General features: G+C 39.1%; 4 protein-coding genes across 6 annotated transcripts; 3 read left to right on the top strand and 1 right to left on the bottom strand.

Moving 5' to 3' along the window:
- Positions 1-88,850: 88,850 nt before the first annotated feature.
- heatr3 (HEAT repeat containing 3) lies at positions 88,851-106,323 on the top strand. The gene is made up of 15 exons (XM_052090915.1): positions 88,851-89,064; positions 89,365-89,537; positions 90,927-91,014; positions 91,413-91,516; positions 92,263-92,372; positions 92,556-92,696; positions 93,890-94,206; positions 96,837-96,927; positions 97,138-97,292; positions 100,077-100,159; positions 100,301-100,437; positions 100,680-100,768; positions 100,855-100,998; positions 104,184-104,360; positions 105,980-106,323. The coding sequence occupies exons 1-15, from the start codon at positions 88,930-88,932 to the stop codon at positions 106,091-106,093; spliced, it is 2,058 nt and encodes a 685-aa protein (XP_051946875.1). The 5' UTR covers positions 88,851-88,929; the 3' UTR covers positions 106,094-106,323.
- Positions 106,324-112,044: 5,721 nt separating this feature from the next.
- Positions 112,045-150,413, top strand: tent4b (terminal nucleotidyltransferase 4B). Its single transcript, XM_052090947.1, has 12 exons — positions 112,045-113,288; positions 129,685-129,808; positions 133,350-133,396; positions 136,637-136,757; positions 138,442-138,549; positions 139,374-139,502; positions 147,644-147,857; positions 147,965-148,091; positions 148,764-148,873; positions 149,040-149,233; positions 149,343-149,492; positions 150,030-150,413. Exons 1-12 carry the CDS (start codon positions 112,819-112,821, stop codon positions 150,168-150,170), a joined length of 1,935 nt encoding a protein of 644 aa, XP_051946907.1. The 5' UTR covers positions 112,045-112,818; the 3' UTR covers positions 150,171-150,413.
- Positions 150,414-154,827: 4,414 nt separating this feature from the next.
- Positions 154,828-246,912, top strand: adcy7 (adenylate cyclase 7). 3 transcript variants are annotated; one of them, XM_052090773.1, is made up of 27 exons: positions 154,828-154,972; positions 210,566-211,090; positions 215,274-215,471; positions 215,714-215,878; positions 216,015-216,164; positions 217,688-217,845; positions 226,640-226,751; positions 226,893-227,020; positions 228,833-228,991; positions 229,191-229,323; positions 229,436-229,624; positions 229,723-229,763; positions 229,972-230,031; positions 230,612-230,692; positions 231,230-231,299; positions 233,060-233,157; positions 233,283-233,367; positions 233,746-233,883; positions 234,112-234,201; positions 234,374-234,552; positions 235,124-235,235; positions 235,336-235,494; positions 237,337-237,483; positions 239,153-239,257; positions 239,482-239,596; positions 240,334-240,458; positions 241,545-246,912. In XM_052090773.1, the coding sequence occupies exons 2-27, from the start codon at positions 210,926-210,928 to the stop codon at positions 241,689-241,691; spliced, it is 3,309 nt and encodes a 1,102-aa protein (XP_051946733.1). In that variant the 5' UTR covers positions 154,828-154,972; positions 210,566-210,925; the 3' UTR covers positions 241,692-246,912. The 3 variants fall into 3 exon arrangements, with proteins under 3 accessions (XP_051946733.1, XP_051946742.1, XP_051946751.1); XM_052090782.1 differs by lacking the exon at positions 229,972-230,031 and having other exon boundaries at positions 241,545-246,902; XM_052090791.1 differs by lacking the exons at positions 154,828-154,972; positions 210,566-211,090 and having other exon boundaries at positions 215,333-215,471; positions 216,050-216,164; positions 241,545-246,901.
- A 62-nt stretch (positions 246,913-246,974) lies between these two features.
- On the bottom strand, positions 246,975-268,762 carry brd7 (bromodomain containing 7). Its single transcript, XM_052090960.1, has 17 exons — positions 268,639-268,762; positions 267,722-267,924; positions 262,567-262,690; positions 262,409-262,466; positions 261,814-261,958; positions 261,507-261,617; positions 258,673-258,848; positions 257,472-257,592; positions 257,277-257,352; positions 256,009-256,116; positions 255,724-255,859; positions 255,377-255,488; positions 255,034-255,090; positions 249,284-249,383; positions 247,791-247,934; positions 247,345-247,488; positions 246,975-247,159 (listed from the first exon to the last, which is right to left on the bottom strand). Exons 1-17 carry the CDS (start codon positions 268,685-268,687, stop codon positions 247,122-247,124), a joined length of 1,902 nt encoding a protein of 633 aa, XP_051946920.1. The 5' UTR covers positions 268,688-268,762; the 3' UTR covers positions 246,975-247,121.
- Between the last annotated feature and the right edge of the window lie 19,596 nt (positions 268,763-288,358).

Below are 288,358 nucleotides of genomic sequence, written 5' to 3'. Positions count from 1 at the left end.
TCTAGGGCACAAAAGTCCTCAACATAATCCTCCAGGGAATGACTCCCCTGACAGAGGCTCAGAAGCTGAACTGCTGGGTCCATTGTGATGGTCTAGTATTCTGTAACGATGCTGATGGTAAGGATGAAGACGATGACGAAGGAGTGAAGAACCCTAGTGTAGTTTATTTAAATAAACGTGAAACCAAAAAACCTAACAATAAACGAGAACTAAACATAAACATGAACTTGACTTGAACTAGACTAGACTTTAATTTACTTGGCATGGCATGAACAAAACAACAAATTTACACTTACAAACATCAATACTAGACAAAGGACAATGGTAAACATGAGGGCTTAAATACATAACATGGGGAAACATAAACCAATGATCAAACAGAACACTAAACAAGATAACAAGACTAACAATCTTAAACCAATGACAGACTAGAACTGATAAGACAAAAAACAATGAAAACAAGACACATGAACATGGAGGAATGAAATCACATGACAAGGGAAACAGGAACTAGAATGCTAAATTAAAAGACACAAAATCAAAACATGAACAAAAACACATCTAAACATGACAACTACATGAATCTGATTCCAAAAAATAAAAGGGAGACATAACAGAAATGAAAAGATGAAAAAGTTATTGTCAATACACTGATCACCATTTTAAATTGTAATGTATGAAACAATTACATTAAAATCAGTTTATGTGTAGGGTCTAAATTTCCCTTAATACAGACACAGCATTATTGTTGTGCAAAAACATGTTCAAACAACGCAAGGAATGCAAAAAAATGCTAAATAAGCAGGATCACTTGGCACATCATGTCCTGCACAATAGAGGAGGTAGAGAAGGCATGGGAAATGTTGTTTGGTACAGGGGCTAAATCGCGCTTAAAAATTAATAATTCACCCAAAAATTTTAATTCTCTCACCATTTACTCAGCGTCATGCCATCATGGATGTGTATGACTTTCTTTCATCTGCAGAACCCAAATTAAGATTTTAATGCAGCATAAAAGTAGTCTAATTCATGTACCACCAGTGGTTGAATCCATGTCTTCAGAAGCGATATGATAGATGTGGTGAGAAACAGATCAATATTTAATTCATTTTTACTATTAATTCTCCTCCCTGCTCAGTGAATTTCCATTTTAACTTTCACTTTCATCTTGAGTTTTTGGTGATTCACATTCTTCATGCCTATCACCACCTACTGGGCAGAGAGAAGAATTTCTAACAAAAATTGACTTAAATATTGATCTGTTTCTCACGCACACCTGTCATACCAATTCTGAAGTCATGGATTAAACCACTGGAGTTGTATGTATTACTTTTATGCTGCTTTTATGTGCTTTTTGGAGTGTCAAAATTTTGGCACCCCTTCACTTACATTGAATGGACCTACAGAGCTGAAATATTCTTCTACAAATCTTAATTTGTGTTCTGAAGAAAGAAAGTCATAGACAGATGGCTTGAGGGTGAGTAAATAATAGGATTTTCATTTTTGAATGAATTATTTCTTTAATTAGCACATTTGTTGGGAGTCACATTGACCTCCTTTTGAGATACAATGTTCCACAATGATTTAGTTCTTGTATATTTTAATCCCAAAAATTGTTGTGTTCTCGTTCTCATTCTCAGATAACTTGCCATGTCTTCACCAACCTCATTAGACATTATAGGAGAAGACTGTTATCTTGGCAAAGGGAGGTTGAACAAAGTATTAAATAAAAGGGTGCCAATAATTGTGCCACACATACAGTATATTAGTTTTTTGATAAAAAATTTTTTTTTTTTTTGTTTTGCTTGCAATTGTTTGATTTTGTGAATATTTGAAATACAGATCAAAAGGATAAACAATAAATACATATTTTTCAGACTTCTTTGCTCATATTTACCAAGGATGCCAATATTTTTGGACACAACTGTATAAATTTGGTCAGGCCTTCCTTCCTCACTTGATTTGGTTTAAACTGAAAATTCTGGCATAATAATATGTAGCTTGTATGACTTGTTTTTTTGTTTGTTTTTTCAGGGGAACACAAACATACTTGTAATCTCATAGCTGCCATTTTCAACAATGAAAAATGCATAAGTGATTTCTGACTGTCAAGGTAATTTTCAATTTTGTTTGGATTGGAAAAAAGATTATGTATCAAGTCACATTTGAAAACAATACCATTACACTATTATATCTTACACAACCTAGTCTAATAGAATGAACTACTACTGTAACTTGTTCTTGTACTAAATGCAGGCCCACCGTCAGGGGGTCAAAGGGGGCAGATGACCCTGGGCCCAAGGCCTAGGGGGGCCCATGCAAAGGTCTATAGTTGACCCTTAATGGGATCAAGCACAACAATTTACTTACTGACTTATATTAACGAAAATAGAATGCATATATACGTATTTACATAAACAAAACATTTCACTGCCCAAAAGATCCTAATATTTTATTGTGCATGGATGAAAGTTGTAAATGGTGGACAAATGCTGTAAAATAATGTATTTTAAGCAGCTCGCCAATGCTATGCAAATAGTCAACCAATAATAAAGAGGTGCTATTTATCTGTTGCTGACTGCTTTAGCAATAATGCTTTTATTCCTCCGACTGTTTAAAAAGTTACACAGTTAATTCATCAAGCTATTATGGACCAATTCAAGCTGACAACACTGCTTGGACCACACGAGACTACAGTAGCCTACATGTGTAGATATATTACATATAAAAAGACCTAATATCTAATATTAATACTATTTATATGTATTTTTATTTGGATATGCTGTTTTTAGTAACTGTGAGAGACATGATGTGGGTAACTTGACTCAATGAAGTTCTTGATTTTAATTCACCGTATTGGCTGCACAAACGCCACACACAATTTTACTAGTTGACAGGTCCCGTGCCTTGTTTAGTTTCAGTTACATTGGATATACCCATCTTTATGTTTTCATTGTGCCAGCCACTTCAGTTATCAATGTTACACAGTAGCCTCTGTAATATCATTTGTGTGCGTGTGTGTGTGTGTGTGTGTGTGTGTGTGCGTGTGTGTGTGTGTGCACGTGCGTTTGCTTAAAAACAGTGAAACAAATCTGGCTATGTCTACAACTTCAGGGGCTAATACTGACAGGGATGTGTTCATCAATTTCTGCTTTGTTATTTATTTATGTATTTATTTCATTGCATCACAAATGTCATGGACTTGGATGGACTCTGAAAAAAAATCCAGAGGCCCAATGGCTCGAGTCAAATCCAAGTAAAAATGCATCCAAGTCTGTGACAAGTCCAAGTCCATTAGAATTGGACTCGTGACTCTGACTCGAGTCCAAGTCCAAACTGGAGTACCTTAACTCAATTTATTATTATTTTTACAATAGGCCTCTAAATGGTAAAACTTTACAAAAAGGTTCCATTCATTAACATTAGTTAATGCATTAGTTATCATGACCTAACAATGAACAATATATGTTTTCAGCATTTATTAATCTCTGTTAATGTTTGTTAATACAAATACAACTGTTCATTGTTAGTTCACTTTAGTTCATAGTGCATTAATTAATGTTAACATATACAAATTTTGATTTAAAAATGTATTACTGTATGTTGAAATTAACATTTACCAAGATGAATAAATGCTGTAAAAATATTATTCATGTTAACTAATGTTAACAAATTGAACCTTATTTTGCTAATATATTTTTAATCATTTAAATGTAACTATATCTAATTATTTAATCATTATATATTGAATTATTTTTATTTAAGGGGCTTTCTCAGCGAATATTGATTTTATAATATTGTATATGCTATATATTGCGATTAATTTCGATTAATTAATCTGCATTTCATTTTGTATATTTTATTTAGTATTTTTTATCAGAAGGTGCATTATTTATTAAACTTAGTAATCACATGTGATCATTCTTGTTTAAGGAAAGAATGAATAGTCGTGCTTGAATTCAACTTAGCATTTTGTTGACAGAAGAAAGTATACACCAGTGAACTTGTCAGTCTACTGTCATCATTTGTTTTGTTGGTCTGTAAACGTATCATGTAATTCTTTTTGTGGTATTTGTAACCGCAGAGATGTTTCATGTATATAATGGTATAGTCATATAGTGTGATGGTATAGTCATCACATCATCACATTTTTGAAGGGACAAGCTTATCAGGAATTTTGTTGTTGGAATCTTACCGATCATGAGATCAAACACACTTTAAAGTCTTTTTTGGCCCAAAACATTGAATATCACAGAAACTAACATTTGTTTGTGACAGCATGATGTGGGTAAACAGGATCCTAATAACCCTCTCACTCGGTTTCTTTTTTTCTCTCTTCCCTGTCCCAACGGAAGATGCTGCAACATGGACACAAACTGCTTTCCCAACTACCAACTGTCAAACCAGCATTGTCAGTAAACTTGTTACAGAACATATCTACAGAATGCATATTTTAAAAGTTCATTTTCCCAGATGTATTTTCTTTTTATGTGCCAATATTGGTAATAAGATTAAAAGAAAACAATATTTTGTAAGTTGTGTAAGTGGTACTGTGGTAGAGATGTCTGAGTGAGAATTAAGGGTTTGCTGTTAATGTGAGAATTTAGTGTCTTGAGTGTTTTGACTTGTCTTAATGCCTGAATGTCAGCAAGTATTTTAATTTAATTAGTGATGTGAATATAATGCAGGCTGCTTGGAAGTATAAGAGGACATGAAACAACAGATCTTCTTAGGCCTATGTGTGTGTGTGCCCATTTCACTGTCTGTCAGTCATTGAGAGAATAATGTGGGATGTATGTGTGTATATAAATGTGAAGCCAGGTGTGTGTATTTCCGCTGTTACGCTCCTGTTATTTAACCTCTGGTTTGTGTGAGATCTGGACTCCGATAAGAGTGCAGCGCTTGGTAACAGACGCTTGGTCACTCAGTCACTCTGTTGCTGGAGGAGATAGGTACTCGGTAACCACAGCCCCGGGGCCAGGCCCTGCCCCCTCGGCCACAGGAAGTGTGGAGACTGATAAACACACAGTGCTTCCTCTTTCTGCCCCACATCTTCTCAACCAGCAACTTCCTCAGAGTACAGTCTTACATAACCTACACACACAATCATGCACACTACCACCGCAGGTACTAACATACACGTACACACACACACACGCATACATGTACATACACAAGAGCACTTACAGCATCACAACAACTGCACACACTGGCTGGGACAAAAAGAAAAATAGAAAAACACTGCTAATTTTCTCACATGATGAAATAAGAGAATATGTGTAGTAGCTGATCTCACATACCCTCTTTATCTTCCATAGCTCTCACCTTTCTATTTGTAAGACTTTTGATTTTCTACTCTGAAGAGCAGATTTTAGAGATGCAACCAAATATAAGTAGCCTGGAAGTGCCGCTTCTGGTTCATAATTTATCCTTTGAATAAGTCTATGGACACATCATGTTCTCACTAACAGATATTTCCAGTCACTGTGCCTCTTACATATGGCATGAGACCAATAAACACTTGGCTCATGCAAAAACACAAACCTCAGATACACAGCACAAACACACACCTTGTTGAAAAATGTATTTCCTTCTGTGCGCAAATAATTCAAATTTACTTCTTACTGGAGTGTGCTTTGCATCTCAATCTTTCTTCACATCTACAGTCACTGCTAGAAGTTTTGTGGACATCACCACAGCTTGAATGTGTCTCGTGTATAATTTATTAGTTGATTTGCATGCAGGGTCCGAAACTGATACTTGCCTGTGTATGTACTTTATTTGGAACTGCAACATAATACATGGTTGATGAACTGTAAGAGTGAATGCATTTACATACTCTTTTATCAGTTATTCTTAATAAGCCCCAAAACTTGTAAGTTCATGTAAACGTCTTAAATGTTGTTATTTTATTGACGTAAGGCCATGCACTGTTTAAGCAAAAGCCGATAAGCACACGTAGACACATTACCATGATTTCACTCTGCATGTAACACATTTACTGCCGTTCTTATAACAGCTTATCCAATGTGCCGTATGCCTGTTTACATTTTGATGTCAAAAGCAGAGAATAACACTGTTATTTCAAATCTCATGTCAATGATTTTCTTGCAATGTCAGATTTTTTGAATAAGCAGATTTTTTTGGTGGTTATCATTGTATTGGGGTGCATGAAAACACACTAACTGACAGTCTGGTCCTTGTTAATGTAAGGGACTTAAACAATTTAAAAAAGACATACAATACAAATCATCCATTAAAGAAAACAACTGTTGCGACTCATGTCTTCTAACAACATTTACCTCAATTTACTGAGGTAACATTTTATTTAGGATGCCTAAACTCCTCCATGTGTTAATGCATATCTAGAATATTCCCCCAAAATAAAAATATAAGTAAAAAAATCTGGATCTTTACGTTTTTGTGACAGCCGAAGTTTTACAAAAAGATGAAAGTGAAACAATGACCTGTGCTGTCACTAATAATCACAAAAAAACAGCCAATCAATGCAATATATACAGTATATTCCACAATTTACTCACTGATTTCCAGCATCTCAACAATATGCTAATCTAATAAAGTAAAAAGCAAGAAAGCTAAAATGTATATTCCGTTTAACACATAAAAACTGTTTTCAGACAAAAGAATGTGAATGTGATAGAAGGTCGATTATTATCACAACTGTTAAAATGCATGCATATGCACACAAGCACACATTCCTCTAACCTGTGACTTCCTTTACTAGAGACGGAATTGCGTTCATAGTGAGGTAATGTCTTCGTTCTACGTGCAAATGTAGCTTGTGCAACTATAAAATACACCCTGAAAGTGTGACCAGATGAGCACTTCATGTCTTGTACTATAATCTCAAGCTTTTGACAGTCTTCAACTAATCAGGCAAGACAGCTCTAGAAAAAAGGAAGAATCCATGAAAATACAGCCTACTTATCTCTTCTAGCCTCTTGTCAGGGATATATTTCCTGTAAATATGTTCCCCCATTAGCATTGCCTCCAAATCAGAGCTGACTACCACATCATTAACCCATTATCATATCTTTAATAACCCTTTAACACTCATGACAATATGCAAACTGATTACTTAAGAATGTGATGTTGTGAAGCATTTATCGGTATATGTGGATTTCAACATTCAGTATTTACAAATACAGCGACTTCTGCAGCACAATTGTGTATACTCATGCACACACACAAACAGAGGGAGCATCTAACTATAAAAGCAAAACACAGTGGAGCAGAGTTCAGTTCGCTTAAAGGCATGTTAACTTATAATAGCAGATAGGCATGTTGGGATACACACCCTGGTTGCGTATGCTTGTACAAAATGCAAAGAGAATTCTAAATAGATTGTCTATATTGTGTGGAATGTTTCTCCATTGTTCATATTCATTCAAGTCTAAGGTTATGGAGTTACAGTAAGTGGCATCTCTGTGTGTCACAAATATTTTCAAGGTTTATGTAAGTGATGCACTGAAATGAAAATTCTGGACACACTGGGCCGAAAACCATACTTGAAAACCAATTATTTTAAATTAATTGTTTGAAATAATTACATTTTAAATGTTAAGGGATGCACAAAAATGTCTTGGTTACTGTCGTAACCTCCTCTTGGGAGCCCCAAACACCCCTGAACTTTGAGAAAATGCCAATGGGAATTGGCAAGTGGAATTTGCATGCGACTCCCCTGGACATACGGGTATAAAAGGAGCTGGCTTGCAAACACTCATTCAGGATTTATGCCGAGGAGCTGAGACAGGATGTCAGCCATTTCAGCGGCTAGTTCAGTGTTGTGGCAAGAACGCAATGTCTCGTTTCCTCCATCAGGAAACAGAGGTTACGACTGTTACCAATACATTCCCTATCTGTCACTCGCTCGACGTTGTGCCGCATAGGGTTCCCTATACTGAACTGTGTTACATTGAGCTGAACTGTGTTACATTGATTGGTGGTGCAGGTGCGAGCAAGCCACTTCGTGCCTCATAGCAAGTGCACCCGGCCCTCGCGTAACATCCTACAATGCTCCACAAGCGTTGTCCGGTCCCCCGCATCTCGGGTACTAGGCAACTGCCCATAATGGGGACAGGCCGCACCAGACATTGCCTCTTATCTTCTCTTTTCTCCACAAAAAGTGGAAATCGTTCAGCTGGGGAAATAAGCGTCAAAAGGTAATTGCAAAAGAAGTTGGATGTTGGATGAAAGTTAAGTGGAAGGGAAAAGTGTGGAAGAAAAAGGTGCACAAGCAGCAGGGATGACCGTAGCCTGGAGAGGATTGTCAGGAAAAGGCCATTCAAATGTGTGGGGGAGCTTCACAAGGAGTGGACTGAGGCTTCAAATGTCGAATTCCTCTTGTCAAGCCGCTCCTGAAAAACAAACAACGTCAGAAGCGTCTTACCTGGGCTAAAGAAAAAAAGAACTGGTCTGTTGCTCAGTGGTCCAAAGTTCTCTTTTCTGATGAGAGCAAATTTTGCATCTCATTTGGAAACCAAGGTCCCAGAGTCTGGAGGAAGAATGGAGAGGCACACAATCCAAGATGCTTGAAGTCCAGTGTGAAGTTTCCACAGTCTGTGTTGGTTTGGGGAGCCATGTCATCGGCTGGTGTTGGTCCACTGTGCTTTATTAAGTCCAGAGTCAACGCAGCCATCTACGGGACATTTTAGAGCACTTCATGCTTCCTTCAGCAGACAAGCTTTATGGAGATGCTGACTTCATTTTCCAGCAGGACTTGGCACCTGCCCACACTGCCAAAAGTACCAAAACCTGGTTCAATGACCATGGTATTACTGTGCTTGATTGGCCTGCAAACTCGTCTGACCTGAACCCCATAGAGAATCTATGGGGCATTGCCAAGAGAAAGATGAGAGACATGAGACCAAACAATGCAGAAGAGCTGAAGGCCGCTATTGAAGCATCTTGGTCTTCCATAACACCTCAGCAGTGCCACAGGCTGATAGCATCCATGCCACGCCGCATTCAGGCAGTAATTAATGCAAAAGGTGCCCAAACCAAGTACTGAGTACACATGCATGATTATACTTTTCAGAGTGCCGACATTTCTGTATTTAAAATCCTTTTTTTTTTATTGATTTCATGTAATATTCTAATTTTCTGAGATTATGAATTTTGGGTTTTCATAAGCTGTAAGCCATAATCATAAAAATTATATCAAATAAAGGCTTGAAATATCTTACTTTGCTTGTAATGAGTCTATATAATATATTAGTTTCACCTTTTAAGCTGAATTACTGAAATTAATGAACTTTTGCACGATATTCTAATTTTTCGAGTTTCACCTGTATATCAATATATAATTATACATAGTTTCACTTACTGCCCTCTGGAGTAAACAGGTGGTACTACAAGCTTGCATTTCTCAGGAATGTTCCTTATTATGGTCCGGGGGTATGCGATTAATTGCGTTAACCTCTTAAGATCCTTGCCATTTTGGGGGATTTCCGCCTGGATTTGGCCTACCCAAATTAAAAAGCTTCCCATTCCCACATACTTTGGCCTAAATACACAGTTTTGGTGTCATTTTACAGGAAACCCTTTGAAGTTGCATAAAACACTGCTAAAAATTAAAAAAAATTAAATATATGTTGTCTGAACAGTAATAACCCTCCTAAAAAAAGAGGCGCTTTTTGATTTTTTTTTATATAAATTCATTTTTGAAAGTGTATAACTCAAGCCCTGTAAACCCTAGCAGCAAGCAGACAGTTTTGGCTGTTTCCACTAGATGTCAGCAAATACCTGAAAAATGAATTTTGTCTGTATCATGTTTTATTTAATATCTATTTCAATTTATTTGAAGGGAGGAATATTAGCTTTTTTTGGTGTATTTCCGCCTACCCAAATCTAAAGTCTCCCCATACCCATATACAGTGCTATAAATGCAAAATCCCAGTGTAATTTTACAGAAAACCCTTTGTCATTACATAAAACACTGTTGAAAGTGGTAAATATGCGCTCAGGTGTCTGGTGAGACGCGTCTGTGTGTTTTATGCACGTAACCTACCTAGTGATCACTTCACAGTCAGGATGCAATATCACAGCCCCTGATTGGTCTATTTGATCTTGAGAGACATTGCCGGAAAGCGGAGGGTCTAAGCTTTACGGCAATATATGCTTTATCTGGATCGGATGTTTACATATTTTCCTGGATTGTTGAATATCATATAACATTACTTTGTGGTGTTTCTGCACTCGCGTGACATATCGAGGGATTACTTGGGCACACAACCACAGAAAACACTGAAAAATGGCTCATTTTGCAGAGAATAACCTAAGGTAAAGGATTATGTAGCATTTGTGGCTAACTGTGCTGTCTAGTGCGAGTAGCACGGCAAATATTCAATAATTTCACTTGTATGTTTACAAATGTTGATTGTATACTTCATGATTCATTCGAAGTGTATTAGATATGTGATTATATCTCAATAAAAAGACTTATTGGAACTTCTTACTGGCAATGAGAGCTTTCATTTGATACATGGTTTGCACATGTGCGTCATATTTGAGCGATATGAGAAATATGCGTATTCAAAAACGCACATAATTATGACACGACTTTTGATGGGTGGAACTATGTAATTTATTGTAAATAAGTTACTTAGTGTAAAACAAATGCCAAAGTGATGCATATCTCAAGAAAGTAGACGTTCTAAGCTTTCAAATGGTACCAGATATGAGCTCATAACAACTCCACATACATTTAAAATTTGAAGTACATTATTACTGACGTAATTTTAAATCCCGGATCCGGGATCATGGATTTTAAGATTATTTAACGCGTTATTTTTTGTAAAATTAATCACACTGAATTAACGTGTTAAATCGAGAGCCCTAATATATATACATACACTGTATATATAAGCAAGTTCCTTGATTATTTTTTTTTTTCCAAATTTCTGCACTATAAGGAAAAGCTAAAACTTCACAGATACTGTATAGAGCAAACAATTTAAGGTCCTGAAGTACTTCCGTAGACGTTCTTATTCATTCTTCTTTCAGGGGTAAAAGAAATTCTAAACAGACGACGAGCAACGTATACTATTTCTGAACATTCTGACACCCGCCACACTGCTGTAGGAGGTGATAAAAAAGTGCATGTAAATACTCAGTAAAACCTTAAAAATTTGTTATCAATGACTTCATTCTATAAGCAGAATTCACATGAGGTCGGTAAAAGAAGTTGTTTTAAACAATCGATGATTTAAAGTAATATAAATGCAGTAAAAAAAAAGTTGAATTGGTGTTGTTTACATTATTAATTCATGACGCTAATGTGCTAACACGCTATACGCAGGCCATAATATGCGCCTATTACACTCTGTTATTATAATTTAAGATTACACTGATACTATTGCAAAGATGAGTGTATAAAAGTGTTAATGTTCAGAATAAAGACCAAAGAATGATGATAAGAGAGACATATCTTACATTGGGCAGATGTGTGAATGACTTTCACTAAAATAGGCACGTAAGTTAATGGACACTTGAGAGTATTTGAGTGGATTTGATTACTTTTGTAGCCTAATAAAAAAATAAGTGAGTAATAGTATAGATGTAGGTAAATTATCACCAATTCGCTAATAACTCTAAACACCCCGCTGTGCTCACATTGACTGATTTTGAATAACTAAACAACATAATCAAAATCAGCTGTTGGTCTCAAGGTAGGTGGAGCTCTAGGTCACACCTACGGATGATGTGGACCAATGGCATTAAGGTGTTTTGCAGCCAGTAAGAATTTTTCCTAAAAGTTTGCCCAGGTGTGCAGTTAACCACCGAAATGAACGCAAAACACTATTTTTGTGTTAAGTTTTTTTGGCAAGATTTTGTTCTTAATTGCATCACACCCATTCGTTCTTCAATATTGTAGGAAGTACATCTGGGCTTTCAAGCTCCCAATTCAACCAGTGTTTTAAGATTATTATTAACCGAGGTCTAAACAAATGTTTAGGAGGAGCATGCTCATTTAATACTGTCAATCACAACACAACACGTGTTGATGTCCATCAAAATCATATGCACATGTTATTAAACATTTGTTACACATTGCCAACCCTGTCTTATAAAAAAAATTTGAATAATTATATACAGTGTTTAAAATGAGAACATGCTTACAGAGGGCTATCTGAACACCTAAAATTGGCTCTATTTGTGTTTGCAGATGCACTGTAGTTGGCAAAAAATCTTTAATTCCAGGGCAAACTGTGCTTGCTACATACCCTGCTTTCCAGAAGTATCGAGGTCTGCAATTTATGACCTGCATATAGAACATTGGGAAACACTAAATGTTGCACAAATAATTAACATTTGGTTTGGGGCAGAAATGGCTGAACTTCAAAGTACATTGTGTAATTTGATAATTTCTGTACATGCTATGCAGTGAGAATATATTGCTCATTATGGGGTATTCATATTAGCGAACGTGCACATTGCATCATGTCCCACAGTGCTTTCTCATGAAAGTAACGTAAAATAAAGAACTAATCAGTGATGTAACAGTAGAGTGACAGATCTGCTAACTTTCTAGAAAACATTGCAGCTTTTAAAACCATCTAGATCCGGTATTGTGGTTGAATTTAGGAGATTGCACAATCAGAGTATTTACGGTTTTTCAGTAAGTGGATGAGAAGTGGACAGTAGTTTGACCTTGTGTACTGTTGGGTGTTGGTGCAGGTGGCTTTTCTAGTGTCTTCTAGTGTTTCTCATCAGCCCTGGCGAAAGCTGTGGGAAGTTCCTTATTAACAGATAAAATGTTTCTGTAATTTCCTGAAGAGTTGGTATACTTGTTGTATGATCACATAAATGTCACATATGCATGTATGATCTTGCAGAAACAAAGCAACAGCAGCTGTATTATAGTGTGACTTTGAAGATTTTATGTGTCTTCTATGGAATTTACATGTGCATCACTGAAGCTCTGAGTGTCTCAATGATTCATATCTCTATAATACTGTTGTGCCGATCTGTGACAGGTGCATGTGTGTGTGAATACTTGTACATGAGAGTGTCGCTTTCTGGCATACTCAGTACAGGGCATAGCTCTTCACGCAGTCTCATAGAAAGTCAGCGGTACGTGTGTTTTTGTATATCTGTTGAGGTATTCAGACTACACCAGATGCCATCTAACAATTGGGTTCTGTGGTTTCTGTCACCATGTCATCACACAGACACACACACATTGACACACACAAAATACTCATCTTCCCGACAGTTTCCCCCTATGCTTCCCATCTTCTGGTAAGTTTCCTCTTTCTCCCCCTGTCAGTTACTTTGCATAGCAATGTCCTTCTGCAGAGCGGAAGGACTCAAGTTTCTAAAATGCTTTATCAATCACACACACACGGCTCTGACATCACTGAACGGAGATGTGTTTGTACTGTTTGTTCTGTGGAAAACAGAATTTCACGTATGCCTTTTGAAATATGTAAATCTTTGTGTGAAATGAGGAAAGAACCCTCAGTGAGCTAGTGTGGGTTCAAAGATGTAATGGTCATTTCCAGAGTCTGCAATCTAATAACTGCACTTGGAATATTACCACATGCATACTCTACTAGTGTTTTTTAATGTGTAAAAATACCTGCAGTGATGGAAAACCGTTACTGATATTTTGCTTCATAATTGGTTCAATATTTTTTAAATACGTTGGTACAGTAGTTAACACATAAAAAGTCCATGGATTTTTTTTTATCATCGTCATTATGTTAGGTTAAGATTTATATACATTTTTAAGGGAAAGTGTATATTTTAGCTGATGTCACTGGTCACCATTTCTTCTAAGGTTGTCACTTTTATAAAATAAATTTGTACATTTTTTATAAAATTTTAAATGTCCCTGAAGTGTGACAAATAAACATTTAAAAGCATAAATATTAAATGTAATAAATTAATAAGAAGTTGTAATAATGTAAATGCATAATAACTTTAAAATAATTTGAGTCTTGCTGTTAAACCTCCCGAGCGTGTCTGCTGTGTGAATTTCTCATTTCCCTTTTTGATTTGTAACTAGTAGCACCTAATAAACATGCAATAATAATAATAATAAATTCTAGAGCAAATAGTCTTCCTAAAAATTTATGGCAATAAATGTGAACAGTGGGACTAAGTTGTGACATTTTAAATAATACCAAGCTATGGGAAGTCATTTTAATTTTTTGGTTATTCATGGTTTTGAGATGTTACAAACATCATATCAGACATTAGCATAATTAATTAATAATGACCAGCATCTTCCAATCTCGGCCAACCATGTTAAAATAAAATGATATATTATACTGTAAATTCTGAATCTATGTACTGATTACAGCTGTCCCATGTCTGCCAAACATGTTGAGTGGTCCAAACATCATCTGCAGCCTGAAACTGAACTTTTGGTCAGATATTAGGAGTGAATGCACTTAGCTGCATAGAGAGCTATAGCATGCTCCCTTGCTCCCTATTTACTAAGTGACTTAACCTCCAGTGTGCTGTATGTCTGCACTGGTCTCAGAACAGTTCAAAATGCACCTTATTTTCATCCTAACTCCATATACAGCCTCTAAAAACAAATTTTCATTTGGATGAACCCATTGATTCTCAATGTGATTGTCACGATTGAGCAGCAAGGCAGACGACGAGATGCGGATCTAAACGCAGTTACACTTTATTAAATAAACAAGCAAGAAAAAACACAAAGGAAAACCCTCAATGGATAAATAAACAAAACTAGAACACAGGCAGGGAACACACACCAGGCTAACAACATTCAACGAACGACAAGGAGTGAACAAAAAGCAGGGCTTAAATACACAGTGAGTGATGACAGAATGAGACCAGTGAAAACAATGAACAAAATGGCAGTGGTGATGGCAGGTGGATTCTGGGAAGTGTAGTTCTAAACAATGACAAGTGAGACAGTGGAGCTAAACAAGGGACAAAACTATGGAATGCAAAGGTGACAAAAATGGCAGACAGAGGGCAACAGTGAAACAAGACAAGGAATTCCTAACATAGCCCCCCCTCAAGGATCGGATTCCAGATGATCAACAAAACAAAACAAAAAAAAATGTCCATTGACTGGGGGGGAGCTTGTGGTGGGCAGACAGACCAAGGGGGGCAACGACGGGCAGACAGGCAGTCCGGGGGCAACGAAGGGTAGACAGGAAGTCCAAGGGGGCACAAAGGGCAGACAGACAGTCCAGGGGGCAACGAGGGGCAGACAGACAGTCCAGGGGGCACAAAAAGCAGGCAGGAAGTCCAAGGGGGCACAGATGGCAGGCAGGAAGTCCAAGGGGGCACAGATGGCAGGCAGGAAGTCCAAGGGGGCACAGATGGCAGGCAGGAAGTCCAAGGGGGCACAAAGGGAAAGGACAAGTTCAGGTGGTCAGGGAGCTGGCCACCGGGCAAGGACAGGTTTGGGGAACCTGGGAGGAGGCCACAGGACAAGGACTGGGTCAGGAGGCCTGGGAGGAGGCCACTGGACAGGGACCGGGTCAGGAGGCCTGGGAGGAGGCCACTGGACAGGGACTGGGTCAGGAGGCCTGGGAGGAGGCCACTGGACAGGGACTGGGTCAGGAGGCCTGGGAGGAGGCCACAGGACAGGGATCGGGTCAGGAGGCCTGGGAGGAGGCCACAGGACGGGGACTGGGTCAGGAGGCCTGGGAGGAGGCCACAGGACGGGGACTGGGTCAGGAGGCCTGGGAGGAGGCCACAGGACGGGGACTGGGTCAGGAGGCCTGGGAGGAGGCCACAGGACAGGGACTGGGTCAGGAGGCCTGGGAGGAGGCCACAGGACAGGGATTGGGTCAGGAGGCCTGGAGGAAGGCCACAGGACGGGAACAGGGTCAGGAGGCCTGGGAGGAGGCCACAGGACAGGGACTGGGTCAGGAGGCCTGGGAGGAGGCCACAGGACAGGGACTGGGTCAGGAGGCCTGGGAGGAGGCCACAGGACAGGGACTGGGTCAGGAGGCCTGGGAGGAGGCCACAGGACAGGGACTGGGTCAGGAGGCCTGGGAGGAGGCCACAGGACAGGGAACAGGGTCAGAAGGCCTGGGAGGAGGCCACAGGACAGGGACCGGGTCAGAAGGCCTGGGAGGAGGCCAGAGGACTGGAACTGGGTCAGGAGGCCTGGGAGGAGGCCACAGGACGGGAACAGGGTCAGAAGGTCTGGGAGGAGGCCACAGGACGGGAACAGGGTCAGAAGGTCTGGGAGGAGGCCCTAAAGGCGGTGACCTGGAAGGCTCTGGCGGTGGAGCCGTAGGAGGCTGGGGAGGCGGAGCCGCAGGAGGCTCGGGAGGCGGAGCCTCTGGAGGCGGAGCCGTGGGAGGCTCGGGAGGCGGAGCCGTGGGAGGCTCGGGAGGCGGAGCCGTGGGAGGCTCGGGAGGCTCAGAGGCCTCAGGGGGCGGAGCCGAGGGAGGAGGAACCATGGAAGGCTCGGGAGGCTCAGCTGAGGGAGGCTCTGGAGGCGGAGCCGCAGGAGGCTCGGGAGGCGGAGCCGCAGGAGGCTCGGGAGGCGGAGCCGAGGAGGCTCGGGAGGCTCAGAGGCCTCAGGGGGCTGAGCCGTGGGAGGCTCAGGAGGCAGAGCAGAGGGAAGCTCGAGAGGCGGAGCCCTGGGAGGCTCGAGAGGAGGAGCCGCAGGAGGCTCGGGAGGCGGAGCCGTGGGAGGCTCGGGAGGCTCAGCTGAGGGAGGCTCGGGAGGCTCAGCTGAGGGAGGCTCGGGAGGCTCAGCTGAGGGAGGCTCGGGAGGCTCAGCTGAGGGAGGCTCTGGAGGTGGAGCTGAGGGAGGTTCTGGAGGCTCAGAGGCCTCAGGGGGCAGAGCCGTGGGAGGCTCAGGAGGCAGAGCAGAGGGAGGCTCGAGAGGAGGAGCCCTGGGAGGCTCGAGAGGAGGAGCCCTGGGAGGCTCGAGAGACTTGAGAGATGGAGCCCTGGGAGGCGGAGCCCTAGGAGGCTTGGGAGGAGGATCCCTGGGTGGCTCGGGAGACTTGAGAGGCGGAGCCCTGGAAGGCTCAAGAGGAGCCCTGGAAGACTCGAGAGGCAGAGCCTTGGGAGGCTTGAGAGGCGGAGCTCTGGAAAGCTCGGGAGGCGGAGCTCTGGAAAGCTCGGGAGGCGGAGCTCTGGAAAGCTCGGGAGGCGGAGCTCTGGAAAGCTCGGGAGGCGGAGCTCTGGAAAGCTCGGGAGGCTTGGGAGGCGGAGCCCTGGAAGGCTCGGGAGGCTTGGGAGGCGGAGTCCTGGGAGGCTCGGGAGGCGGAGCTCTGGAAAGCTTGGAAGGCGGAGCTCTGGAAAGCTCGGAAGGCTCGGAAGGTGGAGCTCTGGAAAGCTCGGAAGGCGGAGCTCTGGGAAGCTCGGAAGGCTCGAGGGGCACAGGCTCTATGACGGGCATGACCATTGGCGTTGGCCCGGGAACGGTCGAGGCTACAGGCGCTGGCTCAGGGACGGTCGAGGCTACAGGCGCTGGCTCAGGGACGGTCGAGGCTACAGGCGCTGGCTCAGGGACGGTCGAGGCTACAGGCGCTGGCTCACGGACCTCTGAGCCGACAGGCTCTGGCTGGGTGACCGTGGTATGCGCTGGCTTGGGTTCGCTGACCGTGGCTGACGAGGGCTCTGGCTCTGGCTCGCTGACCGTAGCTGATGAGGGCTCTGGCTCGCAGACCGGGGCAGGTGAGGGCTCTGGCTCGCTGGCCGTGGCAGGCGTGGGCTCTGGCTCGCTGGCCGTGGCAGGCGTGGGCTCTGGCTTGCTGGCCGTGGCAGGCGTGGGCTCTGGCTCGCTGGCCGTGGCAGGCACGGAAAGCCCAGTGGCGGAAACCGGGGATCGAGAGAGGTGGTTCCCCGGCAGCGATTACTCCCAAGACTAGATCCACATATTCCCTCCACGTGAGGTCTCCGGAGTTCGGCAATCCCCTCAGCTGGTACGTTGGTAGCCCGAGCTGGTAGATGGTTTTCAGGGATGTGTCGTCGAAGCCGGTGTGGATGGCAACAGCGGAAAAGAAGTGGGAGTACTCGCAGATGGTCAACTCCGCCTGGGTCAGTTCCATCAGGTAAGCTGCTAGATCCATATTGGGTCGTTCGTTCTGTCACGATTGAGCAGCAAGGCAGACGACGAGATGCGGATCTAAACGCAGTTACACTTTATTAAATAAACAAGCAAGAAAAAACACAAAGGAAAACCCTCAATGGGGAAATAAACATAAAACTAGAAAACACAGGCAGGGACCACACACACCAGGCTAACAACATTCAACGAACGACAAGGAGTGAACAAAAAGCAGGGCTTAAATACACAGTGAGTGATGACAGAATGAGACACAGGTGAAAACAATGAACAAAATGGCAGTGATGATGGCAGGTGGATTCTGGGAAGTGTAGTTCTAAACAATGACAAGTGAGACAGTGGAGCTAAACAAGGGACAAAACTATGGAATGCAAAGGTGACAAAAATGGCAGACAGAGGGCAACAGTGAAACAAGACAAGGAATTCCTAACAGTGATAATGTACAGTAAATATAGGATTTTTAAGGGAAAATTTTGTTGAAGTAAACATTATTGTACATTATGTTTAGCAGCGTGACATTTCACGATAAATCACTAAAATTTTAAAAATGGTGTATTGGACGAAATTAGAGACTATCTTTAGACTCAAACAGGGTTCAATGTAAAAAAAACTTAATTTGGTTTCTTACCAGATGTAGTTTTGTTGGTGTTTCTCCCAAAGAAACAGGGCCATATCGTTTTGTCACATGAAAGTTTAACCCCTTACCGACAGCACAGAGTCGCCTGAACTGAGATCAGTTGGTTTAAATTAATACAAATTATGCATTGCATATAGGGAAGCCAAAATACAACATCCATACATTTGTACGCAGGGTCACACAAGGTTAAAATAGATTTAAAAGAAATATTCTGGGTTCAATACAAGCTCAGCATTTATATAGCTCAAGTTGTTTATATAGCAATTTTTACAGTTGTTTTAGGTTTGTTGACTTTATATTATCATGGAAACTAAATTGTGAAATTGGCTTTAACTTTACACAGAAAACATTAGTAAGTGATTTTATCACACATTTTAACACACATTATTTACATCTTGTGGCTATATATTTGAAACACATTTGAGTATTTTAACATTTACGGATAGGCCCCATTCACCTCCATTGTAAGTGCCTCACTGGAACCCAGATTATATTTGTATATTTTTTAAATATAAGGAGCATGTAATCTTAATTTTTTTTGGTAATCAGTATTATGCCCCAAATGCTGTCGATTGAGCTTAACTTGTATTGAACCCAGAATATTCCTTTTATGGAGTTTACAATGTCACACCGCAAAACAAAATTTTGCTTCATGTGTTATCTAAATTAAGTGGTTTTATTCAAGTCAAAAATATTATTTAACATCACTGAGTCAATCTGAATACATTAGATTACATCAATAAATTAATTTTAGCGTTTAGATCAGGTACAAATAGCTCTGTTAGGTAACAACTGACGTTTAGGACTTTTTACATTAAAGGGCCGTTTTTAATTTCACTTCAGATCTACATGATTTAGAATGGTGTTCTAACTTCAGATGGATGACTGTGCAAGTTCAGCACTATAACATTTAAAATAGAGGAACAATAAAAATTTTGAGTAAAGAGGAGGTGGTCAGTTGTCTATCTGTGATGAGTCAGAGCAGATTTATAGCCGTGCCTGCCATTTGGAGACCTGCACTGCCTCTCCCATCAGGCAGAATAGGGAAGCGAAAAGGGCTGACGGCTACTGCAGGCTTCTTTTCAGTCTTCCTGTTAGGTTTAATTTAGGGACAAGAGAGAGAGAACTCCCTTTCTTCTCTCCTCTTCTCCAGGCTCTCCATCTATACACACATATCACATGGCCATAACACCCCAGTAATGCCACCATGGCCAACTTCTTCTTTTCTATCAGTGTGCATGTGTGTTTTTCTGTGCACACACATGCACAAATATAAGATATTTACCATCCATATAGCTCAGCGTATTTAAGAAAGGGAAAAGTTGTTAGAAAACATGCCATGACTTCCTCATGCAGTCCCTTTGTGGTGGAGTTGAACTGCAAGTGATGCAGTTTCTCTCTGGTTAAAGAAGCAGATGATAAAAATAAGTTCTTTAACACTATAACGCTGAAATTGCTAACTTTTCTACACAAATGTGATGTGCAAAGATAAAGAAAGCTACCGTATATCAAAATTTGTTTTATATTCACAAATCTTTCTCTTCTGTTTCTCTCTATTTGTAAGATCTTTAAGGAAAGATCTGCAATCACAGCAGTTTGTGGTTCTTGTTCACAAAATGCATCTTTTTTATGCTCTTTGTCTGCACTTCATTTTATGTTTATGCATCTGTTTGTATATTTTGTTTTGATATATGTAGCATTTCTCAAATAATTCTGTTTTTATATGACCCCAGAAAATCCTGCTGTCATGATACAGCTGAAAATGTTGTCATAATTTGCTTATCTGGAATTTTCATTCATCAGCACTACATGATCTCTCAGATTACTACTACACTACTAAAGCTAGGAAATATCTTTAAATTTCTTTAAACTAACAAATTCAGCATTACGGCTCACCATAACCGAGAGACACAACAGACTGATTAATTACACAAACTCAAGGCGCTTACCTCTTACCTCTTACCGCAGTTTCCACAGCCCGTGGCCGAATCACAGCAGTAATGATGTAGGGCCATATATACATATACTGTAAATTGAAAGAACATTTTCCTTCAATTCAGCTCATACTGATTACCACATTCAAAAATAGATCTGATATATAAGGCTTTTCTCCCTGTGGGAGTTTGTGTATTTTGTGTGTTTGCAAGGATAACGTGTATTTCTCTCTCAAAATGTCTTGCACATGTTGAATTGAGGTTGGCCTAAAGCACTCACTGGACTCAAAGGAAATTTTACTGATTGTTTTGGTATTCTTAGTGATGATGAAGTCATGTCAAAGGTTTCTTTTAGTATTTCGTAACAGTGTTGGTTAGAAACTCAAACATTGTCTGTATTCATATGATATTACTTTTGCTTTCTGTTAGTGTTACAGTAGCCTGAGGAATCAACAGACCGGAATCTCTAAAAATATCTGTGAAGTGAAATATCTGACAATGTCTCACAATTCTAACTCTCAGCTGAATCAAAGATCACTGACAAGCCCAGTTCTCTGCAAGCTTGTGGAATGCATATGCAATTTTTCCATTTCAATACCATTTAAGTTTTAAAACCATTTAAATGAATCTCCATCATATCTGTGTTAGATTTGGTGTGTGTTGCTAACTGGATTCTAACGTTGCCAGACGCTCGCTAGAATGCGTTTCTGCGTGAGCATCTTGAGTCTGTGCAGAGCCCGCTCCAGAACTCGCAGGTCGAGGATTGGCCGCAACCTGCCACTTTTTTTGGGTACGATGAAGTAGGGGCTGTAAAACCCCTTCTTCACCTCGGCTGGAGAGACAGGCTCTATCGCTTCCTTCCGTAGAAGGGAGGCGATCTCCTCACGCAAGGCAACGGCGTCCTCGCCTCTCACTGCGGAGGAGCGGGGACCGTTGAACCTGTGCGGGCGAAATGAATCGCATAGCCGAGTCAGACGGTTCTGATCAACAAGTGACGGGTTGGGGAGCACGAGCCACGCCCCCAAGCTCCGTGCGAGAGGGACCAAGTGGACAACAGCGCCGGACGTACCAGCGGGCGGGACCTCGCGATGGGGCGGAGCCCGGGGTGCTGAGTCTAGAGACATCCGAGCACTTACCTGGCTCCTTGTGACCGCTCCCGGAACAGCCTGGGATAGGGGAGAAAGATTTCTGTCATCTTGGCCCATGGAGACCGTCGGCTCGGGGGCGGGCTTGTGTAACGGCTGGGCGTGTGGAAGCGGGAGGTCCAGTTCCAGGGCGCCATACCTGCCAAAGAGAACCGGTGGCCGGCGGTCATGATAACGTCGAATGGGGAGACTGGAAATAGAGCCTAGGAGCTGAGGAAACTGCTCTTTTTTTTTTTAAATGTAGTGAATTTTTTTTTTAAAGAAACAAGGATTCTCCACCCGACCCTCCGGCGGGGGAGGGAGTGGTCTGCTTACTCTGCTGATGACAAAATTTACGTCACACTTCCTGTACACAGATGCCTAGCATTCATGTCTTACCGAAGTATACTTTTGGGCTTTATGTCTATCTGGAACTCTCTATGTTGACCCTCTAAATTCTCTGCAAAAATGTATTTAAGGTTGTATCACTACAAGCACTCTAGAAGCATATTCTATTGTGTTTATACACAAGTAGTACACACTGAAACCAGCCATTTGAGAACCCGATGTAGAACGAACAGGTACAGAATCATGAATAAAATTCAAAAATGTGATGACAGATCTACCTATATCTTTAAGTACCTATTTTTCATGACTTTTGACCTTCAGAGGCACCCTGTGTAAACATCAGGAAAATACACCCTTTCTTGCATCCCTCCTATATTTGAACTTTGCCCTTTGCGAGCAGGGCAGTGTGTGTGTGTGTGTGTGTGTGTGTGTGTGTGTGTATGTGTGTGTGTGTGTGTGTGTGTGTGTGTAAGACACTTTATGATTTGGAAAATTCCATAACAATTATTAACCAGTACTGGTGATGTCCTTGTGTTAGTGTGAAGCACTCAGAAGTCTCTTTTGTGTGTACTTTAATTATGCACAGGGGTGCAGAGTTACGGAATACATGTAACGGGATTACGTATTTAAAATACAAAATATAAATATTCCTCTACAGTTACAATTTAAATCATTGGTAATTAGAATAATTATTTTGACTACTGAAGAGATTACTTTGCATTTTATTATCATTTGTTTAATTTAATATTTAGTCCTTTCAGGTGGAAAACATTTATACATATAAATAATGCGATCCAAAGTGCATTTTAACAAAGGTGAAAAACGTTGTTATGATGTGTTACATTCATATGAGCATGTTAGATTATGCTTGATAATAATTTTTGTATTGTTTTTCTGTAAAAATATCTAAAAATCCTTAAAACAAGATCAGTTTGATTTATCTTGTTTTAGAAACTATACTGCATAAGATATTTGGGTTTTTCAGAGAATGTATTTTTAACATGTATATTTTGTCTTACTGTAGCCTACTGGCAGAGTTTTTATAGTCAAAACAAGTGAAAAAATCGACCATTGCTGAAGAATCCAAAGTATTTAGAATACGTTACTGACCTTGAGTAATCTAATGGAATATGTTACAAATTACATTTTACAGCATATATTCTGTAATCTGTAGTGGAATATATTTCAAAAATAACCCTCCCAACCCTGCTTATACATACATTGTGTGTGAGTGAGTGTGCATGTTCATTTGTTAAAATATCTTATTAGATATCTTGAGTATTTAACTGTAAAATTGCATTCCTAGTAACAGATAATTGTAGAACTAGCTTTATCCACCTTAATTTTTAACATACTAGCTTCTGCTTCCGCTATAAAACATCTACAGCTATTTAAGGGATAAAGAAAAATGCTAATTTATTCTGCTTTATATTGCGGACTTGCTATATTTATCATCATATTATTATCAGTAATTATAAGCCATGTAGTTTTTGCTATCGTTTCATCACACTTTTGCATTGGTAGATGACTGCTAGGTCAATGACAGAGATCAGGCACTGAAACAGACAGTTCGCAGCTCCATCTGTCATGGCTACACAAACTTTACACCACCAGGAGAGAGCTCAGCATGCACTTTCATTGCACCAAACTTTCTTAGCAGTGTATAGTAAAAATACATGCAAATCACAAATTCGGCATGACTTAGAAAATATCGCCTTTGGAAATAAATAAATAAAGGCATCATCTCAGGTTATGCTGGACCATATGAATGGAGGTACATGGAGACATGAAAATAACGCAACTTAGTAATGAAGCAGATTTTGCTACATTTAAAACATTTTAAAATGATCCTACGTTGGATCTGCCAATAACCCTTTGTCAAATCCTGTGTCGATTAAAAGCATGTTGTGCACAACTGATCGAGCAACTAATTTAATAAGAGGCATGGGTATGCATCAAATTTAGACACTGCATTGACTTTCCTATAATCCACACAGAACCATACAGACCCATCGTTCTTAGGAACTAGAACAACCGGGCTGGACCAATCGCTGTGGGATTCCTCTATTACTCCCTGTTGCAGGGCGGAGGGCGGGGCCGGGATCATACACACCCGGTCCTTTATCAGGCTAATTAAGCCTCCGAGAGGGATAAAGGCCGATGACAGACGGTGGTGCGACGAGAGAGAGATAGTGTACGGACATGTCCGTCATGTGTGTGTTTGTCTTCTGTTTTAGTTTATTATTAAACTATTATTTATGTTGAAAAGCCAGTTCTCGCCTCCTCCTTCCCATTGAACCCTCTTTACACTCCCATATCAAGCATTGCATCTAATTCTTCCTGAACTATTTTCTTTTTGTGCTGGGCAGTCGGAAGGGATGGCTACGTACCACTACCCCAGGCACCATCTCGATGTGGTGCTGGATGAAGTTTGTATGACCTGGCAGAGGAGACAACACATCTGCAAATTCTTTCTGCAACTTGGCAAACTCTGTGACTTGATACGGTGAGAGGTGGTCTCCAGAAGTGACCGGGGCCACATGATTGGCTTTTATGTTCACCTCCGGTCTGAGCTCCACCCTCTCTGGAACTACCATAGCCAATGTCACAGGGAACGCCTCCTTCAATAATTTCATGATGTTGAGACAGTGAGTGGGGACTGGACTCCTCGACTGCCTGGAGCGATGGAGCCGCTGCCAGGGGCGGAGGAGAGCCCTGCCATCCCCCAGAAACGCGGAGGGTTCGGAGGAAGACCGGCATCCACAAGGGGAGGAGGGAAGCGTTCCCCGACTGCCTGGAGCGGTAGGGCCGCTGCCAGGGGAGGAGGAGTGTCCCCAAGAGTCGCAGAGAATGCGGAGGGGCGTTCTGACCGCCGGGGGTCGTGAGTCTGACTCCGGTCCGCCCGGGGAGAAGCGGCTGTCGTCCGCCTGAGAGGGTGGAGGAGTGATCGAGGACCATGCGACGGTGTATTGGAGAACCAGCAAGTTTTTTTTTTTCATCTCTCTCTCCTCTCTCTCTCTCACTGCTGCTCTGTGTTGGCCTTTTCCCTCTCGTTTAAATTTTAGTTATTTCTAAATTATTTCTGTTTCCCTCCCCTTGTCCCCTCCCTCATCCAGGTAGATGGGGATGACCTGTCGGCAGACTAGGCTTAAAGCACGCCCTCCCCAGGGAAAGAGGGGCAGACGTACGTCACCTCTATCTGTTCGTTTTACCTCATAATCAAGATCTCCAACTCGTTGTGTGACCTCAATGGGCTCTTGCCACTTGGTGAGTAATTTAGAGCTCGATGTGGAGAGTAATGAAAGTACTTTATCTGCTTTGATGTTCCTGAGCTTGGAGCAAATTCTCCTGTGTTACTTAACCCAAAGTGTGGAGTTTTGCTCTAAGATCAAGAACATATTGAATTTCATTTTTACTGTTTGAAGATCCCTCCTCCAAAGTTTCCCATATGACTTCGAGCAGGCCACGCAGCCACCGCCCATACAGCAGTTAGAACGGGGAAAACTCAGTGGAAGCTTGAGGGACTTCTCACACTGCAAATAACAGGGTTTCGAGCCATTTATCCCAATTTGTAGTATCCTCATGCACAAAAATATGAATCATTATTTTCAGGGTTTTATTAAATCGTTCCACCAACCCGTCTGTTTGTGGATGGTAAACACTGGTGCGAATCGATTAATAGCCAATCACTTGTACAGTTTGCGTAGTGTTCATTAAATAAATGTAGTGCCTTGATCAGTGAGGATTTCTTTCGGAATCCCCTCTTGGGAGATTATTCTGAAGATTGCCTCCGCAACACTATGAGCTGAGATGTTGCGCAGAAGCACTGCTTCGGATATCGCATTGCATAGTTCACCAGAACCAATGCAAAGTGTTGTCCGCATGCTGTCTGCTCTAATGGCCCGACGAGGTCCATGCCAATTCTTTCGAAGGGGACCTCAATTAACAGAAGGGGGTGCAATGGCACTCTTGGGGTAGGTGGTGGATTCATCAGCTGACATTCGCGGCATGCCACACACCACCTGTGAACATCCCTGCGAATGCCCGGTCAATAGAAACGGGCCGTTAGTCAGTTCAGTGTCTTTTCCTGCCCTGAGTGACCCACCATCGGATTATAATGAGCCGTCTGGAATAGCATTTCCCGACGGCTCTGCAGCATTAACAGCTGGGTTGTATCCTCTTTTGTCTGAGCGTCCTGCATCACTCGATACAACCGCTCTTTTATAATAGTGAAACATGAATATGAAAGTGTGATGTTTGGTTAGAGTCGTTGACTATCAATAACTTAACTGGTCAAGGGCATGCCTACGGTTTCATTTCTCGACTGTTCTAGAGGGAACTCCCTTTCGGAAAATCCTCTAAGTCATCCTGACGTGGAGCTGACGAGGACCGCACGGTTCTGCCTCCCCTTCCAAGGTATCGCACATTTCACATCTAACAACTTTCTTGCAGGACCCATCCACACGCATTCTCTTTAATACATTTTTAAATTCCAGCCAATTAGTTCTCAAAATTAGTGGATGGGTGAGGCGAGAACTAATCATCACCTCCATTCTATGCTTTTGTCCCTGAAATTTAATAACAAGTGTCACTACAGGATAATTAGGAATATTCCCATGCACACACCTAACCCTTTTGCTTGTGCCCAAAGCCTTGTCTTGAACCAAATATTGGTGTATAGTGATCTGGTTACAGCCCTTATCCACCAAGGCTTGATGTGTACTCCACTTGACTCTCACCGGTATTATGTACGCTCCGGCTCGATCGGGGGCAGCCCATTGAGTGTCGGGGACCCGGACCACAGTTCGTACTTGTGTTGGCAGGGTACATCCAACTGAGGGGGAGAGCGACGAGACATTGAGGCCACCAGTGGTGGGACAAACCCCCACAAACGAGGAGCTGGCTTCAGCTGAAAGTTTCCATGCAGTTCTTCAACATTGATCTAAGCAAATGGTTAACAGTAGCATCGGATTTGTGCGGCTGCCTGGCAAAAAGCCTGAAGTGGTTCCTTCTGGTCAAAGTTTTGCCATTTAATGATCTGTCAGCAATCAAGAATGACATACAGATAAATGTGTCTTAATAGAGCCCCCCTCCATGTCGTCCTTGCCTGGTGGTCTCCTTGTCTGTCTAGTCACACTTCCTGCCAGGGCTTTACAGAAAGTTCCTATAATCCTAAAAAGTGAGACAGACCATGACACTGTCATTCCTGCAAAAAGCGTCATTGCAGAGTTGCATTCTTTATAGATTGCGATTTCTAATGAACCTGCTGCTACCAAAAGCAAACAGTTTGAGGCTTCCGAAACACTCAAGTTTGATTTTGGTGATTCAAAAATACCTGCTGAATGGAAAGAAATAATTTCCAAAAAGTTACACTCCATGCATGAGGTATGAGCCCAGCATGATCTTGAACTTGGCAGAACATATAAAGTGAAACACTGCATTTAGCTACAAGATGAGACCCCTTTTAAGCATAGAGTTAATCTAATACACCCACAGGATTTAGATGCTGTTCATAAGCACTTACAGGAGCTACTCAATGCAGGTGTAATCCAGGAGTCAGAGTTGTCTTTCTCCTCACCTATTGTTGTCATCAAAAAATAATGGAGATATTCGTAAATGCATTGATTATCGAAAACTCAACCTTCAAACTTAAAATATGCATACATATTGCCCAATCTGGAGGAAACCTCCGCCCCCGACAGACCCTGACAAAACAGAAGCACTGAAAACCTGTACGGTCCCAAAAAAACTTTAAAGGACTGCAATCCTTCTTAGTATTTTCAGGGTACTATGCAAAAATTGCAAAGCCTTTGAATTATTTGCTTGCCGGGTATCACCCACCACACAAAAAATGCACACTGAAAATGAAAAAAGATTACCACAACCCCAAAGAGCCTTTTGGAAGCCGCTGGTCTTTAAGCTGTCAGCATGCATTTGAAATGATTATTGAAAAACTCACCACAACCACAATATATGTTAAATACTGATGTGAGCACTGTAGGTCTAGGAGCTGCCCTATATCAAGAGCAAGAAGGGCACTTGAAAGTTATCGCTTATGCCAATAGAGGTCTTTCTAGGTGTGAGGCTCACTACCCAGCTCACAAATTTGAGTTTTTAGCCTTTATGTGGGCTGTAACTGAAAAGCTCAGCGATTACCTGTATGGGAATTACTTCCTTGTCATTACTGATAGTAATCCCTTAGCTTACATACTGACCTCAGCAAAGTTAGATGTAACCAGGCAGAAAGTGGTTATCAGCATTTTCTGCCTTTTCCTTTAAATTGCTGTACAGAAATGGAAGCGGAGCGTAGTTCTAGCGGGAAGACCAGCAGGTGTACATCATAACATCATTAGCTGGGTAATTCCTAGCCAATCGCACGTAAGCCATTGCATTATAAGTCCGCTCACAATCTATCACATTGCTGTTTCCGTGTGCTAACACTGCAACTAGATGCGTTTCAACCTCTCCAGGCCACATGATAACCAGTGCACAGCACATCTCTGGAAGCCCGCCTTCCCTTTCCAACGACGTCGTCACTTCATCTCAACTTCTGCCAACATCAAACCCATGGGGTGTAAACAACCAGCAAACCCGGATCTTCACCCATATCTCATTCACTCAGGAGATCTCTCTCAATCGCACTGCACGACCGGGAGCGGAAGGAGCGCGCACCCCGCAAATCCTACAAAATCATCGGCTCAGGCAGCAGCCGGCTTCCATCAGAAATAAGCTAAGTCATTTTCATATCCATCAAATGCATTCAGATCTAGTCATGGTTCTAGACCTTCCGTTGCCATGCTACCTGTTCATCACAAAGTTGCAATGCTGCCTGTTCATCATAACGCATTTGCATCAATATCAAAAGCCAGTATTTCATGTCAACAGCGCATTCACTCTCATAGTATGGCAGGCAATCACGTAATCTCATGAGGGAAACTCGGTCAAGGTTCATTCACTTGTCATTCACAGTCTGCATGCCCGAGCGTTCCCCATCAGGGAATTAAGGTAATTATTCAGGCATATCATCATGTAGAGTCAACGCTTATCATACGGGCTCTCATTACTTCATTCAGTAAGATTTCCCCATTTTGCGGTCGCCTTCGCCCAAATCACGGAACGGGAGCGTTACAATCCAATTCATCATCCCTATGCCCTACTCACTAGGAAGACAGAGCCCATGATGTGAGCATTCCGAGGGAGCATGACATCACAGTTTCACCTGTTGAGATCTCATGTAAACAATGGAGAACATATCAATATTTATAATTACGTATAAAAGTGCTACTGGACGTTATAGAATGAACTCTGTCACGGACAATTGACCCAAGCAGGCTGAACTGGATTAATCTGTTGATCGCGATTTCATAATAAGGTATGAAGTCCCGTTTTTGATATTGCATGTTGTCATCCGCACTTCCGGCACAAATAAACAAACTGCTGTTTCTGGAGGACTGCTATTATGCAACAGAAATCGGATATCAACGTCGAACACTTAGACCTTCGAAAAGATGTATAATCCGTTAACATTAATCGCATATCCATGCATGCATATATTAGAATGCAAATATGTTAAATGTAAGCAGAGTGACGTCACTCCCGAGTGCAAACAAATACGTATCAACAGGTTAATATAGCCTTCACCAAGCCTTGTGAAAGAATTTATTTCCTTCGGTACAACATTCGATGAGGTTCCCAGAGCGCCTCCAAGGGCGCATTTACGCAATCCATAAAACGCAGCATTTTCTTACTCCAGACATACTTCCATGTTCTCATCACTAGCACCACTGTTGTGGCGTGCCTCCGACACCTAGCGGTAGGCTCCGCACCGCTTCCCCTATTCATCAGATTATCTATCACCAGCGTAAGGCTTTTCGCTATGATCAGGTCATACAGCGAGTAATTCCCTATCAGGCCACCTCAATTTTGCCATGCTTATCATTCCTCAAGGCCACTATGCCGTTTTTTCCGCCTCCTCACACTAGCTCATTCCATAGACAGCCTCTCCTACCCACCAATCGATGATGGCTGGCGAGAATCTCCGGATGACACACCCCTATTCTCGGACATGGCTCCCTCCATAGGATTTAGGGGTGGCCTTCTAGGACCATGGTTCACAGGGGAATGGCCAGAATTATACTTTCTTCAATATAGCTTCCTACGCTCCAGACACTCTCTTCGTAAGTAATCCCATTGCTAGATATTTCATAATTGAATGTATTTAACAAATGTTCTCGATTTACAATCCCAGTCTCGATGCTGCTCAGTGGAGGGAAGAAAGAAATGACACCGAGACCCAAGCTTCAAATCCTTCCTCGCCATTCGTACAGCACTTCATCATATGGTCCAGCAAACAACCCTCTACCCTCCAATGAAATGGTTCTTTACTCTATATGGGGTAAAATATATGTTTGAGTTCAGAAATAGGAAATACATTCCCAGAACCACTGCAGCCTCATTCCACGATGACACAGCAAGCTACATCTACAAAAGAAGTTTAAAATAGGCCTTTCTTATTCCACACCCATCATCACGGCCAGCGTCATATGGGTTCCCTCCAGAAACTTTCGCAGTCATTACTACAATCAATATGTCGGGCCCTCCTCGAACCATCATGTCCCCTATGAGACGTCTGACATGGCAGAGCATTTCCTGTAACTTCATCATCCCAGCCAGACACATTCCCGGGTCTTTCAACGTAGTCTCTGACCCCCTCCCTCGCTTCGCAGGAGTTCCACAGACCAGCTCTACGGGCACCCTTCGAGGTATACTGGAATCTACAATGAAGATGCTCGGCCGCTGCTCTCCCCAATCGTACCTGAAATAGTCAACTTGACCCAAATCATCAAACAAGCTCAACTCCCAATCAGCCATAAGTTCTCATGCAAATCTGGTGGTGGTCGGTGGCTCTTCCCCAACTCATCCTTACCTACACAATGATTCGATTCAAGCTAACTATGTCCCCCCCTCCCCCTCGCCGGGCTTCCATAATCTCAAGCACAGTTCCTTTCAACAAGGTATGGCATGACAACATCACCATTATCGTATGGCGTTATGTATGCTGTTCACTCTGGCAAAGATAACCATCAAACAACTTTCCCTCGTCGGAGGGTTTTCATATCAAATGTTTTCTTTCAACAAAGGGACTGCATGCAACGTCGCCATAATCGTATGGCTTTACGCATGTTGCTCAACTTTCGGCAAAGATACCTCAAACAACTTTTCCCTCGCCGGAGGGTTTCATATCAAATGTTTTCTTTCAACAAAGGGATTGCATGCAACGTCGCCATAATCGTATGGCTCTACACACGTTGTCCCCTTCGGCAAAGATACCTCAAACAACTTTTCCCTCGCCGGAGGGTTTTCATACCTAATGTCTTTCAACGAAGGGACTGCACACAACGTCGCCATTATCGTATGGCTCTACACATGTTGTCATGACGGTTCCCGGTACAACTTCCTCGGACTGCCGGATGGGGCCTACGCCAAAGAGAGAGACATTACCTCCCATTTTACATCTATCAAATAAATGGCATCTCAAACTTCACTCAAGCCTGCGTGTCTTCCCGATAGAAATGGAAGCGGAGCGTAGTTCTAGCGGCAGGACCAGCAGGTGTACATCATCACATCATTAGCTGGGTAATTCCTAGCGAATTGCATGTAAGCCATTGCTTTATAAGTCCGCTCACAATCTATCACATTGCTGTTTCGGTGTGCTAACACTGCAACCTCCACCACCCCACCACCACCAGTTGAGCCCTGTCCCGCAGGGGGGGTAGGCTCCTCGCCCCGCCTCCTATCTCCGGCAGGACATGACGGTTCCAGGTACAACTCCCTCGGACTGCCGGACGGGGCCTACGCCAAAGAGAGAGACATTACCTCCCGTTTTACATCTATCAAATAAATGGCATCTCAAACTTCACTCAAGCCTGCGTGTCTTCCCGATAGAACAGGAAAACAGAATCTGGATGCTGACGGTCTCTCAAGATGACCTCATGGTGGGCTGAAGGATGATCTTATGTCCCAAAAAGAGCATGAATGAATCCGTCAAATTACTTTGCTGCATTTGCTCGACACTGAAACCCAGGCTGTTGTTCCTAATGATGTCATTCAAGCCATTTGTTATAATCACTTAATCGAACATGAGTCAGTCAGTGATGAGAATGACACTCCTCTTACACTAGTTGAGTCTCTTGCAATGAATGCTGAAGCAATTCCAGACAGTTTTGATCAGAATGTGTATCTTGATTGTATTACTGAAGAAGATCTAAAAAAAAAAAAGCAAAGATCAGATCTTGCCATTCGTGAAATCAATCCTTGGATTGAAACCGGTGAGACATCGCCTCCTTCACTGTGAATGGAACTTCCTGAATTCTCCTTGTTAATGCAAAAATGGAAATACTCTATCGAAGCAGGCAAGATAGATAACTTACCCAGTACCAATTAGTTCATACAGAATCTTTGAGGAGCATGGTCATAGAGAACTTGCATGATTCAATGGGTCACTTAGGCATAGATCACACTTGACCTTGTGAGATCAAGGCTCTATTGGCCTAGAATGGCTCCAGATATAGAGAAGAAAATCAAGACATATCTTTGATGTGTATGCCAGAAGATCTTACCTGTAAGAGCCTCCCCATTAGTTAACATTAGATCTGCTTGACCATTAGAGTTAGTATACATGGACTTCTTGTTGATTGAGCCAGATACAAGCAACACCTAGGACATTCTAGTCATCACTGATTTCTTCACCAAGTATACATTTGCTATTCCAACTCCCAACCTGAAGGCCGTACTGTAGCCAAAGCCCTCTGCAGAAATTATGTTCCTGAGAAATTGCATAGTAACCAAGGGCTGGATTTTGAATCAAAGACTATTAAGGAACTCCGGGAGTCCATAAAATCAGAACAACCCCATCATCCTAGAGAAAATCCAGCCGAACAATTCAATCACACACTTCTCAGTATGCTTGGCATTCTGAAAGAACATGACAAGGCCCATAGGCATGAATTTGAAGCCTCTTGTCCATGCTTATAATTGCATTAGACACAGCTCTACTGGATTTACTCCATATTAATTAATATTTGGGAGACCACCGAGATTGCCTATTGATCTAGTGTTCGAGGTCCTCTAAACAGAGAGAAACTTAAGTCACATTCACAGTATGTTTAAAATTAAAGGACCGGCTACAAGAGTGTTATGATTTGGCTACAAAAATGTCAAACCTGGAGAAAGGAACAAGAATCGCTTTGACAAACGTGTCACAGAATCTACCTTAAACATAGGAGCTTGAATACTAGTCAGATATGTGCACATTAGGGGTAAGCACAAATTGGCTGACAAATGGGAATCACTTGTACATGTTGTAAGCAGAGCAGGTGATACAGGAAATACGGTTAAGTAATTTATTACAAAAGTATAAATAAGAATAAAAAAAATAAATAATCTAAAACCCTAAAATGGCACATGCTATAGAGTTGTTAAAAGAGAAATACATTAAAAGTATGTAATTCAGAGAATTGGAAAAATGTACCACTGCCCATTTAATAATTGTGTAGAGAGAGATCAAGTATTGACCAATCAAGAGAGGTAGTCTTTAATTGGGAAGTGAAGAGAAGTAAAGAGACGCAGAGAAAACGACTAATAAAATATAAATGTAAAAAATGTGAGATCTAAGGTAAAAACAGCCAAGAAGTCTGAAGAAAAGGTTGTTATTTTATCTTGAAGGTGAGTTGATAGCTATTTTGTTTTGTATGAGTTATATTTTGTTGTTGCATTTCACTGTAAAAGTGGTATTGTAACATAGTTTACTACCTTTCTCTAGATAAAAGATGGCAAGCCACCCACAGGACGATATTTGATGAGGGTTCCTTGAACTGTTTCTTTTCCTGGAAAGAAGAATTACTGCGTTCATCGAAAGGTGGACCAGACAGACATTAAATCCCCCTCAACTTCCACCAGCATTTTCCCTACATCAGAGGCAATCCACGAGTTCACAGCCACAGTGTAAATTTTACATACAGGCAATGGTAGGACTGAACTGTTGAATCTAAAAGGGTTTCATTTTGCATCTGGACAATTTAGGTAATAAAAAAGTAACAAACAAAACAAGAAACATCATGGTTACTGTTTTTGGAACGCTCTCGCTTCGAGAGAGGGAAAACACAGGAAATAGGGTTGTGATAACTCCACAGGTAACAGGGTTTTTAATATTTATAACACACTTTATGTACAGCACTTCTAAGTCTTTCTTGGGTGACTGGGTTCCTTTGTCACTCTCTCTCTCTGCTCTGGAGGTTCTGTGGCTGCTTTTATGCCGCTCTCCCCGGGCTCACTGGAATTAGAGACAGGTGTTAGACATGATTTAGCTCAGGTGCAAGCGCCCTTACAGCTTCCTCTCCCCGACGGGCGCTTGACCACGCCCCCGCTGCCACACTGTTGTAACCTCCGTCCCCCGAGGGAAGGAACGAGACGTTGTGTCGAATGAAGTGACACAAGGGGTCTTCCTGGGACGCCAAACGTACCTCTGAACATGAGAAAAGGCCAATGTCAAGTTGGCAGACAGAATTTGCATACCCCGCCCCGGACATACGGGTATAAAGGGAAGCGGGGCAGCGAGTCCTAGTCAGGATTTTGCACTGAGGCACCGAAAATAAGGTACGCCCATTTACAGTGGTAGGTCTAGTGCTGTGGCTGGAGGGACACAACGTCTCGTTCCTTCCCTCGAGGACCGGAGGTTAGAACAGTAACCATGACATTCCCCTTCTGTCACTCACTCGACGTTGAGTCAAATGAAGTGACACAAGGGGTCCCATCTAAAAACGCCACTCACTGACCGTGTTACGTGAACTGTCGAGACAGGTGCGAGCAGGCTACTGCGTGCTAGAGGCAACTGTGTCAGCTGCACGTAGCCCTCCTCAACGTCCCCAAAGAGATACAGACCTTAGGTTCCCCGCACCCCTGAGGGGGGGAACAGGTAATACATGACTAGCATGGGAGCAAGCCCGGCAGCCGCGGCCTTTTCTCTCACTATGTCTCTCACATAAAACGTGAAGTGGCTGGGGCTATCTTAACGCTATGAAATGTGTCTGGGAAGGCAGTCTTTCCCAGTCCTATTCTTTCAGGGGGAAAAGACCCTGCAGAGGCCACATCCTGCCCAGTCTAGGGGGAGGTAACATGTGGCAAATACACCACGAGGGTTGTGGCACAGTGGTAGGTCCAGCCTTATGTGGGGGGACTGTACAGCATGGCGACCGGGGCAGCGGGGCTACCCAAGGGAAACGCGGATCCGCCGACAGGGAGTCGGTACATCACGGGGAGTTTGCCTGAGAAGGAAACTAAGCCCTTGGAGCCCGACCCCAGTACAGAGCACCTGTGACTCGTAGTGGGTCTGGCTGCGAATTGCTCCACTGAATTCGTCAGCCAGAAGGCTAGGGAGGAGAACATCCAGGAAGCGACACTTAGTGGCTAACCTGGGATAGAAGGCACACAGGATCAACTTGGTGAAGGGCGCTTTGTGCAAGCGGAACATCCGGTCGGTTATGCCGCGTTACCGAGTTCTTATAGAGTGTGCTCGAACCCGCAAGGGGGCAGGCATATGCTAAGGAAATAGCATCAACGACCCAGTGAGCTAACCTCTGTTTGGAGACGGCGTTCCCTTTCCGCCGTCCGCCGAAGCAGACAAAGAGCTGCTCAGAACATCTAGAGCTCTGCGTGCGGTCCAAATAGATACGCAAAGCATGTACCGGACACAGCAACAAGAAGTCCGTCTTCAGGGAGAGGGCCTTGAGCTCAGTTGAATCAAGTGGCTTAAAGGGGGGTCTCTGAAGGCCCGAGAGGACCACTGAGAGATCCCAGGAGGGAAATAGGCTAGGCCGGGGAGGGTTCAGTCTCCGGGCGCCTTTCAGGAACCTGATAATCAAGTCGTGCTTACCTAGGGACTTGCCATCTACTGCGTCGTGGTGGGCTGCAATTGCAGCTACATACACCTTCATGGTGGAGGGGGACAGCCTCCCCTCCAGCCTCTCCTGCAGGAATGAAAGCACTGACCGAACTGCGCATATCTGCAGGTCTTCGGCTCGAGAAGAACACCAATTTGCTAGGAGCTCTGGCTTGGTTGATCATGTCTACGGCTGCAGGTGGTATATCCACTAGATCTGGAGGTTCCAGAGGTCTGGGTGCGGGTGCCAGAGGGTGCCCCGTCCCTGAGAGGAGCTCCTGTCAGGGAGTACCAGAGCGGGCAGTGGGAGTTGTCTTGGAAGGCAAAGAGCTCTATTTGTGCCTTGCCGAATTGGTCCCAAACCAGCCGGACCACCTGAAGGTGGAGCCTCCACTCTCCGCTGGGCGAAACCTGCCGCGACAGCGCATCCACCGTCGTGTTGCTGTTGCCAGGGATGTGAGTGGCGCACAGCGACCATGAGTCGCGGCTGACTCCAAAGGAGGAGAGGGCGGACGAGTTGTGACATATGACGAGAGCGCAAGCCGCCATGGCAATTTATGTACGCTACTGTCGCGGTGCTGTCTGAACGGATCAAGACGTGCTTGCCCCGGATTAGAAACCTCTGTAGGGCAAGAGATACAGCCAACAACTCTAGGCAGTTGATGTGCCAATGCTGCCGGGGTCCTATCCAGAGGCCAGCGGCAGCGTGCCCATTGCACACAGCGCCCCAACCCTGTCGAGAGGCATCTGTGGTCACCACAACACATCTGGACACATGCTGCGAGGGGACTACGGTCCACAGAAAGCAGAGGTCTGTACAAGGGTTGAAAGTCTGATGGCAAGAAGGGGTGATTGTCACACGGTATGTTCCGTGGCACCATGACCATCTCGGGACTCGAGTCTTTTGCCAGTGCTGAAGCGGTCTCATATGCATCAACTCAAGCAGCGCGGCCATGGCTGAGGATGCCATATGCCCATAGTAGTGCCCATAGTAGCCTCTGGAATTGTTTTTGAGGAACTGCTGTACCGGGCTCGAAGAGAGCGAGGCACCTGAGCACTGACTGAGCGCGCCCGTTGGTGAGATGCGCTGTCATTGAGACTGAGTCTAACTCAGGACGAGCTTGCGCTTTACCCAGTTGACCTGAAGCCCTAGATGGCTGAGGTGCCTGAGCACCTGGTCCCTGTGAGCACACAGCAACTCTCTCGTGTGCCAGGATGAGCCAGTCGTCGAGGTAGTTGAGTATGCAGATGCCCACTTCCCTTAGCGGGGCAAGAGCTGCCTATGCAATCTTCGTGAAGACGCGAGGGTACGGGGACAGGCCAAAGGGGAGGAACTTGTACTGATACGCCTGGCCGTCGAACGCGAACCGTAAGAAGGGTTGGTGTCGAGACGTGGAAGTACGCGTCCTTCAGGTCTACCACCGCAAACCAATCTAGCTGTCGAATGCAAGTAAGAATCTATTTCTGCATGAGCATTTTGAACGGGAGTCTGTGTAAGGCCCGGTTGAGCCGGCTGTAGAAACCCTTCTCCATCTTGGCTGGAGGGACGGGCTCTATCGCATCCTTGAGGAGCAGTGTCATGATCTCTGCTCGTAAGGCACTGGCTTTCTCGAGATATGAAATATCAAGAGATATGAAACAAATTTTTCCTGTAGTTTAGTGCAATACAAGGTTCAGCTTTCGTGTCAGTAATAAATGTTTATGAAAGAAACATTCACTGGTACATTTCTCCAAAAAGAAATCATTGTTAAATTTACAGCAACCCAATTATAAAATTTTTAATAATTATATTTTAATAGGAGAGCATATTGATCAATGCTTGGAGTTAATTTTATTTTATTAATAAAGTAATAAATTGCTCTCTTGTTGTGCTCCCTTGTAGTTTAATGCTTTATTAAGATAATAATATCTTTATAGCAGTTGTATTTACATGCCTAGTGTTACTGTAGCATTTGTGATGTCAAAAATCTGTAAACTCTACAAAGATAAATATTTTCTAAATTATTTAATTACATTTAAAATATAAGAGAAATTGAGGTTTACTGGTGTCTCACACCCTGCTAAATTATGTTTTTACGGTTAGCTAATTAAGAAAGTGTTGGTAAATAAGGAGTATTATTATTCTCTGTTATGATTGCTGTCTGTTAAGATAGTATGTGGTGAGGTTCCTATTGTGTGTCTGCTGCAGGCAGGGTTAGGAGGGTTTCTTTTGAAATGTATTCCACTACAGATTACAGAATATATGCTGTAAAATGTCATTTGTAACATATTCTTTTAGATTACGCAAAGTCAGTGACGTAATCTATATATTTTTGATAACTTCTTCAGCACTGGAAGATTTTTTTCACTTGTTTTAACTATAAAAACTGCCATACACATGTTAAAATTACATTCTCTGTAAAACAATTATCTCATGCAGTGTTGTTACTAAAACAAGATTATTCAAATTGATCTTGGACATTTTTACAGGAAAACAATACGAAAATGATTATCAAGAATATTATTTTTGCCCTAATATCAAAGGTCTTAATAGAAAAAAAGAAATTATGATCCAACGTGAATTTTCTTGATAATAAAATATGATCGTGTCTGGTAACATGTGCTTGTAAAATGGCTAGAAATATAATTTTAGCTTAGCGTAAAGCTGACAATTTTCACAAGGTTTATTTCTATTTCTTCTGCTCCAAACTTACTTCAAACTTACTTCTCTGTCTGCTCGTATGAGTGTAACACATCATAAGAAAGTGTTTCACTGCTGATCAAATGCGCTTTGGATCACATCTTTTATATGTATAAATGTTTTCCACTCTTTTCAGCTGTTCCTTCATTCAAGCTGATGGCAGAGCAGAACATAAATAACATATTAACATAGTAATAAATTGCCTAGGCGAAGAATAGTTTTGAAGCTTTTCATTAAAATGTGAGCGTTAGCTCAATGTTCAGGTTGGTTGAATAGTGGCTTTGACCTAATCTCCTTTACTAATGATTTACCAAACTGGCTCACCCTGTTGACTGAGTGAAAAAAATGGAAAATATAAGTCTTGGCCTTTCACAGAGGTCACTTCACTAGCACAAGAGCAAAGGTCAAACTTTGAATAGTCCAAATGAGGCACATGTCTTATAATGAGTTTGAGGCATGGTGGATATGACAGGACAGATTAGAGAGAGATAAACAGATAAACAGAGAGATAGACAAAAAGAATAGTGTGTGATGGGTGGGTGATGTGAGAGTGTGAGTAGACAAAGAGAAGGGGAAAAAGAGAGATGTGTGTGTATAATTTCTCAAGGTATTTAGTCACGCTGAGTAGTGATTTTGGCAACATATTATATGGCCAGTTAGAAACATGATGGGTTGGATTTCCAAGAAGAAAAAAAAATGTTTTTCTGCAAGACAGTTCTTGTAATCAATTGAATTCTTCAAATTGCAAAGTGCTGTGTGACATGTAACTCAGCACAAAATGTTCATGTGTTGTGATATCTATTTTGTACTAAAATGTAACCAAACATATGCAAACTCTCCTAGAGGTGAAGTTGGAGGGTTGTGTTTCTATGTATTGATTATGAACATGAAAAATTAGAGGGTTTTGTTAGGCAGTTCCATTATATAGTATGTGTGTGTGTTTGTATCAGTGAGATTGTTCACATATGTGTTATTCTATTGCTGTGCATTGGGAGTGTTCCGCTTCCTCATGCTTGGTCATGTTTGTGTGTAAACTTCTTTCCCTCAGATATTTGAGCGATTAAACTCGTCATTGCTGCAGGCTGTCGTCCTCTGGCTTGACATTCATTCTCATAAAACTTAAAAAGGATTCTGGCCTAGAAGTGACTCTAATTTAACATCTTAGGCACATCAGTTAACTCACATTACTGAGATAGACGCAGGGTTGCCAACTCTCACGCATCTGGCGTGACACGCATTCAGCCTCAATCTCACGGTCTCACGCTCAACAAAGAAATCTCACGCTAAATTAGACATTCTTCTGTGCTGTATTTTTTTTCACTCATGTGCACTAATATTTCCGAATTACTATAAACAAGTTCAGGCTCTTTACTGATTGGACCACTGTGTCTAATGCCTTTCTCTGATTGTTGATTCGCTGGAAACATTTGTCGTCGTACGTTAGTGACGTCTGCTGTCTATTTATTGGCATCTTCCATACCATAGCATCTTCACCTTCAACGCCAGGAAAACGTTTAGTGGCCTGTTTGGTGTAGAATCAGCAATGGTTATCTAGGTAAGAAACATATAATTTATTAAAATGATGTACTTGCTCAACTGTATGTCATTATTAAGCTTTGTCTGACAGAAAGTCGCATTATTATACTCTTATCGAAGCAAAGTAACGGTACCGTTAAAGTTTTAGGTGTAACGTTAATGAAAGCTAGTTTAGGTCAGCTAGTATGTAGCTAACGTTGTCTTTTAAATTAGAATTAGAACTTTGCTGTGGCAAACGGATGAGCACAACGGTATTATTAACACAAACGATGGATTACTCCTTGTTAGATCATGAGTTTGCTGACATATTTTCGAAAGAGGACGGACAAACGTAGAGAGGAGATTGGGGAGACAACAGAATTTCACCAGCAGGTAAGCTAATTGGTTTCAAAGATGATTATTTGTTACACCTGACCTAGATGATAAACATGAATTGAGTATCTCAGAAAATTAGAATATTATGAAACGGTTCAATATTTTCAGGTTCACTTTGTCACACCATCATTATTGCTAATTATCTCAAATGTGCATAAATGCAAAAGTTTTCTGAGCCTTGACATTCTCTGTCTGATTAGACTTCAGAATTATTGAAGTAGCCTAAACTAACTTTTCATCAATATTCCAATTCATTAATCATTACTTATTGTTTCCTATTGATATTTTTGCTTTTGCCTGTATTTCTACTTTCAGATGAGAAACAAGCAAGGTGCGTCCGATTGCGTGTGCTGTTTGAAGATCCAATGACTGAAATTCACCTGCTCTTTTATCAGTCCACGCTGATCATCTTTACACACTTCAACCTTCTCTTCCAACGCCAAGACCCCTCCGTCTACCTACTACATGAACAAGTACGTAACACTCAATGTTGCAAGTAGTTAATATTACAGATTATTACATGGGACTTAAATCCTTATTTCTGAGCCATCCCAGTGTTGCTTTGAATAAAAGTAGAATAAAATTTAGTTTTTTGTGTACTAAAGATCAGGTTTTTCATAAAGAAACTGATGTCAAAATTCCTGAAGCCAGGAGCTTTCAGAGCAGTTGATGTGGACAGTGTGGACATCATGAATGAAGAGAACCAACTCCCAGGTCAGTATGATGGCACAAAAGACAGTTATCTTAATACTTTGTTGGCTGGTCTTAAGTTACTCTTGGTGATCAATTGTGCATTCTGTGATGCCTGTAGATTCACAGCTTGGCATTGGCTTCACAACAAGAACCACCTTGAACAGACTCGTTGAAGCTGGTCATGTCTCCCCTGAGGCTGTTAAGAAGTTCCACATGGCAGCAAGAAGTTTCTTCATAAGATCAGTGGAGTATGCCTTGGCCAAGCTGCCTCTGAATGACCAAGTGCTGCAGTATGCCAAGTTTGTGGACTTCAAGCAGAAAACGGATGTTGCTGTGGATTATGTGCAGTACTTTGTTCAAAGGTATCCATCCTACCATCATTATAGTGGAGAAAAGGTGGAATAAGTTTAGGAGTTGGTATACAAGTGATGGTTCATTCTGTTTCTCTATTGTTTAGGTTCAACCATCTCCTGCCATATGATGAGCTGAGGGAACAGGACCACTTAAATGATGAATTCCTGGAGTACCAGATGATGGAAGAAAAAGACATCCCTGATGCCATCTGGAGAGATGCTGTTGTCAGAGAGAGTGCAGATGGAGAGTACCACAGGATGGATCGAATTTGGGCCTATCTCAGCACTGTGAAGAACCGCATAAGTGGAACCCTGCAATTCCCAAGACTGGTAACGGTTGCACAGCTAGTGTTGATTCTGCCACATTCTAAGGCTGATGCTGAACGTACCTTCTCTGTGGTTGGACTTAACAAGACAGACACCCGGAATAAACAGTCTCTTGATGGCACACTTTCATCCATTATGTCTATCAAAATGAGCAACATTGAGCCCTGCTACAAATATGAGCCTCCTGCTCAGATTATAAACGATTCTAAGTCTGCCACAACCCGTTACAACAGGCCAAATGTCAGTGTTTAGGAGAAACCATTTGAAATTCTGACACATTCTCATATTCAGTTTATTTGTTCTAGTTTACAAGGCACTTGTAAAGACTTTTTGTGAGCACCTATATAAATAAATGAAGGTTTTCAAGAAACTTTCCCACTTTTTTTTACAATAACATAAAACATTGGGAAATTAATGTAATTGGTGTAGGTTTAGATGGTAAGAGGTTTGTGGTGGTGGCGGCAGCAGTGGCCGCCGGCCAAAATTTCCAGTAGGCCGCTGCATGCGCATGTTTGGGGAGAAATCTCACTCCAGGCAAATCACCAAAGTTGGCAACCCTGTAGACGTCAATCCTCCAGCTCTGATTTGAATAATCTAGAATGTGAAATGCGGTTTATGTGTTATAATTAATTTATATTCATGCTTGATGATGGTGCATGTTTGATTTTGTGTAAATATTTTTACAGGTAAAGTCTTGTGAGTCTTGAATCTTGAAATGTTTCTGAGGTTGGTATATGAACCAAGTGATTTTTTTTCCCCTTTGTAGCTTGACTTTAAAGCTGCACTACGAAACTTTGGGCTATCTAGCAACATCTGTGGTTGAAACATAAAATTAAAATAACTTGCAGTTGTGTTTTGGAACTGCTCTTCTGTGCGGATGAATCTTTTGGTTTGAGGTTACCTGGACTTTGCCTGTGTTTACTTACCTGCAGATGTGAAGTCATGACATGATATGTTTACATGAGATTTGATATGTGTGTGTGTGTGTGTGTGTGTGTGTGTGTGTGTGTGTGTGTGTGTGTGTGTGTGTGTGTGTGTGTGTGTGTGTGTGTGTGTGTGTGTGTGTGTGTGTGCGTGTGCGTGTGTGTGTGTGTGTGTGGCAGCACGAAGAGACAGCGCTCAACTCTGTAGAAGCGCACACAACACACACATCAGTTTTTATTTTTCTGGCTTCAATTTCTTATGTTTTAAATATATGTTATCTTCAAACAGTGTTTAATCAAATGAATACATAAAGTTTCAATCAAATGAAGACTGTTTCAAAAATTGCTGTTTTTGAACAGAGCTTCATAGTGTGCTGATATTCAAAACAATTGCTTTTGTGATATTGCTTACATATTATTATTATAATACAACCATTGTTATACAATGTGTTGGTATTCAATTATTGGAAATGTAGTAGTGTTGCTACTACTTTTTATATTGCTTTTATACAGTAGTAATATTTTCTGTAATATCTTCAATTTTATGCATACAAATGTAAAGAGCTTTTATTTTGGCAGAACTTTTATTTTGACAGACCATTGAGTTCCTTCTGTTTTTGATGGTTGTTTTTAACTAGCTCCTCATTCCAAATGAAATGCTGAATACTCGCAAGCTGCCAGAGTAGGAGTTTAAGGTATGTGTGTGTTCAGAGAGCACAGCGGCACCTCTCATTCATTCAGAAGTACGTTGTGTGTGCAGACTGTATATTTTAAATTTAATGATATCCTTTTGCTGTTTAATGATTAGACTTGGCCATTTTGAAAAAAGTTGCTAATAGCAACATACTGCACTGTAGTATGGTGCCGGAATTAGCAACAAGATGATATCGTACCATTTAAATTTTACTATTTTATTTTTGTTATCACAATAATACCAAAGTTCAGCCATGCAACCCATGTGGCACAAGCTTACAGGTTATTTGACTTGTTTTGTGTTCACTCATCTCATTCACATGTGACATGTTAAGCCATTTGGCTTGCATGGTGTACGCTGATTGGTCATTTGAATTGCGGTTGGGTAGCCAATCATAATTGTAGGCTTACCATAGTAAATCAGGGTATGGCAGGAACATGGTTTCGAACATGAAACTTGCTCAGTAATGGACTTTCGTTAATTTTAACCAAAAAAAAGCTTTAAATACTAATGCGGCAGTAACCTTGAAATTCGTATGCATTGTCCTGTGTGCTTGGTACAGTATCTTGTGTCTGTAGACAGAAGATCTTAATTTGTTGGTGAAAAATAATTTAGGTTATTTATGATTTATATGTGAGTAAGTATTGGATACATGTTGTATAAAGTTCTTAAAGAGTCTTATTCAGTCCTTAATTTTGCAAACACTAATAATTAAACAAGCCTTGTGGGAGTCACTTGTGTATAATGATGTAATTATTTCAGTATAAGCTTCTAAGATTACAAGCCTAACTTACCTATCAGGGATGTTAATTATTGAAGTCTGTCTGTGTATGTGTGTGACCATACCAAACAGTATGGGTCTTTATGTGTATGACCTGACTTATCAAAATGTGTGTGTATGCTCTCAGGTTATCAAAATGCCCTCTGTCTGCCGAATAGTATCTCATCTGTGTTAAGAGCAGGTAAGCTCTACCTTTGCACCTAGTGTCACTGCGTCCTGTTTGTTGAAGCACATATCTACATTCACAATACTCTCTCTCTCTCTCTCTCTCTCTCTCTCTCTCTCTCTCTCTCTCTCTCTCTCTATCTTTCTCTCTGTCTCTCTCTCACACACACACACAAACACATATTCTCTATCTCTCTCTCTCTCTCGCTCTCTCCTCTCTCTCTATCTTTCTCTCTGTCTCTCTCTCACACACAAACACATATTCTCTCTCTCTCTCTCTCTCTCTCTCTCTCTCTCTCTCTCTCTCTCTCTCTGTCTCTGTCTGTCTGTCTTTCTTCTTTATTTTGGTGATATTGGTAGCATGATATTGATTATGACCTTTTGTTTTTGACCGTGTTGACGTATGTACAAATGGTCATTGCAAACGCAGGTCAAGAAAGCAAGAGGCTCATCTCTATTGACCTGTTTCAGCAAGGTCACTTTTTCCTCACAGCGGCCATATTTGTGACCATCAGTGGGACAAAGCAATGTTGGTGAATGGAAAATCACCTGTGAAACAATATTTGGAAAAAGAATGACAAATTGCTTTTGATCCATTAGGTCTATACAGGTATGACTTTCTCAGACATTTAAATATATTTTATTCACAATTTATCTCTGTAAGCCAGCGTGTCTGATGTGTGACCGGAGAGGAACACACTGAAAATATATGGATTTTTAGCCCAATTATATAGTGAAGTCACATGAAAAAGGTCAATAAATGTACAATCCAACATTCTCTAGACTGTGTTTGTGTGTGTGTTTATTTCTAACACATTATTTGTAAAGGATCACAGGCGCATGAATGGCCACCTTGTTGCATTGTGCACTGCTTACTGCTATTGTCTGTGGATTTAGCCAGCATCATTTTTAATTCACGCCAATCTCTTTAACACCGTGGAATTTAAATGCACAAATATACAGAGCCATTGAAGTGTGTCAGCATTGTACTTCAGGGGAGGAGAAGGCCCAGTGTGGACGTCTGGGAAACAGCACTCTCTTTACAAAGAGGATGGCTCTGTGTTTGTGTTACTGCATGGTGTTAGTATGGACTTATGACATAAACACAATGCTTTTGGGGAATGGAAATTATTTATAAAACCAGAAGCAAGGCTTGGACTATTTTAGGGCAGAGAGAATAAAGCTGAGATCAAGACTCTAAAGTGAGTAAGCTTTAAGAAAAATCTGAATGGGAGAGTTTCTCAATAGTACTGAGGACTGGGCAGTCTAAACTCAAACTGTTAAATGTGGCTAATATTAAACGTTTTCAGTTCATTCAAATAATACCATAATTCCGAACAGGATACAGCACAAAACCATTTAGACTTACAAACTCATGGCTAATTTTGTAACTTGTTGCTATGTCATTGTTTTTTTTTTTTTTTTAAGAAAGACAGAGATAGATGTTCAGTATACAGAACCCCTGCTCTAACCTGTCAACACCTATTTCATCTATCACTCCCCTCTCCCTATCTGTCAGCACAGATCGTTCAGATGTTTCTTTTATTTCACACACACACACACACACACACACACACACACAGGTTTGTTTCACTCTATAAGTGAGGACATCTCATAGACTTCCATTGATTTCATAGCAGGCTAATTATGTTTTCTATCCCTTAACCCTACCCCTTAACCTAAACCTAACCCTCACAGAAACTTGTGCACATCAGTAGTTTTAAAGCTAAACAAGATTTGGCCGATTTCTAAGCTTTTTTTTTTTACTAATGAGTACCACCTAAAATGTCCACACTAGTGGGATTTCAACGAGTTTCACTATATTAGTGTGGACATTTTCAAAAATCTGGCACTCGCAAAAACAGTGAAACCTGCACACACACACACACACACACACATAGATAATTATATCTAATTAATGTCTAATTTTCATGTAGCATAGCTTCATGTAGCTAAGCCAACAACCTTTTCCAGATTTGTTATTATTTTCTCCCTGTGTAGACATGTTCAGAATGTAAGACTAAATTGTCTTAATTATTCAGCGTTGTAGCACAGATGGTGTTATTTGGCTTGCTTTTATTGTCTTTCTTTGCTTTTATTGAAGTTGATGATGAACATTAGATAAGTACGACTTCACAATGCTGTTTCTGAAAGAAATGCACTGTACAGATCCACAGACAGGTTTTTCAGTGATATTTAGCTTGCTGTTTCAACTGATTCTGTTTCTGTGCATTTTGTTTTCCCCCTGTATATTCCAATAGTTACTAATTAAAGATGCTGTAATCGATTTTAGCTGTTCTAGCCGTTGACTTAGCCACGCCCCCTCTTTCCAAAACACCACACTGATACCGTTGAAACCGACACAAAGTATGTTCCCACGGTTGTACAGTAGTGAAATAGTGCACTCAACTGACAAATTATAAATCAGAATATGGTATTAAGCCTTAATAATTTGCTGCAACGACAACACTATGAGAACTCCCAAAGTGATTGACAGGCAGAAAGAGCCTCAGACGCCATCTGACTGGCTAGGAATGAATATGACACTTTTTATTTGACTTATCACAGTGATCGGTTTGATATATTAGGGCCGTTATTTCAGTAATATCTTTCATGGAGTATGATTATTTTTTCGCATACCTTTCCATGAATACATTGCTTACAGCACCTTTAAGTTGATATTAATAAAATAGTAAAAGAGAGCAACAGCTTAGGAAAAAATATTTCTCAGATAGCTGCTACTGGATGATGCTGCACACAACATTACACAGAACTAAACATTCTGTTGTTGAATGTTCCAGTATCCTGAAATTGACCCCATTGATGCAAAAACATTTTTGCATCAATTTAACTGTATCTACCGTTTCCTGTAATCAACGATGAGTGTGATTCTGAGGTTTCAGTTTCCCTCTGCGATAAATTAAATTTGCATTTCTGTTGACTCTATTACAGTATTTACAACTAAACAACTCACTTCTGGCGCCACTCTCTGAGCATTTCAGCTGGAAACTGGAGCTCAAACATACAGTATATGCGTTCAACAACACTTCCAGCTTTGGCCACTGGGGGCAGTGGTTTAAATTTTGGTAAACACATACTGATTTCCACTGAAGAACTTTCGATCTTTATTAAGCTAATAAAGTCAAATTCATCACTGTTAATCGGACTGTTGACAACCGAATATTATGTTGTATAAATGTATCATACAAATTATATTTATGAATATTATTAAGGCTTCTGATATTGAATATTTAAGTTTTGGAGAATTTCATATTTGTTAAGTGCACTGATTTAAGTGTGGGATGAAGGCTGGTGATTAGTGGTGTAATCTGGTGTAGTTGAGTGTGTGGTCTTGTCTGGGAACTATTTATCACATGTGAGTGAAGTGGGTTCAGTGGAACGCTAAACTTTAGAGCATGGATGGATTTTACTAGAGCGACAAGTGATGTAACAAAAAAAAAAAACAAGTCAGAGCAGAGTAACAGAGAAGGGTATTTTCCTTGTCAGAATGACAAAATAGGAGCCATTATTATTCTCCTCAATGTCATTTTTTTTTTTTCGCAAAGTGATGACATAAAAACAGAATACCCTAACACACCCCAATATCTGCCATACACCTACATCATACATCATGCACATACATTTTTTTGTCTTGTTCTTTCCACACATAACAGGTCTAACAGGCCTAAGTTAAAATGAACTCCTGCAGACACTGTTGCCACTATGATGGACATTGTATAATTATCACCTGCACAGCATTTCAGTGTATTACTGTAAATATATGATTTTTCTAGATTTTTTCTAACATATCATATTATGTTCTCCAGTGTCATTAAACTTAAAGCTTAAACAGAGCTTTAATTGCAAATTGAAACTGTATGGTTTAATGTGTCTGATTAGCTTAAACTTTACGGTTTTAAGTTTAAGTTCTTAGAAGCCAGTGTTCAATAGCACATCATAGTTAGGGAGATTTCAAACTAGTTAGCAACTATTAGCAAAGGCTCTAGCAACAACATGTTCCAATAACAAGCAGTCCCCAAACGCAGCTACATATACTGTGTGCACACACACAAATGAACACATCTCGAATAGACTGCACTGAACTCACTCAATAATTCTTCTAAAAGAGTCCAGAGAGAAAAGAATGAACTTTTTGCAATATACAACATTGACAGCTGTGAACTCTCTTAATGGGTTGCACTAATTTGATTGCTACCAGCACATTCTCAAGAGACAGAGGGGGAACAGGAGAATCTCTGAGTGATTTGTTGCTTTTCTGCATTCTAGAGCTCAGATAATAATTCTGTCCAAAAAACATAACTCAAACTATAATTGGGGTGGAGGCAGAGAGAGAGGGAAGGAGAAAAAGGGGAAAAACAGAGAGAAGAATATGCATATAGAGGGAAAGGAAGTGGGCAAGTGGAGGAGTATGTTAGCCAGAGGGAGTTTTCTTTCAACGCTGTTTCTTAACATTGAGTTTTGAGTCTTAAGAGAGTCAACAAAGAACCTTTATCCAAACTGCCCCCTCCTCACAGCACTGCTTCCCAGCACCTTTCTCTTTTCTTATCCTATTATTTCTGTGAAAGCGTTAAAAATAAATAAATAGATGATTAAGCATATTTGAAAAATAGAAAAAGAACAATTGTTCTGATCTGATTGTTTTTTATATCAAATAAATTCCTTTAAAGAGTTGTTTTCTCATATCATTGTTCGAAAAAACTTTGTGGCGGTTTTCCCTCAAATAAAATGTAAACATCGCATGAATATTATATTGATTGTATGATTGCATTATATGATTGGTTGTTGTGGCACAGGGGGCATGTGTCGGTCTGGTGGTAGATAGAGAGTAATAAGGATCATCACCTGGGTTATGATTACTTTAACACCTGTTTCTAATTATAGTGATTGCGGAGGGAGACCTGAAAAGGCACGCCAGAGCATCAGAGAGGGGAGAGAGAGCAACAGGAACGAGCCAAGAGAAAGAGCGGTAAAACAAAGAGCCCTGATTTTGAGATGTCTATAAGCCGTAACTGTAAACATTAAATATTAAACACTAACCTTGACTGTTTGCTGTCTCCTCACTCCTCCATTGCCCATAAACACAGAACCTTTTTACATACGACTTATAGCCAATTCAAAATCAGGGCTCTTTTTTTGCCGCTCTTTCTCTTGGCTCGTCCCTGGTGCTCTCTCTCCCCGCTCTGACGCTCTGGAGTGCCTTTTCAGGTCTCCCTCCCAATCATTATAATTGGAGACAGGTGACGATCCTTACTGCTCTCCCGCAGACCGACACATGACCACGCCCCCCAACCCCCCATGCCACAGCTGTGTGTTGCTAAACAACTTTGTGTAATATAATTTCACACTGTACAGGTGAAACTCGAAAAATTAGAATATCGTGCAAAAGTTCATTCATTTCAGTAATTCAACTTAAAAGGTGAAACTAATATATTATATAGACTCATTACAAGCAAAGTAAGATATTTCAAGCCTTTATTTGATATAATTTTGATGATTATGGCTTACAGCTTATGAAAACCCCAAATTCAGAATCTCAGAAAATTAGAATATTGTGAAAAGGTTCAGTATTGTAGGCTCAAAGTGTCACACTCTAATCAGCTAATTAATCCAAAACACCTGCAAAGGGTTCCTGAGCCTTTAAATGGTCTCTCAGTCTGGTTCAGTTGAATTCACAATCATGGGGAAGACTGCTGACCTGACAGTTGTGCAGAAAACCATCATTGACACCCTCCACAAGGAGGGAAAGCCTCAAAAGGTAATTGCAAAAGAAGTTGGATGTTCTCAAAGTGCTGTATCAAAGCACATTAATAGAAAGTTAAGTGGAAGGGAAAAGTGTGGAAGAAAAAGGTGCACAAGCAGCAGGGATGACCGTAGCCTGGAGAGGATTGTCAGGAAAAGGCCATTCAAATGTGTGGGGAGCTTCACAAGGAGTGGACTGAGGCTGGAGTTACTGCATCAAGAGCCACCACACACAGACGGGTCCTGGACATGGGCTTCAAATGTCAAACGTCTTACCTGGGCTAAAGAAAAAAAGAACTGGTCTGTTGCTCAGTGGTCCAAAGTCCTCTTTTCTGATGAGAGCAAATTTTGCATCTCATTTGGAAACCAAGGTCCCAGAGTCTGGAGGAAGAATGGAGAGGCACACAATCCAAGATGCTTGAAGTCCAGTGTGAAGTTTCCACAGTCTGTGTTGGTTTGGGGAGCCATGTCATCGGCTGGTGTTGGTCCACTGTGCTTTATTAAGTCCAGAGTCAACGCAGCCGTCTACGGGACATTTTAGAGCACTTCATGCTTCCTTCAGCAGACAAGCTTTATGGAGATGCTGACTTCATTTTCCAGCAGGACTTGGCACCTGCCCACACTGCCAAAAGTACCAAAACCTGGTTCAATGACCATGGTATTACTGTGCTTGATTGGCCAGCAAACTCGCCTGACCTGAACCCCATAGAGAATCTATGGGGCATTGCTAAGAGAAAGATGAGAGACATGAGACCAAACAATGCAGAAGAGCTGAAGGCCGCTATTGAAGCATCTTGGTCTTCCATAACACCTCAGCAGTGCCACAGGCTGATAGCATCCATGCCACGCCGCATTGAGGCAGTAATTAATGCAAAAGGGCCCAAACCAAGTACTGAGTACATATGCATGATTATACTTTTCAGAGGGCCGACATTTCTGTATTTAAAATCCTTTTTTTTTATTGATTTCATGTAATATTCTAATTTTCTGAGATTATGAATTTGGGGTTTTCATAAGCTGTAAGCCATAATCATCAAAATTATATCAAATAAAGGCTTGAAATATCTTACTTTGCTTGTAATGAGTCTATATAATATATTAGTTTCACCTTTTAAGTTGAATTACTGAAATTAATGAACTTTTGCACGATATTCTAATTTTTCGAGTTTCACCTGTATACATTTGGCACCGCAATGCAGGGTTAATCCAGCTCCAGAGCAGGGTTTTATAGATAAAAAGTGCTAACCCCTTTTTAAAATTTGGAGTGACTATGTATCAGGTGTAAAAAGCACCTGCCACACAGCATGGCTGGTTGCAACCTAATAGTCTATAGTCTAATAGGAAACATAGAAATTGCCTTTTCAACCCGGGTTTGATTCTTTTTTCCCATTATGTTTGTTGTCTACACTCTTAATATTTTCTTTAACACTGCTTACTTATAATTAGAACTAAAAATGTATATAATTTATTATTGTATTAGTATTATTGTAGTAACCGATTTTATATTTGGTTACTACAGTAATATGGTGTTTATATAGTCACCGTGTTTAATTTTGTATTTATTATAATTTTACTACAAAATGCCATAGTGATTTTATGGTTAATGTAGTAAAAACATGTTTTGTTTTGTTTTTTTGTTGTTGTAAAGGGAGGTTAAGGGTTAGGTTTAGGGTAGGGGTTTGGTGTAGCACATCTGTGGGACTCTTAAATAAACACAATTAACATGCTACAATGATGCCAATATTCTGTATGTTAGTATTTAATTAGAGGTGTAAATGGCATCTACCATTATTTACAACAGGGTGCAAATTGAATCTACCATTGTTTGTACCAGAATTGGGGTGCAAATAATATTTGCCATTATTTACACTTGATGGTAAATAGCATCTACCTTTAAAACATAAAACGTTGCAATACCTGGGGTTTAAAAAGACAGTAACCCAGAGTTATGCACAGTGTGAAAAGCTCTAATGTGTTTCATTTCAAGTCACTGTACTTGCAACACAATTTACATTTTTTGTTATATTGAGAAACAGTGGGTTTGGCACCTGTGAATCCCTTATGATTTCTAGTCACAGAATTGCCAAACTAAGTTTCAAGATTTTTAGATTTCTGACCATTTATAAGACCTGTGTCCGAATTCCTTTTATGATGGTCTCTCAATTAGAGAAATTTAACAACACCCTCTTCTCAAATGCATTTTTTTTTTCTCTATATAAACATTTGATATGCTTTTTGAAAAGACTCTGTATTAAAATTACTTTCATATATTGCACAAATCAGTGTTGTGTCCTCCAACAGTTATCCTGTAGGACACTGTATCATTCCTGCAAAAAACTGAAATTGAAAAGTCAATTATATATAAAGTTACCAAGCTTGTGTTTGTAGCTATGAAATTGAGTAGCTATTTGAAATAAAATGTAGTTTAAATTGTTGTTGATTGATATTCCATTTTATAGTGTCTTTGGCTACGAGATTTGATTACATTTATTTGTTCATTGACTTGATCTACTAAAAGCTAATGCTTGCTAATCTCTTGCCTCTGTAACAAATTATGTGATTTTGTCATTGCCATCAACCAAACCAATTTTGATTCATAATATAAAAAGGTTATGTAAATAATTGTTACAATGCAATTTATTGAACATTCAGCAGTAAAATTACTAGTGAAAACAGCCAAAAGTTATATTAATGCTATACAATAGTACTCAAACACACACACACACACACACACACACACGGTGCTACTTTATTTTATAACAGAATAAAATGCCGTTTTGCTGTTTTTGCTAAATATTTCTCCCGGTGTCACTGATCCCCCTACAAAAAAAGAGGACACTTTCTGAATTCTCGGGGGGCCTGTGCTCCAGTAGTTATAAAATTCTACAAACCCCCAAGAGTACTGATTAAATCTTTTAAAGCTTGAATTTATCATCATGCAGGGGGGTTGCAGTTCTGTTCTAAATTATAAAGTCCTGTAGAATTTTTCCCGTTTTTATTTATTTATATATATTTGAAAGGGTAGTAAAGTTTGCAAGTTAGAAATTTCAGAATATGCTTTATTGATATAACAACAATTAATATAATACAACTCTGCAAACTAGAAAAACGTTTTTATTCATATCATGTCAACATTTAAACAAACAGACAAACAAACAAACAAACAAAAACATTTCCCTTATGCCCACTTATTGTGTTAGTAAATTGTTTGGTGTAAAACCCCTTGACTGCTGCTGTGCCTTGAAGACTATACTCTGAAAAAGTAGTAACCTAATAAATACCCTATGCCAATCATACATTACATTGCAGTCAGCTAATAATACCGATTGAAAATATAAAAACACGTCCACGCATGAAAGCCAGAACCAAGTAGGTCTAATACCAAGATAAAGCTCTCTAATAATGTTTGCGATTAAGATGTTGCTTGCAATAAATTTTGTTTTGTCAGGGTACATGGTTACTTTTCAAAACTTGATCAACACTGAATGCTGCAGCCTAATTTACACTTAGAAAACTCCTGATGTTGCTATTACTTGAAGTGAAAATCAGTCCTCCTTTCCTGTATAAAGGTGCAATATGTAAGATTGGCAAGAGTTTGAAATAGGTACTGCTGTCCAAATTCAAAATATTGGAGAGTTGTCTGACCCACCCCAGACTCGAAGGTCATGCGGGTTGAAATGCAAATTAGCAAACTCAGCATCCGTTTAAAGGATTTCTGAGCTTTAAACTGTCTCCATCTTCCAAAGGCAGCTCCAGTATTTATCCTTGTTTTACTACACCTCTGGTCATGGTGGGTTTTAGACGTATGGCGAGGCTTTTTAGGTCGGTGGAATCTGTTATCTGTGATCCAGTTTGTTTGCTGGCTTCCATGGCTGCAGCACACAGTGTTGTTTGCCTGCAAACTTGTTCAAATCTGGCAAGCCGGCGGTGTCTAAATACTATTGGTGAGAGGGCAGTGGGCGGGATCACACAGGACAAAACATAAACAGAAATTCCGGCCCAGAATGGAAACTTTAAAGTAGAATATACTGGCTGTAGCATTATAAACCAGTATCTCAACTTAGCATGTTTCCTAATTCTCAAATGACATATTATGGTCATTTTATGATTTAGTACAGTAAAATTATTACATATACTGTAGAACCTTTAATTAATCAATCACATGATCATGCAAAACATCTCAGGTTTTTAAATCCTTAAGGATCTCTTTCTCAATGGTGATGATGCAGTGATGACAGCCGACTCGTCAGCATCTTGCACTCTTCGCTTTCAAATTATATACATCACTTAAAGCGTGATTGCGCCACTCAAGGCCAGCTAAAAGGCCTGGACTAATAATAACAAGTTAGTAAGATAACTTTTAACTTTTTATGTTAAAATAAGATGCAAAATATTGCTGCACTTATTCACAAGCTGCACTATATTTAATAAATAGTCTATTTTCACTGAGGAGGAGTTTAATTTCTTATGACCCTTTTTAGAAATAACAAATTAGTCATTGATTATTCTCAGATGCATTACATTTTTGGGGGATTACGCAATCGTATTTGCTTAGCATTGTATTGCACATAATTCTTTAAACTGTTTGTAATTTTGGGAAAGAACAGAGAAATTGTAATGCCATCTGTTCCCTCTATTATCTACTCTAACAAGACATACTCTGTATTAACAATTGTACGTTTTGAGGAAGTGTGCTTCTCACTTAAAATTTCTTTAAAATGAATGATATATAATTTCCTGTTTGACAGAAACACTTTGGTTGTGATTATTTAATTAGCATTTACTCATTAACTTTTTTATTTTTTATTTAGGTATTAACCTAAACTAATGAACTAATCTTATCCTGAGGTGGTCCGTTGGTCTACTGGCCTGCTATAACTCATTACATATACATTTACGTTAACATGCTGCCCAAAATAAGATATGTTTCCACTCATTTGTACACTAGCCTCCCTTTCATTCAACCACCAATTCATCTATCTAATTTTCAATTTAAATATCTTCAATGATTTCATATTTAAACTAAAATAAATGCTTCAGCGCATGTATTTATCAGAGCAGGAATGGTTACTCATCATTTTGTTATAAAAGTTTCATAAAAGTTACAATGTACTGACATCATTGCTTTTATAACACCAATAGTGCATCATATAGTGTGACACACCCAGCTGATTTTTTTATTTTGTGTAATTTATAAACACATTGTCTCATATTCTGGACAGTATGCATAAGGGGTGTATGAGTGTCAGCTGTAGGAATTGTATGTGTTCTCTTTCTGGTGTTTGAGAGATTATTGTCTGTGTGTTCAGATGCCTGGTGTGAGTATGGATGGTTAAGTTATGTGTTGAGCAATGTTTGTGTTTTCTTTCCTGAACACTGTTTGTAGCTCTGCAGGGAATGATTAAGTGGTGTAATCATTGGCTGACAATACTTGATGTCAATGAAAAGCTGTGAGTGAGGCTGACATCGAGTAAGTGCTTGTTCCTGATACCACACACACACACACACACAAATATTTGTCATAAAGATTAACCAACACCAAAGCACACTCTGAGCTATAGCGTATAAATTGAATGGATGTCTGTGTGTGTGAAATCAGCATGGCCTATGGTCTATGTTTTTGAACATTCTAACATAGTTTGTACAGCCAGTATGTATGTGGCAGGACACTGCTTCTGATTCAAAGTTACACATTTGAGACACTAGAGCTCTAATTCACTAGTGACTTATGACTTATTAAATGAATGCACAATTCTACTTGCTCTAATTGTTGCATCTGCAGGCTGTAAACCAAAGGAATAAGGTATAGATGTTGCTAAACCTTATTTTGGGAGTTCTTTAGCAGGAGTTATCCGCATCAGACAGCTCGTTTGATAATGAGCGAGGAACAGCATAATCTGTTAACCAGATGAAATAGAGGAGGCATGTCATTTGTTTAGTTCAGTAATCTCGTTCAAGAAAGGGGCTGGATGTATTCTGAGTGAAAATTATTGATGACATTACAATGAAAGGGTGTAATTTAAACGTACAATTATTTTAGGCCAGTATTGTTGCTTGATAGTAGCTTGATAGTCATGTGCAGCAGTTCGCAAAATGATAGACAAGCTTTGTTGTCATTTGTGGGAGAAAAACTCTGCTGAAATCTATTCGTAGATTTCTAAACACACAATGAAGTAGAATTAGACTCCTAAAGAATTAATGAACACACCTGAACAAAGTTTTTGGTGAACGGATTCAAAAGACTTTACAAGTGAAAGAGAAACATCATCTATTTCACGCCACCAAATAACGACCAAGCTAAACGTGACATTTATTACAGTAATATGTTTTTGTTGATTATAAATCATATAATATTGATATATGAATTATTGATTGGCACATTCGATATATTTTTGAAGCATCGATATATTAACATGAGCCTTGACCCAAGCTCAACCCCCCTTCTCCAAATTTGGAATGCCCAATTCCCACTACTTAGTAAGTCTTCGTGGTGGTGCAGTTACACACCTCAATCCAGGTGGCGGAGGACAAGTCTCAGTTGTCTCTGGTTCTGAGACCGTCAATCCACATATCTTATCACGTGGCTCATCATGTATGACTCGTCACCGCAGAGACTCCGCATGCTACTCTCTGCAATCCACGCACAACTTACCATGCGCCCCACTGGGAGCGAGAACCACTAATCACAACCACAAAGAGGATAACCCATGTGACTCTACCCTCCCTAGAACCAGGCCAATTTCATTGCTTAGGAGGCCTAGCTGGAGTCACTCAGCACACCCTGGATTTGAACTCACAACTCCAGAGGTGGTAGTCAGTGTCAATACACGCTAAGCTACCCAGGCCCCATTGAGTGTACAATTGATCATCGGCAAAATATTCAGATTATCGATGCGTGAAACAGGCATCGGTCCCAAGCCTAGTTTTTGTAGTGTTAGATATACAGTAACTTTAAACTATAAAAGTTGAAAAATTATTGATTTAATGTTCTATTTTTTTAGTACATAAATGGAGAACACAAAAGAAATGATTGTAATAGATGAAACATGTTGCCAATAAATAGACAGTTACGATACTATATGGTTTGTATATATTCTTCATGTGGTTTTGATTATTTTGTACAACTTCATAAGTGTTTATTATAGAAAATGACAATAATCAGAATTACAGTAATTAATCTATTGTTTGAATAAAAATGCCAAACAAATCTAATAAAACTATCTATGCAACAGTGTGAAATGCATTAAATGTGCACATCTTCTAGTGTCATTGGGGGCCCCTGAAGATTGAAATCCTAAAATCACCCCTGGACTAAAGGACAACACTCTTAACATCTCAACAAAAATTTACTGTTCAATCACTGCTGATTAAAAACAGTCATGCTGTGAAACACAAGAGGTTCCAATCTCGAGTCCCCTGGTACCCAAAATTATAACATGCTATGTCACAATGAAAATGTGTGATGTGGACAACAGCTCAGGATTCATAGCATGTGGGTATGACCAAACACAAAATGGGTGATTTGAAGTCATCTGACATTAAAATATCCTTTCACGCAGATAATCATGTGGTCATCCCCCACCCCCTTTCACTCTTTCTTTTTACAGTGTTTTTGAATACTAGAGAGCTCCGGGTTAATATATATAATGTATTGATTGACAGTGAGTTTACAATTAACCTTTATATGACTCTGATGTCATAACTCATTAATACACACAACGATGATCATATCAAAGCAAATTTGCCCACTTTCCCTGTTACTGCATCCTGGTGTCATAGTTACATGTTACTATACCTACATTTTTGCTAAATGTATTTTACATGACTCTTTGCCTGGTAAAATGAACGCTAGAGGCACAATAAATTACTGTTATTCTATTTCACACAAATCACAAGTAAACAGCAGATATTAAGTTAATAAACACCCTATTGCACTGTTCCTCACATTATGATTTTTTATGACATCTAAACATGAACACATTTTAATGTCTGTGATTATTTCTATTTTTTTCTTTTTTTTTCACTCTGTCTCTCTTAGTGCCTGGCACCTGCCATGGCTTCACTGTGTGTATTTCCCTGGCAAAGCTTCTGCAAAGACCTGTTTAAATAAACAATGATGTTACATAACAGAAAAACCTGTAGGTAACTGTTTTGGAATTTTTGTAGAAGGAAGATTAAGGCCTGCTGCAGCTTCAGACTGATGTGAGGACCCCCCAATATAAAGTAAACATCAGTCATTAAGCTTCAGTTGAACCAGAAGTTACCAATACTTCAAAACAATACAACATATTTCTAACAAACACAAACAAAGTGATCACTGGGCATGTGTTACTAGGATAATTCAACTTTGGGGGGAGAACATGCTGATGTCATCAGAATACAATGTGTCATTCTATCATGAGGCAGTCATGATAGACTACACACTATGTGTGTGTGTGTGTGTGTGTGTGTGTGAGTGTGTGTGTGTGTGTGTTTTTTATAGTGGGACAACAGCTGCTTTTTCCACAAATAGATCAGTTTTTCAAAATATCACTATTCACACATTGTAAAACGTTTGAACCAAAGTCAACTTGAAAATGTAAGATTGACTGCTGCTACTGTAGGGGCCAGGGGAGCTCAGCAAGTATTGATGCTGACTACCACCCCTGGAGTCTCGAGTTCGAATCCAAATTGGCCCGGTTGCTAGGGAGGGTAGAGTCACATGTGGTAACCTCCTCGTGGTCGCGATTAGTGGTTCTTGCTCTCAATGGGGCGCGTGGTAATTTGTGCATGGATTGCGGAGAATAGCATGAGCCTACACATTCTGGGAGTCTCCGCTGTGTCATGCACATCGAGCCACATGATAAGATGCGCAGATTGACTATCACAGAAGCAGAGGTAACTGAGACTTGTCCTCTGCCACCCGGATTGAGGTGAGTAACTGTGCCAACACGAGGACCAAGTAAGTAGTGTGAATTGGGCATGCCAGATTGGGGAGGGAAAAAAAAAGTTTGATTTCTGCTTTTAAAACTTCAGTACCTTTCAAGTGGTTTTGTTTATTAATTGAGTTCCGTATTGAAGTGTGTATTGACTTCTTTGTATCAGAGTTTAGACAGTTGCTATAATATATCTTATTTTATTTTTTATCAACATATTTTTAACTACAAATAACTAAATAGTATGCTTTATCTTGCTTCATTATTTCAATGCACTTATTTCAGTTAAATGAACATGCACCTTGCTTTACAAAAAAAAGAAACAATGACTAGAGAGTTCATTCTCAGAGCTAAAATTCCTAGAGCTTAATTTCTCAACTTTATGCTCCTACTCTTAATGTTGTCTCTCCTATCATCAATGTAGGCAATCGCTTAGGACCCCAACAGCCCCATTGGAAATTAAAATTTGTATACTAGACATACATGGATGTCAACACTTAAAAAACCTATCATAATAATAGTGACAAGTAAAAATACATATTTTAGAAGTCTTGCAGAAGAACAAACAACTTAAAAAGTATATCTTCCAGATTTAAACACACACATCAAATAGACGTCTGGGTGATGTGCATGTGCTATCAGGGTATTTACTTGTGACTTAACTAATGAATGACATTGAGTTGAAAGTCTGAAAACTTTTTTAAAAAAAGAGGAAAAATGCCAGAAATGATTACAACATCAAATCGGTGGAAACAAACATGTTGTTACAAACATAAAGATGATTATAAATTTTTTTACAGAGCATCAAGAGAAAGCAAACCTTCTCCCCATCCTTCTGTTTCCTAACACCTCAAATGCATTAATGCAAAACCAACATGCAGAAAAAGGGGAAGGCAGGTGTGGCAGCGGGGGCGTGGTCAAGCGCCCGTCCGGGAGAGGAAGCGGTAAGGGCGCTTGCACCTGAGCTAAATTATGTCTTACACCTGTCTCTAATTTCAGTGAGCACGGGGAGAGCGGCATAAAAGCAGGCACAGAACCTCCAGCGACAGAGAGAGTCGGACCAAGCCTGTCTGAGTAACTTGTTATGTAAAGCTGATTGTGAAGCTGTAAACTGCTGAAAGTGCTCAGGGGGCAGTGGTGGCTCAGTGGTTGAGGCTCAGGGTTACTGACAAGATGCCACTGTTGGGCCCTTGAGCAAGGTCCTTAACCCTATCTGCTCCAGGGGCGCCGTATAATGGCTGACCCTGCACTCTGACACCAGCTTAGCTGGGATATGTGAAAACTAATAAATTTCACTGTATATATGCAAAAAAAAACTGTGTGTATAATGTGTGACCAAAAAATAAAGGATTCTAAGGATTCTAACTCAGGCAGTTGTTGTTGCCATCCTGTACCCAGGGGTGCCGCCAGAAATTCTGGGCCCTATGGAAACCAAAATTTCTGGGCAGATAAAATTTAACCCAATAAACATGCCCAGTATACTTTAAAAAAGATACTTAGCACATTCCTATTTAGTTTTCTTAATATAAAATATTAAAATATCTATTTTGTAAACTCCTTACAGCCAATGGTTACTACAGACACATGTTTTATTCAATTTTATATTATTTTTTCTGGGGCATTTTATTCACATTAAGAACGTCAAGTTTGACAGCATCGATCGTAGCAGCAGCACTGTCACTTCACAGAACACATGACACACACGGCAAACTGATTTTGTAAATTTTGAAGCGTGTAGAATACTTTTTGTTTTGTAAAGTTATCATCATGTGGCGAACACAGATAAGATGTGTTTAGAGGCTTCAATCTTCATGAAGTTTCGCGCTCAGGCTCACCTTGTTCGGCTGAGATGGGGACGGGGGACGTGGGGGAAGGAGGACGTGGGTGTGCAGCAGCCGCTGAATCTGTGTCTACGAGACATGATAACCCCGGAGACAGCAGAGATGTTATTATTGTTGGATGCAAATCATAATTCAGTAATTATTTTACTAAGCTAGCTAGATAAAAGCAGGTCATGTAGCAACAAAAATAAGTAACTCTGAAAGTTTTGGAATACAGGAATAGGGCAAGCTACCTTTCTTTTTGAAAAACTGTGTGACATGCTGTCGACTTCGGCGTTCTCTGTCTTCTCTTTCCTTCTTTTCTTTCCATTTTTGATGCCTTGACATTTGATGTGACATGCCTGCGTGTGTCACTGTCTGCACTGCGTCATAGCAAGTGCAATAAGCAAGAGACGCTACACTAGCGATCGTAGCTCGGACAGCGCAGGTGGAATGAACCATTGTGAGGGGGAGGGGTGTGACTGAAACAGTAAATACATTATTTGTTTTTTTAAATATTAAATCTATGGTCAAAACTGACAAAATACACATTTAGTGAATGAGGGGCCCTAGCACATTTAATGTATGTATAAAAAAGAGAAAAGAAATAAGAAAAGAAAAAGGGGGTCTGCTCTTCTGGGCCCTAAATCAGCCTGGGCCCTTAGAATCGTCCTAACCTTCCACCCCTTTATGGCGCCCTTGCCTGTACCTGTCCCGCAGGGGTGATATTCAGATGTACCAATCCTGTGCAGGTGTTGTTACACATGGTCTGCCACTGCGACAACGATCAGCTGTCCTTCCTGTCTCCCTGTAGCGCTATCTTTAGCGGCGTCTCACAGTACAAACATTGCAATTTATTGCCCTGGCCACATCTGCAGTCCTCATGCCTCCATGCAGCATGTCTATGGCACATTCACGCAGATGAGCAGGGACCCTGGGCATCTTTCTTTTGGTGTTTTTCAGAGTCAGTAGAAAGGTCTCTAGTGTCCAAATTTTTTATAACTGTGACCTTAATTGCCTTTTACAATAAAGATCTGTAAATTTATTTGGATTTTTACAAAGTTATCTTTAAAATGCAGTGTCCTGGAAAAGGGACATTTCTTTTTTTTTGCTGAGTTTATTATATATTTATTAGTGCTGTCAATCAGATATAAATAAATTGCATAATTTTTTGTAGTTAATCATGATTAAATGTATATTCATTGCAATGGGCATTAAATCTCTTAAACTCTCATCCTCCACAACATTAATCAGCTGACAGTCTGTGGCTATCCGCTTTGTTACAGTAATCGTGAAGCATTCGTGATTCATGTTAGGGCGTCATCGGCAGCATCACTCGCCGCTTTGAACTCCACATGAAAAGTGGAAACAAAAATGCCTCATTCTGTATTTTGGTTTTAGTTAAGATTTAACGTGCTTCTGTAGTAATTAAACTGAGCCTTATATAGGCAACAAGGTTCTTAAGCAGTCACAAGTTCCATCTGGGCTTGTTTTGTTCAACAAATAGTGTGAAGAGCTCCTTTCTCCATCATTTTATCACTGACACTGAATCACTGTTTGGTGTGTGTGTCAGTGTAATGATTCCAGGCGAACACATTGCAAAGTTCCGCTCTTCTAACCAGTGTTTATGCTGTAATTAACCTGTTAAACTTTTTAATTAATTGCATGCGTTAAGTAAATTTTCACAGCTTTAATATTTATTACCCCTTTATTCCACAAACTTTGCATATTGTTCCCTTATACCTACACATAAGTAATTTATTGGTATACTATTATTACTAAAAGGTACGCTGCAAAGTCAGTGTACTTACACTTTAAATTGCGGGCTATAAATAAAGCGTTACCCAAAACCCCACTGACCAGGTATTTCTGATGCACTGCTGTATAATAAGGCCTCTGCATGTAATGTTCAGCAAGTCTGTACGCTTCTGCTCTTTAATAAGGGGAATGAAACAGCCAGAACTGAAATTTTTCCACTGAACACGTTGCTTTGATATTCTATATACCTTATATAATTCACAATGAATAAGAGAACTCAGAGTTAATCAAAGTTATGGAAAGGCTTCTGCCTTAATCACTTCTGCATTAGCATATAAGATATACAAAGCAAATATCCACACACACATACACGCACACAATTTAATCTGTGATTAATTACTACAATATAATTAATTGCAATATCTTGCTGCCAAGTTTGCCATTGGATCAGCCTGTCAGAACACATTCTCTCTTTTTCATTTCATTTGTCTGCAAGGAAGGTTTGTGATTCTCCTCCCCTGATCAGTGCAAACAATCAGATTTGGATTGGACTGGATTTTTCCATCTATTGGTTAGAAGGGAAGGGAAAGGGCAAAGTTCTTTCCCTGACTGTGGTACACCTCAGCCAGCTTACTGTATGAGCTGACCTGATCTGGTGCCAGGCATTCCTGTGCCTGCACATGGCACAAAGCAGGAGATTTGAAGGAGCATATTGTCTAATGCATCACAATGATAAGCTGCAGTTGTGCTACACAATTTTATGGTTCACAGTTATGGGTGCTGGAGCATATTTATCACAAATGTTCCTCGCTGAAAACGCTACAACATGGAAATGTTTGTGAAGAGACAAAATGTCAGATGTTCTGAAAGTATCTGTTTAGAGACAAATATACTATTATGTTCTTGTATATGCCTGTTTGTGAGTCCAGTAAATTACAAGTATCCCAACAAAGTTGGCTACTAATAACTGTTGGCTACAGTTTACACGCAGAAAAGCTTTCAAAATCACCTTACACAGGCTGAATGACAACATGCCCAAAGTTTCAAAACACAAAGACAGTTGTATATCTCTCAGGACTGAATGTTGCAGTGCATTATTGCTTGGTTTTACGGTTTACCAAGACAATCACTAACATATGCTCCACACATATATCACTAATATTTTAAGTAATTTGAAAATTATAATTGTGCTTTTAACACTTCTATCTAGTTGAAAGGACAACATTAAAATATAGTTACAAATAAATGAAGGTTAAACAGTTCTGTAAAGTTACTGTGTGTGAACCCATTTAACAACATTGTTTTTTTTTAATAATTATTCAGTATTATAGCATATAAACAAGAAGAAAGAAAAAAAAATGAAAGGGGTCACTAGTTATACATGCCATTTTACTCCTAATCTATTTTGAAACAAACCTAATCCATTTCTCTCAGTGTTTTTCAAAATTCAAAACACATTTTACCCTGTAAAAGTATGGGTAAGGAGGAGGCGGGAACTGCCTGAACAGAAATTTTTTATGTCAAACTCAACTTAAAACCAACATAAACAAACATGCAGTGCGGCTGCGTGCATCTCTCTCTCTTGGACCGGCGTCTCCGGCTGCCTTTTATCTCGCTCTCCTGCTGACCAGCTGATTCAGTACTGTCCGTGCTCCATCACGGCCTGGCCACACCCTCCTCCTCATCATGCTCCTCTCCTACCTGATTCAGGCTGGGACACGACCGGTCTGATTAACTCCCCCCCATCTCTGGAGAGACACTGCCCTTCCGGCCGTTCTGTCAGCCGGTGGTCCACCTTGCCTCCTGTGAACCATGGGGAGAGGCAAGGGGAGGCGTGGGGAGAGAGAGAGAGAGAGAGAGAGAGAGAGAGGAGGGAGAGAGAACTTGCCATCAGATGATGCACCATCCCGCCGGACGGCAGCGAGTCCTCTGGCACCTGGTGGATGGAACCGCTCTTCCCCTTCTCAGCAGACAGCCGCGGATCCTCTGGCACTCGCCGGCCGGCAGCGACCCCTCCTCGTCACATAGCCCCTTGCAATCTCAAATTTAATATAAGTCTTTCCATGTTATACATTTCTATAACAATTTGATCCCATTGAATTCTGGTTGGAGCAAGCTTTTGAAGCCATTGACAAGTAATTCCTTTTTTTAGCAACCACCATTGATCACTATTCATCACATTTAACTGAAAATTATTGCTTTGTGCCTGGTTTTTTTGCTCTTGTTAATTTGGCTAAAAGACATGTCGATAATGTCATATGACTCACCTGTAGAAACAGACAGCAAGACTATAATGATGCTGCATGTTTTCTTTCGTGTGAATGATAAATAACTTTACTACCACACAGCATAAACTTTAAAACCTCAGTTTGAGTGCTTACATCAAGCTTTTAATTAATATGGCAAAGCATCACCATTTAAACTGCCATTCCTCTTTAAGTTTTGGCAACATAATAAGAAGAAATGGCCTTTCTTTCTCACATATTTGTGTTTCTGGTTTCTTTATATGAGTAGTTCGAACATACACTATGCTCAGTTTTTATTAATTATGTCACATAGGCGTGGTCCAGAGTGATTTGTTTTCAAACAGACCCAAATAGTTAATTATGGTTCAACCAAAGTATTTTTGTTTATGCGCATAATTTAAACCCAGGGAATATTACAAACCAAACCACATATCTGTGATGTGATGGTTTATTCATTGCAATATTTAGCATTAGAACAACATGTCTACTGTGGTAAGTAAAGATTTGATATTAGATGAACATTAGTGCTATAGTGACAAACAGCTTTCAAAAAATCAGTATGGTGCTATCATTGGATTCATATGAATATTAAAGCCAAACCTTTATCTGATTTGGGTAGCTGTGATGTTTGCAAAGAGTTGCCGCAACAGCAGTACATGCTTGCATATGCTTCAGCTTGAGTGCTCTGTGGATATAACTGTATTTCATTTCAGTCTCATAGCAGCAATAAAGCAAAATTCAGTTCTGGGTTCTGTCAGGGCCAAGTTGGTGAAAGGGTGCTATCTGCCCACAACTGTGCAGAGATCAGCTTTTAATGCCTTTGCACTCATGGGAATAAAGCCGAACACACTGCCATCAATTTAATGCCATATCAGAGGTTGAAAACTAGAGGCTAGTCAAAATGATATAATATGATGAAATGATATTTCAAACTTTTGCAACTCTGTAATATCGTATTTAGTTATTTTATACCTTAGTGAAAAGTCAAATGTGCTTGTGGACCCACTTTAAATTAGGTGTAGAGGTCTGCATGGGCCTTAAAATGAAACCCGAATCCGACCCGTAGCGAGACCATGTGGCCTGTCCCTACCCGGCCCGAACGATACTGTCAGATTTTAAGCCCGTCTCCAAAATCGCTTACTATCTAATTACTTCTCCTAGCAAGTACAGTTGCAATAGACTAGATATTTTTGTAAGCATATATGGGCAATAATCGTAACAGTACTGAAGTACACAGTAAACATACACAGTTTTAACAAGGCACAGCAGCCCCTTAGTACACCCTTAGTAGAGCAGAAGGGAAAAAAGCATTGACTTAACGTTTACTTGCTGAAACTTCACTTAGTGAAGAACAATCTGGAATAAAACGAAAAAATGCAACAGTCACCTCTTGGTGCAGAACAATCTGGAATAATAAGAAACACTGCAACAGTCCGTTCTATGCAGCCTGAACTTGTTCAGATTGTTGAATCTTTGTGACAACTGTGCTAAAAACAATCTAGAACCAGTGCAATGAATGAAACAGAGCGCAGGAGTCTCAACATGCATTTTTGAATTCTTTTTGAAAGTTGTTTTAAATTGACACAGAGTTTAAATGTGCCGGTCCTGCGTGAGACACTGAAGAAAAAGCGAGAAGCAGTGTAAAGACATACATCCAGCATGTGTTTACATTGGGAACAAATGGGCAAACAGAACAGATATGCGCAAAAACACATTTGGTGTGAAAGTCCCCTAACTCATCCATTCGCGCGTCTGTGAGTGAGAGCACGTGTGTGAAACAAATTTGGTAGCGTAAGCCTTTATTTTTCATTCATACAAACTCGAACATGACCCGAACTTGAAAAACTGACCCGAACCCGGCCCGAAACCCGTCGGGTTCTCGGGTCCCTTCTTACCCATACTCCAAAACCTACCTGTACCTCAGTAGCAGCAAATATCAGCATTTTGCAGAACAACATGTAGTTACACAGTAAATACATAGTCTTGTATGTATTTAATGTTAGTACATAGTATTTAAGGCCACCTAATTTAAAGTGTGACCCTAGTTTTAAGTGTTTAAGTGTTAACATAATTAAGAGTTAATTTTACAAATCAAACACTAGAAACTGTTAGCATTAACTGGACTGGAAGTGTTAATGTGCAGTATATGTGTATATACTGCACATTACCTCTTATTTTCTCAGCAATTTGTAATAATACCAGTATTTATATTTTAATATTTTGGTTGTGTTGTCAGAGTTTGTGGGTGGAAAGTTTTTGTTGCTCTGGACTCGTGAATCAGCACAACCCTGCCTGCATACAGTGGGAAGTGGTCAACACTTCCTCTTTCAGTCTAACAGAGGAGAAAGAAAGGAGAAAGACAGACAGCATGGCTAGTCACATGATTGGGGTGAGAGGATTGTTTGTAGGGAGAATGTCTCCAGTCTGTAGATAATTTTGTCTGTTCAGAAACACACCAGGCTAATTCCACACATGCATGATGTTTATTTGTCTCTACAGAAAATAGATCCTCTTACAGAGCATGTGCTCCAGCATCATCACTGCTGCTTGTACCGTTTGGTGCTGTTCACAGTCAGTTATATAAACCCTTGGAGAACGGCTCCAGTAATCACTCCTTCAGCAATGAAGCATTTCTGCTGATCAGTGATAATGCCCTGTCTGGTGCATGGGGCAGCTGCTCATCAGGGTGAAAGGTGACATGAGAAACATTAGGAATGCTGTGCAAAGGTTAGCTTGCTCTTATGCCTGGAGCCCAATTTTCAAAGTTGCTTAAAAAGGCCCCATGGAATCAAAATCAAAGTTTTGTGGCTTTTAGACAAAGTCTAAAAGAGCTCCTTAAAAGTTTACAAAATAATCTTATAATGTCAAAACTGCTTTAAAGCCCATGAAATCAAAATCATAGTTTTGTGGTTTTTAGGTCATGTCTATTAGCCCAGAACGAGAAGGTCCCTTCTCGTAATATCACCTGCCTCTGACTAGCAATAGCAAGCAGCAAATAATGTTCATGACTGTAGCATAAACCAAAAGCTATTGCCTTTAAAAGTGACAGACCTTGCCATATGTCGCACCCCAGCTTCCTGTTTGAATAGGAAACACATCAACACAAGACAGAAAACAGTGCTCATCAAATCAATTCACTTAGACTCTCTTTCATTATTCACAAAGAAAAGAAGCCTGATTGTATTGTACAACTTTTACAAGATGAATTTATGTATTTTAAATATGTGACCATGTTGTGTTAGAATTGATGGCATGAGTGCAAAAGATAGCTTTCTTTGAGTTTAAGTTAACGCCAGGGTATAACTTGACTTATAAATGTAGGATATGGACATTGGTCCAAAATGCACCCCATTCCATTCCTCAAATAACCACAACAACTAGCTGTAACTATGACAGCGGTAACGGGAGGATTCTGTATCCCTAACCCCCCTCCCATCCCACCTCGGAAAAGTGATAAGATCCATTAGGGACTGATGATGGGATCCTCCTACAACCGAGGGCTCTGTGTTGGATGTGTGGAATGGCCTTTTGAACCAGAACATGTGAGAACCAGGCTTTACTTTTGACAGAGGATGGTAAACTTACAAAGCACTGATTCAGCAGGCATGCCATACACTGAATGTTATTACATATAGCTGCACTCATTTATTGATAATAAGAATATTCTGGAAAGGATATTTTAAGAAGAAATAAATAAAAATCATATGCCTGGTCTCTAAAATACATATATTTACATTTATATACAGTACATAGGGGAAAAATTTTTGTATTTATGGTCCCACATGAATTTACAAAATGTAATGTATCAGGGTACATTTCTTGCTGGCATGTTGTACAGAAGAACTAAGAACCATGTTATGATATTCATTAGGCTACTATACAAATTACTCTAATTAATAAACTACTACATACATAATGCACAATAAACTGTTAAGCATTGTGTATCTTATATGAGTGGGGGAAGTATGGGACACAGATGTCCAGCATCTGCGAAGAGAATGAAAAACTAGCACGGATCTAATAACATGCTATATTTTCAAAAAAATTGATTGTACATGTTACATTTAAATATATATATATATATATATATATATATATATATATATATATATATATATATATATATATATATATATATATTTTGCAGTGAAATAAAAGTACAGTGCAAATTATGGTTACTCCAGGGATGCTTGTGCATCAGCATTAGATGCTGTAAATGTCCCACCCCTTACTGAAATGGAAACATGATATGCTAGCAAACAACAAATCACATCTGAAATGAATATTCTTATTGGTGGATAGCTTATTGGGCTTTTCCACTGCACGGTACAATACGACTCAATTTGACTCTGATCGCATTTTTGGGGTTTTCAACTGTGGATAGTACCTGGTTCCTGATACTTTTTTTAGTACCACCTCGGTCGAGTTCCCTATCGAGAGGTCTCTCCTATTGCGTAAGTAGCTTACGCTATGGGAAAACTCCGTTTCTCGAGAAATATTGAAGTCTTTATGTAAAACGCATTGCAGCTGCACAGCAGACAGCAATGAGCGAGGCAGCTCGGTCATTGGCTGTGCTGCGGCAACTTGCTCGAACCAATGACGGGTGACTCTGAACGCGCGACCAATGAGCCAGCCAAGATTAGCATGGCTAAGGCTATATATTAGGCGCCCCGTCATGAGAGTTCTTTAGATTTAATCTCCTTCAGCAAAGACCTTCTCTTCGCTGGATCCTCCGGATTGTTGGAGTCTTTCGCCCGCCGTCGAAAAGCCTACAGCAGGACTGCTAAGAGGACGCCGGCGCCTTCAGCCGCCTTCGAAGCCTTCTGCTACGCCATCCGGCGCACATCGCTATATCCTTTTACTGCAAGCTTCGCCTCTGCGACGCTTTTTGATTGAGTAAAAGAGTAATTTTTCAAGGCGTTGTTGCAAATGCCTTCAGCCTGCGCCTCGTGCAGAGGCCCTCTTCCTGACGGGGATCGTCACATCATTTGCACTCGCTGCCTGGGACCTGACCACGCAGAAGCTGCTCTCACTGCGGCGGATGCCCGAATGTGACTCCCTGGGCCTCACCGAGCTGCGCTTCGCTTTGCCGCCTTCGCCGCGAACGAGCCTGCTACCACCGTGCTGCCGTCCCCTTTGTTCGAGCCGCACAAGAAAAAGCGCCGCTCACGGAGGCCGCCAGAGCACGCGGACTTCAGTGACGTCACGCCGGGCCAGTCCCCGCGTGCTTCACCACTACCCGAGAACTCCCCGCCGCCAGTCCATTTCAACGCAGGCGGACCAGCACCCCTCCAACAGAGCGGTGGGTCTCGTCTCGTTCGGCGCGTCAGGGGACGACGGTGAAAAGAATGACAGCCTTTCCATTGATGCTGCATCCGACGACTGGCCGGGCTCGGCCTTCGACCCCGCGCCGTCGACATTAGCGGACACGAGCACGGGCACCAGCATGGACTCAGAGATCGTCCGCATCCTGTCTAAAACGGTAAGAGAGTTCACTGAACGCTTCACTGAAGCTCGGAAGGATTCGCAGGCTATGCATCACTTCCTGCCCAAGCGCTCCAGCTCGTCACAGAGCCGCCAGAGACCGCCTCAGCAGCAGCAGCGAGCCAGGGCGGCGCCTCCCGTCTCCAAAACGTGTAAAACATTACCCAGTCCCCTTACAGTCAATGGGCCAGTCACAGAACTCGCTCACCTGCAATCAAACGCCGTTTTAACGGCAACACACAGAAATCACATTTTTCTGCCTGTGTCACTAAGGAGTCACGTGTCCACACTAAAGTGCGCATTCCCACATATCAATACTGTCCAAACAGTGCCAAATACTTCCCCAGCTCGAGCTGGACGCCCCATAAATGTAGATCGTGTGCCTATTGTCATGTATGCACCACTACACACAAGCACTGTTCCCGCAGTTATACACACTTCCCCAGTAAAAGCGGGAAATACTATAAAGGTAGCGAGCGTGCCTGCTGTGATGCATGCACCCCTACACAAAAACACTGTATGCATGGCCAAAAACCCCACCGCGAGCGGGAGGCTTTATGAAAGTGGCGCGCGTGCCTACTACATTATATGCACCCCCACCCATAAGCACTGCCCATACAGTTCCAGACAGTTCTCTAGCTCATGCCACGAGCATCACAGATGTGACGCGCGAGCCAAGAAACACCCCGCTAAGAGCGGGAAGCTTTATGAAAGTGGTGCGCATGCCTATTACAATGTATGCACCCCCACCCGTAAACACTGTCTATATAGTTTTCAAACATTTCTCCAGCTCATGCTGCGAGCATTACGGAGATAGCGCGCGTGCCTGTGATTTCACACGCACCCCTGCACTCGGCACTCAACACAGCTGCTCAGCTGCCAGCGCCTCTGAGAGCTGTAAGCTCAGTGTTAGAACATTTTCTGCCTGTGTCACTAAGGGGTCACGTGTCCACACTAAAGTGCGCATTCCCACATATCAATACTGTCCAAACAGTGCCGAATACTTCCCCAGCTCAGCTGGACGCTCCATAAATGTAGATTGTGTGCCTATTGTCATGTATGCACCACTACACACAAGCACTGTTCCCACAGTTATAAACACTTCCCCAGTAAAAGCGGGAAATACTATCAAAGTAGCGCGCGTTTCTGCTGCCATGCATGCACCCCTACACACAAACACTGTATGCATAGCCAAAAAAACCCCGCCGCGAGCAGAAGACTTTATGAAAGTGGAGCGCGTGCCTACTACAGTATATGCACCCCCACCCATAAGCGCTGCCCATACAGTTTCAAACAGTTCTCTGTCTCATGCCACAAACATCACAGATGTGATGCGCGAGCCAAGAGACTCCCCGCTAAGAGCAGGAAGCTTTATGAATGTGGCGCACGTGCCTATTACGATGTATGCACCCCCACCCGAATACTCTGTCCATACAGTTTCAAGCATTTCTCCGACTCATGCTGCAAGCATTTAGGAGATAGCGCGCGTGCCTGTACTCTCACACGCACCCCTGCACTCAACAAAGCTGCTCAGCGAGCACCTGCGCCTCTGAGAGCTGTAAACTCAGTGTTAGCACAAGGCAATTTGCCGGTGGGGCCCATACGTCACTGCGACATGCCCCCCGCCAGCATTCAGCCCATATCTGTGCGAGCAAAAGCCTGGGAAAAAATTCCCGACATGCCGAAATGGGTTTTTGAACATAATAAAACACGGTTACTCACTTCAATTCGCTTGCAGACCACCCCGCTTTTCAGCGGTGGTCGAGACGAAAGTGAGGAAAGATGTGTCACATGTTCTACGCACCGAGGTGCTCAAACTGATAGAGAAGGGCGCTATAGAAACTGTTCCTCCCTCTATGAGCGAGGCGGGTTTTTACAGCCGCTATTTTCTCGTCCGAAAAGGGCGGTGGCCTCCGCCCCATCCTAGATCTCAGACATCTGAACAAAGCTTTAATGATTCGCTCGTTCAGAATGTTAACAACCAAACATATCCTCGCGCAAGTTCAGCCCGGGGATTGGTTTCTATCAGTGGATTTGAAAGACGCTTACTTTCACATTCGATAGCGCCTCACCACAGGCCTTTTCTGAGATTCAGCTTTGAGGGACAGTCACACCAGTACACAGTACTACCATTCGGCCTATCATTGGCCCCCCGTACATTCACGAAATGTATGGACGCGGCACTTTCCCCCCTGAGACAGCGGGGAGTGCGAATACTGAATTACCTCGATGATTGGCTAATCATAGCACAATCAGAGGGTCAGTTAATGACGCACAGATCTTGGATTATCAGCCATCTAGAATGCCTGGGTCTGAGAATCAATTTTGCAAAAAGCGTCCTATTCCCCAGCCAGAATATCCATTTTCTGGGAATAGTGCTAGACTCAGTGCAGATGACAGCGTGCCTCTCATCAGAGCGCGCGCTCTCTATTCGATGCCTTGCAACATCATTCAGAACGGGCGCGCTGTCCCTGTCAAAGGATTTCAAAGAATGCTCGGTCTCATGGCCTCGGCATCAGCAGTACTCCAGCTAGGATTGTTGCACATGCGTCCTCTCTAGCGCTGGCTCAAGAGCCGTGTCCCCACTCACGCGTGGCGCTCGGGCCACTTTTTGATCAGAGCGAATCATGGTTGTATAAAAGCCCTGACGCCCTGGAAAGCCGTCAACTGGTATCAAACCGGCGTGAGTCTGGCCGTAAATACGCGGACAAAAATGATCACGACAGATGCCTCCAAAATAGGATGGGGGGCCCTTTACGAGGGCAGGCCTGTCTCCGGCTTTTGGTCAAACCCGGAAAAGCGCCTACATATAAACTGTCTGGAAATGAAAGCGGTCGCGTTGGCTCTCAGAGCCCTGCTTCCGTACCTGAAAAACGAACACGTCCTGGTCCGAACGGACAACATGACGGTAGTTTCGTATATAAATCGCCAGGGTGGACTCAGGTCGAGCTCCATGCACTCTATGGCCAGGGAGCTCATCTTATGGTCACAGCACCACCTGCGCTCGCTGAAAGCAGCGCATGTGCCAGGCGCCCTGAACCAGGGAGCGGACATGCTGTCCAGAGACAAGGTTATACCCATTGGGATACCTATTGAAGATATTTGTGCGGCGGCAGGCTGGGCCTCACCTTCGACATTTATCAGGTTTTATAACCTACAGGTCCCCTCATTGCATTCCAACATTCTATCAGCCTGACTATAGAATGGACTGGAGTATGTATATGCTGAGCATTATCTCCTCCCTTATAGGTCCATCTCTGACTGACTTAAAGGATTTTTTATGCATATCAGTACATAGAAAACTCAGTACATAAGATATGTGCTTGTGTTTGTACTATGAGCGCCCCACCATGGACCACCTTGGAAGGTGCTCTATACTATCCCATTATGTAGCTCGCCGTTGGCCGGCTCGTGGAATAATCACTTTGCTTTAAGGCTCAGGCATCTGCCTCTGGCTTTATAGAGCGAAGTCAGCACGCACGGCATTTTGCATGGTGTTCCCATAGCGTAAGCTACTTACGCAATAGGAGAGACCTCTCGATAGGGAGCGACTCGGTTACTAACGTAACCTCAGTTCCCGAGAGGAGGGAACGAGTATTGCGTAAGCTGCCGTGCTTGTGCTTGGTCAGTTCAGCTTCAGTCGATTGAACCTAAAGATCTCTCATGACGGAGCCTAATATATAGCCTTAGCCATGCTAATCTTGGCTGGCTCTGAGCGCGTGGCGCTGGCGCTCATTGGTTCTGCGCGTTCAGAGTCGCCCGTCATTGGTTCGAGCAAGTTGCCGCAGCACAGCCAATGACCGAGCTGCCTCGCTCATTGCTGTCTGCTGTGCAGCTGCAATGCGTTTTACATAAAGACTTCAATATTTCTCGAGAAACGGAGTTTTCCCATAGCGTAAGCTACTTACGCAATACTCGTTCCCTCCTCTCAGGGAACCGAGGTTACGTTAGTAACCGAGTCGTTTCCAAGCGAGCCGAGCTGATACTAAATATGACGTCAAAATTCTGCAGATCACTGATTGGTCAGGGAGAATCATCATGTTTTAAAATTAGTAACAGCAATAACAGAATCATTTGTTCACGCGACTTTGAATTGTGAAAAAATAAATGGCTGTGCGCAAAACCACGCCGTGGTCAATAAACGAGTTGCAGACGGTCCATTCGTTAGCAATGAGCAAACCGACAAATCTCTCAGGAAATGTCTCCACCGGACCTGCCAACAGTGTAGGGAAAAGTAAAAATAAAAGCTTAAAAGTGACTACAGAAACATCAAGGAAAAGTGGAATTGGTTCGACCAAATGGACGCTGTCTAAACCAACGAGTAATGGGAGGGAGAGTGCCCTGGATGCAGCCACGATGGAGGATGGTACATTTTGTTACGTTAACTCTATAATCTGCTTGAAAGCTTCTTTTTATTTAGTTGACCTGCTACTGAAAGCTTGCTTCTAAAACAACCAGACATATTTAACTGTTACACTTGTGTAAAATCACCATGCAACAACTGCTCTATGCATCACAATGAGCTCGTAGCTAACAGCTAGCGGTAGTGTTATTGTTTTGGTCAGTTTGTGTCGTGTTTAAGATGATGTCACAACAGTAGAGGCGGCGCATCTATGATGATCAGCCTATAATCACACCCATGTTGAGGTGGCACTAAACTGCAGTAGAAATGCAAACTCAGAAAAGTAAAGCGAGTAGAGTTGAGGCGAGTCAAGCCGTAACGTGCAGTGGAAACACCTGCCTGTGTCATCAGTTACGCTACCGCTGTGCCGTGCGTGTTTAGAGAGATTCTCTGTACACTTTTTAAAATAATAATAATAAAAAAAACACACAGACACAATTCACTCAATGGTGCTGCGGTATCACGTTAATAGATTGGAGAGAAAAAAATGATCTGTTCAGTGTTATGTTCTAATCTAAAGCTTTTAAAATGTCTATTTAAAAAGATGAAGAAAAATATATTTAGAAAAATTACGTCAAAAGCCTCTGATCATCATGTTGGTTTATCTCCTTACCACATATTCAAAATAACTTTCAGGGCCAGCACAGGTCATCTGGGTTTGTTTGTTCACATTAATATTTATCCTTTGAAGTTCACAAAAGGACAAATGGAAAAAAGCTGCATCTGATACTGCAAAACTGAATAGTAACAAATACTATTGTCCCAGAGAAAAATTAGAATTTCTGATAAATGAAAAAGTCCCATTAGAATATTCCATGAAATGTTACAATGATGCTAATGCCAGTCACCTCAGTGTGATTTAGAAAATGTGAAGATTTTTGCTGAATTTAACTCTTGTGTTTCTTTGCTGCAGTAAGGGGAAATAAATCTGAAAAGTCTAACAACCTAATCTACTCAACAAACAAAATGGCCACTCTCTCTCTCTCTCTCTCTCTCTCTCTCTCTCTCTCTCTCTCTCACTCTGAATTACTGCACATTTTGTTGTACCAGAGAATTAAGCAATGAGGGTTCAGGAATCCTAATAAAGAAATCATTGAGACCATAATGTGTATATCAAGACTTTTAGAAGTGCTAATATTTAGATGTTACAGCATGCTGCTCAGAATACTGCCGATCTCTTAAACTGTAAGAAACTGGACTGGATCAGAGAAAGCTCTAATGAATACATGAAGAGATCAGATTACAGCTATATACTCTATATTGTCCAAATTATTTTGTGGAGGCCGAGAGCAAGATGCTAATTTCCACAGTGCTTACTCTCTTTTCATGAAACACTGAGCTAAGATAAATGTTTTAACTCTTTGCTTTGTTTATCAAATATCGTATGTGTCTTAAACGAGTTCACAAAAAAATAAAAATGTATTCTCTCATTATTTACTCACCTCACAAAGATTTTTAGAAGAATATCTCAGCTCTGTAGCTCAATACAATGCAAATGAATTATGACCAAATCTCTTACACTCCAAAAAAACATACGTAAAGGCAACATAAAAATAATCTGTAAAACTCCAGAGGTTTAATATGTGTCTTCTGAAGCAATCCAATCATGTTTGGGTGAGAACATACCAAAATGTAACTCCTTTTTCACTTTTGATCTTGCCATTTCAGAATCTAGGCACAATCAAGATTTCAAGCTTGATTACGCTTCCTAGTGCTTGACTCGTGCCAGAGGATCATGTCTCGAAGGGATCCCTCATTCATCTATCTCACGAGATTATCAATTCTACAGATAATACACAACAACGATGAGTGATAGTAAAATATTATTTTTAATTGTTTTGAAAAAGAGTCATTCTTGATGATCAATTTAAGCTCTAAAAAAATATTTAACTTAATAAATTTGATAACTTGATCTCTATGTGTGCTACTGTCGGTCAGGAAATATTGTAAGTCAGAGAAGTACATCAATCAGCACATTCAGTAGAAGTTTGACTGGGTGGTCAAGTGTTAACTATTTCGCCCTGTGCATAAAATGCTTAGGTTTCTAATCTGCCCAAATGCAACTTTATATTTTAATTAACAAATATTGCATCCGCACCTCATATTTCTATGGGATTTGACTGGAAAAGAGCGTAAGTTGCAGATCTCGGAGTATCGAGCAGCGCTCGCTGGCCATTCTCGATTCCTTAAGTACATCACTGCGGCACATACGTTGCTATCCTCTTAAAACTGTATAATTAACACTTGTTCTGTTTAAAATTAAAATCAGTTCATGAGCATGCCTTTATTTTGCTTGCCATCGTAAGCTGATCTTTTTTTTCTCCCCTTTTCTCCACAATTTGCAATGCCCAGTTCCCAATTTGCTCTAGGTCCTCGTGGTGGTGTAGTGACTCGCCTCATTTCGAGTGGTGGAGGATGAACCTCAGTTGCCTCAACATCTGAGGCCGTCAATCCACGCATCTTATGACATGGCTTGTTGAGCACGTTACCGCGGAGCTCTAGCGCATGTGGAGGCCCACGCTATTCTCTGTGGCATCCACGCACAACTCACCACGTGCCACACCAAGAGCGAGAACCACAAATTACAGAGACCACAAGGAGGTTACCCCATGTGACTCTACCCTCCCTAGCAATTTGGTTGCTTAGGAGACCTGGTTGGAGTCACTCAGCATGCCCTTGATTTTAACTTGCGACTGCAGGGATGTTAGTCAGCATCAATACTCGCTGAGCTACCCAGGCCACCTCTTAAACTGATCTTTAACTTTATAAGTCATTCTTTGATAAACATAGTTAGTTGATGAACATAGTTACACATACTATACATAACAGACTGCACATATGCAAGATTGATCACCAATCTGATGTCAAGACTTATAGTGAAAAGTGGTTATATATTTTGGTCTGTTGTCACCCAAAATCGATTGAATCACTTCGGAAGACATTAATTAAACCACGGGAGACGTATGGGTTCCTTTTATGCTGCCTTTATGTGCTTTGGTCAATTTGTTCACCATTCACTTGTATTGTATGGACCTACAGAGCTGAGATATTCTTCTAAAAATCTTTGTTTGTGTTCAGCAGAAGACAGAAAGTCATACACATCTGTGATGGAATGAGGGTGAGTAAATGATGAGAGAATTTTCAGTTTTGGTTGAACTATTCCTTTAAATTATAAACAGTTCAAACAAGGCCCATGTGTTATAAAGCTTATGATGTCATTGACTAGTAAAGTTTGATCACACTGAAGCATCTAATTGACATTCAGACCTTTCCAACTTTGTCAATGTATTGTGTTTAACATATGATTAAAAGGATTGGCAGAATCTGCCAGAGCAGACAGGAAAGTAAGCTGGTCTGGTTATGCAAACTGTTCAGTATATACCATTTATATTTATTAATTTCACACCTAAGATTGTACTTTTTTTAAGGCCAAATAGCCATAATGCTCAGCACTCACAGATCTAAAGAACCTCTTTGTGCCAACTTTGTGCTTGTTTAAAGTCCAGCTGAGCTTCTGCCAGAGAATGTCAAGCCCTCTGAGCCAAACACTGGATAACAGCCCAGAGAGCTCATATGATAGGCCAGCTGACTGCGCCCTTTCAGCCAATGATTACATTTGTGGGGCTAACACCAGACCCTCTCTTAACCGACTGCTCACTGGGCACTCGGGAAGAGATCAAGAGGTCTCTGGGTTGCCAAAGCTTGCTGGATTAGTAAGGGTAATGTGGTCTTATGCCATAGCATAGACCAGATCAGAACAAGAAAGCAGATGCACAATCTTACTCGTATTTTTACCCTTACACACAGGGGTGTACAGGTGAAACTCGAAAAATTTGAATATCGTGCAAAAGTTCATTAATTTCAGTAATTCAACTTAAAAGGTGAAACTAATATATTATATAGACTCATTACAAGCAAAGTAAGATATTTCAAGCCTTTATTTGATATAATTTTGATGATTATGGCTTACAGCTTATGCAAACCCCAAATTCAGAATCTCAGAAAATTAGAATATTACATGAAATCAATAAAAAAAAAAGGATTTTAAATACAGAAATGTCGGCCCTCTGAAAAGTATAATCATGCATATGTACTCAGTACTTGGTTTGGGCCCCTTTTGCATTAATTACTGCCTCAATGCGGCGTGGCATGGATGCTATCAGCCTGTGGCACTGCTGAGGTGTTATGGAAGACCAAGATGCTTCAATAGCGGCCTTCAGCTCTTCTGCATTGTTTGGTCTCATGTCTCTCATCTTTCTCTTAGCAATGCCCCATAGATTCTCTATGGGGTTCAGGTCAGGCGAGTTTGCTGGCCAATCAAGCACAGTAATACCATGGTCATTGAACCAGGTTTTGGTACTTTTGGCAGTGTGGGCAGGTGCCAAGTCCTGCTGGAAAATGAAGTCAGCATCTCCATAAAGCTTGTCTGCTGAAGGAAGCATGAAGTGCTCTAAAATGTCCCGGTAGACGGCTGCGTTGACTCTGGACTTAATAAAGCACAGTGGACCAACACCAGCTGATGACATGGCTCCCCAAACCAACACAGACTGTGGAAACTTCACACTGGACTACAAGCATCTTGGATTGTGTGCATCTCCATTCTTCCTCCAGACTCTGGGACCTTGGTTTCCAAATGAGATGCAAAATTTGCTCTCATCAGAAAAGAGGACTTTGGACCACTGAGCAACAGACCAATTCTTTTTTTCTTTAGCCCAGGTAAGACGTTTGACATTTGAAGCCCATGTCCAGGACCCGTCTGTGTGTGGTGGCTCTTGATGCAGTAACTCCAGCCTCAGTCCACTCCTTGTGAAGCTCCCCACACATTTGAATGGCCTTTTCCTGACAATCCTCTCCAGGCTACGGTCATCCCTGCTGCTTGTGCACCTTTTTCTTCCACACTTTTCCCTTCCACTTAACTTTCTATTAATGTGCTTTGATACAGCACTTTGAGAACATCCAACTTCTTTTGCAATTACCTTTTGAGGCTTTCCCTCCTTGTGGAGGGTGTCAATGATGGTTTTCTGCACAACTGTCAGGTCAGCAGTCTTCCCCATGATTGTGAATTCAACTGAACCAGACTGAGAGACCATTTAAAGGCTCAGGAACCCTTTGCAGGTGTTTTGGATTAATTAGCTGATTAGAGTGTGACACTTTGAGCCTACAATACTGAACCTTTTCACAATATTCTAATTTTCTGAGATTCTGAATTTGGGGTTTTCATAAGCTGTAAGCCATAATCATCAAAATTATATCAAATAAAGGCTTTAAATATCTTACTTTGCTTGTAAGATGCTTCGCCCTTGCTTATAGTAAAAACAGGACAATACCTATTGCCCTGGCAGGATTTACAGAGAAGTAAAAGCACATTTCTGCCTTTCATACAAACAGTTTCAGCATATTTGCCCTCTATCCACTGATTCCTTTATTGGTTCAGATAAATATATGACAGTAACTGCCACAGGTCAAGCTGGCAAGGCCTGAAAACAAACTGAACAGCATGGTTTAACTATGCAAAAGGAACACAAACGTATCAGGCCCAATCAGGTGGTAGGGTTTTCATATAATGTTAAAAAACAAATATTTTCTGGTCATTTGCATTACTACATGACAACAATATGTTTTATCTGTTATGTGAATACAGTACTTTCATCCATTGATATGATTTCAAACAGAAGGATAGTTCACCCAAAAATGACAATTATGTCATTATTTACTCACCCTCATGGCATCTAAGATGTGTATAACTTTCTTTCTTCTGCTGAACACAAACAAACATTTTTGAAGAATATTTCAGCTCTGCACAGTAGGTCTATACAATGCAAGTGAATTGTGATCAGACCTTTGAAGCTCCAAACAGGAGATAAAGTCAGCATAAAAGTAACCCATATGACTCCAGTGGTTTAATCATTGTCTTTAGAAGTGATCCAGTTGGTTTTGGGTGAGAATAGTCCAAAATGTAAATCTTTTTTTTTTTTTAAATACATTTTAATGCATCTAATTTAATGTTGTGATTCCTTTCAAAACTGGTATGTTTGGTTCAGGGCTTAGAACTCTTCATTGAAGATTGTTTTATTTCTGTATTTATATATTAATTTATAAAGTACTTCCAATTCAGAACCAAGGCAGCTGAAAACATGGCCAATCACTGTTGTGCTCTTTTGTCACTGTAGAGGGATTAGCACTTCCTACTGAATATTCCACTGACTAAACCCATGATGTGGCATGAAGCCACAATTATTTAATGATGTTATCTGTCATCACAGAGTTGCTGTCAGAGTACAATTGTTGCCAGTGTTACCTATCTCATGCTCTTTGAAGCACACACTCATGCTCCCTAACCATGACTATTCCCACCTCTTCTGCCAGATAAACTCTAGTCAGGCATCTGGACAGCTCAACACTTCGGTCTCTCTCCTTCTCTCTCTTGAATCAATCTTTTAATTGTATTGTTTTGTAATAAGACAGCATGAAGCAAGTGTGTGTTCTGACTCTGAGTGTTATAGTGCTTGTGTGGGCACTACGGTGAAGATGTAGGTTTAAGTATAAAGGTTACTGTCTTGAATCAGTCTCATTATTCAGTGAGCAGCTCTGTTGTTTAGTTGGTCGTCATGAGGTACAAGCACAGGCCTGCCTCTAACTATATGCCCAGCAAGTGTATTATTTATCTAACTTATTCTCGCTTTCTCTCCTCAGCATGAAACATTTAAAATCTCAGCAAAACAGAAAGCATTTCTTATGGTTTTGGATGCTCTGGTCTGGGATAAAGAGAGAAATATTGTTGGGTAAAATCATGTCTAAATTGGGACATTTACCAGCAGAAAGGTCAGAACTAGGAAGTTACGAATCACATGAGTTTTGTTTTGACTTGATTCAAGAACTTAATACAAATTTTTCAGTGAAGCATACAGACATACATTAACATTGTTACAACCACCAAACTTCCTTCTCTCCTTTTTTTAAACAAAGACACATGCTAGATGCATACTTCCATATTGTTTATAAACGCTCTATATGAGTGTGACTACTTTTGAGTTCCAAAGGTTAAGACACAAAACACACATACATGCATGCACGCAGGGGAGTAGATTTGGCTTGAACATTTGGGGGGGTCATGCCCTCAGAGCTAATGCTAACACCTTCAGCACAATTAGGACTTAAGTATTTTTTAATCTCATTACCATGTAAAATGCTGCTAATGCTAATCTGGTTAAGGGTGTTTTTTATCATGTGATCAGGGTCAGAAATCCTCTCAATCATGCACTGAGGGGAAATGTTCATTATTGTCTTCTCACAATGAAAAAAAAGTTACAAAGTCACAGCATGAAAAATACATATAAGTAGTTCCAATCTCAATTTACAGTACATCATACTGTCCACTGTAATGTAGATCTGTTATGTTCACCTACAGAAAACATATCTTACCTTTTTTTGTTGTTGAAATATTCGCTCTATGGATGCCACTGTTGAGTGTGGGAGATTTCTCAAAGATAGACATGATTTCACATGATAGCTAATAGTAGCCCTTATCTCATCATAAACTACAGTTCTTGGTCTTCCCCTCAATGGTCTTCTTCCACACATTTGCACTCTCCTTCTCCAGCCAACTCCTCTTTCTCTGTTATCTACTGGTTGATCCATGCTTGGATCAACAAGTACCGTTCCAAAAACTTTCTTTTGTAAAAATGGTAATGAGAAGACAAAACACTTGGGCAGGTGTTCGCTATAACTGTAATCAGCAGGGCTTTTTTATTTTTTTATTTATTTACTTATCTTGATTGTGGATATATGTCAGTATACTTTTATTTTAGAATTATGGCACAATATTCTGTCACATTTTAACAGTATTGAAAACAGTATGCAAACAAGTGCAAAAAAAGGCTGCTTTTGCATTACGTTTTGCTGGTAGTTATGAGTGAGTGACAAAAGATTAAATGATTTTGATGTGGTCACTGAATGGAGTTTGCATTAAAGCAATGAAAACTGATCCACAATTTAGTCCACATACACTGATGTTGTGCTGATAGTATGAAGAGTTTTGAAAAAGCATTCTCAGTATTGAGAAATGTGTGAATATGATTGTATAAAACTGTTATGTGTTTTCAGGTTTGTTTGTTTGTTTTTACCTTTTTTAATAATAAAAAAGATATATACAGTATATGCATTATTTCAAGAAATGCTGCAATTCTGCTTTGCTGGGTCTCTGAGGTTGATGTCACATTGAGGTTCTGATGTGAGTTACTGATGAGTTACTGATGTGATGCTCTGACCATTGAGCAGTATCCATCTACAGAGCTATACATGTGCATTAGCTGAGGTTGTGCCTCCGTCTGTGTATTTGACGATGCAAAACTAGATACTTCAGAAGCATCGCTAGGCTTCAAAATCAGATGAACCGCGGACATGGTAAAAATGCTTACCAACCTGTATAACTGAGAACCAATTGATGTACTCCAAGTCTAGATAAACGTTTTAATGAAAAGAGAAACTTGACGATAGATTTGATTATTATAACGATAAACGCCCACCATTTGTAACCTAATGCCCCCTCTCTACTAATTTGCTCTCAGCACCCCCTGGCATCCTTTGAACACCCCCTAAGGGGGGCAGTGCCGCCCCCGTTGAGAACCCCATGCAGTAGGTCAACATAATGCAAGTGTTTGGTAACCACAATTGCAGTGGTTAAATCTAAAATTATCTTCAGAAGTGATATGAAAGGTGTGGGTGAGATACAGATCAAAATTTAAGTCATTTTTACTATAAATTTCCACTTTAACTTTCACATTCTTCTTCTTTTGTTTTTGGCAGATTGCATTCTTCATGCATACTTCCACCTACTGGACGGGGCTGGTCAAATTTGGAGGTTTATAGTAAAAAAGGACTTAAATATTGATCTGTTTCTAACCTACACCTTTCATATCACTTCTGAAGACATGGATTAAACCACTGGAGTCTTATGGATGACTTTCATGCTGCCTTTATATGCTTTATTGAGATTCAGAGTTCTGGCCAACATTCATTCACACTGTATCGACCAACAGAGCAAAAATATTCTTCTAATAATCTTCGTTTGAGTTCTGCAGAATAAGTCTTATACATCTGAGATGGCATGAGGGTAATTGAATAATGAGAGAATTTTCATTTTTGGGTGAAATATCCTTTTCAAATTGAAAAACAGGTTATTTTAAGAGTATACTGCTGTTACTGTAATAACAGTTACATGACAGTTACTGTTATAACTGTAGAGGTTTTTACTGGTCCCTTTAAAGCTTCATTTTTCTTGGGAAATCAAGAAACATACATCAAGGCAATCCCTTCCTGTTAACCAGTCTGATCAGGTTGTTTTCTGCATTAGTGATTCACAGGTTTAGAATGCATGACATGACAGTTCCCTCCTATGTTGAGGTCCATGATCACAGTATCAGGCCTGAAACAGATCATCTGCACTAATATTTTTATTCAGAGGAGAGGGCGGTGAAGAAAAGTACAGTATTTGGACCCGCTCACTCTGTCCAAATGTGTGCTGTAGTTTGTTTCTGCAGCTGTGAGTGCGTGTGAGTATGCTTGGCTTTAGAGGTCAGATTGAAGCCTTCAGGGCAACAGCTGATGGATAAAGATCACAAGGACGATTAAAACAATTATACCTCATCTGCCCCTCATTCTTTATTCCATGGGGCTAGAAACTAAACACATAGATTCCCTTGTATGTATTAACTAAACTAGATTGGTCTTAGCATGTGTGTGACTGAAAGAGCTTGACTTAAAGGTAATATTTTGTCATTTAATATGTAGTAGGGAGAAGACATAAGTCAAATTAAAAAAAAATATTAATAAAGCACTTTAAAAATAACAGTGTAGAACAAAGTGTTGTACGTTAACATCAGCTTAAACAAGACAAATTTAAAAACAAGGACTCAAGTAAGCCATTCGTTGTTTGATTTGCCAGATGTTTTTTATTTAGTTATTTTTCCCCTTTTATCCCTCTCCCAATTTGGAATGCCCAATTCCCACTACTTAGTAGGTCCTCATGGTGGCGCGGTTACTCGCCTCAATCTGGGTGGAGGAGGGCAAGCCTCAGCTGCCTCCGCTTCTGAGACCGCCAACCTGCGCTTGTTGTGCATAACACTGAGAAGACTCAAAGCATGTGGAGGATCATGCTACTCTCTGCGATTACCACACGTCCCATTTGAGAGCGAGAACCACTAATCGCGACCACAAGGAGTTTACCCCATGTGACTCTACGCTCCCTAGCAACTGGGCCAATTTTGTTGCTTAGGAGACATGGCTGGACTCAGCACACCCTGGATTTGAACTTGCGACTCCGGGGGTTGTAGTCAGCATCAATACTCGCTGAGCTACCCAGGCCCCGCTGATTTCCCAGAGTGTGTAAATTCTGTGGCTCTTTCAGCATAACATAACATAAAATTGTCTCAACCAAAGGAATGAGTTTGGTAGTGGTAAGTGATAGTGTTTGGGAAACCTGTTTGACAGTCATTATTTTTGCAGTTGTTGTGTTAAAATATTTAATTAGGAAATTATTGGTGTTCCTATTGTACCTCAGTCTCACCCAGTGGAGGCGGGCTGTGGGAGGCCTATAATGAAATGTAATTAAATAGAATTTTGTGGTTTTCTTGAGAGTAGATACAAACATTTTGCCCCACATATTTTGACATAAAGAGTCCTTTTCCCTGTTAAATAGCATTTATTTATCCTTCTCAATTTCTATTGTTCACATCTCTCTATTGTATTGTTTTAAGACTCAGGGCCAGACTCTGTTATAGTGCTTCTGTATAAATTATTTTAAGGATGCTTAAATATTTGTATTGGAAAACAATACCAAATTACTGATTAAGAAAATTATTTATTTCACCAGTAAATCCATTATTTTAGTTTTGATTGCTCTGTTATAGAGAAAGACAAAGATTTGGTTGGCTATAATCTAACAACTTTTAGTTGGATGAAACCTGTTCAAATGGACTCAGAAGGGAAGAGATTGTGAACAACCATTAGCAAATGCAGAAGTATGTTAATTCTTGTGCCCACTGATGCCACTGTGGTGAGGATCCTTAGACACACATTAACACACAACAAAAAAAAAATCCTCTGCAATACAACATCATTTCTTGTAGCATTTAATTAATTAGCTTTTTACTGGGATAGGGAAAGTTGAGAGGTGAAAGGAAAAGAGAGGGAGAAGAGTGGGAATGGGATCGGGAAAGGACCTCACGAGCCAGGACTTGAACTTGGGTCACCCGCGATGCATCAGCACCACATGGCATGACCCGCAAGGATACGGCTCTGACAATAGAGCTTTTATTAAAAGTTCTAGGACCTAGTGCAACATGTAATTCTGCACTTGTGAGTGTCAAATGTAATTTGAAAGAGTGGGTTTAACTTCAAATTTGAAGTCTGGGAGAATTAAGTTATGATATACTGTGCACACAGTAGGAATGTCTGGCCTATTTATTTTACTCAAGACAGAAAACAACAACAAAAAAATCATCCTCGTAGATCATTCACCTCAAAATGGCCACATGGCCAATGCCCATCTGACTCAAAAGTCCAGTCCAGCTCCCTTTTGGCTCAGGCGCTGAAAGATAATTCACCCAGCAGATGTATTTCATCATCTCTGTGCACTGTTTATCCACACAAAAAGGATCTAAAAAGGGTAAAATTGCAGTGGAGAGATTTGGGACGCCGCTGTTTTAGTGACATAGAACAACATCTCCATCTAGTGGTGAGATGGAGCAGTTTGCGTTCATCATGAAGCTCCCTGATTCCTGAGCCTTGCTGCATTTTGTGTATGGTGCTTGATGCTTCTGTGTGTATAACATGAACTGAATTTTTGGATTTTTTTATTATTATCTTTGACTTAGTTCAATCATAACGACTGCATTTAGAACATATAACTCTTTAGGTTGTGTATGCTTGGTAGATAACTGTGTTTATGAGTTTATCAGTTCTTTATAGATAGAGAGCTGTTATCTCATGCAAGGACAGCAGACACTGTGCCAGTAGAAACATGCTGAATCAGGAATCAACCTTTACACACTCATGTATTACAGAACAAGAGAGAGAGAGAGAGAAATAGATATATGTGCGCATGCCTTTTTTTTTTATGATTAATTGTTTCAGACACGTGATGTTGAAATCTTCTCTGATCTGCAAGCTGTGTGTGATTTTGAAACATTTTTGATTCACTATTGGTCCTGAACTGTTCTTAAGCTCTCTCCAAGGACAGCTGCTGGGGTGAGTTGCCACGTGCTGATTAGTGGCAGGGGGTTTAGAAAGGGTGACCCAAGGTCTATAGCTCTCATTAGACAGCGTACTGGGTAAGCAGAGGTCAAACACACACTAAAGCCAAGACATACTTCATTGAGAAAGAAAGAAAGAAAAAAGAAAGAAAGAAAGAAGAAAGGAAGAAAAAGAAAGAAAGAAAGATTGTTCTTCATGCTAAACTACTGTCCTGTGGTGAACCTCAGATCAAGAAAACAGATGACTGTTCTTGTGTTCTCTTATTGTTACCAAATCAGAATATTCCCCATGCAACCTCCCTCCACTCAAACACACTCTCAAGGTGCGTACCATTTAGAATCGGCTTTATCATACACCACAAGCGCTTTGGATGGCTGAAAGTTCTGGGAATCGAAAAAAAATAATAATAATAATTAGGAACTCACTTTTTTCAATTTTATAATTTTCTCCAAACTATAATCCGTGCTCTCAAAACAATTCACACAGCCGTAGAAACAGACACTCAAATTTGCAGAACAATTAAATTTCACAGCACAATGAAGCAACATATTATTTTCTGAGAATGCATTTATTAAAATTAAATATGAATATCAAAGCAATAGATGTGTTCTCTATTCAATCCATAACATGTTCAGCTATAGACACACAACTCCATGATTGAAATCCATTTATCTTAGAAATCCACAGTAAAGACCTTTTTCCATCTGTTCTGATAAAATGTCTCTTTTTTATAGTTATCCCTGCTCTTCCTCTGGAAAGATGGAATTGAGGACATTGACTGGCATTTCTCCCTCTTCTTTTATGTTGAGATTGACTGTTGTGCTCACATAGGCCGAACACTATGTGTGTCTCAGAGAGACTGTGATTCATAATATGATAAATGACCTATTCTGTGTCTTCTTTATTCTTCCACCCTGCTGTCCTCTTTCTCTCTGCTCACCATCATTACACCATCTCCATTTGGTCTTTCCTCAACTCTCAGTGCAGTGCTCACCTCTGAAAGAAAACCTTCCCCTTTTCTCATCTCTTCTTCCTCTTATTTTCTCTTCCTTTACCCACTCTACTTCTCATTTTGCACCTCTTCTTTGTGTTGTTCTTCTACCTCTTCTTTTTCTTCCTTATTGTTTGTTTGCTGTGAATTTTCATATTTGACCCCTTTTATAGATAGCAGAGTCGTGATAGTTGTGTGAAACATTCAGTTAATTGCGTTTTCTTTGCTGTGTGTGCATTATTAACATAGGCGACATTAACATGAAGGCATTTGACAACCTGACATGCGCATTTGAGAATATGACTTTAATATAGTTGTCTGTGTTAACTGTTTTGAAAGAATGAGTTTTGGATCAGAGAAATTTGTATGTAGTGTTTCGAGAAAATGAGGACAATCGAGAAAAATGCACAACCTGTTTAGGACAATTACAAAGTGTTCAGATTGCTGTGTTAATTGTATTGAGAGCAGTGACCTGAGTTTAGAGAAATTGAGAAAAACTGTAGGCCTAAGTCATTATTCTGTTTGGAACTCCCTTACAGCATCGACGTGCCCTCTGCGGGCATCATTTTAAGCCGTTTGGAACGCTTGGTGCCACGAGGCGGCGCTCTCATCATTTCGATACTTTTCTTGCGACAATACGTTTCTCTTTACGGCAGTTGCCAATTTCCACATGGTCACTCGTGTAGTTGGCCTGTCTGAGTTATTACCTTTAAAGTGAAGTCCAAGCACATTAAATACACTCACAAATGGGAAAGGCAAAGAACACCAAATTCAAACGACCGCAGTTTTCACCCGATGGTGTCGCGGCAACTCCTGTTAAACATGTTGTTGAAGATTTAGAAGATGATGAGGATTCTCCTGCCGCGGAATTTCTCGACAAAGTAAGTTACTATGAGCTTAACAGTTTCGCTGACCTGATTATACTTAACAGTTTTGTATGCAAATCTGAAATAAAGAGACCGCAGTGGCGCAACAGATAAATATGGCTCATGATGACTTGTCAGCTCTAGTGTGGTGAATAGATTAAGCGAGTCAGCAATCCTTCTTTACAGTCAAATTGAGCTTTTGACCCACAGACTGATGCAGTTGTCAAACATCTTAATTTCTGAAGCCGAAAATCTTTTATTTCATAACATACACGGAGGATTGTAACTATCTTTTTCTGTTTTATATGTGTTTAGTTGCAGAGTCCTTCAGCAGACCTGCGCGAGTATGCATGTGCCAGTATATCTCGTGTTGTACAGCAGAGTCAGACGATCCCAGGATTTCTTCAAAGAGATGCTGTTAGGAAGCTCGGACCCTTACTGCTGGATCACAGCCTGGCAGTCAGAGAGACAGCTGCTGGAGCACTCAGGTACTTCCAACACACGCACGCGCCGGTAGCACAACGTGGCATCCCGCTAGCCGACTTGAATCTGCTCAATTAGTTTGAAATGTTTTTGCTGTAAACTCGCTCTCCTTTGACTGATTAAGACACTGATGAAGAATGGATGAGAGTTGACTTACTAAACAACTGTCTATGGATGTAATTCTTGGATTAACGCTTAAAACGGTGCACTCCGTTTGATTTTGGCCATTATTTTGCCATCTTTAGTCAAATTTCAGAGAGCTTATGAATGTATCTTGTCGTAAGGGAAATTCGGCAGTCTTTGATCGTGTAGTGTGACATGTTCTCTGACTGCCGATGAAATGCTTTTGCGATAAATCCTTGCCACTGACAAAGTTCTGTAAATGTCAAAAATGTTGCGTCTCTAGGGCAAACACACTTGTCTTTGAACATGCAACATTTTTTCGGACAATGCAACATAACAGGATATGATGTCACGCCGGAGGGTTTCTGGTTTTAGCAAATAACATTTCCCAAATAATATCTTATTCAAAATGTTAGAAAATACCATCTACTCCATTTCCAGCAACAATAAAATCACACAGCTTTGAAATTATGCATCCTTTGGATTGAATCAAGAGGTTAGTGTGTGATGTTTTGATCTTCTATTGATCTTCTCCTCTCATCATCCATATTCACAGTTCAGAGTTCACCAAGCTTGAGCTTTTGTAAGCAGTGTCATATCGCATGAGCTTGCATTCCCAGTCTCCCGCGTTTGAATGGGGTGCAAAGTGTTGTGTCCACACCTTCAGTTGTGCATTGTGACTGCTTCTATGATGGCTGGATGAGAGTCAATACACAGTCAGCACTACAAATCGCAACAATTGTGAAAATAGTCATGGAAACAATGTTTGACATAATGTCGCTAAGTGTGCCGTGGCTTTTACACAAGATCTCGCTGGGATCATAACATAGAGTCTGACAAGAAACAATCATAAATGACTGTAAAATCGTACTTTGTGTGCCTGGCACCCAACTTAACATGCACTTGAACTTGACCTGAGGAACATCTCTCATTTCACCACATATACACTACAACTTAAGAGAAATTTGTAGACATTGTAGGACTAAACTACACTTATCTCTCACATGCGCACAGCTACCAATGCTGTGAGATGCACATGTGACCGGTCTGATGAAGAGGCGAATGGAGGTGTGAACTAAAGTATCTTGTTTGAAAGATTGCTTGAGCATTTATTGCATATAAGGGATAAACTAATATAAATGTAAGATATATATATATATATATATATATATATTACTTTAATTAGTTCCTCTTGCATTGGTTTGAATTAGTTGGTCTTTTTAAAAGCTGGTCTCTTCCATGCAAAATCTGATGATTTTTCTCCATCATAGGAATCTGAGTGCCTGCGGTGGCCCTGAAGTATGTGAAGACATGGTGAGACAGGATGTGCTTACACCTCTCTCTGCTCTCCTGAAGGAGGTATGAATGGGGTTCAGCTCAACAATTAGATAGCATAAGTCATTATTGAATTGACAAAGCAGGGCTCCAGACTCAAAAAATTACTACTAAGCCATTGGCTCCTAAAATGAAACATTTATGAGCCAAAAGGTTGTTTATAGTTGTACAGAATTGCTCTATTTATATGGTTATTCAGAAGCAAGAGAGAAAGCGGAAGTAAAATAACTGTTAACCAAATTATCTATTTTAGTCAAATGTGTTAGTTGTGTGTGCTCTAAAGTGCAGCATTACCATGATGCTAGTATGGGACTGGTTTTGGGACTTGGCAAATTCCTGTCAGTGTGATTGAAATAACATGTTTAAATATTATAATCATTGTGATCTCACAAGTCCATGTTGTGTGTAATTGTGGTGAGCAGTGCTGTTCTGGGTTTGATGTGAACCCTTCACCTGCTACGAGAGGACAGAATCGCACAGTGATGGACGTAGCCAATGAGGCAGTGAATTTACTCTGGAACCTCTGGTAAGACTGAACTCAAACAGACTCTAGGGCCCTGCTTACACCAAGTATTAACATCTGTCACCGGTTATCTAATCACAACTGATCAGCTGATACAGATGGCCATTTACACAAAAAATTTAGAGTTCTGGCAAACTTGCCGCAAATTTCCAACTCATTATTTTCACATGCAAATGAGTTTACAATTCACCGCAAATGTTTGGCAGAATTTTGCAGCACTACAACAGTAGTGGTGAATCTGCATCAAAACCTTTGGCGACAATGAAAAGTTTGCCACAAAGCTCATTTGCATGTGAAAATAATGAGTGGCAAGTTTGCCAGAACTCTATAATTTTGTAATGGTGGTATTAACATATCTCGAATGTGTCTTCTATGACCACTTGTGATCGGATTAGATTATGTTCTGAAACTTTTCTACTATATGCATTCTCACAAATTTGCTGCCATCTTTTTGAGCTAGGTTGAAGTCTTTGTCAAAAAGTCTGAGACTAATATTTTTTTGTTTAGCCATCACATTAAAGACAAAGACATTTTGCAAAACATTTTTAATGTTTTTATTTGTATGTATTTTAAATACAGCGTTGCATATACTAACAATAAATGGGTGTAAGCAGTCAGACTAACAATAGGATGATAAAATTGTAACTGTGTATGAAGTGCATTTTAACCACAGCCATAATATGTTCAGTTAGATGATGTCAGAAACAAATAATTGTACGTGTTTTTGTTGTGTTCTTTTGTGTGAGTAGTGAGAGCAGTAGCACATCAGTGTCAGTGTTTAACAAGGCTGGACTTCTAGATGCTATTTTATGCTGTCTAAAAAGGCACTCTCAGAATATGGAGCTGGCATTGTCAGCAGGTGACAGACTTGCATATATACATATAAACCCCTCATTTATATTGCTTGTTCCTCTCATATACAAACATACACAAACAATTGCATGCACCTTTTCATTTATTGTTTCTTCACTTTCTTATTTTTTAAATTGTGAACTAATTAGTTACAATTGCTGTCACATTTGTGTGTGTTCTGTCTGGGTAGCGTACTGCTTGCACACAGTAACAGAAGAAAACTCAGATCTGGTGCACGATGGGAATTCAGCAGTGTTTGATGTCTTGGACAACATTCTGTCCTCCACACAAACCAGTATGGAATATACTCTACTGCGGACACTGGCAGCAGGTAAAATGCAAAATGCTTAATTTGTCTTTCTATGAGTCCCTACAGCCAGGACTCTAGACTGTGACTAAAATGGTCACAAATGCTACCAAAAATAATTGATTACGGCAATCGTTTAAAATCTAGTTGCCATTGGCAGCAGTCGGGTTGTGTGCGCGGTTTCGTCAGGTATCATCTTGTGAGTTATCGAATACATATTTAGAGCGCGCACCAGTGTGTCTCACGCCCCTTTTCACCCGTTCTGGTGTGGTGATGAGCTTGCTGCAACGTACGCAACAAAAAACCCAGCGCAAGATGGTTGTGAACAAACTCTTGACTCTTTTTGAATCAGATCTTTCATGAATCACCCGAAAAGAACTGAGGGTTTTAAGCTCAGGTTTGCAGTTTGAATCTGATTCACTTTCTCTGCGAATCAGCAGTGAGCTCACAACTGGGAGCGCATACATTTCACGATAAGAATCCCATGTGTATTTCGGGCTTCTTAATAATTAAAAGTCCCGTATTGCGTAGCACTTTTTTTTCTTCTGGTAATTATTTACTGGATTTGAAAAAGCACAATAAACTGCATCTGGGATGTCATTCATTTTGCATTCTTGTTGTCTCTGTTTCTGCGGCCATACGCATAACAGCAAAGAAAGACAAGGCAATATTTTAAACAATATACCACTGCAAAATTATACGTTTCTCTTGATTTACTATTTATAGGTATGTGTTTTTTTTTATTATTAATCTATAAAGTACTGACAACATTTCTCCTAAATTCCAAATACGAACATTGTAATTTATTTGCAGAATATGACAACTGGTCAAAATAACAAAAAAGATTAAGTGTTTGCAGACCTCAAATAATTCAAAGAAAACAAGTTCATATTCATTTTTAAACCACACAATACTAATGTTTTAACTTGGGAATAACCCTGATTTTCAATCACTGCTTTCATCCATCTTTGTATGCTCTCTACCAGTCTTTTCACTGCTGTTGGGTGACTTTATGCCACATTCTATCTTGTTTTTGAACAGCAATCTAAATTGAGCAATTCTGTGATTTTGCCAACTAAAAGCAGTCTTTTGCCTCAATGTTGAAGTAATGTTTTTAGTCTGGAGCCCTGCCTACAACATGCACCTTTGGGAACTTGGGCATATTGTAACGAGGAGTTTCTATGTTGAAATGATTAATAGATGTTTATTTTCTTTAGGCTCTTTATGGAATGTGAAGAACAGTCTGTCTTCAGCGCAGCAGTCTCATACACTCACCGCACTGGTGGCCACTCTTTCAAACAGCCTCAGTTTGGATGCTGGAGAATTGATGCCAGAGCTGTGGCGTGCTGAATCTGCCCGTCTTTCTAAAGGAACTAAATCTGCCACAGAGTCAAATCATACAGATGAACAACCTGCAGGGCATGGGGCTGGAGCGGAGGAGATGGAGGAGGATGTGAGAGATGGGAAGACGAATGAAGAAAAGCCAAATGGACGAATGGGACAAAGAAATAATGATATATCAGATCTGTTGCCTGTAAGTTAAAAGCTGTTATGTCTTGTTTTAAGTGTGAAAAAAAATCAAGCTATTAAAAAGTCAAGTTTTGCAGTAGCATTGCCAATGTTATTAGATTAATAAATCATTCTAAAGGCATGTAAAAATAAGAACAGCATCACAGATGTTTGTGTTCAGTGCACATAAAGACTATACCTTAACTGGACTCTCGATTTTCTCCCCAATTTGGGATGCCCAATTCCCAATGTGCTTTTAAGTCTTTGTGGTGGTGTAGTGACACACCTCAATCCGGGTGGTGGAGGACGAATCTCAGTTGCCTCCACCTCTGAGACAGTCAACCCACACATCTTATCACATGGCTTCTTGAGCGTGTTACCAAGGAGACATAGCATGTGTGGAGACTTCACACCATCCATGCCGGCATCCATGCACAATTCACCATGCGCCCCACCGAGAGCAAACCACATTATAGCGACCATGAGGAGGTTACCCCATGCAACTCTACCCTCCCTAGCAACCGGACCAATTTGGTTCCTTAGGAGACCTGGCTGGAGTCACTCAATATGCCCTGGGATTTGAACTCATGAACTCCAAGTTTCGTAGTCAGTGTCTTTACACTCTGAGCTACCCAGGCCCCCCATTTTCTTTATTGACAGTCCCTAGTATGGATGTATTCCATATACTAGGTCACTAATATTAAATTGGTAAGGCCAAAGTATACTTTGGTTATCCGTGTTGCTCGTCATCCATCAGCAGCCTACACGGATTGTCCATGTGCACCTAGATTTTCTTGACACGCGGACAGTCCTTGTCTGTGCATATCATCGACCTATCGCAATCTGATCTGGAATACAGAAAAATGAAGTATACCCGTGCATATGGAGGTCTGCAATGCCCTCTTAAAGTCTGTCTCCACTTTATTAAACTACAGGATAGCTCTGTCTCGCCCTGTGGGTGAATATGTCACATGACTCAAAGCCAGAGTCAGGCAGTGCATCTCCCTTGCATCAGACTATTTCTACCCAAGTGACAGCCTATCTGTCCCCCAGGACCAGAGGATTTTTACTCTCTCCTAAACACAGAGTGACAGCCCCTGATTACGCATGAGTATGCAGGGCTGCTCTAACCTCTCTGAGCTCCTGCCAGCTATTCCTAATTGACCAGTGGATTGCCTAAAACTGCAGCTGTTTTACCCTCTGAAAGAGTTGATCCAGAGCCTCATATTTGTAGAACTGAGGCAAATGTTTACGGTCCTGTTGCCCTTAATGCTTGGCATGCTTTAAAAGTTTAGTTTACCCAAAATTGAAAATTCTGTCAGCACATACTCACCCTAATGTTGTTCCAAACCTGTTTTACTTCCCTTTTGCTGAAACGTTTTTTTACCGTACAGTGCTGCATTTCCCAAAAGCATCGCAAGCTTAAGGTGATCGTAGAGAGCACTGGCACCAATGGTTTCTACGATCTACTTAGGCTTACAATGCTTTTGGAAATGCACAGCCCATCAATTATGAAAGCAATTACAAATAGGGACCAAAAAGGACACAAAAGCAGTTTTCAAAATGATGCTAAAGTCCTAATGATAACTTTTTATCAGAAACAGGCTATCAAATGAAAATTTGAATGTTCTTATATTCTTTGGCTAAAAAAAACAGACGTAGTGTAACGAATAAAAAAACCAATGCATTCAAGTCTCGATGCATTTTTAAGGTTGAATTTCCTTTTATATTGAAACGGCGCCTAAAAAAATGAATCATTCTGCACAACGGTCAAAGACGTCCATCTAGCATGTGCTTGCATAGAAAAAGACGAATGCATTCGAAGTGAACTGCCTCCTGAGACAGAGGTCTATGGCATTTGTGTCTTTACTATGCCTTGCTCTCTTATCAACGTCTCTCTGCATAAGCATTAGGTACATACTACTTTGTTTAATGAAAAACTTTGTGGTACAGCCGGTATTGTGAAGCTTGAGTCCGTAGTAATACTATGGCACTGTTATTGGCTACTCTACTCGTTTTACTTTTTTACCTAATATTTTAGAATGTGAACTGACTAAATCTATTGACCTTATCGTTTTAACAACCAGATTATTTTCTTTGCAATAAACAATTGCTACAACGAGGTGCTGATTGGTTTATAATGATTTGTTGTGCCATCTTTTGGATGTAGGAGACAGCGTTGATGTAAAACTCGGATGTCTTGTAGATTTTTTTTTTTCCCCCTACCTGAAATAATATCTAAAGATAATTAAAACTTTGGGAATATTTCAGTGAAACCTCCAACTTAGTTTCTAAGCCATGCTGAGAAAACCTGACTGGTTTTGTGAATCTGGTTCTTTAAAAAAAGATCTGAAACTATTTACTCAAAAATTTAGCATCCTGTTTAAAGTTAGGAAGTTCCGGTCCCCGTTCTTTGTAATTACATGGAACACCAACCAGTGCATTCTTCAGATTTACTGCTGTTGTGTTCTACGAAAGAAAGTTTGAAACATCATGAGGGTGGAAATCAGTTGATGTCACCATCTTTAGGTAGCTAAACCGTAATCAGTTAAAACTGTTGCATATTAGTTTAACCATTTCTATATGTGAACAGATGATTATGTGTGTGTGTGTGTGTGTGTGTGTGTGTGTGTGCACGTTTGTGTGGCTTTCAAGAGAGAGAGACTGGAGTTACGGGAGGCTAAAGCACTGCTATCAGCACAGCAGACATCCCTGGAAATCATTGTCAACATGTGCTGCTCTGATGGTGAGTGTGTGTGTGTATACACAGACAAAAAGGAGCTTGAGAGAATACATGAGTATTGTAGTCCCTCTTCATGATTTTATGTGTTAATGTGCCAAATTAGTGGAAAGATTTCTGTCTATGAGGAAAAAAAAAACATGGTAATGTGACAGGTTATTTGAGGGAAATTATTGTACATTCAGTGTGTTTATATCTAGATGCATGTTTGTGTAGAGCCCTCAGATGATGAGTGGGAGGAGATGTCCAGCAGTGATGAGAGTGAGATATGTGCTGATGTGATGTCAGATACCAACTTCTCCCTGTGCTCTCCTCTGTGCCTGTCTGCTGAACTACACACAGTCCTGCTCAACCACAGAATACCTCAACAGGTAACACTCAGATATGCACTTAAAGGGATCATGATATCAAGAATAACATTTTCCTTGATCTTTTGACTTATAAGAGGTCACTGTAGTAACTTAAAACTTCCTCCTCACTACAAAAAGTGCATTTGTGGCAACCAAGCTGCCAAAACAACTCATTCTCCACTTCCTCCATATTGTGATGTCACACTGTGGTAGACATTTGCATCTGACTGTCTCCACAACACATCAATGCCTACTTTACCTTATAATTTCTGTAGTTTGCCCAGTACTGGTGAAATGTGAGATGGCAAAGATAGAGCAGGTCAGTCAAGAGCAGAGAGCCAATCGTAATAGTGGGATTTTACTGTCATGTCATAAAGAATCACCAAAGCATTTCTGGCAAAGGGTGAAAAAAAGAAATGTGTGTGTGTGTGTGTAATATATATATAAATATTCATGATCCACTTGTCCGAATAACAAATTATTTTAATTATTTTTTTTATACCTATTTTAAAATGGTTTTAAAAATATAATTGTATTAATATTATATTAAAAAAATATAATTGTATTAATATTATACTTTTTAATTAATTTCATGAATTTAATGAATCTGAATTGAAAAACTACAAATCAATAAAATGATCACACTTTTATTGAAAGTAACACACCAAAATTGGACAGAACAAATATTATAACAATATTAAATATATTATTTTTATTCAGTTCTTTAACAATCAAATTTAACAGATTACAATTTTTTTACCAATTATCCAATAAATGTAACGTTCTACAAAACTCTAATGATATGCAAAACAGCAGTCATGTAATGAACTTCTAGATCTAGGCTAGCATCTTGCAAATACAAAAAGTTAAAATATGCTACACAGTCATTTTAATGATAACAACAGGCAGAACACAGAACGGCAGAAGGCCTCAATTCTGATTATGAAAATGTATTTATACAAATTTTCTAAACAATGCACCACTATTACATAGTCTGCAAAACATAAAGCAGCATTCTTTTTTGCCTAGTTCTTGCAGATGGCACACCAGGATAAAAATGTGGACTTGCTGAAAAATGATCACAGGCCATATTTTTTATGAAAACACTGACAAAAAGAGAGTGCATATGTGATGAAAGCTTATACAGGTGATCATGTATACAAGTTAATTATCTGTAGTACAAAAAATACCAATTAAAAAAAAGAATAGGAATGCACATTTGAGAATGAAACTACATAGGAGCAGTGGAGCAAGAAACACATGGGCCACTGCATGTTAGTTTAGTTAAAGGAATAGTTCACCCAAAAATGAAAATTCTCTCATTGTTCACTTACCCTGACTCCATCCCAGATGTGTATGACTGTCTTTCTTCAGCAGATCACAAATTAAGATTTTAAGAAAAAAATGGAGCTCTGTCAGGTCCTTAAAATGGAAGTACACAGGTGCCAGCAATTTGATGGTCACACACCACTATGACATACAAGCTCCAGTGAGCAGCACGACAAAAAAACAGCGCCGGTTTGATCTTGAATATTTTTCTCTAGCACTGAAACGCACTTCACTGATGCCCTGTCCCGGGCCGCATCCTCTTTTCCCCACATGTGAGTAAACATGAGGTGCGTGTTTCCAGAGCGCCTTTAGACCATAAAGTTTTTCTTTCTAAATGTAGTTTTATTAATCAGCATGTTACAAGCCTTTAATAATAAACGAATGTATTTCGGTTTTAATTTTGTGAAATTATTCAGATTTCATCATCTCTGACAAGGATGAAAGACAAAACAATTACTAGTTTGTAGCCTAGTCTTTCTCACTTGAATGAAAATAGAAAAATGGTCCATTCAGACTTTTACATTTTCAAAAGTTTCTCTCTGGAGATACCCCTGAACCCCCCTATACAGTATCATTCCTCAGTCACAAGGGCTTCTATGCCCCCATACTTGGATATCTTTATGTAAAGAAATATGAAAATAATTTGAATGTAAAAATGAACAGATCGTCTTATAACATTCATATCCAACTGCTCTCAATTGGTAATCTCTATAAAATATTGTAATATTTTCATAGAAGATCCCTCAGACACCACTGCATTGGCTGTGTTTGGGCCCCCAATGCTGTTCTGTAAAGACTATTTAGACTTTTTAGGATTTTGTTTTCTTTTTTTGGAAATTAAAAAAATTTGCAATGTGCAAATGTGATTCAATATCGTGATGAATATTGATATCGAATGCTATGAAAAAGAATATTGTGATAATATTTTTTGCCATATCACCCAGCCCTAAAGTCAGATGACTACTTGAATGTACTGAATGAACAGGTTATCTCATCAATGACAGCATTCCCCAGATGGCACGGGCATATTCCAGGACGACAATGTCTAGATTAATTGGGCTCAAATTGTTAAAGAGCTGTTCATGGCACATGAGGAATCATTTTCACACATGAATTGGCCACCACAGAGTCTTGATCTTAACCCCACTGAAAGTCTTTGGGATATGCTGTAGAAGACTTTACGGAGTGGTTCGACTCTCCCGTCATCAATACAAGCTCTCGGCCAAAACTTGATGGAAAAGATCTCTGAAAAAAATGCAACTCTGGATGAAAATAAATGTTGTGACATTGCATAAGTTTGATGAAACAATGCCATGACGAATATGCCCCATAATCAATGCTAAAGACGGTCCAACGAAATATTACAGTATGCAACTTTTTTTTTTTTTTGCGCCAGGCATAGTAATTTACCTGTATTATACAGTGGATCATATTACAGTATCCTTGTTCTCATTGTCAATTTTGTTTTTTCATCAGGTCTTAAAGATGGCTGAGTTCCCAAGCCCCACTGCCCTCGAGCTCTGCAGCAAGGATCCTTCTTGGAAATGTCTCTTGAAAAAGTGATAAATCTACACTTTTATTAAGCCATGCATATATGTGCATTTATTACCCATGTCTGAAAAAAACACATGTATTCGAACAGTTGTTGTTGTGCAGTACTAACCAACAAAAAACAAAATCTTATACTCTGTTTCTTCCAGATTCCACCAGGTGCAGTGTCGGGCACTGACATGTCTCCATAATATCCTTGCTTCTATGGATACAGAGTCTCTTGGTGGTTCTTCAGGGCTACAGGCTGTGGCTCAGCACCTCTCCTCACTGGTCTTTAGCTCAGCAGGTAGGCAACAGTGTTGATTTACTATATAATACAAAATCTGTCACACTTTATGCTTCTAAATGCACCGTTACAGTAATGTGAGGCTACAGTAGATTCACAATACAGCACAACTATCCTCAGGGCAGAGTTTGATGCAGTTTTGTGCTTTTCATTATTCTGGTTGTTCTTTCAGACTTTGCTTAAATCCTGTGGGATCCCTTTAGGCACTGTAATATGTTTTGTATTTGTAAATTCATTTTTAGAAGTATTTAAGGATGAGGAGTTCCTGGAGGCTTTGACCAGCGCTCTACGCTCTCTGCTAAAAATCATGGCTTCCAAAAGCATCCCTCAGGTAAAAAGCACCTTAACTTTATATTTTTATCCTATAGTGGAAAAAGCTTTACTTTGTATTTATTAACTTTGTGTGTAATCCTGCAGTGTATGACTCCACACGAGCTGATGAGTTTTTGTGAAGCAGCCACCAGATGTGAGCTGGTCAGTGTGAGGGTTAATGCTCTGGCAATTCTCGGCATCACAGGGAGCTCTCTTGCCAAAGAGAAAGACACTACAGACAATTTACAGGTAATAATAATAATGTTAGTACTATTAGAAAATATTAACAGTTTTATATATTCTATATTTTTATCTATAAATATAATAAGGGAAGTGCCCTTATGTGCACAAACATTATATTCACAATTTATCAAGTAACACTGGTCTATTTTTAGATTAAAGACAATGAATATAATTAAAGATTTTTCATTGTTGGTTTTTTTTTTTAGATTTTAAATGTTACATAAAATATATATATATATATCAAATGAAATCATTTTAAAAAGTATGCAGACTCAAGTGTTGGAATTACTTTAGAAATTAGATAAAATACAAATTTTAAAGGTTTCTTGATAGTTTCCCTGAGGTCCACTTTAAATGTAAAAGTATTTTTTTGCAACAATACAGTCATAATATATTTTATATAATAATTTTTCACCCTGTCTCTGGCACCCTGTCTGAAATGCTCTGTTTTAAGTTCTCTGGCCCTTTAAGATGTCAATGTAAACGCCCACAAACACAATCCAAAGAAATTGACACCATGAACAATCTCCACTAGACCACAACATTTATAAAACTTAATTTCAGGATTAACATATCATCCAATAAAATTCATCTGAATATATTAACTTCACTCAAGTAGCACCATAAACTATCAAACATATTCATTAGTTTTTCGGTGCAATAGTGTTTAAACTTCCTCATTTTTCAATAACAGTTCCTTTGCAAAACTTGAATAATACTGTGACTGTTTCACAAGCAATCCACATTTATATGAGCCGACAACACATACAGTCCACTCTGAAATGTTCTGAATACTCAAACGTAAATTAATCCATGGTAATGTTGGGTGCTTCAATAGGCCAAAGCAGAGACGTTGGTCTTCCATCGGTGTGGTGTGATCTCACATCTTCCATGTTCGTTTTCACACAGAACTGCATGACTCTCTTCCAGTCAGTGGCAGCAGCAGAATGAGACGTGTTTTTAAAAGTTGTGCTTGTACCACTCTTAAAACGCTTAAAGAGGCAGGGTGGGGCCGGGCCGTGATACTGCACACCCGGCCCCTAATTAGGCTGATCAAGTCCGAGAGGGATAAAGGTGACCGGAGGTGGCAGTTCGAGAGAGAGAGAGAGAGAGAGAGAGCGAGCTACAGGCAGCTGCCCTGTATGTGTTTGTCATTTTGTTTAAGTTAAACATTAAATATTATTTATATTGTTAAGCCGGTTCTCGCCACCTCCATTCCATTGAACTCTGTTATGGGGCTTTTCCACTGTGGATAGGTCCTGGTACCTGATACTTTTTTTAGTACCACCTCGGTCGAGGTTCCAATTGACCCAAGCCGATACTAAATGTGATGTAAAAATCCTGCAGATCACTGATTGGTCAGGGTGAATCATCACTACCAGCATTACTGGATTTCCAACAAGCGACATCAACCCGCTAGTTTTAAAGTTAGTAACCGCGATAACAGAATCATTTGTTCACACGACTTTGAATTGTGAAAAAAGAAATGGCTGTGCGCAAAACCACGCCGTGGTCAATAAACGAGGTGCAGACGGTGCATTCGTTAGCGATGAGCAAAACGAAAAACTCTCTCGAAGTGTATCAGCTTTTGGCCGCACACTGCTACCACCGGACCTACCAACAGTGTAGGGAAAGTAAAAAAAACAAAACTTAAAATTGACTACAGAACCATCAAGGAAAAGTGGAAGTGGTTCGACCACATGGACGCGATCTAAACCAGCGAGTAATGGGAGGGAGAGTGACCTGGACTGACGTTGATTCACAATGGAGGATGGTACGTTTTGTTTACGTTAGCTCTGTACTCTGCTTGAAAGCTTCTTTTTATTTAGTTGACCAGCTACTGAAAGCTTGCTTCTAAAACAACCAGGCCAATTTAACTGTTACACTTGTGTAAAATCACCATGCAACAACTGCTCTATGCATCACAATGAGCTCATAGCTAACAGCTAGCGGTCGTGTTATTGTTTTGGTCAGTTTATGTCGTGTTTAAGATGATGTCATGACAGTAGAGGCAGCGCAACTATGACGATCAGCCTATAATCACACCCACGTTGAGGTTGCACTAAACTGCAATTGAAATGCAAGCTCAGAAATGTAAAGCGAGTCGAACAGTAATGTGCTGTAGAAAAGTACCATTACACTGGTGCCGAAACCCGGGAAGGAGGAGGTGAGAACCGGCTTAACAATATAAATATTTAATGTTTAACAAAAAGACAAACACATGCAGGGCAAGCTGCCTGTAGTTCTCTCTCTCTCTCGAACTGCCGCCTCTGGTTGCCCTCTCGTGCTTGATCAGCCTGATTAGGGGCCAGGTGTGCCGCATCACAGCCCCGCCTCCACCCTGCCACACAGTCATATGGAGATGTATTTGGTCCTTGTGACATCACAAGTTCCACAAATTCCAAACTCCTCTTTTGCAGCTTGATTTTTCAGTTCAGAAGTATGTTTTTATAGTACTATTAACTTGTATGTCAAAAGATCAAAGACAATTTGATTCCTCATGTCATGATTCCTTTAAAAGTATTCAGACCCAAAAGTCAAATTTGACTAAATTGCACATACTGATCCACATTTGAGGAGGATATATTTTGATCTACAAATATTTAATTTGCACATCAATTCAAGTGCAAAATATTTTTCATTTAAAGAAGTCTATCTATCATTGAGCACTTTTACATGCATGTTCTCACATGATTATGCTTAAGTCAACAGTGTGTGTTGTCATGCAAATTGCATTCCTTTATGTGTAAGGTCATATACTGCTAAATAATAAACCGGTGGACACAGGTAAATTTTTGCCCATTACTCCTGATTATGAATTGTATCCAAACACCTTTACCGGTATTCTTAATGGCTTATCCAGTGTGTGCAAATGTGTGCATGTCTTTAAACGGTTTAACAACAAAAGTGGAGAAAAACATGATTTCAAGTTTTATGTAAATGCATTTTTTGTGCTTTTTTTTTTTAGCATATAACGTTTACATATCGTCACCTTCCTAAAATAATCATGATATTTGGTTCAGTTTTTTGTGTTTTCTGAAAAACCTGAAAAATGACTTCGGACATTATTTTAGGAAGGTGACGATATGTCAAACTATCTTCATGTCTTAGATCAAGTTGATCGCTGAGCAACTATCTGTATATTTCTTCATTTGGTAAATGTACAGCTTACTTTGAACCTTGTTTTGCAGCTGATTGGAAATGCATTACTGAATATCGCAATGAAGGACTCAAACCTGGTGGTGTATGGGGAGGCGCTGGACGCCATCTTTGACGTGTTTGCTGATGGGGATGAGGCAGAGAAAGCTGGAAATAATATTAACTTACTCTCATCTCTCAAAGCCCTTCAGCCAGGATTCAGGGCCAAGGTATCAGCGGAAAGCAACTGAAGAATATTTCCACAAACATGCATATACACTCACCTAAAGGATTATTAGGAACACCTGTTCAATTTCTCATTAATGCAATTATCTAATCAACCAATCACATGGCAGTCGCTTCAATGCATTTAGGGGTGTGGTCCTGGTCAATACAATCTCCTGAACTCCAAACTGAATGTCAGAATGGGAAAGAAATGTGATTTAAGCAATTTTGAGCATGGCATGGTTGTTGGTGCCAGACGGGCCGGTCTGAGTATTTCACAATCTGCTCAGTTACTGGGATTTTCACGCACAACCATTTCTAGGGTTTACAAAGAATGGTGTGAAAAGGGAAAAACATCCAGTATGCGGCAGTCCTGTGGGCGAAAATGCCTTGTTGATGCTAGAGGTCAGAGGAGAATGGGCCGACTGATTCAAGCTGATAGAAGAGCAACTTTGCCTGAAATAACCACTCGTTACAACCGAGGTATGCAGCAAAGCATTTGTGAAGCCACAACACACACAACCTTGAGGCGGATGGGCTACAACAACAGAAGACCCCACTGGGTACCACTCGTCTCCACTACAAATAGGAAAAAGAGGCTACAATTTGCAAGAGCTCACCAAAATTGAGCTTGATTTCTGTTGAGACATTCAGATGGTAGAGTCAGAATTTGGCGTAAACAGAATGAGAACATGGATCCATCATGCCTTGTTACCACTGTGCAGGCTGGTGGTGGTGGTGTAATGGTGTGGGGGATGTTTTCTTGGCACACTTTAGGCCCCCTAGTGCCAATTGGGCATCGTTTAAATGCCACGGCCTACCTGAGCATTGTTCAGGGCTGAGCACACCATGTCCATCCCTTTATGGCCACCATGTACCCATCCTCTGATGGCTACTTCCAGCAGGATAATGCACCATGTCACAAAGCTCGAATCATTTCAAATTGGTTTCTTGAACATGACAATGAGTTCACTGTACTAAAATGGCCCCCACAGTCACCAGATCTCAACCCAATAGAGCATCTTTGGGATGTGGTGGAACGGGAGCTTTGTGCCCTGGATGTGCATCCCACAAATCTCCATCAACTGCAAGATGCTATCCTATCAATATGGGCCAACATTTCTAAAGAATGCTTTCAGCACCTTGTTGAATCATGCCACGTAGAATTAAGGCAGTTCTGAAGGCGAAAGGGGATCAAACACAGTATTAGTATGGTGTTCCTAATAATCCTTTAGGTGAGTGTACATACATGCATCACATTCAAACACCCTAGCAGTAATACTTACTAGAAACACACTTAATACCCAATCTCACACCTCCAAATACATGTTCAGTCTTGAGCTCAAGGTTCAAGGGCAACCTTTATCTCTATTCTCTGAGCTTGTTGCATAAGCATAGTTTCAGCCTCACATAGAATATCCACTGAAAGGAAACTCAAATTATACTGAACAAATCTGTCTTGGTCATCTGGATGTTTGTAAAATGTCCCCTTTAAAAAGCTTTAAGTATTTTTCAGCTGCTCTTAGCAATTGACAGCACAACCATTGCAAGATCTCCATTCTAGTTTGTTCCTAGGCCTTTAGATGGCAGGCTTTTCACAGTTTGACCTTTTGTTCTCTCACAGCTGCGAAAAGAAGGGAGAGGAAAATACAGCCCTGATCAGCTTTGTGTTCTGGACAACATAAGGATCAACCTGAAGAGGTTCATCAGCTACCTTGAGAACCTGCAGAGAAAATGACAATTCGGAGAGCTTTAGTACAAATTCCCAGTAAATGGCTCTCCTCATTTTAATTTTTGCTCTTTCTGTGTTTTTCCCTGGTTGTAATTTTTGGTTTTATTGATGTGTGTGAGTGTTAATATGAGAAAATTAAGAGGAGAAATTAAGTTTAATGTGAGATTATTTTGCCATTTAATGTTTCTATAACAAAACATATCAGTGCTTTAATTAAAGCATACATTTTTATAAAGGTCTGCTGTTAAGTTGAGTTTTATGATGGATCAGTTGTGCATATTTAACCCAAATTTGTCCTAAATGTTGCCCTCTGGAAAATGATGACAGACCAGTGCTCAAGGGTTTCTTTTAATACTATGTTGTATACGTTCTCTTCCCATCCATCATAATGTAGGAGAACAACAAGCCTCTTTGTGTGGCATTAAATGGCCAGCAACAACACTAGATTATCAGATGTTCACATGAGTGGCATGAGATGCTCTATAAACCTGTCTGAGGTGAAATAATTATTGCTATTTAGATGTTTAGGTTATTTTAAACTTTTCATGATGCATCTTATTAGCTTGTTTGGTTAGTTAGTTCTGCATGATTAAACTCAGAATTGTGCATTTATTAGTGAAGAAATAAATATATATACTTAAGACGTCATTAGGTTTATGTGCCTCAAATGAAACACCGGTCAGACAGGAATTCTTTTACAGTGAATTTCAGGATTCATGTGGTATTGATTGCTGTGGTTTCCTATAATTTTTTGAGGTTCCAGACTGACTAAAATACTACTAGTTTCTGACAGACCCTTTCTTTGACCATTGGTACAAGAAAAATTAAAAAATATGACCATAAACTTCATGCAGGATATGGCTTCTTTTACAAAGTCTGGGGCAAAGTAAAATTTGAGTGCCCAATACGTCACACAAATAATTCTGAACCTTTAACCAGAAATCTGGTAAAACAAAATTGGGGTCCAATCAAATCTATGTAAAATCTTAAATTGCATGAAGTGCACCCTTGTATCTCTAGATGCAGATTTCATGTTTTTTAGAATCCTAGCCCACACTCCCTCCTCCAATGCCAAGTTCAAATCTTTCTCCCATAATCTCTTGATAGAAGTTGATGCTCCATCACCCAGACTCGGAATTATCTGGGAGTAATACACTGATGCCTCAAGACATTTTCCAAAAGCATTAATGACCATTCCCAGAATATCTGCCTCTTTAGGGGGGTGTGTGCTACTTCCAAAAACAGTACAGAGCATGTGGCGCAGCTGTAAATACCTAAAGAATTGAGACCTGGGGATCCCAAAATGATGACCCAAATTCTTTAAAGATCTCAACACTCCACTCTCATACAGGTCACCAAGTATATTAAGCCCCCTCACAATCCACTCTGACCAGCAGAAAGGGGACTTATTAATACATAATTTTGGGTTCTGCCATATGCTCGAGACAATATTTAAAGATGTCCGAATTAAACACACTGGACACTTTTGTCCATACCGAGTGTAAATGCGAAATAGCGGGGTGTGACTTAAGTTCTCTGGTTAGTTTGATAGAAAGTCTTTGCAATGGGGCAAGAACTTCCTGTTCAAAACGAAATCAGGGAGGGGCCCAATGAGTTAAATATCTGAGACCGAATGCATAATAATAAAACAAAATCTTGAGTATGCCTATACCACCTTTGTCAACCGGCCTATGTAACTTAATGAAATGTAATCTGGGATGTTTACCTTTCCAAATAAAGGACTTCGCTATGATATCAAATTGCTTGATTGGGCCACAACTACAGGGAGAAATTTTAACAGGTAGTTCAATTTTGGAATACAATTCATAATATTTTAACTTAATAACATTAACCTTCCCAATCATAGATAAATGTAATGAAGCCCACCTACTCGCATCACTTGAAAACCTTTTTATTAAAGGGTCTAAATGAACTAAATCACACAAATTAGCTGGGAATAAAATGCCCAAATACTTAATTCCATAATTTGGGCCATGTTTGGGCCACTGGAAGGTGCCTGGCTTGAAGGCCGTTACTGGGCAGTACGCTGTCTGAGCCAAAGATTAGGATTGAATTTACATGTGAGATTTACAGTGAGGGAAAACAATACACCTCTTTGAATGAAATATGGGAGGCTGCAGTTACTGATTCAGCTAAAATTGGTTGAAAACACATTACGAAACAAAGATTCTACGGATGGGAGATTCATAAAAGTTATTGAAAAGTGGCTGTACTGCCCACAGAAAATTTTGAAAGTGTTTTTCATTTTCTTAATTAAATATATTAGATTGCATTTATATCATATTTTAAAAGATATTTATTTGTTTAATTTGCCAAATTGCATCGGCTTGCTAGTGACCCACCGCCCCACCAGGAAAAGTCCAGACTCTCTCGATGACCAGTCCGACCCTCCGTGACCCATAGTAATCATACTGTATCATAAGTGCATTACAAAATAATCCTTTTACAACCATAGGTGAATTATGGACCGGGCCCAGGGGGCCTGTGGCCCTTTACTACCAGGCCCCCCGCAGATAATATAAAGTGGGTCCTTTTTATGAAAGGTGCTGTCGAACAAAAACAGTTTATTAAACTGCATTTTGCCCTAAATTAAACTTTGCTAAAGCCCAAAATATACTTCGGTTTTGATGCAAATGCTTAGTGGCTACGTACAGTCCAACGCTAGCCTTTCAAAGTATGTGTCATTTGACTGTGCGCATACACAGGTGGTTTGCACATGCACGCAACAACTATAAGATACTGGACTATGACTCTTCAGGAATTCAGACCCATAAGATGTCTTTATATTCCTTCAGACACAAGTTATATAAATGCAGGTTTCTCCAGACTTCCTCACACACGTGCGCTTGACGTGCACATGCACTGGTGTTGTTTCTACATTTGTCTCCTGTTTAGTGGCAATTACATTATGTTGTATATAATGTTGGCTAAACAAAGTCTTGTGTGAAAGTAGAATGTTTGAAATTTTTACAGGTCTTACAGTCAGAAAGATAGATAGATGAGAGGAAATCTTAAAGCAGATTTAAGGGCTTGTGTGTGCTTTTTGACAGTTTAAGTTTGAAATCACAAACATTCTTAAACTCTTTGCTCATTTGAACATTCCATCACTGTAATGTAGACTAGGGCCACTTTGCAAGGAATACATATGTCTACACAGGGCAATAGATAATAAAATAAAAATAAAGTTGCTAGATGGGAGAATAATAATGGTAGCCAAGCAGTAGAGTAACTTTAAACAAAATGTCCAATAAAATGACAGCTATTTTTGAGCCACAAACATTTCAGCCCTCAGAAGTTCTTGCAGAGAGGGTAAATGTCTTTAAAGGGAATTTAGAGTATATGGATGATCAATTCTGTTAAGAATTCACCCCATGAATCTGATGAGTTAAAAAGTTATAACAGTGTGAGCCAGTACTGCCTAAGTTTGGTAGATGTAGCTTGAAAAAGTGAAAGGAGTTAATATTATAAAAGTCTCTCTAGCAAGTCAATGTACTGGCTGACATCTTTGGAACGCTCTTGGGAGTCTATTTCCAGCCATGAAAGTGCAGCTCCTATCTACTTGAATGGGGAAACACAGAAAAAAATGGTTAGTCAAAATTAGGATCAAAGAACATTTTTTCAAATAAACAGTAAAATCTAACAACACTGGAATAATAAATTGTGCTTTACCTCAGATTACTCTAAAAACAACTACATTTTTACGGCTTGTACATCTAGTAGGCTACATGTGCATTCTCAAATTGATTGACAGGTGATGTCTGTGTCTAAAAGGTGTTTGGCTCTTTTACCCTTAAGGCAGAACTGTCCTTAAACTTTTGTTGGGCGTTCCAATTTCTCCCGTTCAAGTGGCCCATCTCTGCTACATAGTCTCTTGTATTATGCAGTTGGTTGGACTATGTAAATGAGCCACCATCAAATAGCCAATAAATTAGCCTGTACATTTTAAAGAATTTGATTGGTATTTTTATTTTTACAAATATAACAGTATAATCTTAGTAGTTATGGCAGTTATTTTCAAATTAGGGACATTTATAATCAAGATTTTCTAATGTGAACATCAAAATTGCAACCCTCTACTGACACATTAGATATCATTTTAATCACAATTTAGGTTTTAAAAACTATGAAAATTCTACATTCTACCAATTACTATGATGAAATTGCATGTACCTGTATATTATGATACGAGATTTCACCGTTTGAAATTACATGTCAGCTACACATTTTTGCCTAAAATATTCACAAGATTGCAACTTAAAATACAATTTCACATCTAACATTTCAGTGCTTGTACTATGAAAAAAGTGCAGTGAGTCTTGTCCGAATGTAACCGCCAAATACTATTACTAGGTTAATATTAGGTTTACGTTGCAGGGCTTCACACAGGTTTACCAAACTTGCGTAGATGCTGTAGGAGCATATTTTTTAAAATTCTTCAATATTTAAAGTGTCTGATAAAGTTGAAATATTTCAGAATGCAAGACAGTATAAAAGGGTATTAAAAGGGACATTATGCAATGAAAATGGGTTGTGTGGATCTACTCTTTGAACACTTGTTACATGTTAGAACACTCATTCACCTAACTGTCCCAAACCGAGAAAGAAAATGGGGGGGCTGAAGCCCTTGGAAGTAGTAATCCTCCCCTGTTTACAACACAACAGTTAAATCTCATTAGAATACAGCCTCCTTTCACACTGTACGTCTGTAACATGACACGGGTAAGGCTTATATTGCATGTGTTCAAATTACTAGGCTTGTTTGAGATGAGCAAAATCTGCGCAGAACCGATCACCGGTGATCAGCGCGTAATGCATGCCGGTTAGAAATGTGTCCGAGAGCAGTCCGCCTTGCTCTGATGTCATGCTGACGTATGTCAAAAAACACTCGCGAGCGCAAGGCGCACGTGTCGGATTCTGCAGTCGCGCGCAGTTGCTCTCCACCGACTGCGCTGATCAAAAGCATGATGGGAAACGACTTGCTGACGACACAACTTAATGCTCATTGGCTGCGATTGTCAGCTGATATTTTTTTCCCTTAATTCTAAGAAGTTCATTACCTATAGCCTAATACTATTTACTTTTTCTATAGTACTTTATTAGTAATTAGTACATGTGCTTTATTTATCCTTTTATTTTTATTTTCTTGGTTTTAAGTCCTGTTTGTTGTAATTTTCTCTTTATTGTATTGTATGCTTGTGTTAATTTTGTACATTGACATTTTTGTACCACATTATTCCATTAAATAAATTAGTCAATCCATCAATACATGCATACATACATCTAATGTGACGGTTTTACAATTAGGCCTCATGTTTGTGTGTTTTTATCTGATATCTTTATCTGGGTATGTCTTATTCCTGGAGTGCAGTAAACCCACACATGCATGCTAATTTCTTAATTTAGAATGTGTTTTTGTTTCATATTATTTTAGAATAATAATTTGCTGTACACACTTTTCCTAATCATTAAACATGAAATTCAAACTTACATTAAGGTGACAAACAATTGTGTAATATATTTATATAGAATATTTTTCATGTAAAAGGGGATAGTTCACCCAAATATTTTTTTTCTTTGGGTAAACTATCCCTTAAGTAGGATACACATCATTAGGTTAATCAGCTGTGCCATATCCCACTCTGAAATGTTTAACCCATAATTAGGGATAACAATGTAAACAGCATCTGTATGCTCAACATTTCTCATTATGGCTTTGATTATAAGAGGCACCCACAAAGTTGACAATTGTAGCAAGATGGAGAATGTGTTATTAACACTATCAGACTCCCAGGGAGCAATAACATTAACAGTAAGCAAAGAAATTGCTGAGACAATAAAGAATGGTGAGGAAAAAAAAAAAACAAAATTTGGATGCTTGATGATGGAATTAATTTTATTGATTTAAATTCCTTTTTACAGATAAAAAAATATGCAGCATATATAATGCAACAAGTGAGAAATGCAGAACAGAAACAAGGTAAGGCATTTTAAGTAATGAGCACTGTTCACTTTCGGTGATTCTCCTCATCATAACCATCTTCGTGTAAAAACAGTGGTATTTCAATTGCATCCACTTCGTCTGCGATAAAGAACGCGAACGCGATCTCTTCCATTGCTGACGTTTGCAGTCCACAACACAGCGAGATTCAGGAAGTGTCCGGCTTGCCTGCACTTTTTTCACTCCTCCCCTCACTGCAGCCGCCTACTCTCACCTACATTTCAGGCGAGGCAAGGCGCATCTCAAACAAGCCTACTATCTATCTATCTATCTATCAAGCACGCTGTTGTTACGTAACGGAAACTGTAATGTGCGCTCTTGCGTAATGACACTAGCTGTCCGCGTGCTCCCGCCGCTGCACGCTCCCGCCAGCCCGAGCATGCGCAGTAGCGCCGTTCGATGTCCGCCATTGAGAGACACACGATCTGTGAAACGGGTCAGAAGCACTGACACAGACGACACGACCGTTTCTACATTCCCCGAGCCCTCAAATTTGACGGTTGCCTTTTATTTTAACTGAACATCTTTTTTTACATCCCGTTTTCCTTGCTGACACCGCTTTTTGTCTGTCGTGAGAGGCGTCTATGGACCCGCACAGTCTCGTGCGGATATTTTAGTTGCCGTACAGGGCGAACAGCGCGTGTGTCCCACAGCTCAAACCGAGCCTGGCTCTGTTCTCGGGGCCAGTGTGCCTGCAGCAGCTCCGCGTTTGATGGATCCAAGAATCGCCTGGTTTCAGCCAGAACAGCGCGGACCCGCCAACAACCTGTGGATGCACATCTGGGAAACGACACAGACGCTGGGAAACCTCTACTTTAACAACAACTGCAACACAGCCAACGCCAAACTGACAAACAGCAGCAGCAGCGAGCCCAAGGACCATCAGGGGATGTCTGGATCCAAACCCGACAGTGAGGTCGCCGAACAGCACGACTTCATCCCGCTCGAGACCCTTAACAACAATAACAGCAGCAGCCGGGTGAGCAAGGGTGTTGGCGGAGGAGGTCAACTGGGTGTCACCGCGGTAGCAGGAGTGGGCAGAGGGTACCCACACAAGAGGAAAAGAGACAATAAGGCGAGTACCTACGACTTTAACAGGAGTCTGCTGCTGACAGCGGGCTCACAGGAGATCTTTACGGGCACGCCGTGGAAGAGCAGAAACTACTCCGATGGCGTCGTAGGGTGAGTACAGAATTGAGTTTGATGTGTGGGTGTGTTTGATAACCTCAGAGCCTTCAAGGGCCCAGTTGTGTGCTCGTAACAAAGGTTATGGTTCAGTTGGCCCACATGGTAAATGAGTGTTGTTTGAAAAGCTTTTGATAGTGAGCAGACTCAAACATGTTATGAGCTGAATACAAAGGCTATGTAACATCCATTGACTAAAATAACCGTCAGGAACTCGCAGGTTTACTAGTGGTTTGACGTCCGAGGCGTTTCTTCACCATATTTGGCGTGTCTAGAGTGTCCTCGCAATCCTTTCATTTAAATGAATCCCAAAACCACCAGCAGCACAAACTCTCGGAAAATCATGCTAGTCTTCCCAACTGCTTGATATTGTATCACATACCCCTCAAGTGCCATACAGCTCAAAACACTTAAACATAAATGTACCCTGTTGTCAAGTTTCCATCTAAATACCACAGACAGTAACTTGGTATCACAGTATTGCAACTTTGGTAACTTGGTCAAAAATAAACCAAACAGTGTGGTTTTACACTACACTGAAAGCACTAATTAGTTGACTTTACTCAATTGATTGAGCAAACCCGTCCCCTCAATTAAATTGATTAATGATGTCCCCAAAAGTTGCATGATTAAGTTCACTTAAAGGAATATTCCAGATTCAATCGACAGCATATGTGGCATAATGTTGATTACCACAAAAAAAAAAAAAAAAAAAAAATCTGTCCATCCTTTTCTTAAAAAAAATATAAATAAGAAATCGAGGCTATAGAGGAGTACTTACAATGGAAGTGAATGGGGGCCAATTTGAGTTTTAAAGGCGGAAATATGAAGCAGTTTTATGAATTATTTTGTTAACTCGTGTATTATTTGATCTGTAAAGTTTTAAAATTCCTCTTTTAGTCATTTTAGGGTTTGTTGATATAAACTAGTCATAGAAGCAAAGTTTTAAAATTGGCTCCAACTTTACACAGAAAAGGTTAGTAAGTGATTTTATCACACTGAAGTCATGTTAGCACACATATTATGTCGTACTTATATTACATATTAACTCACACACTGGCCCCTATCCAGCAGGCCATCTTTATTTTTGAACCCTGTATGTAAAATCAAAATCATATTAATAGTCTATTTCAAAATAGCAGTGCAAGTGCAATGCTGTAAGTTATTGCCATTATGTACTATTACACATCTGAATACTGCATTACTCAATTCAGTGAGATTTTTCCCAGATGAAAACCTCTAGTTCTGTGTGAAATATTCTACCTTATGCACAACACATGGTTGTACCAGTAGTACTTCCCCAATTAATAATTTTCAGTCATTCAGTTAGTCAGTAACCTGCTACACCATGCACTTCACTCTCAGGTTATCCGATGTATTCAAAGATCAAGTCATGCTAACATACACTTTTTCCAGGTTTTTATTGACATCACTATGATGGCTAATTATAACCAGATTTTGTGTCTCATATTAGGCCCTATATTTTCTTTCTTCATTGTTGCTTTTTAAGACTGTACTGCAAATTGTGCCTAGTTAAGAATAAAATACATTCGTATTTAACTGGAGATTTATCTCTGACCAAAATGGTTACATTTTATTAAATGTAGTTGATGTCCTCCATATAATCTGTTGTTAAACTCTATATGATACCAGTTGAAACAAAGCGTGTAGATATAGTGCTAATCAGAATTCTGTAGTGGGTGGGGTGGTGGTTTGGTAGGTTTTTGGAACTACAGATGGCCCTACTTCTGTGATGTGTAGCAGCTTGTGAAGCCCAGAGCAAAGTACACAGCAGGCAAGCCTTATCCTCATTTATAGCAATGTTAGCAGTGTGTTTGCATAAGAGCATTCCTTTATGATTACTCTAATACTGTAGTCCTCACCTCACAGACCTTCTCACCTTATCCCTCTTTTACAGTTTTCTGTTCTTCTTATAAATGAATTCCTTCATCTTAAAGATGTGTGGTGAAATATACAGATTTACATACAGATCAGCACACACAATAGCTTTGTATTCAGAGAGTATGTCTGAGATGCCTTAAAGATTTTAATCTTGTTCTGCGGGGGATCATTTATTGTGGGTTTAGACTTTTTGTCAGCAAGCAGAAAAGATTTGGAATGAAATCTATTTAGATTTGTGCTTCCTTCCTACAGCAAAGAACATTTCCAACCTACATCATATAAATATTCTGTGTGTTGGTTGAAGGCTGATTTCCCACTTGAAGTACTATAATCATGTTGTTCGTTTTTCTGCTAGGAGGCAAGAGAAGAGGGACAGATAGTTTTATGGGTGTGTGTGTAGAGAATGTTCTGTGTTTATATTCTCTGCGTGTTGAGCGTGTTCCTGCCCCATTCTATCCAAAGCAAATGCTCCCCCCTTGCGCCTGATACACGATCCCCGACTCTGTGATGTCACAGTGGTTTTAGCCAATGAGCTCTCTTAGAGTGAGTTCTGACCCTTTCATCTGCCTGACAGCTATGCTACAGTGAGAGAAGAGAGGGGAAATCCTCTCTCCATGCTCAAGTTCTGGTGCTGAATATTTCATAATGGGTATTTAGAATTTTTTCAAGGTGTTTTTTTGCATGGGTCTCCTCTTGAAAACATCAACATTTGTTCATATTCAGAAGCATTGCGGAACAGATGGTGTCCTAACTTTATGAATTTGGAAAGTTTTTGTCATATTGAAACCTATAAAGAAATGCAAACTAATACTCATATCATATAATACTCATCATAAAGATTATCACCGTAGTGCTTGGTTTTTAAATACTGTTTTTAAACATTGTGTGTTAAAGTATAAAATTAAGGTTACCTCTAGCCATGTCCTTCACCATTACAGCTCATTGTTGTGCAATAGATTTCAAACCTCTTTTCATTGATCACTGTCATTAGGTATCCCTTTACCACAAAACATGAGGGAGGCTTTGCAAGTTGGTTGGTTGGTTGGGCTAGATGTTAAAACAATTCCAACATTCAGTGCCAACACATGAGACTTCCCTCAGACTCTAAGGTGCTACAATTGGAATATGTCTCTCAATATGCGTTTTTCCTGTAATTTACTGAACCTCTTGCTAGCAGCAGTATTTGGGTGTGTGAGAGTTTGCTGTGAGCCATGTGCCAAAGGTGTGTGACTATGCTAGACACCCTCAATTAGTAACTCGTCACTGGGGCACTTCCCTGGGTGGCATTTTATATATATATATATATATATATAAATAAAAAAGGTGGTTCCTTAGAGATGAACATTTGTGTTGTGCACTGGTGCTTGAATTTTAATGTCAAGATGTGGTTGACTATTTGTAACCTCCTCCAGTTCCTCTTAATATTGTCAGATCATGGTGCTGATCTTCTACTGCCCACTTGATGTGAATGTACAGCATGGCAAGACAATAAGGCAAGAAAATACGTTTATAATGAGTTTATAATGACTCCATAAATGAATTATGCTAAAGCTTGCCAGAAACAAAATATATATATAATTTATTTAATAGCCCCTACACAAATTCTACAAGAGTGCAAACTGAATGACATTTCAGATGCCGTTTATTATGCTACTCCAATCCCAATCAATAATAAGCAGTGGGCAAAAAATGATTTGGTACATTACATGGGACTTTTAATTATAAACAAGCCAGAAATACACATGGGAATACTATTTTGAAATGTCTGCTATCCCAGTTGTGAACTCACTGACGGCTGATTCACTGAGAAAGTGTCATACTTTCGAAAGAGTTCATACTGCTAACCTGAGCTCCTGAGTTAAAACAAGCTCTTGTCGGGTGATCCATTATAAAGATCCGGTTCAAAAGAGTCATTTGTTAACGAATCGGACATCATGGCTCGCACTGTGTTTGTTGTTGCGTGCAGCCAGCGAGCTCATATCATCAACTGATGGGGTGAAAAGTGGTGTGAGACACACTGGCACTCTAAAGATGTATTCAATAACTCACAAGATTATTTCTGATGAAACCGCATATGAAAGCACACATCCCGACTCTTGCCAATGGCGACTGGGTTTTAATTATTGTCGCAAACATTTATTTTTGGTCACATTTGCGACCATTTTAGTCGCAGTCTGGAGCCCTGATATGTGAATCACATCAAAGAGCGCTCATTGTCTTAGGAAGGGACATAATGTTCTGACAAACCTACCACCTATCAAATATATGACATACTAACCTCAAGTTTGTCGCATATAAACTGTTTTGGCAAGTGTTGTTGAAATTGAACACAAATTAAACTGCTGAATTGACCTAATTGTTCAGATAGAATGTCTACACACAACTTTCATTGATAAAAAAGATGTTACTTCTATTATTATTCACCATACTCTGGAATGTTATAGATACTATTTATTTTGGAAAGTTCTCTAGTTGCTTCGGTGCCTAATGTTGCAGTTTAAACCTTATTGGTTAAAACAGGTTTTTGTGACGAGAGGAGAAAGTAAGCAGAAGGGTTTTTTTTAGCTAGTTTAAGCTCGATCAACTGCATTTGTGGCATAATGATGAATAGCAAAAATAATTATGTAGATTTAACGTGTATGTTAACATGATTTTAGTGTGATTTTTTTTTTTTTTTTTTCTGTGTAAAGTTATAGCCAATTTTACAACTACGTTTACATGTCTACATTATACCATAAACCTTAAAACAACATTATGCTATATATGCTGTCGATTTTAGCTTAACTTGTATTGAACCCGAACATTCCTTTAAAATCTAAAATGTGAGATGAACTAAACTGTTAGCACATTTTTGAAAGCAAATTATCACAATGATTTTTAATTAAAGGGGTTAGTTTGTTTGTCATACTTTGGTGATCATTGAGGCTGCTTAAAAGGCTTCAGTATGCTTGCCGAAGACTGAGTTTACATGATTGACTGACAGCAGGTTATGCTGTGCTTAGCTACAAGAAATTGAACACTTGATTTTGCTTTGCAGCATTGCATGCATCAAGGATTATTCTGGGTTTGGTCGAAGTTGGGTGGTTGCCCTTTAAACCGATGATTCAGTACCATTTTAAAGTATGCTTCCATTAGCATAATGTAATGTGAGATATTTTTTTTTAGATGAAATTAAAGACCATATGAAATAAGCCTCTATGTGGCCAAGTGTGATCATTAAACAGCAGAATGATGTAATTTAATGAAATAACGTACAGTCACATGCGCTGCACGCCACAGTATGAATAAGAGGCACCTCTCTGTCCTGTTATCCCCTCCACACACACAGTCACAAACACAACACACACTACTTATGCTTGATTTTCATTCAGTGTGTCTAATAGGATCCATCTGCAGACCCACTGGTCAGTGTGTTGAGTGTATAAATGGCTGTGAACTCTATAATGAACTCTTTCTCCATAGCAGTGCAGAGATTTCAGCTCGCGAGTCACAGGAAGCTTGATATAATGAACTCTTCACAAAAAGGAAAAACTTCAAAGATCTTTCAAAATAAAAGTCCCACTAAAACAAAAGCTCTGTTCAACTGATTGTGTGAAATTGAAGACAGTATGACAGAAAAATATTACTACTGTATAAAAGTGTAATATTCAAAGCAGTCGCAATAAAACTCAGTAACAATAATACATATACAAAACAATTATATATATATATATATATATATATATATATATATATATATATATATATATATATATATATATATATATATATATGTGTGTTATATTTTCATTTACAGTATGTATTTGATTAAACACAATTTGATCAAAACATTTAACATGGAATCCATACAAATTTTAATACAAAATGCATAATTTGTATCTATAAGACAGTTCTTTTAGACAAGTAATTTTCTGTGTTAGTATTGAGTTAGTATTGATTCCGAGGTACCATGGCTGGTATCGTACCAAAGCCAAAATTTTGGTATTGGAGCAACCCTTCTGTACACAGCTAAGTGCTTACAACTGTGGTAAACAAATGCAATTGACAGCCTGTGTGGTCAGTAAATTCATAACTTACCTCAAACTTGTATTGCTGGTATAAGGATTCATTTACATAAGAAAAAGCATGGGGTGCGGTTACCTCAGCTGTTGGTGCAGAATATAAGTAATCTTTTTATTTTTTGGAGAGGAACGTTCTTAACACTTAAAAGTTTTTGCTGGTGTTTGAACTAAGAGATATCGCTATTCAATGGTTGAACATAATTACTTGTTTCTGACTTTAATTTTAAGCTATATTATTAAGAGTATTCAAGCCAAACTGAGTGATCAAACTGTCCTCTGTTGTGCAAAACAACATTCAAAGGCTCATCGTCCTCCTCCCCTTCCCCATTCACTGAATGATGATGTTTAAAATGAGCGGAGCTTGTTCTGTTGGCTGTCACTACATGAAAGAATTCTACAAGAGCACATTGGGTTAAACCAGTATAATGTAAATAATATTATACCAATAACTCAATCCTGATAACCATTTTATTACTTTATTTACCGTGGAAAGCTCCGCAGTTTCTGCTGCTGGTGTAAAAGCGCAAGCGTTGTTTGCAGCTACAGTTGTCCTGCTTCGGTGCTGCTCACGTGCTGGCTTATCTGGCCGTTTCCTTAAGCAAAATGGGTGGTCCGTATACTCTGAGTACAATAATGCTTGTCTTGCAGTTTCATCTTGGTCATAACATCTAGATGGGGTTAGAATATTGAAATATGTATTGAAATATGAATTGTGTAATACTGTATACCGTGAAACCGTGATATTTTCTGAGACAGTTATCATACCGTGAAAATCTCATACCGTTGCAACCCTACGCGAAATAGCAAACATGGTACAGAGGAAGAATTTGCTATTTTGTTTCCCATTGCTTTGCTTTTATTCCAGATGTTTTAGAGTTGTTGCAGTTTTTGTTTGCCTAACTTTGCATTGCGACCTGCATTGGAATTGTGCTGCAATTGTGGGGTTTCCTTTTACATAAAACTCCCCCAATTATTTGCACTTGTGCATTGGGATTCCCCCAATGCACAAGTGCAAATAAACAAACGTGAGGGACTGTCAATATTTTTCATTGGTGTGTATAAATGGGAATAGTTTGGAGTATATGTGCTTTTCCAACTGTACTCCCAGAAACGTTGAATTCTTTCTCCTGTATTTACTTGTTGTTGTTCTCCATTCTATGATGTATGTTATCTGGTCTGTTCACACAGATGCACACTCCTCAAATACCTGTTACAACACCGCTTATGTGTTTACATGGCCACATTAAGTCACTTTTTCGTGGAGAAACCGTGGTGTGTTAAACAGCTTTATCTTAATACTTTAAACGGCATAAGGAAAGCTGCATTTTCATTTACATGAGGTTTCAGAATGCCACTTTCTGCAAATAGACCGGAATAAACAATTTTCTTAAGTGCATGTAAATGTGGTAATTGGCAGCACAGTACCATATGGGTATAACTTTGTTGTGGTGAAGTACTGTCTCTAAATTTTTAATTGGCACTATTCAGTGTTAAACAATTAAGGACATATTTGAAGCAATGACAACAAAGCACACATTTTGTCTTGAAGTAAAGTATTTCCACAAGTAAATCAGAAGATTGTGACTTCAACATTTAAGTGTATGTGTTTGGTGTATGAGTCAGGCAACCCATAGCAGCAGTAAACACTGCTTTGTGTTACATGGCCTCACAGTGAAGGGTTTCCTAGTGACAGAGGTTGTTCACTGATTGGCTGTTACTGGGAGTAAAGTGCACATTGCTGATGTATGATTGGAGGACACGTCAGGCTGCTCTGGAGAATTGAAACTGATCTGAACTCCTTATTCTGTGAAACGAAACTCAGACTCCCAGTGTGTAACCTGTTTCCCACAGCCAGGATGAACAATAAGGTCAAATGTTCTTCTGGAACTGTAAAACAGGCCTGCAGTGAGTTACTGATGTCTAGTGGGAATGAGCACTCAAGAATTTCTACAGATTTCTGAACCGATAAACTTGTTTATTTTTTATCGGTCTTGGTTTGGATGCTACTACTCACTCCTTTCTGTTTTTATGGCTTGTAACAGTGTTGCTAAAGTAGAAAAATAGTAAGATCAAGAAGTAATTTAAACCAACTTTCCTCATCTCTGCATACCTCTTTTCTCTCGTTCAGTTCCTTTCTTAAACAAAGTATTTTATAAAAAGTATATTCTTAGAAGTGAAATGCACACTTTTATATACTTTGATAGAACGATGTAAACACATATATACATGCAGACTTTTAAACCTTGCAGTGCATAAACCTTATTTAGACATAGATGCTTAAATGTGTTTGGAGCCCATTAAAGGGCAGGGAGGGACTTTATTTTCTGAAATAGTTTGCACTCCCTTGTTATAGTCTCTTGCATTGTCTTGCAATAGCTTTGTTCATCCCTTAAGGAAAATTAGCCATGGTTTACTACAGTAACCATAGTTCAACTATGAAATTTGTTGTAAAACCATTGCCACAAAATTGACAGAATTAAAAAAAAATATATATATATATTCTGTTACAAATCACGGTTCTTGAGACAAACGATTTTTTTAAAGTCTTCCTGATAACTTTATTTTTAATAATAATAACTAAAAAAAAACATTTAGCTTAATATGCTAATAAAATTATAGATTAATATAGCTATATTTGAGTTCCACACAAACTTTTCTCATCTTAATTCTTTACATTTAGTCCTATTAATGCACTGCTGCTGCAGCCAACAAAGTGATACTTGTTCACTGTCGGATATCAAATCCTCTGCTGTGATCAATGTTCCTGTTATTATGCTTAATCCACAGGTTTGTTTGTGAGGTGGTGTATATTTGTCATTGTGCATTTCTTATTGTGAAGATTGTGAAATGGCAATATGCAGCTTCATTAATATGAGAGTTCGTTTTTTTTGTGAGTTAAAGATGGATTGAAGTGAACAGAAAGATTAGTGAGGGTAGTCATCCATTATACACTGCAACAAAATATGTTTGATTTGTTTTTGTTTTGGCTTGTTTTCCTAAAATAATATATAAAAACTATAGCAGCAATACTGCAGAATAATGTTTTATCAGAGAATGTTGAATATAATATAAAAAATACAAACATTTTAAAATCTAACACATTATATGCAAATATTTAAAAATAATTAAAAAAAAAATTATAATTCACCTGAGAAGCAGCATATTAGATGTTTATACTTTATTTTAGAGAATAGATCTTTACTGGACTCATAACCAAGTGAAAAAATACACTTATATTTAAGATGCATTCTCTTAAATCAAGTCTATATATCTTATATGTTGCTTCTCAAGTAAATGTATCTTGTTTTAAGGATTTTCAGACATTTTTAAATGGAAAACAAGACAAAAACATGATAACTTAATAGGATTTTTTGCAGTGGATTTCTTTATGGGAATTAATCAAAGTATTTTTTCACTTTAATTCAGTGAATGTCATTTACAGGTATTTTTAAAAGATGATTCTGTCCTCTTTATCGTTAGCAAGCACGTTCACCCTTTTATGTCGGGGCAAAGCTGAATAGTCGGTTAATAGCTAATGATTAATCTTTGCAATAATCGCGAATAGTCTAATAATCGTAATACTCATTAGATTAATCAATTATCAAAATAATCGTTCGTTGCAGCCCTAATGAAAACTTGAGTGTGAATAATGACAGAAGTTAAATTTTTGGGTGAACTGTCCTCTTAACTACCTGCTTAAGTATTTGTTAAAGGTATCTGCCAAGAACATTAAGTCAACACATGACCGCATTACATCTTGCTGATGACTAAAGAGAAGGGCTGAATTGTAGACTAGGAAACACTGCTTTAGATCCATGTATTGATATTTATATTCAACTATTTGTGTAACAAACAACAAAGTTGGCACTTTAGAGATATAGATATAAATAAATGTTATATATATATTATCATACCGTTGCAACCCTAATATATAGATGTGTGTGTGTGTGTGTGTGTGTGTGTGTGTGTGTGTGTGTGTTACACACACATTACAAGGAATGATAGGAGAGGCTGCTGACTTGTGACTGGCTCTGAGCTCTGGCTAGCTTTAGCCGCTTTCCCTTTTTAGCTTATTTTTTAAAATGGGTGATTTTCAGCTGGGTGATGGTGTATTAAATGTCTAATTAGGTTTGTTGTTCCGAAAGTTATTGTGGTGGTTCCCCCGTGGTTTACTTTGACCTTACAATTATTACATATTTCGAACTTTATGTATTCTTCATTCACAGTGAAGATCTTCCACGCCAATGACATGTTTACGTGCGGCTGTGACGTTATTGCCTGCGCCGCTGGCAACAAAACGGACCGGCTTGAAATCGGAAAGACGTGAGGCTGACCGGTCAGTCACCGGTCCGGCCGAGCATGCAGAAAATCGGCTAATTCCGGTCCCTGGCCGGTCGATCGGTGCATCTCTACTGAGAAGGTTTACCTGCAATATTAGTTGCGTCAAACATCCCAAGCAGCCTCAAGAATGGACACTGAGTAGCCGTATAACACTTTTCCTTGAGCAGAATATTGCACTACAGATACTAAATTTGTTCAAAGGGGAAAGCGAGAAACTGAAAAAAGAGCACTCGCGTGCATGGTTGCCAGATTGCACAAAATAAGTATTACATTAGGCGGAATATTTCTAATTTGTGCAAGTATAAATCTGAAACTGGGGGTGTTGCGTCTCTTATCTGGAAACCATGAGCATGTAAACGCTTGTGGAGACGCGTTATGTCCCAATGCAAGTTAACTGAAATATTCAATGCAAATAAAAAACGCTTTTACGATAAATGAGCTGCGGTCCACATTAAAATATGTGGAGGGCCTGATCCAGCCCACGGGCCATAAATTGCCAATATCTGCTTTAGCTGTTTGTGAGATTATTATTAAATCTGCCTCGGCAGCCCTAAATAGTCTATCACTTGGGAGGCCGCCAAAATATCTTCAATGGGAGAACCATGGTATTGTTCTTTCCCTGCTGTCCGCGACCCAGTCCGAATAAACCAGTTGAGAAACACTGCTTTAACTCACACACACACTCATGTCAGACCCCCTCGCTTCTCTCTGACATTTTCTCCGCTGCGTGTGTGCGTGCTTGCGTGTGTCTGTGTGTGTGTGTGTGTGTGTGTGTGTGTCGTAAGTTGACGAGTATGACAGGCAGACAAGGAGGAAAAGAGATGCGCATGTGAGATTCTCCGTCCGGTTGCATTTTTTTTCTCAGTACCGTAGATAAGCAAATGTACATGGTATGATAACCGTCAATTTTCAAACCGTGGTATACCGTGAAACCGGTATACCTCTGCAACCCTATTGTGTGTGTGTGTGTGTGTGTGTGTGTGTATGTATGTATGTATATATTAGGGCTGCACGATTTGGGAAAAAAGTCATATTGCGATTATTGAGGTTAATATTGCTATATGCGATTGTGATATAATAAACAAATGGTATCATGAGTCTGCTTGCTTGGTTATCAAGGAAAATGCACAAATAGATTACTGATAATGCTGAAATGTGTATTTCTCAACTCAACAACAAACTAGCAACAACAACAACTAGAAATGCAGTGTTTTCAAATTAAAATATTTTTACAAATATTTTAGATTCATACTGTACTTTATGTATATATCTTTAATGTAGATTCTAAAGAGCATTACTAAAAAACAAATTTTATATTTGTATAAATTATGAAAGGGGTGTGAACATTTATTAGACAAAGGGGAATGCAAACTTATCTTCTCAACTATATACTGTTTATTAAACCTCTGATTAATGGGTTATCAACTTACTTACTTTTCTTTGGCTTTCTATCTTGTTTCTGATCCGTAATCTAAATCGAGCAATTCCGTGATTTGGTGACTAAAAACAGACTTTCGGCACCTTAATGTTCCAGTTTAGGAGGAAATGGCTCAAGTAATTTTCTTTTTGTCTGGAGCCCTGGTATATAACTGAATTAAACCCAAATAAATTGGAATTGATTCATATTCTGATAACATTTTGATATTGTGATGTATCGCAATGTATTGATTTGTGATGTGTATTGCAATACGTTTCGTATTGTGAGGCATAAATGCACATGACTGCATAGGAAAGCAATAAGCATCTGTATTGCTGCCTATTCAGTAGGGCTGCATCTAACGATTATTTTGATAATCGATTAATCTAACGATTATTAGAACGACTATTCTGCGATTATTTCAACGATTAATCATTAGCTCTTAACCGACTATTCAGCTTGCTCCCAGACTTAAAAGGTTGCATTAAACGTGCTTACTAACAATAAAACGGACAAAATCATCTTTTGTCACCTCTAAATGACATTCACTGAATTAAATAGAAAAAATACTTTTTGACTTCAAGTCAAAATACTTCAAGTTAATTCAGTAATGAAATCTACTGCAAAAAATGCTATTATCATGAGTGTTTTTGTCTTGTTTTCCATTTAAAATACTCTAAAAATCCTTTAAATGAGATACATTTACCTGAGAAGCAACATATAAGATATTTAGACTTGCTTTAAGAGAATGTATCCTAAATATAAGATAACTAAACAAATAGTCGGTGTGACCACCTTTGTCTTTAAAACAGCACCAATTCTCATAGGTACACCTGGACAGTTTTTCTTGGTTGTTGGCAGATAGGATGTACCAAGCTTCTTGGAGAATTCGCCATCGTTCTTTTTTCTATTTAGGCTGTCTCAATTGCTTCGGTATCTTTATGTAATCTCAGACTGACACGATGTTCAGTGGGGGACTGAAATACTAAATACTCAAATGGCCCTTAATAGAAAAAAGGTTCCCCACCCCTGTTCTATTCTAATCTTTTCTATTTGCAAAAGTAATGTTTGGGAGTCTAACATTTATTTTTCCTATTGACACTAAAGCTGAAGATATAAATGACCATCTTAAGACAAATGCTTTTGTGAAACTTCTTATGTGTCTAAGACTTTTGCACTGACATTAGAAAAGAATTTCAGGCCCTGCCCCAACCTCTAGCAAAAACGAAACAAAAAACAGACCCACACGCCTGTTTCTGTGGCGTTGTGAGTGGTGTTGATGGTCGCAGTGGTGGCTGGCTCTGATGAATGCTGTCGGGCTGCCTCGGCGGAGTGTGTTAGAGTATGTGAGATCATGCCCAAGGCATAACTTCCTCATGCAGTGTTGTTTCATCAGCACAGTCAGACAAATACGATTAGACACTGATCAAACCCCAGAGCACCTAGCATGCATGTCTATGTAATGTTTGTATGTTCAAAGCTTTACAAGACTTATTTGTTTGTGCAATTTGTGTGAGACTTTCCTTGACAAAGAAAGAGTGTGTTTCCATTCACAGTTCCTCTCAGATAAGCATACAGCACAATTCCACAATAGGTATCATATATCACTTACTCAAGTGAGTGAATTCCAGTTTAGGTCATCTTTACCTTTTATGTAACAAATTTTTTAAAATTTAAAAATAAAAGTTGTTCTATTGGACACATGGGAAATTGGGACACAGTCTTTGAATAATTCCTGGCATTTATTTTTTAAACTCTAAATTATTCTCTTAGAATTCTCAGGTTGCAGAAAGTTCTTCAGGGCATTTACAGGCGATTGTTTCACACCTATCCACATTTTTTTAAATATCTGGTTGGATGATTGGTGGGAAAGTCTTTAGTCACCGTTCAGCTTTTAATGGTGTGATTTTAAGAGATTCTGTGAGGAAAAGGTCATTTGAACGTTGCTGTGCACAACTGTAAAGCAGAACAAAATAAAAATACAGACTGCCAACACTCACTTGTTGTCAAATGTGGAGGAGGGACAGAATTGTGAAAGAACGGTATACTTTATGTTGGGCCACTCTAGAAGTTAGCAAATAGCTATAACTGAACCAGAACATTCATTTAGTGTAGGTGTAATTGCAGTGTCCACACAGATTGTGTTCAACCTCATGAGAAAGAACTTTGGTTCTTTAGAGGAGCTATAAGCAGAGCAGAATGTAAACAGATACCACATGTTGTGTAACTTAACGTAATGTATGCATGTGTAGGAAGAAAGACTTTCCATCTCTGTATTTCTTTCTCTCTGAAAAATGCAGTGAAGCCACCTGCAGCAGCTATGTGTGGATCGAGATAATTTTGCTGACAATGTAAAATTGAGCAATATTGTGAATATTGCGATTTATTTTAATGTGCTTTAATTTGGACATTATGTTTCATAGACTGCATCCGTAGACTAATTGTGCAGCCCTGAAGGATTGTGAAATGAATCAAAATAACGCAAAAATGGTGTGATTCATTTGCGCAATTCCAAATATTAGTAACCGCAACAAGATATTATATAAATCTACAAACATGTAATTGTATAACAGAAAAGGAGCAGATTACAGCATTTCGGGAAATGCTGAACATTTTAAACTGTCAAATACACATCATGGGAGTATTCCAGTCACTATGCCCTACTCACTACGAAAGACTCTTGATGTGGGCTCTCTGAAGGGAGCATGGGATCACAGTTTGAATGTAGCCTTCACTAAAAATCTTGTGAAAGGGCCCTTTGTGAAATAATTAACTTTATTACTCTTGTTTGGAACAACCTTTTAAGTGGCATCCCTTCCTAAAGTGCCCTTCAAGGGTGCATAAATGCCATTTGAAAAGCACCCAATAAAAGCTCTTTGAGAATTTGAAGTGAACACAACAGCACTTTTGGTGTCAAAATAAAAGCCAGGTGGAGGTGAAGTAAACAGTACATTACTTTTGTATAATGCAAATTTAGTAATCAGAATAATAATGATAATTCAGCATTATATTATAATAACACCTGAGGTGTCCCACAGTAATAATTTAGTATTATGAAAAATTCTTTGCACAAAAATGTACAGTATTATTAAAAAAAATTACCGAATATTTTAAACAATGCTTTTTATTAAGCTACTGTGTATAATTTTAAATGAAATATAAACATAAAGTCCATATCAATGAAAATTATTGAATTTCATTCAATTTAATGAAAAATTTATTATTTTAAATAGTCTTTACAATATTAGATCTACTTGGCAGCAATGGCTGTTTGGATAAAATGATGGTTCCTCTGATTAAACAAAAACGACTTTTGAGCCATTTTAGATCAAATACATAATTATCGAAACATATATCGAATATCGTCAATAGGCTGAAAAATATTGAGATTTTTTTTTTTTAAGCCATATCGCCCAGCCCTAATACTGATCTTGCATGCTGAAGAAAGATTATTTCAGTGAATTAAATCTGCTTGTCTAATAAGCAGCGACTATGTATTGTATTTCTCTAAATGTATCCCATCAAATGCTAGAGAAAGCAGCCATTGGTTGAATGTAGCATTCAAGTTGGAATGCACTTGAATTGAATTGCTGCATTTCTGCCTGGGATCAGATTATTAGAGATCTGCAGTAAAGAGGCATCACCTAGCTACGCTTTCACTCTAACTAACTCTGAAGCCCTGTCACTGCTGTAGTAACCATTCTTCAAATGGTTACAAATTATAAACCTATATCACATAAACTGATATAATATGGCAGCACAGATGCATTTAAACTCGGAAAACATGAGGTGCTTTGTGTGGAAACTTGTGGCTAAGGCAACATGTAGACTAGTTTCCTTACTCTAACGTGCGTTCACACCAGAGGCGGCGAGAGCGTCAAATCGACCGGAAGTCATTCATTTTCAATGACAGCCAGCGTCTCTCGGCGGCGAGAAGCGGCGCGGCGAGTCTTGGGCGGTGTGGGCGTCAGATGAAAGTTCAAGTGCAGTCAACATATTGGTAATGAGCTGTGACGCGGTTCGGCGGCAACCTATTGGAATATAGAAGTGCTCCGCTCTAGCGAAGTCTAGCGAACACAACAGTGTAAACTTTGGTTCCCACCAAACATTAGTTCCGAAGATAAAATGGAGGAGAAACTAATTATTGCCGTGGCGGGTTTCCCAGTAATATATGATCTGTCCCTGTTTGCTTACAGGGATATAAAACAACCAAGACCACAGTTATTATTACAAATGTATTTTATTTTGAAAACAAACAACTATAATTTTAATTACTTTCTGCCATCGATCGATTTCTTATTTTCACATTTTAAAGAGTTCATGAGGATATACGCTACTTGTGATAGGTCGGCAAAAAGTAAATGGTCGACATGTCTGGATGTTTAAATTGCGGCCCCTTTAAATATAGTTCACAAAACAAAGCATTCTAAACAAACGTTGCCGCCTATTTCAACTACGTCAGAGCGTCCTCGAGCGTTGAAGGCAGGGCAGCCAGAGGGAATTTTGATGCTCTCTGGTGTGAACGTACGGTTAGTGTTTAGACTCACTTCAGCTCAGGTCACCAAAGAAAATATTTGTTGCAAATTAATGTGCATTGTTGTTAATGAAGTAATCATTCCTTTAGCAATTAGAGGTTCTGTCATGTTCAGTTAATTTCTCCCTCTCTTTCCAGGCTGCATGAGGAGATAAAGGACTTTTATGAGTACATTTCTCCTCGTCCAGAGGAGGAGCACATGAGGCAGGAGGTGGTGGACAGGATCGAGAAAGTCATCAAGGACCTGTGGCCCAATGCCGAGGTTAGTATTACTCATACTCATAGTTTTAGTTAACCTGATTGTCTATATGGTTGGGAAATGGAAAGATAGTATATGTATAGTTTTATACATTTTTTAATACAATATATTTATACTTGCCAATTGCCTGAAAAAACCTTGTCCCCCACATCTGGTACACTGCGTATGTGACATTTACAGTTATTAGTTCATTTTGTTTTCTAATGTCAAACATTTGTGCAAGGAAATGTGCAAAAAAAGACACAGAAAAAGTAGTTATTATTAATTTAAATAATTAAAAGCAAAACTGTCCCTAGATTTTGTTGTTTTCAATATTAAAAACATACTTTTTAATATTGAATACAAAATGTTGTGGAAATTCCAAGGTCAAAGTTCAGAGGAAAAAGAGGCTTCTCAAATGTGGTGGCTTTCCCACCATGTTGAAAAAGATAGAAATGTAAAAAAATTTCACAAGGTTCATTTAAAAAGATAATTTCTGTTTCATTATTTAATGTTCATTTTAGATTTTTATTTGTGATTAGATTGATTTTATGTATGATTTGTTGATTTTAGTTTGAACAGTGGTGTATGTTTTGTGATGTTATTGACACCATAATAGATAATGAATCTTTTAAGAGAATTATTGCTGGTGTTACAACCTTTGCTTCATTCGTGAAACAAAATAATAAAATAAAGAACAACAGCCAAGTTGTCCTTAATAAATACAAATAAAATCAAGACTCAAACTGTTAAATCTCCGCAAAGTGAGAAATATCAATGGATTTTGAACTAAACTTTTCTAAATGCCTACTACTTCGGTATTTTGGACAATTATGAATGTAGAAGTCATAAATTATTGTTTTATGTTGTAAATAGATCACAAAAAGCATTTGTAATTACAGCAAATGTGTGATTAAATGTGTATATTTGTAATTTATTTCCAAGAAGAAGAAAAATCATAGTGGGTGTTGAAACAGTTGAAGTAATTTAAATGAAAAACTGGAAAATGTACTGCTCAAAATGCTGACAGAATGGCAAAATTAAAAAAACTGTTACACTTTACCAGTCCACAGGGGAGCCAAGACCTTATATATATATCTATATAAAAAAGTTGGTTGTTTGTGCAGAAAGAATCCAATATGTGCCAAAGGCCTGATTTGACCCTTGTGTTGTGAAAAATGTCTTGTTATATTTCTGGTCATAAGTGTCTTTATATTTAGTAATGTATTTTGATAGCTGTTTTAAGGATAATCGGTGTAATAACATAAGATATAATGTGCATATATTGTATAATGAACACGGTATTTGAAAGTATCCAAGGCAGTTTTCAAGACATACGGTTTCATTTTCACTTATTTATGCCAGAGGCATGTTTATATTTAGATATTGCAGTGTTGTGTTTGTATCTACCTGCTCTTATTATTTGATGAATAGAGTTAGCATGCCCTCCTGTGTCTCTAACTTTGTCTGAATATGGTTTCTTTTCTAATTTGGTAATATTATTTATGTCAGGTTTGTTACAAACCTGAAACCAGCATACAGTAACAGCGGCAAATGGCTAAATTTAAATGATTAAAGATCAGTGGGTCTCGATCACCCTCTTAGTGTATCTCAGATACTTGATATGAATAGTGTGTCTGTTTCCAATGGTGCAAGAAGAGGCTTTACCTGCTATTTTTGAACCACGCACATGTCATTAAGCCCCTGTGAAACACTGTGAAGGAATATGTGTTCTTGTTTCAAATTCTTATTTTGTCATATACATATTTCTTGTTTAGTCTTAAATTATAGGCATAAATTATTCTGATGCATTAAACATTAACACAATTATTCATTCAGTCAATTTAATTCAACATACTACTGCCAATCACTGTATACTTAAATGAATATTCAGGGATAAATACAACTTGTGCTTTGTGGACAGCATCTGTGACATGCTGTTGATTACCACTGAAAATAATCGCCCCACAATCAAAATAAATAAACAAATAAAACCTTGTCCAACACCAGAAATTATTACTTTAATGGTTAGGTATAATTGAATGAATGCTAAATGTTATTATTAAGGGTACACTGAAAAAATGTTTCTTTTAAAATATTTCATTAGAGTAGACAGAAAATAGAATAGATGGAGAAGAATTACATAAAGTGTAGCCTATTAAGAAAACCTTTAACTACACTACTGGATAATGCAGCAGCAAAATTAACCATAATTTCAGTGAAAATCTTCAGTAAACATGTGCCAGTTCTATTGGCACTTTTTGTGGACCTGGAATGCAGAATTAATTCTTTAGTGGATCTCTTTTGTGTTCACTTTAGTTGTTAGTGATAGGATATCACTGTCGATTTAAATATTATTGAAATGTAATAATTATAATTCATTTATTTTATAGAGTACAATAATATTTTGGTCGTAATTCCTCACCTTTAAATCCCTCTGGCTTTTATTTTGGCAGAACATTCCAGGAAGAACCTTGAGCTGTGCTAAAAACAGTAGTACTTCACTAGCTGTGTGCGTACTACGAGTGTGTCAACAAAGCAGCACTAATTCACTGAAGCATGCTGTGCATGCAGACAATACATTTACTTATTAAATGAATCCTTTGCGATTCACTAAACAATTTTATGGCTTCAAGAGACTTTGAATATAATGCACGAGTCATATGGATTGCTTTAATGGTGCATTTATGCTTTAAAGGCATATTACAGCATGACAGTAATGACTATGACACACAATAACACACAATACCTGAGCACTGGAAAACACTCTGCGCTAATGACCAAGAGAGCGATCACTTCACTTCTGGGGATGTGTACTTTAATGTTCAACAAAAGCAATGCTTTTTCTACATGTGAGTGTTTCTGTTATCAGGTTTTAAAATAATAGTTTCTGTTAAAGTTTTCGACCAAAGTTTTCTGCCTTTTTCCCTGAAAACCAAAAACAGCAATTTATGCCATTTTAGGCCAACAAATTTTGGCAGCCAAAATTTGGGTGCATCCCTAATGCAGAGTAGGGTACGTTGTTGCAGACTTCCATTGTTTCTGTAACGGAAGTGTTATTGTCAGCACGGTTTTTTTTTTTTTGTTTGTTTGCTTTTACAAATTGTGAGGTGAGTTTAAATTATTTTCTGTAGGGAATTGTATGCAGAAAATCTTTTTTCTCCCTGAAAGATATCACTGAAATAAGTGTCCTGAGATAATTCATGGTCTCTGTGACAAGCCTAGACTGTGTAAATCGCAAGCAAAAATGTGACAGTGGGTTAAGTTCAGACATTCTTTGCTCAGACAATCAGAAGACTTTAATGTGCATTCAGCCTGTCAATCATTTTGCACATTCTTGTAGTGTAGTTAAAGCTGATCATTCAGGTTCCAGATTCATGAATGTTGTCAGCTGAGGATTGGTGAATTTGCAAGTAGTTATATTCATAGTGCCATAATGTCTCACTGGAACATGTGTCTGCTTTGCATTTTATAGCTCTCTTATGTTTTAAATATGAAAAGTATAGTTTCACAGGTGGATTGCTGTTGGGAAGGTTTGCTTCTAACCTCTTCTTTCTGTTGACAGGTTCAAGTGTTTGGCAGCTTCAGCACAGGGTTGTATTTACCTACAAGGTAATGATTTGATTAATTTTTCAGCTATCACTCTCAATTTGTCAGGTGGGTAGAGTAGCCAAAAACTGTACTTAAGTAAAAGTACAGTTACTTAAAAAAAATTCTCAAGTAAGAAAGTATCCAATTAAAAGAGTACTCAAGAAGTGAGTAACTCGTTACTTTCACAAATGACATAATAGACATTTACTCCCCTATATTCCATCACATAATACACATTTAATATGTACTACAGAATTATGATTATTATTATTAATGGAACTTCTGTCATCATTCACCATCATGCTGTTCCAAACTGTATGAATTTCTTCCGTGCAAAACAATGAGATATTAGACAGAATATTTGCTTGAGTCACTATTTACTTTCAGTGAATGTGTTTTTTCTCCATATTTTGGAAGTGAATGGTGATTGAGACTGCCAGTCCCTAACATTCTGTCCAACATATTTTGTATTCAACATAATACAAAGAGTCACACGGTTTGGAACAACATGAGGGTAGCGAAATTATGACAGAATATTAAATTATGGCTGAGCTATCACTTTAAAGGGATAGTTCACCCAAAAATGAAAATTATCATGCCATCCCAAATATGGATGACTTCCTTTCTTCTGCAGAACACAAATTAGGCAAAAATTGTTATGCTCCAAAAAGCAAATAAAGGCAGCATGAAAGTAATCCATATGACTCCAGTATTTAAATCCATATTCAGAAGTATAGGTGTGGGTGAGAAAAAGATAAATATTTATAATTTTTTGCTAGACATTCTTCTCCCTGCATTCAGAGAAGAATGTGAATCGCCAAAAATACAAGAACAATGTGAAGGTAAGGTTTCTCATCCACATCTATCACATCACTTCTGAAGATATTGATTTAACCACTGAAGTATTATGGATTCATTTTATGCTGACTTATGTGATTTTGTTTAGCTTTTAAATGTTGCCCCCTATGCATTAATATGGACCAAAAGATCTGAGAAATTCTTCTAAATATCTTAATTTCATTTCAGAAGATGAAAAAGTTATACACATCAGGGATGGCAAGAGTTTGAGTAAATAATGAGAATACATTTTTTTGGGTGAACTATCCATTTTGTGGCAGTGTAGGACTGAATTCTTTGTTTGCCACTCGTTCCCTACTTTTGTTCACTCTTTCTTACCCACTATGCACTCTAATTTTGAGTGTACACTTGATGTGTACTTGACGACGGTTATTTGCCCACAATCCACCCACGGGGAAGACGTACAAGCTAGGAGTTTACTGCTTGCTTCACTCCTGCATTGTTTTATTTCATGCTGAATGTAGTAAATTACTATTTGACAAATCATTACTTTATTAAAATAACATAATGATATATACAGAGACAAAACTTACTGATACATTTTAAAATGTACTCTTTATTTGATAAAATGTGTTTACTCTTGATAATAACACAGTATATATTAAAAATGACAAAAAGAATGAAGATTTATTGTATCAATGTAGTATTTAGTAAGAATAACAAGTAAGGCCCAAGTATTTTAAACGTTCATATGTGACGTTGTTTCTACGACAGCCCCAGAGCTCCGATACTTGGTCAGCGTCCGAATTCACACACTCATTTCATTCACTCACTGCTAAGATATAGTGCACTCACTGCCATTCTCTATATATTAAATAATGGATGAGTGAACGATTTCAGACATAGCCACTCTCTTTGCCATACGATCGCCTCGTGCCCGCACATCTCTACGAGCGTGCCTGTTCAGTAACGCGATTGGCAGAGTGTAAAGGGATATAAACGGGCAAGGAGGAGGCAAGAACCAGCCTGACAATATAAATAATAGATTTAATGATAAACTTAAACAAGACACAAACACACATGATGGTCAGCTGACCGTAAACGTTCTCTCTCTCTAGAGGGATAACACCTTCCGCAGTCAGCCTTTATCCCTCTCGGATGCTTAATTAGCCTGATAAGGGACCGTATGTGTATAATCACGACCCGGCCCGCCCTGTCACATTCTTCCCTCGTTCTCTCAGGCTGGGGAGCCCCCGGCATGACATGTGCTTTACTACCCCCCTCTGTGCAGTTCTCACTGCATTTTTAAAACTCTGAGCACAACAACATATACATGATATCTTGAGTCTTAAAAATAGTTGTAGATGTGTGAGTAAGAGTACTTTTGTTCATCTGACTACATTTATGAGTGTGTCTGTGTTTCGAGGATTAAGATTTGTAATTTTAGCTCTGCTTATCCTGTGATCCAGGGTGTGCATTTTTTTCATAAGAGCCTCTCACACGTCACTTGTGCCAGACATGCTGCAATTATACACCACCTGGATTACTGAATCATGGCTTAGTGAAATAAATCTGTGTGTCTATACACACTTGTGCTAGTCCAAGCATAGTACTCCGTTGTAACATACTTAAAGATGTGTGTTTTGTTTTGTTACAATTCTTTCTTGTATTCCTGTCGGGACTAGGGACTATTTAAAGCGTTAATTCGGTGCGATTAATTTGACAAAAAATAATGCGTTACAAAAATTTACGCAATTAATCGCAATGCCCCGGACCGTAATAAGGAGGATTCCTGAGAAATGCAAGCTTGTAGTACCACCTGTTTACTCCAGTGGGCAGTAATTGCCCTCTGGAGCTGTATGAGCAATGCGCAGTTTATACAGTGAAGAAAACAACCCACAACACAAACATGCATTACGTTCTTGCGTTCATATCACTTGAAGGAGCGCAAATGCGAACTGAGGGATCTCAAGATGTGTTTAAATATTGAGTATTAAACTATATTTAACATGACACAGTGACCTAAACATTTTATGTTTATAACGCAACGCACCCTAGACGCTACACAAGCATGTCTGACATAGGTGTAAATTGACAAGCCCTCATAATAAATCTCAAATTGATTGACAAATTAACTTGTGAAATGTATTGCTGTGAACTGTATGCCAATGATTGACTTATGATCAATAATATGGTAGTAAACAATACATTGTATTCTAAAGTCACTTTTTTGTATTGTCTTATCAATGATTAACTCTTCTGCAACAAGAATGTAAAGCATTTTTATTATCTGAATATTTTTAATTTGATATATATATATATATTAGTATTTAAACAGCTATATAACAGTTCACTGCATTTAGTGAGAGAGCTCACTAAAAATGTATGGATTTATGTTTTGTCAATTAAATCCATTATTTGTGTATTTGCTTAATTTTTAACTCCTCTTTCTCTTTATTCCAGTGATATAGACTTGGTGGTTTTTGGTAACTGGGAGACTTTGCCCCTCTGGACTTTGGAAGAGGCACTACGCAAGAGACGAGTTGCAGATGAGAATACTGTCAAAGTTCTGGACAAAGCAACGGTGCAGTCTTTAATATGTTGGGGTGGGCATTAGGGCTGCAACTAACAATTATTTTGATAATCGATTAATCTAACAAATATTAGAACTATTATTCGTCGGTTATTGCAATGATGAATCTTTAGCTCTTAAACGATTATTCAGCTTGTGCCCTGGCTTAAAAGGGTGTATTAAACGTGCTTCCTAACAATGCAGAGGACAGAATCATCTTTCTAAAAATTCCTCTAAATGACATTCACTGAATTAAAGGGGGAAAAATATTTTTATTAAGTTTAATTCAGTAAAGAAATTCACTGCAGAAAATCCTATTATCAAGTGATTTTTCTGTCTTGTTTTCCATTTAAAAATGTCTAAAAAAATCCTTAAAACAAGATACATTTACTTGAGAAGCAACATAAAAGATATTTAAACTTGATTTAAGAGAATTTATCTTAAATATACAGTAAGTGTATTTTGTATATAAATGTATTTTTTTCAATTGGTTATACTTCTGCAAGTGCAGTAAAGACAAAATATACTTATATTCAAGATCTATTCTCTAAAAGCAAGTCTAAATATCTTTCTTATATGTTGCTTCTCATGTAAATTTTTTAATAATTGTATTTTTAATATTCAACACTCTCAGATAACATTGTTTTTCATCTGCAGTATAGCTGCTAAAGAAATTTACATTGTTTTGAATGAGTTTGTTATTTTTATTGGAAAAAGAGCCAAAACAAATCATAAACGCCGAATGCAAATGCATAAATGTAAACGTATTTTGTTGCAGTGTATAATTGGGCGAAGACTTCCTCTCACTTTTGTGTTCACTTCAATCCATCTTTAACTCACAAAAAAAACAAACTTTTTCTTATTAATAAAGCTGCGTATTGCCAATTTTCTTGACGATATGAAATGCACAGTGACGCATATTTTATGATTTCAAAAGTCATGAGCCATCACGTTATAATCTAGCTTTGGCAAGTGCGGGCTCGATGGACGAGTGTCCCCGTGACAGAGTGTTTATCAGATGGATGCAGATTCAATCTCTCCCCCTTAGATTGGGACATTCGTGCAATTCATAGAAGAGCTGCTGACCGCATAGAGAAATGTTTCGGAGTTTATAATTAATTACATGATCTGCTGCTGTATTATTTGAACTTTAATAAAGCTATAACACATTAAATATAACTGCATTTATGATGTAACGCCCGGGTATTTCCTTTAAAGGGCCCAGACTCCACTTATTCCACAACGAGAGGGCTTCTGAATTTACTTATTTGGTATTTTTGTATAATTCCCTTGTACTTTGTGATGTACATCACCTGAAGCTGTTTGGAAAGTTTAGAGTGCATCTGGACTGTGATCTGTGTAATTCTTCCTCTCCTCAGTCAGGTGTGAACTTCAGTTCTGCTCTCGAGTGTCATCATTAGAGTTTAATGTGATCCCATGTTACGTTAAATAAGATCAAACGACTATTCGACAAGGAACATTTTTGTCGACAATTTTTTTTTATTGTCGACGTTGTCGCTGACATCGACTAATAATTTCAGCCCTAGTGGGCATGCTTGGGGCTTTTATATATTTTCAGACACCTCTGCTTGTCCTTATTAATGCTATGTCTGTGTCTGTGTGTGTGTGTGTGTGTGTGTGTGTGTGTGTGTGTGTGTGTGTGTGTGTGTGTGTGTGTGTGTGTGTGTGTGTGTAGGTCCCTATTATCAAGCTGACAGACTTGCACACAGAGGTCAAAGTGGACATTAGCTTTAATGTACGTAGTGGTGTGAATGCTGCAAACCTCATCAAAGAATTCAAACAGGTGAGTACAATCAAGGTGACTACTTAAATGGGTTACACACTAAAAGAGTTTTTCAATCTTAATTAACGTGGTTTTCATAATGGGCACATTTTCTGTGGTCCAAATCCAAGTATGATTGTACCCAGCACCCCTCCACAGTGTTGGTCAGTGTTGGAAACCTGGTGCTTTTCCATCATCAACTTGCATCATCATAAATGTGCACATGATGGAAAAAACAACGTCGGCTGCCGGTGTGTGGTGTTTTTTTTTTTTTTTTTAAAATTCGTTTGGTGTCATTAGACACCAGAGTGAATGACACTTGCACATCTGTGCTTCGCGTGCCATAATTCAGCAGATATCCATGTCCAGGAGAAGGCGATTTTATTTAATTCTTGCAAACTTTTGTTTTTTTGAGACAGCTGGTTGCAGGCAGTATTTGCAGCACTGCTTATGTTCCCCTGCCACTCATGCTGCACATTGTCATGAAAATGCACAAGTTATTACATTTATTTACTTCCAGAACAAGTGCAAGCTCGAGTACAGCTTGCTTTTTCATGCAAACCGTGCCACAGTTCCATTGCAAGGTAGTCTTTGGTTCGGTACCACGGCCCACAAAACTGCTTTCATATTAACCATTTTCCATGTGAACTGTGCTCTGTTTCAGACTAAACTACCAGAGTAAAAGCACCATAAAAGTGAAACAGAAATGCTGATTTTGAATTAAGCTGTTTAGGTTTTAGAAACGGTCATGTGAAGCAAATATATTAGAACTTCACCAGGGGCCATGAAATACCCTCCTCGAAGATTCATGTTTTTACTTGTTTGAATTTGTATGTGTGTTTCAGCGATTCCCCGTGTTACCGTATCTGGTGCTGGTTTTGAAACAGTTTTTACTGCAGAGAGAGCTGAATGAAGTTTTCACCGGAGGAATTGGATCATACAGTTTATTCCTCATGGCTGTCAGCTTCTTACAGGTAACGACTTCAACACATTCACTCACATATACACACATACACTTACAAGCATCTTAATAACATACACTCACTGAGCACTTTATGAATAAAACTATGGTCCTAATAAAGTGCCCGACATTTTCATCTGCTGTTGTTGCCCGTCTGCCTCAAGGTTCGACTTGTTGTCCTGCTATTGATGCTATTCTGCTCACTACAATTGTACAGAGTGGTTATCTGAGTTATTGTAGCCTTTCTGTCAGCTCGAACCAGTCTGTCCATTCTCTGTTGACCTCTCTTATCATCAAGGATTTTCCGTCCGCAGAACTGCTGCTCATTGAATATTTTATTGTATTTGGCCCCATTCTGAGTAAACTCCTAGAGACTGTTGTGCGTGTAAATCCCAGGAGATCAGCAGTTACAGAAATACTCAAGCAAGCCCATCTGGCACCAACAATCATGCCACGGTCCAAATCACTGAGATCACATTCTCTCCCCATTCTGATGGTTGATGTGAACATTAACTGAAGCTCTTGTCCCTTATCTGCATGATTTTATGCATTGCATTGATGCCACACGATTGGCTGATTAGATAATCACATCAATAAGTAGGTGTACAGGTGTTCCTAATAAAGTGCTCTGTGAGTGTACACTCTGCAAACACATACATTAGGGTTGGGCGATCTTCTCCATAGTCAGATCATCCTATCGGGGGGCGGTGTTCACAATCAAACCAACTGTATCGCTGGTTGGATGCTTGGTGGTACTATGGGGTAATTTTAATTAAGCAGGTTTAGTGTTAAGCCTACAAAATAGGGGACCTGGGTAGCTCAGTGAGTATTGACACTGACTACCACCCCTGGAGTTGCGAATTTGAAACCACGATGTGCTGAGTGCTCCCGCCAGGTGTCCTAAGCAACCAAACAAATTGGCCCAGTTGCTTGGGAGGGTAGAGTCACATGGGGTTACCTCCGCATGGTCGCTATAATGTTTGGTTATCACTCTCGGTGGGGCGTGTAGTGAGTTGTGCGTGGATGCCGCGAAGAATAGCGTGGGGCCTCCACATGTGCTACGTCTCTGCGGTAACGCGCATAACAAGCCTCGCGATGAGATGCGGTCGACGGTCTCAGATGCGGAGGCAACTGAGATTGGCCACCCGGATTGAGTCACTACGCCACCATGAGGACTTTGGGAATTTGGCATTCCAAATTGGAGAGGGATAAAAAAATTTATAAAAAATTAAGCCTGCACAATAAAGCAAGACACCTTGATTTCAAACTTTGAACTTTTATTTTTTATTTATTTTAAATAGAAATTCAAATTAAACTGGAAAAAATTAAGTGCAATTAAAATGTGTGCTGTTCATTTTGAATGATGACTTTTTACAACAACAGTTGTGAAGGACCTCTCTTTAGAAACTAACCTACTTAATTCATGCATTTTCTACCAGTCACATATTTCGTTGTCCAGAAAAATACATGTGTGTGAATAAATTTGTTTTGTTCCCTCCTTCACAAAATAAATAAATAAATATATATATTTATATTTATATTTATATATATATCTATCTATCTCCAATTACATCAGCAACCCCCAGGCTGAGGGATTGGTTAATATTCTTGCTTTAGTGATGTTGCATTGAAAATGTTATTATTATTATTATATATATATATATACCGTAATTTCCGGACTATAAGCCGCAACTTTTTTCCCACGCTTTGAACCTCGCTGCTTATACAATGATGCGGCTAATATATGGATTTTTCCCGCTTTCAAATTTTATAACAAAATAAAAAAAAAACATTCTGTGACGTGCTCAGTTTTTTGGCGTGAAGCTTTCATTAGACCAATGAAATTGCCGAACGGGTTAAGGTCAAAACAGCTTTTTTGTTTACTGTTTAGATTAAATCGAAGGCTCAAACTTCCCATCATTCTGATTACGGTAGTAATTTTGTCACCCTCACCATGGCAAAGACATGGAGAAACGCCGTATGATGCTGCTTTCAAGTTGAAGGCGATTGATCTGGCTGCTGCACAGGAGCTTGGTCTTAATGAGTCGATGATAAGACGCTGGAAACAGCAGTGTGAGGAATTGACTCAGTGCAAAAAGACAACTAAATCTGAGGCTATACTCCGACACCGAAGGAGATGACTTCAGTGGTTTCAGTGCACAGGACGAGGAAGATAGTGACCAATGACTTGGTAGGCTACTGTTTACTGCAAATGTTTTATTACAAGCCGTGTGTGGCAGCGGGGGCGTGGTCAAGCGCCCGTCCGGGAGAGAAAAGCTGTAAGGGCTTACACCTGCGCTTAAATTATGTCTAACACCGGTGTCTAATTTCAAGTGCCCTGCTTCACGTGTCCTTCTTGGGAAAACTGTCACACGGGCACCAGTGTGACAGTTTTCAGCAGGGCACTTGACGTTCCAGGTAAGGCTTTTAATGGCCACAGCAATGTTTACAATCAATTTTATAAAGTTTCTCAATTCTTCTATGCGCCAACACTAGACTGACGTGTGTCACTTTCTCAGCTCTGTGGCTGCTGCCTTTTTATGCCGCTCTCCCCATGCTTACTGAAATTAGACACCGGTGTTAGACATAATTTAGCTCAGGTGTAAGCGCCCTTACCGCTTTTCTCTCCCGGACGGGCGCTTGACCACGCCCCCGCTGCCACACCATGTTTCGTTAAAGCCTGAGTAAAGTTCATTTGTTTCAATGTACCGGTAGGTACCTGCGGCTTATAGACTGGTGCGGTTTATTTATGTTCAAAATAATATTTTATTTAAAAATCAGTGGGTGCGGCTTATATTCAGGTGCGCTCAATAGTCCGGAAATTACGGTATATAAAATTATCTAACCACTTTTCCATTTACCACCTGGCAAGTATCCATCTAAACATGCAAGTGGAAAATTACTTGCACAAATATAAGAAAGAAACAAGCAAACAAACAAATATATATATCTCTATATCCCTCCAAAAACTAAATAATTGCCCCATTTCCCAATGACAACTTTTCAAAAGCCGCCACCCTTTCCATCTCTGTGCACCACTCCGGAAATGGGGGTGCACCAGCTGACCTCCAAACCCTCAAAATAATCTGCCTGGCGATCAACACACAAGTCAGAACCCAATTCTCTAGGTGACTATTCCCCACATCGATGATCGCCCAAAACACAAATTCTGGGGCTAAACGAAACCCGAGTGCCCACCACGTCACACAAAAAATTCTGAATCTTCAACCAAATTTCTGGATCTCAATACATCACCAAAAAACTTGGGCTCCATCCTCTGATTGGCATCGCCAGCAGGTGTTTGTATCTTTAAGACCAAGCCTATACAATCTAGAGGGGGTCCAATAAAATTGATGTAAAATCTTGAAATGCATAAGATGCACCCTTGCATCTCTAGATGCAGACTTGATGTTTTTAAGAATCCTAGCCCACACTCCCTCCTCCAGTACCAAGTAGAAATCTTTCTCCCATAATCTCTTGATTGAAGTCAAAGCACCGTCCCCCAGACTCGGAATTATAAGTGAGTAATACACTGATGTTCATGACCTTTTCCAAAGCAGTAATCACAACTCCCAGTGTATCTGCTGCTTTAGGGTTGTGTGCTACTCCCAAAAATAGTACACAGTAGGTGGCGCTGTTGTAAATGCCTATTAAACTGAGATCTGGGGATCCAAAATGTTGAACAAAATGTTCAGAATATTAACCTCCTTCACAATCCACTCTGACCAGCAGAAAGGGGACTTATTAATACATCATTTTGGTTTTGCCATATACTTGAGGCTACATTTAAATAAATGTCTGAGTTAAACACTCTGGACACTTTTGTCCATACCGAGTGCAAATGCGAAATAACAGGGTGTAACTTCTCAGATTAGTTTGATAGAAAGGCTTTGCAGTGGTGAGATAGGGGCAAGAACATCAGGGAGGGGCTCTCTCAGGTGGAAGCATCCAATAAGCCAAATGTCTGAGACCAAATGCATAATAATAAAACAAAATCTTGGGTAGGCCTAGCCCAACTTTGTCAATCGGCCTATGTAACTTGTTGAAATGTAGTATGGGACACTTACCATTCCAAATGAAGTACTTCACTATGTTCTCATATTGCTTGAAGATAGGGGGGACATCTACAGGGAGAGATTGTAGCAGGTAGTTCATTTTTGGAATACAATTAATTTTAATAACAGTAACCTTCCCAATCATAGATACATTAAATGATGCCCATCTCTCCACATTGCTCGAAAAACTTTTAATTAGGGGATCAAAATTAACTAACTAAAACAGACAAATTTTCAGGGAATAAAATGCCCAAATACTTGATACCCTGTTTTGGCCACTGGAAGATGCCCGGCAGTAAAGCCGTTACTGGGTAGTACGCTGTCTGTGCCAAAGCTTCGGATTTAGACCAACTGACTCTGTATCCTGAGAACTTAAAAGAACTTAAAAGGTATTAATAATTCTGTGAAGGCAAGGCAAAAATCTAGTGGGGTTTGAGACAAATAATTAAATATCGTCTGCATAAAGCAAATGCTTATGCTCCACATCTTCCCATCTTATCGCTGCTGCTAATGAGTACAGGGAAAGGCAGAACAATAATGGGGAAAGAGGGCAACCCTGCCAATGTTAAAATAATCTGAAATTAATCCATTTGCGTGTACTGCCACTACCGGGTGTCTATTAAGTAACTTAATCCATCCAATAAAAGTATTCCCTAACCTATACATTTCCAAGATAATCCCATTCTACCATATCAAGCACCTTTTCAGCATCAAGTGAGATGGCAGCGACTGGAATCTAATCATTCGCAACTAACCACATTATATTGATGAAAACCTAATGTTATCAGAAGAGCTATGGACCCGAATGAACCCCGCCTGATCTGTTTGTATATAAGATGTCATAACTTAATCAGTTAGCCAAAATGTTTTGACAATTTTAACGTTTATCTGAATCAGAGAAATTGTGACTGTTGTTATTACATTTCTCTTGGATCTTTGTCCTTTTTAAGAAACAGATTGATCTGGGCTTGTCATGGTTGGCAGAAGCTTTCCATTTGTTAGTGATTCTGTATAAACTTCTAACAAAGTGGAGCCAGTTCTGTAGCATAAGATCTAAATAATTCAGTGGCAAAGCCATCTGGAACTGGAGCCTTGTCTATTGGCAAGGCCTTAATTACCTCGTCAAGCTCCTCCAAGTTTATCTCAGAATTGTTTGCTCAGTCATCAGTTTAGGGAGATCTAATGGTTCCACAAAGTTTCTAATATCTTCATCTGTAGACGAAGACGTGTAACTATAAAGATCAAGAATTCTTTAAAAGCAATAATATCAATGGCCGAGGTAAAATTTTCACCACCAGCAGATTTCACTGAGGGAATGGTAGAAAAATACTCTCTGCTTTATATATCTGGCCAAAAGCTTCCCTGCTTTGTCCCCCAACTCAAAATATAAAAAAGACTGTCTTGCCCTAAATAACCAAAACTTCACCCTCCGTGACAAAATAGTATTATATCTGTATTTCAATGAGGGTCAATTCTCTGAGGCCATCAGATGACATTCGGCGCCAGTTCTGTCTCTGTACTTTTAATATTCTCTTCCAACTCCACGAGATCTCGTGCTTTGGATTTTTTGATGAATGAGGCATACTGTGTGATCTGACCCCTAAGAACTGCCTTAAGTGCCTCCCAAGCCATGCCCACAGAGGATACTGTGGACCAGTTGGTCTCCATAAAATCATTGATTTCAGCCTTTATCATTTGTTGGAAATCAGGATTCTCCATATGTGGCAACACCTCTAAACTCACCAGGGCGTGATCCGAGACTAAGATGTTTCCAATTGAGCAATCGATGACAGAATAAATGAGGGACTTGGATATAAAAATAAAAAATCCATTCTAGAATAAATCTTATGGACTGATGGAAAAAATTTAGAGTCCCTACCAGATGGGTTCAAAAGTCTCCAAATATCTGTAAGACCAATATTTTTACATATCCTGTAAAGCATCAGTGTTGTCAGTCGGATTGCTCAAGTCTGGTGCTTTTGTACAAATTTTGTGAGACAGAATTATCTAATAGAAAATAATCTATAAAACAAACTCCAGCCAATAGGCAGAATAAACACAAACAACGTGTAGATTCATTCACAAAACTGTCTCGAAGGTGTGTTCCTCCTCAAAACAAATTCCAGCCTCTAGCGCGACCAGCACACACACACACACAATATAAAGCTGTTCAGATTCCTCGGACATTCAAGGAATGTTCAAACGAATGTTCAGTGAACCGGCTATTTCCTGAGTGCAGGAGATTATCTAATCATTCCAATGTCCTGCAAAAAATACTCCACGAAACAAACTCCATCCAATTGGAGGCATAAGCACAAAGAACAAGCAGATTCATCAACAACTGTCCCGTGTTATTCCACAATACAAAATCCAGCCTCCAGTCGGAACCAGCACAAAAAGAAACAAAAATGGCACCCAGCTTCCTCGGACATGCAAGTGTATGTTCAGCGAAACAAGCCCATTTGGAGGCACGTGAGAAACACACCATGACTTCCTACAAAAAACATATTTTGCGGCCATCCTTAGGATCTATTTTGAATTTGTCCGGAAAGATCAGAGCAAAAGCAATCTTCCATTGATGTAAGACTTTCTTGCATTCCTTGAATCTATCACGTTTCTCTCTTGTCAAATTTGCCAAATTGGGAACAAGAAAATGATGAGATACTTCCAAGAAGCTCCTCGCCTCATGCAACGAGATCTTTATCAGATGATCTCAGATATTTGGCCAGAATTGATCCATAAGACTGTCTCCCTCAGCCAATCTCCGGGTCAAGACTCTGTGAGTTTGCTCGATTTCCAGCTTATGGCCTGTTATGTCGAGCAGACATGGGATTTCAACATACCTCTACCTTCTTCATGCTCAGTAATTCCAAAAGTTCAGACGTTGTTTCGCCTATTACGATTCTCCAAATCCTCCAACTTCTCCCAAATGCTTTCCAAGTCTATCTTGGTCGCTAGCGGGTAAGCAACCAATTCCCTCTCCAATGACTCCAGATAATCAATCAGTCTCTTGACGTGTCCGATTCTTGTAACCAACTCAGATAATTTAGTTTCCATTGCAGTAATCGATTGACTTATTACAGCAAGATCCTCTAAGTCAGCAACAACTTTCGTCAGCATCACAGACATGCTCGCCAGTTGCCGTTGAATTTCTCCCACCGCACCATCCAAACCGAGTCCTTGGTCTGCGGGCCTGTCTGAGGTATCAGCTTTTAATATCTCCAGAGATATCCGATAACCGATATCTCCATTTTGAATTCTTTACCATGTTGACTTCAAAGAACAAATATGTAGAAGGGTGTATTGAATCTCACCGGTTTATGACATAATAATTATAAGCTAGCAAAGTGTGCAGAGCTTGCAGTTTACACTTCTGCTCTTCGCATGGCATCACGTGACTCCAGGGGAACGTGTTTTTGTATTATTTTATGTTTTAAACACAGATGTATAGGCTGCAGAGTTATAGTTACAATTAACTGCTCTGTGGAATAAAGCGAACTGAACACAAAGCACCTCCAGAGCTGAGATGTCTGAGGTCATTTGCAGCACTCATAGACGATACTGTTCTTGCAAAAAAAGACATCCTTTTACATGCATGTGTTCCACGAGACTGCACGCATCCATACAAACAGTATGTCATAGATGCGCATAGATGGCTTTTCTGTCATCTGTTCTTAGTAATATAATAAAATGTGTTTTTTCAAGCACGTGTCTGTGCAAATTATTTGTATTATTTGATAATAATAATAGCCTAATAATAATAATAATTATTATTATTATTAATAATTTAATACATCAATAAGAAAACAAGCCAAATATCGTCTTGACATTGTCAAAGGCATCAGCTATTGGCTATCACTCTGACCATCGTCTATCCCCAAGATCATCGTCTATCGGCACAACCCTAACATACATATTTCACATATGAATGAATAGAAATACATACTCAACACCGTGGAATAAGGAAGATGTAACGCTTCATCTTGCTTCATCTATTATCGATAATATGTGCCTCAGCAAAACCACTATTTCATGATTATAATTTATCTCTTGGTCACAATTACATTTTCATAAAATTTGTAACTACTTTATTTTTTAGATGCACTACCGAGAGGATGTATGTAGTCCAAACTCAAATCTGGGTGTGCTGCTGATTGAGTTTTTTGAGCTGTATGGTCGGCATTTTAACTACCTGAAGACGGGGATCAGGATCAAAGATGGTGGCTCATATGTGGCCAAAGATGAAGTGCATAAAGGCATGCTAGATGGGTACAGACCCTCTATGCTTTACATTGAGGATCCTGTGCAGCCAGGTACATACACAAACATATTGACGTTTAGAATGCATGCACACAAATACTTTTAAAACAGTTAAATGGTGGAGACAATCTGTCTTTTTGTGTGTGTCTGTGTGCCACAGAAAACGATGTCGGGCGAAGTTCGTATGGGGCGATGCAGGTGAAAGACGCTTTTGATTATGCTTACGTTGTCTTAAGTCATGCTGTATCCCCTATCACCAAGTACTATCCTAACAACAAGTCGGAGAGGTGAGACAAAGAAACATAAAAGATACAGACTTGTTGTGTGAGAGAGAGAGAGTGTATGTATATGTATAAGTGTATATGTGTGTGTGCTTCAATTTCTTAGTAGGTGTAGTTGATCTGAATGCTTTTGTAGACGTTGTTGTTGTTATTAACTGTTATAATTGTTAACTTAAATGCATCTGAGATTTAAAATCAGGGTCTACTTAGGATTTATGACTTGTCCAACTAGTGGTGTTTACTAAGCATCACTGTTACAACTGCTCATACTTTGATATAATAAAAAGTTATTATATATAAATAAAATTACATTGAATCTTACTCACAATTGAAAATTAATCTTTGCATAACACTAGTAATGTGTTTGTGCTATAGAAATTAATGACCTTGTTAAGGAGGCTTAAGGACCTTGTGGCTTGTTAAGGAGGAGTTTGCTATTACTTCTCTAAGCTATCAGAATATCATGGAGACCTGGGAATGGGCTCCTTTGACATGAGCCAGTAAGCAAGCATCTAGCAACCACCCAGAGCACTTTACCAACAACTCAGCAATGTTAAAACACTCAAAACCCTGTAGCAACCGCAACACATCAGTATTATGCTGGCAAGTTTTGCAGGTGCAAACACCAGTTTTTGCCCCCAAAAATGTAATTTTGTTTTTATTTATTTTCTTCCACAGCATTCTAGGTAGAATAATACGTGTCACTCAGGAAGTGGCAGAGTACCGTGACTGGATCAGTGAACACTGGGGTCAGCAGAGCAACAGTGAGCCTGTCCTCTACTGTAATGGTACGACAAAGACAATAACTTTGATTCCTGAGCTCATTTTAAACATTTAAAAATCTTCCCCTTAGAGGTTAAATAAGTTGATCAGGGATACATTCTCAGTTCTCTTTTAAAAATCTCTCTGCTATCAGTGTCTGAAAAACTGAATATCATTTTTTTTCCTGCATAGGAAATGATGTTACACTCAAATCACTTGAGCCTAAGGAACTTGATGAGTGTAATAATAACCTTTCAGAAGAAGTTATGATGCTTCCTCCAGTTCCCCGGAGCAAAGTGTCATCTAACTCCTCCTCTCCTCCCCCATCTTCACCTTCATCACCATCATCATCCCAATCCTCAATGACTTCTAGTTCAAGTGATGCAGTAAGTGGGCAATCTATACTCATGCAGACACATGTAATGTGTCAATTTGAACCAGATTTTTTTGGACTGACTCTAATAAATGTCATTTGTCATGAATTGCTTTCTGCAGGACTCTGATGGAACACCCTATAAGACGGTGAAAGCGATGGGTGGGCGGAGCTCCAGCTCTTACAATGAGAATACTGAGAGGAATCTGTCCAATCACAGATCACAGAATCATTCACCGACAATGCCCATCCCAACTAATAAGGGCAGTAAGGTAGGGAATTATTGGAAATTCATATCATTACATTTATGAGAGAGTTGTAATGTTTTTTGTTTATAAGAGTATAAGTTTCATTGTAGACAAAGGGATAGTTCATCAAAAAAAAAAAAAGTTCTCATAATTTACTCTAAATACCATCTCAGATGTGTATGACTTTCTTCTGCAGAACACAAATTTTTTTAGAAGAATATTTCAGATCTGTAGGTCCATACAATGCAAGTGAATGGTGACCAAAACTTTGAAGCTGCAAGAAACACAAGGTCTGCATAAAAGTAATCCATAAGACTCCAGTAGTTAAATCCATACTTTCAGAAGCAATATATAATAGGTGTTGGTAAAAAACAGACCAACATTTGCATGTATGGATCTACAGAGCTGATATGTTTTTCTAAAAATCTTTGTGTTCAGCAGATGAAAGTAAGTCACACATCTGGAATGGCATGAGGGTGAAGAAATTATAAATTTTCATTTTTGGATAAACTATCCCTTTAAATATCTGAATTTCATGTTGTTATTTTCCGTTTTATTTAGAGTCGACAACGTGCAAAGAAAAGTACTCAAGCACCACAGAACAACCCCAACAAGATCCAGCAAAACAGCAAGCCTCATCACAAAGCCCATATAAAGAGGAAACCTCAGCGTGAGGTAGCGCACCAGGACCAGTGTAGATAGGGGAAGCTGTTCTTGCATTCTCACACCTGCTCTTACCATCTTTGACCACAGATGGGTGCTGATGGCATCATTTATCTCTCCGGTCCCCATTGTTCAAGGGAAGTGTGTGACTGTAGCTGGAAAAGAACAAAACAAAACAAACAAATCAAAAAAATAATTCAAATGGGGTGTAGACCACATGTGGCAGAGTTTAGGCCTGTACTCCTGGCTTCTGCACAGCTTCTGCTCACTGCTCATGGGGGGGGGGGGCTGCACTGCTGTGCTGAAGGGTTCCCCCTGGTGATGTGGAGGACCAGAGAATGTAGGAGAGACAATTTAACTTGAGCAATACCCGAAGCCCTGAACTTTTGCCTCACTGAGGAAAACTAACATTACAGATGACTCCAATTAAAAAAAAAAAGTTATATCGAAAGTACAAAGATTTTAAAATGTCTAAAAACATGAAAATGTAATTAGTACCACAGAAATTATGCATTTGTTTTTTTGTTTTTTTTTGAAGAGTGGTTCTTTTTGACATGTATGGATTATAAAAATATTTGTACGAAAAAAGAAAAAAAAAAAAAAAATATGATCAAACATGAAAAAACTTTCATAAGACTTATAGCATTGTACCACTTTTGCCATGCTATAGATGTACACACATTAACAATGCATCTCCTCAGAGTACAGGTTTGTGTTCAATTGCCAACACTTACCATGAGCCTCTGTTGTTATATTGTTTTTGTGTAATATTGTGGATGGGCAGTGGATGTGTTTGAAAGAGAGGCAGACTGTTAGTATACTGCACATGCAGGTGCGATGTAAACACACTGTTGTGTGTATTGGATTGCAGGTAATGTATTTGTGATGTATGAGTTTTGCTGTATGTCAAAAAGAGGGGGGAAATTGTAGTACTTTGAAGAACACTATTAACCTTACCATGTTTAAAAGATTACAGCTGTGTCTTTCAGTCTGCTGCTCTAAATGATCTGCCCATCACAAAATAGTTTGTGTTTATAAATGTATTTATTTTTATCAGCGACAAAAAAAAAAAAAAACTGACTGTGGATTCTATATGCAAACAATAGTGGCCGGATATGTTTTATGTACTGTCTTAGGGCTGAGGGGCATAAAATGATTGTTGTTTGTCATGTATGGTCATATTTCTTTTTTGTGATTTATTTTTTATGTAGTACCCTGTTTTGATAACTGTTGAGTGACCAAGGTTATTTCTAAAATTTGAAATTTTATTTAAACAGTGATATAGAAAGCAGTTTAAAAAATAATATTTGTGGCTGGTCTACTGAAAGAGAGATGGGGTACATTTTCTTGTGCGTTTGATTTCATTTTTTATTTTTTCCATTCCACAGCTAGTTGACATATTACTAAAAAAGCCTATTCTCTATTATTGCAGTTCATCATATAAACAGTAGGTGGTGGTGTAATCATACACTTATTCCCCTTTGACACTATTCTTATGTTTTTTTATTTTCCTTTTATTCAATTTCTTTAATAGTAGAGATGATAATCTTTGAGGTAATATTTGTTATTCCCCTGTATTATAGTTTATACACCGATCAGTCACAACATTAAAACCACCTGCCTAATATTGTGTAGGTTACCCTGGTGCCGCCAAAACTGTGCCAACCCACATCTCAAAATAACATTCTGATATGATATTCTTTTCACCATAATTGTACAGAGTAGTTATCTGAGTTACTGTAGACTTTGTCAGTTCAAACCAGTCTGGCCATTCTCTGTTGATCTCTCTCATCAACAAGGTGTTTCCATCCACAGAACTGCTGCTCACAGGATGTTTTTTGTTTTTTGGCACCATTCTGAGTAAATTCTAGAGACTGTTGTGTGTGAAAATCCCAGAAGATCAGCAGTTACAGAAATACTCAAACCAGCCCATCTGGCACCAACAATCAAGCCACTGTCCAAATCACTGAGATCACATTTTTCCCCCATTCTGATGGTTGATGTGAATATTAACTGAAGCTCCTGACCCGTATCTGCTTGATTTTATGCACTGCACTGCTGCTTTGCATTGGCTGATTAGATAATCACATGGATGATGGTTTGTGCCAGATGGGCTGGTATGAGTATTTCTAGAGTTTACTCAGAATGGTGCCAAAAACAAAAAACATCCAGTGTGCGGCAGTTCTGCGGACTCAAAACGCCTTGTTGATGAGAGAGATCAACAGAGAATGGCCAGACTGGTTCAAACTGACAATGTTTATGGTAACTCCGATAACCGCACTGTACAATTGTGGTGAGAAGAATATCAGTCGCTGTTTTGGCGGCACCAGGGGGACCTACACAAACTGGTGGTTTTAGTGTTGTGGCTGATCGGTGTATGATGCTATTATGAAGTATAAAATCCTGTAATAAGTATGTCTTAAACCAGATGGATGCCATTAGATTAGAGTTCGAGAGATGCAGAGATGAGCAATTTGAGAATCATCAGTGCCACATACAGACAAGTCTACTTCACATGTATCCACTTTCAATCCATGCAATAAAAATTACAGCACAACGATCAATCATTGATGTGTTATATTTACATTTAATTGTTTATTTTTATTAATTTATTTTTTGATTGGTTGCTATGGATTTTTATACTGTCTTTAAGACAAATTTGTGTATCTTTGTATATGTGTATAGCTGCCAGTTTAGCTAGCTGAATGCAAGTAGCCAAGCAAATAACATGTGTTACTTATAATCAGTAAAAACCTGTTATTACAAACAATGTTCAAGATCCATCTGCACTCTGTGAAAGACTACATATTGTATCTCTCGATTTGGATAATTTTGTAATGATCCTTCTGTCCTGACCTCACAGAGTTTGGCAGGACTTCATAGAACTTTTTGCAGAAAAAACGTATTTTCCCACGAAAAAGTGGTTACCCACTTTAAGCAGCATTATCAGCAGTTACACTTTACACACTAAAGAACATCTAATGCCTTCCACATTTGCAAATGCGAGGATAAAAAGTGTTTATAATCTTAAATCAATTTAAATTTGAGTCTGATTGGGCTCTTTGTAATGCTGTAGACACATCAGCCTCAGGCGGAAGGATTCAGCTTATAACAAAAGTAATGACGCACATTGTTTGTCCATGTTGGACTGTTTGTCCTAGACCGACTCCTAGATATTTCTCTCATCCTCATCTGTATTGTCCGTCATGCTAATAGTCTTACTTTGCTATTTATGAGATCTAGTATTTATACACACATATAAATAATTTTTCAGTAGTTATGGAAAAATTGTCTGCTTGAGCAGTCGTATCTCATGTTTAGAAGCAGAATAGTCTCATCTAAGTTTATAAATGTTATTCCAAATCTTTTAAATTATATTAAATATACATAAATTATTGTATATTTGTAATGTTGTGTTTGATTTTAGATCAAAAATAAAATGTAGAAATCTGGTATTAAAAGGCCACCAACTAAAGATGAAAGCTCAGTGAGGATGTGAGCATTTGTTATCTATAGTCTTCTATTCTGTAGACTGCTTGCGGGTGTGTGGCAGAAATTAGTGTTTTCATTTTTTAAATAAATATAAACAACAAACAATCAATATTTTAGATATCTAATATCTTAACATACACTGGCAGCCAAAAGTTTGGAATAATGTAGTAGATTTTGCTCTTATGGTTAGAAATTGGTACTGTTTTTCACCAAAGTGGCATTCAACTGATCACAATGTATCAGTCTGGACATTAATAATGTGAAAATGTACTATTACAATAAAAATTTTTTTTTTATATTTTATGATTATTGCTTCAAAGTTTATTATGTATAGATCTATATATTATACTGTATACATGAATGATCATTATTTTTATAATTCTGTGAGTCTCATGGCAGTATAAGTCTTCGTAATAGTATATGTCTTATACTATTAGAACATCAATATGTTTATATGGGTATAAGTCTCAAATTTCCTTTTGGAGAGTGAAAATCTGTATTCTACAATAATAAAACACTTTAAAGTTGAAATTTAACTTTGTAATTCTCTCAGGTAACATTTTACAATAAGGTTACATTCGTTAACATTAGCTAATGCATTAGATATGAATTTAAGACAAATTATATATATATATATATATATATATATTACACGTATTAATCTGTTTTAATGATAGTTAATAAAAATAAAATTGTTCATTGTTAGTTCATTGTGCATTAACATACAACTTTTGATTTAAAAACTTAATAATAAATGCTGTAAAAAAGTATTGTTTATTCATAGTTCATGTCAAATTTGAACAAAGGAGAAACCTTATTATAAAGTGTTACCATCTCTCATTAACTGTTTATCCATTTTGGTAGACACTTTGATATGCTTTTAGATTATAATAAAAAAAAGTAACAAGATATTAAATCAGTAGGCTTATTTTAAATAAATAATATGTAAACGGTAACATTCTTAATTTGTATTTAGTTATTTATTGCAAAAATTAATAATTACAATAATAATAACAATCTAAGATTATAATTTTTTTTGATGCACATAAAACCAATTTTCAAAGAGCAGACACTACAAAAAGACTGCATTACCATCAGTAGCTTTTTCGACTCGCCTGCACAGGCTGCACGCGGGGTGGCGCGCGCAGAGCAGAAGAAATTATGCGCGACAGTTTCCGGAGCGCACTCGCTTTGTAACCAAAGTGTTTGAGCTCGAGCCGGTGCGAGAGAGACAGTTACGCACGATTTTAGTCCGTCAAATGCTTATTTAACGATGAGATAACACAGATCTCACTCTTGTGGGCTTCAGCAGCAAGGAACAGAGTTTTCCACTCGAAAATATCTTCCTGGTGAGTAAACTTTGTTACTTATGCAGATTTTATACCTGTACAGTTCAGCTACCTGGACTCATCGGGAAACCACCAAGTGCTCTGAGATGTTCTCTGTTTTCCCTCTTCATTTTATAATGTAAATAGTATGTATGCGTTTTCGAAACATATTCCTAACAGTGAAAAATAAGAAATGGGTTCATTTGTCACTTCTTCTGTAGGGCAACAGTCCAGCTCAGTGAAAAATAAAACTTGAAAAAGGATATAACTGTTATTGATACGTTTGAAATGAATGTGTTCTAATCTTATAGAGAAAAAAAAAATCCTTAAAGAGTTTGCTAACATCTAATGTCTTTGTCTCATTTGTTTGGAGATTGAGGAAAAACCTCAGACCTACTTAAACTTATTTAACCCTGCTTTGTTTTGTATTTGTTTACATTTAAATATATTTAACAGCATATTACTGAAGTAACAGTAGTTATTGGTGCTAGATCCAAATCAATCTAAATTGAAATATGGTAGTTAGTAGTACAATTAGAGTTTTGGTCATTGCCCAATACTTCACGCTACACCATTTTAAAATGCTAATACAACCAATAAAGTACAGCAATTTTTCATCCAATGTCTGCTTGGATTGCATACTGACTGAAATGTTCTCCCTAAAGGAAATGAATATTTGAATATTTTAGAGTGCATGAATCTAAGTGCAGTAGAGGATTCATCATATGTAGTTACCCTGAGTAAACAGAGCCACTGGCCTTGCCATCTGAAAGTTAATAGAGGGGAAGGCAGTGATAAACCAGTGCTCTGTATCCTGACTGTCACGATAGATTTTTATAATTCTGTTTCAAGACATTAGTTGAATTCAAGTACACTCAGAGTGGAGCATTTCTAGAAGACTTTAGAGACCGCAGTGGTGAATTTAATACACTCAATGGGGCTTTAATCTGAATTTGTGACACTTGTATTAGGGAAGACTGCTTTATATCAGCACTACTGAAGCTGCAGACCAGGACCTGTCTCCTAACCATTGCTGCTGTGCCTTTCAAATGGAGATGTTGAACCCAAAGTTACATCATCATCATCCAAAATGTTGTTTTAAAATGGAAAATGTTTATAGGTTACAAAAGTTAGACTTCCCATGTTGTGTGCTGGTAATGCTGTGTTTGATTTTAGTTAAAAAAAATAAAGATGAAAGCTCAGCGAGGATGTGAGCATTTGTTATCTATAGTCTTCTATTCTGTAGACCGCTTGCGGGTGTTTGAATTTAAATGTATTTGGCTAAGGTGTATGTAAAAACGTTTTTATTACTTTTATCACATTCCCAGTGGGTCAGAAGTTTACATACACTTTGTTAGTATTTAGTAAAATTGTCTTTAAATTGTTTAACTTCGGTCAAATATTTTGGGTAGCCTTCCAAAAGCTTCTCACAATAAGTTGCTGTAATTTTGGCCCATTCCTCCAGACAGAACTGGTGTAACGGAGTCAGGTTTGTAGGACTCCTTGCTCGCACATGCTTTTTCAGTTCTGCCCACAAATCTTCTATCAGGATGAGGTCAGGGCTTTGTGATGGCCACTCCAGTACCTTGACATTGTTGTGCTTAAGCCATTTTGCCACAACTTTGGAGGTATGTTTGGGGTTATTGTCAATTTGGAAGACCCAATTGCGACCAAGCTTTAACTTCCTGTCTGAAGTCTTGAGATGTCTTGCTTCAATATATCCACATAACTTTCCTTCCTCATGATGTCATCTATTTTGTGAAGTGCACCAGTCCCTCCTGCAGCAAAGCACCCCCACAACTTGATGCTGCCACCCCCATGCTTCACGGTTGGGATGGTGTTCTTTGGCATGCAAGCCTCACCCTTTTTCCTCCAAACATAACGGATAATTTTTGCCAAACAATTTTTGTTTCATCAGACCAGAGGACATTTATGCAAACTGTAGTCTGGCTTTTTTATGGCGGTTTTGGAGCAGTGGCTTCTTCCTTGCTGAGGAGCCTTTCAGCTTATATCAATATGGGACTTGTTTTACTGTGGATATAGATATTGGTCTACCTGTTTCCTCAAGCATCTTCACAAGGTCCTTTGCTGTTGCTTTGGGATTGATTTGCACTTTTCATCTCTAGGAGACAGAATGCGGCTCCTTTCTGAGTGGTATGATGGCTGCATGGTCCTGTATTTTATACTTGCGTAATATTGTTTGTATTGATTAATGTGGTACCTTCAGGCATTTGGAAATGCTCCCAAGGATGAACCAGACTTGTGGAGGTCTACAATTGCTTATTTCTTTTGATTTTCCCATGATGTCAAGCAAAGGAGCACTGAGTTTGAAGGTAGACCTTAAAATACATCCACAGGTACACCTCAAATTGACTCAATTAGCCTATCAGAAGCTAATTGGCTAATTCTCTAAAGGCTTGACATAATTTTCTGGAATTTTCCCAGCTGCTTAAAGGCACAGTAAACCTCTGACCCACTGGAATTGTGATATAGTCAATTAAATGTGAGAAAATCTGTCTGTAAACAATTTTGGGAAAATTACTCCTGTTATGCACAAAGTAGATACCTAAACGACTTGCAAAAACTATAACTTTTCTAATATGAAATCCGTGGAGTGGTTAAAAAAATAGTTTTAATGACTTAAACCTAAGTGTATGTAAACTTCTGAATTTAACTGTGTATGTATATATATATATATATATATATACACACACACTGGTGGCCAAAAGTTTGGAATAATGTACATATTTTGCTGTTTCATGAGGAAATTGGTACTTTAATTCACGAAAGTAGCATTCAACTGATCACAAAGTATAGTCATGACATTATTGATGTAAAAAACAGCACCATCACTATTTGAAAAATGTCCTTTTTGATCAATTCTAGACAGGCCTCATTTCCATTAGCCATCACTCCAACACCTTATCCTTGAGTAGTCATGATAAATTTCTAATTTGGCACTAGAAAATTACTTACCATTATATCAAACACAGTGGGAGCTATTTGGTTTGTTAACATTGTCTTTGTGTTTGTTTTTGAGTTGCCACAGTATGTAATAGACTGGCTTGTCTTAAGGTCAATATTAGGTCAAAAATGGCAAAAAAGAAAAAGATTGCTCTAGAAACTCTTCAGTCAATCATTGCTTTGAGGAATGAAGGATATACAGTGCTTGAAATTGCCAAAAAACTGAAGATTTCATACAAAGGTGTACACTACAGTCTTCCAAAAAGGACATCTGGCTCTAACAATGACAGAAAGAGATGTGTAAGGCCAGATGTACAACTAAACAAGAGGATAAGTACATCAGAGTCTCTATTTTGAGAAATAGACGCCTCACATGTCCTCAGCTGACAGCTTCATTAAATTCTACCCGCTCAACACCAGTTTCATGTACAACAGTAAAGAGAAGACTCAGGGGTGCAGACCTTATGGGAAGAATTGCAAAGAAACAGCCACTTTTGAAACAGAAAAACAAAAAGAAAAGGTAAGAGTGGGCAAAGAAACCCTGACGATGGACAACAGATAATTGTAAACGAGTGTTATGGATCTTAACCCCATTGAGATTTTGTGGGATCAGCTAGACTGTAAGGTGCGTGAAAAAAGCCCGACAAGACAGCCACATCTATGGAAAGTGCTCCAGGAAGTGTGGGGTGAAATGACACCTGAGTATCTGGACAAACTGACAGCTAGAATGCCAAGGATCTGCAAAGCTGTCATTGATGCATGTGGAGGATCTTATGTTGATAACTCTTTGTAGTGTTTTTTTTTTCAAATTGTAATTTTTCACATTATTAATGTTCTGACTATAAATTGTGATCAGTTGAATGCCACTTTGGTGAATAAAAGTACCCATTTCTTTCCATAAGAACAAAATCTGTACATTATTCCAAACTTTTGGCTGCCAGTGTGTGTGTGTGTATATATATATATATATATATATATATATATATATATATATATATATATATATATATATATATATATTTTTTTTTTTCACCCTGTCTCTGGCCCTCTGTTTTGAATTGCTCTGTTTTGGCCTAAGCATCTCCTTAAAACTTCAACATAAAAGCCCACTGTTATGATTGGTTATCATCATGCAGCCCCTCAATTTCAGCCATTTTTGAACCTCAGTTCAAGAGAACAAGCTCCACAACATTATAAAACGACATATAGGGGTTGCGGGGGCGTGCGAGGCATGTTGTGAAAGTGCGAGTGTGAGGTGTTCAGCGACTGCTGTTGGGACTTTGAATAACGTATAACATGCAAGTAAGGGCAGCCGGTGAAGTTTCTGTTTCCCCCCAGGATAAGTGCCCCACTAGGGAGTTGGTTCCCTACGCAGGCTGAGTAATATGCACATAGTGAGCAGTTGTACTGTTTGCAAAGCTTGAATGATATTGGGTCTAGTTCACAAGCAATCCACATTGATATGAGCCAGAAAAAACACACATACATTGTCCAAAGCACGGTGTAAACTAGACGCACACACATTCAGGATTATCTTGCACTGAAATGCACATTGCTGGATACGCATCAAAATGGTCAAAGACATCCATCTATTGCATGCTTATATACACCAAAAATAAAAAAAAAGGGCAGATGGGCGCAAAAATGTGTCCTGGACGCATTTGTGCTCAAAACAGCAAGACCCAGAACAGCTTAAGAAACAGAAAGGGGTTTCTTTTTCAGAGTTGTAATATGACAATGCATCTTTTAAAAATGGCCCGATATACATTGCAATGGTCAAAGATGTCTGTATAGTGCATGTTTATGTACAAAAATAAAAAATAGTCCATATGGGTCATCTTTGCTGTTCATGAATAGTTAGTAGGACACACGAGGCCTGTTTGTCCTGCTATATCTGTCAGTATACGAACTGAAGCACCAGTGGGTGGGACCAAGGGAGTGATGACGTAAAATAAGTATTGATGTTGTTGCTGTAGAGGTGGTCATGAATTTATGGGACCCCTAGTGACCTAGGGAAGTCACGAAAACTGCACATTTTTGCCGCTTGGTATCAATAAATGTTCTGTTAAGGTCCTTGACACCAGACTCCGTTTTGTCTAGAAATGTGTTATCCACAAAATGTTACCATTTATTTCCCAAAAGGACAATTAATCATCATATTTAATAGTAGACTGTGTGATTTTGTGTTGTAATTCTGCAATCTATGAACATCTATGAGAGTATGACAGACTAGACTTGAGTCGTCTCTGGTTTAAACCCTCTGGAGTTTCAATTTGGGACAGGAGATTTGCTTATGCAGTCCAGTGAACTATCCATAGGACCTGAAACAGCCAAAGGTTAATGGGAGGCCAGGACTCTTTCACAAGCTTCTTTGTCTATAAGAAGATATGTCCCTGTTCTATATCTTAAAAATATGTACAACAAAGCATATTAAAAATATTAAATTGTTTATCACATGTGTAATGTCTCCCAGGCCTGGATATGTAGCACATAGACAATGCTAGTGGATTTGTACATCAAACTCTTCTCTGTGGTGAAGGTGCTTTGTTGTGAGGTAATGTTATTCCTTTTCTGTGAGATGTTTTTTTGTTTGTGTGTGCTAGCAATCTGAGCAGTGTTTAAGAGAGAGTTGATTGAATTCAAAGAGAGCTGGTATACGACAGGAAGGGCTCCGTTTGACAGAGTCAAGCAAGCAAGAGGTAGACAGCATTACTTGCACAAAGTGCATTAATTATAATCTTACAACAAACGCATCAAGTTTACACACATGAGTTGTAGTGTATGTGCAAGCATGAGTCTGCTTGTCCTATGCTGTATTTCACAGTGGGTTAATACATTTTTCATATAAAGCTCTGTGTGTCTGTTTTCAAAGTGAAATCCCCTTTAATTTCAGGGGTTTAAATAAGTTATGGTTGTGTGAAAATTCTTGTCCATATGTAAAAATCTAAACAAAAAAACAAGGTGTGTCATTACAGTCAAGTAATATCATTAGAGGTATTGAGATAAAATACTGACAGAAATGTTGTAGGTTAGTGTTAGGAATGGGCATGAGTACTCGGACATGGGAGCAAATGATACTTTCTTTTGTTAATCGTACACTTGTAGCAAAAATGCTAGCATTGCAGATTGTTTATGAATTGGGTTGCTTGGAAACATCTCTGATGACAGTCAAACACCTGCTAAGCTAATGGGAGCATTGCAGTTTTGTTTACTTTAATGTCATTTTCCGAGCATCTGGCAATGGAATATAGATCAGAGATATCAAGTCAAGTCAAGTGGTTTTTATTGTCGTTCAACCATATAAAGTTAGTACAGTACACAGTGAAATGAGACAACGTTCCTCGAGGACCATGGTGCTACATAAAACAACATAGGACAAACACAGAACCACATGAGACTACACAGACTAAATAACATACCTATATAAAGTGCACATGCAAACGTGTGCAAAAAGTACAGGACAGTACAATAAATTACAAAAAATGAACAGGACAATAGGCACAGTGAGAGACAGTGAGAGACCAGTACACAGTAGTGCCAAATGATGACAGTTTCTAAAAATGCCAGATGTAACCATGACATACTATGATAGAGTGTTCTATGGACATAGCAGTTATTGAGGTAGCAGCCAGGTATAAAGTGACAATAATTAAAGTGCAACTCAGGACACATGTGTGTGTGTGTGTGTGTGTCAGTCCAGTCTCTGAGTATTGAGGAGTCTGATGGCTTGGGGGAAGAAGCTGTTACACAGTCTAGCCGTGAGGGCCTGAATGCTTCGGTACCTCTTGGCAGATGGCAGGAGGGTGAGGATTTTTTGTGAGGGGTGTGTGGGGTCGTCCACAATGCTGGTTGCTTTGCGGATGCAGTGTTTTTTTGTAAATGTCTTTGATGGAGGGAAGAGAGACCCCGATGATCTTCTCAGCTGTCCACACTATCCTCTACAGGGCTTTGCGGTCCGAAACAGTACAAGTCCCAAACCAGGCAGTGATGCAGCTGCTCAGGATGCTCTCAATTGTCCCTCTATAGAATGTAGTGAGGATGGGGGGGTGGGGGGTGGGAGATGTGCTTTCCTCAGCCTTCGAAGAAAGTAGAGACGCTGCTGGGCTTTCTTGGCAATAGAGCTGATGTTGAGGGACCAGGTGAGGTTCTCCGCCAGGTGAACACCAAGGAATTTGGTGCTCTTGATTATCTCCACAGAGGAGCCGTCGATGTTCAGCGGAGAGCGGTCACTCTGTGCTCTCCTAAAGTCAACATCCATCTCTTTTGTTTTGTCCATATTCAGAGACAGGTTGTTGGCTCTACACCAATCTGTTAGCCGCTGCACCTCCTCTCTGTATGCTGACTCATCGTTCTTGCTGATGAGACCCACCACGGTCGTGTCATCGGCGAACATAATGATGTGGTTCGAGCTGTGCATTGCTGCACAGTCGTGAGTCAGCAGAGTGAAAAGCAGTGGACTGAGCACACAGCCCTTTGGGGCCCCAGAGCTCAGTGTGGTGGTGGTGGTGGAGATGCGGTTCCCAATCCGGACTGACTGAGATCTCCCAGTCAGGAAGTACAGGATCCAGTTGCAGAGGGAGGTGTCCAGGCCCAGCAGGTTCAGCTTTCCAATCAGGTGCTGAGGAATGATTGTGTTGAATGCTGAGCTGAAGTCTATGAAGAGCATTCAAACGTATGAGTCCTTTTTATCTAGGTGGGTGAGGGCCAGATGGAGGGTGGTGGCGATGGCTCGTCTGTTGAACGGTTGGGACGATACGCAAACTGCAGTGGGTCTAGTTAGGGGGCAGCTGGGTCTTAATGTGCCTCATGACGAGCCTCTCGAAGCACTTCATGATGATGGGTGTGAGTGCGACTGGACTGTATTCATTGAGGCAGGACACTGAGGACTTCTTTGGCATGAGGACGATGGTGGTGGCCTTGAAGCACTTTGGAACGACTGCACTGCTCAGAGAGATGTTGAAGATGTCGGTAATGACATCTGCCAGCTGGTCTGCACATCCTCTGAGCACCCTGCCAGGAATGTTGTCTGGTCCAGCAGCCTTCCGTGGGTTGACTCTACGTAGAGTTTCTCACATCAGCCGTGGTAAGACAGAGCACCTGGTCGTTGGGAGGAGGGGTGGTCTTCCTCGCCACCATGTCGTTCTGCGTCTCAAACAAGCATAGAAGTCGTTCAGCGCATCTGGAAGGGAGGCATCTTTGTCACAGGCAACTGATGGTGATGGCCTGGATGCCGTGCCACATGCGCAGCGTGTCGCCGCTGTCCTGGAAGTGACTGTAGATTCTCTGGGCGTGCACTTTGCCTCTCTAATGGCCTGGGACAGTTTGGCCCTCGCTGTTCTTAGGGCTGCCTTTTCGCCTGCTCTGAAGGCAGAGTCCCGGGTCCTCCGCAGCGCACGCACCTCCGCAGTCATCCACGGCTTCTAGTTGGAGCGTGTGTTGATGGTCTTGGAGAAGGTGACATCATCATTACACTTGCTGATGTAGCTGGTCACTGATGCTGTGTATTCCTCCAAGTTGGTAGAATTGCCATATGTTGCAGCCTCCCTGAACATGTGTCAGTCAATACACTCAAAACAGTCCTGAAGAGCAGAGATGGCTCCTGCTGGCCAGGTTTTCACCTGCTTCTGGAGCAGTTTTGTGCATCAAGTGGAATATCCCACATCCGATTTGAATGGAACGCATCATCTGTACCTAAACTCATCTTCACCCCTTATCCAAAGAGATTTAGTGATTATTAGCTGTTAGCCTGCCAGCTATTTGCCACCTAGCCAGGTGCGCAAGCTACCTAATTTGTTAACATATATTGAGGGATGAAAACAAAGGAAAATTCACACACATAAAATTCGCCTCTGCAATGCCTTTTGATTATTTAATCAAGACATTTCTTATGGTATACACACACACATACACACACATACACATGTGGCACTAAAAGAGATGAATGATGAATAATCTTCATTTGTTTTTTGGAATATGGATATTTCGGATCAATTTGTGGAGTGCATATGGTTTGCATGTTCCACATTTTATTGTAAGTGTGTCACACACAGTGGGACACACACTGGTCTTGGTCTTGACTCGCTATACCTGGTCACAGATGTGCTGACTAATCATACAGGATATCTCACAGGACCTCCTGAGAGGAACACAGCTCCTGAGAAGAACCCAGCAAATGGGGTCTCACCAAAACCTCCCGAGGATAACCCAACCAATAGAAATGTTTGATGAATCCGTCCCAGATTTGCATCTGAGGCACAATTGCGATGTAAAACCATATTATTTTATAAATAAAAAATGAACATAATTCTACAATAGGATCATGAGTTTGGAGCAATGATAGTCATTTTAAAGTAGGCATGGATGGTGGGTATTGATCTTCGTGAATGTGAATCTTAGTGTATATTAATTCAATAGGTCTCATCTTGGGAGGCAAATATTTCTTACATCTGATTAAAGGTTAAGATGGTATTGATGTGTTGTTGTGGAGGCAGTCAGATACAAATGACTACCACAATGTGACATCGCAATTTGGAGGAAGTGGAAAACAACTCATTTTGGCAGCTTGGTTTCAACAAATGCTCTTTTTGTAGTGAGGAGGAAGTTTTGGTACTGTAATGAAACTTACAGTATGTTTTCATAGTTCAATGACCTCCTATATGTCAAAAGATGAAGGGAAATTTTATTCTGCATGTCATGACCCCTTTATATATATGAAAAATAGTTATAATACTATGTATAATACTATGAAAATAGTTTCATAACCATTGCCCATTTTATTCACATTTTAATTGCAAGTTAATTGCAGATATAAAAAGCCAGTAAGTGCTAACCAGTTGACTACTGGGCTTTAAGCTATTGTAGCCTGTGACCAAGTTTGTTCTTATATTAGTGTTAACCATGGCGGGAATCATAATGTTTTAATTTGTTTTCTGCACTCTTGTGTAATTTTGCTCTGTTTTATCAAATATCAGATTTCCTTTTCCTAGTCCTGTCAAGATAACAAGATAATGAGCTTATATTAATTTTATAAGCCATCAAATAAATCATGCTGATTTAAAGCATGGTAACATAATTCTTGCATTTTACCTCTTTGATCTACATTGAAATCTGTTTAATACTGTAATCTTGTGTTCTTAGAATTGTTCCATTTTAATAATATTGTTATTGCGATTAATAATGATATTGACAATTTACATTAAAATACTTCTACATGCCATATTCTTTAGGAAGGTTACACATCCAAAATAAGCAGATAACCTGAATTACTTAATTGCTGTTTTATACATTGGTAAATCAGGACTTTGTTGAAATGGACAACTTCACATTGGTCCTTTTTGCAGCATGAGAAACAAAATTATTCAAATTCTGAATAAATTATACACTTAAATCTCTGATTAGTTAGCCAAATATGGACGCAAGTTTCATCGTTACCAACATAGTTCAACGATTTTGTATTTCCTGAAACCATAGTTCCAATGAACATTCGCAAACAGCATCACAAAGTTGTGTGGTTGGAACTGCAGCTCTTTATCTGTGGTTAGAAGCATATTTAAGGCTCCAGACTAAAAAAATGACTAGGTAGCCAAACTGAAACATTTAGCAGCAAAATGGCCGTTTTAGTTGCCACATCACAGAATTGCTCGATTTAGATTGTTGTTCAAAATCAAGATGGAAAGCCAAAGAAAAGACTTAATGAGCTGATAGCTCATTAATTGTGTGTTTAATATATATACACTGTGTATAGTTTTGTCTCATAAGTTTTCACATCCCTTTCAGAATTCATATACAAATATAAGAGATAAAGGATATTTTTTTTTATTATTTAGTACTGCCCTTCAGAATCTACATAACAGGTATTTACATAAAGTATAATATGCATATAGTGTGTTGCCTTCTTGAGCATCGGTGAAGGTTTGCACCTTGTGTAATAGTTGTGTATGAGTCCCTCAGTCGTCCGAAGTATCAAAAGCTGGATCTCACATCACAAATTAATTATATGTGTGTGTGTGTATAATATATATACACACAGTGTTGGGAGGGTTACTTTTGAAATGTAAATAATTTGGTACATAACACAGGACTACACAAGTGACTACTATTTTGAAATGTCTGCGCTCCCAGTTTTGAACTCAATGACGGCTGATTTGCTGAGAATTTGACCCGAATTGAAACTGCTTACCTGAGCTCCTTAGTTCAACTTCAAACGAGCTCTTGTCATGTGATTCATTATAAAGATCTGGTTCAAAAGAGTAATTTGTTAACGAATCGGACATCATGGCTTGATCTGTGTTTGTTTTTGCTTGCAGCCATCAATAGAAAGGGTGAAAAGTGGTGCATGACACACTGGCTCTAAAGATGTATTCAATAACTCACAAGTGTCACAGTTTGTCTCCACCATGTTCAAGAACTCTTATTTTGAAGTTTTCTCCTGCACTACATTTCCCAGAATCCACTGCCCTAATCACTCCATTGTTATCCCCACCTGTTTGTCATTCCCTCATTAAGTTTCCAAGTGTATATATACCCTCAAGTTTTAAGTTTTTGTCAGTCCTTGAATTGTGATATTTGAATGGATATGTTTTTCAAAGCGTTTGTTAAAGCGTTTGTTTCCTTGGTCAAGCGCCCGTCCGGGAGAGGAAAGCGGTAAGGGCGCTTACACCTGAGCTAAATTATGCCCAACACCTGTCTCTAATTCCAGTGAGCACGAGGAGAGCGGCATAAAAGCGGACTCCGAGCCTCCAGTGAGAGAGAGAGAAAGCCTAAAAAGCATCCCAGTGTGCTTCATGTTGTGTTGTGTTGTGTTGTGTTGTGTTAAGAGAAATTAAAAAAGCTCACCTTCAGTCCAACCCCGTTTCCTGTGTCCTCCTTGATCGCCCTTCCCGTAACTTTGTTACAAATATATATTGTTAATTCTGTCAAGACTATGGCCCAGTTTACATGCATTTAAGAAAAAAGCTTTACAGAAAGTGGTAATCTAAAATGTCACGTATATGTGAGTGAAGCTGTTTAAGGGATTAAAGGCTGTTAAGAGAAAGCACTTTTATCACACACAGTTTCTGTCGGCGAACGCAGCTTTTATGAGTTTATGTTAGACCATAATTGCAGTTAATATGTTTTTGAAAAATACGCACGTGCGTATATGCACGTATCAAGTTTGTCAGGGGAACACCAAAATAGAGGGAAACCACACTATTGCAGCACAATGCATCTGTCGCATTACGAAATACATGCCGCTTTAGTGTTATGGAGCGGAGGGGGGGCGCGGCCGATCAGAATATCGCGCGCCCGGTCCCCAATCGGCCTGATGAGGCTCGCGAGGGATAAAGGCGGCCGGTGACGATGGTCTGAGAGAGAGAATTATGGGCATGTCCGTCGTGTGTGTTTGTTTATGTGTTTTGGTTGAAGTTTTCATTAAATTATCATTTATATTGACAAGCCGGTTCTCGCCTCCTCCTTGCCCATCCTCGAGCTATTTTACAAGTGTCTTCTGCAGCTTTCTTGCATTAAACAGCTTTAATATTTCGGTTATTACTCCACCCCCTGAGTAACGTCATTAACAACAGCTCAACCAGCATGGTTCGAACGATGGATGCACAACATTGTTATTATGGTTTCAGGAAACTGTTGCGACTAGCTAGTTAATTTCTACAGTGATGCATCGTACTATGGATGTTACGTCATTGTACGGGAAATGCACCCCAGAATTTGTTCAGGAGTTTCTGTTCGTGAATCATACATCAGCCTTCACTAAACATTAAAAACATCTAATGATATCTAATTAACTTTTCATCTTGAATGACTCTGTAACCCACATGGGAGCGAGCTTTAACCTGGACCAGACAAGGTTACTTTCACACACACGATTACTCACAAAGACAATCCAGAACTGCTAGATTACTTATCTTTAATTGAAAGAACACATAGACCCTCTCTAATCCTTTACATGTTCTCTTTCGCTCAAAGATCTTTTATATGGTGGAGAGGTTGTGTGAGTGTGCTTTAGGATGACCTCTGTGGTTCTCTGCTGAGTTTTTCCCACCCGTCCTGTTGAGATTTTCAGGATTTGACTATCAACACATTCAGACAGGCGATGTCTCTTCCACAGGATGTAATGTGGTGAAAATTAAGGGAGTGAAATCCTTAACTTCTGGCTCTGGCCTTGTAAATGAATATGCAAACACATCTGTAAATTGCTAAACTGCTAAGATGAATTAACGTTATGCTTATGTTCCTAATATTATCACAACTATCATAACATTCCTTATATACCACCATAGCATGTGTTCTGTGTATTATAGCGCTGGACAGAGTGGACTCTGCTATATGTTACAAGTTGACAAACATTTAATTATCTTCATTGTTTTTATAGGCAGTTGCACAAAGTCAATTAATGCTGCTCTTTAATCTCTACAGTCAGATATTTGATGCTGGGCTGCTCTTTATATTAGTTTTGTTTTTTAGTGATGTGGCCTACTGTGCTGTTTGACTGACAGACTGAGCTCAGTACTTGATCGGACATGACAATCTAAACATAGCATACATGACAAACAAACAACATTTAGAGAGCTAGAGAAAAAGAGACCGATAGATTGGCTGATGGAGGCACTGTGACAGCATGAGAGACATCTGTTGTCATAAAGCCATAAAGCAAACAGTTCATATAGTGTGATCACAGTTTCCACCAAAGTTTCCTGACTGTGACTCGAGAGGTCAAAACTACTCCCCCTCTCAGTGCGGTCTGTTGCCGTATTGGCTCTGTGGGCTGTGAAGCATGTGCCATATGCTCTATTTTAGATTTGGTCTGTTTGAGCTGCTTGCCTTCTCTCTGCTAACACCAGATCTCACATTGTATACTTCTATCTGCTCAAGCTGTGTGGAGGAGATGTAAAGTTCATAGCCTTCACAGCTAAGTGAATTAATTGTGTAGTATATTGGTGAAGTATTCAGCACTGATATCCTTTCACTGCATGATGAGAGTAAATATTGTCCTGTGTAATGTGTCCCCCTCCCAAAGAAGAGATCCACATAACTGATTTGTCATTGAATAATGTCTCTTTTACAGTTCTTTACAGTTATTTGTTGATCAAAAACAACAAAAAAAGAAAAATTTAATTTGAATCATGCATGGCACGGATGACCATTCGAGTCTCTTTCGTTAACATGCGCTCATTTATAGACGCTTTTTACAGAAATGTCAGGTTACCTTAAAGAGACAGTACTGGTTTTAGCACATGCTAAACAAATCAATGTAAATACCTGTAAATAGTACAAATTATGCAATTAAACAATAAACATGTAACAATGTATAATAAATGCAATATAATATTTGTTGATTAAATATATTGATTTGTTCATTTTTAAAAATCTAAAATGTGAACAAAATAATGAAAAACGTATAAATTATAATTAGTAAAATGATAATTTGTATAATTAACAGCATTAGCTGGTAGAGAATTTATTTAATATGTTAGCAAAAGCGACATTAGAACTAAAAGATACCCATATAAATTAATATAGAATGCAGAATCGATTCAAATTGAGAACTTGTGTATTAGAATCGAACTGAATCAGGAAATCTATATCAATATCCAGCCCTAATAAAGAAATAGAAATCAAATGACATCTAGCAATATTGTTAGATGTTGAGACTACATGACTCTATTGTTGAGAAAATTACCTAAACTACTCATTTCATTCTCTCTGATGTTATGACCAAATGCTAATGGATGTACTTCAAGCAGGCGCTCAAAATCCTCAAATTGATTTTCTCCATAGTTTATTAAATAAAGATCAAAGAATATTTGTCAGTGTAATTTTGTCCACATGAAAATCCATGTCCGATGTCTTGATATAAGAGAGGCTTTAATAAGATGTAGGCATTCTTGATCATAGTTCACCAGGTTTTGAGATCACATGTTGTGTTAAATCTTGTGAGAGATGAACGTCTAGGTTACTATTGTAACCTCCGTTCCCTGATGTCACTTTATAACTGTCTGCTACCTCAATAACTGCTATGTGCATAGAACACTATCTCATAGTATGTTATGTTTACGTTTTTAGAAACTTTTTTCATCTTTTTGCACTACTGAGTAATGGTCGGCGCTGCACTGTGTCTATTGTCCTGTTCATTGTCAGTAATTTGTTGTACTGTCCCATACTTTGCACATGTTTGCACGTGCACTTTATATAGGTATTTTATATAGGTATTTTATTTCGTTGTGTTGTCTCATGTGGTCCTGTGTTGGTCCTTTTGTTGTTTTTATGTAGCACCATGGTCCTGGAGGAACGTTGTCTCGTTTTGCTGTGTACTGTACTAACTGTATATGGTTGAAACGACAATAAAAACCACTTGACTTGACTTGAGACGTTGTGTCCAATGAAGCAACACTAGGGGACTTTCTTGGAGGCCTCAGTTACCTCTGAACTTGAGAAATGCCAACGAGAATTTGGCAGACAGAATTTGCATGTCCCTCCCCCGGACATATGGCTATAAAGGGAGGGAATCATGCATCTGTTCATTCAGGTTTTGCACTGAGGAGCCGAGAATAAGGTTTGGCCATTGCAGTGGCTCGGTTCAGCGTCGTGGCCGGGGGTACACAACGTCTCATTCCCTCCATCAGGGAACAGAGTTTACAACAGTAACATAGACGTTCCCTGTCTGTCGCTCACTTTGACGTTGTGTCGAATGAAGCGACACTAGGGGTCCCTATTCAATCACGCCATGTGCTGAACCGTGTATGTGAGTTGCTGACGCAGGTGCGGGCAGGCAGTCGCGTGCCAAAGCAACAGGCCCTTCCCCAACGGCCCATAAAAATCATCATAAACTTTTTTGTTTCACGGCATCCTGGATGGGGGATATGCCAAGCATGGGAGTAGGCCGTGCCAGCGGTGCCTTTTCTCTCTCTATGTTTTCCGCATAGAGTTAAAGCGACTGGGGCCATTTTAACGCTATCACACACGTCGGCGGAGACCACCACCTGCCCAGGCTGGGGGAGGTAAAGTGTGGCGAAATACGTCACGTGGGTTTTGAGGCCACATGTGGAATTGGCGCGGTGGTATATCAAACCTGCTGCGATGGAGGAGTTGCTACAAACACTGCGACCGGGGGACTGGCCAAGGGAGACGCGGGCCCACCAGTAGGGGGACCGTACCGCAGAAAATACACACAGGGGGATTAGTCCACAAAGGCCCAACCTATGGAGCAACTATGCCAGTACAGAGTAATTTTAGTACCCGTAGTGGGTCTGGTCAGAGAATTCCTCCGCTGAATTCGCGGACCAGAGGGCTAGGGAGGAAGAACATCAAGGGAGCGCAAGTTTAGTGGACTCTCCTGGATGAAATGAGTGCACATGATCACCTCAGTGGAGGGGAAAGTTGATATGTGCAAGCAGAACACCCGGCCAGACGTTCCGCATTCCCGAGTTCTACGTGCTCGGACCTGAGAGAACACGGGACGAGACGGACTCAACCCTGAGATTTTAAAATATTGTGAAGGTATTGGGTGTTGTCCAGCCTGCTGCTCTGCAAATGTCTGCTAGGGAGGGGCTGTTGGCCAGTGCCAACGAGGATGCCACACTTTTCCTCGAGTGTGCTTGAACTCGCAAGGGGGCGGTTACGGCCTGGGTGTGATAGGACAAAGCGATGGCGTCAACGACCCAGTGGGAAAGCCTCTGTTTGGAGACAGTCTAAAGCTATGCGTGCGTTCCACATAAGTATGCAAATCACGCACCGGACACAGCAACGAAAAGGCTGGGGCCTTGGGCACGTAGCCCAGTCGCGGTCTTAGGATGACATGGGTGTCTGCCGGACCGAACTCTTGGCAAGTGTCGCTGACAGAGAACACTTGCAGGTCCCCAACCCTCTTGATGGAAGCGAGCGCGATCAGGAGGGCCGTCTTCAAGGAGAGGGCTCTGAGCTCGACTGATTCTAGAGGCTCAAAGGGGGGTCTCTGAAGGCCTGAAAGGACCATGGAGAGATCCCATGAGGGGAACAGGCATGGCCTGAGAGGGTTTGGCCTCGGGCGCCTCTAAGGAACCTGATGATCAGATCGTGCTTCCCTAGGGACTTACCGTCCACTGCGTCGTGGTGAGCCGATACGGCGGCTACATATACCATCAGCCTCCCCTCCAGCCCTTCCTGCAGGAATGAGAGCAGTGACCCGACTTTGCATCTCTGCAGGTCTTCAGATCGTGAACAACACCAATTCGCGAACAAGCGCCACTTCAGGGCGTAAAGTTGCCTGGTAGAGGGAGCTCTGGCTTGGTTGATCGTGTCTATGACAGCAGATGGTAGGTCACTTAGATCTTCCGCATCTCATCCAGGGGGCAGGCATGGAGGTTCCAGAGGTCTGGATGTGGATGCCAGAGTGTGGCCCGTCCCTGAGAAAGAAGGTCCTTCCTCAGGAGAATTAGCCAGGGAGGAGCTGTCGCGAGGAGCGTGAGATCTGAGAACCAAGTCCTTGTGACATGTGACGAGCGCATGCCGCCTTAGTGATTTATGTACGCTATTGTGGTGGTGCTGTCTGAGCGAATCAAAGTGTGCTTGCCCAGAAATAGTGGGAGAATCCTCCGCCGGGCAACAGCAACTCTAGCCAGTTGATGTGTCAACCCAGCCGGGGCCTCGTCCAGGAGCTGACGGCTAACCATGGCAACATTGCGGTCGCAGCTTTCTTTCCGAGAACATGAACCATTCATAAAATTCTGCCTGCATGTGATCGCAGCCCAGGCACGCGAGGCAGCTCTTATGACCGTCAGAAGCGGAGAGATATCTGCCGCATCCAGGAACTACACAAAGGCGGAATGACATCTTTAAAAAAAAATATCTTTAAAAAGACATTCAACGCCAATGTGTATACTCTTTTAGAGAAAATATACTCTTTTACTCTTTAAGGAAACGCTGTTGAAGTGCCCAGGGGCAAAGCTGCACGGCCATGCAGAGAGGGAGAAGGCCGCTGATATCCGCCATAGATCCAACAACAAAAGCTCTACAGAGGTGAGTGGAACAGTAGTGATCTCAGCTCGCTGATCACACAACCGCTCGGCTCCGAAGAAGAAATCTGAATGAACCGATGCATGATTCCCTCCCTTTATACCCATATGTCTGGGGGAGGGACATGCAAATTCTGTTTGCCAAATTCTCATTAGCCTTTTCTCAAGTTCGGAGGTAACCGAGGCCTTCAAGAAAGTCCCCTAGTGTCTCTTCATTCGACACAACGTCGAAGTGAGCAACAGATGGGGAATAAGTGATTTCATTAGCCATGTCTTCCTGTCTGATCCTCTCATATAAAGCAACTTGACCTGGTAGAAAAAGCATATCTGTTGTTTTTTATCACATCTTTCCGGAAATCTACCTCTTATTCTCTATTGCCCCCTCCCCCTCCCTCCATTTTTTCCCTCAACTGCTAAACTGTACTGGGGTCTAATCGTTGCATATCCTTTGCCCATTCCTTCCTACAACCCTAAAAAGGAGTATCTGTGTGATGCATGTATTCTGAACGTTCTTTTGCAGTATGTGTTTGCTTTTAGCACTGATTAAATGTTTTGTCTAACCTTGTCTTCTCGTTTATTTCACCGTCTCTCCACACACACTCTCATCCTGACAGGCTGAGGTGTGGATAGTATCCATGTGTAGCAGCCGCATGTGATGTGGGCTGTGGAAGTTCTCCAGCTCTTGACCCTTTTGATGTTCTTGCCTCTTTGTCCTAGAAGTGGATCTGATGCTTGAGGGTCTTGTTGAAGATCAGGCTTTTCACTTTGGAAGGTATTTCATGTGCTTGTGTGAAGTTGTATATAGAGGGTGTGTCGCTGTGGTGTCGTTTTTTTCTCGGTTTCATTTGATGCATGTGTTCAACACAGAATTGTTGTATGCCTTTGTGTTGTTTTGCATTGCATCGTGTGTATCTATGTGTGTAATTGGTTGTTAATGGGGTGTGTGACTGCATATAGGACTTCACCATGGGATTGGGCTAGCTAGAGCGGTGGGACAATGTCTGCATGTTTGTATGTGTGTGTGAGTGTTTCTGTATGTGTACTGTGTCCTTGTGATGGGATTCTCTCTCCTGAGAAGAGGTTGAATACATCAAAAATCTTCGATCTTTTACCAAATTACTGTTATGGTATTTGCCAGGGGTCCGTCCGTATGTGTCACATGAAGGTAAAGGAATAGAGAGTTTCACTAATTGTAAAGAACTGTTTAGTGTTTCATTTTGGGTAATTAGTATAATGTGAGATCTGGCTTTTATATTCAAAGCCCTGGTGTGAGGACAGCCATTACAGGGTAAGCTAAGTGCTGATGTATGCCAGAAATGTATATACCTTCAAAAAAAAATTCCCGATTTATTTGGTTTTGCACATATTGAAAAAAAAGTTATAATAATTTCAGTTGATTCATCTATGTCTGTCGTGCATGATTCAAATGTTTTAACTTTTGTTGTAGCCTGTACAGTAGGGCTGGGTATTGATACAGATTTCCTGATTCGATTATTCAGTTTTTGAATCAAAAGCTTTCGATTCCGATTTTGATTCAATTAGCTATCGGTGTATGAGTAAATTTCAGTTATGTCCCTTTTGCTTACATATAAAATAAATTCTCACCCAGCTAATGCTGTTAATTATACAGGAGATCTTCTGACTAGGAACATTATGAAAATATACATTTTACTCATTATATTTTTTTTATTTTTCAAATAAAAATTACTACTCTTATTTTTAGTTATCTACTTTGTGCATGAAACGGGTAATTTTTCCAACAATTGTTTGCAGACCGATTGTTTCACTTTTAATTGACTATATCACAATTCTAGTGGGTCAGAAGTTTACATACACTAAGTTAACTGTGCCTTTAAGCAGCTTGTTCCAGAAAATTATGTCAAGCATTTAGACAATTGTACAATACACTTCTGATAGGAGGTGTACATGTGGATATATTTTAAGGCCTACCTTCAAACTCAGTTCCTTTTTGCTTGGCATCATGGTAAAATCAAAAGAAATCATCCAAGACCCCAGAAAAAAAATTGTGGACCACCACAAGTCTGGTTTATCCTTGGGAGCAATTTCCAAATGCCTGAAGGTACCAAGTTCATCTGTACAAACAATAGTACACAAGTATAAACACCATTGCACCATGCAGCCATCATACGGTTCAGGTAGACGAGTATCTATATCCACAGTAAAACGAGTCCTGTAGCGATATAACATGTAAGTCTGCTCAGCAAGGAAGAAGCCACTGACCTAAAACTGCCATAAATAAGCCAGTTTGCAAGTGCACATGGGGACAAAGATCTTACGTTTTTGGAGAAATGTCCTCTTGTCTAATGAAACAAAAATTTAACTGTTTGGCCATAATCACCATCGTCATGTTTGGAGGAAAAAGGGTGAGGCTTGCAAGCTGATGAACTCCATCCCAACCGTGAAGCTTACAGGGTTTACCCTACCTATAGGATATATAGGATAACTTTAATGATTTTATCTTAATAAAATCTTGTTAACATGTATAATTTTGTGGCTATACTTTTTAAACAATACATATTTTAATGTTTTTGGACTGGCCCCATTCACTTTCATTTTTATCGCCTTACTGTAACCAATTTTATTTTTTAAAAAGGGCCAGGTCAAATGTTTGATTTATTTTTCCAAAGATAGCCGACAGTGGACTGACTTGATAGAAAGACTTTGGCTTATCTTATTGAACTGGAGAACATTCCTTTAAGATCTAGAAGAAGCTACATTTTGGGGAAATGGCAAGTATGTCAGATAAAAACAGACCATGATGGAAATTTAACAATCCCCTTTGTCAAAGTGACGGATAATGATCATTTGTAGTGCAAACTCTGCTTCTGAGTGGTATGTGATGAAAAGACATTGGGAAGAGAGTGATATGCTAATAATGGAAAACTTGTCCTGTGGGCTGGTCCACAATGCATATTTCTTTTCTCTTCTTTTTAAATGATCAGAGTGTTTGCTGCAGTGCAGAGCTGAATAACATTCCTCTCAACAGAAATGGCACTGAGTGAACTGTGGGGAGGCTATTTAGGTTTGAATGTACCTGAAGGTTAGAGGGAGTGATAAAGGCTGCATGTGTGTTTGTGCTCTTTAAGAGAGCAGCTGTTCAGGTCTTTTGTCACATGACAAGTTTGAGACATGCTTATCTTTTGTTATGTGGCAAGTGAATTGCAGAGCTCAGGAAAACAAAACAGTCCTTTCATAAAAATATCTTGGAAAACATTTATTGTTTTTAGTGATCTACCGCTCTGTTCTGCTGCCTGTACTGCTGTCAGCCCTGTAGTTAGGGAAATGAGTCACAGTTGCTAAGGAAATGGTTTGGTGTGCGGTTAGATTGAGTAGACATCTAAGGTTGTCCTTGATGAGAGTTTCTCTGCTCAGAAAATGGTGGACCCTGTCTATTGCTTTTGTGTGTGTGTGTGTGTGTGTGTGTGTGTGTGTGTGTGTGTGTGCGTGTTTTTGTGATTTACGAGGACAATTTTGTAAGTTACAAACTGGTAATTACAAGGTTATTATGCTATAAATGTGATTTATGAGGACATTTCTAGTGTCCCCATAATTCAAATCGCTTAAAAATCATACTAAACAATGTTTTATTGAAAATGTAAAAATGCAGAAGGTTTTCTGTGAGGGTTAGGTTTAGGGGTTGTGTTAGGTTTAGGGGATAGAATCTATAGTTTGTACAGTATAAAAGTCATTATGTCTATGGAAAGTCCTCATAATGATAGGTAGACCAACATGTGTGTATGTGTGTTTGTTTCTGCACCTTATTAGTCTAGCCAATAACTGCAACGTCTCCTCCTTTATCAGCACATTAATATAAAATTGTCTCTGTTTTAATGCTGTGTCTTTCACATGATCTTCTTACATGTCAAAGTGCACACTGTGTGTGTGTGTGCGAATGTATTGGGTAATGTCAAATAATGAAGTGTATTTCTTTCATAAAATGTCTGAACATGTCAAGAGAGCTTTGTTGTAACTCTCGGCCTTGTGAGCTGAGAGATGATTTCATGGTGACTGTGCTCGGTGAGGTTCAACAGCAACTGTAGTTAAGGGCTTTTTGCTCCTGTGCTGAAAGTTATAAGGAAGAAACAAAAAAGATTTTAATTGGTAACTTGTGTGATCTTTCTGGTACAGAGGTCATGTGTTTGTGCTTTTTTCTGTGTGTGTGTGTGTGTTTGTGTAAGAGAGAAAGAGTGACCGAAAAGGGTATAATAAGGCGAGTAATGTTCAAAGTAGTCATTGTCGCTTGGCTAATAATCAATGTTTTCAACATCAAATCAACTTCTCACATTCACAGCAGATCCAATATTTTCTCCTACATAAAGGCTGAGCTGACATAGTTTGGAAAATTGTGAGATTAAATGTTTTAACTACTGAGGTGGTCAAAATGTGTGTGTGTGTATGTGTGTCTGTGTGGGTTATGCGCATCTAGGTGGATGGTAGTGCAGTATATATTCCTAGCTATGATCAGATTTATGTTGTGTTCCAGTATCCATGGAATGAGGGAGTGTGTCATGATATCATGCAGAGACACACAGACACTGCTCAAATGTTCCTGAATAGCTCCACACAAATGTACACACCTGCAAAAACACTCACTGAACTCACACTATTTACAGTGTAATGCCACACCGGGACGCCAGTCCCTCACACAATGGCTGCTTTCATTGAAGGGAAGAGAAAAAGAAGAGAATGAAAACGATTGATACATAGATTGAGACAGAGAATGAGCTTTATTCTAAACAGCTGTGAAAGTTTGCTGCTAAATTTTGTCTGTGCTTACCAAAATTTGAACCATTGCCCCCAGTGGATGAAGCTGAGAGTGTTGTCCCAAATGCATAGGAAAGCGTACGATATAGTTTCTGGGTGAAACGTTCACAGAAAAATAAAAAGCGAGTTTTGTTTTTAGTTGTAAATAGTGCTGTACATCGATTTATATATTTAATCGTGATTAATCGCAGATTTTTAAAGTGCCTAAATTTGACTCTTTATTACTTTCCTGTCAAAATGTATTTTATTTTTAAGTAGAAATAATGGTTTATTTTTTTGTTTTCCAAAAAAAGCCTTCCACTATATAAAGATGCCATTAAAATGGCACCAATTCAAGTAACATTAAACATTTCCTGTCTTAGTTGGAGGTTGACTAATAGAAAGAACTAGTCTCATAGGTTGTGCATTCATTGGAATGGGCATTAACTCTCTTAAACCTTCTTCCTCCACTATATTAATTTGAAGACTTTGCACCAGCAATCCTGAAGCTGCATTCACATAATTTACGCTACTTCGATATCCATATTATAAGTGCTGCAGAGAACGTCTTGTTTTACTTTTAGCGCTAGCACTGCCCACGTAATGATACTTCATCCGAATTGTCCGGTAAGGCTGATGCATTAAGTTGTAAACATTGAAATAGTTTTAACTTTGAGTGGCGCATAACAATGCAAAACCCTGATGCTTTACTCCAGTGAGTCATGTGAATTCGGCTTTAATTTACTGCATGTGTGATTGTTGATAGACCTTACACAGGATAGATCTTTCTGCCACTTGTTTGGATTTTAGGTGATAGTAAAGACTTGGTGTGCATCAGTGGTAATTCAATTCTACATTACAAAGACCTCAAAGCAATTTTTTGTCCCATTTGGGTTTGTTTTGTACAAATAATTATGGTTAAGAGGTTTTGATCAGTTGAACATCAACAGAGAATCGCTGGAGTGTGTGTTTGTGGTGTGTACGAGGGGTGTAACGGTTCTCTGTAAAAAACTAAATGTACAGTTTGCCACCCATGGTTTGGCAAGCATTGGCACCGCGGTTCACCTCAAGTTTAATGACGCATCTGGACCACAAGGTTTGGCGAAGTAAACAAAGCATCAAAGAGACACGCACAGTTTTAACCTCCACTAATGCACCTGTATGGCTTTGTAAATGGATATGCTCTGACTAGGTTTCACCTGGGTCAACTTGATGACATCACAATTCTGCACACATTATGTGTAGTTGAAAACGGCAAGCGGAGAAAACGAGCCGCTGATGGAGAAGCCCCCTGCGTTTTCCTTTCTGGGTGCATTTTCTTTTTGCAGTCAGTTTTTTTTTTAAAACTGCCACTGTTTGCAGACACAACTCAACGTGAATGCCATTGTGGCAGGGTAGAGGGCGGGGCCGGGTCGTGATTCTACACACCCGGTCCCTTATCAGGCTAATCAAGCCTCCGAGAGGGATAAAGGCTGACTGCGGAGGATTGTGCGGGAGAGAGAGATAGTTTACGGACATGTCCGTCTTGTGTTTTGTGTTTTCTGTTTAAGTTTATTATTAAAATATTATTTATATTGAAAAGCCGTTCTCCTCCTCATTTCCATTGAACTTCTTTACACTGGTGCCGAAATCTGGGAAGGAGGAATACGCTGTAGTAGAGTTCTCGCCACTACATCCACCCCAACGGAGCAGCCGCGGCCATCTGCCGGGGGATGAGGTGCCCGGCCGCCTGGAAGCGGAGGACGGCCGCCGACCGCGAGGGTAGAAGGAGCTCCTACCGACCGCCTGGAGCGGTCAGGGCCTCTGTCAGTGGCGGAGGAGTCCCCTACCAGCTGCTGAAACGCAGCGGGGTCTGAGACCGCCGACAGCGAGCAGGGAGGGGCTCGCTGCCGACCGCCTGGAGTGGGAGAACCCCCGAGAACGCGGCGGGGCGTTCCGTCCGCCAGGGGCTGGAGGACCGCATCTGATCCGCCCGGAGAGGCGTGGCTGTCGTCCGATAGAGGGTGGAGGAGTGGCCGAGGAAGCTACGGCGTATCGGAGAACTGGAGAGTACGTTTTTTTTTTTGTTTTTTTTTCAATCTCTCTCTCCTCTCTCTCTCTCACTGCCACTCCGCATTGGCCTTTTCACTCTCGTTTAAATTTTACAGTGTAAATTTTACAGTGTTTCTACACTGTTACAGGAAGTACCCCCCCATTTTTATTATTTCTGTTTCCCTCCCTTTGTCCCCTCCCTCATCCAGGTGGACGAGGATGACCTTCCAAATTGTGAATAGATGTTGAGTCGAGTTGAGATTCAAATGCACTTTTTGTTGATGCATGTAGCATAATAGTTCAGGTAAAATGTTGATTTAGTAATGAGAGAAAAAATTTTTTTAGTTAAGGACCCTGACAAATTTAACCATGGTTTTACTATAGTAATATCATGGTAAACATGACTGTAATAAACATGGGTGATGTAGGCATGGCTTTCTTAGCAGAACTCATGGTCTTGATACAATTAACCATGGTTTTATTACAGTAATGTTATAGTTTCCACATAGTAACCATGTTGTTTTTGTGGTTACTATGATTTTACTACAAATACCATGTTCAAACACTTGTTACTGTTGCAAATCTATGATTTTTGTTAAGGAAAAACCTGTTAGTGTTTACCAAATAGAGAACTCTTTGGATTTTACGGTAATATTTAGTTTCTGAGTATAGCGAATACTGAACCGAAACCGTGACCCTAAAACCATGATACAAACTGAACCATGAGAAATTCAACCCGTTACACCCCTAGAGTAGATAGGAGTGGTGGTGGCATAGTGGGTTAAAGCACAGAACTTCTAAGCAGAAGGTTGCTGGTTCAATCCCCACAGCCACCACCATTGTGTCCTTGAGTGAGGCACTTAACTCGAGGGTGCTCCGGGGGGATTGTTCCTGTATTAAGTGTAATGTAAGTCAAATGCATAAATGTAAATGTAGTGTGTTCGGTTGTGTAATTCAGTCTGGACACATTGCAAAGGTTCTGCCCTATTCTGACCAGTGTTTAGAACTCACTTAGAGCTGAATAAAATGTAAAATTGGTAAATGCGTTAATGTGTAAAAAAAAAATTTTAATGGTTTAAACATTTTTAATTATGTAATACAGTGAGAAGAAATGCATATTTTATTAACCCTTCCCCCTAACCCAAAGTTTAACCCTAAACCTAACTGTCAGTGGAGTAAAAATTTAATTATAGAGATAAAATGCAAACTCTGAATCACGCTACATTTTTTATATGAACGTGATTACTCCCTGGTTTCCTTGGTACCAGAACCCTTGTCTCAGAGGTTGCTCATGCAACAAGCTATTAGTTGCTTCACATGAAAAGTCTAACACAGTTGAAGTGATGCACAAACATCTGGATGGTGCTTCTTAGTAATTCAGCAGAATGGGGTTGAATTCAGGGCACATTAACTTTTGGAAGCAAGGTGTCGATTTGCCACGTGTTCATGTTGGTTAATGGAGCAAAGAAAAATGCCCTGTTCAACCCAGGAAGCATAACTGAAAATTAACGCACATGCAAAAAGACAGACTGTAGGATGAGTCAGCCATCTAGTTCTGATGACAGCCCCTAATGACAGAGAATGACCAGATCGCCAGTTGTTACATCACATATAATTACACACAGTAATCAGATATGGGAGGTGTGGAGTGGTTGGTTTTCCTGACTCTTTACCTCAGATGGAGGATAATAATGCCCTCCTACTACATGCACTGTTAGACCTTACAATTATTTTATAAAGTAACATACTGACAGAACTGTTGACAGCTAGTAGTACTGTAAAAATCTAATAACAGTAAGCCAATGCAATTAGATTATGATGATGATTTGTAGTGCAACCTCTGCTTCTGAGTGGTATGTGATGAAAAGACATTGGGAAGAGAGAGATATGCTAATAATGGAAAACTTGCATATTTTTTTCTCTTCTTTTAAAATGATCAGAGTGTTTGCTGCAGTGCAGAACTGAATAACATTCCTCTCAACAGAAATGGTGATTTCAATCATTGGAAATAATTATGAAGTTTTGTGTTGACATTCAGTTGTCAGTTGATAGTCAGTTGCCAGTGTAATAAAGTGCAGTGCTGATATATGTATTGTGAGCGATCAAAAGTTTACAAATCTGATTGCTTGGGGAAAGAAGTTGTTATGAATTCGGCCATACCACCTGCCTGATTGTAGCAGTGTGAGCAGCCCATGGCTCGGGTGGCTAGAGTCTCTGATGATCCTCCAAGCTTTTTTCACACATCACCTGGTATAGATGTCCTGGAGGGAGGGAAACTCACCCGCGATGATGTGTCTGGCAGTTCGCACCAACCTTTGCAGGGCTTTGCGGTTGAGGGCAGTGCTATTGTCATACCAGGCAGTGATGCAGCCAGTCAGGATGCTCTCTACAGTACTAGTGTAGAACCGTGTGAGGATGTGGTGGTTCATTCCAAACTTCCTCAGCCGTCTCAGGAAGAAGAGGCGCTGGTGAGCCTTCTTCACAATGGCCTCAGTGTGGACGGACCATGTGAGTTCCTCAGTAATGTGGATACCGAGGAACTTGAAGCTGCTGACTCTCTCCACCAGTGCTCCATTAATGGTGATGGGGCTGTGTTCTCTGTCTTTTCTCCTGAAGTCCACCACAAGCTTCTTGGTTTTGCTGACGTTGAGGGAGAGGTTGTGCTCCTGACTCCAGCGTGTCAGAGTGTGCACCTCCTCTCTGTAGGCTGTTTCATCATTGTCAGTGATCAGACCTACCACCGTCATATCATCAGCAAACTTAACACCATGGAAATCTAGGCCCGCGGACGGGCCCTTAAATGTACAAAATAAAAGTATGCGATAAACAAAACAGCTGTGTGTTACATTGATACACATGCCACATATCTTTGGAAAGCTACATTTCTTGATTTTCTATTGATATAAACCATTTTAAGATACAATCACAACAGCAGGTACAATCTATATCTTTGTCAGACCACCAACATATAAACAACCAATAACAAAATTTAGGCAACTCACCTATGATGCCTCATAGTTGTACACTGAGCCATAACTTCCCGACAAAAACGGTGTTGTTTCATTGTCAAATGTCCAAATGATCAAATCAAGTAAAATGTTTAGTCCAAATCACATTATTACATCAATAAATATCCACAGACTCTTGTTGCATCATTTCAAAGCACCTGGCAGCTGTGCCTAATCTTTCACATATTACCGTAATAACTTCAGTTCAGATGTAAACATTTCCTATATCCGGTATCAAAATGGAAGCACGCACTCTGACCTTTCGATTGACACCTCATTTGACCCAATAGGAGCTTCCATGTCCTGTCCACAGCCTTCAATACCCAACCACCATCTGTGTCGAGTGTAAGGGCATACCCACTTTCCTTTGTTTACTGATCAAACCAATTACATTGAAGAGTGGAAATGACTGACGATCGTGATAGCCAATGAAATTCTGAAAACAGTGATATGCGGCTTTAGTGGAACGATTAGAGTACGGCTCTGTTATTCCTGTGCGCAAAGTTTCCTCGAGTTTACCCACTGCTGTAGGCCTCAGCAGTAAATGCATGCAGAGCTGCTTTGGAACTGTTTACACATTTGGCGATTTAAATATGGTGAAACGGATCTGAAAAACAGGATTTTCACCCCAGGATGCGATATAAGAAGGCATTCATTGTCAAAATTCTGAGTTTGGAGATGAAATTTCTGAAAACAATACAGATGATTCAGAGGCAGATGGAGAGATGAGACATGGCTCTGGACAAGTAAGTGTTTTCTTGTGTTTATAACATATATTACTGTATATTCCGCGATAAATAAGCTTTAGTTTGAATAATGAATACACATTTTGTAATTACCCTTTGTCGTGTGTTTCCTCAGTGAGTGTTTGAACCGCTTGTGCGTGTTTTTAGTTCATTGTTTGTTTCAGATCTATTGACATGCTATATAGATGTTTTGTATATTTACTGTAAATATATATATATATATATATATATATATATATATATATATATATAGTAAATAAATCAATAAATATAAGTTGAAAATAAGAATATATGTTTGAGAGTCTATTTGTTACAATGCGGGAGGTGGGGAGGTGTAGGGCCATCTATTTGTTACAATGCTGAATTGATGGGGGAGGTGTAGGCCCATCTCTTTGTTCCATAGTACATTGGCAAAGTATACAGTATTTACAGTAAATATACATACAATAATACATTTTTACACACTCGAAAAGAAAAACTAATATATATATATATATATATATATATATATATATAGAATACAGAAAAGATGGAAAAGTTGTGTCTAGCTTTGTAAATTACATTTATTTATTCTCCCCACTCAGCAAGCGGCCACATAAAGTGGAGCAGCAGGACAGCACCTCATCAAGAGAGGAGGGCTTTCAGAGAGACCCTTGCTGAGGAGCATGGCAGAGTTGGGGTCTCACTCCACAGCCAGACCCAGTATCTCCTGCTCCACCTAAGAGCACATCACAGGCCGTTGCACATCACCAAATCTTGCACCGCTGGTCGCCTGAAGTGCAGGCAGTGTCATGCAAAGACACCAGTGAAGTACTCTCCTGTGTTGTGCCTATGTGCTTTGTACACAAATGTGACTGCTACAATGACTGGCATGTTGCTAGAAACATGTACAATTTTATAATGGTTTGTAAATACTTTATGTAAAAATTAATGTAAATAGTTTGTTGTGTATTTTTTATATAAACAAATTGTCCACCATAGCACTAGTTTTGACTCTTTTATATGCACAACATTTAGTTTCAAGAAGGGAAAAGGCACTCTAATGTGTTTATGCATCAGTTACTCTGTGTCAGCAAAACTAATAGTGGATCTGGATATGGAATATGATAGCTCTAAGTGTCATCTTTCATTAGAGCCCAAAATTATGACTGTACGCTGAAGCGCTCAAAAGTTGCAGCCTTTTTGTCCTAGGGTTTCCAAAGTGACCTTTTGGAGTATCCAAAAGGCACTTTTGTAAAACGCCTGGGTGTACCCTTAGAAAAACATGTGTAAAATATTCATTTTTTATGATATTGTTATAACATTTGAACCTGGACTAGGTAAGGATTCATGCTGTGATCCCATTGTGTTCTCAAGCTAATAGCTACAAGTTATAGTCATCTGCAGGCATCTGTATGCAAAAAAAATTTCAGGCGGAAAAAAAATTCTATTTCATTGTGTTCAAACTTCTATTACTCAAAATCAGTAGCACTTACAGTAATTCTGACAGCTGGAGAAAAAACTTCAGAGTGCCCCCTTTCAAATGTGACCAAAACCATGCATGTACTCCAAACGGTTCAAGAACAGCTTTAAATTTACTTCGGGTATGCCTTGATTAGGCGTTTTAGGCTAATTTTACAGGATTGGGAAGAGGTTTTAATGATGGCATTGGAGCTATGTGTTGCCACACAGTCATGCGTGTACAGGGAATACAGGAGTGGGCTGAGAACACAGCCCTGCGGGCCTCCAGTGTTGAGGGGCAGTGATGAGGAGATGTTGTTGCCCATTCTAACCACCTGGCATTTGCTTGACAGGAAGTCCAGGATCCAGCTGCACAGTGATTTGTTTAAGCCCATAGCCCGGAGTTTCACGTCAAGCTTGGAGGGCACAATGGGGTTGAAGGCTGAGCTGTAGTTTACAAACAGCATTCTCACAAACATGTTCTTTTTTCCAGGTGGGAGGGATCAGTGTGTAGTGTAGGTGCAATGGCATCATTAGTGGAGTGGTTGTCACCTATCGGTGAATTTCTGTAAACTAGCTTTGGCCGCGGGAGCTCTCTCCACAAGGGCGGTGTTGTTTCCCTCGGAACGAGCATAAACAGAATTAAGCTCATCCGGGAGAGAGTTTTTATTCCCTTTGAAGTCTGTGATGATATTAATTCCCTGCCACATGCTTCTAGAGTCAGTGGTATTGACCTGTCCCTGTCCCTGTACTGGCGTTTGGCTGTTCTGATAATTTTGCGGAACGCATAACTGGCTAGTTTATGCTCTTCCGCGTTCACGGAATAAAAAGTGGAGGTCCGTGCATTAAGTGTCGCACGAACATAGCTATTAATCCACGGTTTCTGGTTAGGGTAGAGCCGTATTGTTTTGGTCTGCAATACATCATCTATGCACTTCCTGATGAAACACGTTACAGTATTAGTGTAGACCTCGATGTCATCATCAGAGAAAATCTCTCTGGAACATCTCCCAGTCCACGTGACAAAACAGTCCTGTAGCATTGAGTCTGATTGGTCTGACCAGCACTGGATCATTCTGAGGGCGGGTGCTTCCTGTTTCAGTTTCTGCCTGTAAGTGGGCAGAAGGAGAATGGAAGACTGGTTCAATTTGACGTATGGTGGGTGGGTAGGGGATTTGTAGCCATCCCGGAAGGGAGAGTAGCAATGGTCCAAAACCTGGTCCCCTCATGTGTTGAAACTGATGTGTTGGTAGTATTTCTGTGCTGTTGACTTGAAGTTGGCTTTGTGAAAGTCCCCGGTAACAATGAACGCGGCATCAGGGTGCGCGGTTTCCTGCTTTCTTATACTCCCACACAGTTCCTTGAGTGCCAGGTCTGTGTCGGCTTGTGTGGTGATGTACACAGCTGTGATAATGACTGCTCTGAATTCCCTCGGTAGCCAGAATGGTCGACACAGAAGCATGAGAAGTTACAGATCAGGAGAGCAGAAAGACTTGATAGAATGTACGTTCATCTGATCACACCAGGATTAATGAATAAAACAAATTATTTATTATTATTATTATTGTTATTATTATTAATTTTTTAATAGAGCATGGGAAGAATAAGGGAACTGGAGCATGACATGTAGTAATTATGTATAGCTAAAAGTAAAAGACTACACAACATATACAGCCACTAAAAAGTTATGGTAACAAGGATACAAATTTGTGGCAGATTGAAGTAGTCATCATCAGTCAGTGCAGGGCCACTAGGAGCAAGTAAACGCTTGAACACAAAGAATAATATATTATTAAAGTCTTGAAGTCATCACAATTAATAATTTACAAAATCTTCTTGAATTTTATGGCAATTCACAAAAGACAGAAACATTTTTAAAAGTTGAACCAATTTCAAGCAGCAAAAAAAAAACATGTAATGACTAAAGAAGTCCCAAAGACCAAAACGTAAAAAAAATAAAGCAAAGCAAGAATGCACCCTATGAGAACAGCTCCAAAGTAAACTTTAAAGGGGTCATGACATACTCGTTTTATTATCTTCCCTGAGGTTAGTAAAGTTTTTTTTGTTTTTTTTTTGCACCAAACCAGTCATAATTTAGTCATATTTGATAATGTTCTACCCTGTCTCTGGCCCTCTGTCTGAAACCCTCTGTTTTTACTTAAGTGCCTCCTTAAAACTTCAACATACTTAAAAGCCCATTGTTATGATTGGCTAACATAGTGCAGCCCCTCAAATACAGCCATATTTGAAACTCAATTGTAAGAGAATGAAGAAGCTCCACAACATTATAAAACTGTATTTAAGGGAGTTACACATAACGCACATCCAACACATTGCATCCGAATATAATAAACTGTTCACTTACTGTAAGCACAACAGCACCACAAATGAACAAATAGTCATGGCATTCATAAATGAAACTGATTACTTACGGTTTTGTGATTCGGTCCAGTTTTAAACTGCCCCATCTTTCAATAACAGTTTCTCTGGAAAACTTGAATCATATTATGACTGGTTCACAAGCAATTCATGCTGATATGAGCTGAAAAACACGTACAATACAGGCGTATCCACAGGATGCACATACATAGTCCAATGCATGGTGTTAACTAGATGCACACACACCCTTGTTTGCTTGCAGAAAATGTGGTCCATATCTTTGTCTATGACATCAGACAAATTAATCAATTGAAATAATAGTTTCATTGAGCGTTCACTCTGGTGTGATAAGATCCTACCATGATGAAAACCACAGGATATGGTAAAAATGTACATTATCACATTATTCAGCATTATTACAAATTAATCTGGGACTGACAAACTTCTGTGTCCACTAACTGATCCTTAAAAAGTATGGGTTACAATAAGTTCTCTCACAGGGCAAAGTTAACAGCCCCAAATTAACCTTGTAATTTAAATCTAATTAAATGACAGTCCATTGGATGTCCCAATCTTCTGATTAGGATTAGTTCTGATTTGCATCAGAGTAATTGCACAGTTAAATTGGAGGGGTTTAACTCTTTCGCACATGAGGTTTTCCTGTACTTACTAATCCCACAGCATGAGTTCTTTGATGCATGCTGTAATAAATAAATACAAAAAAGTCATTTTATACTTCAAAGCAGATGCACTGGAGGACAGATTATAAATGATCAAATATATAATCTGATTTTTAGATGTTTATAATAATTTATTATGATAGATAGATAGATAGATAGATAGATAGATAGATAGATAGATAGATAGATAGATAGATAGATAGATAGATAGATAGATGGATAGATAAGATACAATCACAAACGTGATGTGTGCACTGGCATATTGTTTACATTGCAATGCAGCATGGGATTCACAATATTGGTTTGTCAAGCATAGATGGTTCTAAAAACCTAGCACTTCCACTTTGTTGCACCAAAAGTGGTGGGAATGAATGACGGATCGGAATAGTACAATGGTCAAGTGGACTAACTAGCTTATATATTTTTTGTTTAACGTCAGAAAACAGCACTGCATGGCTGCATCAAAACAGTTAGCTCAGATGGTAATGGCTTTAAACTTTATTTTGTGATGATTTGAATGTTTTTGAATGCATAAAAAATAAAGATATTGTGATGTTGACAAGACTATCAGCTGACTGACTATGAAAACCGCTTTAATCCATCTTTGCTGGTAAATGAATGCATATTGCACTGGCAGGGCAGGGATGCTGATAAGGGGTACAACTGGACCTCTTGTTCCAGGCCCGGACTTGAGAGTGGCCCGGAGTAGAGGGGGTTTATGAAGCACATCTAAACAATGTAGCACAACAGTCGATTCCCCTGCAGCTCTGGAGAAGGGTGAGGCAGTTCTAAAACACACATACACTGCACCTCCACCCATACCAAAGCTTCCAGTGTCCCTTTGTTAATTGACCTTGCTATCTCATAGCGCAGTCACTATTGTCTGTATTTCCAAAGGAAAACAGTGATGTCTCTTTATGAGATTGATGCTGGGATATGTTTCCTTTTAAAGAGACTACTTCTCTCTGCAGGGAGCAATTATCCACACCTCATCTATGATTCACCAGAGAGAGAAAACAAAGAGATGAAGCAGAGTAGATCTCTTGGTTTAAAATGAGTCTGCATTCTGTAAAGTCACCATAAAATCATGTAGTCCTCACTGCTCCCCATGTGAATCATCTGAAGCACTTTGTTGATGTGTAAACAGTAATAAAGGAACATCAGTTTACCAGCAGAAAAGAAATACTATATGCAGTACTCTATATTTCACAGAATGAAAATGAAATTAATGAAGGAATGAAAGCAAGGATGTGAGGGAAAGAAGTACAATCTGAATAATAGGTTTAGACTGTTATTTAAATGGGTGTGGATGGTTTAGCTGATGAAGCAATGAAAAAACTACTTTCCAGATAATACATGCTGTGAAAATTAGATGTGATCTAAAACCTTTTATACAGGTTTATACTATACATGCCATGCCATCATTACTGTGCTAGGCATACCTCTACACACAATGATCATACACTGCGTCTTATCCAATTTTCGCGAGACCGCTAATTCTAAGTCCCGTAAGGAGTGGGTAGAACAAGAGCGTCACACCTGCACAACACACAAGTAGGCATGCATTCGATTGCCTGCACTATCTGTGGACGCATGCTCATCACCGGTGCTGAACGCTGGACATACAGCACACAGTGATATTGCTTAAGTATCACGTCTTTACTGTGGTAACCAGATCTTGAAGTGGGCCAGTGCTCACTGGAGTGCCCTACTCCTGCACAATGCTTTTCACAGTAACCTGAATTATTCTTGTGTGGGCTAAAGAAGCTCTCATAAACTTCTGCTGGTGGTACTCTTCTAGCCCTTGTGGAGAACTGTAATCTTCTGCACATTTCATCGTCTTATTATGGAAAGGAACTGTTCATTCAGATATTAAGGAACTGTCTTACTGACATGTTAAACCACCAATCACTCTGAACTTGGTTTTAAAGGTACGCTTTAACTGTATTAAACATATTAACACAGTGTAGTTTGACAAATGTGCATGGATATATTGTTTAAATGCAACTATTTGTCTCAGACAAAGTTTTTAAATACCTATAAAAAGATATACCACAAACTTTTCAGGTTCTATATAATCATGTATTTTCGAAGTTAATATACATTTCTGAATTTGCCAAAATGTTTCTAAATATAGCCGATATTTATTTCCTTTAAAAAATGTCTTTCATTTAGTTTTAATCCATCTAGTCCCTTTCTTGAAATCACAACAGGAAAAACAGTTTTAATGTCAAATTTAGTAAATGCATTTGCTATTGCATAATATCTTTTGAATATCTTTTAATACGTTCAATAATGTTTAATAATCTTATACATTCTCTTTAGCACTCCTAATATAGGATATACTGTATGTAAAACTGAAATCCACATTTTCTAAATAAGAAATATTTTCAATATCTTCTTTATTGTCTCAAAATAAAACAATAGGCTTATTTGACATTATGGTGCAGGACGCCACGGTAAGAAATGCTGTAGCGTTACAACTTTCTTTTCAGTGACCATTACAGTTATTCAAATAGTTTTACAGACACTAAATTCATCAAGAATGCACTTAAATCAAATATTATTTATATACTACTACTGTATATAGGTGGGTAAACACTACCGTTCAAAAGTTTTATTATACTTTAGACATTTTGTTTTTGAAAGAAATCTGTTCTCCAAGGATGCATAAAATTGTTTAAATAAATGCTGTATTCTTCCAAACTACTGTTCATCCAAGAGTCCTCTTCTTGCAGCAATGTTTGACTTGTACTGTTCATTGAAGTTACCAGTTTAGGACCAGTAATGAGTCTGTTCTTTAAATTTGAGACTCTAATGTACTTGTCCTCTTGTTGTTGTGCATCTGTCCACTTCCTTAGAATGATTTCTTAAAGGGGTCATGACATGAGAAACCAAATTTGCCTTGATCTTTTGGTATATAAGAGGTCTTTGTATCATTAAAACGTCCTGCAAGTTTAATATTTTAAGACGTCCTCCCCATTCTAAACGAATCATTTATTTAATCAAGCTCAAAATACAGCTCGTTCTGGATTCATGGTTAGAAGTGACGTGTCGGTTAGAAGTGACGTAACAGCGTTTGCATATGACCGCCTCCAGCACAAGATAACTACGCTTTAAGCGCAAGACAGCTACGCTCATTTCAGTATCGCCGTGCGCCTCACAAGTGTTCAGTCGATGGACAGCGAGCTCTGACAGAGACTACTTGTGCACAGGAAAATTACGATGCCACACAGATGTGCTGTTCCTGGCTGTGGTCAAACAAAACCTCTGAATAAGCTGCCGAAAGATCCAGACGTCAGGGAAAAATGGATGCAGTTTATTTTTTGCGGACGTTCCAGTCACGGCAGTGTTAACTTAAGCGTTTGTTCTGTACATTTTAAGGATGACTGTTTTGAGAACAAATCTCAATATGATGCTTTCTTTGCCAGAAAACTGTTGCTCAAAGATAAGTCCGTGCCGACTATTCTGGGAACAACGACGACGCAAACTGTAAGTAGGCCTAATCTATTTTAAACTTTAAACTACTTTTTAAAAGCGCAATTTCATTCATTATGAATAATCACAGTGTTTTTACTTAGTTTACTTGCATATTGTTCTGGCTGGGGCGTCAATAATTGATACATAGGCACTGACGTTAGCCAATCATAACAGTGGGCGTTAACACTGAAGTCTTAAATAGAAAACGCCCCCAAAACAGACTGTTTGAATCAGAGGATGAGAAACAGGGTGGGAAAAGGTCATAAATCACTAGATTTTAAAAGTTTTTCTTAAAAAAAAATATATTAATACTATAATTGCACCTAAGGGAACATAATAATACAATAAAAAAAAACATGTCATGACCCCTTTAAGGTTTAAGTGACCGTATACTGGAGTAGACTGGAGTAATGGCTGCTGCAAATGGGTCACAGCCATCATGGGTAAAAAAAAAGATTTTAAATAAATAATAATATAAAACTTATTTTAAACAGTAACATTAATTTGCAACATTACTAATGTTTTGGCAGTATTTTTCATCAATTTAATGTATCCTTCAGTGAACAGAAGCATCAGTTTCTTTCAAAAACAAATATTCCTGTGTTCAAACACTTTTATAGTAATATATGCATAATATAATTTTCATAAAAGTAATTTGTAAAGTAATTACTTGAGTATGTTTTAGCAAACTACTCATTTACTCTTTCTTGAGTCATATTATTCCTCAGTACTTATTATTTCTTCAGTTGCAATACTTTTACTTACTGTAAGAAAAGATTTTCAGTACTCTTGCTTTCACTGGTTATATCCAATATCTAACTTTGTTGCCATGATGAGACAACACTGGTAAAGCCTATAAGCAATTTTCTCACACTAAAATCATGTTAACATATATAACGTTTACGTGTTGTGGCTATACGTTTGAAACTATGTGTATTTTAATGTTTATGGATTGGCCCCATTCCCTATAATTTTTTTGTGTTACTGTATGCATTATTTTATTTTTAATACACAAGGGACGAGTTTAAAATTATAATTTTTTTGATAATCAACATTGTTGCAAATGCTTTCGAATGAGCTTAACTTATAATGAACCCAGAACATTTATTTAACCGTGAAAATGTCTAGTTGGCAGGTTAGCAGTATTGGCCAACTCACTGCTCATCCCCTCCTGGTTTCATGCTCACATTCTCCTTCCAGTTTAGTAACCAACAAGAGGCACTTTCTACTGTCTCCTCATAACCTGCATGCTACTGGATGCCTCTCAATTCCCTCCACACCTATGATAACAGGCTCCACACCAATTTGGCAGGGAACCTTGTACAGCCTACTTAAAAAAATATAAATAAAGTTTTGTTTTAGTCCATATCTATTAGCTTTAAGATCAAGTATATGCTAGTGTAATTCTATACATTGACAAAATTAGTTTTCAGAATAAGCGTATAATCTACAGCATATATATATATATATATATATATATATATATATATATATATATATATATATATATATATATATATATATATATATACAGTGAGGAAAATAAGTATTTGAACACCCTGCTATTTTGCAAGTTCTCCCACTTAGAAATCATGGAGGGGTCTGAAATTGTCATCGTAGGTGCATGTCCACTGTGAGAGACATAATATAAAAACAAAAATACAGAAATCACAATGTATGATTCTTTAACTATTTATTTGTATGATACAGCTGCAAATAAGTATTTGAACACCTGTCTATCAGCTAGAATTCTGACCCTCAAAGACCTGTTAGTCTGCCTTTAAAATGTCCATCTCCACTCCATTTATTATCCTAAATTAGATGCACCTGTTTGAGGTCGTTAGCTGCATAAAGACACCTGTCCACCCCATACAATCAGTAAGAATCCAACTACTAACATGGCCAAGACCAGAGAGCTGTCCAAAGACACTAGAGACAAAATTGTACACCTCCACAAGGCTGGAAAGGGCTACGGGGAAATTGCCAAGCAGCTTGGTGAAAAAAGGTCCACTGTTGGAGCAATCATTAGAAAATGGAAGAAGCTAAACATGACTGTCAATCTCCCTCGGACTGGGGCTCCATGCAAGATCTCACCTCGTGGGGTCTCAATGATCCTAAGAAAGGTGAGAAATCAGCCCAGAACTACACGGGAGGAGCTGGTCAATGACCTGAAAAGAGCTGGGACCACCGCTTCCAAGGTTACTGTTGGTAATACACTAAGACGTCATGGTTTGAAATCATGCATGGCACGGAAGGTTCCCCTGCTTAAACCAGCACATGTCATGGCCCGTCTTAAGTTTGCCAATGACCATTTGGATGATCCAGAGGAGTCATGGGAGGAAGTCATGTGGTCAGATGAGACCAAAATAGAACTTTTTGGTCATAATTCCACTAACCGTGTTTGGAGGAAGAAGAATGATGAGTACCATCCCAAGAACACCATCCCTACTGTGAAGCATGGGGGTGGTAGCATCATGCTTTGGGGGTGTTTTTCTGCACATGGGACAGGGCTGACTGCACTGTATTAAGGAGAGGATGACCGGGGCCATGTATTGCGAGATTTTGGGGAACAACCTCCTTCCCTCAGTTAGAGCATTGAAGATGGGTCGAGGCTGGGTCTTCCAACATGACAATGACCCGAAGCACACAGCCAGGATAACCAAGGAGTGGCTCTGTAAGAAGCATATCAAGGTTCTGACGTGGCCTAGCCAGTCTCCAGACCTAAACCCAATAGAGAATCTTTGGAGGGAGCTCAAACTCCGTGTTTCTCAGCCGACAGCCCAGAAACCTGACTGATCTAGAGAAGATCTGTGTGGAGGAGTGGGCCAAAATCCCTCCTGCAGTGTGTGCAAACCTGGTGAAAAACTACAGGAAACGTTTAATTGCAAACAAAGGCTACTGTACCAAATATTAACATTGATTTTCTCAGGTGTTCAAATACTTATTTGCAGCTGTATCATACAAATAAATAGTTAAAAAATCATACATTGTGATTTCTGGATTTTTTTTTAGATTATGTCTCTCACAGTGGACATGCACCTCACGATGACAATTTCAGACCCCTCCATGATTTCTAAGTGGGAGAACTTGCAAAATAGCAGGGTGTTCAAATACTTATTTTCCTCACTGTATATATATATATATATATATATATATGCATTTAAAATATACAGTCTCTCTCTTCCGGCTAAACAGACCCAAGCAAAATCATATCTACAAAGAGGCTGAAAAAAGTTGTCAAATCGAATTCTTTCTAGGACAGGAATGCACCCTCCCCCTACATCTGATGTGTGCACATGGCTGTGGTTTACCTGTGCTGATGATGCTTATGCAGGGCACTTCAAAGGGAGCGCAATACATACTTTTGGGATGTACTGATTGATCATCAGTTCAGCGTTTTTTTTCTGATTGAGTGCATATGGGTCGCACGGCTTCTTTGTTTTGATTTTGTTGACTTACTGTAAAGAACAGAAAGGGTATTAAAAGAGTCTATCAATGACAAGTGGATTGCATGGATCTCTTTGAACACGCATTAAACTGAACTAATTAAATCAAAATCTCACTTTCAACATGCAGTGAACATTTCTGTGCTTAACTTTGCATATTAAAAGATTGATTTTAAGATTTTAAGAATCCATATCGAGATGAAAGGAAAATCATGATTTACCGCAACATCTATATTTTCCCCAGCCCTAATCCCTATTATTTTTATTTTAAGTCATATATTTTGTTTTATAGGGTAAACATAGCAAAAGTCAATTATTTTAACGCACCCCCCTTGAACCTGCTTACATATGCATACCCCCGGTTGGAAATCCCTGATCAAGACAATATTGACTTTGTATTAAGTTGACTGAGTATCTAATCACTACTAGAGAAATGTAAGATGTATAGACGTGAAAAGAAACATTTCCAACTCCGTCTAATTTGACATTTTACAAAAAAATATAAAAATTCCAAAGCAGCTTTGAAATGTTACCTTACAATCACCTACCTAGACTGATAAAGCTACACTGATGAGTGCCAAAACATCTTGTGTAGAAAAATGTACACCGAGCAATATCTAGTGTATCTTTTTATTTTTATGTGTGTGATACTGAGTGCAGAGGATGTATCCAATTGAGCATGTGCATCAGACAGACTCTACTTCCTGTGTTCATTGCAAACAGCATCAGTGATTAGACAAACCAGATTCAGATAGCATCTGACTAATCGAATCACCTCTACAACTCCCCTTCTCATTTTAGTCTTCCTCATCTGTGCTAATTCAATATTACACATCTCATTGCTCAGTAGAATGAGAGATTTGGTTGGTCTGTGTAACAAATTAGACTGTAAACATATACTGTATTTCAGACACAGCTACAAAACCCATTTCAAGATATTTGATCAGTATTTACACAAATATTCTGTGATGCTGAACCCCAGATCAGAAGTGAAATAATTTTTAATGTTGAGAGAGATGATGTTCCACACTCGGTGTGACATACAATCCCTAAAACTGCCAGTCTGATTGTATGAATAAAGACTTCAAAGCAATTCAACTTGGTTTGTTCTGTATAGCATCAATATCGTGCTGCACTGTGAGCCGACTCATACAGAGGGAATGGGATGAAATGGACAAAAGAGGCACTGAGGGAAGTGAAAGACACTGGAGGTAATGAGTGTACATATTGCATTTTTAATTCTTTATAGTTATGGTTCGATTATGGTAGAGAATGCATATTTTATGTAAAAGGCTGCCAACAATGACATCCTAGATTTATAAACATGGACAACAGCAGTTTTCACATCACATGGAGGAGCTCTTGGAAATTCACATTCAGATTGCTTTGTCGTGGACAAAAAATGCAATTTCCCCTTCTTTTGTGATTTAAAATGTTTCTATTGATTCATACACTACAACATACAACAAAGGTTTTGAAACACTTACTCATTCTTTATTATAATTTGTTTCACATTTTATAATAAAAGTAAAGTCATCAAAACTATGGAATAACATAAATTAAACTATGGGAATTATGTTTTGACTAAACAAATTCCAAAATAAATTATAACATAAAAATTTTATATTTTGGTATCTTCATAGTCGCCCTTTGCCTAGAATTTTCAGACATGTTCTCTTGACATTTTCTAAACCAACTTCTTGAGGAATCACCCTGGGATGCTTTTGAAACAGTATTGAATGAGTTCCATCTATGTTGGGCACTTATTGGCTGCTTTCTTATTATTTGGTCCATGTCATAATTATTTATAATGAAATAAATAAGTTGGCACAAATTTATTTTTGTCTACAAAACTAATTTCAAACATTTAAGCATATGCCTTCAGATCAAAATATTTTTAAGATCATGAGAAACATTTCAGTCACGTGTTTCAAAACTTTTGACTGGTAGTGTGTATTAAACAGATAAAAGCAAAACATATACAAAAATAATCACTACTTAAACCCCTTTATTACCTCCCACCCCCTCCCAATCCCCAACCACCAACCCCACCCTCAAGAACACCCCAGTGGTCCCACATGATTATGACATACAAAGACAAAAAAAAGCAAAAGAAGAATTATAATAATAATCACAAACATAACAACTACACCTACAACAGTGTTTCAACAAACATTCAGTAGCTTTCAGTAGCCTGTATATAGATAATTATTAATGACCTTTTAATGAACTGATTTTCTCAACAATAATGTAATTAGGTAATTAATAGAGATCTATGTACAGGCCACTGATTGTCTACTGAATGTTTGTTGAAAAACTAGCTATAGCAAGTCAGTCGGTAAGATGTAATTTTGCTGCTGTTATACAGGCTATTGATAGTCTACTGAATGTTTGTTGAAACACTGTTCACTAGTTATAGCAAGCCAGTTGATGAGTCACTTATAGTCTGTTAAATATCTACTTGGGACCATCAAAATAAAGTTATATCATAAAGATCAAGATAGAATTCTTTAAAAGCAATATTAATATCAATGGCCGATGTAAAAAATTCACCACCGGCAGATTTCACTGAGGGAATGGTAGAAAAATACTCTCTGCTTTATATATCTGGCCAAATACTTCCCTGCTTTGTCCCCCGACTCAAAATATGATTCTTGCCCTAAATAACCCAAATTCCACCTTCCGTGACAAAATAGTATTATATCTGTATTTCAATCGGGTCAATTCTCTGAGGGCATCAGATGACATTTGTCATTTCAGTTCTGTCTCGGTACTTTTAAAATAGAGCTTTGGATTTTTTGATGAATGAGGCATACTGTATGATCCGACCCCAATGAACCGCCTTAAATGCCTCCCAAGCCATGCCCAGAGAGGATACTGAAGACCAGTTGGTCTCCATATAAACATTGATTTCAGCCTTTTAACATTTGTTGGTAATCAGGATTTTGCAAAAGGGATACATTAAAGCACCAGCTATATGATTTATTTTTCTCCATATGTGGCAACACCTCTAAACTCACCAGGGTGTGATCTGAGACATAGTATTTTCCAATTGAGTAATAAATGACAGAAGAATTGAGGGACTTAAATTATCTATTCTAGAATAACTGATGAAAAAAATGGAGAGTCCCTACCAGATGGGTTCAGAAGTCTCCAAATATATGTAAGACCAAGATTTTTACATGTCCTGTGAAGTCAGTGTTGCTTTAGGGGACTTACACACTTTTGCTTTACTATGATCAAGGACTGAGTCCATCAAAAGATTAAAGTCTCACACCAACCGTGTGTGTGTGTGTGTGTGTGTGTGTGTCTATATATATTAGGGCTGTCGATTTAACATGTTAATTCAGTGCAATTAATTTTTTAAATAACGCGTTAAAAAATGTACGCAATTAATCACAATGCCTCCGGACCATAATAAGGAACATTCCTGTGAAATGTAAGCTTGTAGTAGCACCTGTTTACTCCAGAGGGCAGTAAGTGAAATTTCAGCTGTGTGAGCAACGCTGTTTATACAGTGAAGAAAACACTTCAGTAGGCAGAACAACACAAACATGTGTTACATTCTTGCGGTCAAAACACTTGATGGAGCGCAAATCTGAACTGAGGGATCTCAAGATGTGTTTAAAGATTGAGTATTAAACTATATTTAACTTCACACAGTGACCTAAACATTTTATGTTTATGACACAATGTACCAGAGAAGCTACACAAGCATGACATCCGTCTTTTTTGAATGAGTGAACTGATTTCAGCATGACGTTATATTTTCTGTGTTGCTGACCTTTGCTTTTCAAACATAAATGAAATAAGAAATTCTTAGTGAAGAATGGACAAGACTGGCTAGCTTCTGTGCCTCCCACACACTTAAAAATGATCAGTTCTTTTGGCACTTTAACCATAACAATATAAGCATGTATTCATGTTTACTACTTGTCTTTGTATGTAATGCAAAAAAAATTTACAAGTCATGTGTGTGTGAGCTGAAAAGAATTGCTTCCCAAAAGAAATCCCTTTGCCATTGATAGTGTCAATAAGCATGTACTGCATTAGACATAAAATCTCAATGATTTTGCTGTGCCATTGGTTTGTCATGGTGTTCTGCAGAAGGACTGCTTTGCTGTTCATTACACTTTTATGTGGAGCTGAATAAAGTTTGGCCCTGCAGTGGTGGGCTGATTATAGTGTTGTGGTTTTGTCATGCTTAGCATCAGATTATCGTGCAGATTCTGCCTCTGCAGAGCTTCACCACTTTATGCCGGGCACTTCCAGGTTCCAGGAACTAGACCAGCAGCCAGGAGGATTTGACCCTCCCTGATTACTCACAGACACAGTCTGTCAGCTCAGTATGGAGACTATTCACTCTTAGTCCTTCCTTCTCTCTCTCCCTCTCTCTCTCTCTCTCTATCTCTCTCTCTCTCTCTTTCTTTCTTTCTTTCTTTCTGTTATTGCCCTATTGGATTGTGCCTTTGCCATGGTAACTTTAGAATGAGGATATAAAGGTTTCTAGTTGGCTTGGTTGCTGTTGTCTGGGAGAGTGAGAGAGCAATATGTTTCTGTCATTCAGTCCTGTAGCGACCCTCAATAAAGAGAAAATCAGGGAGCATCATAGTTCACTATTGCTCTCCATCTCTGTCCTTCTCTCTGCTGATTTGTATGCCTCTTTTCAATGGCACTTGAATAAAGCTGACTACTTGTTCTTTCTCCTAGCCTTTTGTAATTTCCAGTCTTTGCTCTCTCACACAATTCTTTCTCTCAGATTCAAGTTGCTGTATTGGCATTGTTGAAAAGTATTGCTCAAGCATTAGTAACTTTATACACACTGTAAGAACATACATGTACATTGACACATATGTCTTTTTTTTTTTTAACTATTTAGAATAAAATAATACAAATTATAAAATTAAATTAAAGTAAACATAAACATTTGTAATAGCCTACATGCCATTGCTTCACTTCACAAATGTTGCACTGTGCCATTTTACAGTGGTCCTGTCCCACTGGTTGCCCTTTTGTCTTGGCAGGACTTCACATACTTTGCAAAAAGGTTTAAGTTTTCCCAACCTGGTCTCATAGAATCATGTTACTCTTCCTCCATTTTTGCTAAATTATTTTTACGTGACTCATTTGTACTGTCACAGCAGATTACTGGTGAAATAAACTCTAGATGGGCTATGACAACAATGACAATGGCAGATTATCGATTCATAAACACTTTCTATTCAACCTGTTCATCACACAATGCTATCTTATGACACCAAAATGCTTTCTATAGCACAGGATTTTTAAGGCAATACATTTTAACATTTGCATTACATAACCAAATACATTCACTGAGCACTTTATTAAAAAATACTATGCTCCTAATAAAGTTCCTGACATGATCTTGTAGCCCATCCGCCTCAAAGTTTGACGTGTTGTGCATTGTAAGATGCTTTTCTGCTCACTACAATTATCTGAGTTACTGTAGCCTTTCTGTCTGCTCGAAACAGTCTGGCCATTCTCTGTTGACCTCTCTCATCAACAAGGATTTTCTGTCCACAGAACTGCCCCTCACTGGATGTTTTTTGTTTTTGGCACCATTCTGAGTAAAATCTAGAGATTTATTATGTGTGAAAATCCCAGGAGATCAGCAGTTATATAAATACTCATCCCAGCCCATCTGGCACCAACAATCATGCCACAGTCGAAATCACTGAGATCACATTTTTCCCTATTCTGATGGTTGATGTGAACATTAAATGAATCTCCAGACCTGCATGATTTAATGCACTGCACTGCTGCCACAGGATTAGCTGATTCGAAAATTGCATGTATAAGTAGGTGTACAGTTGTTCCTAATAAAGTGCTCAGTGAGTGTACATTTGCAAGCTTGTTCAATTGCGATCAAGATGCTAGGTAGCTCTTATAGAGTCTTGCACTTGTGAAGCAAAAAAGGGTACATGAGTTAAAACTGTCATAGAAGCACCACAAAATTATGTGGTTGCTTCTGCAATTGTGTTTTCTTGTCACATTTGCTTTTTATGACTCTATCGTTTAGGTTTAGGTTTAAGCTTTAGGGTAGGGAGGTCTGTTTTATTTTTAAACCTTAATAGAGCATTAACCTTCAAAACTGTATCTAATTGGGAGAACATGTAACTCTTTTAGCAACACTCATTTCACCTCTGCTGCGATATGCGTAATGAACCATGTAAAATAATTTTACAAAAATTTTGCCACAGTCATGTAATTTTCGTGAGATGAGGCTGGCTTTTCCCTAGTAGGTATGGGTCGGGAGTTTGTGCTTGTGAGAAGGAAGTAGTGGGGAAAGAAGGTTCCCCTTAAGTGCAGTTTTGTTTCTTCTACTTATTTTGCGTGTTCGCCAGTCTTTCTTTGGTGACTAGGTCTTGTGCTGTGTTCACGCTGTCTGTACCTGGTCATGAGTTGTCTTAGTTTAGTGTTGGCCATTGTGTACTCAGGTATCCAGCCAGTATTCAACCTTATTCAGAGTAGAGCCATGTTTAATTCTTGATGGGAAAGAAAACGGGGCTGTGAGGGTTAGAAATACAGTCTCTTCAATGGGTTGGACTGTTGTGTTCAACTGATGAATTGTTGGAAAAAACATGTTTCCAAAAAGTTTCAGTAGATAAAAAAAACTCCAGAAAACATGTTTATGTTTGATCAAATTATATGTGATCTAGGAGCTTTATACAGTGCATGCCATTGAAGGGACTGTAAGTCTATCCCTCAAAGGCTTGTTTTCATTTCCATTAAAAAAATGTATATATGAAACTACCTTGAGTAAGATCTATTTATATTCTCCTTCCTTTGTTGAGCTGTGGCTTTTGTCAATGTTTTAGGTATTTGTTCTTGTTTTAATCATTTGGTTTGGTTTAGGCTACATGTTTTAGGTTGTGAAGCCAGCTCTTGGTGGACTTTGAATCTCTCTCACTCTCTCTTTCTCTATCTCTCTTTCTCACCTTTACATACAGTTCTTCAGCTTTTTGGCTTTGGTAAGTGTTAGATGAAAATTGTATGCACTTTTTTGACAGCCCCATGAAATGACAGGAAATTAGAGCAGAAGCTGAAAACATTACTTTTTCAGTTTGTTTTTTTTAATAATTTGCCTTTCTAATTTGAGTCATGTTGTCAGCTGTGCTTCAGCAGCACAACTAGATTCAACGTCACTTAAAACACTCTCTATGTAGGGATGTGTGGAACAACTAATTTCACTGACGTTTAAATGGAAATTTTGAAGCCGTAGTCGACTAGTCTAAAAAGAAACTTTCAGAAAACCGTAAAATAAAAAAGTTTTATGCAACCCAATTAAAAGACTTAATCTATTCCAAATCCAAAGCTAATTCCACTGAACAGGGGCATTTATCTGTGAAGTGCTTGCCTTGCATTATGATAATTGTACATTGATATGTACACTCACCTAATAATCCTTTAGGTGAGTGTACATATCAATGTACACTCACCTAAAGGATTATTAGGAACACCTGTTCAATTTCTCATTAATGCAATTATCTAATCAACCAATCACATGGCAGTTGCTTCAATGCATTTAGGGGTGTGGTCCTGGTCAAGACAATCTCCTGAACTCCAAACTGAATGTCAGAATGGGAAAGAAAGGTGATTTAAGCAATTCTGAGCGTGTTATGGTTGTTGGTGCCAGACGGGCCGGTATGAGTATTTCACAATCTGCTCAGTTACTGGGATTTTCACGCACAACCATTTCTAGGGTTTACAAAGAATGGTGTGAAAAGGGAAAAACATCCAGTATGCGGCAGTCCTGTGGGCGAAAATGCCTTGTTGATGCTAGAGGTCAGATGAGAATGGGCCGACTGATTCAAGCTGATAGAAGAGCAACTTTGCCTGAAATAACCACTCGTTACAACCGAGGTATGCAGCAAAGCATTTGTGAAGCCACAACACACACAACCTTGAGGCGGATGGGCTACAACAACAGAAGACCCCACTGGGTACCACTCGTCTCTACTACAAATAGGAAAAAGAGGCTACAATTTGCAAGCGCTCACCAAAATTGGACAGTTGAAGACTGGAAAAATGTTGCCTGGTCTGATGAGTCTCGATTTCTGTTGAGACATTCAGATGGTAGAGTCAGAATTTGGCGTAAACAGAATGAGAACATGGATCCATCGTGCCTTGTTACCACTGTGCAGGCTGGTGGTGGTGGTGTAATGGTGTGGGGGATGTTTTCTTGGCACACATTAGGCCCCTTAGTGCCAATTGGGCATCGTTTAAATGCCACGGCCTACCTGAGCATTGTTTCTGACCATGTCCATCTCTTTATGGCCACCATGTACCCATCCTCTGATGGCTACTTCCAGCAGGATAATGCACCATGTCACAAAGCTTGAATCATTTCAAATTGGTTTCTTGAACATGACATTGAGTTCACTGTACTAAAATGGCCCCCACAGTCACCAGATCTCAACCCAATAGAGCATCTTTGGGATGTGGTGGAACGGGAGCTTCGTGCCCTGAATGTGCATCCCACAAATCTCCATCAGCTGCAAGATGCTATCCTATCAATATGGGCCAACATTTCTAAAGAATGCTTTCAGCACCTTGTTGAATCAATGCTATGTAGAATTAAGGCAGTTCTGAAGGCGAAAGGGGGTCAAACACAGTATTAGTATGGTGTTCCTAATAATCCTTTAGGTGAGTGTATAAATGACATGCATTCACTGAATATTTAAAAGGAATATTTATTGAAAACAATTGAATGAATGATGCAGGACCAGTGGAGCAACCCAGCCTCTTCTAAATGGAATTCATCACGTAAAAGTTACTTAACATATTAAAACAGTCAGAACATTGTTGAAAATAATTAACAGGTAGTCTAAGACAAATCTACGAGAGAAAAATAATGCTCGGAATAGTTGCGGGTATTTCACGACTTGCAGTCATGCATTAATCGTTGATCTAATATGACAGCTGTTCGGTAAAGAACGTTAACCTGTAACAGTTACGAAAAAAGTAGCCACAGGATAGAAAAAAATAGGCCTGTGTTGTAGCCTACAATAAAAGTTTAATATACATGATGTGCACACAGAATAACAGATAGTTTAACCTGTTACGTTGTCTGCACCTCGTTGAAAATAAACAGTAATTTTCTACTTATTCAAAAGCATAGGCTACATTTTTTGATGAGCAAAATGAACATGTCGACATGGTCCTGTGAAAGACGAGACTTGATTCACCTGATGCGGCTATCCTGCACTTGAAAAAGCCTGCAGAGTGGAAAAATAACATACAAGCATGCACAGATGTAAAGAAGACTAAAATGTGAAAACATCCATAGGGACTTTCAAACGGTTGGAAAAGTTCAGTTTGCGCACCACTACCGAAGTGATTTCATAACTACTTTGCCAAGAGGACATTTTCCTGCGTGCGCCACGAGTGAGAGAGGGAAGAAGCACGTGCAGCCTGGGGTGAAATGAAATGTTATGTTGTATCTGCTCCAGATATCCTCTTTTAAAATAGTATTTGTATTATTAATTCTATTTAAAATATGTAACATTTATATGACTAATTTAATCACAGCCTCTGTAAAAATATAAAGCCAAACATAAATTTATAAAAATGATGATCAGTTTTAAATTAACCAACTAATTTCAGTGTTGACTAGCAGCATCAGAACCGTTTAGTCAAGTCATGCACATCCCTATCCCGAAGGTTTACTGCATTTCATGACGCTATTACGCTGTTGAATGTAAGGCTGTTGTTTACGCTTCTCTGATCATCTGCTTGCACTCTTTAAACATGAATAGACTACAATGAGGAATCAAGACCTTTGGACACAGTTTATTTACTAAGAGACTTCTTTTTTCTTTCTACTTCATGGGCCGTTCTTTCACCTGTGAGATGATGTAGTGATACAGATTGTTTGTCAGCTCACTGAGATAGAAGGGAAAGATGGTGAGCAGTTAGCTGAACTCCCATAAAACTTTTCCAGTTTTCATGAAGACATCTTTATATGAAAATTAGTCCTATTAACACAGGGTATGTGTATACTTGCAAGAACCGTGTATGCTTTGCCTCGGTTAGGGTTTTTCTTTCCTTTACAGTCCTGCATGTCTGCAGCAGTCATAGCCACAAACACACATGCATCATAGAGGGGTGCACAGTAAGACCATTAACAACTGCCTGCACTGAGGTCTCGAGCTCACATTATTGGCACCTAGTCTACACCAGGGGTTGTGTTAACCAAAGATTTTCCATCATTTACCGATTTGTGGAAACATTGACGGATAATTCCTAATGCTGCAAGAAAGGCATTTTAACCTAGTGCATCAGTTTTGACATCAATCTCTTAATCTTCTGCTGTGTGTGTGTGTGTGTGTGCCCTGTATATTGCCTGATATTAACCCTTTAAGCTCTGAGGGTGTGTTTTAAAGATTTCCTGTTTCAGTGGCATACCCAAAATTATAGGCTTATATCTCAACAAAAACAAAAAAAACAAGGAGGGTCAAGAGTTTGGAATCTTTGTAAAGACAGCTTATAATTTTATTTTTTAAATAATATAGATTTTGATACATTTTGAGACTCTCAGCCTAAGAAACTTTTTGTTTTTAAAATGTACTTTTTTCTTATTTTTCTGATTTGACATGACATATCTCTGGGTGTAAATAAGGTGGCTCAGAAAAAATGCTTTTGTTTTGTTCTGAATCATGTCAACTGTATCTGAGAAAATGTTTGTGTTGATAGGACAAAGCAATCAAAGGTAATTGCATTACAAAAATAATTTATTATAGTGTCTGTCCAAAAACATCACCAAGTGTCCACAAACCATTTTACTCATCATTGAGTCTGTGTAATTTACTTGGCGCCATCTTCTGGTGGACATATGTAACATTGTGCTTTGTGTGGATTATCTAATGATCTATGCATTTGATTACCTTGTGCATGGGCTGGTTTAAAAGATAATTGTGTCCTCTAAGTAATGGTATGTGACATTTTATGTTCTGTTTATTTTTGTCAAGATTTAAGCTAAAACACGGCATATAAGCAACACCTGTTTACACGAAACATAAATGTCAAAACCATGTACTTAGCTATTACTTGCTATATTTTTGTCTGTGAGTAAAACAAATATGCAGGATGTATTTTACTCTTTGTGAGCTTTACAAAACATATGGCACATGGCTATTTGATGAGATTGATGTTTTTACTGATTGCAATAATATGTACTGTAGGACCGCAACTAAGGATTATTTTGATAATCGATTAATCTAACGAATATTTGAATGATTATGCAACTATTCTGCGATTATTTCAAAGATGAATCATTAGCTCTTAACCGACTATTCAGCTTGTGCCCTGACACAAAAAGTTGTATTAAATGTGCTTCCTAACAATGCAGAGGACAAAAATATCTCTAAATGACATTCACTGAATTAAAGGGGAAAAAATACTTTAATTTAGTTTAATTCAGTAAAGAAATTCACTGCAAAAAATCCTATTATCAAGTGATTTTTGTCTTGTTTTTCCCTTTAATAATGTATAAAAAACCATAAAACAAGATACATTTACTTGAGAAGCAACCTATAACATACTGTTAGGAGTATAACAGTTATGACCCGGACCAGATATGGAGAAAGAAGACCAGGAGTCGAGAAGTTCAATTAAAGAATCAAAAATTTACTGAAGTATAGTCTGCAGTGAAATTGGTAGAGCCAGCGGCAAAGTCTCACGAGGAGATCGAAAGCCAACTCGTACCTTACACAAAATCTTACATCAATTATACCATTTGCAAGGATGTACATTCCATTATTTTACTCCTGATTGGCTAAAAGACCATAAAGTCACAACATATAGACAGCTATGCGGCCTATCAACATTAATCAGCGCACTTGTCGTCCGAGCCCGAGATTTACATCTGAAGTGACCTCGCAGATGGTTGCGGGGCATCTTCGAGTCGGCCTGGTGTGCATCCCTGGGTTCAAAACCTGGGTAGAAAGTCAAACGCACACACAAAACACTGACGAACGACAGTTCTTCTCTGGGCACAAGAGAGCCAGAGCACCACATTATCAGGCCATTTAAACCAAAACAGAGAGATAAAATATTCACTCCTCGGGCAGAGGAGAGGGGTAGAAATAACATACATTTCTTCCCTGAAGAAATAATAAGAGAAAATCACACTTCTACTATTCAGGTATTATTACATAGGACTTTAAACCATATAATTAGTCATGGAAAGGTAACAATCAAACACAGAATACATCTGGAACCTATGTTTAACGCATTCTCCCTGCCCCCGAAGAGACTGGAGCCTCACAGATAAGCGTATCCCCAAAAGACCTTCAGCCTACGTGCAGGAAAGAGAGAAAGTCTCTGGAATGTTCCTAAAAGAGACTAGTTAGCATTCAACACACATATGATTCAAAGTATATTTCAGTTATGCATAAGAAAATAGAATTGATTATGTGATCATGCATATAGTTAATTCATCACTTTATTAAAGAAGTTAAGCAACAGAATACAGATAGATATTGATATAAAAGGATTATATATATATATATATATATATATATATATATATATATATATATATATATATGTATTGATATATCTGAAGAGACAAGGGATTTTGACCCTCACCCTTCAATATTTAGACTTGCTTTAAGAGAATTTATCTTAAATATACAGTTATTGTATTTTGTATATAAGTGTATTTTTCTCTTGGTTATAATTCTGCGAGTGCAGTAAAGACAAAATATACTTATATTCAAGATCTATTCTCTAAATGCAAGTATAAATATCTGTGGCAGCGGGGGCCTCGTGCTCAATTCCAGTGAGCACGAGGAGAGCGGCATAAAAACAGACACAGAGCCTCCAGTCAGGGGAGAACCCGACAAGCCAACCCAGTGCGCTTGTATTGTATTGTATTGTGTTGTGTTGTGTTGTGTTGTGTTGTGAACTATTGTGAGACAGACGGCAATTAAAGCCTTACCTTTTGTTTTTGTTTTATTCCCGGGTTTCGGCACCAGTGTAACAACCCTCACGGGAAGGAGGACAGGAAACGAGTCTTCAACAAAAGGTAAGGCTTTAATTGCCGTCTGTCTCACAATAGTTCACAACACAACACAACACAACACAAGCGCACTGGGTTGGCTTGTCGGGTTCTACCCTGACTGGAGGCTCTGTGTCTGTTTTTATGCCGCTCTCCTCGTGCTCACTGGAATTAGAGACAGGTGTTTGCGCCCTTACCACTTTTCTCTCCCAGACGGGCGTTTGACCACGCCCCCGCTGCCACAATATCTTATATGTTTCTTCTCATGTAAATGCATCTTTTTTTTTAAAGGATTTTTTTATATTTTTAAAATATTTGTATTTATTATATTATATTCAACATTCTCAGATAACAATTTTTTCTTCTGCAGTATAGCTGCTTAAGAAAATGTATGTTGTTTTAAAAGAGTTTTACATATTTATTTTTGGAAAACAAGCCAAAACAAAAACTAATCCAAAACATATTTTGTTGAAGTGTATGATGGGGCAAAGACGAACCTCACTCACCTTTCTGTTCACTTCAATCCATCTTTAACTCACAAAAAAACGAACTCTCTCTTATTAATAAAGCTGCGTATTGCCAATTTTCTTCACAATAAGAAATGCACAGTGACAGATATTATGATTCAATAAGTCGCGAGCCATCACGTTATAATCTAGCTGCATCAAGTGTGCGCTCGAGGGACGAGCGTCCCCGCGTCAGAGTGTGCATCAGCCGGGTGCAGTTTCAGTCTCTCCCCCTTTAGATCGGGACATTCGCACAACTCATAGAAGAGGCACCGACCACACAGAGAAATGCCAATTTTCGAGTATCTAGTTATTTACATGATCTGCTTCCATATTATCTGAACTTTAATAAAGCTATACATATTAAAAGATGTAACACCAGGGTGTTTCCTTTAAAGATGCTCGACACACAAGTTTTGCTTAAGTGGAGTGCCAGCTCCAGCTCTGCTTATTCCACAATGAGATCGCTTCTGTATTTACTGAAATTTAAAAAGTATTCCGTATTTAAAAACAAAATTTTTTATTGACAATGTCGACTAATCGTTTCAGCCCTAATGTACAGTGAATTTACATATAAATTATCAAAACGGAACACTTCTGATTTGTCTGCAAATCAGTAAAGTAGAGCTTCTAAGCTTTCAAAGAATATATATATTTTGCTGGTCAAGACTGTAGTTATTAATATTTGGACAATAATTTTTTTCTCTCTTGCCCGTCGGCCTTTCCAAGCTTAAAGTGTTAAGGTGTGTTTCGGTTAAATTGATCACAAGTGGACAGGGCCATTTCCATTTACACCTGGTCAATTATGTCTCTTTTAATCACTTGTGTTGAGATTTCAAGTGGAGGGTCTCTGAATTAATGTTTGTATACATCATTCATGAAGTCAGTGTGTTACTGCATTATAATAAATTGCAAAAAAGGTGTAAGAACAAAAATAAAGCACAAAAAGTGGCGTATAGTTTCTGCCACTCTGTAAAAATGTACGTTTGAGTTTGCAGTAAATTCCTGGCTACTAGTTGCAGGACTTTCACAGTATATTTTACAATATTATTTCTACAATTTATTACAATTACTGTATATACTGTGACTTCGCAGTGAACAGGGCCAGGAAGTTACTTCAATGTAGCAGTGCCGTGTTGTAAAATCACAATGAACATCTGTATTTTTATTATCTACAATGTTCGTTAGTTGTCACCATCGTTGAGTTTGGTATGCTGAGCGAAACTAACCATATTAGAAATAAAACTAACCATATTAGAGCAAAGCATTGCAAACATCCCTTACTCATTGTTTATTTTAAATTATACTATTTCTTTACTTTCAAATGCATCATATAGTGTAGACTATACATCATAGTCTGACATAGTCAAATACACAATTGACAAATTTTCTCCATATATCACAGTATAACAAATTGTGTTCATAAACACAATTGCACCAACTGGGAGAAAATTAATTAGAAAGAAATAAGATAAGTTCCTATCCAAAGGGAACACTAAACACCATGTGACTTCAAATGAAATACATTTTCCCCTGATGTGGTTCGATATTATAATTTCTTTTTTAACATTAATTTGTTGTGTTGTGACAGAAAATGACCTAGCCGGCATTGAATTCTGAAAACAGTATTTTATTGTGAGAAATATGTCCAATGTCTTTTACCCCCTAGTACTTATGAAATGAAAACAAGTATGACAAATTAAAATAGACCATGACTGAAATTTGTGATGGATAAAGATTTTCTCTAGTGCAACCTCTGGTCTTCACTCAGATTTGCATTTAAAGAGCTCTGCGAGACTCAGCATGTTTTGATGTGAGAGAGTAGCTGAAGTTTGGCTGATGATGCCATGGACAGCAGCCATCAGCATTAGGCTCTGTAATAAAGAGAAGACTGAATGCACACAAATGTTGAACCCGGCCCAAAACTCGTATTATACACAGAGAGACCAGCAAGCATGGGAATGATTTCACAGAGGAGTGCTTATAGAGATTTGATGACTTAAATTACAGTGTGTTCTCTAAACTTTGATGGATTTTTTTTTCTAAATGAATCTGCTTAATCTTAGTGTATCTGTCTCACTACTCTTGACAAGGATCAAGGGTCAAAATGACAAATGTACATATGTTTAGTCAAATTACTCTTTCTCTTTGTGTTTCAGGAATTTTTGGACTGTGGAAGTATCTTCAATTGCATTTCATTCCTTCTCACCCAAAGAACAGTGACACTCTGAAACCATCTCTAATAGGACCAAAAGGGATCTTCAGAGCTGCTACGCTCTGCTTGCAATTATGGAGTAAAATAAAAAGTATAGAAATAGACTAAATAAAGGAGATGCACAGAAGAGGAGAGTTGAAGTGTTCTGCACTGGAATGTCCTCCCACACACACTCACATGGTTTCTATGGGGATTTCTGCATAGCGGCCTTCTGCTGGATGGGAGGAGGTTTATTTCTGTGGCATCTGATTGCTCTGCTGTGATTGGCCAGTACTATTCAGCTGCTGCACTGCCATTGATCAGAATGCCAGCAAAGGGGAAGTACCTGCTGAATGAGCTGAAGTTGAAACAGGAAGCACTGTACAGGAAATTTTCTGGCATTAGCCAATACCAGCCCTTTGTTCTGTTGCTGGGACTGAGCATGCTCACATGTGCAACACTGCTAGTGCTCTTCTTTAGCCTGGGAATGGTGAGATGCCACATTTAGGTTCTCCCTCTTTCTCACTCACAAATGCACACACTGACACACGCATATACTGTACATATGTACACTTACACATGCTCTAAAAACAGAAGTCAAACACCCACCAGCTTAAGTGCATGCTGTCCCTCAAAATTAGGATACAATTTACTATGAGATCGCTGCTTTCTGATCCAAGCATCCTCAGCTGCCCTGCTGATGATTGAAGCAGCTTTTCTAACGTAAGCCTGCGGCAGTTGAGATGCTGATCCTCTGTAGTACCCCAATGAATTGCATAATCTGCGCCATGATGATCAAAATGCCGGAAAGCTAACAGGAACTGGCAGTATCAGTGACAGGATGTTGTGTGTTTAAATTGTTGCAACTACTAGTTTGTCCCAGGTCCATCAGAATAGCTTTATCTTAAGTAGCATATCAGTTGATATTCTCTCTTTGTCCTCTTATTGCCACTTTCTCATCCAGCTTTTCTGTCTATGTTTGGTGCACACAAACCCCTCCACACACACACTTTCTCTTGAGTCAGGTGGTTGTGGCCCAGAATGTGCCTTCCATACTGCTATTGTTTATTTCTCTAGCACATAAGCACTATATAATTTGTGTGAACTTCTTTATCCTCCTCCCTCAAACACCAACCAGCCGTGGGAGGAATAGTATAAGGCCAAGGTGGCTTTGTGTGTGTGGGAATGTGTGTTTTTGTTTTACTATCGTTCACTAAGTCCGTAGGATGATGGGAGTATGTGTGTATGTATCTGTGCTTCATTTGAAAGAACAGGCAGTTAAGTAGTATCTCAGTGGTAATTCAGAGTAGTTTAAGAGGAGTTGAACAATAGTGGAGGACTCAATGAAGTGTGTATACAGGTGAGTGGCTGGGTCGACCTGCCATGGTGTACTGCCCACACAGGTGCCGACTTCTAGTCTGATAGTGTCATATAATAATTGTGCTCTGCCTTTTTTTTTAACTGAATCATCTAGACCAGTGGCTCTCAACCTTTTTGACTCAAAGTCCCCCCATTGTCGGAGAAAATATTCGAAGCCCCCCCATATAGGCTATTAGATATTCATAATATAATATATATCTCTAATATATATTATATATATTCTAATCTATTATAAGATATGTCCTTAAAACTTGTATATTCTTCATAAAAAGCAAGCTTTAAAGGGAGTTATTACATTTTTTAGCATTTTCAGTAAGTTTCATTATAATAATTATATAAAAATGATAAAAATCTATTATAATTTAAATCATTTTTGAGGCCCCCCTGGAAGTGTGCTGAGGCCCCCCTTGTGGGTTCCGACCCCCTAGTTGAGAACCACTGATCTAGACTACTGTTTAGTAATTGTGTAGAGTTTATTTAAGTGTGTAATTTATGCAAAATTGCAACAACAAATGAAACTGCATAATAATTATTTTAATGAAATAATGATTGTATCTGGCTCTTGTGTGCAAATTAATGTATGCAGGATAAGGAAGACATAGATTGCCCTGGACAAAATGTTGGACAATTAAGTCGTTAGGGAAGCACAACCTGATTATCAGGTTCCTTAGAGGCGCCCGGAGGCCTCCTAGGCCATGCCTGTTCCCCTCATGGGGACTAGGCTCGAACTTAAGGCCCTCTCCTTGAAGACAGCCCTCCTGATTGTGCTCACTTCCATCAAGAGGGATGGGGACCTTCAAGCGCTCTCTGTCAGTGACACTTGCCTGGAGTTCGGTCCGGCAGTCTCTCATGTCATCCTAATACCCCGCCTGGGCTATGAGCCCAAGGTTCCTATGACCCCGTTCAGGGATCAGGTAGTTAACCTGCAAGCACTGCCCGGGAGGAGGTAGACCCAGCCTTAGCGTTGCTGTGTCCGGTGCGTGCTTTGCGCACCTATTTGGATCACACGCAGAGCTTTAGACACTCTGAGCAGCTCTTTGTCTTCTTTGGTGGACAGCGGAAAGGGAACGCTGTCTCCAAACAGAGCCTTGCCCACTGGATCGTAGATGCCATTGCGTTGTTCTACCAGACCCAGGCCGTGCCCTTCCTCTTGCGGATTCGAGCATACTCTACAAGGAGTGTGGCATCCTCGTGGGCACTGGCAAATGGTACCTCTCTAACAGACATCCGCAGAGCGGCAGACTGGTTCAAAACCCAAAACATTTGCAAGATTTCACAATCTCCGGGTTGAGCCGGTCTCGTCCCGTGTTTTGACAGGTCCGAACATGTAGAATACGGTAATACGGTGACAACAGCTGGCTGGGTATATCGCTTGCGTTTAGTGTCTTTCCCCTCCCCTGAGGTGAAGACATGTGCTCTACTCCCCCAGACGAATCCACAAGTCACGGACACTGGGTGTCCTTTCTCCCTAGCCCTCTAGCTCCGAACTCAGTGGAGGAAGTACGCAGCCAGATCCACTGCAGGCACCGACTTGCCTGCGCTGGTATAAGTGCTCCTCAGGTTCTGATTATTCCAATATCTCCCTTGGGCAGAGCCCCCTCTGCCCCCCGGTCGTTGTGTTTGTAGAGCTCCTCCCCGTCGTGGCAAGATCTACCACCAAGCCACTTCCATGTGCGGCTGGTAAGCCCATGTGACATTTATGCCACATGTTAACCTCCCCTGTTGGGTAGGATGTGGTCTCTGCTTTTTTAATTGATTTTTCCTCAGCTCGCTCGCCAGTAAACCTGCATGTGCTTACAATGTGCCATTAAAAAACAGTGATGTAGTGTTTGACCGCTTCTAGTGGGCAAAGTTACCTTGATTCTGATAAATCAGCACTACTTTGAAAACAGTTGAGCATTTTTATAGCTGTATGTTTATTTTGCCACTGTATATTTACAACATTTTGGAGTCCTTATCAGTTGAGCAAAGTTTTAAGGGGACAACAGAGCCCACATGCTTGCTTATTGTTAATGTTGTTTCTGTAAATTTAACATTTAAAAAAAATTATTTTTTTAGATTTAGTTATGTGCATTTATCTGTATAGATGCAGAGGGACCTGAGCACAGGATCGACATGGCCTTTTGAAGTTTCAAGGGGGATGATCTTATTTTTATCAGTGAGAGTCTTTGAGATTTATGGCTGTTTATTCTGTAAATCTATAAATCAATCCAGTAATTTCTGAAATTTGCTTTCTATTGACTGGACCAGCCTCCTATTTCTGAGATAGCACAGTGCTCATTAGTGTGGCATGCTCACCAACAGTTTCCATTGCAATGAAAGTAAAAGCAAGTCCACTTTCAAACTCCATGACAACTAATGTACAAAACCAATGTTTCCAAGAGTTCCAAGAGCCTTAACGTGCATGCTCAAACATGTAGAAGCATGTAGACGAAAACAAAGTTTTCTTGAGAGGGCGCTAAACAAACGCACCATTCCAGAGTTTGCTTTTGAAGATGATACACACACACACACACACACACACACACACACACACACACACACTTGTTGTGTTTCCATGTTTTATGGGGACTTTCCATAGACATAATGGTTTTTATACTGTACAAACTTTATATTCTATCCCCTAAACCTAACCCTACCCCTAAACCTAACCCTCACAGAAAACTTTCTGCATTTTTACATTTTCAAAAACATAATTTAGTATGATTTATAAGCTGTTTTTCCTCATGGGGACCGACAAAATGTCCCCACAAGGTCAAACATTTCGGGTTTTACTATCCTTATGGGGACATTTGGTCCCCACAAAGTGATAAATACACGCTCACACACACACACACACACACACACACACACACACACACACACACACATGTTGTGTTTCCATGTTTTATGGGGACTTTCCATAGACATAATGGTTTTTATACTGTACAAACTATATATTCTATCCCATGACCCTAACCCTATCCCTAAACCTAACCATCACAGAAAACTTTCTGCATTTTTAGATTTTCAAAAACATAATTTAGTATGATTTATAAGCTGTTTTCCTCATGGGGACTGACAAAATGTCCCCACAAGGTCAAAAATTTCGGGTTTTACTATCCTTATGGGGACATTTGGTCCCCACAAAGTGATAAATACACGCACACAAACACACACACACACACACACACACACACACACACTGTTCATTCTAAACCCTTTGAATAAGCTTGCTAACAGTATATGAATATGTTTGCATTTTAACACACATTTTTTTATGTTCTCTTTGTTTGTGTGTGTGTGTGTTTCAGAAAGCAAGGGAGCATGCTGCATTTGTGGGTGTTGTGGGAGGAGCGTTCTGCTTGTTCCTGGCTGTGTTTATATTAGTGTGTACAGAGACCCTCTCCCAGAGATGGAGAACTTTGCTCGGTCTGGGTGTGTGGGCCACACATCTCACAATGGGCTTCACCTTTATTTTCAGCACAAACCAAATACAACCATGGGACCAGGTAACACACACATATGCAAACTCACTTACATGACTTGTATATAATATTATAGAGACCTCATATTTCTTCAGCGCATTTCACAACAGATATATTCTAATAAGATTATGTCAATCATTAATTCCAAACTGGTCAGTCAATGCTTTTTAAGAAATAGTGATGTTATGCATTATAATGCTATATTTTATATTGCTATAGTACATTTGTATTATTGAACTGTTCATTTCTCCTCTGTTTTTCTCTAGGTGCCCATCTTCCTCTTCATCATCATTACAGTCTACACCATGCTGCCATTCCAAATGAGCTATGCTGTAATATTGAGTATCATCTCCTCTCTGTCTCACATCATTGTTCTGTCAGTGCACCTCAATGTGGTCAAGAGTGACACTGGACACCCCATCACTAATCAGGTAACAGCAAATTCAGATTATGATGGGAATTTTCAGCTCCAGGAAACCTGTCTGTATACTAGCTTAAAAGGATGTAACACCTCAATGTTAAAATTTAAATCAGTTTCTCTCTGTCTCTCTTTTTGTTTCGCTCAAGTTGTTGTCAAATGCAGTAGTATTTGTTTGTGGAAGCGTGGTTGGGGCATTTCATAAGGTTCTGATGGAAAAAGCTCTCAGGCAGACGTTTCAGGATACTCTCCGCTGCCTTGGCATTCGCATGAAACTGGAGATCGAGAAGAGACAGCAGGTGCTCACACAACTTCACTTCTACATACCACAGACACAGCAAAAAAGTTAATTTTGTTTTTGCTAGATTTTACTTTAGATTTAGGTTTGCAAGATTTGTCAGATCATGTTACAGCATGTTTTATGTCTGTTTTAGAGGAACTATTATAAATTGCACTTTGAGATTTTAATTGGCCTGACAAAGCCAAAATTCTGTTATTGTAAAAATTTGGGTTGGGGTTTTCTCAAATTCTTTCAATCTATGTCCTAAAAGTGCTCTAGCAACCACTCAGAACACCTTAGCAACTGTGTTGTATCACTCTAGCAACCACCTAGCAACCATATAGCTTTAAATCTAAAATCTCTCTTTAAAGTGCCTAGGTATTCGACAAATTATCGGCACACAACAAGCAGCACTACGGTTCTAATGATCTTTTAAGCATTATCTGATGTAATAGTGCATGATAACGAAAGTTATTATAAACCGATATCTATGGTTTATAATGAAACTACATGGGTTCCTGTTCAAACAAAGCATGCAAGGAGTGCTTCTTTGATGTGAAGCAATTCCCGCTGGTGCTCTTTGGATGAGGGATTTTCAAATACTCAACTAGTAGTCCAAGGCACTCATGGCAGGGTATACATTGTAAAAGCCTTTATTAAATCATGGCTATTAAGTTGAATATTGGTTGGAGAAATATTTTTAACTTAATATCCATTATTTAATAAAGGCTTTTTAAATGTCTACCCTCCCCTGAGTGCCTTGGACTATTAGTTGTCTACATGGTTTCCTTTTGAATAACAGATATTTGTGTTAGACGTGTTACAGGTTTTTGTGAAAACACACCCTCAAATACATGCAAAATGCGTCTTTAATACTCCTGTGTTTGCTTTGATCCAGAAATAATGATGAAAATCTACAGAAGGACAAATCTCTGCCAGTTTTTTGGAAGCGCAGTGTTCCAAACACACAACACTTATTGACCATTGTCAACTTAATTTGAATGAAGCAATAATCTAAAGCAGCTCTTTTCTGGGGTGCCTGAAGAACTCTGAAGTGTTGCTACCGAGTGTTTATTTGTAAACACATTTTTCATCTATTCAAACTACATAACCTTCAGACTTCAAGGCTTTTTTCAACTTTCAATATTTAAAGTTTGCTTTGACAAAAGTAACTTTTCTAGTTTAATATGTTACCTTTGGCTTCAGTTTCAGTTTCCACCAACAATCACACAAGTAGGGAAATCGTGTCCAGTTAAAGAAAATATAGGCACTGCTCTGCTCTTTTGAATGATAAGATCTGTTAGGTTCCCCTTACACTCTCCAAGTAGTACAAACCTCTAAGCCTAGAGACACTTAATCTGTTACAGTTGAACAACAGCAGAAAGTGAGAGAGAATTGGATACTCTAGATGAGAGATTGTTGAAATTAAGATTAATTTCTTTGATGAATTTACAAAGCAGTGAGCAGCTAACTTCAACATTAAACCAAATGTCTTATATTAGGAGTGATAATATTGCATTTTTGTGTGTATGTGTTCTGTAGGAAAACCTATTGCAGTCAGTGCTCCCTGTGTACATCTCCATGAAGATGAAGTTGGCCATAATGGAACGCTGTAAGTGTAAAGATAAAGAGGAACAGCAGCGTATTGTCCGAGACAACAATTTCCACAGCCTTTACGTGAAGAGACATGAAAACGTCAGGTAACAAATGCATCTGCGTACACACAGTCATTGCACCCCTGCTGAAAAGACCAGCTTTTAAACTAGATTAAAAGCCTGGTGGAGACACCAGCACATCTGACATTCCATGCCAGGGAACCAGCACCTAAAACACAACATAAGCTGGTGACCAGCAATGCTGGTCTTTTCAGCAGGGACAGCAGCCTTAATGCAAAACTAAAGCTATCTCTGAATCTCTCATTTACCACTTCCTCATTAATCAATTCCTGATACTGAACTAATGGTCAATCTGTTAGTCCCGACTCTCAGAGTGCTCATTAATTTAATTTCCCACTGACCCCAAGAGGAGAGGGGGATGGGGACATCTATTAATATTCTTTGTCTCATGTTCACAATTGCTGGTTCTCAAGCAGCTATTTATATTTATATATGCAGTGTCAAGTAAAAGTATGTGAACCCTTTGGAATTACCTATATTTATGTATACATTTGTCTTAAAATCTGGTTTGATCTTCATCTAAGCTACAATAATGAATAAAGAATCTGTTTTAACTAATAACACACAAATTATTGTATTGTTCTTGTAAATATTGAATACATCATTCAAAGAGGTAGGTTGGAAAAAATATGTGAATCCCTGGGCTAGTTACGTCAACAAAAGCTAATTAGATTCAGGAGTTGGCAAACCTGGAATCCAGTTAAAGAAACAAGATAGGAGGTGTGGGTTAGTGCTACTTTGACTTATAAAAAGCACTCAAACATTTTGAGTTTTTAGGGCCCTATGAAATCAGTTTTATTTTTTCCAAATTCCATTTTATTTTTCCATAAATTCTGTGTTTTCCATTTTCTCTGAATTCTGGGTTTTAAAGTTTAAAAAAAAAAAAATTTTATTATTATTTTGGTCAAATACAGTGCTGCACAGTAGAGTATCACAGTATTAATAAAAAAAGTGATTAAATATAATATAATTATTATTGATATTATTATTATCATCATTATAATTATTCCTACTACTACAACAGCTTTTATTTTGTCATTGATCTTGACGGCTTCACTACTAAACTCCGGAAAAGCAGTTCGCTATATGGGCTAATGTTCTTATTAATTTGGGAAAGGCTATGATTTAATTATATAAATATATATATATAGTCTATATGTTCTGCACTTCACATCGAATATAGTTATCTGCTATTTGTCATTAATATACACACACAGCGCACATGATGTTAATGATGTTGTTAGTGTCACGGTATTTAATCCTATGTCTCTTCCTTGTCTCGTGCCTTGTTCTTAGTGTGTGTTGTGTGGGTGCGTGAATGTGTGGGCGTGTTGTTTGTACCATGATTAGCGCTCTGCCGCAATCACTCCTCTCACCAGCTGTTACTCATTCCCATTCCCTTTAAATTCTCACCACTCTCTCATCTCCTTGTCAGATCGTTGTTTGTGATGTCCGGTGTTGTTCGCTCTTCAGAGTTCCAGTCCAGTTCTCTCGTTGTCCCTGTTTCGTGTCCTGTTTGCTGTTACCCGGATTCGCCGTGTCTGTTCAACACTTCTCTTCACTCTTCTCACCACGATCATCTGACCATTGGAGACTCTGCGCCACTAGACCATCACCCGGACTTTTCCCCTATCTTCTCAATTTGACTGTCAATAAACTAATTGTCAACTTGCAACTTGCTTCCTAGCTTCATTACGCCACAGAACGATCTGACCACAAGATGGAAGCAGCGAGTAACAATTCAGACAGCCTAGAAGAATTCGTGATGAACAGCAGACTTCGTGATGGAGAACCAGGAGAAGAATCTCAATGACACGGCTCAGCTGTCCAGGCTCTAGTGGCGCAGGTGTCCGGACTCACCCAGCAAATTCAACTTCTGCGAAGCTCCCACTGCGCCACCCAAGACCGCTGATTCCTCAACCACCACCAGCCCCTCCCAGTCGGAGCCCCGCCTACCGGTTCCAGAGCTATATTCAGGTGAACCTAATTTTTGCCGAAGCTTTTCTAACACGATGCTCAATGCATTTTTCTTTACAACCCAGAACATTCTGTGATGAAAGAACCAAGGTCGCTTTTGTCCTGACGCTACTTTCTGGGAGAGCGGCCCTTTGGGGAACGGCGGTGTGGGAGAATCAAGATGAATGCTGCACCTCTTTTCAAGCACTCTCCGCGGAGATGAAGCGAAGCTTTCGACCGTGCTGTCTCCGGTAGAGAGGCAGCCAGAGTGCTGGTCGACTTAGCGCCAGGGGAGAGATCTGTATCAGACTTTTCTATCGAAGTTCGACGCTAGCGCGGAGAGCCAATGGAACGAGGAGGCGCAGTGGGACATGTTCCTGCATGGGCTGGCTGATCGCGCCCAAAAGGAGATATACGCCATGGATCTCCCCACCAAGCTAAACGATTTGATCGCCTTGGCGCTTAGAGTGGACGCAAGGTTATCCAGAATGGAACAGCGTAGTACAAACCAACCGCCCCTTGAGAGGATTAGGCGGTCAATGTTCTGGAGGCGGGACGCTGCTCAGCCCCGCTCTGTGATCCCGAGCCCATGCAGGTGGGTCGAGCCCGGCTTTCCCGGAGGAGAAGGAAAGGCGGAGATCCCAGGGACTGTGTTTGTACTGTGGTGGTGCTGGACATTTTGCCTACAACTGTCCTTTAAAAGGATCCGCCCGATAGCAAGTATGAGGCTACTATCGGGTGGGATCTCCACGAGAAGACCTCATCCACATCTACCCTCCTTCCGTAAGTCTTCAATGGTCTAATCACCGCCACGACTGTCGAAGCACTTCTGGATTCTGGGGTCGAAGGAAATTTCATGGACTACACTTTTGCACTCAACCACCAAGTCCCCTCAAGTCTCTCACTCACCGGATCGCTGTTCACGCCTCAATGGCCAGAAACTTCCCACCATTTCCTAGCCACTGAAGACATCACTCGCCACGCCAGGCAATCACACCGAGACCATCTCCTTCTACATACTGGACACTCCTCTTGCCCCCATCGCCCTTGGTCATCCCTGGCTCACCCATCACAACCCTAAAGTGGACTGGCAGTCTAAGTCTGTGTCAGCGTGGAGCACTCAATGTCATAAGTCTTGTCTTGTTTCTGCCTGTTCGCCTGTTTCTGTCCCTGTTTTTCAGGAAGAGGCGGTGGATTTATCTAACGTGCCCTGGAGTACCTGGACCTGAAGGAGGTGTTCAGTAAGTCTCGGGCGCTTCTCTCCTCCACATCGCCCCTATGACTGTGCCATAGAGTTATTGCCAGGTACATCTCCGCCTAAGGGCAAGTTATATTCACTCTCGATTCCAGAGAGGGAGGCTATGGAGAAATATATTTCTGATTCTCTAGCTAATGGATTCATCCGCCCTTCCTCTTCAGCCGGGGCGGATTCTTTTTGGTGGGGAAGAAGGATGGATCTCTGCGACCTTGCATTGATTATCGGGTTGAACAACATCACGGTAAAGAATACTTATCCTCTACCGCTGATGTCTTCAGCTTTTGAGAGGTTGCAGGAGCATCCATCTTCACGTAAATTGGATTTACGTAATGCTTATCATTTGGTCCGCGATCAGGGAGGGGGATGAATGGAAAACCGCTTTTAACACCCCCAGGGGCACTTTGAATACTTGGTCATGCCGCTCGCTTGTCCAACTCCCCAGCGGTCTTCCAGGCACTCGCCAATGACGTGCTAGCGAGACATGGTTGATCAGTTCATATATGTTTACCTGGATGACATATTGATTTTTTCTTCTTCTCTCCAGGAACATGTGCAGCACGTCCGCTAGTGCTTCAGAGATTGCTAGAGAATGGGCTTTTTGTCAAGGCGGAGAAATGCGCTTTTCATGCACAGTCTGTTCCTTTCTTAGGGTACATCGTGTCGGGTTGAGGGAATGCGCATGGATCCTGAGAAGATCAAGGCTGTGGTAGATTGGCCAAGTCCAGAGTCTCGTAAGGCCCTACTGAGATTCCTGGGGTTCGCCAATTTCTACCGGCGCTTTATTCGCAATTTCAGTCAACTAGCCACACCTCTGACCGCCCTGACCTCCCCAGAACAACGCTCAGGTGGTCAGACGCAGCTGAGGCCGCGCTTGCCAAACTGAAAGGTTGCTTTGTTTCAGCCCCCATCCTGATAACCCCTGATCCATCACGCCAGTTCGTGGTGGAGGTCGATGCATCAGAGGTGGGGGTAGGCTTAGTGCTATCCCAGCTGCTCTCCTTCAGACGACAAGATACACCCTTGCGCTGCTTTTTTCTCATCGCTTGTCCTCGGCCGAACGTAATTATGACATTGGTAACAGAGAGTTGTTGGCAGTCAAGTTAGCTTTGGAGGAATGGCGCCACTGGTTGGAGGGTTCGGGGTACCTTTTATCGCCTGGACCGATCACAAGAATTTGGAATATATTCGCGACAGCTAAAAGATTAAACTCCAGGCAGGCTCGGTGGGCTCTTTTTTTCGGTCGCTTTGATTTTACTCTCTCGCATCGCCCGGTTCCAAGAACATCAAACCCGATTCTTTATCACGTATTTTTGATCACTCCAACGCTCGCCTACTCCTCGAAAGTGCATTTTACCAGAGACTCTATTCATCTCTACACTCACATGGGAGATCGAATCGAAGGTCAAGACGGCCTTAGAAGGGTAACGCTCGGCTCGGTGCCCACCGAACCGCTTGTTTGTGCCGGAGGGGTTACGGTCCAGCTGCTATTCAGTGGGGACATTGTTCTAATGTGGCTTGTCATCCAGGAGTTAATCGAACTAAGTTTTTAGTCAAGCAACGCATTCTGGTGGCCTTTGATGGTTCGTGACGCTCACAGTTTTGTTTTGGCTTGCTCAGTCTGCGCCACTGGTAAGAGTTCCAATCGACCCCCAGACGGAGTTACTTCAACCGCTGCCGGTGCCATCGAGACCCTGGTCCCATATCGCTCTAGATTTTATCACCGCCTCCCACCCTCACAGGGACACACGGTAGTTTTAACCGTGGTGGACCGGTTCTCAGGCTGCCCACTTCATTCCCTTGCCCAAATTACCCTCTGCCAAGGAGACAGCGGTGATTGTCATTGACCACGCCTTTCGCTACATGGCCTCCCGACAGATGTGGTCTCTGACAGAGGACCCCAATTTGTGTCCAAATTTTGGCGAGAATTTTGTAAATTACTGGGAGCTACTGTTAGTCTGTCCTCAGGGTTTCATCCCCAGAGCAATGGTCAATCTGAGCGAGCCAACCAGGATCTGGAGAGAACGCTACGATGTTTGGTATCCAAGAATCCTTCCTCATGGAGTCAGCAACTGTCTTTTGTTGAGTACGCCCACAACACGCTACCAGTATCATCCACGGGCCTATCTCCGCTTGAGTGTAGTGTAGGTTACCAGCCACCTATTTTTCCTAGTCTGGAATCCGAGTCGCTGTCCCTCCGGCCACGCTTCGGTCCAGAGGTGTCACCACGACTTGGACTAGGGCCCGGAGACTCTACTCCAAGTGGGGTCACGCACCAAGGCCAAAGCTGATCGCCACCGGTCTAGGCCTCCCGTGATACGCCGTTGGTCAAAAAGTGTGGCTTTCTACTAAGAACATTCCTCTACGCTCCGTATCTAATAAACTTGCACCTAAATTTATTGGCCCGCTCGCTGTCACCAAGATCGTTAGTCCGTGGCAGTCCGCTTCAACCTTCCTCCAGCGCACAGGAGAATTCACCCGTGATTTCATGTATCCAAAATAAAACCCGCTCTTTTATTCCCGCGATTAACCCGCCGGTTCCGTTCCCCCGCCGACTGTAGACGGGAACCTACTTATTCGGGTCAACCGTATTCTGGACTCAAGACGGAGGGGACGCGGATTTCAGTACCTGGTGGACTGGGAAGGTTACGGTCCGGAGGAGAGAGGTTGGGTACCGCCAGAGACATTCTGGATCACTCCCTTATCGATGACTACAATCGGCAGGTAGGAGCCTGGGAACGCCAGGAGGCGCTCCTAGGGGAGGGGTACTGTCACGGTATTTAATCCTATGTCTCTTCCTTGTCTCGTGCCTTGTTCTTAGTGTGTGTTGTGTGGGTGCGTGAATGTGTGGGCGTGTTGTTTGTACCATGATTAGCGCTCTGCCGCAATCACTCCTCTCACCAGCTGTTACTCATTCCCATTCCCTTTAAATTCTCACCACTCTCTCATCTCCTTGTCAGATCGTTGTTTGTGATGTCCGGTGTTGTTCGCTCTTCAGAGTTCCAGTCCAGTTCTCGCTTGTCCCTGTTTCGTGTCCTGTTTGCTGTTACCCGGATTCGCCGTGTCTGTTCAACACTTCTCTTCACTCTTCTCACCACGATCATCTGACCATTGGAGACTCTGCGCCACTAGACCATCACCCCGGACTTTTCCCCTATCTTCTCAATTTGACTGTCAATAAACTAATTGTCAACTTGCAACTTGCTTCCTAGCTTCATTACGTCACAGTTAGTGTATAAGCAGTGGCTTCTCACATTCACTTACTGTTGAAGTCTATGAAGACCATATAGGCTATTTGTTTAATCAAATCTCAAGCAATTTGTGGTTTAATCATCACACTAGGACATATCACGATTTTAATTGATTAATTGTGCATTTATACATTAATTTTATCCCAAATATGTTAAATTCCCGTGACATTCAGCGTTTTATAGTTAATTCAGTTTTTATCAATGGATTCCGTCCATGTTTTCCACAATGTGGAGATCATGGGCCCCTAATTTCGCTATTCACAAAAATCATCTACTGACATGTACCATGCATAGCAAAAAAGAGATCTCCGAAGATGAACGATCAAGAGTTGTTGCTTTGCATAAAGCTGGATAGGTTTCCAAGTGATCTTGAAGAGCTATCCACAGTTAAACAAATTGTCTATAAATGGAGATGATTTAGTTCTGTGGCTACTCTCCCTAGAAGTGGCCATCCAGCCAAGATGATTTAAAGGGCACATCACAGAATGCTCAGTGAGGTAAAAAAAAGAACCCTAGAGTTACAGCTAAAGACTAGAAGGAATCATTGGAACTGGTTAATATCTCTGTTCATATTTTGAAAACATTAAACAGGCATGTGTCCATGGCAGGACAACACAAAAGAAGCTGCTGCTTTCCAATAAAAACATTGCTTACTTATCGTGTAAAAAGGGCACCGCATACCAACATGAAAACATCATTCCAACTGTAAAGTACTTCTGCTGCATCGGGCCTGGTCCACTTGCCATCATCAAGGGAAAAATTAATTCCCAACTTTATCAAGATATCCTACAGGATAATTTCAGGGTGGCTGTGTGCCAGCTGAAGCCCAGTATAAGTTGGGTGATGCAGTAGGACAATGACCCTAAACATTGAAGTAAATCCACTACAGTCCAAAAAAGAAATCCAGCTTTTGGATTAGCCCAGTCAGTGCCCGGACCTTAACTCAGTAGAGATGCTGTGGAATAACTTCAGAGAGCCATTCACACCAGACATCATAATCAGTTCTGTAAGGAAGAATGGTCCAAAAAGTGGAGGAGCCATTGCCGTCCACCAGGGGATGGAGGACTCACGGCCATCTGCTGGGAGGTGGAGGAACCACTGGCATCCGCCAGGTGAGGAGCGGCTGACATCTACCAGGGGGCGGAGGAGTGGCTGAGTACCTGGCGACAGTGTGTCCAGGGACCGGCGAACCACTTTTTTCTCTCTCTCTCTCTCTCTCTCTTGTTCTTTCTCTCCCCTCACTCTTTCTCTCTCCCCTCTAACTCTCCTCATCTCTCTCATTTTCGGGGGCGGGGAAGGCCAGCCGGAGGAAGGACTACCAAAAGGGCAACACCTCCCCTCCAGGAAACGGGTGGGGGGGGGTAGGTTTAAATCAGTCCGGAGGTCTCCCTGACCTGAATTTGTTGATGGAGGGGTGTGATGAGGAGGAAGGAATACCAAGAGGGCAACACCTCCCCTCCAAGAAGCGAGGGGGGGAGTAAGTCAGTCCGGAGGTCTCCCTGACCTGAATTTGTTGATGGAGGGGTGTGATGAGGAGGAAGGAATACCAAGATGGCAACACCTCCCCTCCAAGAAGCGAGGTGGGGAGTAAGTCAGTCCGGAGGTCTCCCTGACCTGAATTTGTTGATGGAGGGGTGTTATGAGGAGGGGGGCGTGGCCGGGCTGTGATGACACGTGTCTGGCACTGAGTTGAATAATCAGCGATAAGGGGGGCCGGAGACGCCAGTTTGAGAGAGAGATATGCACCAAGCTGTGTATGTGCATCTTTGTTTGATTTGCATTTTATGTTATGTTTGAGTTCAGTTAGTTATTAAAGTTTTACATTGACTGTTCAGCTGGTTCCCGCCACCTCCTTGCTCATCTTAAGAACCTCGTTACACAGTTATTAAATTCAAGGGTTCACTTACTTTTTCCGAAGCACTGTGAATGTTTAATAATTAAAAATAAAGACATGAAAGGTTATAATTGTTTGTGTGTTGTTAGCTTTAGCACATTGTGCTTTGCTTATACTTGTGATATCATCTTCATCAGTCACATCTTATGACCAATTAATGCAAGTTAACCAGTTAATTCACATTCTTTATCTTGCCACTGTATATCCTGTTAGCCTCCATTTACAGCTGCTTGAATAGAACACACACACCTGTGTGCATGCGTGTGTGTGCGTGCGTGCGTGTGTGTGTGTGTCTGATCTGCTGCTATGAAACACATAGTGCTTTTTCTCCTCATTAAAAAGGGCTCATCATAAGTCTTTTTTTTTTTTTTTACCTAATTTGAGATTCACAGGAACATTTATACATATATATACAGTATATATAACCCTTTATTTTTCTTTCTATCCCTTGCTTTCTGCTAGTATCCTGTATGCTGACATTGTGGGTTTTACACGTTTGGCCAGTGACTGTTCTCCTAAGGAGCTTGTGATCATGCTGAATGAACTTTTTGGGAAATTTGACCAGATTGCAAAAGTAAGTATCAATTTAAACCTTTTTTTATTATTTTTTCAAAACCCAATTGTGTGTCTGTGTGATTTCTAATGTGATTTCTACTTGGACATTGTAGTTGTCCTTTAAGATTACTAATGTGTGATTGTGCTTCTTGTCCTGTAGGAGAATGAATGTATGCGAATAAAGATTCTTGGTGACTGTTATTACTGTGTGTCCGGCCTCCCCGTTTCTCTACCAAAACATGCCAAAAACTGTGTTAAAATGGGCCTGGACATGTGCGAAGCTATCAAGTAAGATTATATGCACACACACACATTAGCCACTTTTCCACTATCGGTCCAATCCGAGCCAGGGCTATAAACTGGTCAGTCGGGGGTAATAGCCTTGGACCTCGAGCCGCAAGACCAAAATCGATCTGCATTCACACAGTCGGGCCAATAGCCCTGCAGCGCTGCCCTTAATAAGGCCAAAGTATAATTTGGGTGTGCACATTGCGGATCGCTCTGCACACAGAGTTTTTTGTTTTTGTACTTTTATGTTGAAATTCTTGTTTAGTTCCTGTTTCCTGTTAGTTTTGTAGTCCTTTGTAGTTTTATTCCTTGATTGGTTCTCCCTGATTATTTCTCATTCCCTGATTGTTTCCCCAGGTGTTCCTCGTTCCCTTGTTTGTTCCCTTGTGTATTTAAGCCCTTGTTTTCCCTGTTTCCTGTGTCAGTTCTTGCATGTATGAATGTTTTTGTCTATGCGCTGTGCCAGGTTCCCTGTGTTTTGCTTTTCCTTTGCTCCGAGATACTTGTTTGTTTTACAGTTTAATAAAGCTGCGTTTAGATCCTTATTCCTTGCCTGCCTCTTCACAGAAGCTTTATTCATGGTCAGAAAAGTATACTCAGAAAGGCAACGCGGTCGGCCGGGCGCAATCTGAATGTGCAAAAACTAAGTATACCTGGGCTTTTAATACACTGCCCTGGTGCCAGTGTCACACACCCAGCCCATTTCACAAGCAAAAGGGATACTCAAGCTGAGATCTCAGACTCTAGAAACTAGCTACCCCTTGAAATGAACATGGATTTGTGCTATGTATGAATTTTTTTCTTACTCAAACCTGTACCATTGTGTGCTGAATACACAAATTGGCGACAATATACTTAATCACGTCTGTGTTTCGGCAAATGCCATCGATCTGATGATGCACATTTTCATCAGCCAAAATATTATTATAAATACTAGCAAAACCTGATTTAATCTCCTGACCAGTACTGACCAATACTGATTCTCCATTGGTCTGTTGCTATAAGCTGGTAGCTAGATATGAAAGACTGGGAAATTAGTATCTTGGTGCTGAAACATATGACCTGCCTTTGACATTGACCCCACCTCAATCCCCAGTTGGACTTCTTTGGCCCGAGGTTAATCAGTGGGCTAGGGTGCTTGGCCTCAAGGAAGCCCCGAGGAGGTGAAATTAAGCCCAGGAAGTGACAGTGGGAACACAACTGGCCCAAGCACTCACTAGCACACCCTCAAGTGGAAACGCAGTTAAAGATACAGACACAAGTACATCATCAGTAGCACAGCAATTCTTCTGTTAGCCCCTCTAATAGTGATGCCAGCAAACACTCTTAATACGTTGATGCAACACAGCAACTTGAGGCTGTCTACACTGGATGTGTCGACGTGAACATTCAAAATGACGTGCGGATAGCATGGACCAATTAGCTGTGAGCTTTTGTAGACTTAAGCAACAGTTCAATGGAGGAATAACCTGTATCCTTTTTTTCAACATAAATCCACTGGTATGTACATTTACTTATTATATAATTATTATTGTAATATTATTATAGCTAAAACTGCGTATATGTGGTTAGAAACAAATGATGATTTAAATTAATAGAACAGAGACCAGACATTTCACATGCTGGCTTCGCTGTAATGTTCAGAAGGTATTTAAAATGCAACAAGTAAAAGTATTTAAGATGAATGGGAAAATAAAGTGGCTAGTGTAGTTCATGCTCGACATTCGTGTCCAGCGTAGACATGATGTAGTGGTGTCTCCAAGATACTGTGGCAGACTCCAGGCTGGTTATTTTTCTAATTATCACCCACAGGCAGGTGCGTGAGGCAACAGGTGTGGATATAAACATGCGAGTTGGTGTGCACTCCGGAAATGTCCTTTGTGGTGTTATTGGCTTACAGAAGTGGCAGTTTGATGTGTGGTCACATGATGTCACTTTAGCAAATCATATGGAGTCTGGGGGGTTACCAGGGTATGTAAAACAAACACTTCTCATTTGATGATTGATGTTATTGTAAAGCCGTGCACAGAAGACTTGTATTGACATGATGGCCTACTTGAGGCCCACACGCACTTTAAGTGCTTTTCAAAAATGTTGTGATGCCCTGCATTACATAAGACACTACTTTATTATTTGTTTTACTTTGTGTTTTTCGTTCTCTCTCTGTTAGCCGAGTTCACATCACGGAGGCGACTCTGAAGCACTTGAACAAAGCGTACGAGGTGGAGGAGGGAAATGGAAACCTGAGAGACCCCTACCTAAAAGAGCTCAACATCAAGACTTACCTGGTTATAGACCCACGGGTCAGAACTTTACATCATATATTAGTAGTACATGCCTGGCATATATACATTATATATGGCACTGTACATGTGTACACCTGCACATGTTGATTTGTTATGTTTGTGTGTTTAGTCAAAAGACCAATCGCTGATGGCTCCTAGTGTTACTAAGCCTCGAGTGAGTGACGGTTTGAAGATGCGAGCATCTGTGCGGATGACGCGCTTCCTGGAGTCGTGGGGGGCTGTCAAACCTTTCGCCCACCTGCAGAGCCGAGAGGAATTCAGCACAGATGCCATGGTCAATAGCAAGGGTCGTAGCAAGGTAAGATACATAGAATTAACAAGCTGCTCACTGTGTGCAGGATACAGCTCTGTGTTTCAGGCCATGTGATGCATGCTCATGTTTGTCTCTCTCCTTAGGACTTCCCTCTTAGATCAGTATCGACAAAAATTGCAGAGAGGTGAGCATTGTTTGTGTGTGTGTGTGTGTGTGTGTGTGTGTGTGTGTGTGTGTGTGTGAGTGTGTGAGAGAGAGAGAGAGAGAGAGAGAGAGAGAGAGAGAGAGAGAGAGGAGAATGTCTATTGAGGCAATAGGCTAGTTTTTGGTTTTGTCATGCTCACTGAAGCACCAATGTTTAAGTTGTCTTTCGTACTATTGCACTTTGACAGCTTTGATGAGTCTCTTGAGGAGCCCTTCTCTTTACCTGTCCCCCCCTTGAGCACATATAAGTGAGTGTAGCCATATTAACTCCTGAGGCCTGCAGTTTCAACAATATTAATGCAATCTCTCACTCAGCCTCTGTGACTGGTCACAAAGTTAACATGACAGTAGTGGCAGTCCCACAATATAAATTCCTTTGCGCATGTGTGTTTTTTCTGCATGCAAAGGAGAGAGAGAGAGAGAGATAGGAAACACCATTTTTCCTTCCTGAGTTGTGTTGAAGCACATTGCAAAGGGACTCTTACAATCTCTCTGAGGGGTTTAAACTAACACACGGCATCCTGCTTGCAATATGCCTCACACACACTGACAAACTACTCTGAATATTCTGTTTTCAACCAATGCTTTAGATCTCTAAACCATTAGCAACAGAACTACAAACAAAAAAAGTCACATTCACCCAAGCTTCCACAAAGTCTGCTTCACAACTAAAATAAATCTGCAACAGCATGGCAACAGCTATAACCATCTTCCCGGGACCACGATGCCACAATGTACACATAGAGGCATCAGCATTGTGTGAATGTGTGTTACTTTATTGAAGTATATGTGTGCTTCTCTCTCTGAGCTCAGTACTGTCCCCTCTAGGTATAAATCTCAGAAGACGAAGTTTGATGAAGAACTGCATGACAAGATGACCACCACCATCAATGATCTGAGCTCAAGCAAGTTAGTCAAACATACTCGCAAACACAATAAATGCTTTTGGGTGTGTTTATTTAAGTTAAAGGTGCACTCTTTAAAAAAGTTTAACTCCTAAAGATATGTATTGTATTTTTGCAATATATGTAGGAAATCATGAGTACTCACATTCAAATGAAGATTCCAGTCACATCAGTAACATTATAAAATCTGTTTTATTCTACATGGAGAGGGTCCGCACATGGGGACTGCCATGTTAGAATCACATGACCAGCCAAATACTGCTCACTTAATATCAGTATCCGTCCTGTTATTTTACACTTAAAGTCATTGATTAAAGTAATCATGGCTGACTGGGAATACAAAATTTCTACAATGGCATCTGAAACTTGATTTTAAATGATTTTTGCATCCAAGCCATTAGATGTCAGTGTCCAAGATGAAACAAAGACAAAAAAAGTTACTGAGTGCACTTTGAGTCCAGTTTGGATAAGGTTGTACAAATAGTTTTTGTAATTGCCATTGTAGTGCAGTAAAGTGTACAGAAATGTTGTGTGTTTGCAGGCAGTGGGTGAAGTCTGAAGAGATGTCTGGCCTCACACTGTGGTTTACTAAAAGAGATCTGGAAAAGCAGGTGAGTGTTTTACTTAGGGCTGTAAAATGATGGAATGTATGGAGTAATGGATATAAGAAGAAGAACTAATTATAAAACAGATAGTTCAGACTTCTGATGGACTGCATTACGTGCCATTGTTCGCACATCTACACTCACTGAGCACTAAAGTGACCAATGTGCTGTTGTAGCCCACCACCTCTAGGTTCGGCATGTTGTGCATTCTGAGATGCTATTCTGTTCACCATAATTGTGTTTATCTGAGTTACTGTAGACTTTCTGTCAGCTCGAAACCAGTCTGGCCATTCTCTGTGGACCTCTCTCATCAACAAGGTGTTTCGGTCTGCTGAACTGCCACTCATTGGATATTTTTGTTTTTTGACACCATTATAAGTAAAATCTAGAGAGAACTTGGTTGTGCGTGAAAATCCCAGGAGATCAGCAGTTACAGAAATACTCAAACCAGCCCGTCTGGCACCAACAATCATGCCACAATATAAATCACTGAGATCACATTTGTACCATACGATTGGCTGATTGGGTTATTGCATGAATAAGTAGATGTACAGTTGTTCCTAATGAAGCTACATTTCCTTGGCAACTGTAAACAACCTACACTCAGGGTTGGGGAGTAATGAAATACATGTGATGGGATTACGTTTTTAAAATACAAAATATAAGTAACTGTATTCCTCTACAGTTACAATTTAAATAATTGTAATTAGGATACAGTTACTTTCAAAAAGTATTTTGATTACTGAAGAGATTACTTACATTTTATTGTCATTTGTTTCATTTAATATTTAGTCCTTTCAGGTTGAAAACATTTATACATATAAAGGATGCGATCTAAAGTGCTTTTGAACAGCAGTGAAACACTCTTATGATGTGTTACACTCATACGAGCAGACAGAGATGTTTGGAGCATCTTTATTACAGAAAAATAGTAATAAAACTTGTGTAAATTTTCAGCTTTAAGCTAAGCTAAAATGCTATTTCTAACCATTTTACATGCACATAGTACGATAGTATTTTTTTATCAAGAAAATACACGTTAGATCATAATTTCTTTTTATCCTAGTAAGACCTTTGATATTAGGGCAAAAATCGTATTCTTGATAATAATTTTTGTATTGTTTTCCTGTAAAAATGTCCAAGATCAGTTTGATTAATCTTGTTTTAGAAGAAACACTGCATAAGATATTTAGGTTTTCAGAGAATGTATTTTTAACATGTATATTTTGTCTTACTGTACTGGCAGAGTTTTTATAGTCAAAATAAGTGAAAAAAATTGACCAGTGCTGAAGAAGTTATCTATAGTATTTAGAAAACATTACTGACCTTGAGTAATCTAACAGAATATGTTACAAATTACATTTTACAGCATGTATTCTGTAATCTGTAGTGGAATACATTTCAAAAGTAACCCTGCCTACACCTGCCTATGATATATATTACTCTATATGCTTGGAAGAATTGTTTATTTTGATTATTATTAATAAATATAACTATTTAACATTGGGGTCTTTGATGATATTGCTACTTTATATAAGCAATAAGCTACTCGAGGCCATGTGTTACAGTGATTTTACCAAAGGTAAGGCAGTTTCTAAGAACATCCCTTACCCATCGTAAAATCACTATAACGCAAATCCTCTTGTGGCTTATTGCTTAAATAACGTTTCGTACCAAAAGTATTTAAATTTTTTCAGACAATAAAAACAAGAAATTCAATTAATGAAGATTAAATTTGTGTGTTTGTTTGTGTATTGGTCTTTTAGTACAGTACTATAGAGATGCCAAGCTTTAAATACTACATTGGTTGTGCCACCTTCATCTTCATTTGCATCTTCATCATCCAGATGTTTGTGACCAAGCAGTAAGTGGAATAAATGCACAAACAAAAGCTCCTAACATGTCTTGATGTGCTGTAGTGATCTGACCTGAGAATATATGACAATTTCTCTCTCTCTCTCTCTCTCTCCCTCTCTCTCACTCTGTCAGACGTAAAGAGCTGGGACTCACATTTGGAGTATTGGGGTGTGTTCTGCTCTTGATCTTGTGCATCTGTTTTGCAGGTCATATTCAGGTTAGACCACAACAGACTTCCTTTGCCTCAACACACACACACTTATTTATTTTAATGGTGTCTGATGTATTTGTGGGTGTCATTTGCTACAGTGTCGCTCATAAATAAACAAATACATATAGATACCCTGACAGACCTTGACATGTACAGACTTTTCTGTTTCTCTCTGTGTCTCCTTTGACCTTGTATTGGACTGCCCCATTCAAACATACCGTTGCCTTTTTCCAAAATCATAACCTGGAGCTATACGGGTCAAATCCAGCATTCGTTCTTTCCTTTTCACTTTTTTAACTGCTATTTCCCCCATACCGTTCTCTCTCTCTCTCTCTCTCTCTCTCTCTCTCTCTCTCTCTCTCTCTCTCTATTTCTGTCTCTCAGAGGATGTTTCCTGAGAAGTTGAAGTCATGTACGTGGTTGTCTGCTCTATCTAAAGCAGTGGTTAAGAGACCTTTTGTGCGCCTTCCTTTGGCAACCATTGCTACCACAGTCATAGTCATCATCGCCATGTTCAACTTGGTAATGCTTAATCTTTTAGTAATAAAACACTATCAATGCTTTATTGTTTTTAGTGTTGCATGCAAAGTAACACTACTATGTCAAGCTTACAACATTCATTGGGCTTTTTTTAAAGCTTAGGACATATTTTCAAACAATGTTGTTAGATGCTTGGGTACATTTGTCAGATGAAGCACTACAAAATGTGGCCCATCTTTTAACATTTCTGTCTATTGATCCAATCTACAGTATTTAAAAATTCCTGGGATTTTCTGTGACTTGCGGCAAAATAACATCAGCATTCCTGTTTCTATAAAAGATGGCCTTTTCTATTTGCCTGTGAGTTGCAACCACGCACACACACACACCTGTAAAAAAAAAATTCTAGTTAAACAAATGCATAAATGATTGGTCACTACTACTAAATAATGAGTTTTCTAACTTTTGTCATAACACTGTTAAAACAATAAAAATTTATATCATTTTAATTTGTATGTATTTGTCTTTCCAGTACTCTGTGTATAATTGTATATTGGCATTGATTGCCTGTGGCGTGTTTTTGAGGGTGAGTTTTGAGCTGAAGGCGGTCTTCCTCTTCATTGTTTCTACTGTGTACTACATCATCATCTTCTACTCTCAGAATGATCTGTTCAGCTGCTACAGCTACTTGCTCTATGCCAACCGGAGCTGGTACACACGCACACACACACACACACACACACACATGTTGGTACTCCTATCATTACAAGGTCTCTCCGTAGACATAATGGTTTTTATTCTGTACAAACAATATGTTTTTTGCCCTAACCCTAAACCTACACCTACCCCTAAACCTAACCATCACAGAAACCTTTTGGCATTTTTACATTTAAAAAAACAAAAAACATGTTTAGTTAAGTATATAATTTTTTTTAAGCCATTTTAATTACAGGGACACTAGGAGTGTCCTCATAAACCACATTTATAGCATACTATCCTCATAATTACTAGTGTGCAACCTAAAAAGTTATCATAAACCAGAAAAACCAACTCGCACACACTTACACTTAAACTCCCAAACAATACTTGGTTATGGTTTGTTTAAGAAGTGGTTTATTTATTTTATATAAATTGAATTACCGTACATTGATTACAGTGTCATTTCCCTTAGAGCCACCTGGCACATGGATCACCCTTTCTGGGATACAAAACCCTAACCATTCGGTTACGTACTCTGTATTATGTTATTATGGTAAACATTTCTAGTGTTTGTCTGTTTCAGTGTGGAGGATGATCATTTGCTGTGCAAATCAGGACTTATGAAGCACCCACAATACATGAGCTGCATCTACATCACACTATTCCTCTTTACAATGCTGCTCATATCCCGCCAGGTACACACCTCATATTGCACAAGAACACAAAACCATACTGTCAGTCCTTTAGCCGAGAAACACATGCCCACCTGTGCTGTGTCCTCCCTCTACTTCTCAGAATGAGTACTGCTGTCGTCAGGATTTTCTGTTGAAGAACAAGAATCTGGCTGATAAGGAAGAAGTTGAGCTATGTGAAAACTTGAACCGTCTCCTTTTGGAGAACGTTCTCCCTGCACATGTGGCTGCACTCTTCGTGGGCGAGAACAAAAAGAATGAGGTGGGGCTGCGGTCCACTATTCCTTTACTAAACAAGAAATATAAGGTAGGAACCGGTGTGGAACACCCGGGATGAGCCTGTATTTCACACCCTTATAAAGACCAGACATATATCATATGCCACTGAAGATCATTCCATGATGTATCATTCACCTACCTTTTTAATTTTCATTTATCCATTTAGCTGACACTTTTATTCAAAGTGACAAATGAAGAATACAGTATAAGCGATTCATCCTTAGGAGGCAATGATATGAGAAGTGCTGCACTGCAAAAGTTTCAAATTTGCTCAAAGTACAAGCAGAGAGCTAAGTGAGAGACAATAGTGAAGAATGGAGTAAGAGTTTCTTTTAGAAAACAGTTGATAGGATTGAGTCAAGTGCTCAAAAAAGAGATGCGTCTTTAGATGTTTATTGGTAGTTGGAAAATAATTGGCTTTTCAGGTGGTATTGCGAAGGTCATTTCACAAGCGAGGAATGGTGAAAGTAAAAGTCTGGGAAATTGATTTTGTGCCTCTATGAGATGGCACCACGAGGCGCCGCTCACTTACCGATCGCAGGCTTGTAGAAGTGAATTTAGATAGGGAGGTGCTCAGCCAGTGGCTGTTCTATAAGTGAACCAGTACTCTGGGGAAAAAAAGAGGCATTGGCTCTCTTGGGCTTTTTGAAGACTAAATACGCCTATATGTTTTTGATCATTTGCAGAGGTTTGAGTTTACATGCAGGAAGTCTTGCCAAAAGAGCGTTGCAGTTGTCCAGTCTAGATATAAAAAAAGCCCGGTCAATGAGTTATGTACTATGCTCACATAGGAGAAGTCTTATCTTCCTAAAATTGTACAATGCAAATATTCATTGTACTATATATCCCAGTATCATTGAGTACAATCACATCCTGCACTACACAAATAATACTATATCACCCAGTACAGTATTTTGAAATAAGACCCTACCACAGTCCATTTTATACCATATGACCAGAAAAACTATAAGACACAGAAAAAAGGAGTGGAAAGGTCCATTATATCAGAAAACGGGCATGAATAGGTTTTTGGATTTTTATTTAGAGATATTTTTTCTTAAAATATTTTAGTATAGTTTTTGATTGTTTGTCTGTTTGTTTCAAACAGAACCTGTTTGAAAGAGATGCTTAACAAAGAAGTCTTTGATGTGTTATGTGATCTGTACAGTTCTGTACGGATGAGGCTGTGTGTTGCTCCATGTAGAGTTGAAGATGAAGATGTTTGTAATGTTGCATTGTTTATACATGATTGAATCTGCATGGCATTATCTATTAATGCACTAGTTTAGCCTTATCTTCTTATTCTCGCTGTGCACACACACACACACACACACACCTGAGTGATATGCCACAAAAATAGCACCAGATTGTAAACAGAAAGTTACTTAAGAGATGAAAGGTTAATGGTTGACCTCAAATTTTGAGGATGCCAGTTGACATTAGGTTTTATTTTTTCCATAGTATTTATTTATTTATTTTATTTTATTTTATTGAATTTTTAAAACATTTTTACATTCTTTAAAACTCTCTAATATGCTCAAGTTTTTTTTTTTTTTTGGGAGAGAGTCTCAGTACATTGAAACTTTATTGCTTATTATTATATTTATATTGGAAATGTTCTGTCTGTTCTTTCACTCAGTGTAATATAATTTGTCATTTATCAAACATACCTTTTGTTGTTCCTTTGAGTCTCTGTATTCTAGTGGCCATCTTATCAGTAAACAAGTTTTTTTGTTTTATCTACTTTGTGGCAAGAATGATTGTAACACAAAAGCATTGGTAGCACATTAAAACTCTTGGTGTTTTTGTGTTTTCTGTTCTCCAGGACCTGTACTATAAATCGTATGACTGTGTATGTGTGATGTTTGCCTCTGTGCCAGACTTCAAAGAGTTCTACACAGAATGTGATATCAATAAAGAAGGACTTGAGTGTTTGAGACTTCTCAATGAGATCATTGCTGACTTTGATGAGGTCAGTGTGTTTATATGTGTTTGTTTCTCTAATCTCCTTATTCCACTTAATTTATTCTCCTCTCAGGCCCATTTTACACCTGGTATTTACATCTGTCTCAGGTGATCTATGAAAGAGTCTCTGATCTTAAGTACAAAAAGTTATAAAAATCCACAAAAAAAGAGGTGGGCACACTGTTGCTTCTAAATATACCTGTCACTATATAGTATATTGATACATACTGTAGGCATACAAAATAATCTATACATTTTTTTTTAAGTCTTGTGCATGCATAGGAATTTTGATTTAAATGGCAATATTCTGCACGTAAAAACCCTTGTTTAAGTGCCATGTTTAATTGATAGTTGATTGTTGTCTGGGACGAATCAGGATAAAGGCTTTTCTGAATACCTCTGAATGAAATGTACGACATTTACACCCATATTTACTGAATCGGATCAGCCAAGACAGATGTTAATAACAGGTGTCAACAGGGCCTAATTTCCTGAATTAATATATGAATAATTGCATACTAGTGCTTATTAGTGCTTTTATGCCAATATTGAATAATGGAACAGCATAATTTACATTTGCTTTTGGATTGGGGGTTAAGCATCAACAGCCTTCAACATTAAATTGGGCTGTAACCCTTGGTGTGATCTCTACCATTTTTAGAACAATGCCCTGGGTTTCTTTAAAGGATTGTTCACCCAAAAATGAAAATTCTCTCATCATTTACTCTCATGCCATCCCAGATCTGTATGAATTTCTTTCTTTTGCTGAACACAAACAACAATTTTTGGAAGAATATTTCAGCTTTGTAGGTCCATACAATGCAAGTGAATGGTGGCCAGAACTTTGAAGGTCCAAAAGCAAATAAAGGCAGCATGAAAGTAATCCATAAGACTCCAGTGATTAAATCCATGTCTTCTGAAGAAATATAGCTATGGGTGGGAAACAGATCAATATTTAAGTGCTTTTAACTAGCAATCTCCACTTTCACATTCTTCTTTTGTTTTTGACAATTAACATTTTTCGTGCATATCGCTCCCTACTGGGCAGGGAGGAGAAGTTATAGTAAATTTTCACACACACCTTTCATATAGCTTCTGAAGACATGTATTTAACCACTGGAGTCTTATTGATTATTTCATGCCACCTTTATACGCTTTCAGGACCTTCAAAGTTCTAGTCACCATTCACTTGTGTTGTATTGACCTACAGAGCTGAAATATTCTTCTAAAAATCTTAATTTGTGTTCTGCAGAAGAAAGAAAGTTGTACACATATGGGATGGCATAAGGGTGAGTAAATGATGAGATAATTTTCATTTTTGGGTGAATTATACCTTTAATGACAACACACAGCATTTGCTCCGTGTCAAATTGTATGTCATTGACACCCACACAAACTTTTCGTTGAAAGCCACCTAGAAGTTTTGGGGCTGCCTGTTTTACCCAGGAGAACCAATTACCTGTTTAAATACAGACCAACTCCATGCTTGCCTAACTTAACTGATTGCTAGTGTTGAGTTTCAGTGTGGTATGGCTGCTGTCTCTCCCCTTCTCTCATTTCTCATTAACCTCTTTCCTCTGTCTAGCATTTAATGTAAGATAACATAATTTAAGAATGGATTGCTACTGCTCTGAAACACATTCACTTGCCCAATCCCCTGCTCTCTTAATCTGCAGTTGCTGTCTAAACCCAAATTTAGTGGTGTGGAGAAGATTAAAACTATTGGCAGCACATACATGGCTGCTGCAGGCCTGAGTGGACCTCCTGAGCAGACCAGCCAGGTACTGCTGACACCGCTCGCCACAAGATAAACCCATGCATTAAGCTGCACTATACTGTATACTTGTTGCACCAGATAATGCCACTATAGCTCTGATCACCTGAAAGATGTTACTGCTGCTCTGATCATTTGTATTTATTAAGTCAAATAGCACATGCCATGGTCTAACAAATGGCATTGTATGTGGTGTAGTGAGTTTTTTGCACGGGTTCTGTGTGCTCTCAGGATCGGGAGAGGCAGCATGTACAGATAGGGAACATGGTGGAGTTTGCCATTGCTCTGATTGGCAAGCTGGATGGCATCAACAGACACTCATTCAACACATTCAGGCTTCGCGTGGGTAAGTCTGGCTGCAAATCACTTATGACACACAAGTCTATGCCAATTTTAATTTGTACTCAATTATTGTTGGCCATTACCTGTCCAATCAAAATGAATGCTTAGATGTTGAGTATTGTTTTTTCAGAGATTGAAGTTATGCTTTATCCCCAGATGTAACAAGATACATGTAATATTATAATTAATAGACTGAATAATTTATGTATTAGATAGTCCTAAAAAAAACTGCCAAATTTAACTCAAATATTCCAGAAATAGAAATGCAGGTCATAATTGAGATGTCAGGCATTTTCAGCAGATCAGAGGTAACAGAAGCATGGCTATGAAATCCTTGTATATTGATTCTGAGAATATATCACGCATCTGTGGTAGAGATTTGACAGAAGTATAATAACAGACAAAAATCCCTTCACTCTACTAAGAAAAAAGGTTTTATTAGAAAGAGGGTAAATCACATTCAAACAGTCCTTTGTTCAAGGTGTTCTGAGGCTGCAACTTAAAGAGGAACCACTTTGTGCTTTGTGTGTGGATGGCAATTATCTCTAATTAAACAATTAATAATTAAAATGAGGATCTTTAAGTGCCTCAATGACATAAATAGTAAATTTACAGAAACTGGATGCTGGTTAGGTATGAATTTGAATGCAGATATTATGTGAATGTGATAGAAAGTGTGCATGTGTGGCCTCTTTATGTGTAAAGATTTGAAGAGTTTGTTTATTAACTATGTGTGTGCAGGTATAAACCATGGCCCAGTGATTGCTGGTGTGATTGGGGCCAGGAAACCACAGTATGACATCTGGGGAAACACTGTGAATGTGGCCAGCCGAATGGAAAGCACTGGGGAACTTGGCAAAATACAGGTATGAATGCTGTCATTGCTCTCTTAATGCACCACTTTATAGATGACATTCTCTGAAGTCATACCACAGGAATCTGAGCTTCCAATTAAACAATATTATTTACTGCATTCAAAATAAATGCAAAGACACCATTTTAGCTGTATGACATTATTTTTATTCACTTATCATTTCACAAACAGTAGTCGTAGTGGGCTGTGGTGGTGGAGACAGGATCTGTTCCTCCTGTTATATCATATATGGTGGTCTTGATCATATCTGTCACAGTGACAGCACATTGGAAATTAAAGGGTTTTTGTAATTTCTTCAAAAAAACAACGGCTGCTGTTATCAAAATGAATTGTATCCCAAAGTTCAATTATCTACTGCAGTCTCTCCCATTAGAAGTTACTCTTTCTTATTTTAAACAATTTTTGTTTTTGGAATGGTAAACAACCTCTGTTGCATTCCAGCAAGTTACATAGACCAATTGACAAAGGAGGTTTTAGCCTCGTCATTTTTATTTATTTCTATGCTTTTAATCTTCGATACATTGCTCATTGGACTCTTTCGCCTAAGAGAAACACTCCCTGGTACTACATTATACAAGTGTTCCTTGCCCCAATCTCGCCATTGCAAAGTTTTTCTATTAAAGTCTATGTAACTTACTGGAATGTACCTTTAAGAAATGAGAAGCAAAACAACATTGTCATTCCCTAAATGGCTGGAGAAACTTTCTGGACAAGACTTTGGACAGAGAAGAGAATAAAAGAGAAGAGGTCATCTAGGTGAATGTGGATTCTAGGTCTCATCTTTAAAAAAAATGAGAGGTCTTGCAACACCATCCTTTTAGCCTTACCCTGACAGTTGCAAACAAAGTCATACCTGTGATCTCCATCAATGCAATGACTGTATGTGATTAGTAGAGCTAGATAACATCTGTGGACTAAGTTCACATTGTCTGTGCTGTTTTTTGGGGAAAACCTGTTTAATGGATTTTAACATGGTAAAATGTGTTAAACAGCGCTTAAATGCTAAAATGTTAAATCATTATTTGATCGTTTGCTCCGTTGTTTCACAGATTTGCTGTGACATGTTTTTGTGTTACAGGTGACGGAAGAGACGTCAGATGTGCTGCAGAAACTGGGTTACTCATGTGAGTGCCGTGGCCTGATAAATGTGAAGGGGAAAGGAGAGCTCAAAACCTTCTTTGTGTGCACAGATTCCAGCAAACAGCAAGGAATCAGTCTGAGCTGAGACTGAAGCCTCAGTCCTCAAAACCATTAACACAGTCATACACAGACTCTGGACTTATATGTGATCTATTTGTTTTGTTAAAGTATTTTTTATTGCTACTGGACATGTTACTTAAGACCATGTAGAAAGAACTGCACATTCTTTATTACTCTGAAATGTTTGTGTTTTGATAGCATTCGGAGACCTGAAACTTAGATGACCAACATTTTACAACATACACATACAGAACGTATCTTACACAAGCTGAATCTTCTTATGGGAAAACACAGACAATGGGTAACTGAGTTCACTGAAGGAAAACGGAGTCATTCTTAGTATTGCTCTTAGACTTTCTGGGTACTGCTGTCACTGAGCCCTTGATCCAATAGACTTATTTGGGATGACTGAGCTGGTCTGTCACCACACACACACACACACACTCATTTGAGACTCACAGGCGGAGGGACCAAAGCATGACCCACACAAACCCACCATCACAGTTGAGCAGATTTCATGAATCCTTTTAAATCATGGTGTTTGAAGACAAATATTCCCATGCTGGGCTCTCTGACATTAAATTGCTGTGGACCTTGAGTTTAGTGAATGTGGATGTTGGAGGCCTTCCCTAGCTTCAAATATGTTACAGATGAAAACTATTAAGGAATGTTTATCTACATAAACTGGAAGAAATGTACATCACTGAAGCACATTCAATTATGGCAAAATGTGTACTTGCATTGCTTTTCCATTTAACAGAAAGTCGTCATCTCCTTAATCTTTAATCTTGAATACTGACCAAAAGGCTTTTTGGCCACTTCTTAAGTTGTAAATTTGCTCATTGTTGCACTTGGGCTGCATTGTGCCATGCGTTTTATGTCACATTGTTGCTAATTGATTTGCTCAACTGTCTGCTTCTGTTAATTGAGACTGCTTAGTGAAAGTGGGAAGTATTTGTGTTTGGGTTGTATTTGTGTCTGATGAAGCCATAGGCATAAATGTTCAAAAGAGATTTTTATGATTATCCTGTGCTTCTTTGTTTTGAGCCCTCTAGGTGAACATTACAGTCTGACTGGAGATTCTGTGGTGCCTTTCTGTACCCTGTCTGCAAAGTTTGTCAGGAACATGCCTACCATCACCTCTATTTTGAATGCAATGTTATAGAATAAATAATTTTACACTGTATATACAGTGCCTATAAAAAATGATTCACCCCCCCGTTGGATGTGTTTATATTTTTATGGTTTTTGAATATTAAAACATTGTGAAATTAACAAGGCTTTTTTGACACTGATCAACAGAATAAAAGACTTTCATATAAAAATCAAAACACATTTCTACCAATTAGCCTAAATTTATAACAAATATTAAACACAAAATACTTGAATTGCATAAGTATTCATGCCCTTCAAGTTAGTATTTTGTAGATGCACCTTTGGCTGTAATTACAGTCTTTATCAACTTGGCACATGTGGACACTGCAATTTCCCCTATTATTCTTTGCAAAATCGCTCAAGCTCTGTCAGGTTGTGTGGGGATCATGAGTGCCCAGCCTTTTTTAATCATCCACAGATTTCCAATTGGGTTGAGGTCTGGAATCTGACTCGGCCACTCCAGGACATTAACATTTTTTTTTTTTTTAAACCATTCTTGTGCAGCTTTGGCCGTATGCTTGGGATTATTGTTTTGCTAGAAAATTAATCTTCTCCCAGGTCTCAATTCTCTTGCAGACTGCTTCAGGTTTTCCTCCAGAATGTCCCTGTATTTTGCAGCATTCATTTGACTCTTTACCTTTACAAGTCTTCCAGAGCCTTATGCAGAGATGTAGCCACACAGCAGGATGCTAGCTACCAACACCATGCTTCACAGTGGGGTTGGTGTATTTTTGATTATGTGCTGTGTTTGGTTTGCGTCTAGTTTGATGGGCAAAACACTTCATTTTGGTCTCAACAGACCATAGAATCTACTTCCAACTGACTTCAGAGTCTTCCACATCCCTTCTGGAAATTCTAGCTGAGATTTCATATGGGTTTTTTTTTTTTTTTCAATCTCCCATAAAGCTGTGACTGATGAAGAGAAACTGACAGGAGAAACCTGGGCAACAGTTGTTGTATGCGCAGTCTCTCCCATCTCAGCCACTGAAGCTTGTAAGTCCTTCAGAGAAGTCATAAGTCTTTTGTTGGCCTCCCTTACTAGTCCCCTTCTTGCATGGTTGCTCAGTTTTTGAGGACTTTACTGAAGATTTACTGCTGTGCCATACTTTTTCCATTTCTTATTGAATTTATAGTATTCCAAGGGATATTCAGGGACTTGGAATTTTTTTTACTAAAATCACTTAAAACATCTTGACTGTGCATAAGTGATCTCAATTTAATTAAGTGAATTTCAAAACTAGGTGGTTGTACAGTGATTATTTACAGTTGAAGTCAGAAGTTTACACACACCTTAGCCAAATACATATAAACTGTTTTTTTCACAATTCTTGACATTTAATCGTTGAAAACGATTACTACTTTATTATAAGAATGTGAAATTTCAGAATAATAGTAGAGAATTATTTATTTGTTTCATCACATTCCCAGTGGGTCAGAAGTTACATACACTTTGTTAGTATTTAGTAAAATTGTCTTTAAATTGTTTAACTTGGGTCAAACTTTTTGTGTAGCCTTCCACAAGCTTCTCAAAACAAGTTGCACGAATTTTGGCCCATTCCTCCAGACAGAACTGGTGTAACGGAGTCAGGTTTGTAGGACTCCTTGCTCACACATGCTTTTTCATTTCTGCCCACAAATGTTCTATCAGGATGAGGTCAGGGCTTTGTGATGGCCACTCCAATACCTTGAATTTGTTGTCCTTAAGCCATTTTGTCACAACTCTGGGGGTATGCTTGGGATCATTGTCCATTTGGAAGACCCATTTGCGACCAAGCTTTAACTTCATGGTTGATGTCTTGAGATGTTGCTTTAATATAACCACAACATTTCCCTTCCTTATGATGCCATCTATTTTGTGAAGTGCACCAGTCCCTCCTGCAGCAAAGCACCCCCACAACTTGATGCTGCTTCCCCCATGCTTCACGGTTGGGATGGTGTTCTTCAGCTTGCAAGCCTCACCCTTTTTACTCCAAACAAAACGATGGTCATTATGGCCAAACTGATCATTTTAGTTTCATTAGACCAGAGAACATTTCTCCATAAATTAAAATCTTTGTCCCTATGTGCACTTACGAACTCTAGTCAGAGCAATGGCTTCTTCCTTGCCAAGTAGCCTTTCAGGTTAGGTGATATGACTCATTTTACTGTGGATATAGATACTTGTCTACCTGTTTCCCCCAGCTTCTTCACAAGGTCCTTTCCTGTTGTTCTGGGATTGATTTACTCTTTTCACACCAAATAACGTTCATTTCTTGCAGACAGAATGTGTCTCCTTCCTGAACATTATGATGGCTGCGTGGTCCAATGGTGTTTATACTTGCGTACTATTGTTTGCACAGAAGAATGTGGTACCTTCGGGCATTTGGGAATTGCTCCCAAGGATGAACCAGACTTGTGGAGGTACACAATTTGTTTTCTGAGGTCTTGGCATATTTCTTTTGATTTTTCCATGATGTCAAGCAAAGAGGCACCCACAGGTTCACCTCCAATTCAGTACACCTGCTACCAGACGCTAATTGGCTAGTTGTCTAAAGGCTTGACATAGCTGCTTAAAGGTACAGTTAACTTGGCGCATGTAAACTTTTGACCCACTAGAATTGTGATATAATCAACTAAAAGTGAAACAATCTGTCTGTTAACAATTGTTACAAAAATTACCTGTGTCATGCTCAAAGTAGATGTCCTAAACGACTTGCCAAAACTATAGTTTGCAAATATTAAATCTGTGGAGTGGTTAAAAAATTAGTTTTAATGACTTCAACCTAAGTGTATGTAAACTTCTGACTTCAACTGTATGTGAGTTGCATTAAAGGGGGTGAATACATATGCAATCAATTATTTTGTGATTAATATTAGTTTAATATAATTTTGACTAATTGTTAGAAATGTGTTTTGACTTTGATTAACAGAAAATACTTTCATATTAGTGTAAAAAAAAAGGAGTATAAAGTTCACTATGATTCAATATTTAAAAATAAAATATAAAAACATACAAGGGGTGAATATTTTTTATAGGCTCTGTACACATTTTATCTCCCTTATCTGACACACCCAATTCAGGTCGTGGAGCCTCTACTAACGAACTGATGAGTTGAATCAGGTGTGTTTGATTAGGTTAATAACCAAAATGTGTAGTGTTGGGGGGCCTCCAGGAACAGGGTTGGGAACCACTTATCTAAGCATTTTACAATTTATTTTATTTGGACATTTACAAATGCTTTTTACTGACACTTCTGAAATGTTAATGCTCTTGAAGGTTACACTCACTGAGCACTTAAATAGGAACACTATGGTACTAATAATGTGCACGACATGGTCTTCTGCTGTTGTAGCCCATCCGCCTTATGGTTCAATGTGTTGTGGATTCTGAGATGCTACTCTACTCACTTCAATTGTACAGAGCAGTTATCGGAGTTACTGTAGCCTTTCTGTCAGTTCAAACCAGTCTGACCATTCTCCGTTGACCTCTCATCTACAAGGCAATTCCGTCCGCAGAACTGTCACTCACTGGATGTTTTTTGCACCATTCTACGAAAACTATACAGACTGTTGTGTGTGAAAATCCCAGGAGATCAGCAGTTACACAAATACTCAAACCAGCCGGTCTGGCACCAACAATCATGCCATGGTCAAGGGTAATTTTTTTCCCCACATTCTTATGGATGATGTGAACATTAACTGAAGCTCCTGACCTGTATCTGAATGCTTTTATGCATTGCACTGTTGCCACACGATTGGCTGATTAGATAATTACATGAATAAGTAGATGTACATGTGTTCCTTGTAAAGTGCTCCGTGAGTGTACATTATAATTTTATAGCTCATAAAATTCTTTAAGATTTTATACCTGTGAAGGTTTTCTGAGTGCCTCATTTGCCAACACAACAAGGTTCAAGCTTCTCACAGTGATGCATCCTTTCTTTTGTAGCATATATTTGCTTCACAAATTGATTTAAAGGATCCAGCAGAGTCATGCTGTGCAATAATTATCTCAGTTCCTACCAAATTATCTTTAGAACTCAGCAGTGTGTCATCTGATATTACTCAATATATAGAACACCTGCAGTTTAAAAACAAAAATGGCACAGTTGTAATGATATAAACCTCAAGACATAGGAGCTACATATTGCTGTTTTGATTGGCCTATGTTACATTTTTGTTACTTGTGTAAAAAAATGAAAATATGCATTATTTAAAAAAAGATGTTTATTAAATGAAAAGCAATCAAATGTTAAACAAACAGCACCATTGTAGGCCTATTTGGAATAAGCAGAACAGATTGTCTGCAATGATGGGGATCTCAACACACTCCCTCCATGGGTTCACATATATCTCCCACTGAAACACAGAAAACACAAAATAATCCTATTCCTGATATTGTACATTTATGGTTAAATAAAGTTCAGAAAGTAGTTAACTGAACACATTTTAAACATAAACGCCCCTCATGTAAAGACGAAGCCTAACTGCAATAAAGCAAGAGGGCAACATAAATTATAAGTAGTCTGAAGTGTTTCTGTTACCTGTGGTTAGGTGAATAAACATGTCCTCTGCAGTGTCATTAGGTAGTGAGATACCCATTGCCTTCCTGATACCATACACACTGCATACATCGCCTGGAGTCACCTGACTGGTCAACTGGGCCAGGTTACCCGAAACTTTCTCAGCTGCACAGTTGCGGGAGGTGGATACAATGAATCAAAGATTTATTCTCAAATATATCAAACAATATATTAAAAAAACAAAACTTTAGATAAATAATACAAAAATAGAATACAATACTTTTCACGTAACTGCTAACAATCAAAATGTGAAATATGACTAATTAATAAATCTCTGACCAGGATTCAACCCAGCAGCCCAACAATCCCTGAAATGAGGCCACTGCTATTCTGAGCCATTGCTGAACTAACTAGAGAACTTGAGCATCATCTAAAAGACATTTGTGTATTTGTGTGTGAAAACATACCAAGCTGTAGTTCTTCAGCAGTAGGAGCCAGTAAGCAGATGATGTTCGGTGGCTGTTTAGCACTTAGTCTCTCTTTCTGAGCCTTCTGCAGCTCCCTCAGCAGCACGGTTGTCTCATCCAGCTTCTGTTGGAAATGTTCTGCTTCTGAGAGTGAGACAAAGGAAGTGGAAATTCAAAGATAAATCAGTCTGTTGATGCCTGCTGTCTGGAACTGAGTTAGGGGGAAAGGACTATGTTCATTTTTAAACAATTATGTAAAAAAGCTAGAATTTGAACAATTTTATGACAAGGCCTGGGCACTAATACAGATCTCAATTCGATTCTGATTCGTTTGGGTATTTATAAGTAACAGAACACATTAAAGAGAGAAACATTTAACAAATATACAATACAATGAACAATGGGAGAGAAGAAAAGCATATTTCAAGGAGATGAGACATGGATGAACAGGACAAGAGCCAATAGTCCCAGAGAGGCCGATAGAGAACATACAACAGATACAGATTGCGGTCTGCAGCAGCACAGATGACAATAGTCACAGAGCATGGGATTTATTGCATAGCCCATTTACACTGCAAAATATTTATGAATAGGCTGTCTTTATATATATACTGATGTTGCTTGACAGGAAATTGAATATATAATAGGATGCAGATGGAGAAGAATCTACAAATTAAATTTCACTTAATCCAGCCCATTAGTGCTTTGTGTGCAAAATTTCACCAACCCACTTGCGCCTAGACTTGGCGCATTCTTGCATGAAAATATTAAAAACTTCATAGCCATGCCCACTGATTTTGTGCATATGATGTATCCCATAGTGCTGCCGTTAAGGCATAGCATTCTTAAAATATAAAGTCCAATTTGCTTATGAAATTAATTCATCTCTCAGCTTCAGCAGTTAATTATACTTGGTACATTAAGCAAAAAAACATTTTATAAGTTTAATCATATTAGCTTTTAATTTTTTTTTTTACAAATTATTATCATTAGCAATTTGCAAAATGTATTCCTTAATACATTTTATGTCTTGAAGTTGCAAATATAAATGATATACTGTGCAAAAATGGATTGCATGGTTCTCATCTTTGGACACACATTACACTGAATTAGTCAAATTAACTTTTACACTCAAAACACAGTGAAAGGATCTAGATGTTAATCTTCTTTGCCACTTTACTACTTCATTGATGGTGATGAAATGTGAAAATTTACCATCCAGTGACTAATCACTGACATTTTAGACGCAAAGTGTGGAATTTGGTTGCATATGTGAGTGATTTCTCGCATTACAGAGGATTGCACATAGAGGTAAAGATTGATCTTGGGATTTTAATAATAGATGTTGGGAACATTCAAATTAAAATGAGTTATGTTTTTTTTCCCAGCCCTCGAATCAAACTACATTAATACAGAGGGATGAGTGAACCAGCAAAATACTTCTCTAGTACATAATTCATTTATTTCTAATGAAACATTTCAAGGATTTTTACCTTCTGAATTGAAGTTTTCAGGAAGAGGGTCGAGACTGAAACCAAACACTGAACTAAGAGCCGTCACACTATTCCCACTGCTGGGCTCTGACCCAGCAACCTACAGAAAGACAAAAAGTGTAAAGGGGGCATGGAATACAACAGTTAAAATGCTTGATATTTTCCTTCAACCTAAAAGTTTTATATACTAACTATGTTGTGTGTGTGATATCCATAAAACCGGATGTTAAACAATCGATTGAATTCACTAACAGTTGCAACACTTTTGCACATGGTATTTCAATGCAAAACCCTGCGTCATTTTCACTAAACAACTGCAAATTACTTAAAGCAGGCGCAATGAGCACTAAAATAGAGCTACGTCTTGAGTCACTGTCATTCTTTTACACACACATGCCTGCTTTTTATGTGAATTAGGTTAATTATTGATAGCTCTTTATTCACAAAACTCTGTGCCATTTGCCTGGTGCAATAAACATCCTGCTATTATGCCTGAAGAAAGCAGGTGGTAAATGGAATTTTATTTAAAAGATATGCCTGTGCACATCTTTAAATCAAATAATGATGAGAGTGTGATATCCTGCATATATCCATATGCGTTGTGTAGTTATGCACACTTTCTGGATTATGTACAGTCTCGCAGAGTGAACACCATTCTGCAGCATTCTGCACTCAGAACCGGCCCACAATATCAGAATTGAGGTGTGCAAATTGCTTTCATAAAATATTTTATACAGGCTTGTTTGCGTCATTGCCTGACATGCATAATTACATTTGTGGATCGGATGCTCAATCATCAAATTCAGCACTTGCAAAAAAATTACTCTTTTTGAGGGTGCAATTATTTTCTTTTCTAGTAAAGTCCCCTTTCAGATACTTTAACAAGAGCTGTACCCTGCAAAACCAAACAGAGTTGATAAACTGCAGCCAAAGACGCTCCTCCACACACAGGACTAAAGCTGCAGTATGTACGCGACTCATAACCTTTTTTCAACAACAATCTCACAAAATCATGTGTATATGAAAGAGGAATCAAAAAACGACAGGGAGACAGTGTGCTTGTGTGTGTCTGTGCAATTACTCTTTCCATTAGTGTGCGTGTGATTTGGTTGGCGTTGTTGACACAGCTGCTACAGTGCAGAGAGCCTGCAGTCCTGACGCTACCTTTAAATTCAAGACTTGTATCTTCATCCACTAAAGTTGTTCAGTAATATTGTACTGTTGTAGAATAGGGCTGGGTGATATGCAAGAAATATTTTCTCGATATTTTTAAATATACAAAAGTTAGTTCCAGTCCTCAAATCTGATTGGACGAGAGATGTTCCATGAGCACTGATGGTCTGAAACCATCATCACTCCGACACTTCAATGTGTATGTATCACACCGCTTATGTACGTGCTGTTCTTAACTAAAGTGTAAGAGCAGTGCATAAGCACTACCATTTGTCTTTTGTTTTTGACATTACACATTTTAGCAGCAGGTGGTGGCAAAATATAATTTTTGTGTGTAATATGAGCCAGTTAGGTGACGTGAAGTGAATCGAATCTGTGTCAGCCAGTGTCTATAAAATAGCTCTTTGTGATCGCTTGTATTACTACTACACTACTAAAGCTAGGAAATAGTTTTAAACGGCTTAAAACGAACAACTTCAGCATTGCAGCTCATCACAGCTGAGAGACATAACAGACTGATTAATTACCCAATGGGTGCTGTTTAAAATGGCAGAGGACATTGCAGTTTCTACAGTGATCGACTCCTGCGCACTGGCTACCGCGATATAGGGAGAATTACCCCTGCTTGGATGCTATTTTTCCACTGAGAAAGCTGACCTTCAGAAAGCATCTCTGCTTGGGAGTGGCAACAGGTGATCACACAGGCTCCATGTCTCTTTCTCTCACTCACTCACTCACTCAACGCCCTTCCGTCAGTACTGAGCCCATAATGTAAAAGTATTACATATCTGACACAAGTAATAAGTAATACAAGTAAATAGGATTAAAAAAATATTAAAGAAAATATATATATGATTATACGTTTTTAGCTGGTCATGTAGTTATTCCATTCCGCAATGCTTTTCCTCGGAGGAGGTGAATATGCTTGCTTTCCTTTCTAGAAATCTGCATTAGGTGATGTCACAAAAAAAGGTTCTGTTTTCAGCTGTACTTTAATGATAAGACGTCCTTGAATAGCAGTTCTCAACTATTGTTTCCATGTCTACCTTCTAGCTTAGGCCATGGAAATTAATTTATTAACTTCCACTCTGTTCTTATTGAATTTGTGTTTGTATTGAGTCGTTAATGCAGTTAATGTTGCATAAGTGAAATCAAACTCAGTTTTAGGTTCAATTTAAATGTGCTTTTGTATTATTTTATGAAGAATCACTTTAACCCCCCCCCCCAATGATTTTCCTAAGGAAATCATAAGGTTCTTTAATGGGGTTTAATTTCATGGCCTGCAAATTAAAAACTTCTCTTAATGGAGTGGATGATAAATACATGTTGTTGTCACAAAGCAATAGGTTTTGAATAACTTTTGAATAAAAGTTTTGTTAACACTTTCTATAAAACCCATATTCATAATGCATTTTAAAAGGCATTACACATGCATTATACTGAATTCATAAATGTCTCATAATACAACTTATAAGTTATAACGTCTCATAAATAACTATAACTACAGTTGTAATACATTATTTAGTACATACATAGACTTCCCGTATTCATAGTTGTACTTTAGAGTAATAGTGCGATATGGCCGTACATCAGCACTGCTGTGATTCGGCCGCAGGCTGAGTGCTATAGGTAATCACAGCAGTGCCGATTTAGGGCCATATAGCACGATTGCTCATGTGATATTGCTTATATACAACAGTTCAATGAACAAGTAAATATAAAAAAAATTGGAAAAACAGAGTAAATGCATTTGTGCATGGAACTCATTTCTTACGTGACCGATGATGCTGAAGTTGTTCGTTTAATGCTTTTCTAGCTATATTCATGTAGTAGTGATACGAGCAATCATGAAGCACTGTTCTATGTAAACAATAACTGACGATTCACTTCATGTCACCAACTGGCTCATATTACACACAAAAATGATCTTTGCCTCAACCTGCTGCATGTACTGTCAAAACATTTAATAAAAGATTAATGGAATTCTTATACAGTAATTCTTAACAAATATGCACTACTCTTACGCCCGTTTCACACATACTCCGTTTGCAGTGCGTATGCGGTGCGTATGCAGTGCGTAATTTTTTCCGTACCCATGTTAACAGGTTAGAGCTTTTACACTGCACGCGGATGCAGTCCGTCGATCCGTTCCAGTTGCGGTGCATATACAGCAGTGCAGCGATCGTTTACATACCGAGTCTATTTTTGCTGTGCTGCGCCGCACTGAATTAAAGTGGCAGCGCATTGTTCACATTAAAATAGACATAGATTGACAAGAAACTGTAATAATTTAATCATATACGCATAATTTCAGTTAATGTGTTCTACAGTTACTAAATTACAGGGTCAAGAAAAACAAAAAAGAATGATTATACTCCCAAAAGTTGCAAAATGCCATCCTATATGATTTTTTACCCTAAAAAAAGACAGAGTGAACGCAAATGCGTCTCATTCTTCTCCTTCTTAGCAACAGATATAGCGCGATAGCTTTTCTTCAACTCGAACTACATGTAAAACAAAGAATCACAATGATTAAAATGAATTTTCATACTGTTTCAATGCCTTAAACAATCTCAAATTTAACGTTTGGGTTAATTCCTTACACATTTTTGATTTTGTGGCACACAGAAACTGCGGATCAGTAGCGCACTGCAAACGCAACATATGTGAAAGCACTATAGCGCCTGCTGCTCCTGTACCGTGTACGCACTGCACACGTACCGCATACGCACTGCACACGGAGTATGTGTGAAACGGGCGTTACACTTTAGTTCAGAACAGCTAGAACACAAGCGGAGTGACACACACAGTGAAGTGTCAAGAGTGCTGATGGTGTCAGACCATCAGTGTACATGGAATGTCTCTCGTCCAATCAGATTTGAGAACTGTTGTATATAACTTATTAAATGCTGCTTGTGTTATATCGCTTTATACACTATGAATATACAAGTACTATAATGTATTATACTTGTGGTTACAATTATTTATGAGAAGTTATAACATATTATAAGGTGTATTATGAGACATTACTAATGCATTATAATGCCTTTACAATGCATTACCGGTATAAATATGGGCTTCATAGAAAGTGTTAGCAAAGTTTTTCCATAAAGACAGATGTTCCAACAATCGTATTCGCTTGAATGACATTTCATAATAATGTCTTTCCCGACTGGTTTTATTTCTTTTTGATATAATTTCTAATATACAGGATGTGCCGTTTTTTATCTAGTTGCTAAGCCATAGAGTATATGTTACAGTTCATGTCATGTTACAGAGTCTAGAGCAGGGGTCGGCAACCTATGGCTTGCGTGCCAGCATTGGCACGTGGAGGGGTAATCACTGGTACGTTAGCAACAGCGAGAGAGGAGTAGACAATTTTATTCATATGAAGTTCTGCACTTGTATTCCAATCTACATCTTGATGTAATCCTTCCTCATGATCACACAGCATGTTTTTATGAGCTGAATGGGAGGCTAAACAAAAAGTTCAAATGTGACGAGACTGCAGTATACCCAACAGACTTGTGCACTGTGTGCAAGCCGTTCGCGCATCGCGAGCAGGCAGTGGTTCACGTTCAGTTAATCGCGCAAGTAAACAATCCCGTTTTACTTCGGTCAGTCTGTGCGGATGACAGCCTACATTCCACGTTAAATTTTTTTCTTTATGCTTTCAGAACAACACGTGATGTAATAAGGAAAACATCACTATTAAACCTTGAGATTTCCAAACCAGCATACAGGTGGACTCCTTCAACCAGTCACACGCAAAATTACAGTAAACAATTAAAAGTGAAAACATGAGGAAGGATTACATCAAGATGTAGATTGGAATGCAGGTCAGGTGCGAAAATCTTCATATAAATAAAACAGACTAGTCCTCTCTTGATGTTGCTTGCATGCTAGTGATCACCCCTCTGCGTGATTTTGAAAATGTATGACATGATATAAGAAATATTTAAGATTCCACACAATTTCTTGTTTATTAATCAAATAAGCAAATTTGTGATGTTAACTCATTTTGTACAAAAGGACAGGTTTTCTTTTATTTAAGCACTTTCACAAGATGCTCTGAAAATTCACATGCAAAATATTTCACGTGGGTTTTACTCAAACTGTTATTCTGATAATATAATTTGTAATGAAAAATAAACTATTAAAAATAGAACAAGCAATACATGCGCATGTTTTTTGGGGGGGTTTTCAGTGAGGGGCCTCATCGGCACAGCCATTGACCAGGAAAATAAAAAATGGCACCCCATGTCAAGAAGGTTATAACTGGAAAATGTTTCATTCTAGAGAAAATGGACACAACAAGCCACTTTAATCCATAATGTATTTAACGGTTTCATAATTGATTAGTATCTAAAATTGTAAGTGCATGATAACCATTGGGCTACAAATTAATATATTTGGCAACTTCCCAGCTCCATGGTTTGTCATTTTCCAATATTGTTGATCATTATCTGTCTATTACCTTCACAATCAACATCGAGGTATTTGTCAGATATCGTCGTTATCCGATTACATCACCCAGCCCTATTGTAGAAAATACTGTTGTTATACTGCGATTTTACCTCAGCATCATCAGTTGTGTCTACTTTCTCTGCAGGCTCCTTCACTTGCAGATGATCCTGAGGAAGACAAATATCATCCAATCAGTGTGCACAGACACCTGTCAATCATAACCTGATTCACATTCAGCTATGATTAGCATTTGGAAAAATTCATAGAAAACAATATATAGTTTTAGTGCCATGTCAAACATTATCCACTCAATGGCCCTTTCACAAAAGAATGATTTATACAGAAATCTGCTTCAAGATATAAGTTTCAAGAATGAGGCCCAGTGCTCTAAAACTTGTAATGAATTAACTAAAAAGATTATAACATGAATGAGTATTCTGTAAGGTTTCTTACGGTTTCAGTTTTCTTCAGTTGTTTGGAGTGCTCCCCACTGGTCAAAGCATCCAAGATATTATCTGCCAACCTGCTCATGTGCTCCTCTGGTTTAGCTAGGTAATCTGCAATGCTAAACACATACACACACAGACAAAATAAAGTGTTCATGTATCATGAACTGTGTCTAAATATAAGTGATTCAATATTAAACTGGTTTATCAGACAGTTTTATAATAGTATAGATAATTTTATATGAGCAAGAATGCTAATGTACTGAATATCTAAGCAGCAGTATGAAACCTGCAACAGCACATTTGATGACGTGTGATATTGCAGATTGTACACGTGCGCACACACACACATACCTTTCTGAGCCTGGTTGACTGTTGTCCTCTCCATAGGAAGAGTAAATAAGATCAGAGTCCTCTTTGCTGATATTGGCAAAACTGGAGTCATATGTCGGTGCATATGAGCTAAATGGGCCATAATTCATATAGGTAACTGGAAAAAGAGAAACAGGAGGGGAAATTTTGAGATCTCAAAAAATACACGATTTAAAAAATGTTACACCTTCCCAAACTTCAATTAAGTGCTGGGGAAATTACATGTGAAACCTATCTGGAATTAATTGGAGAGAGAATGTATATTACCTGGGGTGACCACGTTTCTCTTGTCTTCTTTGAAGCCCTGAAGGGTGTTGATTCCAGTCTGAAGTCTACCTCCCATCATGCCCAATCTGACTGGGCAATACCCTGGATCTAACATGAAAAAATGTGTTTGCATAGCAACACAGAATTATACTTACTATTGTATTTGTTGGTCACTTTTAGTCTTACACTTGCTAAACATGAAAATCAAAATTCTACTGAATTAAATATTTTTTTTTAAAGGCGCACTCAGTAATGTTTTATGTTGTGTTGGCTGCTGTCTTGGACTTATTGTGCACAATTGATTAGTGCATCAAAACATTAACTGTCTCCAACTTAATAATGGAAATATGAATAAAAATAAACCACTACCTCTAGAAAGTTCAACATGACCCACATCATTTCTACTTTCATAAAATGGCTAAGACAGTTTGTTACCTTACTTAGTCTGTGCTTAAACAAATAGAAAACACCATTTTACATCAATATTTCCTTGAGTTCCCAAAATAATGCTGCCAAATGTGTGTTCTTATCGAATGTGTTTGTTTTGCATTTCGTTAATACAGTTAATGCTGCCAAAATAAGGTGAACGTGGTCTTGTATTCTTTTATGATTTAATCACTTTTGTCTTTAATACAAAGATATATTTATATAAAACTGAACCTGCAGAGTTGCATTTACAATGCACAAGCGTGAACTTTTCCATTGAAATAAAGCGAACTAAACACCTCCTGAGATGGTCGGAGATCATTTGTAGCATTCTTATAGATGACACTATTCTTGCAAACAGTTTTCAGACGAATGAAACAGAGAATGATAACTCTTTACATGCGCATGTTTTCACAAGACAAAATACCCGCTGAACACCTCTGAACAAACAGAACGTCAGAGACGCACATCAAATATAATAAAGTGTGCATCTTCAAGCACGTGTCTTTGTGTCTAAAAGAATTTCTCGACATGTGTCACTCCAAGATGTCTTAAAGGACGCCCAACACTGTTGCTGGTAGATGAGCAAAATTACCCGCACATGAAATACCCATATTTGGAAGAGGAGCTTGATTCAGACTCATCGCATTTAGCATTTGTGAAACTGGGCTATTGTTTATTATATTTGGCGACTTCCCAGATCCATGGTTTTGCCATTTCCCAATATTGTCCATCACTGTCTGTCAATGAGTGTCACAATCAGCATCAGGATATTTGTTAGATAATGTCAATATCTTATTACATCGAATAACAGAATTTCATACTGACTCATATACACATACCTCCCACGCTTAGGTCAGCAGGGTTGAGGATGCCCAGAGTGGTTGAACCATCAGATTTCCTTCTCTCAAACTCCAGCTGCTCAGAAAAACAAAACAAAAAACAAATCAGATAAAATGTTACCATTCATCAACCATTATGTGTCATCATTAGCAAATTTTCTCATATGATGCTTTGCTCATATATTATGCTCTTACCTCACATTGAAAGCTTCTGTTTGAGAGTTTCCCTCCAGACTCCTTAACAATCTTCTTGATCTCTTCCAGGTCTTTCTCTGCTTGGTTAACACTCTTCTGAGCCTCGTCCTTACTGTCCCTTCTATATAAACATTCACCATTAACCAAGGCTTCTTGTCATTATCTTCAACCACTGAAGTCATCATTATCACTGTTGTTGAATGCTTATGAGGCATAATGTTTTAAATGTGAATATTAAATGATTGTGATTCTGTCCCTATGGATAATAATATATTTGAGACTGACAAAAAGTTCATTGAGAGACATCAAACAAAATAAATGAATAAGGGATAATGAACTCAAAAATGAGAGCAGCAATGCGATAAAAGCGACGTCATTATAAACCATTGTCCTCATGACATCTAAATTCACGCCTGCAACTTTCTTCTCAACCCAGCTTAGAGTGCAGAAAGATGATTCACCCCCTCTAAAAAGCTAGGTAGCGTAGCGTGCGTGTGTGAGGAGTGTGTCACTTGTGCACTAGAGATGTCATGCAAGTCACAACATGCTTTAAGCATTCCATGTATCCTACACACTGCAGCAGCCAATGAGATTTACGTAAGCAAGCAACAAAAAATAAATAAAGAGTGACTAGACAATAGAGATATACAATGAACAGCCCAGTAATGTCTTGGAACTCACTGGCAGTTACAAAACCATTGTGAATTGCTGCAAAACCACCTTTCAACTAGTGCTTAACTTTAAACACCCAGTTAGAGAAACAAGCCAAGATTGAGAAAAGAGTTTTATCATTAAGTCAAATTATATTAATATTCTTTAGAGTAAAGGAACTTTTACTGTTTTCAAAGCAACCCGAGGATCAGTCTAGATAAAATTGCTTCCAACTGCAACCTGAAATTGCCTTTGATGGCTTGTCTTTCTAACATTGGAACATAAAAGGAGATGTTAGCCTCAGTCATCATTTACTTTCATTACATATTTTCTCCATACAACAGTGAATGGTGACTGAGGCTATCATTCTGGCAAACATTTCCTTTTGTGTTCCATAGAAGAAAAAATGTCAAATAAGCTTGTAACAACATGGAGGTGAGTAAATTATAGAATTATAATTTATGGGTGACCTATCCCATTAAGACTTAATGATCATTGAGGATTACACATGATGAACTAATCCTAAATCAGTGACATGTATGATTCATACCTTGGAGTGTCTTTGTTGGATACACGGGGTGATTGTGAGTTGTCACTTGTGTCCATGACAGACGAGCTGTATTTGGCAGGGTCAGACGCCCCACCCTCCTCCTCTCCTGATTGACTGTTGGACGTCTGGAGGCAAGTCATAAACTCTATGCTCTGCTTTAAACTGTCTAGTCTCTCCTAAAAGTGCGCACAGATACACATAAACAGAGACTTTTCACATGTCCAAGTAGGGCTGCACATGAATAAATGATTAAGATTACAATTACAGCCGTTTTCACAATAAACTAAACGTGAAGAGTGGTAGTTATAGCAGTCCATGTAGATCTACTAATATTGAATCAAAACTTCCCATTACATTTTCTATTTAACACATGTTTCTGCAGTGGTTGATCATTCCAACCAATCATAGACATGTCCATTGCTTGCTTCGGTGTATGATGCATTCAAATTTTAATGACAGCTTTGTTTTATATGCTTCTGAGGGGGCAAATGTAAAGTTGATGTATAAAACAGCAATAAAATCATTCAGGAACGCAGTTCTCCACTTGTTTTGAATGTGTAGCCAACATAAAGAAAATCACTCAAAGTTGATATCCCCAATACATATTTTAAATGTCAATTATATTAATCTAAATGAATCGCAATTACAATATCAATGGAAATAACAGACAATTATGATTTTTGTCATAATCGTGTAGCTCTATGTCCAGTCCTAAGTGGGCTAAACTCCCTGTTACAGGAATGGTATTGAAATAATCATATTATAAAAAGCACACCAGCACCCTCTGCTGTTCACATTGGCTTGCACAGAAAATATAGAAAATGTCTTGATAAACTCAGTTTGCAAACAAACCATACTGACAGTAATGGCAGTTTCTAAATATAATTATACATGCCAATACACAGATTCTACAAGTTTAATTACCTAATAAACATATAGTACTGTGCAAAAGTAATTTATATCTTCAGCTTTAGAGTGTCTTTAGGTAATATACATTTTAGTCTCCCAACCATTACTTTTGCAAATAGAAAAGATTATAATAGAAGAACAGGGAGCCCTGCAACAGATGTCCCCCCAACAAAGCCCCCCACTGAACATTGTGTCAGTCTGAGATTACATAATGAGACAGAAGTAATCGAGACAGCCTAAATAGATAGAAGAACTACGACGAATTCTTCAAGAAGCTTGGAACATCCTATCTGCCAACAACCAAGAAAAACTGTGCCCAGGTGTAACTAGGAGAATTGTGCTGTTTTAAAGACAAAGGTGGTCACACCGAATATTGATTTTGCTTTTTATGTTTACTGGACTTTAGATGATGACAATTGAAAAATGAAAACTAATTATGGCACTATTTTTGAAGAAATACTAAATATGAAAAAATTTTCACAAGTGCCTAAAACTTTTGCACAGTACTGTATACCAACATTTATCGCGATAAATTATTACATGTATTATTTATTTTACAATCTTTTAAAAATGGTTGTAACACTTTTATAATACTGTAAATGTAGGAAGACTTGTTTTTATTGACACTATTTAAATCTTATTCATAGTTTATTTGCTACAACACTAGCATAAAAAGATTCACTGGAATCAAAATGTATTGGTTTTCATTTGATATAAACATTTCTAATATACTGTAACAGGGCGGAGGGCGGGGCCGGGTCGTGATTACACACACCCGGTCCCTCATCAGGCTAATCAAGCCTCTGGACGGTGGTGCGACAGAGATAGAGAGCGTTTACTGGCTCCTCCTTTCCATTAATACCTTTATGAAGTGTATCTGTAAAATAGCATAAAATTATTGCTTTCTTTTTTATAGTAAAATAAACTGACACTTCTGGCTGCCTACTTGTTCTATAGATGGGAACACAATCGCCATTTGCCAAAAAAACTAAAACAATCCAATGCCAGACCAACACAAAATGGGTCGTTTTAAATCTTAAAAGCGGGACTTTACAATGCATATAGTCAAAATAACTTTTAACAAGTGCCTTTTAAACTGCTGACAAATTAAAAGTGTTCCGTTTTCATAAACTTGTAATTATTTGAATGTGTGCCGTACTATCAAACACACAAAGATTCTGAGTAGAATACAACAAAAGTTGTGTCACTCACATACCAAATTAATATTGAGTAAAAGCCTCAGGAAAGTGTTAAAAAGATGTGACTTTTTGTTGCATTTTCACTTGTAATTTCATTAAACAGAAACAGAATATAAAAACAACAGATGCTACCGAAAAACTAAACGAGTCTAAATAGAGGGTGACTGATCGGTTAATACAATCCATATATCTTCAAATAATCCTGGAGAAAATGTGCCGCTACCTCAGATATCTATTTGTCATCCTGGGAGACAGTTTCTGATTACAAAGCAGACCCATCACAGGTGTTGTGGTCTATGTTGACACATTGTTATGTTTTTGGAGAGGCGCATGTCAGGCTATGGTGTAGGTTCGACACAGAATTATAAATCGCCCTTTAGAAATCAGGGCTAATGTAAAGTAAATGCCTTAACAGCGTTAAACATATTTAATGATTTCACGAGCATTAACTTTACTGGCCGAATAATTTAAGTTTTCATTAAATCACAAACCCGGACTGAAGACACACATGAAAAACCAACGGGCACAGACCTCTAGCTCGCATTATCAGGTTGACTAAACCATTAGAAAACAGTGTTTGTTCATAGTATGAGACACGACTGCCCCCTACTGAGTATATATCTCCTGCAATGCCTGACAGCAATTTCACCATGTGAAATTGCAGGATACGTTTCACTTTCTTACGTGTTTTAAAAGGTCACATCTGTACACTCAAAGTCCACTCACTGTACTCAAAATCTTCATGCCAGAGTGAAGGAGTTTCCTGGCTGCTTTGCAGTAAATGGTTTCAGGTTTGTTATAGATCATTGCATTCTGGCACATTATTCTGAAATCCATCTGGTGAAAAAACAAACAAACAAAACAAACAGTACTGCAACAGTAAACAATTTTCTAATAACTAAATCATCATCAATATTCAAGTGTTATGTCGACTTGTTGCATTTTTGGCTGTGAGGTCACATGTGGTCAATGAAGACCATTGACTCCTTGCTCTCAACAATCGTCCTGGTAAAAGCCATGACAATCACATTACCTTGAGCTCCTCAAGTGACTGGTATTGCTCTTTTTTCACTTTCTCCTTCATAGTGCTGAAGTCCATTGGTCTCTTTATAATGTGAGAGTATCCCGGGGCGATCAGGTCCGTCACAGGAAAGCAGAAGGCAGCATTGGGGTCCTTCCTGCCATAAACAACAGCCAGCCAGTTGCTTTCAATGCTCATTTACAGTAAATATAGACAGGATTATGATCCCAGACAGCACATAACAAACACCTATAATGTGTATCTGCTAGGATTCACAGACTGAGAATACTGATGCAGAATCAGAGGAAATTTATTTAAAACCCTCAAATAGAGTTTATTCAAGATCAGAACTCTAACAATCTCCTACACACCACTGCAGAAATAGAATCCAAGCAATCAACAAAATGCTGTGTCGTGGTTGGTTATGGAAAAAACTTTGATAAACACGGTGCATAGTCTTTTATCACTTTAATACATCTTGTCTGGATAAAACAAGCTGTTAGATACTTTCTAAATTATGTATAAATCAGGGTTTGCCCTGGTCAACCCCAACACAACGGTCTAAACACAAATTGTGCTCATGTTACCAGTGATGCCTTGGTCATACCTCTGGAGCTGTCGGATCAGCTGACTTAGGGCTTCCTGTAGAGGAGTCTGCTCTTTTTCTGAGGAATTACAAAATTAATTAAAGCAATAATTAATAGATAATGACAACAAACTTATACACCATGTTATATGATATAATATATAATGCACAGCACTTACCTTCTATTCTGGCAAGTGAGGGGGTGAGGGGCTTGTCCTGGGAAACATCAGAGCGAGCAGGAGTTCTGCTCTGCTCATCCCAGTCCGGCTCCACAGGGTCAGGGCCCTTTTTTTTTTTGGTCATCTATAAGACACACATTTTTCTGCTTAGGATGTAGTTATCTCATAAACATCCACAATTGACCCTTTTCAAATTTCCGAGTTTGGTACGAGAAAGTAAACTAAAGAAGGGTAAACTTTAATAGTGGTGAATGGGAGATCACAGCAAATATTACTTTTGCATTTCCATTTGCTCCAACCGCAACAGAAAAAATTTGATAAGGCAGTCAGCAGAGAGAGAAAGATGCTAAATTTCCTCAGCAGTTAGATTTGAAACTCAATTGCAACAGTGATTTTTTTTTTATTTTTATAAATGCTTGGGTAATATAATACAAAGAACAATGTTAAAATTTTATATTAAATAATTTAAACAATTGAAAATATAAAAAAAGCTTTTTCTAGATGTAGCTATGCTGCTTAATGAAGGAGAAAATGTGTCATCCATTCAGTGAAAAGGGACCATTAAAGCACCACCGCTTCACCCACAGCACTATTTTTAAGGCCCAAATATGTGTGATGTAATTTAGAACAAAATCTGTCCAAAATTATTCGTTCTGCAATAATTATTCGAAAATGTAAAATACTATTTGAATTTCGCAAAGTGTTGCTTTGCTGGCCATATACAGTGAGATGCCTGTTAAATCGTGAACACACAAACTAAAACTGGCAGTTATAACAGAATGCACTGGGTGGCGATGCTGAGTTGGGACACAAGTTGATCACATTTGATGAGCAAACGGTTCTGTCACTCAGCATGTTCAGATTAGAGGTCGACCGATATTGTTTTTTTTTTCAGGCCGATGCCGATCTTTTGAAATCCGGGTCGGCCGATGGCCGATTATTGCTGCCGATTTATTTTGGCCGATATGTGCTTGTTTTTAACCTCTTATTTGAACCTTTTATTTGAAAGATAAAATGTAACACAAATAATTACTTAAGATAGACAACATTTCTCAACAAATACATTTATTGAACACTTGACCAATCTGCACTTGTAGACTTAAATTAAAAATGTATAATGTAAAAACATATTGTATAAATAATGTATAACAAATATATTAAATAAACAAAGCAGGTGTTACGAACTGCTCCGAGACACGAAGGTTGAGATCCAAATGCAGCTTTAATTAAGGGGCAACTCAGACACGTAATCCAATATTCAGAGCATCCAAGAGAAGCACAGGCATAACTAGGGATGGTATCGTTAAGGTTTTAATGGTATTACTATCTTACCGATACTGCTTATCGATCCGGTACGTAACGGTATTCTTAACGGTTCTTTTTGTTATATATATATATATATATATATATTACACAAAGATAAACGTTATATAGGCACAGTGATTTTATTTCAGGAAGGTCTACTAACATTACTGTTCAGGTGTGGTCTAAAAAGAAATCTAATAAAGTAATCAATTGTAAAATAACACTGCATAGTTTATCATAGATAGATTAATCTTTATTAATGCAGAAGTTATTCATTCAAGAGCTGTAAGTGATTTTCTCTTTGCCTTTTGTTGTTTGATTCGCAGTAATGGCTCAATCGTCAGCATGTTTATTAGACTGCTTCCCCTTTAAGACCGAGTTCAGATCTAATAGGCTCCTAATGCACCATATGTTCTCCCAACTATTTCCATAACTACGTCCATTTAAGACATAAACTGTGTTTAAGTGAATCTCCAAGCTGGTCGTTTGACATATTTTTGTGTATATTTGATCGTTTAGACGACGCGCACATGAAACCCAAAGTAGCCTACACTTTGCTTGTCTCTTTGCGGTGTGTTTTGGAGCGCGCGCCACCTTGGGAGCGGTATCTCTTGCGCTCTTTTTATTATTAAACACGTCCCGCAATTTAGCAACAGTAGCTAGACTGCAATTTACAACAATCACCGATCGTGCTGATTCTGACGTTAAGTTTGAGTTTTAGGGAGAAATGTCAGTGCACCGCTGTGAAGGGAAGGAAGTTGTGCTAGACAGAATGCGGCTTATGTATAAATATTCTTTTTATAATCTTTGGAAGGCGAAATATAAAATAAAATCAGACCAATATCACAGATCTAAACCAGGCTATGTTTGAATGTTTAGTTCTGTCACTCATTAAGCACGGCTGTGTTGTGCTCGCTGTGCGCGAGATCTCTCTCTCTCTCTCTCTCTGACTGCGAATAGCTAAATTGCATCACAGACAAATGGTTTCATATTATTATACATAGAAATGGCTGGCAAGATCGAATAACTTTCTCTTTATAGCAATAATAAATGTATTTTCTTAATTTCTCCAGTTCCGACAGCAGAACCGATAACGTCCGAGCTTACCAAAGCCAGTCCTTCAATAGCCTATACTGCGTTGGTATCTTTTTTATTACTTATTTCTCTGCATTGAGTGACAACCCTCTCAAATATAAGACACACAAACAGAACAAATAAAAGTCTCAGATTCACTGTCTGTAATTGCAAAATTCTTGCTTACTTATTGTGACATGATAGCAACCCTTCTGCTGTGAAAATGCAACTTCAACTATGCTATCAATATCCAAAGTAGCCGAACATCATGTCGCGTTTTTCTCAAAGTTGGCAGTAACATATCAAAAGTTTTTAATTTAATATAAAGAAGTTATACAAATTTAATCCTTACCGTTTTCTCCAAGGAACTTAGCACTGGATGAGGTCTGCTCACTCTGCTGGAAAATGACTCTGGGGCAGCGTGCGTCGGACACGTGTTCCACAACAACACTAGGCTGCCCACAGATGCGCCTGCCTAATAATCTGCTTGATATACTTGGATATTGGCCGATGCCGATTATGTTAAAAAATGCAAAAAATCGGCCGATTAATCGGTCGACCTCTAGTTCAGACATGCACCAAAAAGCAGGTTACTGCAATGTGGCTTACTGTGAGAAAGCTGGGTTCCTGTTTAAATGTACTGTATAAGCGATGTACACTTTACTCCCGTATATGTGCAGCTCATCAAAAGCAGTGTCCCCATAGCAACGTAATCCCCACAACGCTTCTGTAAACAACAAACATGGCATCCGAGAAAGACTTTGCTAGCTGAGGTAAGGGACATTCCATCATTTAAACTGGTGTGTATAAATGAGTGTAGTTTACTGAGCACGTGGATATGCTTGTTTTCCTCAACAAAAACATGACATGATACAAAATATAAACACAACTATTATTTGTCTAGTGTTTATAATCATTCTGTACATTAACTGCATCAGTCTACATTAGGTCTGCAACTAACGGTTATTGTGATAATCGATTAATCTAAAGATTATTTGACTATTTGGTGATTATTGCAACAATTAATCGTTAGCTATTAACCAATTATTCAGCTTGTGCTCTGACTTAAAAGGTTTTATTAAACATTCTTACTAACAATAAAGAGGAACAAAATCATCTTTTAAAAATTATTATTATATTATCATGGGTGTTTTTGTCTTGTTTTCCATTTAAAAATGTCTAAAAATCCATAACAAGATAAATTTACTTGAGAAGCAACATAGAAGATATTTAGACTTGCTTAAAGAGGATGTATCTTAAATATACATTAAGTGTATTTTATATATTTGTATTTTTTCTCTTGGTTATACTTCTGCGAGTCCAGTAAAGACTATACTTATATTCAAGAATTATTCTCTAAAAGCAAGTCTAAATATCTTATATGTTGCTTGTCAGATGAATTCATTTTTAATATTATATTCAACATTCAATATTAACAATATTTTCTTCTGCAGTGTAGCTGCTGAAGTAAATGTATGTTGTTTTAAAAGAGTTTTACATATTTATTTTTATCAAACCTAAAATAAATCCAAAACATATTTTGTTGCAGTGTATAATGGGGCGAAGACGAACCTCACTCACTTTTCTATTCACTTCAATCCATCTTTAACTCACAAAAAAACTAACTCTCTCTTATTAATAAAGCTGCATATTGCCAATTTTCTTCACAATAAGAAATGCACAGTGACAGATATTATGATTCAATAAGTTACGAGCCATCACATTATAAACTAGCTGCGGCTGTGTGCTCGAAGTACGAGTGTCCCACAACAGAGTGTGCATCAGCCGGATGCAGATTCAATCTCTCCCCCTTAGACCTTAGTTAAAGATTTAATGCGGGGGTGTTTCCTTTAAAGATGTTCGACATGCAAGTTTTGCTTCAGCTCCACTTATTCCACAACAAGAGGGCTTCTGAATTTACTTATTTGGTATTTTTGTATAATTCCCTTGTACTTTGTGATGTACATCACCTGAAGCTGTTTGGAAAGTTTAGAGTGTATCTGGACTGTGATCTGTGTAATTCTTCCTCTCCTCAGTCAATGCTGCTCTCATCATTAGAGTTTAAAGTGATCTCATGTTACATTAAATTAGATCAAACGACTAATTCGACAACTTTTTATTGTCGACGTTGTCGATAACATTGAGTAATCGTTTCAGCCCTAGTCTACTTTATTAGCGGTTTCTTTTTCGTCGTTTTGCGTGCACTTAAATATTTTCATTATACTTTTTTGTTTTCACGCATTGCTCGTTTAAATATATATATATATATATATATATATATATATATACACACTTGGTTTTTTAAATGGTGATGCATATAATCAAAATTATGATAAAAAACAATATTTTACATTGTCTCTTTCTCATGAATTACCTTCATTTAAATAATAGCATATCCAAGTATTCGTTTTTAATGAGCTTACATATTCGAATGCAAATTATTGTGGAATGCCCATCCCTAGTTTGTAACAGCTAGCGTATAGCATGTTAGTGCATTAGCGCCATGAATTCAAAATGTAAACAAGATTTTCTACTGCATATATATAATTTTAAATCATCATCGAGTGGTTAAAACATCATCTTTTATGGATCTAGTGTGAATTCTACTCAGAATGAGGCATAAAGTCATTGATAACACATTTTAATGCCACATTAATTTAGTTTATACATGTAGCTTCCTCATATTTACATTAAATGCACTTCTAAACATCACCCACAGCGGTGTGGGGGGTGTTTGAATGTTTGCAAACAGTATACCCTTGCTCTGCTGTCTCACCTTTTTCTTTTTCTTCTCATCAACTGCTGAGACTGGGGGACTTGCTCTATCCTTCCCATCCTTCTTTTTTTTCTTCTTTTTCTTGTCTTTGTGTTTGTCGTAATCTACCTGGTCATCATGAACACTCTCAAGGCTAGGGCTGCCAGTGGTGACCTCATTCCCAGCCACTTTTAACACCAATTTCAGTGGTCGCTCCGTGAACTCTGCAGAGCAAGACATACAACAGAGTAAGCACAGTTAAGCCATTAGACAGATCTTCTGACTGGATTTCAGTAAGTCCAAGTCTAAATGTAAAGAGGTCCAAGACTAAATGTAAAGAATCCATTTTTAAACACTGAAAGATGCAGACAATTCAGTACTTGGGCTACAATTTTTTATTTTTTTTTAATTTAGGATAAAAAAAAAAAATGTCCAGACACATGGTCAGTAATCCATCCCTGGCGTCAGAAGATCTACAGCAAATATAAATGAAAAAAAAAAAAATAAATAAAAATAAAAAGAAAAAAGTGCATTACAAGCCCCCAAATGAGCAAGCCAAAGGCAAAAGTGGCAAGATAAACCCTAAGTCAGGTTCCTCATCTTACCTTGCCAATAAAAAAACCTAACGTGATCCTGAAAACGGAGACAGCGTGATGTTTTGAGCAGCATCGAAGGAAGCAGCGGGTCAGCTGACTAGCCCATAAATGAATAGTACGGATTATATCAGTACATAAGCTCATATGTGAACATCCCCTGTATTTGGATGATGTTTTGTAAATGAATGAAGAAGTCCTGAGACTCATGCACTGACAGAATCATAGTTTCAGTGTGTTAACAGATAACGCTGTTTCACAGATGAATTAAGAATCTCATTTAATCTGCTTTCCGCGTATAGAACGATATTTTCCAGCCTGTAAAATGAATGATAAGTGACCTACCGTCGTGTGTATGTTTCTCTGATTTGTGTTTCTTGTGCTTTTTGCCCATATTTGAAAGTGAAGTTGGAGATTCAGTGAGGTCAGTGCTGGGCCAGACTGCTTTTGTTTTGTGTCGGTAAAAGCGCCTCTTCATAGTGCTTCAGAATTGAAACAGCGGCGCCTACTGTTCGGTGGTGTGTATGGCAACTAACACGTGTTGATCTGTTGTTCTACAGTGTTTCCCAACCACTGTGCTGTGAAAGATTATCAGGTGTGCCGTGGAAAAATAAAATTCCACAACATAAATAAATGCATGAAAAACATATTAATTTCATGGATACAAACTCCTCAACTTTCGGAGAAATTCACCTTTTTGAAACCAGAATCGGTGACTTTTGTGATTGTGAAGCACAATGATTAATATACAAAAGTGAGTGATATTTATATGCATTAAGGGTCTTTCACTCTGACTCACTCATAGCACATAAGATGCTCATTTGTCGCCTCCTAGTGAGATTTCCAGAAGGGGTCACTGAACTAATCAGTTAACAAAATGTAACACATTTGTGAAATAAAAGCAAGCGTCGCCAAAATACTCTTTATTTTGCATGAATTCTGCATAATTGTAAACTTGAATTAACTTGAATCACTAAAATAGCTGGAATTGGTGCTTTTAGTGAATTCTTAAAAAATAAAAATAAAAATAATAATTTTATATATATATATATATATATATATATATATATATATATATATATATATATATATATATATATATATATGTATCCCCAGAACAAATGTTCGTGGACCAGTGATTGTCTTACATTTTTGCATCCCTTTAATTTGTTGTGGCATTGCAAGAACAAATCTAAAAATTAGAAAAGACGCAAATTTGTTTATTTTTTTCATTACCCATTTAGCGCTCTTGCCACCTGTGACCTCACACAGTGTAGCCTACCTATTGGCAATTTTCCATTGCACGTTACGGTTCGACTCACCTCAACTCTACACGTTTTACTTTTCTGAGCTTGCTTTTCCACTGCAGTTTAGTGCCCCTCAACATGGGTGGGATTATAGGCTGATCGTCATAGTTGCGCCACCTCTACTGCCGTGACATCATCTTAAACACGACACAAACTGACCAAAACAATAACACGACTTCTAGCTGTTAGCTACGAGCTCATTGTGATGCAAAAAGCAGTTGTTGCATGGTGATTTTATACAAGTGTAACAGTTAAATTGGCCTGGTTGTTTTAGAAGCAAGCTTTCAGTAGCTGGTCAACTAAATAAAGTGAAGCTTTCAAGTAGAGTAGAGTTAACATAACAAAACGTATCCTCCATCGTGGCTGCATCCAGGTCACTCTCCCTCCCATTGCGGTTTAGATATCGTCCATTTGGTTGACATTAAACATCCACTTTTCCTTGATGTAGTCACTTTAATTTTTTTTTTTACTTTTCCCTACACTGTTGGTAGGTCCAGTGGTAGCCGTGTGCTGCCAACAGCTGATACACTTCTTGAGAGACATTATCCTGTCGTTCATCGCTAACGAGTGGACCGTCTGCACCTCGTTTATTGACCATGGCATGGTTTTGCGCACAGCCATTTATTTTTTCACAATTCAGAAGTCGTGTGAACAAATTATACTGCTATCGCGGTTACTAACTTTAAAACTAGCGGGTTGATGTCACGTGTCAAAAATCCAGTGATGCTGGTAGTGACGATTCTCCCTGACCAATCATTGATCTGCAGGATTTTGATGACAAATTTAGTATTGGCTCGGCTCGCTTGGAACCTCGACCGAGGTGGTACTAAAAAATCAGGTACCAGGACCTATCCACAGTTGAAAACCCCAAAAAAGCGAGCAGAGTTGACTTGTACTGTGCAGTGGAAAAGCCCCTTATGTGACTTGTTTTAATGGACAAACTGTGCAGGATACTCCTACAGATTTTTAGAATGGAACTTTAAAACCCACAGAGACATGCAGGAATAGCCAGCACACTTCCTGCACAGGAGAAAAATACAGCAGGATTCTGTTATTTGTACAGGACAACTGCAAACCTCCTGCAGGAATAAAATAAGGTCCTAAAAGGTTTAATCAATCCTACAGGACACCTGCTTATTTCCTGCAGGAATAAAACAGTATCCTACAGGATACACATAACTGAAATAACATAAACTCAGCAAACTACTTTTATTTTCAGCCAACTTAGCACGCTTCACAGACATGTGACTAACAGAAATTGAATGGGGGGGACGTCTTCCCTGTACACACAGCGTTGAGATTGCCTGCAATGATAACAAGCTCAGTCCGATGATGCTGTGACACACCGCCACAGATAGGCAGCACCTAGAAGATGGGCATGTTCGGGGGGCTCTGTATGTAGCACATTCTTTTTGATCTACCACCACCAAACCTTGAACACATATAGATCTCATCAAGCTGCTCAACATTTGTGCTGACAGTCATAAGCTCTGCCCAACCAGCCAGTTTGGATTGTTTGAAAAATGCATGCTCTGGAATTAGAAATTTCATGTTACAGGTACCAAATGTGGTGACATTATGCCAAGACATTGACGATACTAAATTGCAAAAGGATTTTTTATATATCGATGGTTCCATGGTGACGCAGTAAAATAACAAAAATAAAATAAAATGGAATATGGAAATGTATCTTCTGCGTGCATGGTGGCGATTTACATCAAATTGTGCCAAATGTTTGTCCTTGCAGGCTGATCACATTGATGTAGCTATTGTGGGTCACAGTTGTAGCACCACCAACTGGCTGAAGGAAGTGAGTCACATTTAACAGACTTTGAAATGTCCTTCTTATTTTTACCGAAACTGCTTTAAGGTTTTTTTTTTTAATAATGTCAACAGTGCAGATTTTCTGAAGGGATAATTGATATCTTAAATATCTGTTGCCATGGCAGCGTATTAAATGTCATCATTCCTTTTTGTGTATATTCACATGTTTTGAGCTATTTGGCATGCTTGAATTTTCAAGTTTATTGTAATGAAAATATACTGCACAAACAATTTATTTATTATATATTAAAATATCAACTGAAATATAAAAATACTAGAAAATCAAAGCCATATGTCTTAAACCAGTTCTGAGTGGCAATTACCAGAAATGTCTAATAGAGGGCAGCCTAAATGTATGCAATGCTTTTGTGAATTTTGTATTTATTTCTTTGGTTGCTAACTGCATATTAAATTGTTATGCACAAGTAATTATTATATGTATTGCATATGTATTATTACATGTAATTGCATTTAAAATGTAATTAACACAATTATAGATTTATAGAGTATATAATGATGATTTGTGAGTTTACACTCACTATTGTGTTTAATAGACAATTTTTTTGTACTCTGTTGATTTGTTTTTTATGTTGGCAATTCATTAGCAAAATTGTTACTATATGGTTCCTGTGGAAATGCAGTTGTATCGCAAATTCATGGATATTTATAATTTGATTGTGACTCCAATTAATGAACTAGTACTTGTTGCAATGAAGCTTGGTACCTTAATCCATAAGATCTACACATGAGCGCATGCTTTGGTGTTGCCACCCCTCATAGTACAAATATGAACTCTAATTGTATTTGTTTGTAAAAAATATGGCCATATACCATTTAAATATCAGACAATGTAAATATTGCAACAGGCCTAATTATTGAATCCCCTTTTGTGTTTTTAGTTTACAGATTTATTGTACATCTATTTTAACCTTAGATACGTTTTCTTGCATTACCTAACTGCACTGTAGTTTGATGACCAAACTTTCATTGTGGCACTGATCACGTTGTGACAACAGGAAAAGTGAATTTCCTATATCCGTAGTCACAACATATATTTGGACCGGTGCCAGTCCATCATAACAACGTTGTGGCAATATCAGTTGTTTGTTGGTTACTATTTTTATTTTTTTTTATGATTATTCTATGGGTGGAGATGCAGTACTGTAGTCTATGCCTTTTAAAGCGATCCAATCGATTTTGGGTGAGAACAGACAAAAAAGTAACACATTTTTCACTATAAATCTTGACATCTGCAGTCTCTTTGGCGATCATGGTTTCAAGCTGATGAATATACTTGGTTCAAAGCATTCAGTCCAACAGAAAAAGGCCAAGAAAGGATGGAGCATTAGGGAGGGGGCATTGCCAGAAACACCCCAGTAGGTTGGTTAGGTTGTTGATGTATGCGGTGGCAATTATAATATGGATTATTTTTATTGTTTTTATCTTTTATGTATAGTGTGTCAGTAAACCAGTCACAGCAAAGAAGGTCAGCAGGATAAGAGTCAAATTCTTCCAAATATTCAACCACGAAGGCAAGACAAAGTAAGTTAATTCTATTATTACACTGTGCATGAAAGAAAGTTACACAATTCCTGCAACAAAACTATGTTGTGCATACTATAAAACACTATGAAACCCAACATACTCATTAATGCTTTTTAACATTCTATATTTTATTTGAAGAAAGTGTTAAACATTTTTCCCTAGCTTATTATGTTTAACATTGTGCAATTAAATTAAAATAAATAAACAGAATTTCTATCATGTAATTCCAAATCCTTTAGTCCCTCCACATGATTTTTCTTACCTGTCCTTTGTGTTTCCTGAAAGAAAGTCAAAATATTTTGGAACGAACAACATTAGGGTGAGTAAAAAAAAAAAAATCAGGATAAACATTATCTGATAAACTATTTCTTTAACACATTGGGGTTTAGGTTCTGTTCATGTAGATTCATTGGCATTTTAGTGTTATAGTGGTTCACCCTCCTCATATAGTATAAGATTTCTCAATGATAAAGTTTGTAAAAGTTCCCAATAAACTCACTCCCAATAATAATTTTTTTAGAATTTCTGATCATTATTAAAGGAAATACTATAATATTATACTATATTATATATATTATATGTAGTAACCCAGAAATCACTTTACTTTCTGTAACAATCTTTCCAGAATGCAGAATTTCCCAGTGATTCATACTGAAAGCCTGTTGTTGTTTGCAGAATTTACTTTGTTTAACATTTTTTAAATTACAGTTTGTTGTTTTGCACAAACCTCTAACACCCTGTCTACACTGGATGCTTGCGTCACATCATATACAAAACAAATAGATTTTATTATAATCAATGATGTTGTTTACACAGGAAGCGTCTGTTGCTGCTCTTTGCATCGTGCCAACAGTAAACGGGTGTACTGTTCCATTTTGCGCTGCATGCACTGGCACTACTCCTGCCAACAAAACAAATAAACGGTTTGGAATATTCACAAAATTATTGTTAATATAAATAAAAGACATTGTATTGTTGTTGCTTACATGTGTTGAAATAATTTATTTATAATAATTTATTCTTGCATTTAAATAAGCTATGAAATAAGGCATGGCTGGGTACTGTGCACAGACTTTCTTCTCTAATTTGTGGGTCTTCTATACAAATATTTCCTTTAAAAAATCTAATTTTTGTGCTAATCCAACAGCAGCACATGTTGAACCTGCTCTTATATTTAACTCTATCTTACATTTCACACATATCTGGTTTGCGATGTGTGTGCAGTGTCTGATGCCTTGTCCACACTAATAAATCTTTTTCTTTTCCATTGACTACTTTACAATGATTTAAGCGTTTTCATACGTTTCAGTGCATAAGCAACCTTTAGAAAATGCTTGAAATTGCTAGTGTGGACGGAGAACGTTTTGAAAAAAGAAATGCTGTTTTCAAATGTATCCGGATTAATGTAGATGTAGCCTAAAATGTTTTCAATGAGACCAGAAAGGGATAACAGGCATAGTGAAAGTAGGCAGCTGTCATGGCCCTAACCACTGACTGATCAAGAAAGTAGAAATAGAGCCACATAAACATTGTCAGCAGAATGCAAGCCTGCTGCAATGCCACTTAACATGGTGCTTATGTACTGTATGTGGTGTGAAACAGGCCTAAGACTTAAGCAGTTATAAGTTATTTATAGCTAGTTTTATAGGCACAGCATTGCAATATATAGGGCTCTGATGTGAACATGGGGATGGCCTACCAGTCCCTCATCATTCTTTATGGATTGTTTATAAATATAAATGTCATTTGCTCTTTATTATTTTGACTTATATGCTACATTAAAAATAAATTCAATGTAGAAGTGATGCTAATCCAGAAAGGCCTCTCTCATGTGAACGCATGCAAGCTGTCCAAGAGACACCAGAATTAATGTGTGTCAGAATTTAGCTTTTCAAATGTAAAACTGTTATGCAATATAGTACATTTCTTAATGAATGCTCTTTACAGTTCTATTTTTGTTGAAAGCCTGTAATGAATAAAGTAAGTAATATGTAAGTAATAAGTTAAAAAGTAATGACAATTGAAAGGATAAAGTAATGACAATAAAGAAACAATTACAACAATACACATTTTGTTTTATTTGTCATTTACACTTTCATTCAATCCATTATCAGTCATTTAGTAATCTACCTCAATTTTTAAGTTTGTGTTCATTGACTTCACTTACTCCACCTGCAAGACACTGCAGGTTTTGTGATCTCAAAATGGCAGCCACCATGAGGGGTTCAATGTACAATAAAACTGCCTTTTCTAGAACATTGATATGTCTTGAGTCTACCTCTCATGTGAGTGTACATCATTTTAAACATATCTGTTTAAGTATACATTCAAATCTATTTCACAGTGGAAAAGGGCACCATTAAGATTCTTAAAAGGCTTATTGAATTCCCATAAATGTTTCAGTATAGAAATCCAATTAGACTCCATTCCATTAAAAAAAATCCTTTAGAACAAAAGAAAAAGGGAATTCCATTTAGACTCCTATTAGATTTTTCATGTGTGATCCTATAAGAAAAAATCTCATTAAGATCTTATAGGAATGGTTCCAAATTATTATAGATATTCCAATTGGAATCCGGTAAAATTTTGTTATTGGAATCCTTTAGGATTTTTGGACGAGAATCGTTCGGGCAGTATAGGGCCACATTGTCCCTGGTAATGGACGGGTACGGGTTTCATTTTAAGGCCCCTGCAGTCCTCTACATACCCTGTTTATCTATTTACGTTTGTGCGTACATGTTAACATTTAAATCACTTAACGTATATGCAAGGGAGTTCAACTGACTAGAAGTGTTCTGTGTCCGTTATCGCACTGCAGGTTTGACGATCATTATTTTTGATGAAGTATACGTTAGAGATGTGTGATTGTTAAACACTGTATGTGAAGTAAAATATGTGAATGTGTAGTTTTGTCCAGTTAAATCTCCATTACACAGTTAACAAAGACTGACAACTTTACTTTGAAATATCAAAAACCTGCTGATCAACTTAAAGTGTAAGTTGGTAAGACTCGTCGCTTGCCATCGTCGGTTTGCTCGTTCCTCAAGCTGGCATCCCGCGTCAGCTTCAAGTCTGGGGAGTTGGGGGCGGGGAGACAACTCACTCCAATATTTTGAATTTGGACTGCAGTACACATTTTAAACGCTTGATGTCACTGTTACATATTGCTCCGTTTAAGACTTGAAATTTGAAAGAAGCCAGTGTATTGTCAACAATATACATTTGTTTTGTTATGCGATTTCAATGTCCTAAGTGATGTTAAAAACCTTTTGATTACCTCTGAAAGTGTTTCTGAGCAAATCTGGATATGAAAAACTTCGATATGATCTAAAAAAACAATAACGTAGATTTTGTTTAATTATTTATGAAAGTTAAATGCATTAGCTAAATGTTTGATATAATTATCTTCCATTGGAAGGTAAGCATAACGCAGAAATAGTGAAGGTGACGCGTTATAGTTTGGTTTGGACTGATAAAGCCGTTGCGTCGCGTCACACTATTGTCGCCGGCTCGCGTCATTTGCGTCGCGTGTTTCAGACACGTCAAAAGACCGCTGTTCTGTTCCATTTCGTTGCGCTCCGTATCGGTTTTTGAACGCGAACGCATCCTGTGTGCACTTCTTGTTTAAAGGGTAACTAAACCCTAAACCAACTTTTTTTAGTTAATGATCTGTAAGCATGGGGCTTTATTAGTACTGGTCATTGAGTCAAGTAATTTTTTTGACATAATTTGTGTATAAAGTGTTTTAATTCTACAATATATGGTGTAAAAACGTCTGAGTGCTGCCCTCTTCAGGTTGAACGGTGGCAACTGCAGTTGAATTTTCCTATTGGCTGTTGCGGTACTTCGTGACGTAAGCGGTGACAGCCGACGTAAGCAGGTTCCAGCTCACCACGCCAGATTCATGTACATGTCGTCTTGCGACCGTGTGAGGAATAATAATAACATAGAGTCTGACAGCAGCTGTCAATTAATCCGTCACTACGAGTCTCAGGTGCCCCCCCCCCATCCCCGCCGGGGTCTGCCCACTTTTCCAGCATTTTCAAATATTTCTAGTGGGTGGAGTCAGACTCTGAGCAGGTGTTTAGTTTAACGTTACATACCAGACTACAGAGCTTCATCTCTAAATTATTTTGTGCATATCATTCTAACCTCTTATTCCCCTTTTGGTGTGCTGTGTTGTAATGTCTTATGTTTTTGATTAGATGTTGGGCTTTCTGCCACACCAATATGGACAAGATGGCATATTGTGAATGTATGGACAAAGGTGATGTTATGAGGTGTATTAATGACATGTCCAAAACACCCTTCCACCAATCTTTAATTGAAATGTACTTTCCCCAGACACAGCGGACAGTCATAAAGGATATTAATAAGGCTAAAATGAGGGAATAGGCATGGATGGATGATATGGTCTTGATTTTTTTTTTACAAGAGTCTTGAAAAGTAAAAAAAAAACATTTTATACTAATTCAATATAAAGTTGATAACAGATGTTTGATTAGAATGATGTAATTCATACACCTTTGTGAATATAAAAACCTATCAGTGGTGGGCACAGACCTCAGCAGGGACAAGGGCAGAAGGATAAAAAGGGCACTGATATATATATATATATATAAAATAACTAATAATACTTATCTACTAAACTATCTACTAATTTATTTGCTTTTAGAGTTTTTAAGTAATTCCATTATTATATACAGTTCATATCCTAATTTTGCATTGTTTCCTTTATCAGAAAATAAAAATTTATTCTGTTATATTTATCTCAAAAAGCACCATGGTATTACAATGTTTTTTCTAGACAACCTTGGTATTTTTTTTTTAAGTACCTTGGAATTTTCATTACAAAATTATGAAATATGAATATAGTAATCATTCGGTACCATATTATTACCCCTGTAACCCCACAGTGCTTCAAAGACTTCAAATCTTTTCTTGTCTCATCACTTTCCCTTCACTTGCTCTCATCTCTACTCGTTCAATTCATCCTGTCATCTTTGCTGCTTTCTCTCTGACCTCGTCGTCATCTTTATACAGCTGACACTTTTTAAGTCCTTTCACTTAATTTCCTTTCATATTAATATAATGATATTTAAAAAACATTTTTTTGGCATTAATACTAAGGAATGTTGGAGAATGAGAGTGTTATGTGATGTCGGAAAACCAATCGAGTTTTATATTTTTGATAAATGTACACTACAATACATAGAGTGGACTTTTTATCTGACCTGTTACTCTTCTGGGGCAATGCCATTTCAAGGTTCTGGGGCAAATTCCAAATGGCTCCCTTGAAGGGCACTGCTGCGGGAAGGGGACACCCCTCAAAAGCATGTTCCAAACAAAAGTGAGGAAACAAGTCTTTTCTTGAAGGCGCCCCTGCAGCACCCTTTCTGTGCATGCCACTAAAACCTATTACCACCTATGAACTTATATATTTTACACTGTTAGAATCTCATCCCACACCATTGTTTTAATCTATTTTTACAGTTGTCAGCAATATTGTCCTGTTTCTTTAGCTTGTTTAATTCTCTGTTTTCTATGTGTGACTGACTCAGCTGCTTGGGAAGTTAACAGATTATATCATTATTTATGACAACATTTCCATTAATACAAATATTCATTGGTCAAAATGGACTCTTTGTGAGTTTGATTCTGCAGGAGGAAATCAAATCCTGCAGGATACCACCCATAATATTCCTGCAGGATTTTTACAGGAAAATGAGCTGAAAATCCTGTAGGAAAAATGCAGAACATTCCTGCATGATTCCTGTAGTTTTTTTTTTTAAACGACTGTAAAAACGAAGACTTAGCAACTTTTCAGCTCAAGTAATACACGTTTCAACAAAAGCATTAATGTAAGTAAAAGCTTCACATTTCTGCCTTTATCCCCTCCAAAAATTGGCCCCATTCACTTCCATTGCAGGTGCCGCACTGTAACCCAAAATTTTTATTTAAAAAAAGACAAAGTTGAAATGTTTGTGGTAATCAACATTATCCTATTCCACAACTGCTGTTGATTAAGATTAACTTGCATTGATGAACCCAAAATATTCCTTTAACTACCAGTAAGAGGCACCATTGCTGTACATTCAGAACAACAGTGTCCAGCAGCATGGAAACATCAGAGAAATGGTAAGATATATATATTCTTTTATATTTGTGTGTATATATATATATAAATATATATGGTGGAACTATTAAGTTCCTTTGTTCTTTACTTGTCACAATGTTAGGTATATATACCTAACATTGTGACAAGTAAAGAACAAAGGAACTTAATAGTGCTGTCCCACAATGGAATGCTTTTATGTTCTTGTAAAAGCAAAGTTAGATAAACAATCAACACCCATCAATAAACAAACTAAAACAACATAAACAAATGGGAAGTGCAAACAAGTGGACTTCAGACACACTGCATGTGTCCATTCCATACTAGATTGTTCCGTTTATTCTGTATTGGCATACTGTATGTCTTTATTAAGCACCACTATATGATACAATTTAGCAGTGGGGGATCAGTTTTATTCTGGATTACAGAGTTTTAGGGTCATTCCTTCAATTCAGTGACATTTCTGAATATCTTTATGTTTCATCATTAAAGGTCAAGCCCATGGGCAGGTCAGGGTGGACAATAACGGGGTTGACATTTAGTGGGTAAAATTAGACACTACATGGTCTGTAAATGATGTAGCGAACATATTTGTAAATTAATATTACTGATTTTATTTCTGTAAACATAAATGTATTGAAATTTTAAAATTACATATATTTCCCAAATGTCTCTATATAAAAGAGTTTGCATGATATGCTTCACTGCTTAAGACTAACAAATCACAATATAAAGGAAAACAAATAAAACAAAAGAGTTATTCTCTTCAAATAACCAAAATTGCTGAATGGCTGATGTCACCTCCAGTGGGTGAGATGTCATTTCAACATATATCTTCAATTAATGGTCACGGTATTATGACATAAAAGGGTGGCCAACAGGGTCAGAAATTAACCTTTTCATTAAGGGTCAACTTTTGCCCTCTGGATTGGATTTTCATGGTCATTTTGTACCTTTTATTGGACATTTCTTTTTTCCAACCAAATAAAGAAAGCCACAACAGATTTATTTCGGGTCTGATCAAATGGGCATATTTTAATTTTCCCGATGGGGCAGAGACATTAAACTGGTTAACGGGTTAGTCATTTAGTGGATTAAGAGAACTAAGTGACTATTTGTGCTCCAATCGTCGGTAGGTAGGGTTAGGGGAAGGGGTTGGTGTAGGGTGTCTGAGGGACTCCAGATAAACATAATAAAAATGTTGCAGTGATGCCACTACACTGTATGTTAATATTTAAGCAGGGGTGTAAGAGTATCTTCCACTTTTCACACTAGAGTGAAAATAGCATCTAATGCTTTTTGCAATTAGTGAAAAGATGTTTTTTATTTTTAGATTTTTCACTTAGTGAAAATAGCATCTGTCACTATCACTTAGTGCAAATAGACTCTGCCATAAAGAAATGTGTCATCCTTTTATGTCAAATACTTTAAATCATTAAATTAACACAAAGGTGAATAACTAGTTGGAGATGTTATTATCTCTTACCTATAAAATTAATTTATCATCAACTCATACTATATACAATGTTATGTACTGTATAATTAGGCCTAATTACAGAAAATCATTATGTGGCAAAATTTCATTTATATATTTTGAATCGCAGTGCTATTTTTCCTTGAGCCCTCCTTAATTTCTGACCATCGTGGACATTAAATCAAGGGACACACAACAATTCTCTGTTATTTTTGTTAAAATTATACATTTACCACAAATAAATACATTTTAGTGAGCTCACTCAAACAAATAAGGACTGTTCTATCTCCGCTGCTCTGTGTTTCACGGAAACCTGGCTGAATGAAGCCATTCGTGATATGTTACATCTGCAGGGCTTCCAGCTGTTCAGAGCGGATCGCGTTGCGGAATTATCAAGGAAAACAAGAGGCCATGGAACATGCTTTTACATCAACGAAAGTTGGTATACAGATGTAACAGTGTTGAAGAAGATGTGCTGTCTTAATTTAGAAGCACTCTTCTTCAACTGTAAGCTTTTCTACTCACCTCAGGAGTTTGACTAGTTTATTCTGGTGAGTGTGTGCATCCTGCCCCAAGCATGCAGGAACGCAGCGTTGCAACATCTGGCTGATCACATCACAGAAATGAAGCAACAACACGCGGATTCTCTTATCATTATTCTGGGAGATTTTAATAAAGCTAACCTCACCCGTGAAATGCCAAAACACAAACAACACATCACATGCCCCACCAGAGACAGAAATATAATGGATCATTGCTTCACAACAATAAAGGATGCATATCGCTATGTCCCACGTGCAGACTTTGGACTCTCTGTTCACTGTCTGGTTCATCTTCTCCTGACCTACAAGCAGAAACTAAAATCAGCTAAGCCTGTAGTAAGGACTGTAAAGAGAAAACCAATGAAGCTGAGCTGTTACTACAAGCCTACTTTTACTGCCCTGATTGGAGTGCTTTTGAAGCTGCAGCCACAGACCGGAATGAGCTCACAGATACTGAGACATCATATATCAGTTTCTGTGAGGAAATGTACATCCCTTCTAGGACATCCCTCTATCATTCAATAATGATAAACCATGGTTTACAGGAAAACTCAGACAGTTTTGTCACACCAAAGAGGATGCTCACAGAAATGGGGATAAAATATTGCACAACCAGGCCAGAAACACACTGACTAAGGAAATCAGAGTGGCTAAAAGAAGCTACTCTGAAGAGCTAAATAATATATATATATATATTTTCAGCCAACAATCCTGTATCTGTGTGGAAAGTCCTGAAAAGCATTACCAAGTATAAGACACCTCCCTTGCACTCTGTAGTGAATCAACAAATGGCTGATGAACTGAATGTGTTTACTGCATGTTTGAAAAGCCCAGTCTCACACCCACCGTGCACTCTGATATTCACTTCACACACCCCAACACCTCCTGGAACCCCCCTCCTCCCCCTCTTGCTACTCATCCTGCACTTATGGTCTGTGAGGATGATGTGTGCTTGATCATATGGAAACAAAAGACTAAGAAGGTCTCACCTGCCTGTCTGAAAATCTACACTGACCAACTGGCCCCCATCATCACACAGATCTTCAATAGATCACTGGAGCAGTGTGAAGTTCCCTGCTGCTTCAAAAGCTACACCATCATTCCGGTCATCAAAAACCCAAAATCACAGCACTTAATGACCACAGACCTGTCGCTCTCACATCTGTGAGATGGTCATGAAGTCATTTGAGAGACTGGTTTTGGCCTACCTTAAGGACATCACTGGATTCCTGCTAGACCAATCTTCAGTTTGCTTACCGAGCAAACAGGTCTGTGGATGATGCTGTCAACATGGGACACCTTGACAGACCTGGGACTTATGAAAGGATCCTATTTGTGGCCTTCAGTTCAGCCTTCAATTCCATCATGCCTGATCTTCTCGCAATGAAACTGACCCAGCTTTCTGTGTCAACCACATTCAGTCGGTGAATCAACAGCTTTCTGACAGATATGCAGAAGCTAGTGAGACTGTGAAAAATCACATCCGCGACCCTCACTATTAGCACTGGTGCTCCTCAGGGATGCATTCTCTCTCCACTGTTCTTCTCCCTGTACACAAATGACTGCACTGCAAAGGACCCCTCTGTCAAGCTCCTGAGGTTTGCAGATGACACAACGTTCACTGGCCTCATCCACGATGGTGACGAGTCTGCATACAGACATAAGTTTGAACAGCTGGCTGTCTGGTGCGGTCACAACAACCATGAGCTGAACATGCTCAAAAAAGTGGAGGTGATAGAGAATTTCAGGAGAAATGGAAAAGGAGCTGCTGACCCAGTTCTACTCAGCCGTCATTGAGTCTGTCATGTGTACATCTATAACTGCCTGGTTTGATTCAGCCACCAAATCAGACTGAAGGAAACTATAACGGACAGTCAGGACTGCTGAGAGGATTATTGGTGCCCCCCTGCTCACCCTCCAAGACTTGTACGTAACCAGAGTGAGGAAACATGCTGGTAGAATCACTCTGGACCCCACAAACACTGCCCACTCCCTTTTTGAACTGTTGAGTTCAAACCCTCTGGCCAGCATTACAGAGCACTCAGCGCCAGGACAACCAGGCACAAGTTTTTACCCTCAGGCCATTTTCCACATGAACAATTAAACTGACTTCAGGACTCCCCAAAGTGCAATAATGTAAATTAATATCTATTGTGTCTATTAATATGTCTATTTTAAATGTAAATGCTAAATGAGTATAAATGTCTATTTATACTCTTACCTTGTTTTATATTCTGTGTCTCACTGTAATGTTCTGAGTGCACTTTCTTGTTTCTCCTATCACCAAAAAATAAAAGAATCCTTGTGTGTGTGAGCACACTTGGCTATAAAGCTCATTCTGATTCGTAATATAATACTAAACACTTAATTGTATGGGGGAAAATGCAGAAAACATTTCATGACTTCTTTTGTCAAAGATGATTGATGTGCAGCTCTGGGGACATGAGGAAATGACACTAGTGTAATAAATGTAAATTATTTAAATTTTTTATTCTTTTTACCAAGCCTATTAAAATGACAGTCGGGTGAAATTAAGCATTATAAATATTACAACTTGTAATGGTGTCTTAAAAAGAAACAAAATGCAGGAATTACCCTTTAATTAACTTAAACAATTTCAATTAACTTTTAGCTGAAATTTAAGGTCTAACTTGATCTCAAATCTGTTATGTGTATGATCCCTTGACCCTCAATCTATCCTGCTCTGGTATGGCGTAAGCTTTCTAAAGCTGCCATTATCTCTAAACTGGAGCTCCCTTAGGCTGTTCTCCAGGCAGTCTGTGATGAGATCTATACCTCACATCACATCGCCTCATACAGCCTTTGGTCTTATCGCACATATGAAGCCAAACGCACACAAGTACACACATACTGACTTAATCGCCATAGTATTTATGATGCTTGCAACAGGCCTTAAACCTAGGGGACGTTATCTCTGTATGAATACACATGATTGACTTAATCTTCTTTTCTATCTCATACTTTTTGTAATGCCAATTCACACCTGCCTAAAGCTTTTTTTAATCAATCTTTATAAGTATTATATTAGAATATTAGAGAACTGTGTTAAAAATAAACCCTGTCATGGTGATCAGTCCTCTGAATGATAAAATGTTTCATGGATGTTCCCATTGCTCATTCTATAAGTATCCTTATAGTATATGTTATATGTTGTACTTATATATGTATAGGCATAAGTTATAGGGAGAAACAACAAACACACAACATCTCTTCAACAACATCTAGCTATCCCCATGCTCTAATATGCCAATATTACCCTACACAGGCTGACAGATGACAGCAGTTTTCTATAAGCAGGAGATAAATAGTCTTTAATCTTTGTTGCACATTCCAGGTTTTATGAACAAGCAGAGAGGTGGGACCAATACATCCTGCTTGTCAAAAATTAAAGGAATCTGACCACCATAGCAACCATACTTTGGCTTTGATGAAGAGATGGTTCCATTATAGCACAAGAGCACAGTGAGGTGTGCCGATTTTTAAGCTCAGTACTCTAGATAACCCAAGACTGTGTGATTCAACTGGCAGGTCCTTACTGTTTGTAGGATGAATTTCTCCTCAAAACAACCACAAACCCACAGACCACAATCACATTTGTTCTGCCGATTCTTTTTACTGTTAATAAAAAAAACCCAGGGCTTGTCTTGCATTTTCAACCAACTCTGGATATGAAAGGGACTAAGAAGGATGACACCACATAATTACCAAATGTTACACTGAAGCACCAAATATACACAATTATCTCTCACAAATCCATGAGCTGTAAACCCATTTGTGCAATTTATTAAGCTATTTTCTGTTGTTTTTTTGAGAGCAGGATCTATGATTCATTTGACTTGCTTGAACATATTTATAGCATGTGACACTTGTTTTTGTTGTTCCACTAATGTTTGTGTGCAAACAAAAACTACTTATTGGGATTCGGTGATTAGGAATGGCGTTGGGCCCTATTTTGTATTTAAGAAGGATTTCTAGAATTCTTGGCCAGGTGTACTTTGATGTCTTGAAGTCCAGGCTGAGGTAACTGTAGGTTTGCTCAGCCAGGCTCTAGATTTATAGCGATTTGTTTTAGCATGGCAGGTTAAAGCTGGGGCTCTGGTTCTGATTAGGACGGTAACTGTCTGTGTCTGGTATTCTTAAGCCTGCATGGAGACAGAGTCCATCATCAGGTGCACCAGAGATGCATTATCTGTCTCTGCTGACATGAAATCTTAGAACTCTGCTCAAAAAAGCCTTCGTTTACCTTGGCTCCCAAACATGGGATTCTGCTACAGCAGGAGAAGCTGTCTTTAACTCATTCCCAATCAACAGATGGTGGATTTAACATTCAGAAAGATTAATTACAGCAATACTACACTCTGCACCCAAGACATGCTCAAAATAGCCTTACTTATTTATAATCATCCTAGCACCTAACTAATGTTAATACAACTGTAGCACATTGTTATTATTATTATTATTATTATTATATTTAAACTAGGGGTGTAAAGGTTCAAATTTCTCACAGTTTTGGTATCACGGTTTTAGGGTCATGGTTTCAGTATGGTTCGGTATTTGCAATGTTTAAAAAATTAAATAAAGAATATATATATATATATATATATATATATATATATATATATATATATATATATATTACTGCCAAATCCAAAATAAGAATACTCTATTTGGTAACACTTCAACAGGTTTGCCAGTAACCATAGTTTAACTATGGTATTTGTAGTAAAAACTGAGTAATCTCAAAATCAACATGGTTACAGTAATGTTTACAACATATAGTACATATATAGTTACTTTATGGAAACTACTGTATTACTGTTGTAAAACCCAGGTTAATTGTATAAAAACAATGATATTTGCAAAGAAAACAATGGTGACAGCAGTAATATTGGGAAGCTGTACATCACTATAGAAGGAACTTAAATTACATTTTGCAATTAAATGGATACGAGGAATGTTGTGACATGGCTCGATTGTTTTAATCATACGTGGAAATCACACATCTTCGTCGGCGGAGTAGTGAAACATATCGTTGGCAGTGAACACCCCAATCACTTTAGTTATTGTTTTATGCAAGTCCAAATCAGCACTCACGAAAGGGAGTGTGTGTAGTTTCAGCTCATCTGTGGCTCTGTGCGTGCCTTTCCACGGTGATTTCGGTATAAACGATCATATGTGGATGTATACCAGTATACAGCACTCGTGTCGAGCAATGTCTGCAAAAATATTTTTTTTCCAGACAGGAGACCTGAATAACACAGGGGGTTATTCTATCAGTTGCTCATTTTCTCCACTTGTCATTTTCAACTACACACAACGCTTGCTGAACAGTGATGTCATCAAGTTGACCCATGTGAAACACGCTCCACATTAGTGGAGGTTGTAACTGTACAAGTCTATTTGCTGCTTTATTTTCTTCACAAATCCTTGTGCTCCAGATGTGTCAATAAACTTGAGGTGAACCGTGGTGCCAATGGATACTGAACCATGGATGACGAACCTTACAGTTAGTTTTTTTTTACTAAGAACTGTTACACCCTAATTTGAGCCAACCAGTGGCCAATATCACAAAGCAGGTTAAATCAGCTAGCTAGATAAGTTTAAATCTTGGTTTAAATCCAAGTTTAGCCATAAATGAAGTTTCTGGACCACAAGGGTGGTCATCGCCTGTCTGATTGCCCGTGCTGTGACCTTCGTGGCCTGGAGGGCAAGGTCGGTAGCTGAGCGAAGTTCCTGCAGTACATCAGGATCAAGACTACCCACGTGCAGATATTTTAGTGTCTTGGCCTGGTAAACTTGCAGGAGGGCCATGGCATGCAGTGCGGAGGCGGCCTGTCCGGAGGCCCTGTAGGCTTTCGCTGTCAGCAACGACGTCGTCCTACAGGCCTTGGAGTGGAGTGCAGGGTGATCCCGCCAAGTGGTCCACATGGGGGACCTCCGTGTATCCGTGGACTGCTCCGCTGTCGAGAGTAGTAAAAGTTGCCCTCCACGTCCTTGTTATCTCGTCATGCACCTCCGGGAAGAAAGGAACCGGCGGGGGGTGGCGTGGCTTCGAGCGGTGCCCCGACCTGAGGAACCAATCGTCTAGCCATGAGGGTTGAGGGGAGGATGGAGGGTTCCAGTCCAGCCCCATGCTCACGGTGGCCCGGGCAAGCATATCGGATATCTGGGCATCAACCTCGAACTGGCCAGGCAAACCCGAAGGTGGCAGCCCAGCTGAAAAGCAATCGAGCGTGCTGGGGGGGCAGGTGGTTCGTGGGGATTTACCCGGCGAAACCATGCCCGCTGGACCCCCCAAATCACCTCCATTGCCAGCTGGGTCGTCCTCAATCCTGTGGAAAGAAGGAGCAATGCGGGGGGCAGCTGGAGTTGCGTTCCCTTTCAGAAAATGAAAGCCGCGACCGCAACAATGCTATGGTCAAATTCTCGCAATGAGTACATAAGCCCGAAAGAAGCCCCTTGTGACTACAATCGAGACAACGTCGAGTGAGTGACAGAAGGGGATTTTTTTCCCAATCATTTCCCACAATGGCCATAAAACATGAATAAATAAACCTAAAATAATTATATAATTTCAAGTAAGATATTTATACAATATCAATAATTATTTAATTACTTTAAAATATACATTTAATAATCATAATAATAATATATTAATCACTCCATAATATACTGTAGATATATCAGAAAAATGTGAATGCCACCCAAACCCCTTTTTAGGTTTTGCTGGTAGAGATGCCATGAACATACAGTATTTCACTTGAAGTTCAATAAAAGCACACTAGCACACCAAATATGTCTTTATAGTGTCTTATGCTGCTAGAAAGAAAGAATAAGTCTTTATTAGTGCATACCATCAACCCTTTTTCCAATTGCTCATATTTGTATTATTCAATACTGTATTAATGTCTAACAGTATTAAATGATATAAAGTTAATAATTTAAGGTAAAATTAAAGCTTTTAATTAAAAATTTTAACATTACAAATCAAGATATTAAACATTTAAAATATCTTGTTTTGGACCTATATAAAGTTACTTTCACATCTATATATTAACTATATTTATATTTTCATCACATTCAGATTTTTCGTGCTCTTGCAGCAGCAGCAGCAATGTTTCTTCTTGCTGTGTAAATGCCTTTAAATTCTTTATTATTTACAAGTGATCCTCTGTGGTGTGTTAATATATTACAATTATTCATGATTTCATAGTGATTATTCGTGTTCTGTAAATGT

The sequence above is a fragment of the Xyrauchen texanus genome, chromosome 2 (assembly GCF_025860055.1).
Source record: "Xyrauchen texanus isolate HMW12.3.18 chromosome 2, RBS_HiC_50CHRs, whole genome shotgun sequence".
NCBI lineage: Eukaryota > Metazoa > Chordata > Actinopteri > Cypriniformes > Catostomidae > Xyrauchen > Xyrauchen texanus.
The sequence above is the reverse complement of the archived record's forward strand: the minus strand, read 5'-3'. Positions and strand labels throughout refer to the sequence as shown.

Coding starts and splice junctions, on each gene's coding strand:
- heatr3 (XM_052090915.1), top strand. CDS start 88,930: ATGGGAAAGGCAAAGAACACCAAATTCAAACGACCGCAGTTTTCACCC. Junction 89,538..90,926: donor ACAGCTGCTGGAGCACTCAG/GTACTTCCAACA, acceptor TCTCCATCATAG/GAATCTGAGTGCCTGCGGTG. Junction 100,160..100,300: donor TGGAAATGTCTCTTGAAAAA/GTGATAAATCTA, acceptor TGTTTCTTCCAG/ATTCCACCAGGTGCAGTGTC.
- tent4b (XM_052090947.1), top strand. CDS start 112,819: ATGGATCCAAGAATCGCCTGGTTTCAGCCAGAACAGCGCGGACCCGCC. Junction 113,289..129,684: donor TACTCCGATGGCGTCGTAGG/GTGAGTACAGAA, acceptor CTCTCTTTCCAG/GCTGCATGAGGAGATAAAGG. Junction 129,809..133,349: donor ACCTGTGGCCCAATGCCGAG/GTTAGTATTACT, acceptor TTCTGTTGACAG/GTTCAAGTGTTTGGCAGCTT.
- adcy7 (XM_052090773.1), top strand. CDS start 210,926: ATGCCAGCAAAGGGGAAGTACCTGCTGAATGAGCTGAAGTTGAAACAG. Junction 234,202..234,373: donor ATGGCCTTTTCTATTTGCCT/GTGAGTTGCAAC, acceptor TTGTCTTTCCAG/TACTCTGTGTATAATTGTAT. Junction 239,597..240,333: donor CACATTCAGGCTTCGCGTGG/GTAAGTCTGGCT, acceptor ATGTGTGTGCAG/GTATAAACCATGGCCCAGTG.
- brd7 (XM_052090960.1), bottom strand. CDS start 268,687: ATGGGCAAAAAGCACAAGAAACACAAATCAGAGAAACATACACACGAC. Junction 262,691..267,721: donor ATGAGAAGAAAAAGAAAAAG/GTGAGACAGCAG, acceptor TGTGTCTTATAG/ATGACCAAAAAAAAAAAGGG. Junction 261,618..261,813: donor AGTCACTTGAGGAGCTCAAG/GTAATGTGATTG, acceptor TTTTTTCACCAG/ATGGATTTCAGAATAATGTG.